Source organism: Psittacula echo, assembly GCF_963264785.1.
Source record: "Psittacula echo genome assembly, chromosome: 5".
Classification (NCBI taxonomy): domain Eukaryota; kingdom Metazoa; phylum Chordata; class Aves; order Psittaciformes; family Psittacidae; genus Psittacula; species Psittacula echo.
The window spans coordinates 72889599-73146048 of NC_137739.1; the positions used below are offsets into that span (position 1 = coordinate 72889599).

Sequence of the window (256450 nt, forward strand, 5' to 3'; positions counted from 1 at the left end):
TTGTGACGCGTCCCCAGTGCTGTCACAGGCGCCGCATCGCATCGCATCGCAGGCCCTCCAGCCCCGGCCTTTATCCTTCTGTGGCCCCTTCCAGCCAACCTTCCCCGCGCCTGTGCTGCTGCATGGGGTTGTCGTTGCCCAAGTGCAGGACCCGGCACTGAGTAACATCCTTAGATCCTTCTCCCCTTGTGGAGCCCAAAGCTGCTCACAGTACTCGCAAAGAACCTTTTAAAACTCAACAAAGGCCAGTGCAGGGTCCTCCGTCTGGGGAGGAATAACCCCATGCACCAGTACAGGCTGTGGGCTGTCCTGCTGGAAAGCAGCTCTGTAGTGAGGGACCTGAGGGTACTGGTGGACAGCAGGTTGTCCGTGAGCCAGCGGCATGCCCTTGGGGCTACGAAGGCCAACTGTATCCTAGGGTGCATTTAGGGTGAGCATTATCAGCAGGTTGAGGGAGGTAATTCTCCCTCTCTACTCAGAGCTGGTGAGGCCTCAGCTGAAGTACCGTGTCCAGTTCTGGGCTCTCCAGTACAAGAGAGACATGGAGCTGCTGGAGCAAGTCCAGCGAAGGTCTACCAGAATTATTAAGGATCTGGAGCATCTCTCACATAAGGAAAGGCGGAGGGAGCTGGGTCTGCACAGCCTAGAGGAGAGAAGGCTCAGGGGGAAACTGATCAATGTGTACAATATCTGAAGAGAGGGTGTCAGGAGGATGGGGCTAGAGTCTTCTCTGTGGCACCAGGTGACAGGAGGAGGGGCAACGGGCACAAACTAAAACATGTGAACATGAGGATGAGCTTCTTTACTGTGAGGGTGACTGCGCATTGGAATAAGGTTGCCCAGGGAGGTTGTGGAGTGTCCTTCCCTGGAGATATTCAAGAGCCGTCTGGACACAATCATGAGTAATGTGCTTTAGGTGACCCTGCTTGAGCAGGAAGCTTGGACTAGATGACCCTCGGTGCTCCCTTCAAACCCCAACCGTTCTGTGATCCTATGAAGCGCCTGTTGCTGCAAACAGATACATCCTGTGGGATGGTGCCATTTCTGCAGACATTTTCCCATTCCTTATCTTAACCTGAAAATAAACCTTTTTTTCGCCATTGGGTCATTTCAGGCTTCACCATTTCAGTTTGGCCAGTTGCTTTTAGCTGCTGTGGGTTTGATTGTTAGTCAGTCTCCACCTGAGTTGCCTTTTATTTGGGTACATTGTATAAGATACTGCCTCAGCCTGGGCAAAAAACGGGAGCAAAACCCCTTTGGGACCAATATTGCAATGAACAGCCCATATGCTGCAAACTGAACAGGGTTGGAAGGCTTAAATGTGCCCAGAACTTTGTGACAATACTGCTCTGTTGAAAACAGGCGTATTTTCACTTTTCTTGCCCTGATTTGGTATCAAACCAAGTGTTTAAAGAACCTGACTTTTTCACAGGAACGGAACCTTTGATTTTCAGCCAGCCTCCCACTTGCAACCTTCAGTCCATTTCAGAGGGAAACTTTTTTTTTAGTTATTATTTTTTATTTTTATTTGGTCAAAGCAGACATAATTGGTATACCCCCAAATACTCGTTTCTTGTGTACCAGCAATACCTGGGCCTACCAGGTACAATGGTGCCCCGAGGGAAGCTGAATTAAGCCCTGGTGATGAGTTGCAGTGCATAACACTTCCAAAATACAATCGCTGTGATTTATGACCACTGACATGACAAAGATTTTGTCTGGTAGTGAGGCGTGATGGCTTATGTGCCTCTAAATGCTTATAATTTCTGGCAGCTTAATTGAACTCCATTAACAGATGCAACAGAACTGAGAAACGTTTCTCCTGCTCTCATTGGACCAGCAAAGCACAGCATTGGCCTCATTTCCCTGGTCTCCGGTATTTTCCTTTGAAGTCAGAGGGTGCAGAAATTATCTTCCTGAAAAAAATACACTACAAAACATATTTGTAGCATACGCTTCATTACGTATTTGATGTTAGGGCACCTTGGCGGGAGAGCAAGCTCCCATGAGTGGTAAGAGGGGGCCCGTGGAGAGCTGTTGCAGCTTTCCACCGTGAATTGATGTGTGCCTTATTCAGCATGCAGAGGACTTGGTCTTAAGTCTGACTCGGAGCTTTGCTCTCCTCTTGGGGATTTTGAAGCTTTTCTCACCAGTCGAACCAAACCGCAGGTAACTGAGACAGCAGAGGTACCCAGCCCTGGCCTGCAAGGTCTTTTGGGTGCGGCTTTGCAACGCAATAGATCTGGCGGATGGGGTGAAGAAAGAAAGGCATTTCTGGCGGACTTGCTGGGAGCTGTGCAAGAGATTCCACTCCCTTGGTGGCCAGAGCGCTGCAGGAGGACAGTTTTTGCTCAGCACCCAAGGCCACAGGAGGCAGGTGGAGGGAGAAAGCTCATTACTTCAAACCTGCTGTGTGCTGGAAGAGTCTAAAATGAGGGAGATGGTTTTTAACAGGGATCATCCATGGCAGCAGTGGATGCCTGTGGCCCAGGCAGACCTTTAGGAAGGATTAACTTATGCATGCAGTGGATCCTCTTGCAGCAGCTGAGCCAGGCTAGACTCTCATCCAACTTCATGCACCAGGCTGTTACCTTTTTCTTGGGAAAGCCATGAAACTGGGTAGAATTTAGATTATGCCCCAGAGAAGTTGGCTTGCTTCTCTGATGGAGGGTGTAATGAGGGAGTCGGGATTCCAGTTATAGCTCAGATGTACAGCAGATGTAGCTGGTTTTGCAGGTGGTAAAAATACAGCCTTGTCTCAGGAATGCTGCAGAAGTAGAGGCATGCGTGTGGGTTTGGGTTGTGTTTTTTGTTTTTGGTGTTTTTTCGAGAGCAGTTCTTTAACTGTTCTGTACTGTACAGCAGTTGTTGCCATTGGGAAATCAGTAGTTACAGGGTAAGCAGCAGTGACACACGGGCTGGGTGCCATCCAAGCACGTAGCAGGACCTGCTCTGTCAAATGCCTGCACCTCGAACTGTGGGAAACGTTACTGTTCTCTCTTTTGGGGTAGGAGTAGTTTTTCATTACCAGTTACGAACACTATTTTATTTTACTCTGCTCCGCATGCTTTTCAAGGACTGCTTGCGAGGAAGAACACAACTATGAAATAGAGGAACCTACTCTCCTATGTCACACAGAACTCACCTCTTCTGATGAGAATTCAAAGCCAGGTGCACAGAATTAGCCATTCCCTGAAATAAAATCGGTTTATCTCAGACAGCAGTCAGAACTGACACTTCAAATATAGTCAACTTCCAGCACATCTTGGGCTCCTGTTTGATCTCCTCTGTATGTTAAGGACCACCTCAGGGCTCCTGAACTCCACCGCCTACAGACACCTCCACCTAGGGGACAAACAATGCCCTGCAGGGAGCACATCAACGCTGCTGAGAGGCTCAACTATGTGGGCTTGGTGCCTTGCTGGTCCGCAAGGCATTGCCACCGGGAGAATGCACTGCAGACAGAGCAGCACTGCCGTTCTCACTTTACCTGCGTGCTATGCTGGGTCCACTTCCCCACGTTTTGCAGCAGTGTTCTTGAAGCTGGCTACGTAATACTGCCTAGCACTGTATTCCCTTCTGTTTGCAGAAGCAGCTCCCAGCTATAAGGAAAGCATTCTGCCTCTAATCTCTATTTACGCAGGATGGTGATAAAGAAATTCCTCAAAGATCACTTCATCTCTCTTTGGGCTGACACCACCATCTTTGCTCAGCCCAGCTCCAAAGCAGCAACACATGCAAAGGCAGCACAGTGGTTTGTGGAGTAGGGAAATCACGTGAAAACAAGCTCCGTATCAAAGTCTGACTGAGCGTGATGAGCGAGCAGCCTTGTGCGCTGCAGATGTCCACCGAAACAGGCAGTATGATGCTCAGAGGATGGCGCGCGCCATCTCCTGGAAGCTAAAGAAGCTGACATGTGCCATTTTTTGGCACATGAGTTGAAACAAAAAGCCTGTTTTTGCGCGGGTTTCTGCTGTAAGATTCTGCTGGTAATTTGCAGCAGCTAGGTGCTGATAGCATACATGCTGTCCCCCCTGCAAGCTACTCATGTAAATAAGGTCTGAGCAAGCTCTGCATGAGCTCGCCGCCTGGCCCTAAAGGACTGGAAAACCAGGAAACTCTCTCAAAGGTGTCTAAGGATTTGATGCTGACGTTCGAATTTCCCTTTCATACCGCTGCAACATTTTTGCCCAGGTGCTTATCCCTGCTCCATGAAGCTGTCATGTTTCAGTAATGGCCACCAGGTCATAGCTCTCTAGCTTCATGGTGTCTTCCAGCTCCTCCTGTTTGTTGCCCGTACTGCTTGCACTGCTGTAGAGGCACTTCAGCTGGGCTGTCAGTCTCGTCACTTTCTTAGAGGAATGGTTCTTAATTCCTTCAGAGTGTTTCGCTGGTGTTTCCCTGTTGGCTCGTATTACATCAGGTGCCCCCTCTTCGTGCGATTTCAAGTGTGCTCCAGCGTGACCAACATGTCTTGGAGCCACCAGCTGCAGGTTCTCACTAGCACGCTGCCCCCTAACCTTGGCATCTTGTCCCACAGCTTGTCATGGGGAAGCTTGATACTGCTCCCCTCCCCCATCATGTAAACATGATGCTCTATCAGTGAGCCCCGCTAGCTCATGAACAAAGACATCTGCTGGAAAAGCAGCACGAAGAGCTGTAGGCAACCCAGGAGACTCCTGGAGTGCATTCAGGAGAAGTTCTTAAGCCAGGCTATAGAGAGCCCTGCCAGGGGGAATGTGATCCTGGACCTGATGGTCACCAATGCAGGTGAGCTCACCTGCAGCCTGGGCTGCAGTGATCCTGCACTTGTGGAGGTTGCAGCCACGAACTTTCCAGCTTCAGAAGCCAACTTCCAGTTCTTGAATTACTTAGTCAATCGGACTAACTGGGAAACTGCCCTCAGGGACAAGGGAGCAGAACAGAGCTAGCAGATCTTTAAGGATGCTTTCCATGAAGCACAAGAGCTCACGATCCCTGAGTGTAAGAAATCGAGTAAGGAAGGCAAGAGGCCAGCACGGCTGAGTCAAGACCTTCTGGTCAAACTAAAGGGCAAGATGGAAATGCACGGGCAGCAGAAGCAGGGACAGGTATCCTGGGAAGAGTATAGGGACACTGCCCGCTTGTGCAGAGATAGGATCAGGAAGGCCAAGACGCAGCTGGAGTAGAACTTGGCAAAGTAGAACTTGCAAAGACTAATAATAAGGGCTTCTACAGGTATGTCAACCAGAACAGGAAGGTCAAAGAAAGGGTGCCCCCTTCCTCTCCCCGCCGCCCGCCAATGAGCAAGAATGGTGAACTGGTAACACTGGACAAGGAGAAGGCTGAAGTGTTCAACAACCTTTTTTGCCTCAGTTTTCAACGGCAGGCTCTCTCCCCACACCTCTAGAGTGGGTGAACTGCAAGGCAGGAACTTGGAGAGCAAGATCTCTCCCACTGTAAGTGAAGATCAGGTTTTGTGACCTTTTGAGGAACCTGAACATACGGAAGTCTATAGGACCTGACGAGATCCATGCCAGAGTCCTGAGGGAATTGGCTGATGTAGTTGCCAACCACTCTCCGTGATATTTGAGAAGTCACGGCTGTCAGGTAAGGTCCCTGGTGACTGGAAAAAGGGCAATATCACAACCAGTTTTCAAAAAGGTAGAAAGGAGGATCCTGGGAACTACGAACCTGTCAGCCTCACCTCTGTGCCTGGGAAGAGCACGAAACAGATCCTTCTAGGAGCTATGCTAAGACACATGGAGGACAGGGAGGTGATTCAAGACAGCCAGCGCAGTTTCACCAAGGGCAAGTCCTGCTTGACCAACCTAGTGGCCTTCTATGATGGAGTTACTACGTCAGTGGACAAAGGAAGGGCTAAGGATGTTGTCTGTCTGGACTTCTGTAAAGCCTTTGACAAAAAGGCTCCACAAAATCCTTCTCTAAATTGGAGAGATACGGACGTGATGGGTGGACTGTTCGGTGGGTGAGGAATTGGCTGAATGGTTGCATGCAGAGGATAGCGGTCAATGGTGCCTCCCGCTTTGTCCCCGTGCAGCCAGAGCTGCCAGCAATAGTATCTGGACGTATGTGAAATGCCATTCTGGCTGCGTCCAGTGAGAGGAGAAAGCAGGGAGAAAGTCGTCTTTGTTGCTACCCGCCGAACGAGAGGAAAAGGCTCCTGGCAGAGGTCAGCTGCATGGGATTGTTCTTTTCTTTGCAGTGTCCTACATTCTGTCCTTTATTTGCCTCCTGTAGGAGGTGGTCATCTGTCCTCGGCTGTGAACTCTGCAAATACAGCTTTCTGCATGAAGACCACTTTCAGTGCCAGTTGAAGAGCTGTCTTCTAAGCCGAAACTGCAGCTCCCTGAACTCACTCATTGCCTGCTCATGAGCAGCGGGATCCTGTGCCAAGTCCTGCAAGAGGTTGAGCGGCTCAGCTGTTTGCAAGGCTGGAGGCAAGATGATCTCTTCGGGAATGGTCTCATTACCAAAGAAGAAGTGGTTGAGTCGTTTCTCCTCCAGGCAGCAACGCAGGTACCGCATGATGTCTTCCAGCCGCAGAAGGAAATCCGTCCTGCGCCAGCCTGCCAGGGGCATGGTAGTCAGGAGGTGCATCACTATTGTCTTAAAGGCATAGCTGGAAAATCCTGTGCCCATCAGCATACGGGTGCAGAACTGCAGGCAGTTGAGGTGGAAGCTGTCATGTGGGACCTCCCTGGCCATCAACCGGAAGAACTTCGCCTCTGCCACACTGAAGCTCAATGGCCATGTTGTGCTTGGGGTGCAGACAGCCTCTGTAGCCTGGCTGCTCGCAAAGATGTCTGAGTCGCCTTGCTGCACGCCAAGCATCATCTCAACGAGCAAGGTTCTCCCAGAGACATGTGTCAGCTGCAGCTTGCAGGAGCGGCTGGAGGGCAGCACCTTCATACTGTATTGATGTGACTGAGGCACGAACTCCCAGGCTGACCTCACAAAGTCCTGGAACCATAGGGCAGTCTTCTGGACATCTAGGTAGGAGCTGGTGCAGAGGGTGTGTAGGAGGCTAGGCTTCTGATTCTCCCTCAGCGCCTCCTCGGGGTGGTGAAGGAAGCACAGCATGTCCCCGACTGTCTCCTCAGTCGTGCATGTGCACACCAGTTCCACACGGATGCAGGAGTCCGCCAGCATCTGGCCCACGGTGCCCGCCTCCAGGTGGAAGGCGTGCCCACGGGGGGGCTTCAGGGGCACAAGCAGACGGTAGACAGCATCATCTTCATGGGGACTCCAGCCTTCAAAGGCACTGTCCACCCTGATGGCTGCTTCTAGCACCGGGAAGGAACTACTTGACAAGAGCTGTCGACAAGTGTGGAGGAGGCTATCCACCAGCAGGAACACCAAAGGGTTCTCGTCGTGCAGTTTCTGCACTGACCACCTAATGCGCCTTGCAAAATAACTGCCCACATCTCTCTCGCCATCAGCATCCTCTCCTTCGTTCTCTTCCTCCTCCTCCTCTGCCTCCTCCTGCTCTTCCTCCTCAGAGCTAGAGCTCTCCTCATCACTGCTGCTGTCCTCCTCATGGCTCCTTTTCCTGAGCCACCAGTACAGTCCGACACTCAGGAGGAGCAGGACGCCAGCAATCAGACCCAATTGCCAGTGCTGCAAGGCAAAGAGCAGGGTTCTCCAGACCACATAACTCTGCCCCTTGCTCTTCTCCTGGCTCAGCTGCTCCACCTCCTGCAGCGGCCAAACCATCTCCTGGTTCAGCAGCCCCAAAGGCTGCTGCATGCGGTCAGGTGTGGTTTCATCTGGCTCATCCATGACCACGGGCACCTTCAGGGTGAGAATTTGCAGTACCCACACAAAGAGGTTTGTGACAGCCGTGGCCTGCAGGAGAGAGAAGGAATTCAGTGGGGCTGGGAGGGAAGGAAGGAGGGAAGGAAAGAGGCAGGGAGGGAGGCGGCAGCGTGGGGAGCGGGGACGGGAGCGGCAGGGAGCTGGGGACAGGCAGGAGAAGGGGACGAGGCAGCTGGGAGGCAGCAAGGCCTGCGCCCAGGCCTGGTGGCAGCAGCAGCGTGCCCTGCCCAAGGCGCTCGCAGCCAGGGCCTCGATGCAGGGTGAGCACCCACCCCCAGGGGCCCAGGTTTCTGCCCCGGCCCTCGTCCAGCCCAGCCTGCCCCCTGCGTGCGCACTCACCCCTGGCCCAGGCTGTCCTGGGGCAGTGCTGCCTGCTGGCCCCCTCATAACCATCCCCCATTGTGACGCGTCCCCAGTGCTGTCACAGGCGCCGCATCGCATCGCATCGCAGGCCCTCCAGCCCCGGCCTTTATCCTTCTGTGGCCCCTTCCAGCCAACCTTCCCCGCGCCTGTGCTGCTGCATGGGGTTGTCGTTGCCCAAGTGCAGGACCCGGCACTGAGTAACATCCTTAGATCCTTCTCCCCTTGTGGAGCCCAAAGCTGCTCACAGTACTCGCAAAGAACCTTTTAAAACTCAACAAAGGCCAGTGCAGGGTCCTCCGTCTGGGGAGGAATAACCCCATGCACCAGTACAGGCTGTGGGCTGTCCTGCTGGAAAGCAGCTCTGTAGTGAGGGACCTGAGGGTACTGGTGGACAGCAGGTTGTCCGTGAGCCAGCGGCATGCCCTTGGGGCTACGAAGGCCAACTGTATCCTAGGGTGCATTTAGGGTGAGCATTATCAGCAGGTTGAGGGAGGTAATTCTCCCTCTCTACTCAGAGCTGGTGAGGCCTCAGCTGAAGTACCGTGTCCAGTTCTGGGCTCTCCAGTACAAGAGAGACATGGAGCTGCTGGAGCAAGTCCAGCGAAGGTCTACCAGAATTATTAAGGATCTGGAGCATCTCTCACATAAGGAAAGGCGGAGGGAGCTGGGTCTGCACAGCCTAGAGGAGAGAAGGCTCAGGGGGAAACTGATCAATGTGTACAATATCTGAAGAGAGGGTGTCAGGAGGATGGGGCTAGAGTCTTCTCTGTGGCACCAGGTGACAGGAGGAGGGGCAACGGGCACAAACTAAAACATGTGAACATGAGGATGAGCTTCTTTACTGTGAGGGTGACTGCGCATTGGAATAAGGTTGCCCAGGGAGGTTGTGGAGTGTCCTTCCCTGGAGATATTCAAGAGCCGTCTGGACACAATCATGAGTAATGTGCTTTAGGTGACCCTGCTTGAGCAGGAAGCTTGGACTAGATGACCCTCGGTGCTCCCTTCAAACCCCAACCGTTCTGTGATCCTATGAAGCGCCTGTTGCTGCAAACAGATACATCCTGTGGGATGGTGCCATTTCTGCAGACATTTTCCCATTCCTTATCTTAACCTGAAAATAAACCTTTTTTTCGCCATTGGGTCATTTCAGGCTTCACCATTTCAGTTTGGCCAGTTGCTTTTAGCTGCTGTGGGTTTGATTGTTAGTCAGTCTCCACCTGAGTTGCCTTTTATTTGGGTACATTGTATAAGATACTGCCTCAGCCTGGGCAAAAAACGGGAGCAAAACCCCTTTGGGACCAATATTGCAATGAACAGCCCATATGCTGCAAACTGAGCAGGGTTGGAAGGCTTAAATGTGCCCAGAACTTTGTGACAATACTGCTCTGTTGAAAACAGGCGTATTTTCACTTTTCTTGCCCTGATTTGGTATCAAACCAAGTGTTTAAAGAACCTGACTTTTTCACAGGAACGGAACCTTTGATTTTCGGCCAGCCTCCCACTTGCAACCTTCAGTCCATTTCAGAGGGAAACTTTTTTTTTAGTTATTATTTTTTTTATTTTTATTTGGTCAAAGCAGACATAATTGGTATACCCCCAAATACTCGTTTCTTGTGTACCAGCAATACCTGGGCCTACCAGGTACAATGGTACCCCGAGGGAAGCTGAATTAAGCCCTGGTGATGAGTTGCAGTGCATAACACTTCCAAAATACAATCGCTGTGATTTATGACCACTGACATGACAAAGATTTTGTCTGGTAGTGAGGCGTGATGGCTTATGTGCCTCTAAATGCTTATAATTTCTGGCAGCTTAATTGAACTCCATTAACAGATGCAACAGAACTGAGAAACGTTTCTCCTGCTCTCATTGGACCAGCAAAGCACAGCATTGGCCTCATTTCCCTGGTCTCCGGTATTTTCCTTTGAAGTCAGAGGGTGCAGAAATTATCTTCCTGAAAAAAATACACTACAAAACATATTTGTAGCATACGCTTCATTACGTATTTGATGTTAGGGCACCTTGGCGGGAGAGCAAGCTCCCATGAGTGGTAAGAGGGGGCCCGTGGAGAGCTGTTGCAGCTTTCCACCGTGAATTGATGTGTGCCTTATTCAGCATGCAGAGGACTTGGTCTTAAGTCTGACTCGGAGCTTTGCTCTCCTCTTGGGGATTTTGAAGCTTTTCTCACCAGTCGAACCAAACCGCAGGTAACTGAGACAGCAGAGGTACCCAGCCCTGGCCTGCAAGGTCTTTTGGGTGCGGCTTTGCAACGCAATAGATCTGGCGGATGGGGTGAAGAAAGAAAGGCATTTCTGGCGGACTTGCTGGGAGCTGTGCAAGAGATTCCACTCCCTTGGTGGCCAGAGCGCTGCAGGAGGACAGTTTTTGCTCAGCACCCAAGGCCACAGGAGGCAGGTGGAGGGAGAAAGCTCATTACTTCAAACCTGCTGTGTGCTGGAAGAGTCTAAAATGAGGGAGATGGTTTTTAACAGGGATCATCCATGGCAGCAGTGGATGCCTGTGGCCCAGGCAGACCTTTAGGAAGGATTAACTTATGCATGCAGTGGATCCTCTTGCAGCAGCTGAGCCAGGCTAGACTCTCATCCAACTTCATGCACCAGGCTGTTACCTTTTTCTTGGGAAAGCCATGAAACTGGGTAGAATTTAGATTATGCCCCAGAGAAGTTGGCTTGCTTCTCTGATGGAGGGTGTAATGAGGGAGTCGGGATTCCAGTTATAGCTCAGATGTACAGCAGATGTAGCTGGTTTTGCAGGTGGTAAAAATACAGCCTTGTCTCAGGAATGCTGCAGAAGTAGAGGCATGCGTGTGGGTTTGGGTTGTGTTTTTTGTTTTTGGTGTTTTTTCGAGAGCAGTTCTTTAACTGTTCTGTACTGTACAGCAGTTGTTGCCATTGGGAAATCAGTACTTACAGGGTAAGCAGCAGTGACACACGGGCTGGGTGCCATCCAAGCACGTAGCAGGACCTGCTCTGTCAAATGCCTGCACCTCGAACTGTGGGAAACGTTACTGTTCTCTCTTTTGGGGTAGGAGTAGTTTTTCATTACCAGTTACGAACACTATTTTATTTTACTCTGCTCCGCATGCTTTTCAAGGACTGCTTGCGAGGAAGAACACAACTATGAAATAGAGGAACCTACTCTCCTATGTCACACAGAACTCACCTCTTCTGATGAGAATTCAAAGCCAGGTGCACAGAATTAGCCATTCCCTGAAATAAAATCGGTTTATCTCAGACAGCAGTCAGAACTGACACTTCAAATATAGTCAACTTCCAGCACATCTTGGGCTCCTGTTTGATCTCCTCTGTATGTTAAGGACCACCTCAGGGCTCCTGAACTCCACCGCCTACAGACACCTCCACCTAGGGGACAAACAATGCCCTGCAGGGAGCACATCATCGCTGCTGAGAGGCTCAACTATGTGGGCTTGGTGCCTTGCTGGTCCGCAAGGCATTGCCACCGGGAGAATGCACTGCAGACAGAGCAGCACTGCCGTTCTCACTTTACCTGCGTGCTATGCTGGGTCCACTTCCCCACGTTTTGCAGCAGTGTTCTTGAAGCTGGCTACGTAATACTGCCTAGCACTGTATTCCCTTCTGTTTGCAGAAGCAGCTCCCAGCTATAAGGAAAGCATTCTGCCTCTAATCTCTATTTACGCAGGATGGTGATAAAGAAATTCCTCAAAGATCACTTCATCTCTCTTTGGGCTGACACCACCATCTTTGCTCAGCCCAGCTCCAAAGCAGCAACACATGCAAAGGCAGCACAGTGGTTTGTGGAGTAGGGAAATCACGTGAAAACAAGCTCCGTATCAAAGTCTGACTGAGCGTGATGAGCGAGCAGCCTTGTGCGCTGCAGATGTCCACCGAAACAGGCAGTATGATGCTCAGAGGATGGCGCGCGCCATCTCCTGGAAGCTAAAGAAGCTGACATGTGCCATTTTTTGGCACATGAGTTGAAACAAAAAGCCTGTTTTTGCGCGGGTTTCTGCTGTAAGATTCTGCTGGTAATTTGCAGCAGCTAGGTGCTGATAGCATACATGCTGTCCCCCCTGCAAGCTACTCATGTAAATAAGGTCTGAGCAAGCTCTGCATGAGCTCGCCGCCTGGCCCTAAAGGACTGGAAAACCAGGAAACTCTCTCAAAGGTGTCTAAGGATTTGATGCTGACGTTCGAATTTCCCTTTCATACCGCTGCAACATTTTTGCCCAGGTGCTTATCCCTGCTCCATGAAGCTGTCATGTTTCAGTAATGGCCACCAGGTCATAGCTCTCTAGCTTCATGGTGTCTTCCAGCTCCTCCTGTTTGTTGCCCGTACTGCTTGCACTGCTGTAGAGGCACTTCAGCTGGGCTGTCAGTCTCGTCACTTTCTTAGAGGAATGGTTCTTAATTCCTTCAGAGTGTTTCGCTGGTGTTTCCCTGTTGGCTCGTATTACATCAGGTGCCCCCTCTTCGTGCGATTTCAAGTGTGCTCCAGCGTGACCAACATGTCTTGGAGCCACCAGCTGCAGGTTCTCACTAGCACGCTGCCCCCTAACCTTGGCATCTTGTCCCACAGCTTGTCATGGGGAAGCTTGATACTGCTCCCCTCCCCCATCATGTAAACATGATGCTCTATCAGTGAGCCCCGCTAGCTCATGAACAAAGACATCTGCTGGAAAAGCAGCACGAAGAGCTGTAGGCAACCCAGGAGACTCCTGGAGTGCATTCAGGAGAAGTTCTTAAGCCAGGCTATAGAGAGCCCTGCCAGGGGGAATGTGATCCTGGACCTGATGGTCACCAATGCAGGTGAGCTCACCTGCAGCCTGGGCTGCAGTGATCCTGCACTTGTGGAGGTTGCAGCCACGAACTTTCCAGCTTCAGAAGCCAACTTCCAGTTCTTGAATTACTTAGTCAATCGGACTAACTGGGAAACTGCCCTCAGGGACAAGGGAGCAGAACAGAGCTAGCAGATCTTTAAGGATGCTTTCCATGAAGCACAAGAGCTCACGATCCCTGAGTGTAAGAAATCGAGTAAGGAAGGCAAGAGGCCAGCACGGCTGAGTCAAGACCTTCTGGTCAAACTAAAGGGCAAGATGGAAATGCACGGGCAGCAGAAGCAGGGACAGGTATCCTGGGAAGAGTATAGGGACACTGCCCGCTTGTGCAGAGATAGGATCAGGAAGGCCAAGACGCAGCTGGAGTAGAACTTGGCAAAGTAGAACTTGCAAAGACTAATAATAAGGGCTTCTACAGGTATGTCAACCAGAACAGGAAGGTCAAAGAAAGGGTGCCCCCTTCCTCTCCCCGCCGCCCGCCAATGAGCAAGAATGGTGAACTGGTAACACTGGACAAGGAGAAGGCTGAAGTGTTCAACAACCTTTTTTGCCTCAGTTTTCAACGGCAGGCTCTCTCCCCACACCTCTAGAGTGGGTGAACTGCAAGGCAGGAACTTGGAGAGCAAGATCTCTCCCACTGTAAGTGAAGATCAGGTTTTGTGACCTTTTGAGGAACCTGAACATACGGAAGTCTATAGGACCTGACGAGATCCATGCCAGAGTCCTGAGGGAATTGGCTGATGTAGTTGCCAACCACTCTCCGTGATATTTGAGAAGTCACGGCTGTCAGGTAAGGTCCCTGGTGACTGGAAAAAGGGCAATATCACAACCAGTTTTCAAAAAGGTAGAAAGGAGGATCCTGGGAACTACGAACCTGTCAGCCTCACCTCTGTGCCTGGGAAGAGCACGAAACAGATCCTTCTAGGAGCTATGCTAAGACACATGGAGGACAGGGAGGTGATTCAAGACAGCCAGCGCAGTTTCACCAAGGGCAAGTCCTGCTTGACCAACCTAGTGGCCTTCTATGATGGAGTTACTACGTCAGTGGACAAAGGAAGGGCTAAGGATGTTGTCTGTCTGGACTTCTGTAAAGCCTTTGACAAAAAGGCTCCACAAAATCCTTCTCTAAATTGGAGAGATACGGACGTGATGGGTGGACTGTTCGGTGGGTGAGGAATTGGCTGAATGGTTGCATGCAGAGGATAGCGGTCAATGGTGCCTCCCGCTTTGTCCCCGCGCAGCCAGAGCTGCCAGCAATAGTATCTGGACGTATGTGAAATGCCATTCTGGCTGCGTCCAGTGAGAGGAGAAAGCAGGGAGAAAGTCGTCTTTGTTGCTACCCGCCGAACGAGAGGAAAAGGCTCCTGGCAGAGGTCAGCTGCATGGGATTGTTCTTTTCTTTGCAGTGTCCTACATTCTGTCCTTTATTTGCCTCCTGTAGGAGGTGGTCATCTGTCCTCGGCTGTGAACTCTGCAAATACAGCTTTCTGCATGAAGACCACTTTCAGTGCCAGTTGAAGAGCTGTCTTCTAAGCCGAAACTGCAGCTCCCTGAACTCACTCATTGCCTGCTCATGAGCAGCGGGATCCTGTGCCAAGTCCTGCAAGAGGTTGAGCGGCTCAGCTGTTTGCAAGGCTGGAGGCAAGATGATCTCTTCGGGAATGGTCTCATTACCAAAGAAGAAGTGGTTGAGTCGTTTCTCCTCCAGGCAGCAACGCAGGTACCGCATGATGTCTTCCAGCCGCAGAAGGAAATCCGTCCTGCGCCAGCCTGCCAGGGGCATGGTAGTCAGGAGGTGCATCACTATTGTCTTAAAGGCATAGCTGGAAAATCCTGTGCCCATCAGCATACGGGTGCAGAACTGCAGGCAGTTGAGGTGGAAGCTGTCATGTGGGACCTCCCTGGCCATCAACCGGAAGAACTTCGCCTCTGCCACACTGAAGCTCAATGGCCATGTTGTGCTTGGGGTGCAGACAGCCTCTGTAGCCTGGCTGCTCGCAAAGATGTCTGAGTCGCCTTGCTGCACGCCAAGCATCATCTCAACGAGCAAGGTTCTCCCAGAGACATGTGTCAGCTGCAGCTTGCAGGAGCGGCTGGAGGGCAGCACCTTCATACTGTATTGATGTGACTGAGGCACGAACTCCCAGGCTGACCTCACAAAGTCCTGGAACCATAGGGCAGTCTTCTGGACATCTAGGTAGGAGCTGGTGCAGAGGGTGTGTAGGAGGCTGGGCTTCTGATTCTCCCTCAGCGCCTCCTCGGGGTGGTGAAGGAAGCACAGCATGTCCCCGACTGTCTCCTCAGTCGTGCATGTGCACACCAGTTCCACACGGATGCAGGAGTCCGCCAGCATCTGGCCCACGGTGCCCGCCTCCAGGTGGAAGGCGTGCCCACGGGGGGGCTTCAGGGGCACAAGCAGACGGTAGACAGCATCATCTTCATGGGGACTCCAGCCTTCAAAGGCACTGTCCACCCTGATGGCTGCTTCTAGCACCGGGAAGGAACTACTTGACAAGAGCTGTCGACAAGTGTGGAGGAGGCTATCCACCAGCAGGAACACCAAAGGGTTCTCGTCGTGCAGTTTCTGCACTGACCACCTAATGCGCCTTGCAAAATAACTGCCCACATCTCTCTCGCCATCAGCATCCTCTCCTTCGTTCTCTTCCTCCTCCTCCTCTGCCTCCTCCTGCTCTTCCTCCTCAGAGCTAGAGCTCTCCTCATCACTGCTGCTGTCCTCCTCATGGCTCCTTTTCCTGAGCCACCAGTACAGTCCGACACTCAGGAGGAGCAGGACGCCAGCAATCAGACCCAATTGCCAGTGCTGCAAGGCAAAGAGCAGGGTTCTCCAGACCACATAACTCTGCCCCTTGCTCTTCTCCTGGCTCAGCTGCTCCACCTCCTGCAGCGGCCAAACCATCTCCTGGTTCAGCAGCCCCAAAGGCTGCTGCATGCGGTCAGGTGTGGTTTCATCTGGCTCATCCATGACCACGGGCACCTTCAGGGTGAGAATTTGCAGTACCCACACAAAGAGGTTTGTGACAGCCGTGGCCTGCAGGAGAGAGAAGGAATTCAGTGGGGCTGGGAGGGAAGGAAGGAGGGAAGGAAAGAGGCAGGGAGGGAGGCGGCAGCGTGGGGAGCGGGGACGGGAGCGGCAGGGAGCTGGGGACAGGCAGGAGAAGGGGACGAGGCAGCTGGGAGGCAGCAAGGCCTGCGCCCAGGCCTGGTGGCAGCAGCAGCGTGCCCTGCCCAAGGCGCTCGCAGCCAGGGCCTCGATGCAGGGTGAGCACCCACCCCCAGGGGCCCAGGTTTCTGCCCCGGCCCTCGTCCAGCCCAGCCTGCCCCCTGCGTGCGCACTCACCCCTGGCCCAGGCTGTCCTGGGGCAGTGCTGCCTGCTGGCCCCCTCATAACCATCCCCCATTGTGACGCGTCCCCAGTGCTGTCACAGGCGCCGCATCGCATCGCATCGCAGGCCCTCCAGCCCCGGCCTTTATCCTTCTGTGGCCCCTTCCAGCCAACCTTCCCCGCGCCTGTGCTGCTGCATGGGGTTGTCGTTGCCCAAGTGCAGGACCCGGCACTGAGTAACATCCTTAGATCCTTCTCCCCTTGTGGAGCCCAAAGCTGCTCACAGTACTCGCAAAGAACCTTTTAAAACTCAACAAAGGCCAGTGCAGGGTCCTCCGTCTGGGGAGGAATAACCCCATGCACCAGTACAGGCTGTGGGCTGTCCTGCTGGAAAGCAGCTCTGTAGTGAGGGACCTGAGGGTACTGGTGGACAGCAGGTTGTCCGTGAGCCAGCGGCATGCCCTTGGGGCTACGAAGGCCAACTGTATCCTAGGGTGCATTTAGGGTGAGCATTATCAGCAGGTTGAGGGAGGTAATTCTCCCTCTCTACTCAGAGCTGGTGAGGCCTCAGCTGAAGTACCGTGTCCAGTTCTGGGCTCTCCAGTACAAGAGAGACATGGAGCTGCTGGAGCAAGTCCAGCGAAGGTCTACCAGAATTATTAAGGATCTGGAGCATCTCTCACATAAGGAAAGGCGGAGGGAGCTGGGTCTGCACAGCCTAGAGGAGAGAAGGCTCAGGGGGAAACTGATCAATGTGTACAATATCTGAAGAGAGGGTGTCAGGAGGATGGGGCTAGAGTCTTCTCTGTGGCACCAGGTGACAGGAGGAGGGGCAACGGGCACAAACTAAAACATGTGAACATGAGGATGAGCTTCTTTACTGTGAGGGTGACTGCGCATTGGAATAAGGTTGCCCAGGGAGGTTGTGGAGTGTCCTTCCCTGGAGATATTCAAGAGCCGTCTGGACACAATCATGAGTAATGTGCTTTAGGTGACCCTGCTTGAGCAGGAAGCTTGGACTAGATGACCCTCGGTGCTCCCTTCAAACCCCAACCGTTCTGTGATCCTATGAAGCGCCTGTTGCTGCAAACAGATACATCCTGTGGGATGGTGCCATTTCTGCAGACATTTTCCCATTCCTTATCTTAACCTGAAAATAAACCTTTTTTTCGCCATTGGGTCATTTCAGGCTTCACCATTTCAGTTTGGCCAGTTGCTTTTAGCTGCTGTGGGTTTGATTGTTAGTCAGTCTCCACCTGAGTTGCCTTTTATTTGGGTACATTGTATAAGATACTGCCTCAGCCTGGGCAAAAAACGGGAGCAAAACCCCTTTGGGACCAATATTGCAATGAACAGCCCATATGCTGCAAACTGAACAGGGTTGGAAGGCTTAAATGTGCCCAGAACTTTGTGACAATACTGCTCTGTTGAAAACAGGCGTATTTTCACTTTTCTTGCCCTGATTTGGTATCAAACCAAGTGTTTAAAGAACCTGACTTTTTCACAGGAACGGAACCTTTGATTTTCAGCCAGCCTCCCACTTGCAACCTTCAGTCCATTTCAGAGGGAAACTTTTTTTTTAGTTATTATTTTTTATTTTTATTTGGTCAAAGCAGACATAATTGGTATACCCCCAAATACTCGTTTCTTGTGTACCAGCAATACCTGGGCCTACCAGGTACAATGGTGCCCCGAGGGAAGCTGAATTAAGCCCTGGTGATGAGTTGCAGTGCATAACACTTCCAAAATACAATCGCTGTGATTTATGACCACTGACATGACAAAGATTTTGTCTGGTAGTGAGGAGTGATGGCTTATGTGCCTCTAAATGCTTATAATTTCTGGCAGCTTAATTGAACTCCATTAACAGATGCAACAGAACTGAGAAACGTTTCTCCTGCTCTCATTGGACCAGCAAAGCACAGCATTGGCCTCATTTCCCTGGTCTCCGGTATTTTCCTTTGAAGTCAGAGGGTGCAGAAATTATCTTCCTGAAAAAAATACACTACAAAACATATTTGTAGCATACGCTTCATTACGTATTTGATGTTAGGGCACCTTGGCGGGAGAGCAAGCTCCCATGAGTGGTAAGAGGGGGCCTGTGGAGAGCTGTTGCAGCTTTCCACCGTGAATTGATGTGTGCCTTATTCAGCATGCAGAGGACTTGGTCTTAAGTCTGACTCGGAGCTTTGCTCTCCTCTTGGGGATTTTGAAGCTTTTCTCACCAGTCGAACCAAACCGCAGGTAACTGAGACAGCAGAGGTACCCAGCCCTGGCCTGCAAGGTCTTTTGGGTGCGGCTTTGCAACGCAATAGATCTGGCGGATGGGGTGAAGAAAGAAAGGCATTTCTGGCGGACTTGCTGGGAGCTGTGCAAGAGATTCCACTCCCTTGGTGGCCAGAGCGCTGCAGGAGGACAGTTTTTGCTCAGCACCCAAGGCCACAGGAGGCAGGTGGAGGGAGAAAGCTCATTACTTCAAACCTGCTGTGTGCTGAAAGAGTCTAAAATGAGGGAGATGGTTTTTAACAGGGATCATCCATGGCAGCAGTGGATGCCTGTGGCCCAGACAGACCTTTAGGAAGGATTAACTTATGCATGCAGTGGATCCTCTTGCAGCAGCTGAGCCAGGCTAGACTCTCATCCAACTTCATGCACCAGGCTGTTACCTTTTCCTTGGGAAAGCCATGAAACTGGGTAGAATTTAGATTATGCCCCAGAGAAGTTGGCTTGCTTCTCTGATGGAGGGTGTAATGAGGGAGTCGGGATTCCAGTTATAGCTCAGATGTACAGCAGATGTAGCTGGTTTTGCAGGTGGTAAAAATACAGCCTTGTCTCAGGAATGCTGCAGAAGTAGAGGCATGCGTGTGGGTTTGGGTTGTGTTTTTTGTTTTTGGTGTTTTTTCGAGAGCAGTTCTTTAACTGTTCTGTACTGTACAGCAGTTGTTGCCATTGGGAAATCAGTAGTTACAGGGTAAGCAGCAGTGACACACGGGCTGGGTGCCATCCAAGCACGTAGCAGGACCTGCTCTGTCAAATGCCTGCACCTCGAACTGTGGGAAACGTTACTGTTCTCTCTTTTGGGGTAGGAGTAGTTTTTCATTACCAGTTATGAACACTATTTTATTTTACTCTGCTCCGCATGCTTTTCAAGGACTGCTTGCGAGGAAGAACACAACTATGAAATAGAGGAACCTACTCTCCTATGTCACACAGAACTCACCTCTTCTGATGAGAATTCAAAGCCAGGTGCACAGAATTAGCCATTCCCTGAAATAAAATCGGTTTATCTCAGACAGCAGTCAGAACTGACACTTCAAATATAGTCAACTTCCAGCACATCTTGGGCTCCTGTTTGATCTCCTCTGTATGTTAAGGACCACCTCAGGGCTCCTGAACTCCACCGCCTACAGACACCTCCACCTAGGGGACAAACAATGCCCTGCAGGGAGCACATCATCGCTGCTGAGAGGCTCAACTATGTGGGCTTGGTGCCTTGCTGGTCCGCAAGGCATTGCCACCGGGAGAATGCACTGCAGACAGAGCAGCACTGCCGTTCTCACTTTACCTGCGTGCTATGCTGGGTCCACTTCCCCACGTTTTGCAGCAGTGTTCTTGAAGCTGGCTACGTAATACTGCCTAGCACTGTATTCCCTTCTGTTTGCAGAAGCAGCTCCCAGCTATAAGGAAAGCATTCTGCCTCTAATCTCTATTTACGCAGGATGGTGATAAAGAAATTCCTCAAAGATCACTTCATCTCTCTTTGGGCTGACACCACCATCTTTGCTCAGCCCAGCTCCAAAGCAGCAACACATGCAAAGGCAGCACAGTGGTTTGTGGAGTAGGGAAATCACGTGAAAACAAGCTCCGTATCAAAGTCTGACTGAGCGTGATGAGCGAGCAGCCTTGTGCGCTGCAGATGTCCACCGAAACAGGCAGTATGATGCTCAGAGGATGGCGCGCGCCATCTCCTGGAAGCTAAAGAAGCTGACATGTGCCATTTTTTGGCACATGAGTTGAAACAAAAAGCCTGCTTTTGCGCGGGTTTCTGCTGTAAGATTCTGCTGGTAATTTGCAGCAGCTAGGTGCTGATAGCATACATGCTGTCCCCCCTGCAAGCTACTCATGTAAATAAGGTCTGAGCAAGCTCTGCATGAGCTCGCCGCCTGGCCCTAAAGGACTGGAAAACCAGGAAACTCTCTCAAAGGTGTCTAAGGATTTGATGCTGACGTTCGAATTTCCCTTTCATATCGCTGCAACATTTTTGCCCAGGTGCTTATCCCTGCTCCATGAAGCTGTCATGTTTCAGTAATGGCCACCAGGTCATAGCTCTCTAGCTTCATGGTGTCTTCCAGCTCCTCCTGTTTGTTGCCCGTACTGCTTGCACTGCTGTAGAGGCACTTCAGCTGGGCTGTCAGTCTCGTCACTTTCTTAGAGGAATGGTTCTTAATTCCTTCAGAGTGTTTCGCTGGTGTTTCCCTGTTGGCTCGTATTACATCAGGTGCCCCTTCTTCGTGCGATTTCAAGTGTGCTCCAGCGTGACCAACATGTCTTGGAGCCACCAGCTGCAGGTTCTCACTAGCACGCTGCCCCCTAACCTTGGCATCTTGTCCCACAGCTTGTCATGGGGAAGCTTGATACTGCTCCCCTCCCCCATCATGTAAACATGATGCTCTATCAGTGAGCCCCGCTAGCTCATGAACAAAGACATCTGCTGGAAAAGCAGCACGAAGAGCTGCAGGCAACCCAGGAGACTCCTGGAGTGCATTCAGGAGAAGTTCTTAAGCCAGGCTATAGAGAGCCCTGCCAGGGGGAATGTGACCCTGGACCTGATGGTCACCAATGCAGGTGAGCTCACCTGCAGCCTGGGCTGCAGTGATCCTGCACTTGTGGAGGTTGCAGCCACGAACTTTCCAGCTTCAGAAGCCAACTTCCAGTTCTTGAATTACTTAGTCAATCGGACTAACTGGGAAACTGCCCTCAGGGACAAGGGAGCAGAACAGAGCTAGCAGATCTTTAAGGATGCTTTCCATGAAGCACAAGAGCTCACGATCCCTGAGTGTAAGAAATCGAGTAAGGAAGGCAAGAGGCCAGCACGGCTGAGTCAAGACCTTCTGGTCAAACTAAAGGGCAAGATGGAAATGCACGGGCAGCAGAAGCAGGGACAGGTATCCTGGGAAGAGTATAGGGACACTGCCCGCTTGTGCAGAGATAGGATCAGGAAGGCCAAGACGCAGCTGGAGTAGAACTTGGCAAAGTAGAACTTGCAAAAACTAATAATAAGGGCTTCTACAGGTATGTCAACCAGAACAGGAAGGTCAAAGAAAGGGTGCCCCCTTCCTCTCCCCGCCGCCCGCCAATGAGCAAGAATGGTGAACTGGTAACACTGGACAAGGAGAAGGCTGAAGTGTTCAACAACCTTTTTTGCCTCAGTTTTCAACGGCAGGCTCTCTCCCCACACCTCTAGAGTGGGTGAACTGCAAGGCAGGAACTTGGAGAGCAAGATCTCTCCCACTGTAAGTGAAGATCAGGTTTTGTGACCTTTTGAGGAACCTGAACATACGGAAGTCTATAGGACCTGACGAGATCCATGCCAGAGTCCTGAGGGAATTGGCTGATGTAGTTGCCAACCACTCTCCGTGATATTTGAGAAGTCACGGCTGTCAGGTAAGGTCCCTGGTGACTGGAAAAAGGGCAATATCACAACCAGTTTTCAAAAAGGTAGAAAGGAGGATCCTGGGAACTACGAACCTGTCAGCCTCGCCTCTGTGCCTGGGAAGAGCACGAAACAGATCCTTCTAGGAGCTATGCTAAGACACATGGAGGACAGGGAGGTGATTCAAGACAGCCAGCGCAGTTTCACCAAGGGCAAGTCCTGCTTGACCAACCTAGTGGCCTTCTATGATGGAGTTACTACGTCAGTGGACAAAGGAAGGGCTAAGGATGTTGTCTGTCTGGACTTCTGTAAAGCCTTTGACAAAAAGGCTCCACAAAATCCTTCTCTAAATTGGAGAGATACGGACGTGATGGGTGGACTGTTCGGTGGGTGAGGAATTGGCTGAATGGTTGCATGCAGAGGATAGCGGTCAATGGTGCCTCCCGCTTTGTCCCCGCGCAGCCAGAGCTGCCAGCAATAGTATCTGGACGTATGTGAAATGCCATTCTGGCTGCGTCCAGTGAGAGGAGAAAGCAGGGAGAAAGTCGTCTTTGTTGCTACCCGCCGAACGAGAGGAAAAGGCTCCTGGCAGAGGTCAGCTGCATGGGATTGTTCTTTTCTTTGCAGTGTCCTACATTCTGTCCTTTATTTGCCTCCTGTAGGAGGTGGTCATCTGTCCTCGGCTGTGAACTCTGCAAATACAGCTTTCTGCATGAAGACCACTTTCAGTGCCAGTTGAAGAGCTGTCTTCTAAGCCGAAACTGCAGCTCCCTGAACTCACTCATTGCCTGCTCATGAGCAGCGGGATCCTGTGCCAAGTCCTGCAAGAGGTTGAGCGGCTCAGCTGTTTGCAAGGCTGGAGGCAAGATGATCTCTTCGGGAATGGTCTCATTACCAAAGAAGAAGTGGTTGAGTCGTTTCTCCTCCAGGCAGCAACGCAGGTACCGCATGATGTCTTCCAGCCGCAGAAGGAAATCCGTCCTGCGCCAGCCTGCCAGGGGCATGGTAGTCAGGAGGTGCATCACTATTGTCTTAAAGGCATAGCTGGAAAATCCTGTGCCCATCAGCATACGGGTGCAGAACTGCAGGCAGTTGAGGTGGAAGCTGTCATGTGGGACCTCCCTGGCCATCAACCGGAAGAACTTCGCCTCTGCCACACTGAAGCTCAATGGCCATGTTGTGCTTGGGGTGCAGACAGCCTCTGTAGCCTGGCTGCTCGCAAAGATGTCTGAGTCGCCTTGCTGCACGCCAAGCATCATCTCAACGAGCAAGGTTCTCCCAGAGACATGTGTCAGCTGCAGCTTGCAGGAGCGGCTGGAGGGCAGCACCTTCATACTGTATTGATGTGACTGAGGCACGAACTCCCAGGCTGACCTCACAAAGTCCTGGAACCATAGGGCAGTCTTCTGGACATCTAGGTAGGAGCTGGTGCAGAGGGTGTGTAGGAGGCTGGGCTTCTGATTCTCCCTCAGCGCCTCCTCGGGGTGGTGAAGGAAGCACAGCATGTCCCCGACTGTCTCCTCAGTCGTGCATGTGCACACCAGTTCCACACGGATGCAGGAGTCCGCCAGCATCTGGCCCACGGTGCCCGCCTCCAGGTGGAAGGCGTGCCCACGGGGGGGCTTCAGGGGCACAAGCAGACGGTAGACAGCATCATCTTCATGGGGACTCCAGCCTTCAAAGGCACTGTCCACCCTGATGGCTGCTTCTAGCACCGGGAAGGAACTACTTGACAAGAGCTGTCGACAAGTGTGGAGGAGGCTATCCACCAGCAGGAACACCAAAGGGTTCTCGTCGTGCAGTTTCTGCACTGACCACCTAATGCGCCTTGCAAAATAACTGCCCACATCTCTCTCGCCATCAGCATCCTCTCCTTCGTTCTCTTCCTCCTCCTCCTCTGCCTCCTCCTGCTCTTCCTCCTCAGAGCTAGAGCTCTCCTCATCACTGCTGCTGTCCTCCTCATGGCTCCTTTTCCTGAGCCACCAGTACAGTCCGACACTCAGGAGGAGCAGGACGCCAGCAATCAGACCCAATTGCCAGTGCTGCAAGGCAAAGAGCAGGGTTCTCCAGACCACATAACTCTGCCCCTTGCTCTTCTCCTGGCTCAGCTGCTCCACCTCCTGCAGCGGCCAAACCATCTCCTGGTTCAGCAGCCCCAAAGGCTGCTGCATGCGGTCAGGTGTGGTTTCATCTGGCTCATCCATGACCACGGGCACCTTCAGGGTGAGAATTTGCAGTACCCACACAAAGAGGTTTGTGACAGCCGTGGCCTGCAGGAGAGAGAAGGAATTCAGTGGGGCTGGGAGGGAAGGAAGGAGGGAAGGAAAGAGGCAGGGAGGGAGGCGGCAGCGTGGGGAGCGGGGACGGGAGCGGCAGGGAGCTGGGGACAGGCAGGAGAAGGGGACGAGGCAGCTGGGAGGCAGCAAGGCCTGCGCCCAGGCCTGGTGGCAGCAGCAGCGTGCCCTGCCCAAGGCGCTCGCAGCCAGGGCCTCGATGCAGGGTGAGCACCCACCCCCAGGGGCCCAGGTTTCTGCCCCGGCCCTCGTCCAGCCCAGCCTGCCCCCTGCGTGCGCACTCACCCCTGGCCCAGGCTGTCCTGGGGCAGTGCTGCCTGCTGGCCCCCTCATAACCATCCCCCATTGTGACGCGTCCCCAGTGCTGTCACAGGCGCCGCATCGCATCGCATCGCAGGCCCTCCAGCCCCGGCCTTTATCCTTCTGTGGCCCCTTCCAGCCAACCTTCCCCGCGCCTGTGCTGCTGCATGGGGTTGTCGTTGCCCAAGTGCAGGACCCGGCACTGAGTAACATCCTTAGATCCTTCTCCCCTTGTGGAGCCCAAAGCTGCTCACAGTACTCGCAAAGAACCTTTTAAAACTCAACAAAGGCCAGTGCAGGGTCCTCCGTCTGGGGAGGAATAACCCCATGCACCAGTACAGGCTGTGGGCTGTCCTGCTGGAAAGCAGCTCTGTAGTGAGGGACCTGAGGGTACTGGTGGACAGCAGGTTGTCCGTGAGCCAGCGGCATGCCCTTGGGGCTACGAAGGCCAACTGTATCCTAGGGTGCATTTAGGGTGAGCATTATCAGCAGGTTGAGGGAGGTAATTCTCCCTCTCTACTCAGAGCTGGTGAGGCCTCAGCTGAAGTACCGTGTCCAGTTCTGGGCTCTCCAGTACAAGAGAGACATGGAGCTGCTGGAGCAAGTCCAGCGAAGGTCTACCAGAATTATTAAGGATCTGGAGCATCTCTCACATAAGGAAAGGCGGAGGGAGCTGGGTCTGCACAGCCTAGAGGAGAGAAGGCTCAGGGGGAAACTGATCAATGTGTACAATATCTGAAGAGAGGGTGTCAGGAGGATGGGGCTAGAGTCTTCTCTGTGGCACCAGGTGACAGGAGGAGGGGCAACGGGCACAAACTAAAACATGTGAACATGAGGATGAGCTTCTTTACTGTGAGGGTGACTGCGCATTGGAATAAGGTTGCCCAGGGAGGTTGTGGAGTGTCCTTCCCTGGAGATATTCAAGAGCCGTCTGGACACAATCATGAGTAATGTGCTTTAGGTGACCCTGCTTGAGCAGGAAGCTTGGACTAGATGACCCTCGGTGCTCCCTTCAAACCCCAACCGTTCTGTGATCCTATGAAGCGCCTGTTGCTGCAAACAGATACATCCTGTGGGATGGTGCCATTTCTGCAGACATTTTCCCATTCCTTATCTTAACCTGAAAATAAACCTTTTTTTCGCCATTGGGTCATTTCAGGCTTCACCATTTCAGTTTGGCCAGTTGCTTTTAGCTGCTGTGGGTTTGATTGTTAGTCAGTCTCCACCTGAGTTGCCTTTTATTTGGGTACATTGTATAAGATACTGCCTCAGCCTGGGCAAAAAACGGGAGCAAAACCCCTTTGGGACCAATATTGCAATGAACAGCCCATATGCTGCAAACTGAGCAGGGTTGGAAGGCTTAAATGTGCCCAGAACTTTGTGACAATACTGCTCTGTTGAAAACAGGCGTATTTTCACTTTTCTTGCCCTGATTTGGTATCAAACCAAGTGTTTAAAGAACCTGACTTTTTCACAGGAACGGAACCTTTGATTTTCAGCCAGCCTCCCACTTGCAACCTTCAGTCCATTTCAGAGGGAAACTTTTTTTTTAGTTATTATTTTTTATTTTTATTTGGTCAAAGCAGACATAATTGGTATACCCCCAAATACTCGTTTCTTGTGTACCAGCAATACCTGGGCCTACCAGGTACAATGGTGCCCCGAGGGAAGCTGAATTAAGCCCTGGTGATGAGTTGCAGTGCATAACACTTCCAAAATACAATCGCTGTGATTTATGACCACTGACATGACAAAGATTTTGTCTGGTAGTGAGGAGTGATGGCTTATGTGCCTCTAAATGCTTATAATTTCTGGCAGCTTAATTGAACTCCATTAACAGATGCAACAGAACTGAGAAACGTTTCTCCTGCTCTCATTGGACCAGCAAAGCACAGCATTGGCCTCATTTCCCTGGTCTCCGGTATTTTCCTTTGAAGTCAGAGGGTGCAGAAATTATCTTCCTGAAAAAAATACACTACAAAACATATTTGTAGCATACGCTTCATTACGTATTTGATGTTAGGGCACCTTGGCGGGAGAGCAAGCTCCCATGAGTGGTAAGAGGGGGCCCGTGGAGAGCTGTTGCAGCTTTCCACCGTGAATTGATGTGTGCCTTATTCAGCATGCAGAGGACTTGGTCTTAAGTCTGACTCGGAGCTTTGCTCTCCTCTTGGGGATTTTGAAGCTTTTCTCACCAGTCGAACCAAACCGCAGGTAACTGAGACAGCAGAGGTACCCAGCCCTGGCCTGCAAGGTCTTTTGGGTGCGGCTTTGCAACGCAATAGATCTGGCGGATGGGGTGAAGAAAGAAAGGCATTTCTGGCGGACTTGCTGGGAGCTGTGCAAGAGATTCCACTCCCTTGGTGGCCAGAGCGCTGCAGGAGGACAGTTTTTGCTCAGCACCCAAGGCCACAGGAGGCAGGTGGAGGGAGAAAGCTCATTACTTCAAACCTGCTGTGTGCTGGAAGAGTCTAAAATGAGGGAGATGGTTTTTAACAGGGATCATCCATGGCAGCAGTGGATGCCTGTGGCCCAGGCAGACCTTTAGGAAGGATTAACTTATGCATGCAGTGGATCCTCTTGCAGCAGCTGAGCCAGGCTAGACTCTCATCCAACTTCAGGCACCAGGCTGTTACCTTTTCCTTGGGAAAGCCATGAAACTGGGTAGAATTTAGATTATGCCCCAGAGAAGTTGGCTTGCTTCTCTGATGGAGGGTGTAATGAGGGAGTCGGGATTCCAGTTATAGCTCAGATGTACAGCAGATGTAGCTGGTTTTGCAGGTGGTAAAAATACAGCCTTGTCTCAGGAATGCTGCAGAAGTAGAGGCATGCGTGTGGGTTTGGGTTGTGTTTTTTGTTTTTGGTGTTTTTTCGAGAGCAGTTCTTTAACTGTTCTGTACTGTACAGCAGTTGTTGCCATTGGGAAATCAGTACTTACAGGGTAAGCAGCAGTGACACACGGGCTGGGTGCCATCCAAGCACGTAGCAGGACCTGCTCTGTCAAATGCCTGCACCTCGAACTGTGGGAAACGTTACTGTTCTCTCTTTTGGGGTAGGAGTAGTTTTTCATTACCAGTTATGAACACTATTTTATTTTACTCTGCTCCGCATGCTTTTCAAGGACTGCTTGCGAGGAAGAACACAACTATGAAATAGAGGAACCTACTCTCCTATGTCACACAGAACTCACCTCTTCTGATGAGAATTCAAAGCCAGGTGCACAGAATTAGCCATTCCCTGAAATAAAATCGGTTTATCTCAGACAGCAGTCAGAACTGACACTTCAAATATAGTCAACTTCCAGCACATCTTGGGCTCCTGTTTGATCTCCTCTGTATGTTAAGGACCACCTCAGGGCTCCTGAACTCCACCGCCTACAGACACCTCCACCTAGGGGACAAACAATGCCCTGCAGGGAGCACATCATCGCTGCTGAGAGGCTCAACTATGTGGGCTTGGTGCCTTGCTGGTCCGCAAGGCATTGCCACCGGGAGAATGCACTGCAGACAGAGCAGCACTGCCGTTCTCACTTTACCTGCGTGCTATGCTGGGTCCACTTCCCCACGTTTTGCAGCAGTGTTCTTGAAGCTGGCTACGTAATACTGCCTAGCACTGTATTCCCTTCTGTTTGCAGAAGCAGCTCCCAGCTATAAGGAAAGCATTCTGCCTCTAATCTCTATTTACGCAGGATGGTGATAAAGAAATTCCTCAAAGATCACTTCATCTCTCTTTGGGCTGACACCACCATCTTTGCTCAGCCCAGCTCCAAAGCAGCAACACATGCAAAGGCAGCACAGTGGTTTGTGGAGTAGGGAAATCACGTGAAAACAAGCTCCGTATCAAAGTCTGACTGAGCGTGATGAGCGAGCAGCCTTGTGCGCTGCAGATGTCCACCGAAACAGGCAGTATGATGCTCAGAGGATGGCGCGCGCCATCTCCTGGAAGCTAAAGAAGCTGACATGTGCCATTTTTTGGCACATGAGTTGAAACAAAAAGCCTGCTTTTGCGCGGGTTTCTGCTGTAAGATTCTGCTGGTAATTTGCAGCAGCTAGGTGCTGATAGCATACATGCTGTCCCCCCTGCAAGCTACTCATGTAAATAAGGTCTGAGCAAGCTCTGCATGAGCTCGCCGCCTGGCCCTAAAGGACTGGAAAACCAGGAAACTCTCTCAAAGGTGTCTAAGGATTTGATGCTGACGTTCGAATTTCCCTTTCATATCGCTGCAACATTTTTGCCCAGGTGCTTATCCCTGCTCCATGAAGCTGTCATGTTTCAGTAATGGCCACCAGGTCATAGCTCTCTAGCTTCATGGTGTCTTCCAGCTCCTCCTGTTTGTTGCCCGTACTGCTTGCACTGCTGTAGAGGCACTTCAGCTGGGCTGTCAGTCTCGTCACTTTCTTAGAGGAATGGTTCTTAATTCCTTCAGAGTGTTTCGCTGGTGTTTCCCTGTTGGCTCGTATTACATCAGGTGCCCCTTCTTCGTGCGATTTCAAGTGTGCTCCAGCGTGACCAACATGTCTTGGAGCCACCAGCTGCAGGTTCTCACTAGCACGCTGCCCCCTAACCTTGGCATCTTGTCCCACAGCTTGTCATGGGGAAGCTTGATACTGCTCCCCTCCCCCATCATGTAAACATGATGCTCTATCAGTGAGCCCCGCTAGCTCATGAACAAAGACATCTGCTGGAAAAGCAGCACGAAGAGCTGCAGGCAACCCAGGAGACTCCTGGAGTGCATTCAGGAGAAGTTCTTAAGCCAGGCTATAGAGAGCCCTGCCAGGGGGAATGTGACCCTGGACCTGATGGTCACCAATGCAGGTGAGCTCACCTGCAGCCTGGGCTGCAGTGATCCTGCACTTGTGGAGGTTGCAGCCACGAACTTTCCAGCTTCAGAAGCCAACTTCCAGTTCTTGAATTACTTAGTCAATCGGACTAACTGGGAAACTGCCCTCAGGGACAAGGGAGCAGAACAGAGCTAGCAGATCTTTAAGGATGCTTTCCATGAAGCACAAGAGCTCACGATCCCTGAGTGTAAGAAATCGAGTAAGGAAGGCAAGAGGCCAGCACGGCTGAGTCAAGACCTTCTGGTCAAACTAAAGGGCAAGATGGAAATGCACGGGCAGCAGAAGCAGGGACAGGTATCCTGGGAAGAGTATAGGGACACTGCCCGCTTGTGCAGAGATAGGATCAGGAAGGCCAAGACGCAGCTGGAGTAGAACTTGGCAAAGTAGAACTTGCAAAGACTAATAATAAGGGCTTCTACAGGTATGTCAACCAGAACAGGAAGGTCAAAGAAAGGGTGCCCCCTTCCTCTCCCCGCCGCCCGCCAATGAGCAAGAATGGTGAACTGGTAACACTGGACAAGGAGAAGGCTGAAGTGTTCAACAACCTTTTTTGCCTCAGTTTTCAACGGCAGGCTCTCTCCCCACACCTCTAGAGTGGGTGAACTGCAAGGCAGGAACTTGGAGAGCAAGATCTCTCCCACTGTAAGTGAAGATCAGGTTTTGTGACCTTTTGAGGAACCTGAACATACGGAAGTCTATAGGACCTGACGAGATCCATGCCAGAGTCCTGAGGGAATTGGCTGATGTAGTTGCCAACCACTCTCCGTGATATTTGAGAAGTCACGGCTGTCAGGTAAGGTCCCTGGTGACTGGAAAAAGGGCAATATCACAACCAGTTTTCAAAAAGGTAGAAAGGAGGATCCTGGGAACTACGAACCTGTCAGCCTCACCTCTGTGCCTGGGAAGAGCACGAAACAGATCCTTCTAGGAGCTATGCTAAGACACATGGAGGACAGGGAGGTGATTCAAGACAGCCAGCGCAGTTTCACCAAGGGCAAGTCCTGCTTGACCAACCTAGTGGCCTTCTATGATGGAGTTACTACGTCAGTGGACAAAGGAAGGGCTAAGGATGTTGTCTGTCTGGACTTCTGTAAAGCCTTTGACAAAAAGGCTCCACAAAATCCTTCTCTAAATTGGAGAGATACGGACGTGATGGGTGGACTGTTCGGTGGGTGAGGAATTGGCTGAATGGTTGCATGCAGAGGATAGCGGTCAATGGTGCCTCCCGCTTTGTCCCCGCGCAGCCAGAGCTGCCAGCAATAGTATCTGGACGTATGTGAAATGCCATTCTGGCTGCGTCCAGTGAGAGGAGAAAGCAGGGAGAAAGTCGTCTTTGTTGCTACCCGCCGAACGAGAGGAAAAGGCTCCTGGCAGAGGTCAGCTGCATGGGATTGTTCTTTTCTTTGCAGTGTCCTACATTCTGTCCTTTATTTGCCTCCTGTAGGAGGTGGTCATCTGTCCTCGGCTGTGAACTCTGCAAATACAGCTTTCTGCATGAAGACCACTTTCAGTGCCAGTTGAAGAGCTGTCTTCTAAGCCGAAACTGCAGCTCCCTGAACTCACTCATTGCCTGCTCATGAGCAGCGGGATCCTGTGCCAAGTCCTGCAAGAGGTTGAGCGGCTCAGCTGTTTGCAAGGCTGGAGGCAAGATGATCTCTTCGGGAATGGTCTCATTACCAAAGAAGAAGTGGTTGAGTCGTTTCTCCTCCAGGCAGCAACGCAGGTACCGCATGATGTCTTCCAGCCGCAGAAGGAAATCCGTCCTGCGCCAGCCTGCCAGGGGCATGGTAGTCAGGAGGTGCATCACTATTGTCTTAAAGGCATAGCTGGAAAATCCTGTGCCTATCAGCATACGGGTGCAGAACTGCAGGCAGTTGAGGTGGAAGCTGTCATGTGGGACCTCCCTGGCCATCAACCGGAAGAACTTCGCCTCTGCCACACTGAAGCTCAATGGCCATGTTGTGCTTGGGGTGCAGACAGCCTCTGTAGCCTGGCTGCTCGCAAAGATGTCTGAGTCGCCTTGCTGCACGCCAAGCATCATCTCAACGAGCAAGGTTCTCCCAGAGACATGTGTCAGCTGCAGCTTGCAGGAGCGGCTGGAGGGCAGCACCTTCATACTGTATTGATGTGACTGAGGCACGAACTCCCAGGCTGACCTCACAAAGTCCTGGAACCATAGGGCAGTCTTCTGGACATCTAGGTAGGAGCTGGTGCAGAGGGTGTGTAGGAGGCTGGGCTTCTGATTCTCCCTCAGCGCCTCCTCGGGGTGGTGAAGGAAGCACAGCATGTCCCCGACTGTCTCCTCAGTCGTGCATGTGCACACCAGTTCCACACGGATGCAGGAGTCCGCCAGCATCTGGCCCACGGTGCCCGCCTCCAGGTGGAAGGCGTGCCCACGGGGGGGCTTCAGGGGCACAAGCAGACGGTAGACAGCATCATCTTCATGGGGACTCCAGCCTTCAAAGGCACTGTCCACCCTGATGGCTGCTTCTAGCACCGGGAAGGAACTACTTGACAAGAGCTGTCGACAAGTGTGGAGGAGGCTATCCACCAGCAGGAACACCAAAGGGTTCTCGTCGTGCAGTTTCTGCACTGACCACCTAATGCGCCTTGCAAAATAACTGCCCACATCTCTCTCGCCATCAGCATCCTCTCCTTCGTTCTCTTCCTCCTCCTCCTCTGCCTCCTCCTGCTCTTCCTCCTCAGAGCTAGAGCTCTCCTCATCACTGCTGCTGTCCTCCTCATGGCTCCTTTTCCTGAGCCACCAGTACAGTCCGACACTCAGGAGGAGCAGGACGCCAGCAATCAGACCCAATTGCCAGTGCTGCAAGGCAAAGAGCAGGGTTCTCCAGACCACATAACTCTGCCCCTTGCTCTTCTCCTGGCTCAGCTGCTCCACCTCCTGCAGCGGCCAAACCATCTCCTGGTTCAGCAGCCCCAAAGGCTGCTGCATGCGGTCAGGTGTGGTTTCATCTGGCTCATCCATGACGACGGGCACCTTCAGGGTGAGAATTTGCAGTACCCACACAAAGAGGTTTGTGACAGCCGTGGCCTGCAGGAGAGAGAAGGAATTCAGTGGGGCTGGGAGGGAAGGAAGGAGGGAAGGAAAGAGGCAGGGAGGGAGGCGGCAGCGTGGGGAGCGGGGACGGGAGCGGCAGGGAGCTGGGGACAGGCAGGAGAAGGGGACGAGGCAGCTGGGAGGCAGCAAGGCCTGCGCCCAGGCCTGGTGGCAGCAGCAGCGTGCCCTGCCCAAGGCGCTCGCAGCCAGGGCCTCGATGCAGGGTGAGCACCCACCCCCAGGGGCCCAGGTTTCTGCCCCGGCCCTCGTCCAGCCCAGCCTGCCCCCTGCGTGCGCACTCACCCCTGGCCCAGGCTGTCCTGGGGCAGTGCTGCCTGCTGGCCCCCTCATAACCATCCCCCATTGTGACGCGTCCCCAGTGCTGTCACAGGCGCCGCATCGCATCGCATCGCAGGCCCTCCAGCCCCGGCCTTTATCCTTCTGTGGCCCCTTCCAGCCAACCTTCCCCGCGCCTGTGCTGCTGCATGGGGTTGTCGTTGCCCAAGTGCAGGACCCGGCACTGAGTAACATCCTTAGATCCTTCTCCCCTTGTGGAGCCCAAAGCTGCTCACAGTACTCGCAAAGAACCTTTTAAAACTCAACAAAGGCCAGTGCAGGGTCCTCCGTCTGGGGAGGAATAACCCCATGCACCAGTACAGGCTGTGGGCTGTCCTGCTGGAAAGCAGCTCTGTAGTGAGGGACCTGAGGGTACTGGTGGACAGCAGGTTGTCCGTGAGCCAGCGGCATGCCCTTGGGGCTACGAAGGCCAACTGTATCCTAGGGTGCATTTAGGGTGAGCATTATCAGCAGGTTGAGGGAGGTAATTCTCCCTCTCTACTCAGAGCTGGTGAGGCCTCAGCTGAAGTACCGTGTCCAGTTCTGGGCTCTCCAGTACAAGAGAGACATGGAGCTGCTGGAGCAAGTCCAGCGAAGGTCTACCAGAATTATTAAGGATCTGGAGCATCTCTCACATAAGGAAAGGCGGAGGGAGCTGGGTCTGCACAGCCTAGAGGAGAGAAGGCTCAGGGGGAAACTGATCAATGTGTACAATATCTGAAGAGAGGGTGTCAGGAGGATGGGGCTAGAGTCTTCTCTGTGGCACCAGGTGACAGGAGGAGGGGCAACGGGCACAAACTAAAACATGTGAACATGAGGATGAGCTTCTTTACTGTGAGGGTGACTGCGCATTGGAATAAGGTTGCCCAGGGAGGTTGTGGAGTGTCCTTCCCTGGAGATATTCAAGAGCCGTCTGGACACAATCATGAGTAATGTGCTTTAGGTGACCCTGCTTGAGCAGGAAGCTTGGACTAGATGACCCTCGGTGCTCCCTTCAAACCCCAACCGTTCTGTGATCCTATGAAGCGCCTGTTGCTGCAAACAGATACATCCTGTGGGATGGTGCCATTTCTGCAGACATTTTCCCATTCCTTATCTTAACCTGAAAATAAACCTTTTTTTCGCCATTGGGTCATTTCAGGCTTCACCATTTCAGTTTGGCCAGTTGCTTTTAGCTGCTGTGGGTTTGATTGTTAGTCAGTCTCCACCTGAGTTGCCTTTTATTTGGGTACATTGTATAAGATACTGCCTCAGCCTGGGCAAAAAACGGGAGCAAAACCCCTTTGGGACCAATATTGCAATGAACAGCCCATATGCTGCAAACTGAGCAGGGTTGGAAGGCTTAAATGTGCCCAGAACTTTGTGACAATACTGCTCTGTTGAAAACAGGCGTATTTTCACTTTTCTTGCCCTGATTTGGTATCAAACCAAGTGTTTAAAGAACCTGACTTTTTCACAGGAACGGAACCTTTGATTTTCAGCCAGCCTCCCACTTGCAACCTTCAGTCCATTTCAGAGGGAAACTTTTTTTTTAGTTATTATTTTTTATTTTTATTTGGTCAAAGCAGACATAATTGGTATACCCCCAAATACTCGTTTCTTGTGTACCAGCAATACCTGGGCCTACCAGGTACAATGGTGCCCCGAGGGAAGCTGAATTAAGCCCTGGTGATGAGTTGCAGTGCATAACACTTCCAAAATACAATCGCTGTGATTTATGACCACTGACATGACAAAGATTTTGTCTGGTAGTGAGGAGTGATGGCTTATGTGCCTCTAAATGCTTATAATTTCTGGCAGCTTAATTGAACTCCATTAACAGATGCAACAGAACTGAGAAACGTTTCTCCTGCTCTCATTGGACCAGCAAAGCACAGCATTGGCCTCATTTCCCTGGTCTCCGGTATTTTCCTTTGAAGTCAGAGGGTGCAGAAATTATCTTCCTGAAAAAAATACACTACAAAACATATTTGTAGCATACGCTTCATTACGTATTTGATGTTAGGGCACCTTGGCGGGAGAGCAAGCTCCCATGAGTGGTAAGAGGGGGCCCGTGGAGAGCTGTTGCAGCTTTCCACCGTGAATTGATGTGTGCCTTATTCAGCATGCAGAGGACTTGGTCTTAAGTCTGACTCGGAGCTTTGCTCTCCTCTTGGGGATTTTGAAGCTTTTCTCACCAGTCGAACCAAACCGCAGGTAACTGAGACAGCAGAGGTACCCAGCCCTGGCCTGCAAGGTCTTTTGGGTGCGGCTTTGCAACGCAATAGATCTGGCGGATGGGGTGAAGAAAGAAAGGCATTTCTGGCGGACTTGCTGGGAGCTGTGCAAGAGATTCCACTCCCTTGGTGGCCAGAGCGCTGCAGGAGGACAGTTTTTGCTCAGCACCCAAGGCCACAGGAGGCAGGTGGAGGGAGAAAGCTCATTACTTCAAACCTGCTGTGTGCTGGAAGAGTCTAAAATGAGGGAGATGGTTTTTAACAGGGATCATCCATGGCAGCAGTGGATGCCTGTGGCCCAGGCAGACCTTTAGGAAGGATTAACTTATGCATGCAGTGGATCCTCTTGCAGCAGCTGAGCCAGGCTAGACTCTCATCCAACTTCAGGCACCAGGCTGTTACCTTTTCCTTGGGAAAGCCATGAAACTGGGTAGAATTTAGATTATGCCCCAGAGAAGTTGGCTTGCTTCTCTGATGGAGGGTGTAATGAGGGAGTCGGGATTCCAGTTATAGCTCAGATGTACAGCAGATGTAGCTGGTTTTGCAGGTGGTAAAAATACAGCCTTGTCTCAGGAATGCTGCAGAAGTAGAGGCATGCGTGTGGGTTTGGGTTGTGTTTTTTGTTTTTGGTGTTTTTTCGAGAGCAGTTCTTTAACTGTTCTGTACTGTACAGCAGTTGTTGCCATTGGGAAATCAGTACTTACAGGGTAAGCAGCAGTGACACACGGGCTGGGTGCCATCCAAGCACGTAGCAGGACCTGCTCTGTCAAACGCCTGCACCTCGAACTGTGGGAAACGTTACTGTTCTCTCTTTTGGGGTAGGAGTAGTTTTTCATTACCAGTTATGAACACTATTTTATTTTACTCTGCTCCGCATGCTTTTCAAGGACTGCTTGCGAGGAAGAACACAACTATGAAATAGAGGAACCTACTCTCCTATGTCACACAGAACTCACCTCTTCTGATGAGAATTCAAAGCCAGGTGCACAGAATTAGCCATTCCCTGAAATAAAATCGGTTTATCTCAGACAGCAGTCAGAACTGACACTTCAAATATAGTCAACTTCCAGCACATCTTGGGCTCCTGTTTGATCTCCTCTGTATGTTAAGGACCACCTCAGGGCTCCTGAACTCCACCGCCTACAGACACCTCCACCTAGGGGACAAACAATGCCCTGCAGGGAGCACATCATCGCTGCTGAGAGGCTCAACTATGTGGGCTTGGTGCCTTGCTGGTCCGCAAGGCATTGCCACCGGGAGAATGCACTGCAGACAGAGCAGCACTGCCGTTCTCACTTTACCTGCGTGCTATGCTGGGTCCACTTCCCCACGTTTTGCAGCAGTGTTCTTGAAGCTGGCTACGTAATACTGCCTAGCACTGTATTCCCTTCTGTTTGCAGAAGCAGCTCCCAGCTATAAGGAAAGCATTCTGCCTCTAATCTCTATTTACGCAGGATGGTGATAAAGAAATTCCTCAAAGATCACTTCATCTCTCTTTGGGCTGACACCACCATCTTTGCTCAGCCCAGCTCCAAAGCAGCAACACATGCAAAGGCAGCACAGTGGTTTGTGGAGTAGGGAAATCACGTGAAAACAAGCTCCGTATCAAAGTCTGACTGAGCGTGATGAGCGAGCAGCCTTGTGCGCTGCAGATGTCCACCGAAACAGGCAGTATGATGCTCAGAGGATGGCGCACGCCATCTCCTGGAAGCTAAAGAAGCTGACATGTGCCATTTTTTGGCACATGAGTTGAAACAAAAAGCCTGCTTTTGCGCGGGTTTCTGCTGTAAGATTCTGCTGGTAATTTGCAGCAGCTAGGTGCTGATAGCATACATGCTGTCCCCCCTGCAAGCTACTCATGTAAATAAGGTCTGAGCAAGCTCTGCATGAGCTCGCCGCCTGGCCCTAAAGGACTGGAAAACCAGGAAACTCTCTCAAAGGTGTCTAAGGATTTGATGCTGACGTTCGAATTTCCCTTTCATATCGCTGCAACATTTTTGCCCAGGTGCTTATCCCTGCTCCATGAAGCTGTCATGTTTCAGTAATGGCCACCAGGTCATAGCTCTCTAGCTTCATGGTGTCTTCCAGCTCCTCCTGTTTGTTGCCCGTACTGCTTGCACTGCTGTAGAGGCACTTCAGCTGGGCTGTCAGTCTCGTCACTTTCTTAGAGGAATGGTTCTTAATTCCTTCAGAGTGTTTCGCTGGTGTTTCCCTGTTGGCTCGTATTACATCAGGTGCCCCTTCTTCGTGCGATTTCAAGTGTGCTCCAGCGTGACCAACATGTCTTGGAGCCACCAGCTGCAGGTTCTCACTAGCACGCTGCCCCCTAACCTTGGCATCTTGTCCCACAGCTTGTCATGGGGAAGCTTGATACTGCTCCCCTCCCCCATCATGTAAACATGATGCTCTATCAGTGAGCCCCGCTAGCTCATGAACAAAGACATCTGCTGGAAAAGCAGCACGAAGAGCTGCAGGCAACCCAGGAGACTCCTGGAGTGCATTCAGGAGAAGTTCTTAAGCCAGGCTATAGAGAGCCCTGCCAGGGGGAATGTGACCCTGGACCTGATGGTCACCAATGCAGGTGAGCTCACCTGCAGCCTGGGCTGCAGTGATCCTGCACTTGTGGAGGTTGCAGCCACGAACTTTCCAGCTTCAGAAGCCAACTTCCAGTTCTTGAATTACTTAGTCAATCGGACTAACTGGGAAACTGCCCTCAGGGACAAGGGAGCAGAACAGAGCTAGCAGATCTTTAAGGATGCTTTCCATGAAGCACAAGAGCTCACGATCCCTGAGTGTAAGAAATCGAGTAAGGAAGGCAAGAGGCCAGCACGGCTGAGTCAAGACCTTCTGGTCAAACTAAAGGGCAAGATGGAAATGCACGGGCAGCAGAAGCAGGGACAGGTATCCTGGGAAGAGTATAGGGACACTGCCCGCTTGTGCAGAGATAGGATCAGGAAGGCCAAGACGCAGCTGGAGTAGAACTTGGCAAAGTAGAACTTGCAAAGACTAATAATAAGGGCTTCTACAGGTATGTCAACCAGAACAGGAAGGTCAAAGAAAGGGTGCCCCCTTCCTCTCCCCGCCGCCCGCCAATGAGCAAGAATGGTGAACTGGTAACACTGGACAAGGAGAAGGCTGAAGTGTTCAACAACCTTTTTTGCCTCAGTTTTCAACGGCAGGCTCTCTCCCCACACCTCTAGAGTGGGTGAACTGCAAGGCAGGAACTTGGAGAGCAAGATCTCTCCCACTGTAAGTGAAGATCAGGTTTTGTGACCTTTTGAGGAACCTGAACATACGGAAGTCTATAGGACCTGACGAGATCCATGCCAGAGTCCTGAGGGAATTGGCTGATGTAGTTGCCAACCACTCTCCGTGATATTTGAGAAGTCACGGCTGTCAGGTAAGGTCCCTGGTGACTGGAAAAAGGGCAATATCACAACCAGTTTTCAAAAAGGTAGAAAGGAGGATCCTGGGAACTACGAACCTGTCAGCCTCACCTCTGTGCCTGGGAAGAGCACGAAACAGATCCTTCTAGGAGCTATGCTAAGACACATGGAGGACAGGGAGGTGATTCAAGACAGCCAGCGCAGTTTCACCAAGGGCAAGTCCTGCTTGACCAACCTAGTGGCCTTCTATGATGGAGTTACTACGTCAGTGGACAAAGGAAGGGCTAAGGATGTTGTCTGTCTGGACTTCTGTAAAGCCTTTGACAAAAAGGCTCCACAAAATCCTTCTCTAAATTGGAGAGATACGGACGTGATGGGTGGACTGTTCGGTGGGTGAGGAATTGGCTGAATGGTTGCATGCAGAGGATAGCGGTCAATGGTGCCTCCCGCTTTGTCCCCGCACAGCCAGAGCTGCCAGCAATAGTATCTGGACGTATGTGAAATGCCATTCTGGCTGCGTCCAGTGAGAGGAGAAAGCAGGGAGAAAGTCGTCTTTGTTGCTACCCGCCGAACGAGAGGAAAAGGCTCCTGGCAGAGGTCAGCTGCATGGGATTGTTCTTTTCTTTGCAGTGTCCTACATTCTGTCCTTTATTTGCCTCCTGTAGGAGGTGGTCATCTGTCCTCGGCTGTGAACTCTGCAAATACAGCTTTCTGCATGAAGACCACTTTCAGTGCCAGTTGAAGAGCTGTCTTCTAAGCCGAAACTGCAGCTCCCTGAACTCACTCATTGCCTGCTCATGAGCAGCGGGATCCTGTGCCAAGTCCTGCAAGAGGTTGAGCGGCTCAGCTGTTTGCAAGGCTGGAGGCAAGATGATCTCTTCGGGAATGGTCTCATTACCAAAGAAGAAGTGGTTGAGTCGTTTCTCCTCCAGGCAGCAACGCAGGTACCGCATGATGTCTTCCAGCCGCAGAAGGAAATCCGTCCTGCGCCAGCCTGCCAGGGGCATGGTAGTCAGGAGGTGCATCACTATTGTCTTAAAGGCATAGCTGGAAAATCCTGTGCCCATCAGCATACGGGTGCAGAACTGCAGGCAGTTGAGGTGGAAGCTGTCATGTGGGACCTCCCTGGCCATCAACCGGAAGAACTTCGCCTCTGCCACACTGAAGCTCAATGGCCATGTTGTGCTTGGGGTGCAGACAGCCTCTGTAGCCTGGCTGCTCGCAAAGATGTCTGAGTCGCCTTGCTGCACGCCAAGCATCATCTCAACGAGCAAGGTTCTCCCAGAGACATGTGTCAGCTGCAGCTTGCAGGAGCGGCTGGAGGGCAGCACCTTCATACTGTATTGATGTGACTGAGGCACGAACTCCCAGGCTGACCTCACAAAGTCCTGGAACCATAGGGCAGTCTTCTGGACATCTAGGTAGGAGCTGGTGCAGAGGGTGTGTAGGAGGCTGGGCTTCTGATTCTCCCTCAGCGCCTCCTCGGGGTGGTGAAGGAAGCACAGCATGTCCCCGACTGTCTCCTCAGTCGTGCATGTGCACACCAGTTCCACACGGATGCAGGAGTCCGCCAGCATCTGGCCCACGGTGCCCGCCTCCAGGTGGAAGGCGTGCCCACGGGGGGGCTTCAGGGGCACAAGCAGACGGTAGACAGCATCATCTTCATGGGGACTCCAGCCTTCAAAGGCACTGTCCACCCTGATGGCTGCTTCTAGCACCGGGAAGGAACTACTTGACAAGAGCTGTCGACAAGTGTGGAGGAGGCTATCCACCAGCAGGAACACCAAAGGGTTCTCGTCGTGCAGTTTCTGCACTGACCACCTAATGCGCCTTGCAAAATAACTGCCCACATCTCTCTCGCCATCAGCATCCTCTCCTTCGTTCTCTTCCTCCTCCTCCTCTGCCTCCTCCTGCTCTTCCTCCTCAGAGCTAGAGCTCTCCTCATCACTGCTGCTGTCCTCCTCATGGCTCCTTTTCCTGAGCCACCAGTACAGTCCGACACTCAGGAGGAGCAGGACGCCAGCAATCAGACCCAATTGCCAGTGCTGCAAGGCAAAGAGCAGGGTTCTCCAGACCACATAACTCTGCCCCTTGCTCTTCTCCTGGCTCAGCTGCTCCACCTCCTGCAGCGGCCAAACCATCTCCTGGTTCAGCAGCCCCAAAGGCTGCTGCATGCGGTCAGGTGTGGTTTCATCTGGCTCATCCATGACCACGGGCACCTTCAGGGTGAGAATTTGCAGTACCCACACAAAGAGGTTTGTGACAGCCGTGGCCTGCAGGAGAGAGAAGGAATTCAGTGGGGCTGGGAGGGAAGGAAGGAGGGAAGGAAAGAGGCAGGGAGGGAGGCGGCAGCGTGGGGAGCGGGGACGGGAGCGGCAGGGAGCTGGGGACAGGCAGGAGAAGGGGACGAGGCAGCTGGGAGGCAGCAAGGCCTGCGCCCAGGCCTGGTGGCAGCAGCAGCGTGCCCTGCCCAAGGCGCTCGCAGCCAGGGCCTCGATGCAGGGTGAGCACCCACCCCCAGGGGCCCAGGTTTCTGCCCCGGCCCTCGTCCAGCCCAGCCTGCCCCCTGCGTGCGCACTCACCCCTGGCCCAGGCTGTCCTGGGGCAGTGCTGCCTGCTGGCCCCCTCATAACCATCCCCCATTGTGACGCGTCCCCAGTGCTGTCACAGGCGCCGCATCGCATCGCATCGCAGGCCCTCCAGCCCCGGCCTTTATCCTTCTGTGGCCCCTTCCAGCCAACCTTCCCCGCGCCTGTGCTGCTGCATGGGGTTGTCGTTGCCCAAGTGCAGGACCCGGCACTGAGTAACATCCTTAGATCCTTCTCCCCTTGTGGAGCCCAAAGCTGCTCACAGTACTCGCAAAGAACCTTTTAAAACTCAACAAAGGCCAGTGCAGGGTCCTCCGTCTGGGGAGGAATAACCCCATGCACCAGTACAGGCTGTGGGCTGTCCTGCTGGAAAGCAGCTCTGTAGTGAGGGACCTGAGGGTACTGGTGGACAGCAGGTTGTCCGTGAGCCAGCGGCATGCCCTTGGGGCTACGAAGGCCAACTGTATCCTAGGGTGCATTTAGGGTGAGCATTATCAGCAGGTTGAGGGAGGTAATTCTCCCTCTCTACTCAGAGCTGGTGAGGCCTCAGCTGAAGTACCGTGTCCAGTTCTGGGCTCTCCAGTACAAGAGAGACATGGAGCTGCTGGAGCAAGTCCAGCGAAGGTCTACCAGAATTATTAAGGATCTGGAGCATCTCTCACATAAGGAAAGGCGGAGGGAGCTGGGTCTGCACAGCCTAGAGGAGAGAAGGCTCAGGGGGAAACTGATCAATGTGTACAATATCTGAAGAGAGGGTGTCAGGAGGATGGGGCTAGAGTCTTCTCTGTGGCACCAGGTGACAGGAGGAGGGGCAACGGGCACAAACTAAAACATGTGAACATGAGGATGAGCTTCTTTACTGTGAGGGTGACTGCGCATTGGAATAAGGTTGCCCAGGGAGGTTGTGGAGTGTCCTTCCCTGGAGATATTCAAGAGCCGTCTGGACACAATCATGAGTAATGTGCTTTAGGTGACCCTGCTTGAGCAGGAAGCTTGGACTAGATGACCCTCGGTGCTCCCTTCAAACCCCAACCGTTCTGTGATCCTATGAAGCGCCTGTTGCTGCAAACAGATACATCCTGTGGGATGGTGCCATTTCTGCAGACATTTTCCCATTCCTTATCTTAACCTGAAAATAAACCTTTTTTTCGCCATTGGGTCATTTCAGGCTTCACCATTTCAGTTTGGCCAGTTGCTTTTAGCTGCTGTGGGTTTGATTGTTAGTCAGTCTCCACCTGAGTTGCCTTTTATTTGGGTACATTGTATAAGATACTGCCTCAGCCTGGGCAAAAAACGGGAGCAAAACCCCTTTGGGACCAATATTGCAATGAACAGCCCATATGCTGCAAACTGAGCAGGGTTGGAAGGCTTAAATGTGCCCAGAACTTTGTGACAATACTGCTCTGTTGAAAACAGGCGTATTTTCACTTTTCTTGCCCTGATTTGGTATCAAACCAAGTGTTTAAAGAACCTGACTTTTTCACAGGAACGGAACCTTTGATTTTCAGCCAGCCTCCCACTTGCAACCTTCAGTCCATTTCAGAGGGAAACTTTTTTTTTAGTTATTATTTTTTTTATTTTTATTTGGTCAAAGCAGACATAATTGGTATACCCCCAAATACTCGTTTCTTGTGTACCAGCAATACCTGGGCCTACCAGGTACAATGGTGCCCCGAGGGAAGCTGAATTAAGCCCTGGTGATGAGTTGCAGTGCATAACACTTCCAAAATACAATCGCTGTGATTTATGACCACTGACATGACAAAGATTTTGTCTGGTAGTGAGGAGTGATGGCTTATGTGCCTCTAAATGCTTATAATTTCTGGCAGCTTAATTGAACTCCATTAACAGATGCAACAGAACTGAGAAACGTTTCTCCTGCTCTCATTGGACCAGCAAAGCACAGCATTGGCCTCATTTCCCTGGTCTCCGGTATTTTCCTTTGAAGTCAGAGGGTGCAGAAATTATCTTCCTGAAAAAAATACACTACAAAACATATTTGTAGCATACGCTTCATTACGTATTTGATGTTAGGGCACCTTGGCGGGAGAGCAAGCTCCCATGAGTGGTAAGAGGGGGCCCGTGGAGAGCTGTTGCAGCTTTCCACCGTGAATTGATGTGTGCCTTATACAGCATGCAGAGGACTTGGTCTTAAGTCTGACTCGGAGCTTTGCTCTCCTCTTGGGGATTTTGAAGCTTTTCTCACCAGTCGAACCAAACCGCAGGTAACTGAGACAGCAGAGGTACCCAGCCCTGGCCTGCAAGGTCTTTTGGGTGCGGCTTTGCAACGCAATAGATCTGGCGGATGGGGTGAAGAAAGAAAGGCATTTCTGGCGGACTTGCTGGGAGCTGTGCAAGAGATTCCACTCCCTTGGTGGCCAGAGCGCTGCAGGAGGACAGTTTTTGCTCAGCACCCAAGGCCACAGGAGGCAGGTGGAGGGAGAAAGCTCATTACTTCAAACCTGCTGTGTGCTGGAAGAGTCTAAAATGAGGGAGATGGTTTTTAACAGGGATCATCCATGGCAGCAGTGGATGCCTGTGGCCCAGGCAGACCTTTAGGAAGGATTAACTTATGCATGCAGTGGATCCTCTTGCAGCAGCTGAGCCAGGCTAGACTCTCATCCAACTTCATGCACCAGGCTGTTATCTTTTTCTTGGGAAAGCCATGAAACTGGGTAGAATTTAGATTATGCCCCAGAGAAGTTGGCTTGCTTCTCTGATGGAGGGTGTAATGAGGGAGTCGGGATTCCAGTTATAGCTCAGATGTACAGCAGATGTAGCTGGTTTTGCAGGTGGTAAAAATACAGCCTTGTCTCAGGAATGCTGCAGAAGTAGAGGCATGCGTGTGGGTTTGGGTTGTGTTTTTTGTTTTTGGTGTTTTTTCGAGAGCAGTTCTTTAACTGTTCTGTACTGTACAGCAGTTGTTGCCATTGGGAAATCAGTACTTACAGGGTAAGCAGCAGTGACACACGGGCTGGGTGCCATCCAAGCACGTAGCAGGACCTGCTCTGTCAAACGCCTGCACCTCGAACTGTGGGAAACGTTACTGTTCTCTCTTTTGGGGTAGGAGTAGTTTTTCATTACCAGTTATGAACACTATTTTATTTTACTCTGCTCCGCATGCTTTTCAAGGACTGCTTGCGAGGAAGAACACAACTATGAAATAGAGGAACCTACTCTCCTATGTCACACAGAACTCACCTCTTCTGATGAGAATTCAAAGCCAGGTGCACAGAATTAGCCATTCCCTGAAATAAAATCGGTTTATCTCAGACAGCAGTCAGAACTGACACTTCAAATATAGTCAACTTCCAGCACATCTTGGGCTCCTGTTTGATCTCCTCTGTATGTTAAGGACCACCTCAGGGCTCCTGAACTCCACCGCCTACAGACACCTCCACCTAGGGGACAAACAATGCCCTGCAGGGAGCACATCATTGCTGCTGAGAGGCTCAACTATGTGGGCTTGGTGCCTTGCTGGTCCGCAAGGCATTGCCACCGGGAGCATGCACTGCAGACAGAGCAGCACTGCCGTTCTCACTTTACCTGCGTGCTATGCTGGGTCCACTTCCCCACGTTTTGCAGCAGTGTTCTTGAAGCTGGCTACGTAATACTGCCTAGCACTGTATTCCCTTCTGTTTGCAGAAGCAGCTCCCAGCTATAAGGAAAGCATTCTGCCTCTAATCTCTATTTACGCAGGATGGTGATAAAGAAATTCCTCAAAGATCACTTCATCTCTCTTTGGGCTGACACCACCATCTTTGCTCAGCCCAGCTCCAAAGCAGCAACACATGCAAAGGCAGCACAGTGGTTTGTGGAGTAGGGAAATCACGTGAAAACAAGCTCCGTATCAAAGTCTGACTGAGCGTGATGAGCGAGCAGCCTTGTGCGCTGCAGATGTCCACCGAAACAGGCAGTATGATGCTCAGAGGATGGCGCGCGCCATCTCCTGGAAGCTAAAGAAGCTGACATGTGCCATTTTTTGGCACATGAGTTGAAACAAAAAGCCTGCTTTTGCGCGGGTTTCTGCTGTAAGATTCTGCTGGTAATTTGCAGCAGCTAGGTGCTGATAGCATACATGCTGTCCCCCCTGCAAGCTACTCATGTAAATAAGGTCTGAGCAAGCTCTGCATGAGCTCGCCGCCTGGCCCTAAAGGACTGGAAAACCAGGAAACTCTCTCAAAGGTGTCTAAGGATTTGATGCTGACGTTCGAATTTCCCTTTCATATCGCTGCAACATTTTTGCCCAGGTGCTTATCCCTGCTCCATGAAGCTGTCATGTTTCAGTAATGGCCACCAGGTCATAGCTCTCTAGCTTCATGGTGTCTTCCAGCTCCTCCTGTTTGTTGCCCGTACTGCTTGCACTGCTGTAGAGGCACTTCAGCTGGGCTGTCAGTCTCGTCACTTTCTTAGAGGAATGGTTCTTAATTCCTTCAGAGTGTTTCGCTGGTGTTTCCCTGTTGGCTCGTATTACATCAGGTGCCCCTTCTTCGTGCGATTTCAAGTGTGCTCCAGCGTGACCAACATGTCTTGGAGCCACCAGCTGCAGGTTCTCACTAGCACGCTGCCCCCTAACCTTGGCATCTTGTCCCACAGCTTGTCATGGGGAAGCTTGATACTGCTCCCCTCCCCCATCATGTAAACATGATGCTCTATCAGTGAGCCCCGCTAGCTCATGAACAAAGACATCTGCTGGAAAAGCAGCACGAAGAGCTGCAGGCAACCCAGGAGACTCCTGGAGTGCATTCAGGAGAAGTTCTTAAGCCAGGCTATAGAGAGCCCTGCCAGGGGGAATGTGACCCTGGACCTGATGGTCACCAATGCAGGTGAGCTCACCTGCAGCCTGGGCTGCAGTGATCCTGCACTTGTGGAGGTTGCAGCCACGAACTTTCCAGCTTCAGAAGCCAACTTCCAGTTCTTGAATTACTTAGTCAATCGGACTAACTGGGAAACTGCCCTCAGGGACAAGGGAGCAGAACAGAGCTAGCAGATCTTTAAGGATGCTTTCCATGAAGCACAAGAGCTCACGATCCCTGAGTGTAAGAAATCGAGTAAGGAAGGCAAGAGGCCAGCACGGCTGAGTCAAGACCTTCTGGTCAAACTAAAGGGCAAGATGGAAATGCACGGGCAGCAGAAGCAGGGACAGGTATCCTGGGAAGAGTATAGGGACACTGCCCGCTTGTGCAGAGATAGGATCAGGAAGGCCAAGACGCAGCTGGAGTAGAACTTGGCAAAGTAGAACTTGCAAAGACTAATAATAAGGGCTTCTACAGGTATGTCAACCAGAACAGGAAGGTCAAAGAAAGGGTGCCCCCTTCCTCTCCCCGCCGCCCGCCAATGAGCAAGAATGGTGAACTGGTAACACTGGACAAGGAGAAGGCTGAAGTGTTCAACAACCTTTTTTGCCTCAGTTTTCAACGGCAGGCTCTCTCCCCACACCTCTAGAGTGGGTGAACTGCAAGGCAGGAACTTGGAGAGCAAGATCTCTCCCACTGTAAGTGAAGATCAGGTTTTGTGACCTTTTGAGGAACCTGAACATACGGAAGTCTATAGGACCTGACGAGATCCATGCCAGAGTCCTGAGGGAATTGGCTGATGTAGTTGCCAACCACTCTCCGTGATATTTGAGAAGTCACGGCTGTCAGGTAAGGTCCCTGGTGACTGGAAAAAGGGCAATATCACAACCAGTTTTCAAAAAGGTAGAAAGGAGGATCCTGGGAACTACGAACCTGTCAGCCTCACCTCTGTGCCTGGGAAGAGCACGAAACAGATCCTTCTAGGAGCTATGCTAAGACACATGGAGGACAGGGAGGTGATTCAAGACAGCCAGCGCAGTTTCACCAAGGGCAAGTCCTGCTTGACCAACCTAGTGGCCTTCTATGATGGAGTTACTACGTCAGTGGACAAAGGAAGGGCTAAGGATGTTGTCTGTCTGGACTTCTGTAAAGCCTTTGACAAAAAGGCTCCACAAAATCCTTCTCTAAATTGGAGAGATACGGACGTGATGGGTGGACTGTTCGGTGGGTGAGGAATTGGCTGAATGGTTGCATGCAGAGGATAGCGGTCAATGGTGCCTCCCGCTTTGTCCCCGCACAGCCAGAGCTGCCAGCAATAGTATCTGGACGTATGTGAAATGCCATTCTGGCTGCGTCCAGTGAGAGGAGAAAGCAGGGAGAAAGTCGTCTTTGTTGCTACCCGCCGAACGAGAGGAAAAGGCTCCTGGCAGAGGTCAGCTGCATGGGATTGTTCTTTTCTTTGCAGTGTCCTACATTCTGTCCTTTATTTGCCTCCTGTAGGAGGTGGTCATCTGTCCTCGGCTGTGAACTCTGCAAATACAGCTTTCTGCATGAAGACCACTTTCAGTGCCAGTTGAAGAGCTGTCTTCTAAGCCGAAACTGCAGCTCCCTGAACTCACTCATTGCCTGCTCATGAGCAGCGGGATCCTGTGCCAAGTCCTGCAAGAGGTTGAGCGGCTCAGCTGTTTGCAAGGCTGGAGGCAAGATGATCTCTTCGGGAATGGTCTCATTACCAAAGAAGAAGTGGTTGAGTCGTTTCTCCTCCAGGCAGCAACGCAGGTACCGCATGATGTCTTCCAGCCGCAGAAGGAAATCCGTCCTGCGCCAGCCTGCCAGGGGCATGGTAGTCAGGAGGTGCATCACTATTGTCTTAAAGGCATAGCTGGAAAATCCTGTGCCCATCAGCATACGGGTGCAGAACTGCAGGCAGTTGAGGTGGAAGCTGTCATGTGGGACCTCCCTGGCCATCAACCGGAAGAACTTCGCCTCTGCCACACTGAAGCTCAATGGCCATGTTGTGCTTGGGGTGCAGACAGCCTCTGTAGCCTGGCTGCTCGCAAAGATGTCTGAGTCGCCTTGCTGCACGCCAAGCATCATCTCAACGAGCAAGGTTCTCCCAGAGACATGTGTCAGCTGCAGCTTGCAGGAGCGGCTGGAGGGCAGCACCTTCATACTGTATTGATGTGACTGAGGCACGAACTCCCAGGCTGACCTCACAAAGTCCTGGAACCATAGGGCAGTCTTCTGGACATCTAGGTAGGAGCTGGTGCAGAGGGTGTGTAGGAGGCTGGGCTTCTGATTCTCCCTCAGCGCCTCCTCGGGGTGGTGAAGGAAGCACAGCATGTCCCCGACTGTCTCCTCAGTCGTGCATGTGCACACCAGTTCCACACGGATGCAGGAGTCCGCCAGCATCTGGCCCACGGTGCCCGCCTCCAGGTGGAAGGCGTGCCCACGGGGGGGCTTCAGGGGCACAAGCAGACGGTAGACAGCATCATCTTCATGGGGACTCCAGCCTTCAAAGGCACTGTCCACCCTGATGGCTGCTTCTAGCACCGGGAAGGAACTACTTGACAAGAGCTGTCGACAAGTGTGGAGGAGGCTATCCACCAGCAGGAACACCAAAGGGTTCTCGTCGTGCAGTTTCTGCACTGACCACCTAATGCGCCTTGCAAAATAACTGCCCACATCTCTCTCGCCATCAGCATCCTCTCCTTCGTTCTCTTCCTCCTCCTCCTCTGCCTCCTCCTGCTCTTCCTCCTCAGAGCTAGAGCTCTCCTCATCACTGCTGCTGTCCTCCTCATGGCTCCTTTTCCTGAGCCACCAGTACAGTCCGACACTCAGGAGGAGCAGGACGCCAGCAATCAGACCCAATTGCCAGTGCTGCAAGGCAAAGAGCAGGGTTCTCCAGACCACATAACTCTGCCCCTTGCTCTTCTCCTGGCTCAGCTGCTCCACCTCCTGCAGCGGCCAAACCATCTCCTGGTTCAGCAGCCCCAAAGGCTGCTACATGCGGTCAGGTGTGGTTTCATCTGGCTCATCCATGACCACGGGCACCTTCAGGGTGAGAATTTGCAGTACCCACACAAAGAGGTTTGTGACAGCCGTGGCCTGCAGGAGAGAGAAGGAATTCAGTGGGGCTGGGAGGGAAGGAAGGAGGGAAGGAAAGAGGCAGGGAGGGAGGCGGCAGCGTGGGGAGCGGGGACGGGAGCGGCAGGGAGCTGGGGACAGGCAGGAGAAGGGGACGAGGCAGCTGGGAGGCAGCAAGGCCTGCGCCCAGGCCTGGTGGCAGCAGCAGCGTGCCCTGCCCAAGGCGCTCGCAGCCAGGGCCTCGATGCAGGGTGAGCACCCACCCCCAGGGGCCCAGGTTTCTGCCCCGGCCCTCGTCCAGCCCAGCCTGCCCCCTGCGTGCGCACTCACCCCTGGCCCAGGCTGTCCTGGGGCAGTGCTGCCTGCTGGCCCCCTCATAACCATCCCCCATTGTGACGCGTCCCCAGTGCTGTCACAGGCGCCGCATCGCATCGCATCGCAGGCCCTCCAGCCCCGGCCTTTATCCTTCTGTGGCCCCTTCCAGCCAACCTTCCCCGCGCCTGTGCTGCTGCATGGGGTTGTCGTTGCCCAAGTGCAGGACCCGGCACTGAGTAACATCCTTAGATCCTTCTCCCCTTGTGGAGCCCAAAGCTGCTCACAGTACTCGCAAAGAACCTTTTAAAACTCAACAAAGGCCAGTGCAGGGTCCTCCGTCTGGGGAGGAATAACCCCATGCACCAGTACAGGCTGTGGGCTGTCCTGCTGGAAAGCAGCTCTGTAGTGAGGGACCTGAGGGTACTGGTGGACAGCAGGTTGTCCGTGAGCCAGCGGCATGCCCTTGGGGCTACGAAGGCCAACTGTATCCTAGGGTGCATTTAGGGTGAGCATTATCAGCAGGTTGAGGGAGGTAATTCTCCCTCTCTACTCAGAGCTGGTGAGGCCTCAGCTGAAGTACCGTGTCCAGTTCTGGGCTCTCCAGTACAAGAGAGACATGGAGCTGCTGGAGCAAGTCCAGCGAAGGTCTACCAGAATTATTAAGGATCTGGAGCATCTCTCACATAAGGAAAGGCGGAGGGAGCTGGGTCTGCACAGCCTAGAGGAGAGAAGGCTCAGGGGGAAACTGATCAATGTGTACAATATCTGAAGAGAGGGTGTCAGGAGGATGGGGCTAGAGTCTTCTCTGTGGCACCAGGTGACAGGAGGAGGGGCAACGGGCACAAACTAAAACATGTGAACATGAGGATGAGCTTCTTTACTGTGAGGGTGACTGCGCATTGGAATAAGGTTGCCCAGGGAGGTTGTGGAGTGTCCTTCCCTGGAGATATTCAAGAGCCGTCTGGACACAATCATGAGTAATGTGCTTTAGGTGACCCTGCTTGAGCAGGAAGCTTGGACTAGATGACCCTCGGTGCTCCCTTCAAACCCCAACCGTTCTGTGATCCTATGAAGCGCCTGTTGCTGCAAACAGATACATCCTGTGGGATGGTGCCATTTCTGCAGACATTTTCCCATTCCTTATCTTAACCTGAAAATAAACCTTTTTTTCGCCATTGGGTCATTTCAGGCTTCACCATTTCAGTTTGGCCAGTTGCTTTTAGCTGCTGTGGGTTTGATTGTTAGTCAGTCTCCACCTGAGTTGCCTTTTATTTGGGTACATTGTATAAGATACTGCCTCAGCCTGGGCAAAAAACGGGAGCAAAACCCCTTTGGGACCAATATTGCAATGAACAGCCCATATGCTGCAAACTGAGCAGGGTTGGAAGGCTTAAATGTGCCCAGAACTTTGTGACAATACTGCTCTGTTGAAAACAGGCGTATTTTCACTTTTCTTGCCCTGATTTGGTATCAAACCAAGTGTTTAAAGAACCTGACTTTTTCACAGGAACGGAACCTTTGATTTTCAGCCAGCCTCCCACTTGCAACCTTCAGTCCATTTCAGAGGGAAACTTTTTTTTTAGTTATTATTTTTTTTATTTTTATTTGGTCAAAGCAGACATAATTGGTATACCCCCAAATACTCGTTTCTTGTGTACCAGCAATACCTGGGCCTACCAGGTACAATGGTGCCCCGAGGGAAGCTGAATTAAGCCCTGGTGATGAGTTGCAGTGCATAACACTTCCAAAATACAATCGCTGTGATTTATGACCACTGACATGACAAAGATTTTGTCTGGTAGTGAGGAGTGATGGCTTATGTGCCTCTAAATGCTTATAATTTCTGGCAGCTTAATTGAACTCCATTAACAGATGCAACAGAACTGAGAAACGTTTCTCCTGCTCTCATTGGACCAGCAAAGCACAGCATTGGCCTCATTTCCCTGGTCTCCGGTATTTTCCTTTGAAGTCAGAGGGTGCAGAAATTATCTTCCTGAAAAAAATACACTACAAAACATATTTGTAGCATACGCTTCATTACGTATTTGATGTTAGGGCACCTTGGCGGGAGAGCAAGCTCCCATGAGTGGTAAGAGGGGGCCCGTGGAGAGCTGTTGCAGCTTTCCACCGTGAATTGATGTGTGCCTTATACAGCATGCAGAGGACTTGGTCTTAAGTCTGACTCGGAGCTTTGCTCTCCTCTTGGGGATTTTGAAGCTTTTCTCACCAGTCGAACCAAACCGCAGGTAACTGAGACAGCAGAGGTACCCAGCCCTGGCCTGCAAGGTCTTTTGGGTGCGGCTTTGCAACGCAATAGATCTGGCGGATGGGGTGAAGAAAGAAAGGCATTTCTGGCGGACTTGCTGGGAGCTGTGCAAGAGATTCCACTCCCTTGGTGGCCAGAGCGCTGCAGGAGGACAGTTTTTGCTCAGCACCCAAGGCCACAGGAGGCAGGTGGAGGGAGAAAGCTCATTACTTCAAACCTGCTGTGTGCTGGAAGAGTCTAAAATGAGGGAGATGGTTTTTAACAGGGATCATCCATGGCAGCAGTGGATGCCTGTGGCCCAGGCAGACCTTTAGGAAGGATTAACTTATGCATGTAGTGGATCCTCTTGCAGCAGCTGAGCCAGGCTAGACTCTCATCCAACTTCATGCACCAGGCTGTTATCTTTTTCTTGGGAAAGCCATGAAACTGGGTAGAATTTAGATTATGCCCCAGAGAAGTTGGCTTGCTTCTCTGATGGAGGGTGTAATGAGGGAGTCGGGATTCCAGTTATAGCTCAGATGTACAGCAGATGTAGCTGGTTTTGCAGGTGGTAAAAATACAGCCTTGTCTCAGGAATGCTGCAGAAGTAGAGGCATGCGTGTGGGTTTGGGTTGTGTTTTTTGTTTTTGGTGTTTTTTCGAGAGCAGTTCTTTAACTGTTCTGTACTGTACAGCAGTTGTTGCCATTGGGAAATCAGTACTTACAGGGTAAGCAGCAGTGACACACGGGCTGGGTGCCATCCAAGCACGTAGCAGGACCTGCTCTGTCAAACGCCTGCACCTCGAACTGTGGGAAACGTTACTGTTCTCTCTTTTGGGGTAGGAGTAGTTTTTCATTACCAGTTATGAACACTATTTTATTTTACTCTGCTCCGCATGCTTTTCAAGGACTGCTTGCGAGGAAGAACACAACTATGAAATAGAGGAACCTACTCTCCTATGTCACACAGAACTCACCTCTTCTGATGAGAATTCAAAGCCAGGTGCACAGAATTAGCCATTCCCTGAAATAAAATCGGTTTATCTCAGACAGCAGTCAGAACTGACACTTCAAATATAGTCAACTTCCAGCACATCTTGGGCTCCTGTTTGATCTCCTCTGTATGTTAAGGACCACCTCAGGGCTCCTGAACTCCACCGCCTACAGACACCTCCACCTAGGGGACAAACAATGCCCTGCAGGGAGCACATCATCGCTGCTGAGAGGCTCAACTATGTGGGCTTGGTGCCTTGCTGGTCCGCAAGGCATTGCCACCGGGAGAATGCACTGCAGACAGAGCAGCACTGCCGTTCTCACTTTACCTGCGTGCTATGCTGGGTCCACTTCCCCACGTTTTGCAGCAGTGTTCTTGAAGCTGGCTACGTAATACTGCCTAGCACTGTATTCCCTTCTGTTTGCAGAAGCAGCTCCCAGCTATAAGGAAAGCATTCTGCCTCTAATCTCTATTTACGCAGGATGGTGATAAAGAAATTCCTCAAAGATCACTTCATCTCTCTTTGGGCTGACACCACCATCTTTGCTCAGCCCAGCTCCAAAGCAGCAACACATGCAAAGGCAGCACAGTGGTTTGTGGAGTAGGGAAATCACGTGAAAACAAGCTCCGTATCAAAGTCTGACTGAGCGTGATGAGCGAGCAGCCTTGTGCGCTGCAGATGTCCACCGAAACAGGCAGTATGATGCTCAGAGGATGGCGCGCGCCATCTCCTGGAAGCTAAAGAAGCTGACATGTGCCATTTTTTGGCACATGAGTTGAAACAAAAAGCCTGCTTTTGCGCGGGTTTCTGCTGTAAGATTCTGCTGGTAATTTGCAGCAGCTAGGTGCTGATAGCATACATGCTGTCCCCCCTGCAAGCTACTCATGTAAATAAGGTCTGAGCAAGCTCTGCATGAGCTCGCCGCCTGGCCCTAAAGGACTGGAAAACCAGGAAACTCTCTCAAAGGTGTCTAAGGATTTGATGCTGACGTTCGAATTTCCCTTTCATATCGCTGCAACATTTTTGCCCAGGTGCTTATCCCTGCTCCATGAAGCTGTCATGTTTCAGTAATGGCCACCAGGTCATAGCTCTCTAGCTTCATGGTGTCTTCCAGCTCCTCCTGTTTGTTGCCCGTACTGCTTGCACTGCTGTAGAGGCACTTCAGCTGGGCTGTCAGTCTCGTCACTTTCTTAGAGGAATGGTTCTTAATTCCTTCAGAGTGTTTCGCTGGTGTTTCCCTGTTGGCTCGTATTACATCAGGTGCCCCTTCTTCGTGCGATTTCAAGTGTGCTCCAGCGTGACCAACATGTCTTGGAGCCACCAGCTGCAGGTTCTCACTAGCACGCTGCCCCCTAACCTTGGCATCTTGTCCCACAGCTTGTCATGGGGAAGCTTGATACTGCTCCCCTCCCCCATCATGTAAACATGATGCTCTATCAGTGAGCCCCGCTAGCTCATGAACAAAGACATCTGCTGGAAAAGCAGCACGAAGAGCTGCAGGCAACCCAGGAGACTCCTGGAGTGCATTCAGGAGAAGTTCTTAAGCCAGGCTATAGAGAGCCCTGCCAGGGGGAATGTGACCCTGGACCTGATGGTCACCAATGCAGGTGAGCTCACCTGCAGCCTGGGCTGCAGTGATCCTGCACTTGTGGAGGTTGCAGCCACGAACTTTCCAGCTTCAGAAGCCAACTTCCAGTTCTTGAATTACTTAGTCAATCGGACTAACTGGGAAACTGCCCTCAGGGACAAGGGAGCAGAACAGAGCTAGCAGATCTTTAAGGATGCTTTCCATGAAGCACAAGAGCTCACGATCCCTGAGTGTAAGAAATCGAGTAAGGAAGGCAAGAGGCCAGCACGGCTGAGTCAAGACCTTCTGGTCAAACTAAAGGGCAAGATGGAAATGCACGGGCAGCAGAAGCAGGGACAGGTATCCTGGGAAGAGTATAGGGACACTGCCCGCTTGTGCAGAGATAGGATCAGGAAGGCCAAGACGCAGCTGGAGTAGAACTTGGCAAAGTAGAACTTGCAAAGACTAATAATAAGGGCTTCTACAGGTATGTCAACCAGAACAGGAAGGTCAAAGAAAGGGTGCCCCCTTCCTCTCCCCGCCGCCCGCCAATGAGCAAGAATGGTGAACTGGTAACACTGGACAAGGAGAAGGCTGAAGTGTTCAACAACCTTTTTTGCCTCAGTTTTCAACGGCAGGCTCTCTCCCCACACCTCTAGAGTGGGTGAACTGCAAGGCAGGAACTTGGAGAGCAAGATCTCTCCCACTGTAAGTGAAGATCAGGTTTTGTGACCTTTTGAGGAACCTGAACATACGGAAGTCTATAGGACCTGACGAGATCCATGCCAGAGTCCTGAGGGAATTGGCTGATGTAGTTGCCAACCACTCTCCGTGATATTTGAGAAGTCACGGCTGTCAGGTAAGGTCCCTGGTGACTGGAAAAAGGGCAATATCACAACCAGTTTTCAAAAAGGTAGAAAGGAGGATCCTGGGAACTACGAACCTGTCAGCCTCACCTCTGTGCCTGGGAAGAGCACGAAACAGATCCTTCTAGGAGCTATGCTAAGACACATGGAGGACAGGGAGGTGATTCAAGACAGCCAGCGCAGTTTCACCAAGGGCAAGTCCTGCTTGACCAACCTAGTGGCCTTCTATGATGGAGTTACTACGTCAGTGGACAAAGGAAGGGCTAAGGATGTTGTCTGTCTGGACTTCTGTAAAGCCTTTGACAAAAAGGCTCCACAAAATCCTTCTCTAAATTGGAGAGATACGGACGTGATGGGTGGACTGTTCGGTGGGTGAGGAATTGGCTGAATGGTTGCATGCAGAGGATAGCGGTCAATGGTGCCTCCCGCTTTGTCCCCGCACAGCCAGAGCTGCCAGCAATAGTATCTGGACGTATGTGAAATGCCATTCTGGCTGCGTCCAGTGAGAGGAGAAAGCAGGGAGAAAGTCGTCTTTGTTGCTACCCGCCGAACGAGAGGAAAAGGCTCCTGGCAGAGGTCAGCTGCATGGGATTGTTCTTTTCTTTGCAGTGTCCTACATTCTGTCCTTTATTTGCCTCCTGTAGGAGGTGGTCATCTGTCCTCGGCTGTGAACTCTGCAAATACAGCTTTCTGCATGAAGACCACTTTCAGTGCCAGTTGAAGAGCTGTCTTCTAAGCCGAAACTGCAGCTCCCTGAACTCACTCATTGCCTGCTCATGAGCAGCGGGATCCTGTGCCAAGTCCTGCAAGAGGTTGAGCGGCTCAGCTGTTTGCAAGGCTGGAGGCAAGATGATCTCTTCGGGAATGGTCTCATTACCAAAGAAGAAGTGGTTGAGTCGTTTCTCCTCCAGGCAGCAACGCAGGTACCGCATGATGTCTTCCAGCCGCAGAAGGAAATCCGTCCTGCGCCAGCCTGCCAGGGGCATGGTAGTCAGGAGGTGCATCACTATTGTCTTAAAGGCATAGCTGGAAAATCCTGTGCCCATCAGCATACGGGTGCAGAACTGCAGGCAGTTGAGGTGGAAGCTGTCATGTGGGACCTCCCTGGCCATCAACCGGAAGAACTTCGCCTCTGCCACACTGAAGCTCAATGGCCATGTTGTGCTTGGGGTGCAGACAGCCTCTGTAGCCTGGCTGCTCGCAAAGATGTCTGAGTCGCCTTGCTGCACGCCAAGCATCATCTCAACGAGCAAGGTTCTCCCAGAGACATGTGTCAGCTGCAGCTTGCAGGAGCGGCTGGAGGGCAGCACCTTCATACTGTATTGATGTGACTGAGGCACGAACTCCCAGGCTGACCTCACAAAGTCCTGGAACCATAGGGCAGTCTTCTGGACATCTAGGTAGGAGCTGGTGCAGAGGGTGTGTAGGAGGCTGGGCTTCTGATTCTCCCTCAGCGCCTCCTCGGGGTGGTGAAGGAAGCACAGCATGTCCCCGACTGTCTCCTCAGTCGTGCATGTGCACACCAGTTCCACACGGATGCAGGAGTCCGCCAGCATCTGGCCCACGGTGCCCGCCTCCAGGTGGAAGGCGTGCCCACGGGGGGGCTTCAGGGGCACAAGCAGACGGTAGACAGCATCATCTTCATGGGGACTCCAGCCTTCAAAGGCACTGTCCACCCTGATGGCTGCTTCTAGCACCGGGAAGGAACTACTTGACAAGAGCTGTCGACAAGTGTGGAGGAGGCTATCCACCAGCAGGAACACCAAAGGGTTCTCGTCGTGCAGTTTCTGCACTGACCACCTAATGCGCCTTGCAAAATAACTGCCCACATCTCTCTCGCCATCAGCATCCTCTCCTTCGTTCTCTTCCTCCTCCTCCTCTGCCTCCTCCTGCTCTTCCTCCTCAGAGCTAGAGCTCTCCTCATCACTGCTGCTGTCCTCCTCATGGCTCCTTTTCCTGAGCCACCAGTACAGTCCGACACTCAGGAGGAGCAGGACGCCAGCAATCAGACCCAATTGCCAGTGCTGCAAGGCAAAGAGCAGGGTTCTCCAGACCACATAACTCTGCCCCTTGCTCTTCTCCTGGCTCAGCTGCTCCACCTCCTGCAGCGGCCAAACCATCTCCTGGTTCAGCAGCCCCAAAGGCTGCTGCATGCGGTCAGGTGTGGTTTCATCTGGCTCATCCATGACCACGGGCACCTTCAGGGTGAGAATTTGCAGTACCCACACAAAGAGGTTTGTGACAGCCGTGGCCTGCAGGAGAGAGAAGGAATTCAGTGGGGCTGGGAGGGAAGGAAGGAGGGAAGGAAAGAGGCAGGGAGGGAGGCGGCAGCGTGGGGAGCGGGGACGGGAGCGGCAGGGAGCTGGGGACAGGCAGGAGAAGGGGACGAGGCAGCTGGGAGGCAGCAAGGCCTGCGCCCAGGCCTGGTGGCAGCAGCAGCGTGCCCTGCCCAAGGCGCTCGCAGCCAGGGCCTCGATGCAGGGTGAGCACCCACCCCCAGGGGCCCAGGTTTCTGCCCCGGCCCTCGTCCAGCCCAGCCTGCCCCCTGCGTGCGCACTCACCCCTGGCCCAGGCTGTCCTGGGGCAGTGCTGCCTGCTGGCCCCCTCATAACCATCCCCCATTGTGACGCGTCCCCAGTGCTGTCACAGGCGCCGCATCGCATCGCATCGCAGGCCCTCCAGCCCCGGCCTTTATCCTTCTGTGGCCCCTTCCAGCCAACCTTCCCCGCGCCTGTGCTGCTGCATGGGGTTGTCGTTGCCCAAGTGCAGGACCCGGCACTGAGTAACATCCTTAGATCCTTCTCCCCTTGTGGAGCCCAAAGCTGCTCACAGTACTCGCAAAGAACCTTTTAAAACTCAACAAAGGCCAGTGCAGGGTCCTCCGTCTGGGGAGGAATAACCCCATGCACCAGTACAGGCTGTGGGCTGTCCTGCTGGAAAGCAGCTCTGTAGTGAGGGACCTGAGGGTACTGGTGGACAGCAGGTTGTCCGTGAGCCAGCGGCATGCCCTTGGGGCTACGAAGGCCAACTGTATCCTAGGGTGCATTTAGGGTGAGCATTATCAGCAGGTTGAGGGAGGTAATTCTCCCTCTCTACCCAGAGCTGGTGAGGCCTCAGCTGAAGTACCGTGTCCAGTTCTGGGCTCTCCAGTACAAGAGAGACATGGAGCTGCTGGAGCAAGTCCAGCGAAGGTCTACCAGAATTATTAAGGATCTGGAGCATCTCTCACATAAGGAAAGGCGGAGGGAGCTGGGTCTGCACAGCCTAGAGGAGAGAAGGCTCAGGGGGAAACTGATCAATGTGTACAATATCTGAAGAGAGGGTGTCAGGAGGATGGGGCTAGAGTCTTCTCTGTGGCACCAGGTGACAGGAGGAGGGGCAACGGGCACAAACTAAAACATGTGAACATGAGGATGAGCTTCTTTACTGTGAGGGTGACTGCGCATTGGAATAAGGTTGCCCAGGGAGGTTGTGGAGTGTCCTTCCCTGGAGATATTCAAGAGCCGTCTGGACACAATCATGAGTAATGTGCTTTAGGTGACCCTGCTTGAGCAGGAAGCTTGGACTAGATGACCCTCGGTGCTCCCTTCAAACCCCAACCGTTCTGTGATCCTATGAAGCGCCTGTTGCTGCAAACAGATACATCCTGTGGGATGGTGCCATTTCTGCAGACATTTTCCCATTCCTTATCTTAACCTGAAAATAAACCTTTTTTTCGCCATTGGGTCATTTCAGGCTTCACCATTTCAGTTTGGCCAGTTGCTTTTAGCTGCTGTGGGTTTGATTGTTAGTCAGTCTCCACCTGAGTTGCCTTTTATTTGGGTACATTGTATAAGATACTGCCTAAGCCTGGGCAAAAAACGGGAGCAAAACCCCTTTGGGACCAATATTGCAATGAACAGCCCATATGCTGCAAACTGAGCAGGGTTGGAAGGCTTAAATGTGCCCAGAACTTTGTGACAATACTGCTCTGTTGAAAACAGGCGTATTTTCACTTTTCTTGCCCTGATTTGGTATCAAACCAAGTGTTTAAAGAACCTGACTTTTTCACAGGAACGGAACCTTTGATTTTCAGCCAGCCTCCCACTTGCAACCTTCAGTCCATTTCAGAGGGAAACTTTTTTTTTAGTTATTATTTTTTATTTTTATTTGGTCAAAGCAGACATAATTGGTATACCCCCAAATACTCGTTTCTTGTGTACCAGCAATACCTGGGCCTACCAGGTACAATGGTGCCCCGAGGGAAGCTGAATTAAGCCCTGGTGATGAGTTGCAGTGCATAACACTTCCAAAATACAATCGCTGTGATTTATGACCACTGACATGACAAAGATTTTGTCTGGTAGTGAGGAGTGATGGCTTATGTGCCTCTAAATGCTTATAATTTCTGGCAGCTTAATTGAACTCCATTAACAGATGCAACAGAACTGAGAAACGTTTCTCCTGCTCTCATTGGACCAGCAAAGCACAGCATTGGCCTCATTTCCCTGGTCTCCGGTATTTTCCTTTGAAGTCAGAGGGTGCAGAAATTATCTTCCTGAAAAAAATACACTACAAAACATATTTGTAGCATACGCTTCATTACGTATTTGATGTTAGGGCACCTTGGCGGGAGAGCAAGCTCCCATGAGTGGTAAGAGGGGGCCCGTGGAGAGCTGTTGCAGCTTTCCACCGTGAATTGATGTGTGCCTTATTCAGCATGCAGAGGACTTGGTCTTAAGTCTGACTCGGAGCTTTGCTCTCCTCTTGGGGATTTTGAAGCTTTTCTCACCAGTCGAACCAAACCGCAGGTAACTGAGACAGCAGAGGTACCCAGCCCTGGCCTGCAAGGTCTTTTGGGTGCGGCTTTGCAACGCAATAGATCTGGCGGATGGGGTGAAGAAAGAAAGGCATTTCTGGCGGACTTGCTGGGAGCTGTGCAAGAGATTCCACTCCCTTGGTGGCCAGAGCGCTGCAGGAGGACAGTTTTTGCTCAGCACCCAAGGCCACAGGAGGCAGGTGGAGGGAGAAAGCTCATTACTTCAAACCTGCTGTGTGCTGGAAGAGTCTAAAATGAGGGAGATGGTTTTTAACAGGGATCATCCATGGCAGCAGTGGATGCCTGTGGCCCAGGCAGACCTTTAGGAAGGATTAACTTATGCATGCAGTGGATCCTCTTGCAGCAGCTGAGCCAGGCTAGACTCTCATCCAACTTCATGCACCAGGCTGTTACCTTTTTCTTGGGAAAGCCATGAAACTGGGTAGAATTTAGATTATGCCCCAGAGAAGTTGGCTTGCTTCTCTGATGGAGGGTGTAATGAGGGAGTCGGGATTCCAGTTATAGCTCAGATGTACAGCAGATGTAGCTGGTTTTGCAGGTGGTAAAAATACAGCCTTGTCTCAGGAATGCTGCAGAAGTAGAGGCATGCGTGTGGGTTTGGGTTGTGTTTTTTGTTTTTGGTGTTTTTTCGAGAGCAGTTCTGTTCTGTACTGTACAGCAGTTGTTGCCATTGGGAAATCAGTACTTACAGGGTAAGCAGCAGTGACACACGGGCTGGGTGCCATCCAAGCACGTAGCAGGACCTGCTCTGTCAAACGCCTGCACCTCGAACTGTGGGAAACGTTACTGTTCTCTCTTTTGGGGTAGGAGTAGTTTTTCATTACCAGTTATGAACACTATTTTATTTTACTCTGCTCCGCATGCTTTTCAAGGACTGCTTGCGAGGAAGAACACAACTATGAAATAGAGGAACCTACTCTCCTATGTCACACAGAACTCACCTCTTCTGATGAGAATTCAAAGCCAGGTGCACAGAATTAGCCATTCCCTGAAATAAAATCGGTTTATCTCAGACAGCAGTCAGAACTGACACTTCAAATATAGTCAACTTCCAGCACATCTTGGGCTCCTGTTTGATCTCCTCTGTGTGTTAAGGACCACCTCAGGGCTCCTGAACTCCACCGCCTACAGACACCTCCACCTAGGGGACAAACAATGCCCTGCAGGGAGCACATCATTGCTGCTGAGAGGCTCAACTATGTGGGCTTGGTGCCTTGCTGGTCCGCAAGGCATTGCCACCGGGAGCATGCACTGCAGACAGAGCAGCACTGCCGTTCTCACTTTACCTGCGTGCTATGCTGGGTCCACTTCCCCACGTTTTGCAGCAGTGTTCTTGAAGCTGGCTACGTAATACTGCCTAGCACTGTATTCCCTTCTGTTTGCAGAAGCAGCTCCCAGCTATAAGGAAAGCATTCTGCCTCTAATCTCTATTTACGCAGGATGGTGATAAAGAAATTCCTCAAAGATCACTTCATCTCTCTTTGGGCTGACACCACCATCTTTGCTCAGCCCAGCTCCAAAGCAGCAACACATGCAAAGGCAGCACAGTGGTTTGTGGAGTAGGGAAATCACGTGAAAACAAGCTCCGTATCAAAGTCTGACTGAGCGTGATGAGCGAGCAGCCTTGTGCGCTGCAGATGTCCACCGAAACAGGCAGTATGATGCTCAGAGGATGGCGCGCGCCATCTCCTGGAAGCTAAAGAAGCTGACATGTGCCATTTTTTGGCACATGAGTTGAAACAAAAAGCCTGCTTTTGCGCGGGTTTCTGCTGTAAGATTCTGCTGGTAATTTGCAGCAGCTAGGTGCTGATAGCATACATGCTGTCCCCCCTGCAAGCTACTCATGTAAATAAGGTCTGAGCAAGCTCTGCATGAGCTCGCCGCCTGGCCCTAAAGGACTGGAAAACCAGGAAACTCTCTCAAAGGTGTCTAAGGATTTGATGCTGACGTTCGAATTTCCCTTTCATATCGCTGCAACATTTTTGCCCAGGTGCTTATCCCTGCTCCATGAAGCTGTCATGTTTCAGTAATGGCCACCAGGTCATAGCTCTCTAGCTTCATGGTGTCTTCCAGCTCCTCCTGTTTGTTGCCCGTACTGCTTGCACTGCTGTAGAGGCACTTCAGCTGGGCTGTCAGTCTCGTCACTTTCTTAGAGGAATGGTTCTTAATTCCTTCAGAGTGTTTCGCTGGTGTTTCCCTGTTGGCTCGTATTACATCAGGTGCCCCTTCTTCGTGCGATTTCAAGTGTGCTCCAGCGTGACCAACATGTCTTGGAGCCACCAGCTGCAGGTTCTCACTAGCACGCTGCCCCCTAACCTTGGCATCTTGTCCCACAGCTTGTCATGGGGAAGCTTGATACTGCTCCCCTCCCCCATCATGTAAACATGATGCTCTATCAGTGAGCCCCGCTAGCTCATGAACAAAGACATCTGCTGGAAAAGCAGCACGAAGAGCTGCAGGCAACCCAGGAGACTCCTGGAGTGCATTCAGGAGAAGTTCTTAAGCCAGGCTATAGAGAGCCCTGCCAGGGGGAATGTGACCCTGGACCTGATGGTCACCAATGCAGGTGAGCTCACCTGCAGCCTGGGCTGCAGTGATCCTGCACTTGTGGAGGTTGCAGCCACGAACTTTCCAGCTTCAGAAGCCAACTTCCAGTTCTTGAATTACTTAGTCAATCGGACTAACTGGGAAACTGCCCTCAGGGACAAGGGAGCAGAACAGAGCTAGCAGATCTTTAAGGATGCTTTCCATGAAGCACAAGAGCTCACGATCCCTGAGTGTAAGAAATCGAGTAAGGAAGGCAAGAGGCCAGCACGGCTGAGTCAAGACCTTCTGGTCAAACTAAAGGGCAAGATGGAAATGCACGGGCAGCAGAAGCAGGGACAGGTATCCTGGGAAGAGTATAGGGACACTGCCCGCTTGTGCAGAGATAGGATCAGGAAGGCCAAGACGCAGCTGGAGTAGAACTTGGCAAAGTAGAACTTGCAAAGACTAATAATAAGGGCTTCTACAGGTATGTCAACCAGAACAGGAAGGTCAAAGAAAGGGTGCCCCCTTCCTCTCCCCGCCGCCCGCCAATGAGCAAGAATGGTGAACTGGTAACACTGGACAAGGAGAAGGCTGAAGTGTTCAACAACCTTTTTTGCCTCAGTTTTCAACGGCAGGCTCTCTCCCCACACCTCTAGAGTGGGTGAACTGCAAGGCAGGAACTTGGAGAGCAAGATCTCTCCCACTGTAAGTGAAGATCAGGTTTTGTGACCTTTTGAGGAACCTGAACATACGGAAGTCTATAGGACCTGACGAGATCCATGCCAGAGTCCTGAGGGAATTGGCTGATGTAGTTGCCAACCACTCTCCGTGATATTTGAGAAGTCACGGCTGTCAGGTAAGGTCCCTGGTGACTGGAAAAAGGGCAATATCACAACCAGTTTTCAAAAAGGTAGAAAGGAGGATCCTGGGAACTACGAACCTGTCAGCCTCACCTCTGTGCCTGGGAAGAGCACGAAACAGATCCTTCTAGGAGCTATGCTAAGACACATGGAGGACAGGGAGGTGATTCAAGACAGCCAGCGCAGTTTCACCAAGGGCAAGTCCTGCTTGACCAACCTAGTGGCCTTCTATGATGGAGTTACTACGTCAGTGGACAAAGGAAGGGCTAAGGATGTTGTCTGTCTGGACTTCTGTAAAGCCTTTGACAAAAAGGCTCCACAAAATCCTTCTCTAAATTGGAGAGATACGGACGTGATGGGTGGACTGTTCGGTGGGTGAGGAATTGGCTGAATGGTTGCATGCAGAGGATAGCGGTCAATGGTGCCTCCCGCTTTGTCCCCGCGCAGCCAGAGCTGCCAGCAATAGTATCTGGACGTATGTGAAATGCCATTCTGGCTGCGTCCAGTGAGAGGAGAAAGCAGGGAGAAAGTCGTCTTTGTTGCTACCCGCCGAACGAGAGGAAAAGGCTCCTGGCAGAGGTCAGCTGCATGGGATTGTTCTTTTCTTTGCAGTGTCCTACATTCTGTCCTTTATTTGCCTCCTGTAGGAGGTGGTCATCTGTCCTCGGCTGTGAACTCTGCAAATACAGCTTTCTGCATGAAGACCACTTTCAGTGCCAGTTGAAGAGCTGTCTTCTAAGCCGAAACTGCAGCTCCCTGAACTCACTCATTGCCTGCTCATGAGCAGCGGGATCCTGTGCCAAGTCCTGCAAGAGGTTGAGCGGCTCAGCTGTTTGCAAGGCTGGAGGCAAGATGATCTCTTCGGGAATGGTCTCATTACCAAAGAAGAAGTGGTTGAGTCGTTTCTCCTCCAGGCAGCAACGCAGGTACCGCATGATGTCTTCCAGCCGCAGAAGGAAATCCGTCCTGCGCCAGCCTGCCAGGGGCATGGTAGTCAGGAGGTGCATCACTATTGTCTTAAAGGCATAGCTGGAAAATCCTGTGCCCATCAGCATACGGGTGCAGAACTGCAGGCAGTTGAGGTGGAAGCTGTCATGTGGGACCTCCCTGGCCATCAACCGGAAGAACTTCGCCTCTGCCACACTGAAGCTCAATGGCCATGTTGTGCTTGGGGTGCAGACAGCCTCTGTAGCCTGGCTGCTCGCAAAGATGTCTGAGTCGCCTTGCTGCACGCCAAGCATCATCTCAACGAGCAAGGTTCTCCCAGAGACATGTGTCAGCTGCAGCTTGCAGGAGCGGCTGGAGGGCAGCACCTTCATACTGTATTGATGTGACTGAGGCACGAACTCCCAGGCTGACCTCACAAAGTCCTGGAACCATAGGGCAGTCTTCTGGACATCTAGGTAGGAGCTGGTGCAGAGGGTGTGTAGGAGGCTGGGCTTCTGATTCTCCCTCAGCGCCTCCTCGGGGTGGTGAAGGAAGCACAGCATGTCCCCGACTGTCTCCTCAGTCGTGCATGTGCACACCAGTTCCACACGGATGCAGGAGTCCACCAGCATCTGGCCCACGGTGCCCGCCTCCAGGTGGAAGGCGTGCCCACGGGGGGGCTTCAGGGGCACAAGCAGACGGTAGACAGCATCATCTTCATGGGGACTCCAGCCTTCAAAGGCACTGTCCACCCTGATGGCTGCTTCTAGCACCGGGAAGGAACTACTTGACAAGAGCTGTCGACAAGTGTGGAGGAGGCTATCCACCAGCAGGAACACCAAAGGGTTCTCGTCGTGCAGTTTCTGCACTGACCACCTAATGCGCCTTGCAAAATAACTGCCCACATCTCTCTCGCCATCAGCATCCTCTCCTTCGTTCTCTTCCTCCTCCTCCTCTGCCTCCTCCTGCTCTTCCTCCTCAGAGCTAGAGCTCTCCTCATCACTGCTGCTGTCCTCCTCATGGCTCCTTTTCCTGAGCCACCAGTACAGTCCGACACTCAGGAGGAGCAGGACGCCAGCAATCAGACCCAATTGCCAGTGCTGCAAGGCAAAGAGCAGGGTTCTCCAGACCACATAACTCTGCCCCTTGCTCTTCTCCTGGCTCAGCTGCTCCACCTCCTGCAGCGGCCAAACCATCTCCTGGTTCAGCAGCCCCAAAGGCTGCTGCATGCGGTCAGGTGTGGTTTCATCTGGCTCATCCATGACCACGGGCACCTTCAGGGTGAGAATTTGCAGTACCCACACAAAGAGGTTTGTGACAGCCGTGGCCTGCAGGAGAGAGAAGGAATTCAGTGGGGCTGGGAGGGAAGGAAGGAGGGAAGGAAAGAGGCAGGGAGGGAGGCGGCAGCGTGGGGAGCGGGGACGGGAGCCGCAGGGAGCTGGGGACAGGCAGGAGAAGGGGACGAGGCAGCTGGGAGGCAGCAAGGCCTGCGCCCAGGCCTGGTGGCAGCAGCAGCGTGCCCTGCCCAAGGCGCTCGCAGCCAGGGCCTCGATGCAGGGTGAGCACCCACCCCCAGGGGCCCAGGTTTCTGCCCCGGCCCTCGTCCAGCCCAGCCTGCCCCCTGCGTGCGCACTCACCCCTGGCCCAGGCTGTCCTGGGGCAGTGCTGCCTGCTGGCCCCCTCATAACCATCCCCCATTGTGACGCGTCCCCAGTGCTGTCACAGGCGCCGCATCGCATCGCATCGCAGGCCCTCCAGCCCCGGCCTTTATCCTTCTGTGGCCCCTTCCAGCCAACCTTCCCCGCGCCTGTGCTGCTGCATGGGGTTGTCGTTGCCCAAGTGCAGGACCCGGCACTGAGTAACATCCTTAGATCCTTCTCCCCTTGTGGAGCCCAAAGCTGCTCACAGTACTCGCAAAGAACCTTTTAAAACTCAACAAAGGCCAGTGCAGGGTCCTCCGTCTGGGGAGGAATAACCCCATGCACCAGTACAGGCTGTGGGCTGTCCTGCTGGAAAGCAGCTCTGTAGTGAGGGACCTGAGGGTACTGGTGGACAGCAGGTTGTCCGTGAGCCAGCGGCATGCCCTTGGGGCTACGAAGGCCAACTGTATCCTAGGGTGCATTTAGGGTGAGCATTATCAGCAGGTTGAGGGAGGTAATTCTCCCTCTCTACTCAGAGCTGGTGAGGCCTCAGCTGAAGTACCGTGTCCAGTTCTGGGCTCTCCAGTACAAGAGAGACATGGAGCTGCTGGAGCAAGTCCAGCGAAGGTCTACCAGAATTATTAAGGATCTGGAGCATCTCTCACATAAGGAAAGGCGGAGGGAGCTGGGTCTGCACAGCCTAGAGAAGAGAAGGCTCAGGGGGAAACTGATCAATGTGTACAATATCTGAAGAGAGGGTGTCAGGAGGATGGGGCTAGAGTCTTCTCTGTGGCACCAGGTGACAGGAGGAGGGGCAACGGGCACAAACTAAAACATGTGAACATGAGGATGAGCTTCTTTACTGTGAGGGTGACTGCGCATTGGAATAAGGTTGCCCAGGGAGGTTGTGGAGTGTCCTTCCCTGGAGATATTCAAGAGCCGTCTGGACACAATCATGAGTAATGTGCTTTAGGTGACCCTGCTTGAGCAGGAAGCTTGGACTAGATGACCCTCGGTGCTCCCTTCAAACCCCAACCGTTCTGTGATCCTATGAAGCGCCTGTTGCTGCAAACAGATACATCCTGTGGGATGGTGCCATTTCTGCAGACATTTTCCCATTCCTTATCTTAACCTGAAAATAAACCTTTTTTTCGCCATTGGGTCATTTCAGGCTTCACCATTTCAGTTTGGCCAGTTGCTTTTAGCTGCTGTGGGTTTGATTGTTAGTCAGTCTCCACCTGAGTTGCCTTTTATTTGGGTACATTGTATAAGATACTGCCTAAGCCTGGGCAAAAAACGGGAGCAAAACCCCTTTGGGACCAATATTGCAATGAACAGCCCATATGCTGCAAACTGAGCAGGGTTGGAAGGCTTAAATGTGCCCAGAACTTTGTGACAATACTGCTCTGTTGAAAACAGGCGTATTTTCACTTTTCTTGCCCTGATTTGGTATCAAACCAAGTGTTTAAAGAACCTGACTTTTTCACAGGAACGGAACCTTTGATTTTCAGCCAGCCTCCCACTTGCAACCTTCAGTCCATTTCAGAGGGAAACTTTTTTTTTAGTTATTATTTTTTATTTTTATTTGGTCAAAGCAGACATAATTGGTATACCCCCAAATACTCGTTTCTTGTGTACCAGCAATACCTGGGCCTACCAGGTACAATGGTGCCCCAAGGGAAGCTGAATTAAGCCCTGGTGATGAGTTGCAGTGCATAACACTTCCAAAATACAATCGCTGTGATTTATGACCACTGACATGACAAAGATTTTGTCTGGTAGTGAGGAGTGATGGCTTATGTGCCTCTAAATGCTTATAATTTCTGGCAGCTTAATTGAACTCCATTAACAGATGCAACAGAACTGAGAAACGTTTCTCCTGCTCTCATTGGACCAGCAAAGCACAGCATTGGCCTCATTTCCCTGGTCTCCGGTATTTTCCTTTGAAGTCAGAGGGTGCAGAAATTATCTTCCTGAAAAAAATACACTACAAAACATATTTGTAGCATACGCTTCATTACGTATTTGATGTTAGGGCACCTTGGCGGGAGAGCAAGCTCCCATGAGTGGTAAGAGGGGGCCCGTGGAGAGCTGTTGCAGCTTTCCACCGTGAATTGATGTGTGCCTTATTCAGCATGCAGAGGACTTGGTCTTAAGTCTGACTCGGAGCTTTGCTCTCCTCTTGGGGATTTTGAAGCTTTTCTCACCAGTCGAACCAAACCGCAGGTAACTGAGACAGCAGAGGTACCCAGCCCTGGCCTGCAAGGTCTTTTGGGTGCGGCTTTGCAACGCAATAGATCTGGCGGATGGGGTGAAGAAAGAAAGGCATTTCTGGCGGACTTGCTGGGAGCTGTGCAAGAGATTCCACTCCCTTGGTGGCCAGAGCGCTGCAGGAGGACAGTTTTTGCTCAGCACCCAAGGCCACAGGAGGCAGGTGGAGGGAGAAAGCTCATTACTTCAAACCTGCTGTGTGCTGGAAGAGTCTAAAATGAGGGAGATGGTTTTTAACAGGGATCATCCATGGCAGCAGTGGATGCCTGTGGCCCAGGCAGACCTTTAGGAAGGATTAACTTATGCATGCAGTGGATCCTCTTGCAGCAGCTGAGCCAGGCTAGACTCTCATCCAACTTCATGCACCAGGCTGTTACCTTTTTCTTGGGAAAGCCATGAAACTGGGTAGAATTTAGATTATGCCCCAGAGAAGTTGGCTTGCTTCTCTGATGGAGGGTGTAATGAGGGAGTCGGGATTCCAGTTATAGCTCAGATGTACAGCAGATGTAGCTGGTTTTGCAGGTGGTAAAAATACAGCCTTGTCTCAGGAATGCTGCAGAAGTAGAGGCATGCGTGTGGGTTTGGGTTGTGTTTTTTGTTTTTGGTGTTTTTTCGAGAGCAGTTCTTTAACTGTTCTGTACTGTACAGCAGTTGTTGCCATTGGGAAATCAGTACTTACAGGGTAAGCAGCAGTGACACACGGGCTGGGTGCCATCCAAGCACGTAGCAGGACCTGCTCTGTCAAACGCCTGCACCTCGAACTGTGGGAAACGTTACTGTTCTCTCTTTTGGGGTAGGAGTAGTTTTTCATTACCAGTTATGAACACTATTTTATTTTACTCTGCTCCGCATGCTTTTCAAGGACTGCTTGCGAGGAAGAACACAACTATGAAATAGAGGAACCTACTCTCCTATGTCACACAGAACTCACCTCTTCTGATGAGAATTCAAAGCCAGGTGCACAGAATTAGCCATTCCCTGAAATAAAATCGGTGTATCTCAGACAGCAGTCAGAACTGACACTTCAAATATAGTCAACTTCCAGCACATCTTGGGCTCCTGTTTGATCTCCTCTGTATGTTAAGGACCACCTCAGGGCTCCTGAACTCCACCGCCTACAGACACCTCCACCTAGGGGACAAACAATGCCCTGCAGGGAGCACATCAACGCTGCTGAGAGGCTCAACTATGTGGGCTTGGTGCCTTGCTGGTCCGCAAGGCATTGCCACCGGGAGAATGCACTGCAGACAGAGCAGCACTGCCGTTCTCACTTTACCTGCGTGCTATGCTGGGTCCACTTCCCCACGTTTTGCAGCAGTGTTCTTGAAGCTGGCTACGTAATACTGCCTAGCACTGTATTCCCTTCTGTTTGCAGAAGCAGCTCCCAGCTATAAGGAAAGCATTCTGCCTCTAATCTCTATTTACGCAGGATGGTGATAAAGAAATTCCTCAAAGATCACTTCATCTCTCTTTGGGCTGACACCACCATCTTTGCTCAGCCCAGCTCCAAAGCAGCAACACATGCAAAGGCAGCACAGTGGTTTGTGGAGTAGGGAAATCACGTGAAAACAAGCTCCGTATCAAAGTCTGACTGAGCGTGATGAGCGAGCAGCCTTGTGCGCTGCAGATGTCCACCGAAACAGGCAGTACGATGCTCAGAGGATGGCGCGCGCCATCTCCTGGAAGCTAAAGAAGCTGACATGTGCCATTTTTTGGCACATGAGTTGAAACAAAAAGCCTGCTTTTGCGCGGGTTTCTGCTGTAAGATTCTGCTGGTAATTTGCAGCAGCTAGGTGCTGATAGCATACATGCTGTCCCCCCTGCAAGCTACTCATGTAAATAAGGTCTGAGCAAGCTCTGCATGAGCTCGCCGCCTGGCCCTAAAGGACTGGAAAACCAGGAAACTCTCTCAAAGGTGTCTAAGGATTTGATGCTGACGTTCGAATTTCCCTTTCATATCGCTGCAACATTTTTGCCCAGGTGCTTATCCCTGCTCCATGAAGCTGTCATGTTTCAGTAATGGCCACCAGGTCATAGCTCTCTAGCTTCATGGTGTCTTCCAGCTCCTCCTGTTTGTTGCCCGTACTGCTTGCACTGCTGTAGAGGCACTTCAGCTGGGCTGTCAGTCTCGTCACTTTCTTAGAGGAATGGTTCTTAATTCCTTCAGAGTGTTTCGCTGGTGTTTCCCTGTTGGCTCGTATTACATCAGGTGCCCCTTCTTCGTGCGATTTCAAGTGTGCTCCAGCGTGACCAACATGTCTTGGAGCCACCAGCTGCAGGTTCTCACTAGCACGCTGCCCCCTAACCTTGGCATCTTGTCCCACAGCTTGTCATGGGGAAGCTTGATACTGCTCCCCTCCCCCATCATGTAAACATGATGCTCTATCAGTGAGCCCCGCTAGCTCATGAACAAAGACATCTGCTGGAAAAGCAGCACGAAGAGCTGCAGGCAACCCAGGAGACTCCTGGAGTGCATTCAGGAGAAGTTCTTAAGCCAGGCTATAGAGAGCCCTGCCAGGGGGAATGTGACCCTGGACCTGATGGTCACCAGTGCAGGTGAGCTCACCTGCAGCCTGGGCTGCAGTGATCCTGCACTTGTGGAGGTTGCAGCCACGAACTTTCCAGCTTCAGAAGCCAACTTCCAGTTCTTGAATTACTTAGTCAATCGGACTAACTGGGAAACTGCCCTCAGGGACAAGGGAGCAGAACAGAGCTAGCAGATCTTTAAGGATGCTTTCCATGAAGCACAAGAGCTCACGATCCCTGAGTGTAAGAAATCGAGTAAGGAAGGCAAGAGGCCAGCACGGCTGAGTCAAGACCTTCTGGTCAAACTAAAGGGCAAGATGGAAATGCACGGGCAGCAGAAGCAGGGACAGGTATCCTGGGAAGAGTATAGGGACACTGCCCGCTTGTGCAGAGATAGGATCAGGAAGGCCAAGACGCAGCTGGAGTAGAACTTGGCAAAGTAGAACTTGCAAAGACTAATAATAAGGGCTTCTACAGGTATGTCAACCAGAACAGGAAGGTCAAAGAAAGGGTGCCCCCTTCCTCTCCCCGCCGCCCACCAATGAGCAAGAATGGTGAACTGGTAACACTGGACAAGGAGAAGGCTGAAGTGTTCAACAACCTTTTTTGCCTCAGTTTTCAACGGCAGGCTCTCTCCCCACACCTCTAGAGTGGGTGAACTGCAAGGCAGGAACTTGGAGAGCAAGATCTCTCCCACTGTAAGTGAAGATCAGGTTTTGTGACCTTTTGAGGAACCTGAACATACGGAAGTCTATAGGACCTGACGAGATCCATGCCAGAGTCCTGAGGGAATTGGCTGATGTAGTTGCCAACCACTCTCCGTGATATTTGAGAAGTCACGGCTGTCAGGTAAGGTCCCTGGTGACTGGAAAAAGGGCAATATCACAACCAGTTTTCAAAAAGGTAGAAAGGAGGATCCTGGGAACTACGAACCTGTCAGCCTCACCTCTGTGCCTGGGAAGAGCACGAAACAGATCCTTCTAGGAGCTATGCTAAGACACATGGAGGACAGGGAGGTGATTCAAGACAGCCAGCGCAGTTTCACCAAGGGCAAGTCCTGCTTGACCAACCTAGTGGCCTTCTATGATGGAGTTACTACGTCAGTGGACAAAGGAAGGGCTAAGGATGTTGTCTGTCTGGACTTCTGTAAAGCCTTTGACAAAAAGGCTCCACAAAATCCTTCTCTAAATTGGAGAGATACGGACGTGATGGGTGGACTGTTCGGTGGGTGAGGAATTGGCTGAATGGTTGCATGCAGAGGATAGCGGTCAATGGTGCCTCCCGCTTTGTCCCCGCGCAGCCAGAGCTGCCAGCAATAGTATCTGGACGTATGTGAAATGCCATTCTGGCTGCGTCCAGTGAGAGGAGAAAGCAGGGAGAAAGTCGTCTTTGTTGCTACCCGCCGAACGAGAGGAAAAGGCTCCTGGCAGAGGTCAGCTGCATGGGATTGTTCTTTTCTTTGCAGTGTCCTACATTCTGTCCTTTATTTGCCTCCTGTAGGAGGTGGTCATCTGTCCTCGGCTGTGAACTCTGCAAATACAGCTTTCTGCATGAAGACCACTTTCAGTGCCAGTTGAAGAGCTGTCTTCTAAGCCGAAACTGCAGCTCCCTGAACTCACTCATTGCCTGCTCATGAGCAGCGGGATCCTGTGCCAAGTCCTGCAAGAGGTTGAGCGGCTCAGCTGTTTGCAAGGCTGGAGGCAAGATGATCTCTTCGGGAATGGTCTCATTACCAAAGAAGAAGTGGTTGAGTCGTTTCTCCTCCAGGCAGCAACGCAGGTACCGCATGATGTCTTCCAGCCGCAGAAGGAAATCCGTCCTGCGCCAGCCTGCCAGGGGCATGGTAGTCAGGAGGTGCATCACTATTGTCTTAAAGGCATAGCTGGAAAATCCTGTGCCCATCAGCATACGGGTGCAGAACTGCAGGCAGTTGAGGTGGAAGCTGTCATGTGGGACCTCCCTGGCCATCAACCGGAAGAACTTCGCCTCTGCCACACTGAAGCTCAATGGCCATGTTGTGCTTGGGGTGCAGACAGCCTCTGTAGCCTGGCTGCTCGCAAAGATGTCTGAGTCGCCTTGCTGCACGCCAAGCATCATCTCAACGAGCAAGGTTCTCCCAGAGACATGTGTCAGCTGCAGCTTGCAGGAGCGGCTGGAGGGCAGCACCTTCATACTGTATTGATGTGACTGAGGCACGAACTCCCAGGCTGACCTCACAAAGTCCTGGAACCATAGGGCAGTCTTCTGGACATCTAGGTAGGAGCTGGTGCAGAGGGTGTGTAGGAGGCTGGGCTTCTGATTCTCCCTCAGCGCCTCCTCGGGGTGGTGAAGGAAGCACAGCATGTCCCCGACTGTCTCCTCAGTCGTGCATGTGCACACCAGTTCCACACGGATGCAGGAGTCCACCAGCATCTGGCCCACGGTGCCCGCCTCCAAGTGGAAGGCGTGCCCACGGGGGGGCTTCAGGGGCACAAGCAGACGGTAGACAGCATCATCTTCATGGGGACTCCAGCCTTCAAAGGCACTGTCCACCCTGATGGATTGTTCCAGCACTGGGAAGAAAATTTTTGACAATTGCTCTTGGCAAGTATGGAGGAGATTGTCCACCAGCCACAACACCAACTCGCTCTTTTAGTGCAGTTTGTGCCCTGAATGCTGTATGCCCTTTGAAAAATACATCCAAAAATCTCTCTGACTCTCAGTGTCTTTTTCCTCCTTATGGTTCCTTTTCTTGAGCCACCAGTGGAGTCCGACTCCACAAGGACTAGCAGTTTGTAGACAGCATCATCAGTACTGAGTCTTGTTGAATCTCATGCAGTTGGCCTCATCCCACCGGTCCAACCTGTTTCACAAAGAAGTAATATTAAGAGTTTACAGAATAACACTCTCTATTAATATAAAATTGTGACATGTTAACATTCGTGATTGGCAATGATAGTGACTGTCTGGAAAAAACAGTTTGAATTGATAGACACCAGACTGTACGCACTAATAACAGCTCGTGTTAATTAGTTATCGAATGTGTACGATATAAAGTTCTTAACCTGTAGGAGTCCCTATGGGGTTGAAGACAGGCTCAGCCTGACTGATCCCAGAAGTCACGATGAAGTTTTCCTTATGTCCATCCCCCCCCATTCACTTTTATACTTTTTGTTACTCTCAGGTGGATCTTGAGTGACTCTAGTCCTATACTCATTTATTATTGATTTGTGTAAAGTTGTCTCAAGATATAGCCGATAAATATATAAAGCACATGCTCAGTGAGGGGTGTTCTTACCTTGGAGTCGGGTAACTTTGGGATGGAGGTGTGTGTTACTATTATGAGATTATAATGAGCAAGGTTCTCCTAAGGAAAATTATTTTGTCAAAGTTGTTGGCTCTGCAATGGACATATTCTCTTATATTTCCCATTTGACAGCTGCTGTGTGGCTTATCAGTTGTATGGTACCATCAAGTTCTCAGTCCTGCAGGGAGTACAACAGAACCTGGTTGCAGGTCTCCACTTCACTTCACCCTCCATTGCTCCTCTAGGATAGCAGGTTGTGTTGCCTAGAGAACCATGGTGGAGTAGCTTCCGTGCATACCAACTGATCTGAAAGTGGCAACTGCATTTTACCTTAAAAAGGTTTCGATAAGAATACAACTTCTGTTAGACGTCAGTTACCTCCAGTTTACTCTCGCTCCCCCACCAACAGTTATTTTTCCACAAGGGGAATGAATGGTGCAATGAGGACTGCTGATCGTTTGGTGATAATGAGTAGACAGAGGGATCAGAGGATGAATGTGGCAATAGCATTCCTGTCCAGCCGCTGGTGATAGCTGGAGCACCTCTCCTATGAAGACAAGCTGAGTTGGGCTTGTTCGGCCTGGAGAAAGAAGGTTCCAGGGAGAGCTTATAACAGCCTTCCAGTGCCTAAAGGGGACCTACAAGAAATCTGGAGAGGGATGTTTTATAAGGGCATGTAGTGACAGAACAATGGGTACTGGTTTTAAACTGAAAAAGGGTAGATTTAGTTTAGATATTAGGGAAAAATTCTTCACTATGAGGGTGGTGAGACACTGGCACAAGTTGCCCAGAGAGGCTGTGCCTGCTCCATCCCTGGCAGTGTTCAAGGCCAGGCTGGATGGGGCTTTGAGCAACTTGGTCTGGTGGAAGGTGTCCCTGCCCTGCAGGGAGGTTGGATCTAGATGAGTTTTAAGGTCCCTTCCAACACAAACCTTTCTATGATTCTATTAAACATTCTTGCAATTGGAATAAGTTCTATGATTCAGAAAGCAAAGGGGTCCCCAGGGGTCTGGTGGTGTGCTTCAAGATTTAGCGAAAGCATATAGGCAAAAGAGGGGGTAAAGGCTGGCACACTGGTTGTTGCAAGCATGGGACTTTGGAGGAAATAGTGTACACTTAAATCCTAAAGAATTAGAGTGCATGGGTGCCATCTCACAAACCCCTGATGACCCAGCAGCTCAGAGGAGCACAGGGTAATGCAGCCTGCTCCTTGCGAGCATGGCTTTGGGAGACTTTGAAGACAGAATATCCGCCACCTGATGACTGCAATGATACAACAGCATTGTGGAAAAGTATAGCTGAGGCTTGTCAGTATGGGAACTGGCCACACAGCTAGGTGTGTATACATCTAACTTGTTAGATCCTGATATGAAACTTTGTGCACCCAGCATGAAAACTCCCATATTGGAGGGTACAACATTGTCCTGGGTTCAGCTCTAACAGTTGTTTTTCTTAGTAGCTGGTGCACCACTGTGTTTTGGTGTTAGTCTGAGAAAAATGCTGATAACACACCAATGGTTTCAGTTGTTACTAAGTAATACTTACCCCGATCAAGGACTTTTCAGTCTCTCCTGCTTTGCCAGTGATGAGGGGCACAAGAAGTTGGGAGGGAGCAGAGACAGGATACCTGACCTGAACTAGCCAAAGGGGTATTCCATACCACAGCACATCATGCCCAGCATAGAAACTGGGGGGAGTTACCTGGAAGGGCCAGATCACTGCTAAGGTGGCCCTGGCTATTGGTCTGCAGGTGGTAGGCAATTACATTGTGCATTACTCGTGTTTATTGTTCGGGAGCTTCTTTCCTCTTCCCTTTTTAGGTTTTATATTCTCTTCCCTTGTTACTTCCCCTATTATTAATATTATTATTATTATTATTATTTAGTTATTGGACTGTTCTTATCTCAACCCATGGGATTTACATTCTTTTGATTCTCCTACCCATCCAGCCCAGAGTGGGGAGAAAAAGGGGGGAGTGAGTGAGTGGCTGTGTGGTTCTGAGTTACCGGCTAGGCTTAAACCACGACAACCATTTAACTTGAAAGGACTAATAATTTCCTTACTAGGGGCTGCTGTGGGAAAACCAGTGGGAGAGGTTATTCTATCACTTGCAATTATCAGACTGAAAATGGACAGATCCTGAAGCATTTCAAAGGCAGCAGCTCCCGTTCACAAGAGAATATCTTGCTGCACTGTTCAGCAAGGACATGGCTATGCAGGTGGTGTAATCACTGTCACTGAGCAGGAGCTGCCTGCCACCTCCACTTTTAGAGGAGTTGGCTGAGTTTTTCCCGTGGCCAACAGGTGTTTGCAGCACAGCACAGGCCTGAAGGGCACGCTGAATGTGTCATGCAGTACAGGCACAGGCACACAGAACAGTGATCATCACCACATTTGCCTGTGAGTAAAGCAAGTACTTCCTGCAGTAGGGCAGGCTGCACTACAACACTGTGTAAACACAGATGACTGCAAGAAAGTTCACTAGCTTCCTGAAGTTACCTAGAGCGTAGTAATACGGCTATTGAAAGGAAAAAATAAAAATTTAAGCACTTCCCTTCTCTAGTCACTCAGCCATGCAGAATCACTCCCATTTTAATGAGAACATCCGATTTCTCTACTGACGCCAGAGCCCTTCTGCCCCCAGATGAGATACTGTGATCTAAACTGCTGCTTCACACCTAGCAGGCACAAGGCAAGAATGAGACACAACACTTCCTAAACAAACGTGTATTTATTTTGCTAAAAAAGGAGTTATATTTTTACCAGAGGCTTCTTTGTAGTCAGAATGCCCTTCTCAAACAGGAGCGTGGCTAGAGATATCTTGTCCTCCAAGGTTGCACATGGAAGGGCATCCACACTGATGTGGTTTGGATAGGAAGACAGGAGAAATTCAATGCTGTCTATATACTCGGGACCTAGCTCAAGAAACTTGGGTTCTTCCTTGTGATACACTCTTGAGTTTTCCGTCGTGTAATACAGCATCACCCCTGCTTCTTCATTACACAATCTAATGATGCCATGGTGGAGGAGACGGACTTCTGTGTCTTTTGTCATCAGAATATCAACATTGCAGGGCCCTCCATCTTGCCACCTGGCTGGGAAGCCATACACACTCTGCAGCTTTTCACTTTGTGTAAGCACTGGGGGGAGACAGTCATGAAGAAAGGACTTGGCTCTCTGATCCACGGCAGCATCAATGGGTGCATAGTCAACAAGTTTCTTTATCAGGCTCTGCACCTTCTCCATAAAGGCTGTTCGGCGAGCATCAACTTTGTCTGAGTTGGCAACCCCCATGTATCCCAGGTAGTCCATGGGAAGCCCTTGCCGGAACTCCACGTCCTCCTCCAGGGCCATGTGCAGGGCAGCTGGCAGGAGCTTCTCCAGGAGGTCCCCCCAGGAGTTCCTCTGGTAGGAAGACACAGTGATGTGGAGGGAGTGTGCATCAGGAAGGCAGTCGCCCTGGTGGATAAAGCCACGGGGGAAGTACAGCAGGTCCCCGGCCTCCAGCACTGTCTCCAGCATAGGCTCACCAAGCTCAGCCTGTGTGAGGTTCGCACTGGAAAACTGGGGCAGCACTTCAGCGTCCACCCGAGGGCTGTAGACACGCCAGTGTTTCTTGCCCTCCAGCTGCAGCACGAAGGCCTCGATGTCATCGTAGTGGGGGGCGAAGCCCTGCGTCCCCGGCGGTGTGAGGTATGTGTTGGCCCCCACCATGCTACCGAAGTGCTCCTGCAGGATGGAGAGGAAGCGCCAGACGGTGTCGGAAAACGTCTGAGGGCTGAGGAGCCGCAGGGAGCAGCCGTTCTGGTAGAAGTCCCACACGACTGCGGGCAGGGCCCGGCCAGATGGGTTGTGAGTCTCCCGCACCCCTTCGGCGTAGCTGGTCACGTCCAGGTGGCTCCCGAAGTGCACTCCGCCGCCCCGCAGGGCCGCGTCGAACTCGGCCGTGGAGAAGAGCCCCGCGTAGTAGCCGGGGTCGCCCCGCCGCAGCAGCAGCGGCGCCCGCTCCCAGTGCCGCCTCACGAACTCCACCGGCGACACCGGGGCCAGCAGCCACCGGAATAGCTCCGCCGCCCGTTGGCGGCTGTCGTCCAGCTGCCCCAGCCGCCGCAGCAGCCCCGCCACGCCGCCGCCTTCTCCCGAGCCCTCCGCTGTGCCGCGCTGCCGCTTCGCTTCAGGGCTGTGGGCCGGGGCCTTGGCCTGCTCCACGCGGCTGACGGGAGCGGAGGCACTCGGTTCAGGCGGGGCCTTCGGCTTCGGACCGCCGCCTCCCGCCCCGCCGCGCCTCGGCCGCGCCTTGGCCCACTTGCTGCCTGCACGAGGACGCTCGGGCCGCCCGGCCGCGGCCGCCTGCCGGTACACGGACAACGCAGAGAGCCGGCCCAAGCGCCGCCGCCGCTCCGCCGCGCTGCCCGCCGCCATAGCCGCCTGCGCTGTGCCGCCCCGCCCCACCGGGACGCTTCCGCCGGGGCCTGTGCGTGTCGATGCCTCGGGGCGTCCGAGAATGGGATCGCGGGAAGAAGGAAACGTCAGCCCACCGGAGGGAGCTTTGGCTGTGTGCTTGTGTAGAACAAAAGGTCGTGCGTTTCACCGTCATCCCACTGAAAACATGCCAGGCTTCTTCCCTTCCTCCGCCCCGCAAAAGGAAAAGGGAGGCGATCCCACACGGATCCGCTCCCTGCTTGGAAAACTCTTCTGGAAGTACCCTCTAAGCCCGTGGACGAAAAGCTTGCTCCGCAGGCGCATCGCCAGACTGCGCTTCGGGACAGCGCGCAGTTACTTTGTAGCCTAATGAGACGAGAGGAGGTGAAACCTATTTCATAAGGTTCTGCTGCACAAGGAGTAGAAATTCAAGTTGGATGGAGCCAATTCTGATGTGCCATCCCTCCTCCCCATCACCGTGCTGTAAAAGCACTGTGTATATGCAATGACAACTGTTTTCATTTTGGAGGTTTTTTTCTGACAGAGTTCTGCCGGCACAGTCTTTGCAGACAAAAATGTGGGAAAAGCAAAAGAAGCAGGAAATTGTCCTGTTTGACCAGCAGGAAATTGTCCTCTTTGTTCCATGACGGTTTTAGCTGGAGGCACCGGGGTTTAGACATGTGTAAGACAACACTTCAGCCTCCGATTTAAGGTCTTGAAGGTTTTAGGCTTTGCCAGCAGGTGGCAGAGGCCGACCAGCGCTCCGCACCCCCACGGTCGGAAATACGCGTGGAACGGGAGATGGCGTTTTCCTGGCGGGATGATGTGGTTTAAAATGGGAGGGAAGTGCTGCCTGTGCCTGCATTTGTAGACTGGAAGAGGAAGGAAGGGTGAACTCTTATTTCAATCTATTCTTTGTTTTCCCAAGGTTAAGCCCATCTTACCAGAATAATCTTATCAGATGAAATCATTTCAACAGAACAGGGCCATTAACAAACCTGCGATGCAGAAGTTATGAAATATGGTAGATGTCACGCTGTTGTATGCTGTAATTGTAAATAAGCCTGGCTAAATAGGCTTGGCAGGGGGAAGACCATTGAAAAACGTGGGCATCTGGGTTATTACTGATGTTACTGTTTAATTTACTGGAGTGCAACTGATTCTTCTCAGAAGAAGCTGCGCACTGTACAGAGAGCCTGACCTGAGTTACACCAGAATATACATAATGACTGCAGCAAAGCTGCTCTGGATGTTTACCAGTACGGCAAGTTCAAAGTCTCATTCAAGGGCTCTAATCTTCCTACAGATGTCACTTCCGGCTGCTGAGAGACAGATGATTGACATTGGATTTGGTTTTGATGTATAACAAAGTCTCAGAGTGAAAAACATGGTGGAAAATAACAGTGGTGAAATCTCTATAACAATAAAATGTTTCTTTTGACAATTCAGCTTTTCTAACAGTAAAGCCTTTCAAGAATAAAGAATGTTGCTGGTTTTCTGCTTGACACAAGAAAAGATTTTGACCTAAGGCAAAAAGAGGGAGCTTCAGTATCACTTACATAGTACTCAGATGGTTGTCTAGGAATAGCCACAAGGTCTACATGCAGTTTTCATTCATTATCCAGTATTTCAAGGGAGTTTGTCGTAAAGAAAGGACAGTGTCATGTACAGCTCTTTAAATAAACAAAAGGAAAGTAGCCCAGATCTCTGAATAATTAGGTGGTCCCCAGTTGCTGCTCACATAGACCGAGTAGCAACTAGAGGCTCAATTAAATTTCTTAATTAGAATTTAGCACAAAGTTACTCAGATTTTATGACCATATAAGCTGCATTGCCAAGAGCCACATGTGCTTTATTTAAAAGGACATAAAAATGTGGGGAGTACAACTTACTAAAGAGCCATAAGGGACTTCAAAAGAAATAAGCAAGTGGCACCTCAAAGAAATGTTGGGTTCACTTGATATTTTAACCTTATGCCTTTCTCTGCTCAAATAATGGATATCTTGAGTTTAAAGAGCAGATCAGGCTAGGCCTTATCCTGCAAAGAAGTGAACAGTCTTCACCAATGAGTGGAAAGGGCAAAATCCTTTGCAGTTCTCTGCTATTACTCAGTTGTTCACCACCATACGAACTGCCCAGTACTTTCTCTGTGTTCCCAGCAAACCATTAATGTAAGCTAGTCACTTTTAGAAACTTAAACTCAGTTTAATCCTTTTTATCATTATTACTTTGCTGTCAACCTTCCTTTTGCACTATCATGTTTGTTCTCATGCCAAAAGCATACCCAGTGAGGAAAAAGAAGATTTCAAGCCTTCACTAATGGGTTTCCCTAGCTGACCGTCTTTCTCATACAGCCTAGTCACATCCAGTATGTCATCAGTGGGAGGACACTGGGCTGGATTGTGAAGCCTGCTCCTCATTGGAAAGCTACAAAGTTCACTGCCAGATAACAAGACTGAAAGCTAATTCAGGAACTGTTTCTCAAGAGCTATCCTCTGGCCCCCTCATCAGAGTGAATGCACTTACTCACTGAAGCATCTCTTGGCAGAGATTTTGGCCTCTCTCCAGCTGTTTCTCTCTTCTCAGGGATTTTCTTATTCAATGGCTGGTTGTGGTCTTTAATCCTGGTTATCTTGTACACAGAGCCCCACTGAGAAAAGAAGTCTTCCCTGCCATAGAACAGTCCAATTAAAACAAATTTATAAAAATAATAATTACAAGGTCCAGCCCTCCCTATGAAATTATCTCTTTAGAGGGATTTGGAAGCACAGACGTTTTCTCTTGTCCCATGTGACACTAATACAGGCTTGTAAGTTAAAGTTGAATTTACAAAATGTATTTGAGTAGGACCCTCAACTGAGCTTACTCACTACCTTGATGAGGCATGTGTACTTCAAAAGCATTTAGAAATAATTTTATGGGGTTTCTGTGCTCTTAGTAGACACCATCTAGCATTTGGTAGCATTGAGCAGATACCATCTGCAGTGACTCCACAGGCAGTGACTAAACACGAAGCTACATACTCCAGGACTCCAATCTTATTGCTTTTCAGTGGAAGGAGAGAAGTAAATAGTCTTGAGGGGAAAATCCCCATCCTAAAATGAAATACCCTGTAGGATTAATCACATGTAGACAATCGAGTTAGCAGGCATAATCAAGCTGTTCCTGCATGCATCACATATCCTGTGCTAGAGAATATTATTTTGATATGCAGAGACCATGGCTCTTGACAAGCTGTTTGGATCATGCTTCTCCATGGAAGAAAGATTTTAAAGGATTCTTTCTGTATTAATTCACATACTATTCACATTCTTTCTGTATTAATGATGGCAACTGCGTAGCTTTGCTCATGAAATACATTTATGCCAGCTATTTCAAAATTAACATGCAGCCATGCTAATACCCAGCAGCACCGTGCAACATTTGTTTCTTCTGTAAGATTCTCCTTTTCAAAAGCCCTGCCAAAGACTTTACTTTTTTCTTTTTTTTTTCTCCTGTAAAAACTGCCTATACTGAAGTATTTCTGAAGTACTCTGAAACTGCTTGCTCACCTCTGACGCAGCACTACCGAGATGGAAACATTGTGCAAACAGGATGTCTTGGTTTAGCAACCATGTTGTTCAGATCTGGTCAGAGCATGATATGAGAAAGCCCAAATGGCACTTGCTTATTTGCTTCCCGTAGCAAATTTGTGTTGCTACTAGACAACATGGAACCTTCTAGAAGGATTTTTGAGCATTTTCAGTGCTCATTTTACCAGTATTGTCAGAAAAATGGAATTCTTTTTGGGTAAGCACAGTTATAGCAGCATAAAAATGCTTATGTTTTAGTATTTATACTGGTATGGCTTGTTCCTAGAAGGGATAATATTACAGTGTGATTAGAGAAGGGAGATTTAATCACTGACATTGTTTTAGATAGCCAATAGGGGAGAATGATGTTAAGCCTCTGGGTAACTGCAATGAGGATAAGGAGTTTGCATTATCATGAATGCATATGTTATATACTCTCAGGTCCTTAGGGGATGGCATGCTATCCTGCTATCCCACTCAGACCAAGAAGGATCTCCGCTAGAAAGGCACTGCTCACTGAAGTAAGTGGGCATGACAGGAGACAGCCAAGCCCATTAATCCTGCGTATTTCCCACAGAGCCCCATTCTCAGGCTTGAAGAAAAGTTGGAAATCTGGAAATTGGGTTGGGTTTTTTGGGAATGCTGTGAAGTCTCTCCCATTTCTTTGTTATCCCAAAGGATTAAAGCACCTTGAAGTCTTGCTTCCAGTATCAGGCCTTGGAGAATTAATTTACCCCCATCACATGTAAACTCTGTGGGAAGACTGACCGCACAGAATAGACTTGGACCCGCAGTGCAGCATTGTGAATGTGCAGTTTGCTGTGTGAGATGCTCAGCTTGTCCAGCTCAGTGACCTCTAGGGTCATCTTCCTTTCCTTTCTCACCGCAGCTCCTTTTCCCTTTGGTCACCAGTGACTATACAGGAAAGTCAAGTTAGTAGCTGAGCAGAGAAGCGGTAATGGCAACAAGTCAATTTAGCTATCTAAAAAATATCTGTAAAAGCCATATATAGCTGAAGCATATATTAGAACTTTATTTACAGTAGCATGTCCTGGCCTTTTCTTTGCCAGCCCTAAAATACATTTCATTGGGAAGTAGGACACCATAATACAGGAATTGTTCTTAGAAATTAAGGTTTAAGACGTCATGTTTTATAAAATTTTTGTCAGAAATCCAAAGACTGAGTAAGATGAAGAGTTACGCTGAAGCTACTGGGAATGTGGTATTTTAAGAGCTATGCCAGGTCAGGAATGTTTTCACAAAATCAGAAGGAAACTCAGGACTGGTAGAAACGTCTGTCTAGTCATTTTGGAACGTTTGGCTCCAACATAGCTGTGTTGTACTGCTGCTGGCTGAGAGCAGCAGTCTGAAAGTAATTGGGTAACAACTGTGAGAGGGAAGGCAGCTCTCTGCTTTAGTTTTGCTTTCCAAGCAGAGGAACATGCATACAGATGAAAAGAAAAAAAAGAATAAAAAAATGGTATCTTCTTCTTAGTTCATCCATTAGTGAACAAGGGATGATTCAGGGGTCAGAGCACATCAATCTGAAACTCAGAGTCAGTGTCATGTTCATCCTGTCCCAGCACCTCCTAGGTGAGCTTGGTTTTTGCACATAATATTCTGAAATTCCCACTGATTTCAGTTGCTTTATGGATGTTTGCCAGTTAACATTAGGCCCATTTTTCTTGCTCTGTTTCTTTGCTTGGTTTGGAAACAAAGAGGAATAGGGGGTGGTGGTGCATGCAGAGAGAAGATAATGATGCAGAGAAACCTCATGTAATCTTTGCATTTCAATTTCCTGAGGATTTTGGGGTTTGTTTTTTGTTTTGGTTTTTTTTTTCGCGGGGGGGGGGGGGTTGGTTGGGTTTTTTTTTTAGCTGAGTGCTGCAGGAACTGTTCTGGCTTGCACTTTGAATGAAGGAGCTACTTGAAAGTCTGGTGAGGGCAGGCAGCTGTTGGAAATACGCATGCTGGAAACTGTTCAGGGCAAGGCGCGTAGCACCGTCACACGGGTGCTGCATGCAGAGGATTCCCCTGGGTAGCTTCCCTTTGAAGCGCAGCCTCTCTGCTGAACCCAGCACCTGGTACTGCCTCCGCTTTGAAAATGGAGGCACAGCTGCGTTTCTTGGGATGAAGGAAACCCGAGAACATTTTGGATCTCAGAAAGCCCCAATCATGGAAGTTAACGCACAGCAGAGAGAGGACCCTGCTCGCGTTTTCCCTGTAAACCCGGCCTCTAGCTGTTGGAGGACATTATGTTAGCGATTCCTGGAAAGCTGGCATTACCAGCACGTTTCACTGCAGCCCCTGGGGAAGGCGCCAGTGACCACGCGGGATTTACTGGGGGAAACCGTGGTGGCACCGGGCCCTGCGGCTGGGCCTGTGGGAGACAAGCTCCTCTGCGAAGGGGCTCTACGAGAGCAGTGGGGAAAAGTCCCTACCGCGACAGTGCCGGTAACACGCTTTGAGCAGACGCCTGCCCCCGAGCCCTCCGGAGGGCAGTGGGGCGGGGCTCCTTTCAGCTCGCGGCGTCACAGAGCTGGAGCTTCGGAGAACGGAACCCCAGTGTAGGGGGGCTCTGCCTTGCGGCCCTACCCGCCCGGGAGCCGCCTCACGGTTGTGAGGGGACGAGACCCAAGACTCATGCCGGATCCACACCGGAGACAGGCAGCGAGCCGCTCTGTGGAAAAAGGCACATCCCCACCGAGAGCACCAACGGGAAACCGGCCGGAGCGGCCTCTGCCCTGACCCCCTCAGAGGGACGGCCGCGCACCCCAGCTCTCCTCCTCCCCAGCGCAACCTACCACCGAGGGTACGGGCCCACTACCGCAGCTGACACTTCCGCCAGCCTATCCTGGGACACTGCTCTAACCGCTTTAGCCAATCAGGAGCGGCAGCAAAAGAGTGGGGGCATCAAAACCCCGGCGTGAATAAAACACCCGGGACCCGTGGGCGGAGAGAGGCGGGGTCAGAGTTCTGACGAGCATCTCCTCTCACCAATCCAAAGGCTGGACGGTGGGTGGGTGGCCAATGGGCTGCCGGAATGGGCGTGGCGGGCGGCGGGGGCAATCGGTGCTGGGGGGAGCGGCGGCGGTGCTGCTCGGTGGCGACGGGCGGCTGAGGAGGTGTTGGAGGCAGGAAGCTGTGGGCAGAAGGTGAGCGTAGCTGGGCCGCACTGTGCCGTGGGGTACGGCCTTGGCCGAGGCAGGCAGGGGCTGGAGCGGCGGCCGGGTGTGGCGGTGTCGTGCGAGCCTCGCAGGGTGGGGGGGGGCGGGCGCGGGGGAAGCCTGAGGGGGCCGGGGAGGGTGTGTGGTGGTTCCCTGGGAAGGGGATGTGAGGCCTGGGGAGAGGCGGCGGCGCGCTCCGGTACCCGTCCCCGGGGGGGTAGTGAGGTGGGCCCCGGCGCGATCCCCGGGGTGGGGTGGTGTGGGGCGGGGGCCCGGCGCAGGTGGAGCCCGCGGGGGGCGGCCGTTGGGCGAAGGCCGTGGGGGGAAGACCGAACCGCCGGCCTAGAGGAGCGACCCCCGGGGCGCTGCCGCTTCCTGGTCTCCTTCTCCTGGATCTGCCTGTGCCTTCGGTTTCTCCTAGGCCTTGAATCGCGACCAGGTTTCAGACAGAGAGTCCCTCTGGCGCGGCCGCTCCCGGGCTGGATCTAGCCGTACGCGGCGCTTTGTATCGCCTCCCGGCTCTGCGTGCGGCCGCCGGAGCGAGCTGGGGGCGTCGGGGCTCCGCGAAGCTCGGGCTTCCCCGAAATCCTCCGCCTCGTCTGAGCCGCGGTTGGAGCGCTGTGAAGTTTGGGAGGCGCCGGGACGAGGCTCTGAGGCGGGGGCGCTGATGACCCGGTCTGGCAGCGGGAGTTGTAGGGAAAAGGGCCCCGTAAGCAGCGAAACTCGTCTCTTTTTACTCAGTTCGTGGCTCCGCCGGTCCCTTTCAGCCTGTACAGCAGCCCGCCAGGCTGCACAAAGGAACAGGCGGCCGGGTTGTGGTCGTCCTGCGGCGTGCCGGGGGGATTGGAGAGCAACAGGGAGCCGAGCTTGGGGTGGGCTGCTGTGTGCCTGGAGAGGGCTCACCGATGGTGAGCTCTTCGCTCCGCTCTGCTTCCAGTATATAACGAGTATCCAGTAGATAACGAGGGGTTAAAAAGCAGCTTCTATTTCGAATGCGCCTAACTCCTTTTATTGCTTACACACTTACTGCGTTGAGGGAGATGAACAGTCTTGAAGAATGAAAGGATGCATCTCTCAGAGCAGAGTTAATGTCTTGCAGCAGCTCGAGTCTACAACTCCTTCGGTCCAGTAGATTTATGTAACCTACTCATTAATGGTTTATGAAATAAGAAGGGAGCTTTTGGGTTGATTTCTCTGTGCTATGCTAGTTTCAAAGTTGATATCAATGTTTCTTAATTCAGCTGTCCGGAGTAGGAGATACTTACAGCAGTTAACAGTGCCCGACTGTACGGTTTGAGGGGCTTTGTTTTGCTTTGTTGTTGTATTTTTTATATCCTTGCCCCTCCAGATAGGCTCCCGAATGAGGAGAGTGGGTAAAATGGAAGGCACGGTCATTATGTTTGGCTACATTATTACTCTAGGTAGGGCTTGTAGCAAAAAGTGTAAATATTTAAGTGGATTTCTGACTCATCAATTCTGTTTGACTTATTGATCTATGGTTACATCTAAAACGGTCTTTGTAATTATGCAGAAGTTAATAGCTACCATAGAGAAACAGTATTGTTTTTCTGCTCATCAGCTCGTGTTTTCCATTTCTTCATCTCTTGGCGATTCTCTGTGGAAATGCTGCTTTTTTTTTTTTTTTTTTTTTCCTTAGTAAAAATCTTACGACTGAAATAAAAAAGATAAATGTGAACAAAGTAAAAAACAAACAAACAAAAAGAATGAGGTGTGTTCTTAAACTCCTTTGTTAGCCTGAGTTATCCTACAGTAAGCTCTTTTTAATCTATAATTGAGTAAGGTGTTGGTTTTAAGCCTCAGTGAAAACTCGGATTTACAGAACTCTGAACATAACACATCAAAGAAATGTTCTCCTAAAGTATACATATGAAATACAATTCAAATTAGCCATTTAAGTCCTTATTAGCAGAAAATTTATTTTTCAGCCTGGGAATTGCTTTCCAGCATTTATTACTTCTCTTAAATGTGTGGAAACTGAAGGTGCATGTAAACTAGACAGAGTAGAAAAGTTTATCTTCTCACCTTGGTATTGTCCAACCCTCCGAGTTTGTATTAATAGCTGATAGCATTATGCATTTAGGAAGAAAAAAGTCCAAACCAAGAAGCCATGCTGGGATCCTGAGACTTGAAAGACATCTAAGTATTACATTTTGTAATTTGCTTGGTGTTGAAATGATCTGCAAGTACTTTTTTTCCTGCCATAATGAGCATGGTGGGATAAAAGCTTTCTGAAATGACAGTGAAAATCCTTGCAGAAATGCTTGCCTCCCAAGGAATAGGGGTTATCAGGAAAACGTATCGTAGCAGATTTTTGTATCCCATCCTCATCTGAGCTTGTTCCAGCACCATGCAGGATTCTTGAATTCCACCTATAGCTGGTTTTATTCCACTAGTAATGTTGGTGGAGCTGCGTAACATCGGGGGAAAAAAAAAAAATCACCCCAATACTGTAGAAATTAAATCTTCTTCACTCTAGAAAAGATGTTTTACAGAATCTCTCAGGTAAGAGATCCTTTTGGCAGCCTAAGCTCGTTGGACTTTAGGGCCCTGCACTCATCTGACACTGCTGATCATTCTTTTTTTGTGGGGGAGGTATCAAAGGTTATTTATATTCTTTTTCATTTTGCCAGCTTATCAAGTAGTCTAGGTTTAACCTATTGTGAAATCATGGGCTTAGTCTTGCTTTTGGAATTTATGTTGATCAGATATATTAAAATTATAGGTTACTTTTTCAGCCCAGGGATCTCAATTTTAATTAAGTGACATTAAAGCGTATTGTCTTTCTTTTTGTGCAGAATTCCAAACATAAGCTTGATCAAGCTAAGATTTAACACATCCTCTACAGTCACATCATTGCATTACCACCAGAGCAGCTTTGGTTTCTCTGGTGATGCTTTCACCAAAAGGAGCTGCTATTCCCTGTTAGGCGTTCTTTGCTGATCCAGCTGAAAACGGTAGTGCAGAAAAATGTTGAGCTTCAGTTGAATCAACTGGCTGACTTCATGGCTATGCTAATGTTATTGCTCGCAGAGGAGGAAAAGGAGGTGGCTATGACCATGCTTTTCTGAAGCAGCTCTGTTTTAGTTTTGCCTAAGCTTATCAAGAAACTTGGCAGCTTAAACTGGGACTGTGGCGATCCTGTCGTCTTCTTGACTGTGCATCTTCCCCTTTTGGCAAGGAAGCCTTTGTGGCTGCGAGTTAGGCAAAGTCAAGGAGTTAATCAGGCTGGTAATGAATTGCTTTTACGTTTTGTTGCATTTTGGCTGCATCATTTTTCTGAACTGGCTGACCATCCAGCTCAGGGGGTAGGAACGGGACTTCCTATTGAAGTGAATGAGATAGGGGGTGGGAGATGGGGCTGTAGTAGCTCTGATTTAAATTTCCTTGAGCTTTTCTGTAACTATATGTTTCCATCATGACCTGGGTTAACAAAGACCTATAGCAAACTGTTTTAAGCTGGGCTGGCTAATAAAACCTCAAATAAATTGGAGACTGTTCTGCTTTTCTCAGGTGGCATGTTGATGTGGGTGGTAACAGCAGAAAGTGGAGGATGAGGAGCTAGGGATGGGCTAAGTGGAGTAACCTCAGACTGACACAGCTGTGTCTGGAAGAGGGTTTGTTCTCATCTTAATTCTGGGATCCATCAAATACCCATTTTGAACTGATGTGACATTAAAAGAGATCTTGCATCAGGAAGAAGAAAACCCTCATAACAAGCAAGATCAGGAAGACTGTTTTTCTTTTTTACTGACTGAGACTTGCAAGCATTAATAGACTGCAGTCAGTCTAGAAGTTTAAATGGCATTGTGTCATGTGTAACTGCAGTTACATATTCATCCAGAATCCTTTTAAGTGTGTTGTAGGAGATATCTCTGTGAAAACTTGAATTGCTTTGTTCAGTATTTATCGTTACAGAGCAATTCTTTATAGGGTCCTAGTGTTCTGTAGTTACCAGATGTAACTACATGGCTTAAAGATGTTTCTGGGTAGTAATTTACATATCTTCTGTTTCTGCAGAGCTGTGACTGAAAGTGTGTCAGGACAAATGATTTGTGTGTGAGAAACTGTCTGAAAGAAGAATATAGATGCCAAAATGAGCAGCTTCACTTTTTCCTCAAGAGCACCTTTACATTTCAGAGTTTGAGTGCTGAATATGTAGGATTTTTCGAGATTTAGCTGGTGGGGTTTGATATTGAAGCCAGAACCAAAGTTATTAGTCTTATAGGTGAAATAGTGTTTTCAGATGCAGTGGACTAAAACACCACTTGGATCGAACAGTTTATAATTTTTTTTCTTGTTACCTTTCCTCATCTAGGAAACAGCAATCTGGAACTTCCTGTTGAATTGAATTGTAATCTGTATTCTTTAATCTTTGGGCATACCCAGAGAGTTTCTTAACCAGAACTGCTTTACATAGATACATACTTGGTCATTGGCCTGGGCTTCTTCACAGGGCACAGTTCTAGAAGCTACAAGTAATACTGAAGCTACTAAAAAACCCCACACTGGTGCACTTGGCCAGAACCACTCTTGCTGTGTGCTGGCTGTTCTTAGTCTAGATGTGACCACTTTTAGTCTGTTCATTTTCTAGGGGGAAAAAACCCCTAAACCTTAAGGGTCGCTCTTTCCTTCTACTTTTATTGTTTAAACTTGATTAATGCAGTTTGAATCTGTGTTTAGGCTCCACTTTCAGCAGTGGATTGATTTTAGACTGTTAAACTTGTTTCCATAATCCACTAGGACTAAAGGTACCTTGACTTTTCCAAGGCTTTGCAGTTTGTTGATGGGCACACTGAGTGTGTAACTGCCGAACTCCCCTAGTTACTCAGTTTGCCTTGCAAGTGAATGCTTAGTGGCTGTTGAATGCTTGGGTCTTTAGTTAGGTGATATCTTTGTGTGTTGACTTAAGATTTTGAGTGAGGATAGTCTGCTTTCAAAGGCATTAATTCATCAACTGCTGAAGTAAAAATTTGTGGAGACACAGGAATTTGTTTCCCATACCGGGAATGACACAAGTAGAAACTTGGTTCACAAATGATATAGGCCAGGTCTAACTTCTGTTTAGTAACTAACAGTAAAATAATTGGATTTGTATTTTTACTTTGTTTGCACAGTATGAGGGAAAAGCAAGTATGTTCCTTCCTTCTAAATGTGTTTAACAGTAATCTTCTAATTTTGTTCTTGGGTGTGTTGTTCTGGACTCAGCACTAGACCAGTTTACCTGAAGTGAATAGCCATGAAACTTAATTGCTGGCTTGTCTAATTGCTTGCTCTAATATTTGCTTCTTATTCAAGTAATAACCTAAATTCTGTGGAAAATAATCAGTGGGTACTTTTTCTTACAAAAAGAAGTTGATACTCGTTTGGTTTGTACAGGTTACTGTAACTGTAGGGCTGCAGAGCCGGAAGGGCTGTGCTCTCGCGGCTGTGGCTGGCTTATGTTGCAGCAGTAGTATAGATGGATTTTGCAGCTTTTCCCCCTGGTTTCTAACAGGCCTTTGTAAAGTATATACTTTTTTTTTTTTTTTTTTTTAAGGCTGGCTATTTTATTATCAAAGTCTGTTTATATTTCTGCTGACTATGGTTCATTTACAGAAATGAGATGTGATGTTGTTTCCAAAAAGCCTGGGAGACTTAATCTGATATAAAAAGCCAGAGAAAGAATTTAGCTGTCACCAAGGTAGTACTAGTGAAGGTTTAGTGCTTTTTGCTGGGCCAGGGTTTCTGCTCAGGCTCTTCCTCTTAGTCCTGATCAATGCAGAGTCTGCATTTATGTGGAGTCATCGCTTTTCAGGTTGAAATGTGTGTCACCTGTGCATCAAATTCCCTAACCCAGCCTGAAAATACCATATACAAGAATGAGTGTGTTTGGTTTAAGGTCTTACATACACCAGGTTTTATAGGATTCAGTTGTGATGTTGGTTTTGCATTTCATATTTTAACAGTTATTTACTGATATAATGGCTTTTGGGGGTTTCTTTCCTTCCTCTCCCCCCTCAGTAAATTATCAGTAGTCTAGTTAATGGTTAGAATTAATTGCATATTCTCTTGTATTAACAGGCCTTGAACATTGTCAGAGGTTGAGTTAATATTAATGTTCAATTTTGCTTGTGTCTGTAAATTTTCTTATTTCTGTATAGGTTACAGTGCCTATGTGAAAAGCGTCTCTTATGTAATATGATCTTTCTTTAACTGGATTTGCACAGGGTGGCTTTGAAAGAGTGTCATGACATTTGTGTGCATGTTTATTTACACATGAAGATTACTTCATTTATTTATTTTAATGACATGAGTTTGTTTCTCAGAGGCAATTTGTTAGTTTAAAGCACCTCTCAACTGTGTCATACCTGGGTTTTCCTATGTAAAGAACATAACCTGTAAAAACCCCCTCAGTCTTTGAGCAACTGGGCAGCCCTGTGTATTTCTCTTAGCTTGGTAGCAGAAAGCCAGTCTTATGCAAGGGAATGAGGGACTGTGATTCAATTGGCCTGTGTCTTCTCGCTAGGATATTTACTGGAAGTTTCTATAGAGTAGTTGTTTTTGTATCAGACTTTATATAGTTGATTACATATATTAGTTATGCTTGGATTCACAGTATGCAGCTGGCAAATAGAAGAATCACTGAATGCTTGTTGATCACTTCTGGTGTGTTTTGGATAGGTGCATCATGCTAATATTGAATATGGTGTACTTATAATTTCATTTTAATGTCTGTAATAGCATTATGTGGTGCTATTTTTGTTTTTTTTTTTTTTTTTTTTTTTTTTCTTCCTTCCCCTTCAGGTTTTAATTTGTCTGGGCAAATTCTGACCTGCTAGCTTAGATGGCCTGGAGTCTCCTCCACCAGTCTGTAATGAATGTGATGGTAATGAAGTTCATTCATTTTTGTGCTGTCCCCAGGAATAGCACAGTGGTACATCAAGATAATTTTCAGGTTTTCTCTTGGCCTTTTTACCAACCTGAATCCTTTGTGTCTTGGATTTTCATAACGAGTACTCAACGCTGTTAGTGTTATCCTCCAAATAAGGTCGTTGTTTTTTCCTCAATACTGCAGTATGAATGCTTATAATTGTTCAAAGGCATTCAAGGGTAAGATTGGTTTGGCACACACGTGAACAGCCAAAATATATAAATATTTCTTTACGTCTCCTCGGGTAGGGTACACCCTTTTAAGAAGGTGTGTGTGTAGTACTATCTAAAAGTTTTCCTCATTCTTGGAAGTACAGAATCTGCACCTCAGAAATGACCTATATTTGCATATGATATAATACAGTTTCATGGCCATTACCTCACATGGTCCTGTACTTCAGTTTTATTTTCAGTTGTAATTGGTTATTCTCTGTGTAATTAACTCTTGCTTTGGACATTGTTTATGTTGCATGCAAGAGTTTGTCCTCAAGGCAGTCATATCCACATAGTGTTTAGTATCTTGCCTATGCGTGGATCAAGATCATGCATGGAGCATAACTGAGACTAGAAAAAGACAACATGGTTTGTTTGCCTACAATATCTGTTGACTTTAAGCTAAGGACCCAATTCTGCAAATCTTACAGAGTAAAAAATATTTATCATTCAAGTAAAAAAAATTGTCTTACTACATATTAATTTAACAACTGTTAAGTTGCTATTCTGGTACTGTAGATTTAGTTCTTCCTTTCATCTGAGACACTCGGTGCTGAGGTAGAAATGCAGATACACCAAATACAGTGAGGTGCTGTGAACTGTGAAAGTGGTATTCTAGTTTTGAAAATCTGAAGGATGATAAAAAAAGTTGATCAAAATAATTATTTTTGAGGAAATTCAGGATGAAAATCCGTCTGAGCATCTGAGTCTGCCTTAATTTCCTTATTCCTCAATTTCCTGTCTTAATTTCTAATAATGTACTGTGGTGTTTTGTTGTGAATGAGTGGTTGCTTGGCTAGAAAAGAAAAGTTTTCTACAAAGTGGCTTGCCTTCTTCTGTTGGATGTTTTCTCTCACCCACAGAAATTTAGTTGCTTTGATAGTTTGTTACTCTCTTTAATCTTCGTATTTTAGAAAAGAAAAAAAAATTCAGCTATTCAGAACTTTTTGGAAGTGGGATGTATCCTGGAATTTGAGATGCTGGACTGTGACTTGTCTCCAGTCGTGTCTGATAATGGCTAAGCTTCTTGCACTAAATGGCAGTTTAGCATCCCAGGACTGTTTGTATATACTTTCTTGAACTGAATAAATTATAAAAGTGCTCTCTTTTTTCCAGGTTTGTTTTCAGTAGGATTGGTTCCCTGTTTTCACTTCTGTAAGTGCTAGCACTGAAGCTTTGGGTGGGGGAGAAAGAACAGAGGGGCTATGTTGTTGCTAAAAGTAAGTGACATGGATCTGGTACATATGGCTAATGAAACTATGAGCTAGTACGATTCAGAAATAGTCCTGCATGCCTTCCTCCCTCACCCTCAAAAGGTGCCACCTGAGGTGAAGATTATGCATTCAGGAGCTCTTTCCCTGGAGTTTCTTCTAGATGCATGAGTGATCTCAGCACTGGGGAGAGGCTGCAAGTAATATGGCATAGGTAATGATGGCTCTGTGCCTCTTTAGTAGACAGGCATCTGTAGCTCTCTTTACGTGAGCAGCTAACTGCTGATTGTCTTGCAGTAGGACGTAGGTTTCAGAGGTGAGAACACATCTCGAATCCATCAGCGATGGTAGGTCGCCTGACTACTACCACATTGTCTTGCTCTCTGCTTCTAGTAGATGCCAAGATGTTATTGAACAAACTGGGTTCTGCTTGTTGTCTTAGCCTTTGCTCCTGATATAGTGTATCTATATACGTAATAGCCCATGAAGCAGGGGTTTCTGCAAGTAAAAGCTGTGCAGCCCCCTAATCATAAGTAAGTGGTAGTAATTGAGTGAATGTCTTGCTTTTTATGGTATTAAATCCAGTGGAAAATTGAACCAATTGGTGAAGGCAAAATGTCAACAAGGGCTAAAATTATTAATGACGTGATTGTGAAGGTACAGTTTGTCTTGCTAATGATGAAGTTACCGGGGGGGGGAGGGGGGAAGTAGTTCTAAAATTTTCCTTCCTTCACATTTTCTGCAAAGAATGTAAAATTTCATTTCTTCCATGGAGCTAGGCTATGGGATTGGCTTTTTTTGTTCCTTTTCACACATTGTCTCCAATTATATCTAAAAAAGTACAAACATGCTTACTTGAGTCCTCTTAAGGTGGCTTTTACATAAACAGTGGCTTATTATTCAGTTTACTGCTTTAGGTTTTTGGTCTAGGTAAATTCTGTATAAGCTTCCTTTCCGATTTCAAAGATGGTCTTTTGATTTTCTCCTGTGTGTCTTTCTGCTGTGAGACGTATCACATGTATAAAAACTGAGTAGCTGCAACTACATTTGCTTTTATCTCTACGAAATAGGTAATGATTTGTTGAGTCATCTATTTGAGATGGCATTGCATCCGGTCTAATTCTGTGCAGAGATAGTAGATCAGTCTACTGTGAATTGCTGTCATAGTTTCTTCGGTGGAAAGAGACTGGCATATGCCAGTCTTGCGTCATATCACCCGCAGATCCTGAGTACTGCTATTCTGTGGTAGGTGTGAAATGGCTATAGCTGTAGTATTTTGAAAATCGGGATTAATTCCATCTTCCAGGAATTGCTTTCAGATAGGCTTTGTGGCATTTGTGGATACCACCAGCAGTTCATGGCTGAAAACTGTGTTTTAAAGTGATGTTTCCTTGGATTACCATGTGATGCAGCATTTCTAAGGCATGTATAGCTGGCAGGGCCAGTAAACAGCACTGGTTTAACGCTGCAGGACTTATTCTTGGGACATACTGTTTTCAGAAAGTGGGGAATGGTGCTAGTGCAAAATACATTGGGAATTGCTTCTCTTAACAGCTGTTTATGTGAAACTGATAATAACCCTTCCACTCTGGACTTAATAGCTCTTAAGATCTAAGCAAAGTAGTTTATTAAATTCTGGTAATTCTTAGTGCTTGTTTCTTTTAGGCATCTCAGAATGATTGAAGACAGTTATTAATTTAGGGAAGGAGCAAGGATGGTCTTGTTTTCATCTTTTAAATACAAACCATCAGTTGCCATGTCAGGTGTTATTAATGAGTACTTATTTAGCTCCAGTAGGCTGTTAAAAAAACCCTAAGTGAAGTTCCCCTAGTAATGTTGGTATGGAGTGTATGGATATCAGTCTCATTTAAGTGTTAAGGCAAGCTGCATTACTGTATTAAATTAGATAGTGCATAATTCTGTGTTTTCTTTGGGGAATTCATTATCTGCTGTTTTAAATCTGGAACTGGGTTATGGAAGTTCCTGGGTTTTAATGCTAATTCTTTCCTTTAATGCAATTTAGAAGTTGTTTTTACTTTCCTGAAGATAGGAGTTCATGTTCCCATACCCCCCGCACAAGACTTAGTCCCAGTAACATTTATAAAGGACCTAACCAAGAGCACTGTCATTAATATACATTTTCGTATGATTCTAATGTATTTGGAAACATTTGAGATCAGACGCCTGGAAAATGTGTGAGATGGTTACTGCTTAGATTGTAACATATTGCTGAGTCTTGTCCAGAGCGAAATTACGGATGTTCTTTATATACATATAGGATTTTTTTTTTTTTTTTTTTTTATGACTCTTCCTTTTGGGATAGAAATACCACATTGGGTTTATCTGAAAGGTGATGAGAATAGTTTCATGTGCTTAAAGTTCTCCTTTATTTTGTAGTAAGACTATGCAATTGGTCTTTAAGCAGTTAGCAGAAAATTTCTTTAACTGACTGATGGAATATCTGAATATCAGAAATTCAGGTTAACAGGACAGGGGAAAGGCAGGACAGTATCAGATCTATGCTGTACAGACAGTATCATTCTATGCTCAGTCAGTGAAATAGATGCAGTGTGTAGGACTTGTTCAAAATAGAATTCTTGTGATACACAGAAAGTAACGGATGTTGAAGAAAATTGCAAATTCTCTGCTGATTTTGCAAACTAAAATATCCATGATGCAGGACAGGTTTGTTGAAGAATAAGCTGGTTGATGGATCCTCCCCACCCCTGTTATTTTCTCCAACCTTCTCCCATAGAAACTTCAAGGCACATGGTGCAGCTTCTTTTAGTGAAAGGTAGATTTGTAAGATCTGGCTTAATTTTTATTTTGTCCTACAGATCTATTTGCTGTTAGGTTATATGGGGTTAAATCCAGAAGGCTTAAATTTTGCAACAGTAACATTTAGGTTCTTGGCATGCCAGACTCAGGGTTATGAATCATGTTTTGATTCTCCTGTGTGGAGTGTGGTGGAAAGTTAAGAATGCAGGAATCTCATTGCAAAGAAAGGGTATTTATTGCTAAGGGTAGCAAATAAAACACAGAGATGAGACTTGAATCCTCTTACTTTCTAGGGTTAAGGTGCCACACTCTAAGCTGCAAGATGCTTATAACCCTTAGGATTTATGGTTGTAAGCCTCTTTTGAAGTTTAAAACATTTCTGTGGTTCATAGGTCATTCTTTCTAAAATACCACTGGAGGAGGTGGTAGATGTGCCTCTAGGCAGTGTTACAATATTCAGAGAAACAGATGAGTGTATGAGCTGTAAGCTCAAAAATGTATTTCCAAAGTCCTGTTCACTGACAAGTATTTTTGATCTTGTTGGTGGCACTACGGAGGATGTCTAAGGGTGGCCCTGGATATCTTGTGAATTTTTAACCTGCCACTGGAAGAACTGGTCTTGTTGCCCACTGTGTGCTTCTGTTGTATCTTTCGTGTTTGACTCTTTTGTAAGCCATGACCATTTGGTGAAACCACCAAAAAGTGAGCATTTTCTAATGCTCTGATGAGCTGGATTGTCTCGGAGTAGTGTGGCAAATGATGGTGTAAAGGGTAAAGGGAGCTAGGGAGACCAATGGGCAGCTGGATTGGTACAACTACCTCCTGTGACCTGACCTTATATATGATGGGATTGTAGTTTATATCAGTTCAGGTTCTCTAGTGCAAGGAACAGAGAAGATAATTTGCAGCTAGTTAAACCTAGCTTGGATTGCCATGTGGAAGTGGCATGCTAATGATTTTTGAGGTGGTAGGAGAGTAAAATAAATTGTGTGGTTTGTGGGGGGAAGTTGCACCAAGTAGTTAAAAAGGAGTTGCCTGTGAAAAATTACAGTGTTTCCACTTTTTGAGGGGGAAATGTTTTATTTCATCACACAAACACAACTAAAAAAAACCAAACAAACAAAAACCCCAAATCCCCCCCCCTTCCCCCAAAAGTAATAAAAGATGCTCTGGGCGAGAGAGGTGAAGGTGAGCCAAGGACAAGCATGCCTGTCAAGCCCAGTTGTCAGGCCCCCCTTCTCAAGGACCAACTTGGGTACTGTAGGGGACTTTTATTCCTCTTTAGTGTATGGATGTAGTACTCCTACTTTGTATATGTGGGTTTTTCCTTTGAATGAGGGCTACTTGGTCAAATTGTAGAATGGTTTGTGTTGGAAGAGACCTTAAAGTAGCAGTGGGGACCTACCAGCTTTGAGAAGGTTTGTCAAATGCCTGAGCTGTGTAGCCATGACTAGAAAGAGCAAGTGCTGTGCTTGCATGAGAACTTCACTTACACAAAATCTTCAGCAATGGCAAGGTTCAAGCTGTGAGAGAAAGGATGTTACTGCTTTTGGGTCCTTAATAGCTGTTTTCATGTCACCCCATTGTTGCCTGCTCTTGTCTCTGCTTCTCAGGGGAAGGAAGAACCTCTTCACAGTATCACACAGTATCACAGTATGTTAGAGATTGGAAGGGACCTCAAAAGATCATCTAGTCCAATCCCCCTGCCAGAGCAGGAACACCTAGATAAGGTCACACAGGAATGTGTCCAGGCGGGTTTTGAATGTCTCCAGAGAAGGAGACTCCACAACCTCCCTGGGCAGCCTGTTCCAGTGTTCCGTCACTTGTCTGCAGAGTCTGCCTAGGAAACTTTATTTCAGGATCCACCTCTTGGAATACAGATCTCTGAGCACTGGTTTTTTGAGACAGATGCTCTATGGAAATAAGCATTTATATATTTCTGAAATGTCTTCACTTAATCAGCTCTTGCTTTCTAAAAGGCTGCATCAAACACATGGGAATTTGTATTTCTGTGTGCACTAGGGAGCATAGGTGCAGCCGCTTGCTCTAACTGTTCAGTACAATCTGTAAAAGTCTGTATTTCACTTTTTAAAGATGTGGAACCATTGATTCACTGTATCTAACCTGCTACAGGCTAGAGCTGTGACATGGTCACCCTGTTACTGTGTTCTGTGTTACTGAAGCATCAACACAGGACCTTTAATGTTAATTACCACTTACCTTCCTAGTAAAAGGATGTGGCAGTACCAGGTACCCACATCTGGACTGGTAGTGTTGTAGCTGATTATTGGGCTGTTAATCCCCAGACAAGGTCTGCCAAGAGTACAGAATTTCAGCGGGTGAGGTGAATAAATGGTTAAATAGCTCGTGCAAGGAAACCTAAACTATAGCTGAGCTCAGTTAAGTTTGAAAATTCATCACATGGACCAGTTATTAGTGGGATAAACACCTTGTATTTATGGAAGTGCTAAAGAATTTTAGCCATGAAAGAAATGTTGTATGATTATAGACTCAGTAAAATTTATTTGGGTAGGAGGAAGTGTTTAATTTCAGTCTGCTTCAGCCAACTTCTCTGATGCTAAACGGCAAGTAATCACTGTATTTAAAAGTTATTTTGAAGTAAACTTGCATGTTACATGTAACTTTGGAGAAGAAACTGAATATTAAGCATCGTTTTCCTAGTAAAAATGCCTGCAGTGTTTATTCAGCTATACCTTAATACTTCATCATTAACATTTCTGTGGAATTTTCCCACTTTGACAGTTTGCAGTCTCTTTTTCTTTAAAGGAGAGGGCCGATGGAGCACTGCTGTGTGCAAGTCTGACTTTAAATAGGCAGTAAAATTTAAATAGTAAATTTTAAATAGGCAGAGTTTAGTACCTGTTGTTTCCCAGTTTGGTTAGTTCTGTGATGAGGACAGCTGATCTAGAACATTCTCAATGGGATTATGTGTGCTTTGATTTTATTAAAAGGAGTCTGGTTTTACCCCAAACTTCCCAATATAACTGTTGTAGGTTCAGTTTTATGGTGGATGCGGAACTGTGTGTGCCATTATAAAGTCCGGATGCTTTTGCCATTTGAACACTCTAATCTATTCCTAGTCTTGGCTTTAAGTGCTGCTGAATTTGTTAGTATTAGTAATTTGCTGATAAGATGTTATCTGGGCTTGAGTTGTTTTTTTGCAGAGTGGAATTGTTGAGTCTCCTGTGTGTTTATGTTGTAAAGGTGGTCCAATAAGCTGTATGTGTGTATTGGATAAATCTTATTTTTATGCCTAAAGTAATGAGAGGTTATTTGTATGATGGTGTCTTCAAAACTGGGTGTTCTGGTGTTTCTAGAAAAGCTCTACTAGTTCTAGTAATTTGTAAATCTCTGTGTCTACACAGGAATTCAGATTTTTATAGTCAAGAGGCTTTATCTGTTCCAAGCAAAGCAGAACCAGGTATTTCTTCCTTGTTTTGCTGGAGGCTAAGTTAAGATTTTCTTTCTTTCTGAATTTGGCAAGCAACTCCTGCATTGTTTTGTGAAACTATTTTTAATTCCTTGGTACCTTCATTTTTGTGAACTAGTTTATACGTGGGCACAGGGGTTCTTCTGGTAGGTGTCAGAGTGGGCTGCCTGAAAGTGAAGCGTGAAAGTAGTGCTTACAGATGGAGATAGTCCTACCTTAATCAGATACCTGAGTCTGAGCCTTGAGGAAAAATATAAATAATGGATGCCTTGGAGTACTGTTTAATACAAAGGAGGTATTAGGGTAATGAAAGCTATTGATAATCCAAGTTATTTGCTGATGTTTCCTTCTGAAATGATTACTTATGTAATTCATGTAATTTTCTTAAATTATAGTGAGAATGAATTGCCTTTGGTGAGTTGTCTTCAGTCTAGCTAAGTTTATTCAACTTGTTTAATTTTGATAGCAGTTATTTCAAATTCTGACTTTACATCTCTTCTGATGTGACTTCTCTCAGAACAAGCTTTTTGCTATGAATATGAACAGGTTTGTTTCAAAGTGAAGCATTTAACAAATTGATCTAGCAAAAAGGCAGAGAATCTTCAAAGTGAGAATGTGTATTAGTGGAAATACTGTGTGAGGCTTTTGGAGAGCAGTTTTTGTTTGATTCTGATAGTCTGGAAGAAGTCCACCTTTTAAAAGTTGACATTGAAAGATTTTTTTTTTTTTCTCTTGTGCTTGTTTCATAAAACTTAACATGAATAAAATTAATTTTCTTCTTGTCAAACCCAGTTTCCCATTATTCTTCAAGTGGGAAAGCTTAAAAGCTTAAAATTTAGAGAAAACTTAAAAGGGCAGATCTTATCCTTGAAAGGCACATTTTCATGCTGAGTAGATGACACATTTCCTGCTTCTTTCTTAGTGAGGCATGCTTGCTCAGAACAGGCAAAGCTTAAGAGGAAGCTTTTACCTGGATATGGTTTCCAGCTCTTGTCTCTTGCTGTTTTCATTAGCAACCTTCCTCTTGATCCCAGGAGTGCTTTCAGGAGGACTTGCTGACTGCTGCTGCCGTGGGTCAATGATCAGGTGCTGCTTTCAGAGCAGTTGCTAACCTACAGGCTGTAGAGGCCTCTGGCCAAGTTGTGCCAGTGAGGATCTTCCTGCAAAAGCACTGGACGACTCAGTGCACAGTTATCTTCCAGTGGAATTGTTTGTTTTATTAGCACAAAGATAATAGTGTTTGCACCAAAGAAGTACTAGCAATGTGAGTGGAGGAATGTGTTGCTTTAAATCTCTTGCTATTCAAGGTATGTTGTGTCTTGTGGCTCTTAAGTCCTGAACTAGGTTAACAGAAGCCGTTATCCTGGGGTGGCAGGTGTAGGACAAGCTTTTTCTTCCTCCCACACTCTTATTTTAAGTTTGATCTCTTTTTGTTTTCAGAGTTTAAAAAATATATTAGTTCCTGTAGACAAAAGAGTGTGTTCAAAAGATACTTCAAGGAGGAAAAAAAAATCTAAACCCAAGAAATTAAGTAATTAGAGGTTGCAAGTACACAGTGAGGACTATCGATTTAAAAAGAGGAGACTTGCAAAGCTGATTTTATTTTATTTATATATTTACTTTTCTTCTTTTTCTTTTTTTTTTTTTCCTTTACTGATGCTGGAGCCACAAGGTCTACCGTGATTCTTTCAAAATCAATTCTGGATATGAAAGTGAGGGAAGCATCTCAGTTGCGATAAGTCACAAGTCTGTAATTTCATTTTGCAGTTAGTTCAGTCATGCCAACTGAAGCTTTTCAGGCTCATAAATTTAGCAGGGTTCATGATTAATCTAACAATTAGAATTTGTGTTAAAATGCAGAATACCCAGAAATTCTCTGTGACTGGCTTTGCTGAGAGTGAAGGAATATCCACTGAAGCAGACAACATGACTCTTAAATGCTGGGTAAGCTGGAAAATAATGATGACTGAAATTGGGTACTGTTTTTCAACTGAGAGGACTTAAAATATGGAGCCTTGTCTGTAGGAATCCTTTGTCTAACAATTTCAGCCAGGTTGCCAAGGAAATCTTGGGTCAGTTAGCAATAGAGATGGAAAATGGCCATTTCTAGTTTCTCTCCTGAGCCTCAACTCTGCTGGCACTGTGGCAGTGTTAATCACAAGTGCTAATTAATAGTTCTCAAAGGTAATTTTTAAATTCCAACTACAGAAGGCTGAATGCAAGCTGATACCCCTCCCCCCCAAAAAAAAAGAATATTAGAAGCACTGAGAAAGTTAGACTATTAACAACTGATATCAACTTCTAAGAATGCTTTTTGGATGAGTAAGATGATTTTAGAGGTCATTATTTGTCTTAATACTGCTACCAAACAAACATGAAGTCTCCATCTCTACATAAGCTTTGTATTAGTCTTTTGTGCTATGCTTCATACAGCTTTTGGTCACAAAACAGAACTTAAAAATAATAGCAGTAGTGAAAAGGATGTATATGTTTGGAAATTGGGTAATGTGGTGATACTGAAGGAGTTTGATATTTGACATCCTTACATCTAGCACTGTTGCCCAAAGAACTTGCAATGGAGGATCTCCTTGCTTGTATCTGGTTGTGGAGGCAGATTGTTCTTCACAAGGATAATCTATAAAAGGTAACTGAGACATACTAAACAGGGAAGGTGCAAACCTGGTTGTATTCATTCATTATGTCTCCTATTGTGCTTTTAAACTTGGAGGCAATTTAGGTGTCAAGAACAGAATAGACTAAATTTCTCACAGGTTTCTTTTGCTTTGTTAAGCTGGGTGTTCTTGCAAATGTATATTCTAATGAATCAGGACTAAGATAAGGTCTAGTAATTGTTAGTAACAACAAAAAGTACCAAGTTCCAATTAAGTGTTCACTTAAATATGTATTAAAGCAATTTTTTTCTGCTTTTCTTCCTCAATTATTTTAATGAGGACAGACATCAGTTGCTTTGAAACTGTCAGTATAATGGTTCAAGTTTTTAAAAGGTTTGCTCTAATAACTGGGGGAGAATGTTGCCCAAATCCAGATGAAAGTGTGAAATGCGGTTTATAGTAATCTGTATAATGTGATTTAAATTTAGTCTGTGTAGTCTACCTAGTAGAAAAACTATCAGTGTTAGGAAAAACTACTGGTGTTATTACAGCCACAAACTAGAAAAGTGAAGATAGACTTAATTTAGCATTTACCATTTGACTCCCAATAGCTTATATAGGTCTACTGAAACAGTTCCTAGCATTGGTAAAATTGTGTTTCACCTCTTCTCAATGCTTTGTGTTAACAGTGCCTTAATTATAGTTGACTGGGAAGTTTCAAGTGGAACAGATTTTGTCAATGCTGAAAAACTGTAAAAATTTAGGTGGTTGGTTTGAGGTTTTGTGTATGTGTGGTTTTTTATGGTGGTGGTTTTGTGTGGTGTTTTGTTGTTGGTTTTTTTGGTGTTTTTTTTTGGGGAGGGGTGGGGTTGTGATCGTATTGTGGGGTGGTTTTTTTTTTGTGGGTTTTTTTTTTTTTTTTTGGTTTTTTTTGTTTGTTTTTTGTTATGTTTTGGGGTGTTTTTGTTTTTTTTTTTTTGATTGGTTGGTTGGTTTGTTTTTTTTAAATACTCTACCAGGGATGTTGTTGATACAAGTGGAGTAAAAGCCCAAACCTGCAGGTTGTAGGTTATCCTCTGTACTTCCTGAAAAGATCAGCTACAGGTTGCTGTTAACTCAATCCTGCTATGTTGAGCTATGAGTAGCTGTCATACTTTGAAGCCTGCTGATTATACCGGAGAGGGCCTGTGTCAGCTTAGGGTCCAAATCCAGCCTTTAAGACATGATTTTTTGTTTTGTTTCTGACCCTTTGTAATGCCTAAGTATAAGTAATACCTGCTTTTGTTTTGGGATTTTTCTCTGGATTGCTGAGTAATAGGTGCAAAGTCAGCTTGGATCCTGCAAGGTCTGTCTGTTGGCTGGTGCTTATTACTATGCATCCAAACCAGCAGTGTTGTGAGATCCCAGCCGGCCTGAGGAAGCAATACAGCTGCTGCTCTCAAACTCCATGCAGAATTACAGTTCCCAACAACAGCTGGCTCTGTACTGAGCAGACCCTCCGTGCTATAGTACCGCTCTGGTCCTCTTTAACTGCTGGTCCGTGCTGGGTTTCTCCTGGCAATACTGCCTTTTGTAGAGCTGCTCTGGCTGTGTGTTTTCACTGTGCTTCCTAGTCTGGTTTTGCTTTTTTTTGCAGGGGTGAGTGGAAGTGAGAGGGGCTGCTTGGAGAAGAGCTAGGCTGGGACCCTGTGGATCCCCATTTCCCAGTGTGGTTCCAGTGCCAGGGACTCATGTGGGGCTGTTGCTGTGCTTGGCCTGGCTCCCCTGAGAAACATGAAGGTTGTGAGATAACTTTGTAGCTCCTTGGCTTTATGAGCAGTGGGCTTGGGCTGATTACTTGGGTGGGACCCAGGCTCTGTTGCAGAGGACAATATGTACCCTGTAGCTCAGCCTGCCTTTGTCCTAGATTATGAGAGTCTGTCTCCGTGTATTGATTCAGACAGCAAATAGTGGACTGTGCAAAAGCAAGTCCCATGTTTAGCATTGTCTATTCTTGGATAATACAGCTGCTAAAACTTCCCCTCCCCTCCGGAGGAAAAAAAAACCAAACTTTGCCTTGTGGTATCCCCTCTTCATCTTGATAGAGTTAGAAGGACTATTATTTCTTTAACAGCAAAGCATAGCATTCATTCCATAGTTCTAGAAAGCTCCATGGTGTGGAATATGTATTTTAGCACATCTTCAGGCATGCCGAGGCGACCATTGAACCATGTCACTAATGTCTACACAGTTTTTGAACACTTCCAGGGATGGTGATTCCACCACTTCCCTGAGCAGCCTGTTCTAATGCCTGATCACCCTTTCTGTGAAGAAATTGTTCCTAATATCCAGTCTAAACCTCCCCTGGAGCAGCTTGAGGCCATTACTTCTTGTTCTATCACTTACTACTCGGGTAAAAAAGACCAGCCACCTCTTGGCTCCATTCTTTCAGGTAGTTGTACACAGCAATAAGGTACCCCCTGAGCCTTCTCTTCTCCAGGCTGAACAACCCCAGTTCCCTCAGCCGCTTGCCATCAGACTTGTGCTCCAGGCCATTCACAAGCTTAGTTTGCCCTTCTCTGGACCTGCTCCAGCACCTCAGTATCTCTTGTAGTGGGGGACCCATAACAAATGGTGAATGGTGAGCATACAGGCATTAGTGACTGGGCACCTAGTATCTCAGCTTGGGTCTCTGCCTTCACTACCGCAGCAGCTCCTTTTCAAGAGAGAAAGGTGGCAAATGCAACCAGTCTCATTTCTGGTATGCAGACATCCACTAACATCACCACATTTAGCTTCTCGATGCTTAGATAAGGTTTACATTGAGTCTCTGTCTTCCTCATTTTCTTTCCTAGAGGCACCATCTTGAACTAAACAAATGTAGTCTAATGGCAAATCTGTTACTAGGTCAACCTTTTTTACAGTTCAGAATAAGACACAATACAATTTCATACAGTTTCTTTCAGTGAACATCTGTGGTGGAAACTTACACAAAGTAGACCTAAAGCAGCTAAGCCATGTTTTGTTTGAACTATAACTTGCTCTGTAAATCACACTCTTTATGTTTTTTATTAAACTTCAGATGTTGGATTCTCCTCATATGCTTTGGCAGATTATTCCAGTGGCTAAAAGTAAGCTACAAATATTAGTCCACTATCAAATGCCAGCTACTTGATCTAGCAAGAAGAAAGCAAAAGATGAAAAGAAGTTTGAAGTCTTTGTCATTTAGATTATGATCTAGTTGTTGCTTAATTTTCTGTTGCATGTTTCAGAAGTCAATTAACCTGAGCATTAAGAACTCAGTTTTCATGTGTGTGTGGGAGTGGCATGTGAAGGTCTGATATTACAAAGCTTCCCTTAAAATGTGGGGACCCAAACTGCAGGTAGTACTTCAGTGCTAAATGTGAAGGAGGCATTGTGAGTGGACTGCTGATGGTGCTTCCCCTGCCTACATGTTCTGAGGTAATTTCTGCTGTCTCTTGCAACCTTCAGTATTCACCTAGCCCTCACTTTCTTACTGGCATAACTAGGACCCAAGGTACTCCTTATGATGGAAATATTTGGTATATAATACTTTTTGTGTATACACAATCTTACACTTGACTTGTCGTAATCCATATTGAAATAAAGTCACTGTGAGAAGGAGTCTGTCACCATAACTGGTCCTCCTTAGCTGTTTCCCTTGAATTTGTCGGTTTCTGATACTGACACGTTTTACCCTTAAACATTCTTCTTCTTCTCAGGCATAAGTACAATACAAGCAATATTAAGCATAATGCTAATCTCTGCTGGACACAAATAGAAGCATCTTCTTTTCCTTTCCCTGGTGGGCTCCTGTGTACGTGTTAATCCAATTAATTGATCACAAAGGTAAACATTTAATCCAGTTGAATTTAAGATTATGCAACTAAATTTTATGGGATTTACATGCCTTTTATTTAACTGTGAAAACATGATAATAGAGGTTAGTTTGTGATCATGGTGATTCTTGTGACAGAAGCTCAGAGCTTATAAGAGAAGTAGTGAAATTGCACTTCACTATGTTAAGTATTTGTATTATGGAGGTCTGGAGACTTCTAAGTAGAGAGAAAAAGATTTTGTGACTGTATTACTGTACTATCTGATTAATTCTCAAATTGATAATGTAAGAAACCATGCATTACAAATGATCTTAGAATCACTTCCTGTATTTGCTGACTAGCCTGTATGGCTCTTGCAAGAGTTCCCAAGATGCGAAGCAAACGTTAAAATCTGTAGAGTATTCCTTCTAAAAGTATTTTATTTTCTGAACGTAATAGGACTTACTGTAGAAAAAGCAGGATGTGAAATCAAATATTTTTACAGTGTGATTATGGCTGAATTGTACAAGTCAAAACCTGTTCTTTCCTCCCTACCAAATATGAGTTGATTTATATGTACTCCAAATAGTCCATAGGGTATGTTTCAAATTAGTCTATTTTAAGTTGTTTAGATGAACTTCTCTTAAAGTGGCTCTCAGGAAGGTGGAGTTTAGTATTGTGTTATGCTCATTTTTCCAAATAAGTTGAAAAACCTATTGAACTTCACTGCTTTTTTCTTACTGCAAAATGCTGTCCAAACTTCTGGAAATAAAGCCAGAAACAGCAAACCAGAGTCTTTAAAATATTTTGTTCCATACATCTGAAAGTAGTTTATGAAAAATGTTGTTAGAAACCTCAGACGGCACCTTTCAGTTTAAATGAACAGTCAAATGAGTCATTCTTTTTTTTTTTTTTTTTTTTTTTTTTTTTTTTTTTTTTTTTTTAAAAAAAAAGTCTTTTGTCCAGTAATAGGAAAAGCGATTGGCTCTGGATATATAATGCTGATCTTTATTGCATTTGCATTAGGCAGAATTATTAATACTGTATTGTAGAGGCTGTGGCACATTTTTGGCAAGCTAGTACATTCCTCTCTTTCTCTATTGCTTCCTCCCACTCAAGAGCTTTTGTCTTTCTCCATCTGCTTTTTGAAGAGAGAAATGTGGTATGCATAAAGACCTCTGAAACTGTAACTTGAGTTTGGATTTGATGTAAAGCCAAATTGTTACCATAAATTCAGACTACAGAAATACACAAATTAGAAAGCTCTGTTTTCTTACTAAATAAAACCAAATACAGTTAAACTATAGAATCAGGCAGTAGGAAATTAACCGCCCAGACTTTTGTAACTAATACCTGGGCAGAGCTGAGAAATGTCTGCTGTACAAGTCAATTGTGCCTGCTCCATGTGTGCTTGTGTATCATCTTTTCTCCATTGAGAGAAGCCTATTGTGACAGATGAGTGAGTTAAATACAAGAAAAAACCCCAACATTTGTCATATCAGCACAAGAGGTATATGGTAGTATGGGCAAACTACTGTTACGCTCTAATTTTAGAACACAGAAACTTGGTTTTACTCAGAAATCTTAGTCTCTATTGAATGAGTTTGTGTGGAAGAACAGTGGAACCTACAACTTGTTCATTAGTATGGTAAGAACTTAAATTTTCATTGTCAAATATGTTGTATGTCCCATGTAATGTAGCTGAAAACAGTTAAGTGCCATGAGCTGATACTTTGGAGGATTCTTTTAAGCCTGTCATATGCGAAACCCCATTAGCAAGGTTCAAAGGTGGCTCTGCACACGGAAGATATTTTATAAACAGCCTTGGAATGCTATATGTGTGGTAGTTTCTAAACCAAACAGATAGTAACTCTTCCCCTTTGCCTCTGTTTATATATGGACACAGATGAATTAAAAAGCTTGATTCACCTTCAGGCTGCTTTTTATTTATTTAATTTATTGGGGAAAAAAGTCTGTAAAAATAAGTTTTATTTTAAATGGATATTGGAATAGTTAGGACTAAAGCAAGCAAGTGTTTTTTATAAAGCTAGTAATATTTTACTTTAAAGATATTTCCCTATGATGTTTTACACCTAAGACTGAAGAATTATGTGACTAAGAGGAGAGAAATTGGGAGGGGGTAGAAAAAAGCTGACTTTTCACAGCCAAGGCTATCTAAAAATGGGGCATAAATAGTAATACCAATTTTCCTTTATGTGTTCTTCAAATTTTATCCAGTACTGTATTGGGTTTGCATGGCAAGATTGGGGGGGGGGGGGGGCTATAGGGGTTACTTTGAGAAGCTGCTAGAAGCTTCCCCTATGTCCAATAGAGCCAATGCCAGCCAGCGCCAAGGCCACTGCCATCAGCAGCAGTGGTAGTGCTTCTGTGACAACATATTTAAGAAGGGGGGAGGGGGGGGGGAACCAAACTTGTGCAACTGCAGCCAAAGAAAGGCATGAGAATATGTTGGAGGAAGAGTTCTGCAGACACCAAAGTTAGTGCAGAAGGAGGGGAGAAGGTGCTCCAGGAGCTGGAGCAGATTCCCGTGCAGACCATGGTGAGGCAGGCTGACCCCCTGTAGCCCATGGAGGTCCATGGCACAGCAGATTCCACCTGCAGCCCAGGGAGGACCTATGGCATAGCAGGGGGATGCCTGGAGGAGGCTGTGACCCTGTGGGAAGCCTGTGCTGGAGCAGGCTCCTGGCAGGACCTGTGGCCCCATGAAGAGAGGAGCCCATGCTGAAGCAGTCTGTTTCTGAAGGACTGTAGCCCTGGAAGGGACCCATGCTAGAGCAGATCATGAAGAACTGCAGCCCATGGGAAGGATTAATGATGGAAAAGATCATGGACGACTGTCTCCCGTGGGAGGGACCCCACTCTGAAGCGGGGGAACAATGTGAGAAGTCCTCCCCTGAGGAGGAAGGAGCAGCAGGAACAAAGTTGTGGTGAATTGACTGTAATCTTCATTCCCCATCCCTCTGCACTGCTGGGGGTGAAAGGTAGAGAATTCAGGAGTAATGTTAAGCCCAGGTAGAAGAGAGGGGTAAGGAGAAGGTGGGTTTAAGATTTAGTTTTAATTTCTCATTAACCTACACTGGTAATAAACTAATTTCCCCAAGTCAAGTCTGCTTTGCCTGTGATGGCAATTGGTTAGTGATCTCTCCCTGTCCTTCTAACAAAAGTCTTGTGAGTCAGGATATTTCCTTTCTGCTGCCCAGCTGAGGAGGTGAGTGATACAGCAGCTTTGGTTAGGAGAAAACATTTTCTCCTGTTAGGAGAAAACGGAAAATATTCTGTATGAAGCATGGAGAGGTGGCCTGTCCTTTTCTGAATGCTGCAGTTTCTCAAGTTTTATATAAGGTGCTGTGATCTTAAGGGAGGAAAGAAAAATGTTCTGTAACAATATCCTTCAGGTCTTGGAAGTGCTGTTACAGACAAACCCGTACTAAAGTAGGGGTCTGTGTGTACACAGTAGCACTGACTCTTAGAAACCATTTCACACAAGGAAACTAGATGCTTGTTTTTTAAAACAGTTGTCTTTAAAAGATCTCTATTTCCATAGATGTTATAGATCTCCTTGGAGCAAGGTTGCTGGCTGTCACTGCTCGCAGTCACAGGAATTTCTCATCTGTAATGAGATGCCTTTACAGTTATAACTTACCCTGAGCTATGAAACTTCTGAAAAAGCAGAATAGCCGATAATTTGATAATGGAAGACATCTGGCTACTTCCAGATAAAGGTTTTCAAGTGATGGCAAATATTAAAAAAAACCCCAAACAAACCCAAACAAACAAATGAGGGAGGGAAACCTGTAAAAATCTTTTCTAGGAGATTGTCATGAAGGTTCAGAGATGCTTAAGAAGGTGGGGCTCAGCTTTACTGGTGAAGTATGGCATCTTGACAGCTTTTGTTATTCTTAAAACTGTAAGTGAGGTCAAAGGCTTTCAAATATTCAAGTACCACACAAATCTTTCAGCTGTGTTAAATTCAGATCCTTAGTGACACTGATGTTCTGACTTTTCTGTCTCATCTGTCATCTTAGTGTGCTATGGCTAGCTACTGTTGCCATTTTCTGCCCTTTGCGTATTTAGAAAGGGAAGCTATAGACCATCTGAAACACTTCAGTTTGTACAGCCAGTTGGGTTTTCCTCAGGAATAGTCTACTTGTTCATTTTAGTAAAGTTGAGTTAGGGAAACATTGCTTGGGCGAGTAATACTTTCCTTTTGTCCATGTGGGCAAACCAGTTTTTCTCGTTCAGTGGTAACCAGCATAATAAGAAATACATATATTTGGGTTGTAGTTTCTTTGTTTCGTTTTTTGGGGGGATTGTTTTAAGGTTTCCTATGCTGCTTATATATATCTTGAAATTTCAGACTGGAAAATTGTAATAAAATGAGCAATATGCTTCAGGAAAGCTAGCAGAAAACATCATTATTCAGCACCTGAATAATATAACCTGTTTTGGTTTTTCGTCTTTATGGATGTCTGCAGCTAGTTGCTTTCTCATCAGTTGTGCACAGAAGTCGCATTGCTGACATGGAAGCTTGTGTGCAGTTTTATGGACAGGCGGGTGACCTGGTGGTGACTTCAGTTGTAATATTGTCCTGGTCGTATTGATATTTCTGGAAACAGAATGTCTTTAAGCAAGTCCTTTGAGAAATTTGCCCTAGCAGGGCTCACTATTAGTGCTCCCAGTCAGCACTCAGGTCAGTTGTGATGTGCTTGTTGCTGGCTTTCATACTGAAGGCTGACCTGTGATATTTCTAGCACTGGAGAGAAACTTCTTATTAGGGATATGTTTCCTCTCCTTGTATGTAGCGCAATCTATAAGATAAAATAAGCAATTATTGCTAGGGCCTTCAGCTGCTGAGTTCAATTTGGCATTTTGGGCATACTGTAATTAAAAATGAGTAGCAGGAAAACCATTCCTTATACTAAAGGTACTTTTTCTTTTTTTTTTTTTTTTTTTTTTTTTTTTTTTTTTTTTTCCCCAGACTCATGTAGCTTTGTACAACAAACAACTTTGTACAACAAATTTGATGTTTTGGTCGATGATTGCTAGCCGTGTGAGATCTGGTAGCACAGAAGTTTTCTTTGGGAAAGAGAAGTAATGCCATGAAATGGTCCACAGCATGGAAAGATCATCTATATGAGTTAATCTAAGTTTCTCAGTTTTGTAAACTAAATTCCACTTCTTTAGAAGTCAAAGTAGTAAAGAGCTGGGTGGAGTTGTATGATGAATCATGTCTGACCTCTAGATCACCAGGAAGAACTTTCTGGTTTGCTGCGCTGTAGCTTTTTCCCGAATGCATGTTTTGCTAAGAAACAAAATATTGTGACTCTAATAGAGCTATGCATCAGCTAATTACTGAATGCTACCAATTTCTGGACAAAAATAGTTATTTTAAAATCTTCTAATAAAAATGCATCTTGTCAGGCAATCACTTTTTCCTTGGATGTGTGCAGAAAGAACTTGGAGAGGTACAAAGCAGTGTCTGCTTTCCCTGCTGAGGTGCCACTTTAGACAGAAGAAATGCTGAATGGTGTGACCCATACTGGTGGTTCAGGTTGGGTTTTCAAATACTCAGTCAGAACTGTGTTGGTTTGGGCACAGCTTTGGGTGTGCTGGCCTTTAGGAGGCTTGAGATGTTATGGGTCTCACATTAATATGCAGATTTTCACTTCTTGCATTGAGAATTAATACAGTTTTGCTTTTTGAATGTCTGGGAGTTAATGGTAACTAGTACGTGAATACAGTTAAAATAAAAAATACTGATTTTTGTAGAACCGTATTTTTCTTCTTTACTGATCTGTTTTGTTACCTGTTCCGTGGAGTTTTGAATCTGATGGGCTAAAAAAGAAATTATTTGTACAGGTATGATGCATTTTCACTATCAAAACTACTTGCTCAGACAGATCTTTGTATTCACTGCCACACTTACAGACTTGAGAAAACCTCACTGACTTGTTTCTGAAGGTACCACTCCCAATATTTCTTCATCTGCCATTCTACTTTTTGTTGATCTGGTTGTGGAAATCAGAAGTAGATGAAAAGGCTGTGTGCTGGCTGTTTCAGTCTGAGCGTGTTTTGGGGGTCAAACAAAAATAGCAGTATGTATGTTGGAAAGGGAGAGGACTGCGCTGAACTGATTATACTTGTAAATGTGCTGGAGTTTTACCTAGAGCACTGAGTAGAAATGGGTGCTTGTTTTGGAATAGACTTAATTGAAGTTCTCTCCAAAGGCTTTTTTTGGCAAACCTGTTAAATCAGTTTGGGAGCCACTGATTTAAAGAAAACTGGTTAAGGATGTTCTGCTGCTTTTCCCTCTCTTTTTTGTTGCTCTTTCAAAGGTTGTGCAGACTTGTGCCTTCTACAGTTTTCTGGTCATAAGGTGGCCTGGTGGCTGGTATGCCTGCAGCTGGAGACCACTGTCTGAGAGAACAGCAACACCGTGGCACAATGTATATCTACCTATAGGAGGAATAGGAGTGGTAGGAAAGGGACATTGAAGTTACGCTAACTAGTGGAAGCCAGTTACACACTTGTGTGTAGGCTGATCAGTTGTGAGCTTGAGGGAGGGAAGGTTGCTGGTGTGGAGTCCTATGGCCACTTTTTGTTACCCTGAGAATTAGTTTCTGATATGTGGCACTTCTGTCAACCTCTGTCAGATGCTTTCTGAAAAATCCAAACATGTTTTTCATCATTAAACAACTTGGTTAAATGTAGTTGACAAGAATTCTAATGGGCAACTGAAGTATATCTGGATTTCTGCCAAACTGGGTTTTGTTTGCCCCACTCATGAGGTTTCAAATAATTTATTTTGAGACAGGCTAATGTTTGGGAATGCATTGATTATTTTTGTTTGGTTGGTTTTTTGGTAACTAAAGATGATCTCATTTTCATTTGTCTTGAGAGATGTCAGGCTGTTAGTATCAGCAATTCTGTTGCTTCTCTGGAGCTTTCACTGCTGCTTTTTGTTTGGGACAGCATTTAAAACCGTTTATCACTCTAAAGTACAGTTTGTAACAAATTCTCAGAACTGCTCCCAGCACCCTTTAAATGCAAGTGCAGCATGTACTATCCTCTGGCATAAAAGCTGGCTTCACTATGTACATATTAGTAGCTCAGTCATTTGCTGTGTACAGTCAGAGCTCTTTAATGCATGCTATCTAGACCTGGTGCGTTGTTTAAATTAAAGTGTTGTTCTAGCACTTCACCTCTTCATTTATGTAGAATCATATAATAGTTAGGGTTGGAAAGGACCTTAAGATCATCTAGTTCCAAACCCCCTGCCATGGGCAGGGACACCTCACACTAAACCATGCCACCTAAGGCCTTATCCAACCTGGCCTTGAACACTGCCAGGGATGGAGCATTCACAACCTCCCTGGGCAACCCATTCCAGTGCCTCACCACCCTCTCAGTAAACAATTTCTTCCTTATATCCAATCTAAACTTCCCCTGTTTGAGTTTTAACCCGTTACCCCTTGTCCTGTCACTACAGTCCCTAATGAACAGTCCCTCCCCAGCATCCTTGTAGGCCCCCTTCAGATACTGGAAGGCTGCTATGAGGTCTCCACGCAGCCTTCTCTTCTCCAGGCTGAACAGCCCCAACTTTCTCAGCCTATCTTCATACGGGAGGTGCTCCAGTCCCCTGATCATCCTTGTGGCCCTCCTCTGGACTTGTTCCAACAGTTCCATGTCCTTTTCATGTTGAGGACACCAGAACTGCACACAATACTCCAAGGGAGGTCTGACGAGAGTAGAGTAGAGGGGCAGGATCACCTCCTTCGACCTGCTGGTCACACTCCTCTTGATGCAGCCCAGGATACGGTTGGCTTTCTGGGCTGCGAGCACACACTGAAGCCGGCTCATGTTCATTTTCTCATCGACCAACACCCCCAAGTCCTTCTCTGCAGGGCTGCTCTGAATCTCTTCTCTGCCCAACCTGTAGCTGTGCCTGGGATTGCTGTGACCCAGGTGCAGGACCTTGCACTTGGCATGGTTAAACTTCATAAGGTTGATGTCAGCCCACTCACAAGCTTGTCAAGGTCCGTCTGTATGACAGTGCCATGCCCTTGAAATGCAGGGCAGGCTGTAAGGTGTGGATTGATACATAAAATGAAAGAACTGTATGTTCTAAGCACCAGAATGCATCACTACAGGGATGCATCATTTCAGTTTCCTGAAAGTAACAATTCACTTTCATCAGTTATAAACAAGGAAGTTGGTTACTGTTGAGGAGACAGCTTTCTTGCTGCCTAATTACATTCATTCCAGTGCATATTGTATGTGTCAATCAGACTATCTTTGACTGGAGGAGCAAACCTTTTTAGCCATCATTAGCACGATGCTTGTATTGTAATTTTAAACAGAGTAGAGAGGCAATTTGGAGCTAATTCTAACCAGTTGGTTAAGGCTTCTTTGATTTGTTTGTGTTGTATTAAAATGGTTAAGTTAGAATATGTTAGAATACAGTTTTTCAGGAAGTACCTTTTGCCTTGTTTTGTCCTTTTTTTTGAATCTGAACTTAACTGCACCTCCTGCTTGTGTGTGTGAGGAATGACAGTAATGGAAAGCAGAAAAGATCTGATTGGGAGTGGCTTTGGATCTCAGGTTTCAAGTAAGTGTTCAGGGATGTGAAGGGCAACAAGGAGGGCTTCTGCAAGTGTATCAGCAGCCAAAGGAAGACTAGAGAAAGCATGGAAAAAGCTGAGGTACTTGATGACTCTTTTGCTCTGGTCTTTATTGGTAAAATTTCCCTACTGGAGTTCCAGGCCTTGGAGACTAGTGGGAGGTTCTGGAGCAATGAAGACTTAGCCCCAGTTGAGAACCAATTAAAGGAACATTTAAACAAATTTGCTTTAAGGAAGTAATGGGACCTGCCAGAATGCACCTATGAGTGCTGAGTAAGCTGGTGTCATAGCAAAGCCACTCTCAATTATTTCAGAAAGACTGTGAGAGTAGAAGATGGTTCCTGATGACTGGAAGAAAGTAAATGTCACTCTTGCTTCCAGGAAGGGCTAAAGGGTCTGAGGATTTACAGAGTGATCAGCCTCACCTTGATCCCTGAGCAGGTAATGAAGCAGATTCTCCTATGAAGCTATTTCCAAACAAAGGACAAGAAAGTGATTAGCAGTAGTCATCATGTGCTTGGAGTAACCTGTGAGCCTTCTGTGATGAAGTGATTAGATTGATGGATGAGGGAAGAGCAGATGATAACTTTTTTGACTTTAACAGTGCTTTTGACATTTTCTCCCTTAACACCATTATTGACAATCTAGCTGATGATGCAGTCCACCTCACTGAGCCTGTACAAGTTTGCTGAAATGCTGGACTCAAAAGAGTTGTGAGAGGTGCTGCAAAGTCCAGCTGGAGGCCAATTATTGGTGGTCTGCCCTAGGGGTTGAGAGTAGGGCCTGGGCTGTTTAACATTTTCATTGATGTCCTGAATGATGGGACAGAGTGCACTCTCAGCAAGTTTGCAGGTGATAGAAAATTGGGAGGAGCAGGTGGGTGCCACAAAAGACAGTTGTGGTGCCACTCAGAGGCATCTTTGACAGGCTGAAGAAATGGGCTGACAGGAATCTCATGTTCAAGAAGGTTCAACAAGCAGATCTGCTAGAAGGGTGTCTGAGTTCCAGCGCTACCATCCCCATACTTCATTGTTCGTATCATTGCTGGCTATTGGCAGACTTCTTGTACTAGCCGCATACTGCATACTGGTGTGTAAGTGTGGTGATTAGACTGAAAATATGCAAAACTGTTTGTAGAGAACTATCAAAATCCTGGAGAAGAATGTGATAACAAAACTAAAACATTTATTTTTAAGGGTTCTTGAAGTGTCAAGGAGGTGATTTTCACATCTCTGGACCATTATTGAAATGTTATTTGATGTCAGAGTTCAATGAAGCAAGGAATGTGAAAGTGATTTTAATCACAGCTTACGTAATGGTTTGCCCCTTGTAAGCTTAGAGGGTTGTTGCTGTATAGCCCATGTGTTGCTGAACCCATGGTCTATTATATTTAGTAGTCAGCCCTGCTGCCACAAGTCACATGCTGTTTTTAAGTTATTTCTTTGTGAAAATGCAACATCTTATCCACATGTCTTCAAAACTAGTGTTGCCACTTTGTTATTGTTTGCTTAAGCATATCTTTCTAAAGACTTCATATGTCCTGGTTTGCAGTTCTCATCTGTAGAAATGTTTTAGCTAGAGTTAATGGTTGCACAAAAAGTGGATTGTGAAGAGAGAAAGCCTTTGAGTACAAAGGCTAAGAGGAGTGTTAGGAACAGACTCAAATTGTGTGTGTTTATGGATAAGCAAAATAGCTTTAATTAGAACTGTTGGGGTGTATGTTAAGGATCTTCTATGTAGCCATATAAATCATTTGATACAAGAAATTGGAGTCCAAAAGGAGGACTTGATGACCTGGATTGTCATGCCCAAACTTGCACAGTGTATGATGTTAGAAGTGGGTAATAGTTCACAAGCTCCAAGATAAAAACTGGTAATAGCTATATGCTACAAGTGATGCTCTTTTCTGCTAAAAAGCCCAGTGTATCAGTTTCTCTTATTTAGAGTTTTGTGCTTGTCTGTTGTAGTACTTCTTTATCATGGTTTCAGGCTATGACATCCTTCCGTGGCTTTGTCCTTTCATGAATGGTGGTGTATGCCTGAAAAAGCCATCACAAGCTTCTCAGTCATAGGTAGTCTGTGAAATGGAGGCACTCATCAACATAGTTAAGCCAAAATAAAAAATGTAGCTTGATTAATGTGATTATGCGAAGAAAAATTTTAACTTAGTGCCACTAATACTTGACACAGATGTTTGTCTATACACACAACACCTACATGGGCTTTTTTTCACTTTTAGTTACTTATTATCTTCTTACTTATGTGTGCTTGGCAGATTTGGCAGAGCCTAAGAGTGGATTTTATTAGTACATCAGTGATAGATGTTCACATGTATTCATTTAGATAATGAAATTGTGCAAGTATCACAAGTTTGTATGAGAAAGCAGAAGGCAGGCTGGTTGGTTGGAGATTTAACAAAATATCTCAGTGCACAGAATCTAGAAATATTGCTCCATATAATCTATGGATTACAAGGTACTGTTTTATAACCACTTTTAAGGGGACATTTTCAAGCTTATTTATAAGCCATATTTCTAAAGACTTAAATTTACTGCAGCATTTTCTGTTGACAAATATACCTAAGTGCCTATGCATCGTCATGCTGCTATCAATTGCAATCAGCTCAGCAATTGCTTAGATAATCTTTGTTGGAAGGAATATGTCAATGGAAAGAGATTCCTGTTTTAATCCTAATAATGCAAACTGGAATGTGTGTTGTCTGCTGGATGTTATTTGAAGTGAATGCCAGTAATTCTTATGATAAAATCAGTGATATTCATTATGTCAATTTCAGGAGATACCAGCTCCACCCCAGAAGTTCATAGGAAACAGTCTGGAAAATCTGATCCAAGATGAGACTGTATGTTGGCCCTGGAATACTTCTCACCCCAAATCTGGGTACCAAATTCTAGAAGTCTGTCTGCCTGACCTTAGTTTTATTTCTTGTCTGTGAAATTGATCTTAGAATTTTAAGATGCCCTTGGCAGGACATTAATAAGAAAAATATTTATACAGTTGCAACTGTGTGGTTCTTCCTCATGTATATACTTGATTCCAGATGTCTACATTCAATCAGGAATATAATGAGGTTGATTTTCTTTTTGAAGGAATGGCAGTCAGCTCCCTAATATGGGCAGTCAAGGGACTGCTGTGTGGTTTGCTGAAGATTCTGAAGTGGCAATACAGTTAAATGTTTCAGCAGAGGGGCTTTCTCATTTCAAATAGGGGTGATCATGGCATAGTGTAATGCGTGAACATAGCATTGCAAGCAGGTAAGCAGTCCAGAAGGTTATAAAAATTCAGCCAAGGTTTTTTGATAAACTTTGCTCAATCTGCACTTAGATCTTGCTCAATCAATACAATTAAAGATGAAACCTAAAAATACAATAAAAGCAAAACAGTTTTATATCAACTCTTAGAAGTGATTTTCTTTTTTGCTGCTATCTTGTACAAAACCCAAGTAGCGACTCATAACATAGCTGTACTTTCTAAACATTTAGGCTTATGAATACTTTCCATTTACTAACATATTTTATCACCATTTAAAATAGCATTTGTGAATTTAGCAGTACTTTTAGTTCCTGAAAAATAGAGATCTCAATCTTGTTTTGCTTTATAGGAAAGGGTGTGTATATATTATAAGGAATGTAACCAGAACCTGTAAATCTTAACATGTGGTTTATTCAGTCTGGATTATGTGATTTGCTTTGTCATTGTATAAAAAGTACAGTATGGAAGTGTGCTTCAGTGTTTGAACTAGGTTTTAATATACGCAAGCTCAAATTCGACTCTCTGTGTTTTGTTGTGTGTCACTTGTACAATTCTCTTTGTTATTTGATAAAATGACATTCTGTCCCTCAGAAATTCTTAGCAGAATTTTAATCTTGAGAAGGTAAGACTTGCTGACCAGTAAAGCAGTAATTTTACTTAGAAGGGAAATTGATAAAATACTGCCAGTTCATTTAGAAGCCTTGCAATTTATTGTTGACCTGAACAACTTGTTCTGTAAGGACTAGGTGCCAGTACTAAGAAACAGGGAAAATGAGCCTGATCAAAATACTGGTTGACCTTGTTTCCTGTGTCATGGAACATGCCTTGTTCCCTCCTCACAGGTTTGGGGATACAGCCCTAAACAGGGGAACACAGAAAAAGCCACAAAAGCAGTAAACATCCTATTTTTTTTTTAATGGATGAATACAGATTCCTTAGTGAACAGAACTGGACTATATTCTGATAAATTCAAATCTCTATATTGGAAGAAATAGCAAATAAATACATTGTTCTGCTAAAACATTTTCAGCAAACATGTAACTTCAAAACAGAATGGATGTAAAACATGAAAGCTTTCACACAAGACCACCACGTAGTGAGCTTAGCAAATCCATTGTTTCTGCAGCTGCAGAAGTGGACAAGTTCACCAGGATTTCTGAAGTGAACAAGACTGGGTTAGAAAAGCCTCAATGTTCTTAGACAATAATTATTTTGGAAGCCGAAATAAGTAACTAGCAAAACTATATTTATTATCCTAATCTCCAAATTTGCACACTTGTTCCTGCTTTCCTGACAGGATGTTTTGGAGGACAGTGTGTCCCTCCCTTGAGGTCAAGCCAGGACAGGGAACAGATCTTCATACTCAAGAACTAGAGCCATTTTAAACAATGATGCACCTTTGATATGTGATTGTCTGCAGAGAAGAGGGGTATCAGCTGCAACACTTCCTCATATTGTTGTGTGCTCAGAAACATGTCACTGCTGAAGTCTCAAATCTTTACAAAGTCCATGTTGTAAACTGAAGTGTGTGCAAAGCTGTAATTTATGAAAGCTCAATTTCTCAAAGACCTTTGTACTAATGAGTTTAAAATTCTACCCTTGCTCTGCAGATATAGTTTAGGAGGCTGTTTTACTGCATGTGACACAGCTGTTTTAAGCATAGCAAGAAAAATTTTGAGGGGGATTTTTTTTTCTGGTTCCTCATCCCTCCAAATCGTTACTCTTAATTTATATTTTTCAAAACTTTATAGATTGAGTAATAAACAACTTCGTAATAGAATTAGAAGGCTGAGTTGGTGGGATTTTTTTTCTTAATTATTTTTAAGGCTGTGGTTTCTACTGGAAGACTCTTTGTGAACTTTCTTCTGTGGAGCAACTCCCTTCTCTCCTTATGGGGCTGTGAGTTGGTGTTAGGTGAGTGCTGCTTCTGGATTACTTGAATTACTGCTGCTCATTACATAGGTTTCACAAGTTGGAGTGTCACTAGTTTAATTTCAGTGTCATGGATATAACCTTTCAAGAGCTATTGGATGCAAGGATTGTGGGAGGTATTGTGCCAGCTAATGAAGATTGGACTTTATTTGCTCATTGGCCTCCACACTAAATTCTGAACCAGCAGCTTAATGTGTTTTCCTGGGTGAGCACTCTGCTTATGGGGGTGCCGGTCTAGAAAATCTGTCCTGAAAGTGTTGTCCAAAAAAGCCGAATCCCATTTTACTGATGGCACATAACACGCTTTCAGATGAGTGCAAAGGACCTGTCTTTGTAAATGAAAATGCAATTATGAAGGGGGATGTATGTGATGTGGTGTGGTGGTGGTGTGTTTTTTTTCCCCTAAGATCTGAATGTAGATCTGATCTCTGATTACAACTGAAAGAGCTGCCAGAAGATCTAATGCAGTGGTTTGATAAGTGGTTAGTTCTCTTGGGAGGAGAGTTGAGAATAAATATCAATTTCCATAAGAGGTTTGATTCTTCTTTTTCTAAAGGCAAAAAAAAAAGAAGGTGGGGGGGAGGGGGGAGAAGGAGGACGAGAAACTGCTGTCTTCAGGCAGTACATTCTGCTGACCAGAATGTCCTTTGAAACAAAACCATTGTTGATATAAAGCTGTAGACTTGCTTCAAGGTAGAAGTTTTATGTACTGATATGTGCTAGGAAATTAAGATTTAATTAAGAAGTGATTGACTTGCAGAAAGCCACATGCCAGCTTAAGCTAAATATGCTTTTCTAACAGAAAAATTATGCAGTAATTAATAGCATCTAATAATTTCAGTTGGGATTATCATTATTTTGTAATCCTTAACTATGCTAGGCATAATTTTAGTGCATTTGTGGCAGCTTTAAGGCAAATCTTTTCCCTTTAAAGGGGATAAAAAAATGAGAAAAGGATAGGAGAGGAGATCATAGGAGGGTAGGCTATTTGGCTTAGATTTAATGTTCACAGCGCAGTGGTATGTTGCCTACTATGATGGAAACTTTCCATTAGTACCTTCAGGGAGATGGGGAAGAGGGGATGATAGCTGTGACTTTCCTACTGAGAGGCTTTAATTTTGATTTCTACAGAAATGAAGAGGACAATTGTCCACTCTTTAGCCTTCCTGAATATAAATGTGATGTTGCCTTTCATGTACCAGATTGATACTGTGGGTTGTTTGGTGTTTTTTGTTGTTTGTGGCTGAGAAGTTCTTTCTTTCCTCTGCTGTTTTTAATGGAACAGAAAATGGAGATTAAAAAGGCATGAATTCTCCTTTAGGCTGGGGTTTGTAGAGGCACTTTGGTCTGTCTCTCCTTTGTGTGGGTTCCTGAGAGTGGAAGTCAGTCAGGACAGTGGGGCTATCCACCTGGGAAACTGACAGAAGGGCACAGCAGAGCGGCGCTGGGCTCTCCAAAAACCGTTGTCCTCAGTGCACAAAGTACGTACAGTACTAATGCAAGCTCTTCAACACATAATCCCAAGTGTAGTAGTGATTTGGATCGATTTGCTTCAGGAAGCATTTTTGTGTGTGGACAAAGGGAGCGAGATAAGAGTGTGTAAGAGCTCAGTGTTCTGCAATGAAACTTTACAAGTTAAGCAAGCTGGAGGTCTGGCCCTAACTTACATTTTGCTATTAATACAAGGACTTTATTTTGTACTTTGGTTACCTGATGTCTGGTGGAAAGAGTTTGGGGGTTTTGCTTGATTTTGGGGTTTTGTTCTTTTTTGTTTGGTTGGCTTTTTGTTTGGTGGTGGTGGTGTTTTTCCCTCTCACATTTATTTGCCTATAGGATATTTCACTGTGAGTGCATGTGTTCAAAACATAGCACTTTGGTATATGTTTAAATAGTAATTGATGCTGGAGGCAGGTATTTCCTGATGCTTCATGATAGTTTAGAACCAAGTTAGTCATCATTGGCCAGGAAATACCAACTCCAGATTACATCAAGTTCAGTTATCTAAAAGATAGTTCAGTGTCTATCTGAATGTGGCATATTGTCAGAGACATTGTGCTTGTAATAGCTTCTTGTTTTGGTGTTTAATTATAGAATAAGTAGCGGTATGTGGGTTCTATGTGCTATAAATACGTCATGTTGGAGTCACCGCCTCTCCTGCCGCTGGTTTTGGAAAGTGATCAGGCAGTGTTGCTAAAACTCAAATTCTGCAACTGTAAGAATTGCTTTTGGATTCTCAAATTAAAGAATACTTGCTGCTCTTCCTCCTCCCTGCCTGGCAACCATTTGTGTCAATTTTACAGTACACTTCAGTTGCGGATTAAAACTTCATCTTTTCAAGTTGATGAGGTTCAGTTCCACTTTCTGAATGGAAGAGATGATTTGTGAATCCTCAGGAAGGTTTTTTTCCCTCGGGATTCTTACAAATTGTTTGTTCCCCAATGATGTTTACATCAACATATGTTCTTCACTTTACAGATTGACTTGGTGCATGTATGTGCTTTTTCCATGTCATTGATGTGAGGTTAAAGGACTCGGATTAGAGTAAAGTGGTATTTTATTCTCTCCACCTCCTTTATACATATTGAAGGAGGGGCTTGTTTTGCTTACTATTCTTCCCTACCGTAGCAAAAAGCATTCTGGGCTTGTGTTGGATTTTCACAGAAGCTCATAGAACTTTTTTTCAGGGTGAATTACCAGTCTTTTGATAGGGTTAAACAGATGCCATAATAAACTTCTAGATGACCATTTAAGAGATCTTGGGAGATAAAATACCACTGAGGCTGAGTAATGTTTCCTTTTTAATCCCATTCATCCTGCTTAGCTCAGTTTAGATAAAGATGTGTCTCCTCCTTGCAGGAAAGGGTTCAGATGTGATAAATAATAAAGCCTTTTGTATTAGCAGTTAACTGAACTGGTCAAATAAGCTAGATGTTGAGTGTATAGTAGATGGTGCATAATGATCTTAATGGCTTTGGTTATGTAAAAACAAAAAAACCACCAAATTTCTGATGGTCTCCTATGTAATGATTGTGTCTTGTTCCTGTATAGCTTGTGCGGGTTTTTTTATGCTGTTTTTTCAATATTGAGAACTATCTCTAGGGCCTGAAATTCCAGATGTAATTTATCACCTTATGTAACACTATCTGAAAGCACTTCCCCAGGTTTTTGTATGTGGGTATGAATTCCTGATGATGTTACTCTTCTGTGATTAGGTAGTCAGAACTTAGAACCTATAAAATTATTTTCCTAGTTAAAACCAAACAAACAAACAAAACCAACGCAACAAGCATGCTTGCAAAGATTCATTGTTCAATGTTAAGGGTGGGCTCTGAATCTTAAGATAAGACTGAGGTATTGAATTTAAAGCTTCTTACAGAAGATTAGATTTGATACAGTGACAAGGCAAAATCACTTCTCCAATTATAGCTATGCTGTTCTGATTTGAGGCTGCTTAACACTTTAATGTGAGAAGAGTAGTAATCCAGAGAAGTGCTCTTATCAAGTAACTGCAATTTAAAAGGGGTGGGATATTTTACATAAATTATCTAGAAGAGGAGATATGTATATTACAGTGAACTTTTTTTGTCATGCAACAGTGTGTTTAGGCAGGGCAGTTCATCTTAGTGCATGGCAGCAGTATGTTAACTTCCTACAGTAACAGAGCTGCTGTCTGGGAAGTCTCACTCTTCTGCTGTCTTTGGTGAAGTAAACTGTGCAGCTGGATGTGCTCTAATTTTCAGAAGGATAATTAATTACTGCTCTTCTAGGACATGTGTATCTTACCACTTGATCTCTTTAAACCTAGTAATAGCTCATATACAGGGTTCATACAGTCATACAGGATTCTACCCCTGCTTTTAATCCAGTGTACAAGCATTAGCTTGTACTTTGCATGATAGTGTAAGTTAGTTTAATTAAGAAAACTGGACAAAACCACAGAGTTGATGTATACCAGTATCAATCAACCCCAGTAGTTATAGTCAAATATTGCTTTTTGTTTTCTGGAATGAAAAAAAGAGAAAGTGTTTGTAAGTATTTGCAGACCCCTTTTCCAGAGATGCTTATTCCAGATATTTGTTCATGTTGACTGAATATTTGTAGGGAATTGGGGGAAGGGGAGGATAGAGGATAAAAACAACCAGTGACTTCTGTAATTCAGGGCTGAAGTGAGAAATTCTGGGAATGTCTTTCTTAATCTCTCTTCTGCCTTTTGGCTTCATTCTCAGGACAGGTGAATTTTTCTAGCTCTGTGCTTGTAAAAATGTATATTGGTACTTAACTGTGCAATTGTAGGCTTCTGTGCTTCCATGAAGTATTACGCTCCTTTGGAATAGGCTGAAACTTCCTGCTGTCTAGGTTTGTAACTAGAGAGTCTTTCTTTTGCGCAGGGATTTTTATAGGTGCATGCTGAAGAGTAAAGTAGCTCTGTCAGTCATATGACCAACTTAGACACCACAGGTGAAAGCAGGGTTCAACATATTACATGGTTTACATACATGAGAGCTGATTTAAAATGCTGCACTCTTGGCTTTACCCTGCTCCTTGCCAGTTGTTTTTGCAAGTGTTCTTAGGCTATCAGTGAGCACAGCTGGAGCTGGCTAAGCTGGCTACAGGCATCTGCTGTAGAGAGCAAGGAACCTGTGGTGGCCTTGTCTCACTGATGCAATTGCTCAAGCTTTGCAGGAAAGGCATACTGTCACTGAAGATCTTGCTTCATTTGTTGTAACCAAGAAGACAACTGTTACTGCCTGCTAAACCCTACCATGTTTCTATGCTCTGTCACGGAATGAATTCACTTTATGAGCACATTAAGTAGATTATATTTTTAATTTCATGTGGACAGTGTCAGTGCTGCTTCTGGTGGAATGTAATACATGGCAGTCACGGTAAACTGTGCTAGTTATAGCTACTGTTTCAGTTAGAGATGTCCTAATGTACGGTGATTGTAGTATCTCTTACAGAGTGCTTGCTTGAGGATCAGGTGTCTCAGTGCAAAACCACAGCTGAAGACAACTTCAGTTGGTGTGCACCGCAGTGTTATGGATCCAAGTCAGGCACCTCAGGTGTAGCCTTCATTTTTACCCAAGGCCATGACAAGTTTGGTTAGGTTTCCCAGAAGCATTTCAGTGTACCTGACCCAGAATGAAGTTTTGTCCAGGCCCTTCCTGTTGCGTGTCATGTCTGTGTACCTAACATGAGGGGTTGTGGGTGGTGAAGAGAATTTGCAGGGCGTGTCCTGGGGCAGTCTGTCCAACAAAGCCATGTCACAGCCCCATTCTTGCCTAACGCGCTCTCTCTTGCAGAGGTTTACCTTTTTCACACTCTGGATTTTTGAAATTATATCATCTGGCTTTGTTTGTGTGTAGTGTACCTACACTGTTAAGTCTGTGCAGGTAGTAATTGGTGGACTTAAAGGACTTTTTTTCAAATGGTAAGTACAGTACTATGGAAACCAACAACTTAATTCAGTGTGTAAAAATGTGTAATAGGAGGCTTTTCTTTTCAAATCCTGGGTGGAGTGGATTGAAATTACTAAAGGAGATGCTTGTTAGCACTTCTGTTTGAATTACCTATGACAGTGTGATGTCAGTCAGTTCTGCTTGCTTTGACCAGTTGACTCAATGTGTTTATTCCCTGAACTGTGCTTGTGACTTTCCCCTTCACTGAATGCCACTTCTTTTTACCTTAAGGTTTTATGAGTTTTAAAATTTGAGAGATTCTATGAAAGACTGTAAATGAATTTGAGGCATCTTCAGAAGGCTTATTTTTTTAAAACGGGTCTTAATGTAGCTGAGAACGTTGTGTAGAAATGTTTTTCGAGTTCTCTGAACTCATCTCTATCAAAACACTTCAGATTTAGTAAGATCTTTAAATAATACTTGCAATTGTACTCATAGTGGGAATCTTTAACCACTTAAAACAGATTCAGAAAATTAGTTACTAGTTACTGATACATTGAAACAGTTTGAACCTTTGAAGTGTGGTAAATAAACACTGGGGATTTGTTTCTAGTAGATGAATTTGAATGTTTCTCTAGTTTGAAGACTTGAGTCTTGCTTGGATTTGTTGTTAAACATCATAGTAAGATGATCCAAAATGCTATTAATATTCAGATTTCTACTCAAAATCTATTTCTTCTGTGATGCCTGTCAATAATTAGCCATCTTAAAAGCTAGATAAAGTGCTTACTTAGCAATATCTTTGTTTACAATGAAGTAATTTCCTTTTGCTCATGTTTTAGTCCTTATTTCTTTAATTTTTTCCTCCTCCAGCTGAGGACATAATGCATGGTCAGTAATACTGACATGCATTGCCTGCTCCCATAGTCTGTGGGTAGCTGTATCTTCAAAAAGCACATGAGTTTCTTTTCTTCCCCATTCTGAAAATAATTGTATGAAGGAGAATTAGAGGCACAGGACTCAGTTCTGATTTTGCACTGGAGTGAGCATGGATTAACTTGACATACTGTGCATCAACCTGGGATGTTTAGGTTTTACAGAGATGTTCAGTCATCTCTGTTGCTGGTGTATTGCAATTCCCTTAGTCCCTTCCAGAGTCTCCCTCCAGAGAGAAAGGAAGTTCTTCTGAGAGCTTCACGTTACAGCTATTTTAATTTTACCAACATAATCGGTTTTGTGTGTAATGTAATATTATTATCCAGCAGGAAATACAGCCTCCTACTGTGAACTCAAGGTTATCCAATATTTCAGGAATGCTTTCTAACCTTTTTTCTAACATTAGGGAAATCAGTATGTCAAATACCCCTGTCCTGCCCAATCCCCGCCCCTGTATTCCTATAGGAAAAAAGTCACAAGCTTGCTTTAGATGTCCTGACTCTTGTGATTTTTTGTTTATTTTTTTTTCCTTAATCTGTTCAGCTTTAGTTTCATAAATCCAGGGTGGCTTTCAGAAGACAGTCATAGCAGTAGCAAAATTTACAAAAATCTTTCTTAGTAAAAAAGTCGCTTAACAACAGAGAATATTTTGAAAAGCAAAAATATTCTTAGTAGAACAAAATACCGCCCAAAAAACCCCAAACAAACAACCCCCCCCAAAAAAAAACAACCAAAAAAACCCAAACACCCACAAAACCCCCACAAAACCCCAAACAACAACAACCCCACCCCCAAAAAAAACAAACAAACACCTAAAACCAAAACACCCCAAACACCTGGAATTAAAAACAGTTAAGCTGCAGAAATGAGCAGATCGTATATATGTTCATCTATAAATATGGGATGATTCAGCATGGGCAGATTTTAGGTATGTTGTGTGAAGTTAATTTTCCTTCTCATTCAAATCTTTTGGATCTTTTGACTTATTAGGTAATAAGCAGGGTTGGAATTGGCTTATCTGCTCAGCAGTGGTGTCCAAGTTTTAACTCATGCTATTTGAAATACTGAAAATTTTAAAGATTAACCTCTGTTATTCTGGAAATTACCACTAGATTGGGAATTGCAGAAGTTCATTTCAATAAATTGCTCAGTCTGAGTGCTTTGTCAAGTAAGAAACCTAAATTATGATTTTTCACTGCAGGAACAGGATAGGAATGAGGTGGAGCAATCACAAGTCTTACAGCCCCTCTTTGAGACAGAGAACATGGAAATACCTCTTGCTGTGTAGCTGGATTTGCAGTACAAAATGTGGACCTCCAGGGATGCTGCTGATGCTCCTTAGCCCAGCAATACGTCAAACACACTTGTGTTTTGTCTTCATCCTCGTGTCTGGTGTTACAGAGCAGTCTGCTACCAGTTAATGTGTTTTTTTCCCATAAATTTAACATGTTCTACCTAGAAAAGATAAATTCAGTGGTAGCGTTGGATGGCATCAGTGTGTGCATTCAGGGGAATTGGTCTGTAGCCCAAACCCCCAGTTTCTTCCACAGCCTTCTCTCTCGATGCCTCTGTACTCATGAGAGTCCACAACGCATAGGCTGTATACCTTAAGTAGGCCACTTCCTGAATCTCCTCTTCTTCCTTAATTTTATATCACTGAAACTTTACTCAGTGGGTAATCAGTATTTGAGTCTCCTACATAGGGCTCCAATCTCCTGCTGTATCTACAGAACTAGGTATTTATAGCAACCCGCCTAAGTGTATTATTCCAGCGGTGAGAAACTGATTCACTGCACATTGTGATTCCTCCTGCACCTACATCAATGACCAACTGTGGGGTTTTTGGCACGCGTTGCATTCCTGGGTGTGGTTGTAGGATAATCCAAGATAGCCGTGGTTATCTTGGCTTTGTTACAGCAGCCCGGCACAGTTTAGAGGTTCACATTAGAGGCTATGAAAAGCATTTAATTCCAGACTGTGAAGCTTTATTGTCACCTTCAACTTTAGTTCTTTTTTTGGAAGACTTAAGGGAGAATGAAGTTACATGAGTAATAAGGGAGGCCTGGTGTAGTTCAGAAATTCAATACATGTTAAAAATATTGTGAGTCATGGGAATAAAGATTTCCATAGTTCTGGTTGCTTTTCAGCTTTGGGGTTTAGAATCCTGAGTACACTGAATTTCATCCTATTTTTTTTGCTATAGATTCAGAGTTAAGGAGGTTTCATCTTGTAACACTTGTAAGCCTACCTCCAGCCAGCATGACTGTAATGTTTAATCTTGAAAAGCTTCTAAAATGAAAGTTGACTGACCAAGACAAGATTTAGCCATGAGTTAGGATTAAACACAGAAGGACTAAGTAGGGGAAAGAAAGCAAGGACTGTGCATGGAAAAAGAAAACCCACGGTAGCTGACATGATGTATGGACTACAACCCCTTCTTATGGCAAGGACTCCCAACAGGCCATGTGAATATGAGTGTACTGGAAACTTTCGTCACTTAATAGTGTTGGCATTGCTCGAATTCAAGATTTGGAAAGGCTAAGAAAGATCTGCTGGGTTGTATAGTCAGACACTGTACTTCATAGAAATGTTTCTATATAATCCCTGTGTAAACAGTGCTGGAGGTCAACTTCCAGTGGTCATATTTCACAATAGATAGAGGAGGGAAAAGGAGAACCTGAGTTCTGAAAATGTGGCCTCTTTCTTTATAAAGTATTTTCTCATAGACAGTGAGGGAATGCTAAGAATAGAAAGCTCATTAAGAGCTCTGAACTTGTTTAGATACTTCAGCTGTCCTTAGCAGGAAAGATGGCATGACTAAACTAGGCTGCCCTTGCAAATCTTTGTGTTACTATGTTTGCAGCTTGATAAATTTCATTGAAGAAGTCTTATGTATGTAATATATTGAGTATAAATAACTGAAAAACATGTTATTGTGTTGATGATTGATCTTTTTTTTGGTAATATTTATGAGTTTGTCACCAACCCTAACTATTCTACAATTCTGTGATTACCAACTTTGCCTAACCATTGGAAAAAATCCATTTGGCATAACTCTTAAATATGGTTAGTGAAAAATTTGAGGAAAGGTGGCTTGTGGCTTCCAGCCGTACTTTTTGAGGCATGTCATTCAAGTGCCTGTAGACACTTGCATAATTTTACTGTTGTGAGGCTACACTGGTCAGAGAAACATATGTAATAGCTATTAGGCTTTTTCTCCTAATTTGTATGAGTTCTGCAGTGCTGCTCTTTCTGAGTAGAAATCCAACTTCTCAAGTCTCAATTGTGGGAAAACTGTGTGATAAAATGCTTGAATTTAGAAGGGAAGGCTTTATATGACTGTTCAGCATCACTATCTACACTGGTAAGATAGGCTGCTGCAAAGGTCAAAAGAAATCTCTTACAGAGAGATGAGGAGTTCTGTAGTTCTTGCCTAGGAACCCTTTCCTTCTCCAGAAAATACTACTACTGAATGAACCACTGCCTTTAATAGTGGTAGCTGTTTGTTTGGTGCAGTGTGTGCAGGTCCAAAAAGCTGTAGGTAAGATGCTGCTGCGTAGATGATCTCAGGAGGTAAAGTTTTAGCTGGAAAGATGAAGAACAAATCATAAACAGAGCAGAAGGATGGCACTGCAGTATAGATAAGTGGCATCTGATGGACAAATCAGCCTTTGAAGTAAAATACGTCATTTTAGAAGTAATGTGATTTATTTGCACCGGGCAAGTACAAGAAAATGCACATAGGGAGGGCTTACACCAGAATGGGTAAACAACCTTTGGTTTGTTAGTGCTTTGTGTGTTTTCAAGACACTAGTTGCCTTCAGTTAACCAGGGATGACGATTGCTAAAGCTAAGTTTTGCCATACGCATTAATTTTTTTCTGGCCAAGTGAAGCGTGTGGCTTTGGTAATCGCAAAGAGACACAAGATGATGCTTGGTACCAAGGGGTTGTAGTTAAGATCCAGTCTTGTGGAACTTGCCAACAAGAAGAGATTATGACAACTTCTAAGGAGATCTGATTTTTCCTAGAGTGGAATATGTTGGCTTTCTATCTTAATTCAGTACCTAATGTCACTGATTTGTATCCCCTGCTCACAAGTTTCGTTCCTGTGAATGTAGTAAATAAGGTGGAGTTTAATGTGCATGGAGGAACTGTGAATGAATAATTGATTCCCAGTGAAGGAAGGTGATGTTGTCTTCCACATAATTGTAATAACATTCTAAATGGTGGTGTCTATATTATCAATGTCCTATATGGTGCCTGTTGTATAAAGAGCAACTACTCATTCTGTAAGGAACAGACTTAGAAGGGGAAGGCAGATGGCACTGTGTTAAGAATGGTGAGCTCTGACTGAAGTAGTTGCGCTACAGTTACCTGCCAGAATAATTGAGTTTGTTCAAGGTGCTGCTCGAATCAGTGGATCTTGTGACTAGTCACTGGTGAACATAACACAGTTCTGACTTTTATGGTTGTGTGAATCTGGCGGTACAATATCCAGTATCCTTTGCACCGAGTCCCTGCTGTGCCTGCCCTGCTGCTGGGTGCCAGCTGTTACAGCGTGGTCATTTCTGCACTGCTTTCCTCTTCATCCTGTCTTCTGCTTCCAAGCTCAGTTGCGACCCCAAGAAGCAGTTGTCTTTTGTGGAAGTAAGGTGGTGTTCTCCATACCAAGACAGCAACACAAGGTGCATTTCATCTACCAGACTGGGTGGTGGCAGCAGCAGCAGCACCACCACGATTTCCTACTTGCCCAGGCTGTAGATAGAAGCAGTGTGAGCTCTATGTCAAACCATTCATACCAGGAGTGAAATTTGTTGCTTGCCACTACAGCCAACCATTAGCATGCAATGCATGATATGGTAATGACAGAATCTGAATGTTATTCAGAAGAAATTCCTGCGAGTGATCATTTGATTCCTTTGATCTGCCACTTGCTCCGCGCTGTGTCTGGTGTTGAGGGGTGACTGGTGGCAGTGTGTTGTGCTGTGGACGTGGAAAGGCTGCCAATGGGCGCAGGATTTCAGAGAGAGAACGTATTTTTGCCTGTGCTAATCCTGAAGCTTCACTGGTTGTTCTGATGAATATGAGACCGTGAGAAGGCAATTTTCCTGGTTATTTCCCATTTGATTTCTCTTGTTTCATTGCCAAGCAGTTTAAAGTTGGGAAGATGACAGCTAGTGTATGATTCAAGAGGCTACTGCAGCCGCATGTTTTTGCAGCATGTGTTGTTTCTGGGCAATGCACTTCTTGGCACTCTCTGACACCAAGCTCTGTGTGTTGCAGATCATTGTAGCTGCTTTACTGTAGTGAACAACATCTGATTTAGAAAGGTGAGAGACATCTGTGGATTTCACAGTCCAGCCTGGCTGAGGTCATTCGGACAGGCTGATGTGCTCATGAGGACTGTTGGCATCAGCAAAGCTGATGAGTCACTGCTATTCTTGGCAGCCTTGCCTGTATTGACTTGTGGGCAGTGACCCATCTCCAGAAGGAAGCCCACCTCCCTCTGAGAGAAGATCACCTGCTACGTGGCTGTGGGACACATTCAACCATCTGAAAGAGATGGAAGTGTGATATCATGTATGATAAACGTGATCCGATTTTGCTGAAGATCATGGCAAGAGTGAGGGAGGTAATTTCTATACCAATAGCATAACCAGTATGAGGACAGCTTTAGGGGATCTGTGTTCTTTGTATTTATCCTTGTAGATAAGTGTGATGACAATATTGGACTTTCTTCCTGGATTTCAAGGCCAAGTTGGACAGAGCCTTGGGTGACATGGTTTAGTGTGAGGTGTCCCTGCCCATGGCAGAGAAGTTGGAATTAGATGATCTTAAGGTCCTTTCCAACCCTAACTATTGTATGATTCTATGATTCCATGATTTGAACAGCAGTAACAAGAAAGCAATCAGTTTGTTCAAATAATGAACATCTTTGTCTTTTTGTGTGTCTCAGCTTCATTAAATGAAGTTAATAGATGCTCAGTTGCAGTGCAATATGCAGCTCTCACCTGGCCCTACCCAACGAAATCTGCTTTACTGATAGCTTGAGATATTTCTGACTTAATTCAGCAGATACTGCTTGTAATTATACTTGAGTGGATGTGGAATAATTTAGAATCTCTTAGGTGAGAGAACTGTTCATGAGTAGTGGCAAACCAGGAGTTTTGTGAATGTGGACATTTATGGGATTTCAGTATTTGTGGAAGAAGGTCTTAGCTCCTTATATAGATAAACTCGGGACCCTGAAAGGCAGTACTAGAATTTTAAGATGAATATTGTAACTTTGCCTTTGGAATGTATGATTGATCAATTGTTAAATTACTGTTGGTTAAAATATGTCTTACCTAGTAAGTGTTCTGTGTCTTGCTGCAAAAAGAGTATGGGAACGCTTTTGATCTTGATTTCTAGATTCTACAGACAATTTCAGTGGAGATTGTTTATTATTACATGAAAGTTATTTTAAACTTCTGGTATTAGGATGCACGTTGTGGCCTTAAAGTCCATTTTGAGACTTGAGTACAACTTTTAAGGAAAACATACATGCAAAGCCTTATTCTGGCTTTTAATGCATGTTTGTTTGTAGTACTTGTCTGTATTGTGGTAGAAAGTCTGTGCTGATCTTGAAAGAGATAATAAAACCTGTATGCTAACAATTCGGATTAATACGAGGAAGCAAATAGAAAAAAGTTGACTTAAGGTCCGAGTATTTTATGGCCAGGAAGATGGTACAGTAAGGCTGAATCCATTATGTTCTAAGCCAGAGACTTGGCTTGTGTGCTAGATTACCATATGTTTCATTTTGACCAGAAGCTGAAATGCTGATGCAAGTTCTTGCGGTACAGTTAGTAGGTAAAGCAGTTTTACTAGTTTGGAACAGTCTGTCTCAGGTCATGAAATGAGATTTTTATTTTCCCTGAAAAAAACAAAAACAAACAAAAAAAACCCCAACCAACAAAACCAAACCCAACTTCATTATCCTGGAGGAATTTTGTAATTATTAATTTGGTATTAGGCAAAAAAGATGGAAACCATCTGTTTGGATGTGTATTGAATTACTTATTTAGAGAAATGTATTTTCATTGTTGCGTATACTTAAAGGAAGTTTGCTTAACTGAACTGTTTTTACTTTCCACTGGAGTAAAGTGGAAGTATAAATAACCAGTTTGTATGTGGGCCACTGGATGTATGGACATCTCCAGCTGTATCTGATAATTCTCACTGAGCATGGAGTTGTGGATTCATAACATATTATCAGAGATCACCAATAATGTGTTACTAATTTTAGTGATCATAATGAAACCTGCTCACTTCTGTGAAAGGAAATGTCTGAGAGATTACTATTAGTATTTCAGAAAATAACACCAGTGATTTTGTAGCAATAGCAGTTTAATTCCTATCTGCTGCTTCCATAAAGACAAATGTTACTATCCTTACAAGCAAAAGGCTTTAAATGTCAGGTGATAGGAAGAGGGAGTGGGGAGGGAAGTGTGCATCTGTTTATATGAGCTGCTCTGAAAAATTTGACTTGGAGTTGTTCCAAGAACACCCAAACCTTAAGTGCAGTCTGATTTGGCTTGTCTTTTCATCCCTTAATTTTTATTTATTTTTTTTTTTATGGACCAGAAAAATCTCCCACCCCAAATCCTCCCCAATTCCATTGAGATTCCCTTCCCACTCCTTGTTTCTGCTGACTGATAATATGCATACATTAAAATTAGTAAGATAAAGTGATTTGGCATAGGTCTGAGAGGCTTCAGATCTGTTGTCATGAACAAAGGAAAATCCAGCCTTGACTGGTGTTGTGGCAAGTTGATATAATGGTGTAACAATTTCAGATTGTGAGGTGGTTCTTTAAAAGAAGCTCTTGAAATAATGTAAAAATCCATTGGCTTTTGAGGTACAGGGAGGAAAGGACAGAAGTTCTCTGAAACCTTTTGTAGCCCACATTGGACTTGATGTTATCATCTCTAGGGTTTTTTTCAGCCCATAGGATCATATTTTTCTGTATGTCCATGAAGTCAAGGTTATAGCTTCAAGAGAGAGGTTTTGAGAGAGGGATTTTTAAGAAAAGTACTATTGCAGAACTTGAGGAAAAAACTGTAAGTCACTAAGTCAACATATTCCTGCTACTGTCATATGAGCATTATGTTCTGGTAACTGCTTCCATGACACTTGGGGTTGGGGAATTTATTTTTTTTTTGCCACAAATTACATGAATCAGGATTTTATGAAGCTAAATTCTTCTAAGAGGTATCTCTTTAGCTATATGGCTATATATGATTTTCAAAATCCTAAAGTAAGCATGCCACTGAAGTTGTGCTTGGATCTTCTTATGGCTTTGCAGTAAGCAGACATGGGAAATGTTAGGCACAAGATGAAGTTTTACATGCTGTGTAATCATAAGGAATGTTAGTTGTGTATATATAAAATAGTACCAGAAAGCTGGAATTATGTTAGAGTACCCTGCTTAGACACATCTCATAGGGACTATGGTGACAAATTCTTTAAATGTCTTGTGAATTCTTCTGTGGGTGATGAAACATGTGGTTTGTATTAGGTTCTAAAGAGGATGCAGAAGATTTTTAAAGGTCTTCAACTGGTGGGAGAATTCAGAAAACATTACATCCTGTGTACTTAAAAGAATTTATAGCTTGCATCTGGCTTCACTAAGCTAGCTTCTGATTTGATTACATTTATGTAAAGCAAACAGATTTGGGAAATAATCCTGTTAGTTCCTGGTAATGTTCTGCAAAGAGCTATCATGGTAAGAGAGTTACGGAACAACTCAGAACTTGCACTGGACAGGTGTATATTAATTCCTAATATAATAAAATATTTTTGTTAATAATAACTTACATTCTTACAAGTCAGCCACAGTTACTATGCTGGACTCCAAAGTGAGTTCTCTAAGAAGATTCTGCCCATGTTTTATATGAAAGCAAACTTTTTTGTGTGGCTAGGCTTATTGAGGGGCGAATGAACTAGTTTCTGATGTTCTGGCAGCCAGAAAAAAGTAACTGTAGCTTTTCTGTAGGCTCATTTTTATTATTGAAACCTGCCATTTTCACAAAAAAACCGACGCAAAGCCTTCACAATTTTGAGTTATAAATTAATATTAAAAATAGCTTTTGTGACACTTGTGCTCCTCTGCGTTAGCTGCAGTCAGAAGTGTGACTGCTTTAGCCTGAACAAGCTGAAGAAAATGCACAGATAAAAGGACCTTCATTTTTATCTAACTGTTGGAGGATGGGAGCAAGTCAAGTATCTTGAACTGCCACATTACAGCTGCCAAGCAGTGAGTGACTGAAGTGCTTGGTCCCACTGCAGTAATGGTATAATGAGGAGTCACCTGTCATCCCGTGAATGTATGAGCTCATTTTTTCTCACACGTACTTCATGACAATTTAAGCTAACTTTCAGTTGCTAATTGAGATTGGCTAGTGCGCACAGGGCTCATAGACACCATAATTCAAATTTAGTGAGCTATCTGGAATATACAAATTCACTTGCTTCTTCTCATTTAAATGTCTCGAGCTATAGAAACTTCTGCTTCTGTGGCTTTGGGAAAGGAATTTCCTTACCACGTGTAGTGAGCCAGCTCTTGCTGATCCTGATGTAGCTGAGTGCCAACAATTCTGCTGTGATGCTATGAGAGCTGTAACACAGGGGTAAAGGGAGACCAGCTTGGGAGTTATGCTGGTGTGCACCAAGGGCTCTGTAGCACGGTAATTCTCTCTGTTACAATCAGTTTTGGATCCTGAGGAAGAATAGAAGGTTAAGGCAGGCATCAAATAAGCCTTTCTGGCTGTTCAGCTTGAAGTGAGTGATTTCCTGACTGGGAGGCTGCACCTCCACTGTAATCTCAAATAGCCTTTGGAAGTTTTGATCAAATAATTAAACTGGGTGGGGTTTCTTAAATCCTTTCCTAGTTTTAGTTTGTAAAACATCCCAGGGCAAGGAATTGTGCAAGTTAATTCTGTATAATGAGAGAAATACTCTTTTATTTTGAAACCTGGATAGCTAGAGAATTCCATTGTTTCTCTGCTATTTCTACAATGTAAGAATTGGACATAATTCCCTGTTCACTTTCTGACACTTGTGGTACTATAATTTTTGTAGGCCTTCGCAGCAGCGCATTGCTCTTCTGAGCTGAAGACCTTTGATATCTCTAATCTGTCGTCAAACAGAAGCAGTTGATGTAGTCCTAATTATCCTTATTACCCTCTTGCACCTTCTCATTTCATTTTGGAAAGGGTATATTAACTACAAGAGCTATATACTATTGAAGCTGATTGCAGTCTTGTCTTACACTGGTTTTGCTCTGATCCTTTCAGAATAGTTCTTACTACTGTTTATTTATCTAACAGTTACATTTTTAGAGGACTAAGCATGTGAATTATGATCTTTCCTAGACAATGGTAATAGCTGAATTCATATTCATCATTGTTTATAGTTTGGATCTTTCTGTTACCCTTCTTCCATGTGTTTTTCTCTGCTGCTTTTAATACAGAATAATTTCTTCTTGTGAGATACTCTTATATCACAGTATCACAGTATGCTAGAGATTGGAAGGGACCTCAAAAGATCATCTAGTCCAATCCCCCTGCCGGAGCAGGAACACCTAGATAAGGTTACATAGGAATGTGTCCAGGCGGGTTTTGAATGTCTGCAGAGAAGGAGACTCCACAACCTCCCTGGGCAGCCTGTTCCAGTGTTCTGTCACTCTCACTGAGAAGAAGTTTCTTCTCAAGTTTAAGTGGAACCTCTTGTGTTCCAGTTTATACCCATTACCCCTTGTCCTATCATTGTTTGCCACTGAGAAGAGCCTGGCTCCATCCTCATGACACTCCCCCTTTATATATTTATATACACTAATAAGGTCCCCCCTCAGTCTCCTCTTCTCCAAACTGTAGAGACCCAGCTCCCTCAGCCTTTCCTCATAAGGGAGATGCTCCACTCCCTTAATCATCTTAGTTGTCCTGCGCTGGACTCTCTCCAGCAGGTCCCTGTCCTTCTTGAACTGAGGGGCCCAGAACTGGACACAATATTCCAGATGCGGTCTCACCAGGGCACAGTAGAGGGGAAGGAGAACCTCTCTCGACCTCCTGACCACCCCCCTTCTAATACACCCCAGGATGCCATTGGCCTTCTTGGCCACAAGGGCACAGTGTTGGCTCATGGTCATCCTGGCATCCACTAGGACCCCCAGGTCCCTCTCCCCTACACTGCTCTAACAGGTCGTTCCCCAACCTATATTGGAATCTGGGGTTGTTCCTGCCCAGATGCAGGACTCTACACTTTCCCTTGTTATATTCCATCAAGTTACTCCCTGCCCAACTCTCCAGCCTGTCTAGGTCCCACTGGATGGCAGCACAGCCTTCTGGTGTGTCAGCCACTCCTCCCAGCTTAGTGTCATCAGCAAACTTGCTGACAGTACACTCAATTTCCTCATCTAAATCGTTGATGAATATATCAAATAATACTGGTCCCAATACTGACCCTTGAGGCACTCCACTAGATACAGGCCTCCAACTAGACTCCGCCCCATAGACTACAACTCTCTGGCTTCTCTCCTTCAGCCAGTTTGCAGTCCACCTCACTACCTGATCATCCAGGTATCATTAAAATCAGTTTATTTTTTACTACTCCAGAACATTTTGCATTAACTGCAAACAATTGTTTAACTATTCGCTTTTGAGAACACACATGAATAAAATAAAAATCCCTGTTTCCAGCAAAAAGTTTTGTGTAACTCCCCATTCTGCGTCTGAGCATTCTATTATTCTTGTGGATTTACCTAGTTTATCTGAATCCTCCTTGCTGACAGACTTGGCAGCACTACTGTCCATTCCCGCTGATGACTTCTCATAAAGCTGAAACTAATTTATAGTTTGTTGTTCCGAATGCTTCCAGAATGTGGTCTATGTGGACTGGACTTTTAAGTCCCTTGTATGCCTGTGCAGAGCGCAGTTGCTGAAGCAGTTGTTTAAAATGCTTACACTTGTGTTGAGCATGACCATTGTATATGTAACACCGTGTAAAGCTTCAGTATGAATGCATTTTAAAATCTTGCTAAAATGGGTCCTCCAAGTAATCTGGTTGAGAGTGCATGTTGGTTCCTGAAATGGGTGCTTGGGATCTGTAGCTTATTTGTCAGCTGCTTCTGCTCTCACTTAAGATCTAGAAACAAAAATATTGTGTGTGTTCATATGTTTCTACTCACAGTAAGTAATGATCAGCTCAGCAGCACAAAGATACGATTTACTTTATTTGAATTTTGCTACTCCGAAGCAGCAGATGTTTGCTGTACTGGATACAATTCCTTATCTGTTCAAACACTGGTTATTTGTATTTGTGATTGATTTACCAATAAAATATGCTTATTTTGCTTGTAAAATTTATTTTCATTTTGAAAATGTATTTATTTTTGTGAGATTTGACACACTTCAAGCTTTGGTTTTTCAATTTGGGGGACTAAAGGAAATATTTTCCCACTGTTTCATCCCTTTTTTTACTTTTGTCAGTATCTAATTGCTTTTCTAAAATCAGCATGTATTTGTAAAGGTACATTTTAAACTTGAGATGTTCAAGTTTGAAAACTATTTAGTTTTCCAAGACACTGCTGCCCTAAATGTAAATGATTCACTTCGAACTGGTGTGACTTGGTTAGTTAAAATTCTTCCCATGCGTGCAGATGAGCTGCAAAGCAGAAATGCTTGAACTGTTTTCCACAAGACTCAGCTAGTGTTTCTTTAGAAAACTTTTTGCTTATTTTCAGTTATTATGGGTGGTGTAATTCAACTCAATTTTTATTACACAGTGTTTAGGAGACCTGCTTTTTCATTAGCGACTGACTGTCATTGCAGGATATTTTTAGAGTGAACCTTTAAAACAGGGGGATTACTGACTTACATCTCTGCACTTAAAGCTTTTAGCGTATTGTATAGGACCCTGGTCAGAGTTTGCAGAGCTGTGGAGTCTGATGAATTGGGACATTTGCTAGAACAGTTATTGAAGAAAGTGAGTCTTGCTTGCTTTTATTTGCTGAACTTCACAGGTTTGGGAGAGGCAAGTGACTTATGACTGCTAGAAAGAGTATTGCATATTTTTGGGGCTAACTTCTGCCTTGTAATGATCAAACTTGTGTTTTGCTGACAGTTTAAGAGTCTGAGTGTGGTTGTTGTACTGGTACTTCAGTTACATACTGTTGTGGAATACTGAATACTGTATTTAACTGCAGTCTGGGGATATTTATGTTTGAAGAGTCTGGCGTATTGTACAGAATTCTAAGCTTTAGGACAGGGCTTCTGGTAGCTGATTTTAGCCTCTCAGTTGTTAACAGTGGATTGTAGTACAGTTCATGATTTCATTTCCTGGTATTTTGCAAGCTGTCTGCAAGTTTTGCTTAACTACGGTTTTTATCCAGTAAGATGTTGTAACATTTTTATTTCCCTTCTTCCACCCTCATCCGTGGTGCAAGCAGAATTGTCAAGTGCTCTGGAAACAGCTGTGGAATGCTCATGTGATACTTCAGCTTAGGTATGAGACAGCAAGAAATCTGATGGATTTGAGAAGATGGCTAGTACCTCACATCTTATAATGACAGTGCATTGCAATTTTGAAGAAATTTATACTACTGTTACAGTTCTGACCTCTTTAGTCTTACATAAAGACTAAAGTTTAAAGTTGCTGTTTCTGTTGTATTTTCTAAGTATGATCTAAATATTAGATCTTTCACTGCTGGAAGGTGGGTTTTCTACTGCTGATATGCATGTTTCAGTAGTCTTCATTTTGTATCCAACATTTCATTTTTCTGCAACAGGGAAAATACCCTTAATTTGAACTCATTAAATAACAGCAGCAACAGCAACAAGATGTATTTACTGGCTTAACAAATAAACTCATGCTTCACCTTTATGCATATTTTGATATCTTAGTATGCTTACTTGTAGTATTGTGTTATTAGGTCTTAATTGGGTAATGAAAGGGTAAATGGGTTGGAAAGCCATGTGGTGAATAATGTGGTTAGTCGTACTGTATTGCGTAAGCAGGACAGTTAGTGAGCATGCTGATATGGTTACATGCCTTTGTTTGCTTCAGTGTGACAGTGCTGGATTTAATTAGATTTTATGGGATCTAAACTTACAAAAAGGCTCAAAGTTCAGCATTCAGAATCCGACACATGGGATGACCTTTTCTTCCGTAGAAGATAAGGTACTCTGTGTTCTTGTGCTGGTGAATAATTGCAGAGAGTCTGTTGCAGGGCAATTGCAGCAAGTTTTGGCTAACCTTTACAGTAGACTTGGAAAGATAGGGCATTACATGGTTTTGTACTGTGTAAGTGGGAGAGGAGGGGAGACTATTTGTTTAGTAGCCATGCTTAATAAGGATTTTTCTGAGAAGTAAAACTCCACTCTGGCAGCTTCATAATAGACAGGGGACAGACTATTTACCTTGGCAGCAATCGGCTTGCTTTCCTAGCTGCTTCTTTCTTAATAAATGAGAAGGTTTTACCTTGTCATCTTAAATTTAGAGATTCCCACTGTGCATTAGAAAACAAAATAGATCTAAATGTTTTGAACCACGTCTTTATATTTGCTCTTGTAGTGCTGATAAACCTGCCAAATCAAATCTTGTCCCAAGAAAATGGCTCGAAACAAGCGTATTTCCTAACTGATGTCCTGGTGTCCTGGTTATAGCCAAGATTTACAATAATGCTGAACTGTCAGCAGAGAACTGAGTTTTACAGGAAAAAAGCAGTGTGGAATACTCTTCTGAAATACGGATGTGTGGGAGGTTTGCATTTCTTTGTGCAGACCCTTGTGGATTTCATAATAAAATTCAAGTCTGGATAATGCTAAAAAGATACCTGCTAGACATGAGTGTTTGGACAAGTGTGATGAGGTTGTACTTGCACAAGATCATAAAGCCACGGAATTTTTTGAGGATGCTGTTGGGTTTCATGAGGATAGAGATCTTCACAACCATGCCGAGGAATGTTTCTGGAGTGCTTTCCTATCAAGTAGGTTATGCAAGCATTTCCTCCCCCCCTCCTGTGATATTAAGATAATTTGCGTGTCCTCCTAGGTCTGCAGTATCAGGTAACTTTGGCAGAAAAGACACGTCCTTAATCAGAAAGCTTTGATGTCAAGCAAGGCTTGGTATTTCTAAGCAAAAAAACCATATTGGAGATGGATGAGCTTGTTGCTCTGGGTTTCAGGCTCTGCTTGGCTTGGTCGTTTTTTTTATTAGCTGCATTTCACTGGGGAAGAGCACATAAGAGCTGACAGTTGTGCAGCTGCTCTTACCGGTGCATGGCCAGCAGGCAAAAGAGAGATGAATAAGACTTCTTTTTAATAGTCTCATTATAATATATTAATTGAATTAGCTTTATGTGGAGGTGTGTAGATTTTAGAATGATCCCTGTAACAGATTGTTGTTAAACCTAGATTCCCCTGCTGTTTGAAATGCATACTTCTAGGGATTTAGACTGCTTCTGGCTGCTCAGGCTTGCAGGAGGACTTGTGTTACAGAGCAGTGGGATGGCAGTGGGGGAGAGGGTGTTCCCTCCCATGCCCTAGCTACTCTGTATTTGTTGCAGCCTCCAGAGTACTTTCCCCTCATTTGACCCATGATGGTAAATAGGAAACAAGGCTCAGTTCTGAGAGAAAACAAAGTAATCCTAAACCCTGTGAATGGTTTTAAAAAACTAGCTGAACTGGAGACTCAAAATCAATTTTTGTCCTTTTCCGTTGCAAACAAGAGAGCCCACATAATTGAATGCAGATTAAATAACTTTTGGGAAGGCTAGAGTTCAGAAGAAATGTAAAAATGGGTTTATAGTTTGTGCTGCTTTTTTGTCCTCAGTGTTAAAACTGTATGTGGTTGTTTAGTGTGAGATTTGTAGTACCTCTAGCCTAAAATCTAACCATTTAAATTGGTGAACGCAGTTCAGGTACCATTACTGTCCTTCTGCCCTGAAGATGCTGTAGTTTGCATCACCTTGTAGCAACAACTTCTATGCAAGAAACATTTATGCAAAATGTAAACTGACTGCTTATTTGGAGGTATGGGTACATGTGTAAGCTTCTGCAAGGCAAGCTAAGTTCCAGATGTGCCTCATCAGCAGCTCCCACCTGATCTAACTTCAGTTAATGTGAAAGCTTACCCATGTCTCACTAAAGGGAAAATTGCTGGCTTGTGCTCACTGAAGGGTAAAAATGAACACATTCATACAGCAGAGCAGCTAACAAGACATGAATTAACATGCTAGTTTATCTTACAGCAGTTTGTTCTGCAGCCATAACCTGATGGTGCATAAGGCAATGAAACTAAGAGTGCTTCAGCATGCACTTTTATCCGTGACAGTGTTGTTTATTGTGGCAGGTACACCTGCCCTGACAAAAGCCTGGTGAAACTCCCAGTGGTGTGATCAGCAGGCACAAAGGTGTGGAAGTTGGGTCCTGAACTAATACGGAGGCTACATGATCATATCTGACCAAAGATCAGATTTGACTAGGGTATGCACAGAACCCTGCAGGGCAGGCATTTTAAATCAGTTCTCCTCAGAGCAGCAGGCCTGCAGTCAGGGACTTTCCCCTTGAGTTGCGATGCTGACCAGGGGAACTCCTTGAGGTTGAGCCTTCTCTTTATTAGGGAAATGATTGTGCTTTTTGGATCATAGGCCATAGACATTAAGAATCAACAGTGTAGTGATGAATCCATGTAACATCCTGAATTGGTAGTTGATGTTATTGGAGCTTTAATTGAGATTGAACCATAAATTTCATATAGCCTCAATTTATTGGTTCTGTGACATTTCTGTGTCTGTGCTGCCCCTGAGTTGTCAGTGAACTGGTAGGGGGTAAAATGATAACTTTTCACAGGGTCAGAAGAAGAATTATGCCAAAGGCCTCCTTAAATTGGCATTGGAGCTGTGTTTTCAAAATATATCCATTTGCAAAACAAGAAATAGCAACATAAATTTATGAACTCATTGTGTGAATAACTTCTGTCTTTTCAGTGCCTTTGTAGATGCTTGTATGGTGCTTTAGGAAGTGGTCTAATGTGTAATCTAATGTTGTAATCTCTTGGATGGCAAAAGCGGTAGAGGTTTTCTTGTGTGTGTGTAGTGGCATTTTTGGGTTGTTGTTCGGTGTGTGTTTGGTTTTATTGGGTTTTTTGTCTCCCCCTCAATAGGCATGACCATTCAGATGTTGAGCTGTCTGCAGTTAGCTACCTGGTAGAGAGAACCTTGATATGTAACAGAACCCAAGGTGGCTTCATGTCTTCTTTTCTCCAGAGGATCTCAGTGCTTTCAGCTTTTGTTTCTGATGTAACACTGTGTTTTGTGACTTAGTTTCTGAGTTTCCCATCTTTGTTTTTCACATGGGTTTATCTTCAAATACTGTTTCTCCATTGTTCTCTCTTAGACCCAAACTGGATTTGGGGTTGTAAAAGTGAAAAGGAAAGAGTGTCTTTGATGATTAGGTTTGTTTCTTTTTGGGGGGTGGGGGTGAAATGTTTTTAATTAATAATCAGTTGTTAAATATGGAAAGATAACTTTCAGCCTACATAAGCCCGAGACAGTGTATAAACTTTTTACAATTTCAATGATGCTGTCAGCTTAGTAGAAAATACCCTACTATCTTGTTGGAGCCTAGGTTGGTCTCCCATGTTGTGTCAGCAGGCATGCTACATTTGTATAGAAATGTGAAGAGCACTGCAGACAATTCAGGTAGAAAAAGCTCTCTTTTTCTCTAGAGCTCCTGAGCAGGGATCTTGAGCTCTAGATAAAATTAGTAGAAATTTCAGCACTAATTTGAGCAGTGCACGTGCTTCTCTCCTGAATCCTCAGATATGCAGCCTGTTTGAATTGCTTTACTTCACACTTTCCCTTCAGATGGCAATTCTAGTTATATTAGGCTGACGCGCACGTTACGAGCAAATTATGTGTTTATAGTGCAAACTATTTTGCAACATACTCAAAACAGTCTGATGTCTCGGAGAACCCGAGTGTGGCAGTTGTAGAAAGCTCAGTGGCTGCCTGGCCAGAAAATAATTTTGCTATTTGTCAGCATTTCTATTAAATGAAATAAGCTATTTTTAAACAGCTTGTTGCCAACATGACCTCAAAATTAGAACATGTAGGAAAATTGGTTTGGTTTTCAGTGAAAGGGAAATAACTTTGGGGCAAAATACCACTTCAGCTTTTAATAGGAAATATAGTTGAGGAACTTGCATTCTCATCGTTCTCTGCGGATGGAGATTCCTGGTCAGAATAAACCTTCAATAAGGTGCCAGTCTCATGGGGAAAAAGCTTCCTGGAAGAAGACCAAGAAAACACTCACGTAAGCAAACATTGTAAGGCAATTAGACTGATTTCACAAGTGGTGTAGCGGCTGAGTGCGGTTCTCAGTTTCTTGTTTTGTTACTGAAGCTTTTGAGATTCAGTTACCTTGAAAACTTTTCCACAGGTCATGTTTACACATCTGTAGGTTTGAAATTTTTACAAAGTACTTTTTAACTGGTTATACTCAGAATACCTGCTTGAGGAGGCCATGAAGATGTTCAGAGAGCTGGAGCACCTCTTCTATGGAGACAGGCTGAGAGAGCTGGGCTTTTTCAGCTTGAAGAGAAAGCTCCAGGGAGACTTTAGAGTAGCTTTCAGTGCCTAAAGGAGCTGACAAGAAAGCTGTGAGGGACTTTTGACAAGGACAGGTAGGGTTAAGACAAGGAGGGGTGGCTTTAAACTGACAGAGGGGGAGTTTAAGATAAGATACTAGGAAGAAATTCTTCCCTGTGAGAGTGGTGAGCCACTGGAACAGGCTGCCCAAGGAAGTTGTGAATGCTCCATCCCTGACAGTGTTCAAGGCCAAGTTGGATGGGGCTTGGAGCAACGTGGTCTAGTGGAAGGTGTCCCTGCCCATGGCAGGGTGTTGGAACTGAATAAGCGTTAAGATCATTTTCAGCCCAAAACATTCTATGATTCTGTGAGCCTTACTGCCTCTGTTTGTGTCAGTGTAAGAGTCTGCTGCCCTTTTTGGCAGAGTGTGTGTATCTGCGTATCTCTGAGCGTCTGTGCCTGTTTCTCAGTCACCAGAGTGCAAGGTCAGGCAGCTGAGCTTTTAAGCTATGTGCTGATCAGACTCCTGAGCTTTGCACCAAAGCAGCTGGACCAGTGTTGTGGCACTACCTGTCTTTAGCAAGGAGAAGAATGGGTGTTTGTCCTCATGAACTGAGGTGCCATGTGGAGATTTGCTGCAGTACATGTCACCTGCCCAAGATGATGAATGCCCCCCCCTTGAAATTCTGGTTCCTTTAGACCTGAGTTTACACTGACTCCTCTGTCTGCAATTTGTAAAGCAAAAATATGTAACTAATACTGCTTTAATGCCTCTATAAGCCTTAATGGAGAGTAAAAGCCTGGCACCTCCTCTTAAAACTTCCAGAATTGCCTTTGCACATTTAAAGGCTTTTAAAAGGTTTTTTAGCTTGTAAAATAAAGAAACTGTATTTGTAGAGTTTAACCCCAGCTGGTAGCTAAGCCCCCCAGAACTGCTCGCTCATTCCCCACCAGTGGGCTGTGGAAGAGAATCAGAAGAGTAAAAGCAGGAAACCTCATGGGTTGAGATAAAGACAGTTTAATCAGCAAAGCAGAAGCCACACACACAAGCAGAGCAAAACAAGGAATTCTTTCACTGCTTCCCATTGCAGTCAGGTGTTCAGCCATCTCCAGGAAAGCAGGGCTCCAAGTGACATAATTCTGAATGTCCCCCCTTACTTTCTTCACCCAGCTTTATATGCAGAGCGTGACACCATATGGCGTGGGATATCCCTCGGGTCAGTTGGGGTCAGCTTTCCTGCCTGTGTCACTTTCGAGCCTCTTGTGCATCCCCAGCCTTATTGTTGGTGGGGCGGTGTGAGAAGCTGAAAAGTCCTTAACTTAGTCTGAGCATTGCTCAGCAAAAACTAAAACATCAGTGTATTATCAATATCATTCTCATCCTAAACCCAAAACACAGCACTATACCAGCTGCTAGGAAGAAAATTAACTGTTATCCCAGAGGAAACCAGGACAGGAGCTGCTTCAGCTTGTTTAGAGGTAAGAAATGTACATGTTATTCTGCACACTTGTTCTCATCTCTGAATCCTACCAAGGAAGTTCAAGAAAATATTTTTTTACTAGTTGTGTCAGGCCTTTTGGAGCTACAGAGGAATGAGGCTAACATCGCTCTATAACTCGATAATTGTGATTGAGAATCCCCAACTAACTTCCTATCCCTGTTCTTACACTGTTTGTTAAGGGTTGTGGCTATTGTAGGTACATGCCCTCTTCCAGGGACAGTTGTTTAGCCTTTGCCATACATCTTGACCCTTGTTGCTTTCAAATGCTTATCAAGTAGCTTTGAGTGCAGGTGTTTGCTGCAAAAGTGGAGTTTGGTCTGTTGTTTTGCTAATATAGAAATACTTCAGGAATTATCCCTTATGCTGAAAGATTGCTCTGCTATGATAATTGTTCAGATGGCAGCAATGTGTAGATTGGCTTGTATATATAGAAACGGATACATAAGAGAATAGCATATAAAAAGCATCTAATTCTAGGCTTTGGAAATGTAATTACAGAACTGTCTTCCCTATTTCAATAGGTCAGATTTCGTAATTGTTTAGAGATTTACATGGAACATGGAAGTCAATTCAGTGCATTTCTCATTTAAATATAAGGACTTTTACCAGTAGACTAAGCAAGGGCTGGACTGTGCCCCTCAGTAAAAACAGGAACCTATCACTCATACAGCCCAAGCACATAATCTTAGGAGCAGTTTTTAGGGCTATGAATCCCTGCCTCGCATGGGTGCCTTGGAAGCTTGGGCTACTGGTGTCCTGCTTGGTTGCTCTAGGTAGGTGTTTAAATTTGGGGAGGCAGGATTTCATGTGCATCACTTTTCAGAGCTTCCGTCAGCTATTTTAGGTAGCCTTATGCTCAGAGTAATTCCTGGATCTGATGCTTCAGTTGCTTTGGAAAAGTATTAAACAAGTAACGTGGATTTGTGTTTCACGGATAGATATTCGTGTTGAAGTGCATATCTGTCTTTCTCTGAATCCATGTCCAAAATATTTTCCTTTCACAGGTGCCTCTGTTTGTATTTGCAGAAGCTCAGATTTTTCACAGGAACATTTGTCATGATAGTGCTTGACCCAGAGTGGCTAAACGCATGTTTTGGTGCCTATTGGCAGTATTCTTTGTTTTTCTTCTAGGACCTGAAAATCTGAGAAATGAACAAATTGCGGCAGAGCTTTAGGAGAAAGAAAGATGTCTATGTCCCAGAGGCCAGTAGGCCTCATCAGTGGCAGACTGATGAAGAAGGTGTTCGTACTGGCAAGTGTAGCTTTCCTGTTAAGGTAAGAGTTTCTGCCTTTCTTTCAGATATCCATGAGGTACTGTAGCCATGAATTATTATTTGGGGTTTTTTTTGGCAAGCATCAGCCAGCAACATGCTTCATTACACACTGACCTATTTTATAGTCAGCTCTCATTGCAGAGGATGTGGCTTTTCTTTTTTAAAGCCAGATGACTCATGTAACAAATGCCTTGGAAAATCACTGTAGGAGATATCCTACATTATTATCCAGTTCAAATTAATTGTGTAGCTAGGCAGAGGAGTAATGTAATATTAGGCTTAATTTTTCTGGAAGAGGAGAAATGATAGACCTCCTGGATTGCATGGAAAGGTACTTGGTTCTCTCTCTTAGAAGTGGATTTATGGTGCAGTTTGACTTGTAAGGTAACGCGGTGTGTTGTGCTTGGAAAGGAATCCTCCTTTTTGATAATTGAAAACTTTTTACTCAAGTAACAGCTGGGTTTCCTTCCAATGCTTGAGGTTATAAGCACTTGTTAAATTTTGAGGGTGTTGTCTGTGCTATGATTGTGGGTGTGTATATATTACAAACTATTAATGCATGTGAAACTGAAATGACTTTTGAATTCTGAGAACTCATTCCAGATTATCAGAGATTTATAAATAGGTGTTTTCTTCTGTTTCACCAATCTCCTTCCTCTTTATTTAGTATTTTAGAACAATATTTAATAGTAATACTTAAGAAATACAATGAAAAAATAAATATTAAATTTAAGGTGTTTTGTTGCATATGGTCCCCTTATAATCAGAAGCTTTCTTTCTTAAGGCACATTAATATTAACTCTACAATAGACTGTGAACATATGACACTTATGGAGAGCTAGTGGATTAAATATCTGTGCACAAGGAAATCAGTCCTTAGGCTGACACCTAAGGACGTTTTAATAGTTTTTATCTGTATTATACTTAAAGTAATTCTGTCTGATAATTAAACAGGTGATGTTGGTAAGTGAAGCTCTTGAAACTGACTGTTACGTAGCTTTGTAAAGCTGTGGGTATGTATAATAAATCTGAGATAACTTTCACACTAGGTTCATGCCCAGCTTCACCCTGCCATAACTGCTTATGTGTACTTTACGTATACTAAAGTGTATATAACATTTCTCATTTGTTGTGGTTACTTGCTTATTTGTCTTGCATTAGTTTTCTGCTAGAAGGAAGGAACTGTAATCCAGTACTAAACAGAAACGGTGTTTTGCCAGAGCTTTGAAAGTGAGTACTGCTCTGTGGAAGCTCAAACTTAGATTAAGGTTTAACACTGTCTAGGAGTGAACAAAGTTGTTAGCTTAAGGATTGGTGGTTTGTTGGGTTTTGGTGGGTTTTTTGGTGGTTTTTTGGTTTTGTTTTTTTTTTAATAATTTGGCCATTAGATTGAAGAACAAAATGCTCTGTTTTGAGACATTCTATGATTCAGTTTCAGTCAAAAGTTTTTCAGTCCTTTACTGAACATAAAGGGTGTGAACCACTTCTTTCTGTTCAAAGACTTTTCTTTAACTCTGTCGGGACTTGAACTTATAATGACAAATACTTCCTGTGTTTAAATGAAGTATTCATTCTGGGCACATGTACCCAAAGTCAAAAAAGGTTTTGGGCTATTCTGTGCTGAGGAGGTATAGAAATGGATGAGTCTTTGCATCCTGTCATCATAATGGGACTTACTTACCCTTATTTGCCGGCTTTATATTAGAATTTGCTGAATTAATTTAATTTGTTCTTTGGAAAAAATAATCTGAAGAAAACACATCTTGACATGCATTTCTTGAGTTGATCAGAGTGGTAGACTATTATAGTTTAAAGAATTTGCAATTAGGTGAAAACTTAAAACCAGACCAATTTGACATTAAGAGGTTTTAGCTTATTTGATTACAATTTGTCTTCCAAAATCCTGTGTCTTGAGCATGAGCAATAGTGGAAATTTTTATTAGGCTTGGGATGCAAAGTGGGTGTTAACTGGTGTTTAATAGATACAGACAGGAAGTATGCCATTGTGAGTGAACCAGATAAACCAGATGTCGAGTCATTGGTTTAGTGGGTGGTACTATATTTTGCTTGCAAAAAGAATAGAACTTTGTGCTATTGAAGGAGAGTATCCTGTCACACTGTTCTTGGGTATTTGGAAATTCATACATACCAGGAAAAGTATGCTGTCTCCTCTGTCCTTAAATATCTGATGGGATGACTTTTTTTCCTGGTATTCCTCAATGGAGCAGAATAATCTGAGATATCTGGGGGGAAGTGGTTAGTAGGAATGCATTCAAATCTGATACATGGTGAAAATATTCTCATTTTCTTAAAGTACCTAAATGGAAATTCCAGTGGTCCATTCCGTGTAGTATAGCTGCTTAACCACAGTTTAATGTGTTTGTGGGAGGGTTGGTCTGTCCTTACGCTTTATAAGTCTGCCTTGCCCACTGTCTAAAAATCATTAGCTGTAGATTTTTGGAGGCCAGAACATAGCTGAGTGGCAAGACTGAAGTCTGACTTCTGCAGGGATGAGGAATATTTTATCTGTATAGCTGGTGAAGACCTGAGAATTGTTAACAAATGTCTCTACAGCTGTCTTTAATGTTTTCTGTATGAAAATGAAATACATTAAATTAACGTAGTAGCAGCCATGTTGAGAGCTTTGTTTCTTCTAATGCTTGCTATTTTACTTAGGTTAAGACTAATCTTTTTTTGGCGAGAGCATGCTAGTGCAAATGCAGAGTAAGGAATGTGTGTTCTCAGTTTCTCTTGTAAAACAGAATGATCATGAAAGTTTGATGGGAGAAAGGTGTTTCACTCTCTTAAAGTAGTGTTAAGTTAGTTTGGTTTTTAACTTCTTGCCTTGGGCATTTATATTTTTCCCAGAGGTGTTTGTAGAGTGCTAGCACAGATTTATTCTTTTTAGATATTACAGGACATGTGGAAGCACTTTGAAAGTTGTGTTGCAAATAGGATTTCATCCTGCCTCCAGGCTTCATTCTGTTAGTGTTGGATAGGGACTCCAGTAGCTGCTCTTTCATTGTGCTTTGAGGATGCTGTACTACAAACAGATTTAACGTTTCTGAAAGGTTGTCTACATTGGCATGGTTCTTGAAGCTCTTCCTGTGCTACATCCACAGCTGATCCTTATTGTTAATTAAAGTCTGTAAGTGTGCTGTTGGGTTTTGAGCAAATCTGATGCCTCTATGAATTGTCTTTATTCCTGTAGAGAAGATGCTTTGAGGAAAGTATTGGCAAAATTCCTATTACATTGTTGCTTTAAAATTCAGGGAAGTGGATTTGATGCACAGTTGGTTCTCTCCAGTGCTATGCTCATAAATTTGGAGGTGACGATAGTCCTGGGTGCATATTGTTACTTTTGGTCAATAGTACTCTCTTTTTGTTGCTTTGTTTAAGTCTTGTGTGTTTTCCACTAGTTGGGAATAGCTGTGCTGTATATAACCAACTACTGATCCTATTTTCTCAGTCATCTTAATGTGTGTAGGATGTATTTACAGATACACTGTGCTGGAAATTTAACCACGCTTGAGCTGTTAATCTGACACATTCAAAATAAGGCCTTGAAATGGCTCTGGCTTGCCTGCAGTGCTCTTCTGCATAAACTGCTTTAAATCCATTAAAGTTACATTGAAAGAAGAACCAGGATGCTGGAGCATATGACTGAATGTTTTCTTTTGCACTCCACTGCATTAGCAGAGAGCCAGGTGCCTGTCTGTCAGCAAAGGTACGAAAAGGATGTTAAGCTTGTGTTTAGACAAGTGTCACTAGCAGGCTTTCGCTGTTCCACTGGGAACAAAGTGGTATTGCGTTCTTAACTCTTATGGCATGGAGGCATTGCAGCTTTTATAAATGCACTCAGAGTTGCCCTGTTGTTAAATGTGACATTGTTACAGCTGCTGGAAAATCTGTGCAGAAGTGTATTTTCAGGCGTGAATTCTCTTCCACTTTCTTAACAAACTAAGCTGCTGTGTTTCAGTAGTGAATCTTCCCTCTGAGAGAAAAACTGTTCAAGATACATGTAATGTACAAGGCACTTAGATGGAGACATTGCGTTTAAAACTATTCAGAAGGAGGTTGTACTAACAGATATTACAGCCATACTTATCAGTGCTATAATTTATTTCTTCATAGTCTTTATACATCACAATCGCAAAAAAATGGAGTTCATTGACATACACATTTTCAAACCTGTTTTCTTGCTCCAGACACTACCTCACTGAGAACATGCAGCTGTTCTGTGTTTTAATGATTAAAATATTTGACACTAGGGCTTCTTTTGTCTGAAATGCTTTTTTGAATGTCCCTCTGGCTAAGTAGGTTTTATTCATACAAATGCACTTTAGAATAACTGGCCTGTGAAATTTGTATCAGAAAAATTAGGTCATTTCCTGCTACTTAACAGAACTAAATAAACCAAACATTTGCAAGTTGTAACCACCCAGTTGTGATAAACAGAATATTAACAGCTGATTCCTCTCTGTGGTTCTAGAAGATGCCACAGTTGTATAGATCTTGAATCAATTTAATTAGGTTTTTTCTGTCACTTTCATGGTTTTGATGGTCAGTCTCTTTTGACACTAATGATCTAAGGCTACTGTTGCCTGTAGCCTGAAAGCTTACTTGCAATTTTTATTCCATTTATTCCAATTGGAAGACTAAGATATCAGTGAGAAAAGTCCGTGTGGAAAAGTAACAAACCACATTTATGTTTTTGAATCTGAAGCCCAGGATTTGCTGCTGAGTGCCTCCTATCATGTCAGTTAGCCTTTCCTCTGAATTTTGATTTCTGTGTTAGTGTTGGCCAACAGTAGGTTGGAGAACATAAAGAAGGACTACAGAGCCCTGGGAGAGGTGGTTAGAGGCTCTGGAGCTCAGATTGTCTTTTCATCAATTCTCCAGGATACAGGGGGAGGCCTTAAAAAAGCTAGGAGGATTGGCCAAGTTAATAAATGGTTAAAAGGATGGTGCCATAGTCAAGGGTTTGGGTGTTTTGAATACGGAACCCAAGTTAGTAGGCCAGGTCTACTGGGGGCTGGTAGAGCTGATCTGACAAAGAAGCGGAAGAGTGGTTTTGGTAGGAGGCTTGCCAGGCTGGTCAAAGTTGCTTTAAACTAGATGTGTTGGGGGAGGGTGGCATCATTCCATCCCAACACACCCAGTCAGTTGCCAGCACCTACAATAAATGCTCGGAGCGATGCAGAGATATTCCAGCCGCTCCAGCCAACGAGCCGGCTTCATTTGGAGCTCGGCTCAGATGCCTCTATACAAACGCCCGTAGCATGAGAAACAAACGAGGAATTAGAGATGTGTGCACGACTATGGGAGTATGATATAGTAGGCATCACAGAAACATGGTGGGATGGCTCCTACGACTGGAGTGTTGGAATGGAAGGTTACAGGCTCTTTAGAAAAGACAGGCCTGGCAGGCGGGGAGGGGGAGTTGCTATTTATGTTAGGGATAGGCTGGAGAGCATGGAACTCTGTCTGGGGACGGGTGAGCAGTCAATAGAGAGTTTGTGGGTCAAGGTTAAAGGGAGAGCAGCGATGGGGGACATTACTGTGGGGATCTGTTACAGACCGCCTGATCAAGAGGAATCTGTGGATGAAGTGCTCTATAGGCAGATAGGAACAGCCTCACACTCACAGGCCCTTGTTCTCATGGGAGACTTCAACCACCCTGACATCTGTTGGAGTGAAGGTACGGCCCAGCACAAGCAATCCAGGAGGTTCCTTGATTGTGTGGAAGACAACTTCCCTCTGCAAGTAATAGAGGAGCTGACAAGGAGAGGTGCCATGCTTGACCTCGTGCTCACCAACAGGGAAGGGCTGGTTGGAAATGTGACGCTCCAGGGCAGCCTTGGTTGCAGTGACCACGAGATGGTCGAATTCGAGATCCTTGGGACAGTGAGAAGAGTGTGCAGCAAGCTCACTGCCCTGGACTTCAAGAGAGCAGACTTTGGCCTCTTCAGGAGCCTGCTTAGTAAGGTTCCATGGGATACAACCCTAGAGGGTAGGGGGGCCCAAGACTCTTGGTTGTTATTCAAGGATCACCTGCTCCAAGCTCAGGACTGTTGCATCCCAACTAGAAGGAAGTGCAGCAGGAGGGCCAGGAGACCTCCTTGGATGGATAAGGAGCTGCTCAGGAAAATTCAAAGGAAAAAAAGAGGCTTATAGAAGGTGGAAGCAGGGACAGGCAGCCTGGGAAGAATACAGGGATGCTGTCCGGGAAGCTAGAGACCAGGTGAGGAAGGCTAAGGCCCAGTTAGAATTGAGCTTGTCTAGGGATGTTAAGGATAATAGGAAGGGATTCTACAGGTACGTAGCGAGTAAAAGACAGACTAGGGACAACGTAGGCCCCCTTTGGAAGATATTGGGAGAACTGGCTACCCAGGATTTGGAGAAGGCTGAGGTTCTCAATGACTTCTTTGCCTCGGTCTTCACTGGCAAAGTCTCTGACTGCACCACCCAAGTCTTGGAAGGCGAACGCAGGGACTGTGAGAATGAAGACCCTAGGCCCACTGTAGGAGAGGATCTGGTTCGAGACCATCTTAAAAACCTAAACGTACACAAGTCCATGGGACCTGATGAAATCCATCCGCGGGTCCTGAAGGAGCTGGCGAATGAAGTTGCTAAACCACTGTCAATCATATTTGAAAAATCATGGCAGTCAGGTGAAGTTCCCGACGACTGGAAAAAGGGAAATATAACCCACATTTTCAAGAAGGGGAAAATGGATGACCCAGGGAATTACAGAGCAGTCAGTCTCACCTCTGTGCCTGGCAAACTCTTGGAGCAGATTCTCCTGGAAGACATGCTAAGGCACATGAAAAACAAGGAGGTGGTTGGTGACAGCCAGCATGGCTTCACTAAGGGGAAATCCTGCCTGACCAATTTGGTGGCCTTCTATGATGGGGCTACGAAACTGATAGACAAGGGCAGAGCAGTTGACGTCATCTACCTGGACTTGTGCAAAGCGTTTGACACTGTCCCACATGACATCCTTGTCTCTAAATTGGAGAGACATCAATTTGATGGGTGGACCACTTGGTGGATAAACTGGCTGGATGGCCGCACGCAAAGAGTTGTGGTCAATGGCTCAATGTCCGGCTGGAGACCGGTAATGGGTGGTGTCCCTCAGGGGTTGGTGTTGGGACCGGTCTTGTTCAACATCTTTGTCGATGACATGGACAGTGGGATTGAGTGTGCCCTCAGCAAGTTTGCCGATGACACCAAGCTGTGTGGTTCGGTTGATACGCTGGAGGGAAGGGATGCCATCCAGAGGGACCTGGACACGCTTGTGAGGTGGGCTGATGCCAACCTTATGAAGTTTAACCATGCCAAGTGCAAGGTCCTACACCTGGGTCGGAGCAATCCGAGCACAGCTACAGGTTGGGCAGAGAAGAGATTCAGAGCAGCCCTGCAGAGAAGGACTTGGGAGTGTTGATCAGTGAGAAAATGAACATGAGCCGGCTTCAGTGTGCGCTCGCAGCCCAGAAAGCCAACCGTATCCTGGGCTGCATCAAGAGGAGCGTGACCAGCAGGTCGAAGGAGGTGATCCTGCCCCTCTACTCTGCTCTCGTGAGACCTCCCTTGGAGTATTGTGTGCAGTTGTGGTGTCCTCAACATACAAAGGACATGGAACCGTTGGAACAAGTCCAGAGGAGGGCCACGAGGATGATCAGGGGACTGGAGCACCTCCTGTATGAAGAGAGGCTGAGAAAGTTGGGGCTATTCAGCCTGGAGAAGGCTGCATGGAGACCTCAGAGCAGCCTTCCAGTATCTGAAGGGGGCCTACAAGGATGCTGGGGAGGGACTGTTCATTAGGGACTGTAGTGCCAGGACAAGGGGTAACGGGTTCAAACTTAAACAGGGGAAGTTTAGATTGGATATAAGGAAGAAATTCTTTACTGAGAGGGTGGTGAGGCACTGGAATGGGTTGCCCAGGGAGGTTGTGAATGCTCCATCCCTGGTGGTGTTCAAGGCCAGGTTGGATGAGGTCTTGGGTGGCATGGTTTAGTGTGGGGTGTCCCTGCCCATGGCAGGGGGGTTGGAACTAGATGATCTTAAGGTCCTTTCCAACCCTAACTATTCTATGATTCTATAATAAAAATTGCATGGATACAGTTGTACATTCTCACCTAAAAACTGACTTTTCAGAGTATCTTTAACCATTTCCTACCCAGTCGTTGCTTTGGTGGGATGTTTGGAGGACACTCTATTGCCCTGTATTAAAGCGGAGACAGAAAGAAAGGGAACAACTTGTGCTGAGCCCTGTAAAGTATCCTCACTGGGCCTTGCAAATGTCAGTTCTCATCTCTGGGGTCCCTATGACCCAGCAGTGTGTTATGTCATTAGGCTATTCATGGCCCTGCTGAAACCACTATCAGCAGGAAATAGGCTATTCCTGTCACTTTGCTGTGTGCTCTGCCCCACTCATAGCTGCCTGGTTGTCCTCTTTAGTTTTAGAATTAACAATGAACTTTATTGTTTAATGTCAAATTTCTAATTCTCATATTAAAAAAAAAGTTCTTATTTTTAATCAGTTTATAGATACAGCTTGAATGCCATTCTCTTCCTCCAGATAAGAAAGACTGGTACACATCATAGGTAACTGTGGCTTTTATTTAGTGTTAAATGCACTTCTAACTTGAAATAATAGTAGCTGTGAAAGAGTTTACCAGCATGTTGATGCTGAAATGTCTTTAAGTCAGCCATGTGATATTTTTGACTATGAGGTGCTATGAATAGTCGTTGGAAACTATGTTAAGTATTTCTAAGAAGTTAATGTGACAAAGCTGCTGATTTCTGAAATGTTGCACAGCCCTACACCTTAAACACTACAAATCCCTACCTCTTAAGTCATGAATTGATGTTAGCAATGCACAATAACCACTCCTGTTGAATGCTAACCAGCAGCAAGAAAAGGTATTTTTAAAACCCTGCGGTATTTTACACCACACTAAAAGAGCTTGAAGACAGCTAATTATAAAAGAATGGTGATTATAACAGGAGGTGTGAGACTTGCCTCCAATATATTCCTGTGCATTTTTGTCACAATTAAAAGTAATGTAGTGCTAATCTTTAAACTTTTCACACTTATGTCCAACGCTTTGTTTCAGTAGCCTTGTAAACAAGAAGTTTTAAATGAAGCTTACTCAGTTTTCAAAACTCCTGTCTTTGGCCAATGTCAAATTCTTAAATTGCATAGTAGACTTCAAGTTGTTTTGAAGATATGTCTATTAATGTTTAAAGCCATAAAAATTATTTTGATGTCCTTGCAGAAATATTTATTTGGAATGTAATTTGGGTGTTGCAAATAAGAAAGTTCTCATTGAGTTATACTTCTTAATTTTGGTTGATCTGTTTTTTTAAATCGGGGAATTTCCAGTGTCATAAACAGAAATGGTATTTTTTGCAGAACATGAAGAAGAGGTGCAGTGTGCGCCTGTGCAGTGTATTTAAAACTTTGTGCTATCAACACTGGATTTTCTTTCAATATTTTTTTAAAAAGAAAATTTTCAATTTATTTACTAATGCTGAATTCCTGGAAAAGTAGGAATGGCACACTGGAGTGAATGATGAAAACCTAGGTCTAACAGCACATACATGTAAAGGGGCCAGGAGAAATGAAATAGTGGGTTTAAGCATCATCAAGGGAAATTTAGGATAGACATTAACAACAACTCAGCAAAACAACCTCCCTTTCTAACAGTGAGGCATTTAAGCTACAGATTAGGTCTCACCTATTCATCTCCAGTTACAGCAATATCATAATACTTCAATGCTGACTTCTCTGATGTAGATATGAAAGTAGACCCTGCCTTGAGGCAAGTGCCTCTCTGCCATGTTTTAGGTATTTGTGGGAATATGAAGAATATAGCATTTGTGTATCTGGTATTGAGCTTTGCTAATTCATATTCAAAAGTCCTAACTGGAAATGCTTCTTCACATTGATACAGATAATACAAGAACCAGTGAGTGAAGTCCACAGTGTGACTTTTAGCTGGGTGTGATGTGAACAAACGTGGAGAACTACTGGTATTGATACTGCTTAGTTTTTAGAGTCAGACTCTTTTGACCTACACTATTCAGGGACATTTAGCAGTCATAGGCTTTTAACAGCTCCTGGTTTGGGGGGTTTAACAGATTAATGAGACATTTTCATTTCTGGTGACTTAGGGAAGTGGAAGATGTTGGACCCTAAGGACATGGGTAGCATCATAATTAACCTGTAGCAGAATTAAGCTTAATTTGTTTGTTGATACTTAATTATGGAGTTTGTCTGCTCTTCTACAGCTCTAAGCAAACATCTGTTTCAAACTGATAAATTATAAAGCAGGAGCATGGGTGTGAGAGAGAAAAGGAATAAAGTAATAGAACATTGGAATGTAAATCCTTCAGAAGCCAGTGTAAAAGTAGCTCAGCTTTAAGACATATCCAGGCTTTCTGGATTTAAGCTTATGTCTAGTTTCAAGACAGCATTTCACTGTGAAAATGGAGCTCAGACTTTAATTCTTAAGGAATACCAATGCCAGAAGTAAATGTATATATGCAGATGCCAAGTAGTTGGTCTTACTGGTACAGATTACTATTACAAATAATACCAATAAGACAATAGTACTTAAGCAGAGGAAGAAAGAAGAATGTAGCTTGGCTTTAGGAGGAATACCAGGGAAAGGATGGTGTGCTTCTGTCTATGGCAGCTAGTTCCCTAGAATGGGACACCTTGGCCAAGACTTAGTAAGCTCTTTTTCTGCATCTGTCTAGTTTCAAATGTAATCTGAAGAACTTAATCTGTTTCTTTAAACAAAACGGGATATGTGAACATCTGCTGATACAGAGGAAACTTTAATGATTTGTGTAGCTGTGTCGGTTTGGAAGAGAGACTGTAATAGCATATTACCAGGCTTGAACAAACAAAACTGGCTCCACTGAGTTGCCCAGGTGGAAGGAATTCTGGTGAAGGATCTTTCTCCTTGCCAGCTATTATTGTTGAACTTTGAAATTTTGAAAACTGAGTTAGCTGGGTATTTGTGAAAGAAATTAAAACGAAGAACAAATGTCAGGGCAGTATTTCTTGTACTAGGACGTGGATAGTAGTTCCGTTTTGTTTCTGACCTGATACATCACCCCTTAATGTTCTCTTAGGAGCAATTTCAAGTGGCATATATTTGGGAGAAAGCAGTTAGGACAGCTTCACCAGAACCACTTGATATGGTAATATAAGTTGTTCATTTTTAGATGAAGTTGGGAAAAGTTTCAAGTGTTGGAAAAGACTAAATTTTCCCAAGCCCTTCTCAAGTTCTAAGGGCATTTTGCTATGTGCCAGTTTAACTTGTTCCTCTGCTGAGCACTTTCTGTTTGACTTGAAAATGATACTAAACACCACCATCTGTGAACGAGAGCATAAAACCCAGAGGAGAAGAGCGATAGAGTTTTTTATTACTTTCTCTACCATCACCTCTTTTTATTTTTTTCCTGGAAATGTTAGTATAAGCAGTACTTCTGTTTAAAAATGTTTATGTTTAGGGGCTGTTGGAGAACCCGCGAAGTATTTTATTTGGATTAGAGGTCTTATTTTATGTTGCTTTGTATGTGGAACTCTGCCCACAAGAATTTTAGCTGTCTGTAAAAAGCATTGATGGTTGATTTCTAGTACAGCACTTAAATCTCTTACAGAACATCTTAAAGCTGAGAATTGCTGATGTCATGACTATCATCCATTGGTTGCTATGGAAATTACATAGGAATGCATTCAATATTAATACTGCATTACTACTATGTGCACTTCCATGATGGAAACGTACTCTCTTTCTCCAGGAATGCTAGCTACAGTGATCCTTTCGACAAGGACTGCTCTTTTCTGAGGTGCTCTCTTCCTTGCTGTTCTGCAAACTCATCAGCCACCATTGTACAGCTTAAGCAGTTCACATAGATTTTGTGCACTCAGTAATTGTGTCCCTGTCCTTGAGTGTGTTTGCGGTAATGTGCTATAGAATCATCACAGAACGGTTTGGGTTGGAACAGACCTTAAAGATCATTAAGTGGGAAGGTGTCCTTACCTCCCCTACCATGGTTGCTCAAAGCCCCATCCAGCCTGGCCTTGAATGGATTTGCATGAGATATTACTTATATAGGCCAAATTGCTGCCCAGGCTTTTCACAGTGTATTTTTTTTCCTTTAGTTTAGAAAAGGAAGTTCCTTTCAGAGATCCTGACAGGTTTTATATAGAAGTGTTGTGATTTGCTTATCTGCTTTTTAAAGTGGTTTCCATGCAGTCTCTTTCCTGTGGTGGGACAACAGAGTTTGGTGATGGTTTACCTTTGCTAAGTCCTGATTTCTGGTGTTTAACTTCCGTATCACTTTCCCTTGTTATATTTCATCAAGTTTCTCCCTGCCCAACTCTCCAGCCTGTCCAGGTCTCGCTGGATGGCAGCACAGCCTTCTGGTGTGTCAGCCACTCCTCCCAGCTTAGTGTCATCAGCAAACTTGCTGACAGTACACTCAATTCCCTCATCTAAATTGTTGATGAATATATCAAATAATACTGGTCCCAATACTGACCCTTGAGGCACTCCACTAGATACAGGCCTCCAACTAGACTCCGCCCCATAGACTACAACTCTCTGGCTTCTCTCCTTCAGCCAGTTTGCAGTCCACCTCACTACCTGATCATCCAGGCCACACTTCCTCAATTTAGCTATGAGGATGCTGTGGGAGACTGTGTCAAATGCTTTGCTAAAGTCAAGGTAGACCACGTCCACCGCTCTGCCACCATCCATCCACAATGTTATTTCCTCATAAAAGGCTATGAGGTTGGTCAAGCATGACTTCCCCTTGGTAAAGCCATGTTGACTGCCCCTCATAACCCTCTTATCCTTGACATGCCTTAAGATGGCATCAAGGATAAGGTGTTCCATCACTTTCCCAGGGATGGAGGTGAGGCTGACCGGTCTATAGTTACCCAGGTCCTGTAGCAGAGCTGTTTGCCAGGTTTCTTGAAATGTTTATGTCTTTGATGACTGCACATTAAAAATCAGATGACTGTTGTGGCACTGGTTAAATACAAGGAGCCATGTATACCTACTCTCAGCCTGATGGGGGGGGAAACATTTTTAGGAATAAGCCTTAAGTCTCGAAACAGGACCTGCTGCTTGGCTAAAGCAAGGAACACTTGGCTAAAAAAAGAGAATTACAGTATTCTGATTATACAGTTGAAAGTTGTTTTTACAGGAAAGAAACTTAAAAATACATTGGTACCTATAAGGAATTAACACCCTAGGAAAAAACAATGACTTTTGACGCTGCCTGTAAAATGCACAAAGCCACTGATCCTGATAGCGAAGAGCTTCTGGCTATTGCAAAAATAGTGCAATGGGAAGAACAAGTTTTTTTATAAAGGGCTTAAAGTGTAAAGTGAAAGTGCAAACAAAGCACCTTTTGTCCTCTATATCATAAAGAAGTATTGTGTGGCAGTGTAATTTCTTTTATAATTCAGAATTGATTGATGCTCAATGAGGTCTGTGGATTGTACCCCTTTGGGGTGCGTAGATGCACTTGATATGTGCAGTAATGTCCCCATTCACTGGAGTGGAAGCACTATTGAAAACTGCGGCTGAACTTGCTGTCTCTAGCAGCAGTGGCATGACTGATTGCTGAAAGTTGGAGCATGGGACTTGAATAGAGGTTTGGCAACACAGGGGAAAATGGTTGTCTGTTTTGGAGTGTGACATGCGGCAATATTTACCCTGCTCTGCTTCTCCCTTTTCCAAGCAAAAGGCAGGTTGCCAAGTACAGGGACTGAATGGTTTGGATCTTCAGTTGGAAACATTTTACGTGCACTGGGGTAAATGAGATGTGCAGATAGCTCTGGAAATCTGAAAGTTTCCTTATACTTGTATGATGCTTAATGGTCATACAAACTAGATGGCTCATTCCATACATATTTCTCTCCTTCATAAAACTCAGCTTTGTTCTTGTCTATATCCTTCCCTTTATAAAAAAAAGTTGACAAACTTTCCTAAGTTACTAAACCTCGAAATTTCCCATGACAAATATGCACAACCACAGAATTTCTGCATCTCTGGTTATTTCCAGAGGTGTCACAGCAGAACCAAAGATCCATCTGCTATAGCTGTTGGTATAAGTATATACTTTTAGATGCATAGTAAATACATGTTTAGTTGTTACTATTTGTATATTTTTAGGATTAAAATTTTCTGGTTAGTGTATGTTCTGGAGAAATGAAGATCTTGGCAAGTGTTCAGCAAGCTCAGCTGAGGGAGTACAGTTGCTGTTTTGGCAGCTCCAGCATTCAATTATAAGGCTTCAGCCTCACAGAGCTCGTTTTGGAAAAGCTCTAAAGTGTCAGATCTCTTTTATTTACCTTCTAGTTTCTATGCCATTTATTTTTCAAGCTGTTCTCCAGCTGTGAGGAGTGTTTTAAATGAAATTCATGCAGAATTGTTCCATCCAGATTTACTTTGTTTTAAAAAGGCCACAAAGGGAGGTTTGATGTTAAAGCCCTCTCTCACTTAAGATCTTTTAAATCTTTCAGCAGTTTAATGATACGTAGGGTGATATGTAGTCTCCTTTTTTTGGAGCTTCTTGCATTGCATGAAAAAAGATCGATTACGAAATTTTTAATAAATCTTTAAAACAGTCCTAGTTTGTCCTTTAAGTTGAATCATTTGTTCTTCAGATAGAGAGCTTCAATATGGTCTTAGGTTGTGAAACCTTTTTTGTCCATCTAGTTAAGTATGGCATCCTATTGAATGAAACAAATATTGGGAGATTTCAGATAACTTATGACAGAATATTCTGTGATGGAGTGGGACTTCTCAGTAGATTATTAAACCTAGGTTTACCACTGCATTAAGTGGCACCAGTATTGATTACAATGTTTTGAAACAGTTTCTTCACTGTAGCTAGTCTAGAATATGTAAGAATTGTTTGCAATTCAACATTTAGTGCCATATAAATTGGGGTGAGGCTGCTTTTTACAAAGCTTCAGAAAGTTTAGTAGTTGTTATGGTTTTCTTCAAGAGTTAAGTACTTTGAATAAAAATATAGATGTTTTAGAGAGCATTTCCTTCCCCTATCAAAAAGAACTATGATTGGAAAAGGTAGGGACAGATTGAACAACTTAGAGGGCTTTTTTCCCTGCAGAATGTAAAATGAAACTATCTACAGTATCCTGAGCACTACAGTGATTGCTTTCTCTGCAGGCTAATATTATTCTGGGCTATTAATTTAAAAGCTTTGAAATGTGCAGTTTCTATTCACTGTTGTTTTGCTAGTTTATTTGAACTAGTGCTTGCTATATAGAAGAATATACAGAAAAGTGATGTTTTTTAGAACTTTTTATCAGAATGATGAATGTTTTAGTGACTACATAAGAGCCTGGTGTTGTAATGAAGATAAACAATTTTGGTTTACGATTTTTAAAAAGGGGAAGTGGGGAGGAGAAGGATGCTTTGTTTTGCAACGTTGGAATTTATTATATTTGGACGTGAACATTCAAATATATTTGGTTATCTTGCTATGTAGTAGAATTCATTTTTTGATACTAAATATACTATTATTTAGAAATAATTTATTCACATTCATCTGTATATTAACTTGAGGTTTTCATGCTCTGGTAGTAAAAAAGGGTGACTAAAACTCATGCTGTGAATAAGCAGGAACATACTGTTCTACATGTCAGTTTATTTTTTTCCCCAAGTAAGGAAAGTGTGTCTTTCCCTCAAAATTTCTAGATGTATTATTCTTTTCTATTGATTCTGGTGCCTCATAAGTACAAAGTCAAACAATCAAGCAAAGGTCTCAAAAGAAGGCTAGCTAAGTGCTGTTAATCTCAGCTGTACTGAGACGAATTCAGAGATTGGATTTTTAAACCCAGGGAGTTTAAAGAGCTACTATGAAGCTTTTTTTCCTCCTCCTCTCTTTCCTGCAGTACTTGGGACATGTCGAAGTGGATGAATCCAGAGGAATGCATATCTGTGAAGATGCTGTGAAGAGACTGAAATCTGTATGTATATTTTTTTCATGAAAAAGTTGGTTTTGGGGTTGTGAGTGTTATTGAAAAAGTCCATTTGGCAGCAGTGCCTCAGCTGAAGGCTGAACTTTTGACCCATGTTAGAGAATGGCCGGTTTGAGAGCACTGCGCTGCAGTTAGGGGGACGTGCTAATCTGATGATGAGAGGGAGAGAGTTACAACTGTTCTTTCTACTTGCATAAACTATTTGCAAAACAAACGTGTAAAAATCCTCTGTGACCTTTCAGACTAAGTTGGTACCCACATGGGACTTCAGTCATTGTTTTTTAACAGTTCTTTCTCCCTCTCTCTCTTTTTCCTCTCCCTCTCTCTCCCTCTGTTGCCTGCCACTTTAATAGTGACTTAATTCACCATTATTATACAAAATATTACTTGATTTAGGCTGCTTTTTTTTCTAATGCACTGCAACATTGTAGTCATGCATGCAATAATCTGGCTTGCATCTGCTCAAAGTGGCCTGAAGGCTGCCTAATTCTGATAATATCATGAAGTGGGCTGCTCTTAGTTTGACTTCTGTGAACATTTGCTCCTCCACATGGCACTCGTTCAAAGCTCTTTGTATTTCTGTGGCTCATTTGAAGAGGCCTTGTCATCTCTTTCCTGCAGTAATAGCATCACCAAATCCTACAGAAATAGCAAACTCCGGAAAGGCAGTGATCAGTATACCAAGGAAGTAAGGCTAGAACAGCATAGATGAGAGCATAAGAAAGGACACTAAAATTTGAAGTTTGAGTGGAGACAGAGATCTGCAATCCTTTGCATCACTTGTTATGTGTCTACATTCTGTAGGATGTCTTTAGTGGAAGAAACTCTTGTATCCTTGCAGCTCAGCAGAATTACTCAAAAGTGAAAATACATCAAACACTTCTACTGCAGCTTTGCTAACTTTAAGATATCTGCCATTGGACATCACTTTTTCCTCACCAAATGTGAGAGCTCAAATGGCTTCCAATTAAACCTGTTCCTTCCTTCTTCCTAGCACACAACAGAGGATTATAGGTCATCTTTTCTGCCTTCTGTTGTGCTGTAAAGTTTCTGAATTGGTTTAGTGCTCTGATTAAAATCAAGTCTTTTCACTCTTTTCTCCCTCAGCTAATGTATAGCAACCTGTTAAAGCCGCATCCCATCTGTTCCTATTCAGTCCAGCAGTGGTTGGTGATTGATTTTTATTAAAAAGGACCACACAAAATATAAATGAGTTTCTTTATTCTGTGGATTTAGTTTATGTAGCTAAAAGTGCAAGTTATTGACCACATAATGAATTGCATCCGTTTTTGTCCCATTCTGGTTCTTGTTCTATCAGAACATTTTCTGTTGGCACACCAAATAACACTGCAGTATCTACGTTATGCAGGTTCTCTCATTCTCCTCCCTGGGGAGCTGTGCTGTGAAGTAGTTGTTTTCTAGTTTGTTGATTTTTCTGTTTGTGTTTTGTTTTGTTTTGTTTTTAATAAACTTTAAGTCTACAGGACAGTTAAGTGTAGCTAAGCACATTAATAATAAGACACAGTAAAAGCGAAGCACCCAGTTTCTTCTGGAACCTGGATAATTCCAGGATTGTGATTCTTGATAACCTGAATTATTGATACCAATGTCAGACTTTGATATCTGACTTCTACAGTGCTTTTTCTGGAAGTAAATAATTTCATTTCCCTATTCTATGCTATGTCATTATTCCAAATTGTGGATTACATCGGTTTACCCATTCTCATAAATTCAGTGTTTTTCTTCAGCTGATTTTTGATTTCTTCTGCTGTTTGAAGTTTTTGATGTCTATATATAAATAGGACACAAGTGTGTATCTCTTGCTGTGTGCATTGCCTACTGACAAAATGTTGGAAGTTCAGAAGCGGAAGTGAAATTCTCATTTATCCCTAAGAGGAAGATTCAGATTACTGAAACTATAGTTGCTAAACTCTGTCAGATCCAAGGTTCATTTGGAGCTGCTCACTGCAACTCAACCCCTGCCTACCACCCCCAGCATGTAGGTTTTAAAGTGGGGGCATTTCGTTAGGACTCTACCATTACTGAAAGCTCTTTTCTGTACAATATGCTCTCTTACTTAGCAAAAGCCAAATGACTAAATGATGTTTCAGCATGCAAGGAATTTGATGAGAAACCAACTTGTTCTTTTGGTAGTCTCTTGCGTTCACAGTACCTGGTTATTAGATGGGCTTCCTTGGTCTTGAAAGAATTACACTTTTGAGCTGCAGAGCTCAAACTGGAAGACTAGCTTAGGAAAATTGGACTTCACTTTTCATATGGTTAAACTACATCAAAATGTAATTTAATCTTATTGTGGTTTAATCTTTATTGTTTTCTCTGCAGGAAGCATGCAGGTTTTATAAATCCAGTCAATAAAAATGAGAATTGTTCAAATACGTGTATCTTGTAGCTTCTGAAAATGAAATTCTGTCTTTACTTAATTTAATAGATTTTTTTTTTTTTCCCTCTTAATCCTTCCTCTCCAACAGTTGGAAATTTATTTGGGGAACTTAAGTCTGTTCTTTTTTAGGGTTGACTAATGAATTTTTAAAACATTTTATGAGATTTGCCAAGGATAATATAGAACAGTGGTAATCTTGGGTTTAGGAATAGTTTAATTTCTTCTTCACTTTTTGAAAGAAAAGATGCAAACAAATCTTTGTCTCTTTATTTGGGGAAATAACCTTTCAGGTTTTCTTTATCACCTGCTCATTTAATGTGTTGTAACTGGTTTTGAGCATTGCATCTCGCAGAACTTGAAACCATATGATGATGAGCATTTTATTCAGGCATTGTTTAATTGACAGCTGAGTAAAAGAAGCCACTTTTAGCCAGAGAATCCCTGACCTATATTATATTGTTGGTTTATAACACACCAACAATACTATAATGTGCAGCTTACAGTATTGTTTAGAATGAATGAAGACAGACCTGAGTTATGTCCCTGTTTTCTGTCCAATGAAATGCCACTGCAGTCTTATAGATCAGAAACCCATGTATTCAGCTATCAGTCTGTTATTAACATGGGTTTATATTACCAATGGAGCTTGCATTTTTCCCTTAGTAGGGATGTATTGCTAACTGTGAATATGTTTCATGTCTGATAGGATCCTTGTATTTTGATGCTAAGCTCTGGTTTCTTCAGAACCATTTCACTGAATTTAAAATATTTAGCACAAACTGGAAAATAACTTTGTGAGGGCCCTGTAAGTGTATTTGACTCAGGTATGGGAACATTATATAAAGACAAATTATACTCTCTCGTGTCATGTTTTGATTTTAAATCGGCTTTAGCTTGTAGTATTGGTTTCTAACTTGCCACTTTTTGTTTTAAATGATGCATTTGTTTTAATATATGTTCTTGTTTTAGCAGGTAAAGAAACAGTTTAATATTTTAAAACATGCATTAGTTATCTCTAAACTACATTAACTTAGTGTTGTTTAAAACTCATTTTGCATGATGCCTTTTCCATTAACCTTGTCTAGTTTATTAAAAAAAAAATAATCTTGTTTAACAAGCATTTTGCTGAGAGCAAAATTAACCATCACCTAAAAATGAGGTAGCTTCTGGTGAATCTCTTAGCTTTTGCTGTCTTTAAAGGCTGTTATTTAGTCTAATGCAATACTCATTGCTCAACTTGGCAGCAGCATCCAACCCCTGCTCATTATGTACACAAAACTGTGATTAATCCATTAGTTTTTCCTCCTAGTTTTCAGAATATCCTGTTCAAATACATAATCATTCCTGCCTCTAAAAACTAAGCTTTAGGCTGACTGAACTAAAGAGATGTTCTTTATACAGTACTGAGTTGCCATAAATATATTACAGATGATTGGTAAAAAGTTCTGTGGAAGGACATCAGGCAGAGAGGTACACAGCAACAGAAATCAGGAAATGCAAAGCCGAGATTGACACTCCCTTCTTAACTTTGTGTTTCCTGGCTTTTGTTGGCTTGCGTCAGAACCATAGCTTTGTTTTAAATACAACCTTGTTTAGCAATCAATTCTTGAGACACTGCCTCAGGATACTTGTAACAATATTTTTAATGTAGTATTGTTATCAGCAATCAACAGGTTGGAATTGCGCACTGATAATTTGGGGTCAGGGGCTGTCACAAAGACAGTCTCATTTGCAATTCTCCACCTCCTTGCTGTTAGCACTATACCATAGCTTTCTTACAAGTGAAACAATTTGGAAAGATAGCAGGAACAGCGATATGCTTCCTGTCAGCTTCCCTCCAACACAGTGCGGCATGTGACTGTGCTCGCAGAGCACCAGGGCCTGCTGAAATGTTCTCTCAAGAGATTGGTTCAGATCTCGCAGTTTTCTTTTCATGGCCTGGTAACAAAATCAAGCCAGTAAACTGAACTGCGTGCAAGTATGCTTAAGGTTGCGTGCTGCCTTTTTTGGAATGTGAATTGTGCAATCGGTATAACTGCTTCCAGGCTGAAGAAATTTGGGGAGTTGTAGTTCAACTCTTAGTATCTTTGCACCTCCTTAACTGTCTGTCCCTATCCGAGCTGACTTTAAAGGGTCTGTTCAACCTATCAGTTGAGTTGTAGAATGAATATCTAGTATTTGTATAAATCTTGTATAAAGCCTTCCAAGGTTTAGAAAGAGTGAAAGAGGAAAGGATCTCACTTCTGTTCTAGTTGTACGGCAAGGTAAGATGAAATTTCTCACTGTACAGAGAAGACTGCGTAAGATGTGAGGTGTAGGAGTAACATGTAAACCAGAGCAACAAATAAAAGGAATAAAATGAAACAGTGTTTAACCCTGCTTTATACTAGCCATACATGCTTCTCCAGTTTACAAAGCATTTGCTTGGGGGAAAAAGTGGTCAATATAGAGCAAACTTGACTGTAATTCTGGAGTTAGAACTTTGCATTTCACAAGAGCCCATACAGTACTTTTATTGTTTAACCACCATATCTGCTGCCAAGTTTGGTTTATAACCTAACTAAAAGGGACTAAACAAGGAAGAGTGAAAATAAAGTAACAACTTTGCATGAAATTGGGGCTGAGGTTCTCTTCTTTCCACCAATTTCAGGGCAGTAGTTGATTAGAATTGTGTGTGTGCCTTTGATCTGCATTTTCATGGGATTATTTTCACATTTGCCTGTCGCACCTTCTCATGGATAACTCTAAAACCCCCTTCCTTTCCCTCCAAACCCTATTCTTGTGTGTGCTTGTTGGTTTGAAACCCTGGGACATTTTAGCTACCTACAGTAATAGCGCTCGACTTGTCCCCCCTGTTCCTCCAGGAAAGGAAGTTCTTCAAAGGCTTCTTTGGAAAAGTAAGTTTAATGCCTCGTTTGTGCTTGCACTATAAGGAGTTACATCCCTGGTATAGCACTGTCTTAAAATCAGGGTGTTGAGAGTCCCCTAATCCATTTCAGAATATTTGCTGCTAAAACCAACTTGGAAATACGTTGATCAAGCAAAGAATATGGTTAAAAAAGCAACCTGAAACAAAAACTTAAATCCATATGGGCTGTATTGGAAATCCAATGTTCTGAAGTTATTTGGTCTTCCTGAAAAAAATGTAATTTTTCCTTTTAAACCCTTAAACTTGTGCCAGCCTATATCACCTGGGCAAATACGTACAGAGCAGTTGGGGTCTGTGCCCTGTGCGTGCTTCGTGATTGGCTGCCTGGCACCATGAGTTGACCTCCAAATGGTAGTGTTGGGAGAAAGCAGTGTGCCTACGCATGCTATCTCTTAAACCTTTCTTTTTTGAGCACAATCCTAATTCCAAGGTATATGAAGATGAGGCCAGGCATTTACCTACTATGTTTTTCTAATTGCAACTCAATAACAAAGAAATTCACTGTTCCATCATTGAGGACAGTGTCTTGGGTATGGTAGGCAGTACGTGTAAACCTCTTAAAGAGCTCTCTCTCTCTCTTATGTCTCATCTGTGTCCTACCGCTGCATTTAAAATTCCTGTAAAACGTTTTCATTTAGTTTTCATATACAGTTAGTCTAAGATATGGCTTCTGAAGTATCTTTTTATAAAATGAATCTTATCTTAAATAGAAACTAACAGGTTTGTAACTTCTATCTATATGAAAGTCTTTTGGAGCATATTATTCTCTGGTCACAGATTTGTTTTGGCTCTGCTTAGGGAGTAAATAAGTTTTGGGGTTTTTTTCTTCGCTTTTCACTCAAATAGTGATGCATGTCATATAGAGTCAGCTATTTCCCCAATTCAGGTTTTTTTTCTATGATCTGTGAAAGTACACATCTGAAGTGTCATAATGGTAAAGTAAGAGGCTCTTAATTTTTAGTTTATTTTCTTTTAGGGCCAAAATACCATAGGTGGGAGATCTGCCAGATTAATTAGATCATTCGTATGGGCAAATGAAATTCCAGAGCAGGAGTTTATAAAGACTGGAGTCAAAACATGCCATTCGCTTCACAACCAGAAATGCTGAATACTACTCTGTTTAAAGCACTACCTCAGCCTGATCAGATATGTTAGTTCTCTTTCTGCCTGTTGGTACTAACTTATGTTAGGGTACATGAGAAAGCAAAGATGTAAAAGGATAGATATTTGCAGAGCACTTAATTAAAAAAATCAAAACCAGATTTTTATCTATTAAACATTCCAACTTCCCTATTACATCTTAGTTGCTCTTTTATGAAATCTGGTACTTTACCACAGTCTTGTAGATTTGCTTTGTCTTTTATTATAATATTTCACCAAAGAGAGACCTACTGCTTCAGCCTGTGAAGTTTCATTAGTTAGCACTGAAACCAATTATATCCATAGTATTTAGATATCCCCACAGCATCAGTGTGGCAGTGCCTTTATTACAGCTTTGCCCTACAATGTTAACCCAAGTCTGGGGAAAACAGCAAAAAAAGGGACAGCTGTTCTCTTATTAATAATTGATAAGTACTGATAACTGTAATATCTTTTGGCTCTCTCATCTGTAATTTCTCTGCAGATGCTTTGCATTGGGATTAATTTAATGTTCCAAACTGCAGAGCTGCTTCAAACACGCTAGCAGCTTTCAAAGAGTCAGTCCAGACAGATTTGCTGCTTTCTCTGTCCATATTTTTCTCCCCCTAAAAGGTAAATCTGACAGATTTCTGTTTAGAAATGTTCAAGTATTTAGTATTGGAAATAATTTCTTTTATACTTTAAATAAAAATGAGAAGTCTGTTGATCGCTCCAGGTTAGGCTTCTGCAGTTTTATTTTGCATGGCATATGCAGCATAACCAAATCAACTGCCTTTTTAGGCAGCTCTTCGTATTTTAAGGCTAAAGATTTTCTGTTGAATAGTGTAGTACAGATTTTATGATCTTTCGTGTTTTGCTTCCGCTGAATGCATGCATTTCTTGTCACACAATGTTTTATACAATCTGAAATGAAGAATTTTCTTTATATATTCTTTAGACTCCAGATACATCTTACAGCTATTTTGAAGTCCAAGGATAGCATAAAATAGGCAAAAATATTAGAAACAATTTAGAAGTATTTACAAAGTGCATTTTGGGGAAACTTTAATTTTGCTCTGGTATCTTTAGAACTTCGTTTTCCACCTTATAGGTGCTACTTACCTTGTCTTTTTTTCTTTTTTTCTTGTGGTTGCCCATCTCTAGGGCATTGCCAGCTTGTCAGAGAGGTTTCTCTCATGCCCATCCTGCAGTGGTCCTGCTTTATCTTCAGTCTGTCAGGACTGATGCCTCCTCTCCTGCCCTCCTGGAAACCTCTGAGGACTCTGAAGTTGGTCCAGATAATGAATTTCATAATGGCACAGATTACTGACCTCCTAAGTGCTGAGCAGCAAGATTTCTTATTGGGGCTGACTTAGCAGTGACAAATCAGGCTCCCAGGAGTCAGTACCACAGATGGCTCTACTCCAGCAGTGCTGTCATCCAAAAGCTCTTGAACATGAAGACAAGTTACTGATATGGATGTCTAGACAAGTCCCTTGGTAGCAACATTTAAGACCCACTGTTCAGTGGATATTGGCTATTTGCTTTGAATACTGTTGTTTGGAGTCACCTGCCTTGCAGTGCTTATTAGATAGGCTGTGATCCTGTGTTATCCTGCTGTGATAGGCTGTGAATGCCTGTGATAGGGGTTCACTTCCCATGCAGTATCTTGCATCCAGTCTGATCTTTGTCCAGTGTGTGCCAGAAGTACAAATGCTCATATCTGTTTTGTAATGACAATTAACTTGGTAATTTCCCACCCATAATGGAGCAGTACTTTGATTTGTGTATCCAATATAAACTGATTTGGAGAAGTATGTAGGCACAGATAAGCTGAGGATTGAGTAGATAGGAAAATCATGTTGCCCAACAGTAGAAGATGTGTGTTTGGGATAAAGACTGTAAAGACTTACCCCTTCTAAGTGCTGTATCCACCATAAATCTAGAAGAAGGAATTGGGAGAGCAAAGTGTGTTTTGTTTTTCTCTTGGTGTAGCAAACCCACATTTCATTGTCTTGTTTGAAGAAGCTTGCATTTTCAGTGGGAGAGGAGGACTTAGCCCTTCAGCCTTTTCATTTTATTCTGAGAAACATGAAATTCCATGTCTTAGCTATGTCTACATCCTCATTTGGTGAAACAGCAGATGAGAAGTAGCTCTGCTGAAGATCAGTACTGCTTTATGAAGTACCCAGCTCGATTAAACTTGACTTTAATGCAAACTTGAGGAACAGTTCCGTATTTCCGCAGAAACAAGTTTTTATTGTTTGCTGGGGAAGGACATGTATCTCTCTTCCTAATGATGGTAATCTAAGCCAGTTACCTGCAGGCATTGTCTTGTCTTGATTGTATTTTCTTGAATAAAGACTTCAAGACAATTAATATCTTATAAGAAACTGGTACTCCTTTTTGAAACAGTTCAAGGAGACAGACTTCTACAGATCGTTTGTTTTGGGGATTGATAGGGACCTTTAGGCTATGGAAGCTAGCTGAGCATTGAAAATACAGATTATATTCTGTGGGTATTGATATTTACTGCTTTAAGACCAAAATTTAGAAGTGACTTTAAAGGCTGCAGTATTTTTTCACACGTATGATGGCAAATTTAAGTACATCTTCCTTTGTGAAAGTTATGGGCATTCCAGAACATGTCAGTTTAAACCTTCTCTGAGGTATCCAGCAGGCTGGATGGACATTTAGAAACTTGCTTCTGCAAGCACTTCTCCATAGCTTGCTTTCATGCTGTGCTTATTTGTTCTCTTTTCTCTTTTAATCACTCTTCCGTACAAGTCAGTGCCATTATCTGTTCTCACCAAGCATTTTGAAAAAGCTCAGGGTGTCATTGCTGCTTTGAAATTGGGACAGATAGATAGTTCCTCCCCAAAACTAAACACAAGTTCTGCCAGGCTCGTTCTCTTCACACTTAGTGCTTTCTCTGAGAATGAAACCAATGTGATGTAACAGGAGACATTTGGTTCCAAGATATTTCATTCTTACAGGGTTAAAATCAGTGTTGCATACTTGGAACATGTGGTAGCTTATGCTGGAATGTCCTTGCTCCATTGCTTGCCATATGAATATAAATTTTATACATTAGCAATGAACTATTAAAAAATAAAAACAAAATAATTGCAGTACTTGCATGAAGCCACTAGCAGATACCCCCTCATCTTTTTTGTTGTTGTTGCTCTTGCCACTCCCTGCAGTGGTCTGTGGTGGGTGCCATTAGTACTCATAAACTATGTAAACCCAGCGATTGAAAAAACATTATAAGGAGAATATTTTATTAGCTGGCTTAAAGTATGGGGCTTGTGAATTAACGCAACAGTTTAAGAAACAATTTTTCTAGCAGTAGTTCTCTGTAACAACCAGTAAAGTTACATGGACATTTTGTACCTATTTTCTATTCAATGAATTAGTTTCAGAAGAATATTGTGTTAAGTGTTTATACTTTTTTCTATAACTTTCCTGTAAAAAGTAAACAGTTTAGGAAGAATCTGTAGTTTAAATGGCTCCTGAAGCCTTCCTGTGTTTCCCACTTTTACTTAGCCTCAGCTTGTGGCAGCTGAAAGTTCCCACAGTCAGATCTTGGATAAAGGCCAGAGCGCTCCTCGCCGTGTCAGCCGGCCACGCACCATTGCTTTTTCCAGATACACACCAAATGGCTAAGAAATAATACTTTTGCACTTCTCTTCCAAGATGTGACATTTAGCTCTCAATAAATAGTGGAATATGTTTGGATGATTTATCTTGGCATTAAGCTTATAACATAGTAACTGACAATTTCTGGGTGCTTTCAACACTGGTTTAAGGTGATGCCATGATTCTGCTATGCGACTATTGGGGCAGAGGGTAGGGCTGGTGGAAATACCAGGTAAGAATTTTCCTATGTTTAAACTCGTGCTGAAGAAGCTACCTGTGGTGTAACTCCTTATTGAATTAGTGTCTTCTGACTCCTTAGTGGAATTCTTCACCCACTTGGCCAGTCTTGAATTCTTTACTGTCAGTGGAGGTACACCTTTTTTTTGCCTCCACCTGTGCTGTGCCCTCTCCCCATCCCCACGATGTGCTGTTTCTGAAATTACCGGCTTTGGCTTGGCTCTCTGAATGTTTTGCAACTTGGATTGACTATTTGGCTCTGGGTACCCTACTGACCATGGACTTCATCTACACTTAATGTTACGGTTCTTCAAAGGGGAAGCGGGTGGAGATCTGATGCTGTTGGGCTAAAACTGTTTTGGTTTTCTCTTTTCTTTCCTTTTCTTTTTTTTGAAAGTCTGGGAAGAAAGCTGTTAAAGCAGTCCTGTGGGTTTCGGCGGATGGACTCAGAGTCGTAGATGAGAAAACAAAGGTTAGATTTGCCTGGACAAAAGTTTTAAATCACTCTATAAGAATATATGCACCATAACTTTAAAGACACCAATCTTTATGTTAGTGCAAATGTTGGTATTTGAAAGGAAGACTGAAGTTTATAATTACTTTAATCATTTCTTGCTTTGTAAACATATATATGCCTGCTAATTTTTTTCTCCACTTAATTCCACACTACTCTCAAAACATTCCATAAAATGTGACAGGTAGCACAAGCTTGGAATATTTTTTGTTGCATTTACTGGGAGAACCTTTTTTCCCCAATAATGTTCTGTTGACATTGAACTTCTCAAAGTCCCTTGACTTTGTTCTGCACCACTGTAGAAGGCTGCAATAGTAATACATGGGCAAACTCATGTTAATCAATATAATTTTCAGGGCAGCCAAATCCTAGGATGGTTCTGAGTGAACAAGAGCTAGCTTCCAAAAGTGAAATAGGGCATGTTGTGCCTTCAGACTCAAACTGAATAGTAACTGAGTATAAAGTCTGTGATTTCTAATTCTGAGATGTTGGTCTGAAGTGGAAGACTAATGTATTTGTAGCATCCTTCTAGATTGTTTTATATTTTTTTTTATTGTGAAATAGCACCATATGTACCACCAGGGTGCCTGTGTGCAAGTAATAGCGAAGAATTCTTGCTTTTATCTTGATGTAGACAATTAGAAATAATAGCTTTAGTTATGTCTCTATAAGTGTACTAGTATTTTAAAAGATGGCATGGCTGTTGGAACAATTTTAACTTTCAGTAGTCTGAAATTAATTCAGTTTCATATATTCATGTCAGTTAGCCCTTACTTTTGTCAACCTAAAAGATGATTTCTGCAAACCAACACTTTGAAGCACATAGAGAATAATTCATATCCCTTTTCAATATGACTGCCTGTTGGATACCTGCTCTGTGACTGCTGTTATGGTGTTATGGTTTCATCAGCACTAAACTTACTGTCTCATAAGAATTCAGTTTCTAATACAAACATACCGATGGGTGCATTCAGTCTACTGATTGCCTCATTTAAAAATAATAATAATACATGTATTATTTTTAGAAATGTTGCTGTTTATATCTTATCTTTTAAAATTGAATTTTGATGAGTTGTGCAGACCCTGAAGGTTGTTAAAAGTATAGGACTTAAAAAGAGAATATACTGTTGCCTCCTGGTGGTTGAATACATTAGAACAGGTGCCAAGTACTAAGCACCAACCAAAAGAACCAAAAAAATATTGAAATGTAATTTTTAACAAAGATGGCATTGTTCTTAACTATTTCCTTTTTAGAAACACTTCTCACATCAATCTATGGGAACAAATCATAGAATTCTGAATTGTAGAATCATAGAATAGTTAGGGTTGGAAAGGACCTTAAGATCATCTAGTTCCAGCCCCTCTGCCATGGGCAGGGACACCTTGCACTAGACCATGTCACCCAAGACTCCATAACAGTGCTGCTGGTGCTTTTCTACCTGCATCCCTACTTAGCTAATTGGCAGATCAGCTTTTGGTCTTTCTGTAGCATGTGCTAGACCTTGTCACACTTGAAGACCTCTCCTGTAAGTTTCAACATTGTGATTAACCACAGTAAATATTTTTTGATTGCAAAACTCCTGGAGCTGCTGTAAAAATAAAATAAAACAAAACCATGAGTTCCATAATCTAGAGAAGAGACCTCAGGAATTGTTCGGCTCCTTTAATTCTTACATGGTGCCTTGGCACACTTCTACCAGAGTTGGCTGGTGGAAAGTTGTCATCTGTCCTTTTTGTTTCATAATAGGAATAGATTCTGAATGGTGAATTCACTGGCATAGTCACATCAGGTTACCCTCTTTGTACTATAATTCATCTTCTTGCAGTTAACACTGAAAATAACTTGTTCAAGTGTTTCTCCTTATTTCCTCACATTTCTTTTATTGGGGGCGGGGGGGATTTTCTCCCCTTTAGGATCTTATAGTTGATCAGACAATAGAGAAGGTTTCTTTCTGCGCACCAGATAGGAACTTCGACCGGGCATTCTCATACATCTGTCGAGATGGCACAACGAGACGCTGGATATGCCACTGCTTTATGGCTGTAAAGGACACGGTAAGTTTAATGTATATGTGTCCAACTCTTCCAGCTACTAGCTGGAAGTTATGCTCAGAAAAATTAAGTACCTAGAATACTGCAGTGTGTTTTGATGTCAGCTAAAATATTACTTAGTCCTTGAAAATTATTTTAGTTCTAATTCTTTATATCTGAATTACTTGATATCCTTTCGTAGTGTCTTCTTGTGGAAAGAAGTGGTGCCTAGCATGTGTATAACAGGAATGCAATCAGCCTTAGATATCTCTAGCAGAAGGGAACTGCTCTTTTAAAAACAGACAGAAGATATTCTCATTTGAAAATATATACAGAAAAAAACTGAAACATGACAGGTTTTTTAGGATAAAATCATAGCGTGTAAATACAGACTGGTTATGAATGCAGCCTCTTGTATGTGAATGTTACCTTGAATGGAAGGTCATCTGAACCTTAAGGGATGAGGCTAAACTGCATTTAATTAGCATCCTGTTTGTTTTGAAGTGATAGAGATTTTTCCAGTAGAAGGTTTGAAAGTAAGTTACCTCCATCAGTCTCTTGCTGTGTAGACTTCAGTTATTTAATTCTGTGATCTGACCTTTTCCTCATTCTGCTTTTTGTCGAATCCTGCCTATGCTATACAAAACACTTGAAACCTCATGCAAAATTCTTGCATGAACTCCACATAGCTGCATGTTCAAAGCAATTGTACTTGACAATTTATCATTGTTCTTTAAAGAGAAACAATGAAGTTAGAAATTCCCAGCTAAACTTACGTTACAGCTGGAGCTTTTCTATTTTGCTCTCTGAATAACAAGTCAATTCACTTACTGATTACAATAGATGAGTTGAGCTACTGGCAGAAACAGTGCCTCTGACTCAACTGTAGCCACTGTATCAGCTGAATTGCTGGACCTCCTCCAATCTGAATTTCCTTTCCCTATTGCAGCTATTGGGTAGTGGATCCTTTAGACCTCACTGATTAATAATGGAAGTGCTTTTCAGAAGGCACTCTCAATACCAACTTCTGCATTTGGTCATGGTCATTAAAAGGTGTAAGCAGTCACCGCTGTACTTCTAGTTTTCATCCTTGCACTCAAGCGTGGTGTCTCCCTGAGCCCTCTGTCAACTTCCTTCGTCTGAGAGTAGCACTTACCTGTCCATCGGGACTTAACACCCACTTAAGATGTGGCTTCATAAGAGTTTCTTTCTGCACAAATGTATCCAGAGGCAAGGGATCAGTGCACGCAGGTTATGGCGCTAGCATCTTAGTAGCAGCTAAACTAAACAGATTATCCAACAATCCGTTTCATTTCTGGGTGGCCTTCTTGAACACTGCTTGTGCATTAGTAGTGGGGAGTCTTTATATTACAGGTTTAATTTTAGAGCCATACAAAAGGTGGCCAATTACAGTAGTTCTCTAATGCCTTAATTAGATTTCTCTTGCAAAAGCAGGTTATCGTATTGCAATGCTTGAAGCACATGTATGTTTCTGTTCCAGTTACTGTATGATGCAATGTTGTCTTGTACAGGGGGAAAGGTTGAGTCATGCCGTGGGCTGTGCATTTGCAGCATGCCTGGAGCGAAAGCAGAAGCGAGAGAAGGAGTGTGGAGTGACTGCCACCTTTGATGCCAGCAGAACCACATTCACTAGAGAGGGGTCATTCAGGGTCACTACAGCTACTGAACAAGCAGAGAGAGAGGAAATTATGAGACAGATGCCGGATGCTAAAGGTACGGGGTGCAACTTAAACAATCCTCTGTAGTGAGCAAAACCAGCACTGAGGTGAATTGGAGCCTGGGCAAGGACTGAGGCTTAATATCCTTGCAACATTCCCCCTCTTTAACCTCCTTATGTACAAATCATATTCTCAGACACTTGTCACTTCAAAGGATGAAAAATGCTCCCAGATTTACTTGTGGTGCGTTTTCCCACATCTCCTGTAGAAAAAAGTACAAGTGACTTCATATATTAAATCTGCTTCTGCTTTGTTTTGTCAGCCTGCTTTATGGCAGAGATCACCATAGAACATACTAAAAAGCCGTACTAGAAAGATGTTGTAAAAGTATAGCAAGTTAGCCAGACATTGTAGTCTAAATCTTATGGTAAATGAACAGAAAATTGTATGCAATTTTCTTAGAAAATAATGTATTTTTATTTTCAAGACAGGTTACAAAGTGTATGTATAGAGCTATATTGCATGAGGGAAGAACAGATCAAGCACAGTGTGCTTTCCAAAAAAAAAAAAAAAAAAAAAAGCTAAAGCAACACCCTTACCCCCCATAAAACACATAACTGATGCACTGGTAATTACACTCAAAACTAGTAACTAACTGATTGGAGAGGAGTTCATTTTCTTAGCCATTTAAAAAACGATTTAGTGTTCTAAAATTCAAATGAAAGTAGAACTTATTACTCAAGTTTTATTACAAGTAGTGAAGTTCTACAGCTAACAAAAAGTTAAGTATTATAAATATTGTTCATAGCCCTCTTTACAGTGGAGTTGAACTTCTGTTTCAGCGGGTTCCACAGCAAGTTTTATGCTGCCACTCGATTGCAAAACTTTAATCTTCGTTTTCATCATCCATCTGCTTGTTTCCCATACATTAGTTTTAGAATGTGCTAAATGAAGCTTAAACACAAGGCCTTTGTTACTTGAGGGCATGAGTCAAAGTCTTGACTCAATGAAGGTGTGTGAAATCCTTTCCAAGAAAGACTGATTAGAAAGGTTTCACTTGAATGAGCAGCTGCAACTCATGGGTACTGAAGCTTGCAAGACAACATAATTAGTTCCTCCTACCATTCCAGCTCCTCAGAAATCTCTAGTGTGACTCTTCTCCTTACCAGACTTCCAGTTATTCTGTTGATGTATCAACAAAAAGTCATTCTTTTTCCTGAAATGTTTGGAAAGCAATGTAAGTAAAACAGGAGTTCACACCAGGATAGTGAGATTTCTCCTTCTCCTGCTGTGTTGATGAGCTGTGTTTATTGCCCCCAAAGCCAATCCAATTACAACATGGGTGAGAGAGAGTTTTCCTAGAGATGGAAAAATTCCCATTATTCTTCCAATCATAAGTGTCGTGAGTTAAACTAGGCTTAATCCTACATTTCTGCCATTAGGTCTGGCTGACAGGAGCATCATGGTGCTGTGCAAAACCCTGCAAAATGAAGCAGCTGACTTTAAGTTGGGGAAGTTTGCAGTGCAACCAACTAATCATGGGTTGGTAATATTACAGCTAAACTCAGCTGTGATGCTACCATTTATAAATACATTTAGCATTTATGTAAATACAGCTTAAAGAAGACACAGGAGCTCACTGTAAATGTGCCTGGTGTTAGCAAGGCCTGTCAGCTCAGAGGCTGGACCTACCTTGCAGCCCACTTCCATCTATCTATAAATGTGTTTCCTGGAGGTGCTGGGGAGCTGCAGTCTGAGCACTGAATACAGCTTAACCTGTTAAATGCTGCTCCTGCCTTTGGCCTGCTGAAGCTTGTGCAGTGTGTTTGGCTGTTGCTGCTGATTCTGCAGGGCTAGGAGGGTGACCTTCAAACGAAGGTCCTAGAGCTGGGTTCTTCTCTCTGCTGTTGCTGAGCTATGTCACCCTAAGTCACTTAATGCAGTTTGCAGTAGTATTTTGGCCATAGTTCTGTATGAGGCAATAGTAAAGGTCTCAAACACACAATACACTTTTCAGTCTTAGTCATAAATTAATTTCAAGTGTTTCTAGAACTGGGGTCTCAGGAATAGCTAGAAAGAATACATACATAAGGCCAGCATTTCCAGGAAGTAGCTAGCCTTAGGAAGTTTTGCTTTGGAGACTAGATGTGTGTAAAGTGACATAGTAAAGACAATGAGGGTATACAGAAGTGTTTTTTCTGCTGTGATATTAGGAACTCGTTTGGAAGAGCACTAGTTATGCAAATTCCCACATTTTTTCTTATCAAAACAAATGGGAGTAGTGGCAGGCAGTTGAACACTACTACTTTGCTTTACTCTTCTAACCTCACCCTGTTTCCTCCAGCAGTTGAAACAGAAGTGAAAACAGTAGCATCAGGTGCTGCACCAAACAATACTGCCCCTTCTTCTGGCTCACCAACCTCTCCTACTGCTGAAGTTGTTGCCTCTCTGGATAAAGAAATGAGCAATCCCCACGCTATTCCACGGAGGCATGCCCCTATAGAACAGCTTGCCAGGCAAGGGTCTTTCAGGGGCTTCCCTGCCCTTAGCCAAAAGATGTCTCCTTTTAAACGCCAGTTGTCTTTGCGAATAAATGAGCTGCCTTCAACAGTGCAAAGGAAGACCGATTTCCCCATGAAAAACTCAGGTAAAACCAAATGGTTCCAATGAAACATTACCTTAAATTCTGTCTCCTTTCCTTCTCTGTGGCTTCAAATAACTCCTTATTTTCTAGTAAATCCTTCTTCCTGCCTCATGTGGATCATTTCTCATGAACAAACATCACCATGTCAGAAAACTTCTGCTTTGGGAATAGGCAAGGATTTCAAATGCAGTATTCGCATGCAGAAGACAAGCAGTTCTAATAACTACCTGAAATGTTGCAGCACAGCTTAAAATGCTCTAGGAATGGGTGTTGGTGAATTAGTAGTTGCTGCCTTTTCTCTCTGAGTCACTAAACCAGTTCTTCCACTTAATGCCAGGGCATCTTGAGAGACAAATCCCTTCAAGGCCTTAAGCATTTGTCATCGGATCATGTGATGATTTTCTGTGGTCTGTCCTTCTGCCTGTCTGAATTCTTCTTTTTGAGAGCAATGAAATGGCTTTTCACCGTGCATTAAAGAAACTGTACTGTTTAGATGGTACAGCTGGCTGCACCAGTAATGTGCAGCACAATTTTAACATGATGGTAGTGGTTTTCTAGAGTCATCCCAACAGAAACACATTGGGTGCTAAGTACCTTGCAAGATGTCCTAGAATCCCCTTAGCTGGGTTATCCTGCAGGCCAACTGTACTCTCACTTGGCAGTACAGCTAGTTTTAGGGTTCTAAGCTTTAAAGTAAAAACTGTTGTGGTAAACCCAACAAAAAATACCTAGTCTGACTTCTTTTATAATCCTTATTTGGTGACTTGTGCTTTAAGACCAGCTCAGAGTTTACCAGTTTTACACTAGTAGTGCACTGCTCGCTAGTGATACTTGCTGAGCATGCTGCAATCTGAGTTTTTCATGATTCAGAACATTCTTGATGCATGTTCCATCTATGCCGTTATCAGTGCTGCTTACTGTCATACCACATGCACTGTATTGGAGTATCCCTCAAAGAATCAAATTTTGAGCATGCCTCACCCTGAATTTTAGATATGTTGCATGTTGTGTCCAGACATCTAATGGGTTTTGTACTACTTTGCTTAATTTGCTTGCTCATGTTAGTTCTGTGCAATGAAGGACTGATGCTCAGTACTTCTGAAAAGCAGTACTGTAATAGTAATTAAAGTAATTATAATTAGTAATAATGAGAACATCTGGCAAGTCAGCAGGTTTACTCCAGATGTTACTTTATCCACATTATGCTAATACTTGGTTTAAAACTGAGAGTCCATTTTATTTGAGCATTCAGCTTTCACTTTTCATAATTCTACCACAAGAGTTAGGGTTTTCAGCTGCTGCTGAACTGAAGCAATCAACATTCTTACTCTAGAATTAACCTGCTGCTGTGCATTGCTGTCAGCACATTTAAACTTCATCTAGTTACTGTGGAAGTACGTTGTTGGAACACTTAAATCTATCATAAGTATTTTCATTTCAAAGAGTGCCAAATCTTAGTGCCATATCCTTGGTATGTTTAGCACTTTAATACTGAAAGATTTAGATCTCTACTGAAGCTATAGAAAACCCTTTTATTTTCTGAAATTAACATCCTCTTGCATTAGCACAGAGAAGCAGTAATAATTGACTTTAAATCTGGAATGCTGATCTCCTTACCCTCTTGACTTAGTTACAAAATACACTGATATGTTCTAGTTCAGGTCAGGTCTTCAACACTGATTTTTGAAAAAGCTGTTGTGCAAATCAGTAGAAGGGACATCCAGGACAGAGGGAGCTAATTACATTTCAGTTTCACACTGGTAGTTGTAAATTGTTTCTGTATCCTTTAAACTTCCAATTGAATGAATTTTATTTACATTTCAGTCCCTGAGGTAGAAGGGGAAACAGACAGCATCAGTGCCCTGTGCTCTCAGATCACCAGTGCTTTCAGTGCACCATCAGAAGATCCTTTCTCTTCGGCCCCCATGACAAAACCAGTGACAGTAGTTGCACCACAGTCTCCTGCCTTTCAAGGTTTGTGATTTCTTTGTGTGCTGTGATCATGCTTGATGAGGCTTGAGTGCACGTAACATTGCTTTCCAGTAACATGTGATCTTAATTTTTTGTGCAAGTCCTGTTATCAGTATTTTGGGGGAGTGCATCATGCTTTATTCATCTTGTCTGTTTAGTTTGCGTGTGTTTTTGTTTCTAACAAAAATGTCATGCACCTACCACACGATAGTTACCTGTAAAAGGGACTAGCTTTGATATAATGGTTATTTTAACATTCTTCCTCCTGAACTGCAAAAACCTTACCAACTGTGTGTCACAGGAACCAAATCCCACAAGAGAAGAGATTTTATGCCACCACATGATTACTGTTTTTCACACAAACTCTTAGATAAGTTGTGGAGAAATGCCAACTATACAACTTATAGCAGCCTCTAATCTTCATTTCACTGATATGCTTTTATACAAATTGCATGAAAAAAGAACCTGTCCTTGTTAAATGCAGTTATTGTTACTTTGCATCTACAATCTGCTCTTCTTTTGAATCTACAATTAATCATGCAGTAACTCCTGGTGAGCTGTTTCTATTCTCTATAAAAACAACTGTCGTGGTTTAAGCCCAGGCCGTAAATTAGAACCACGCGGTCTACTCCCCCCCCGCCCTCTTTCTTCCCCCTGCTCCTGGAGGGACGGGAAGGAGAATCGAAAGAATGTAACTCCCACGGGTTGAGATAAGAACAGTTTAATAACTAAGGTATAACACAAACCACTACTGCTACCACCAATAATAATAATGATAAAGGAAATAACAAGGGAAGAGAATACAACACCTCACTGACCTGATACCTCGCCCCCACCCAGCAGTGATCCAGCCCTTCCAGGAACTCTCAGTTCTACATCCTGGGCATGACGTGCTGTGGTACAGAATACCTGTTTGGGTCAGGTGTCCTGTCTCTGCTTCCTCCTGGCTTCCCCTCCTCATGAGACTCACAAAGTCCTTGGTCAGAGTAAACATTCTGACCAGCAACTGAAAACATTGGTGTTATCAGTATTATCCCCAGGCCGAAAGTCAAAAACACAGTGCTGCACCAGCTACTAAGAAGTAGAAAAAATGACTGCTACTGCTAAACCAGGACAAATTTAACTTCACTTGGTCATCAGAACTCAGGGTCTCACCAAATACATAAAAATCCACCATCCCACAATTCTGTTAACAAGCCTTGGCTTGGTGAAATGGAATTTACTGGCTTTATTAACTGTCAGTCCGATTTGGCTAATTTACACAAACTGCTGTCATGTGGAAGTGTCTAAAATTGTTGTATGTTGATACGTATGACATGGCCACTAATATTCCAGTCACGTGCATGCCTTGCATGAATTAATTGCACTGATGTTGTCTGCTCCCATTTTAGTTAATGGCACTGCCTCTGCCTTCTGTGTGCTTGCTGCTAAACCATCCCAAGCTGCTGTAGTGTCCACAGCTATGCCAGTTCGTGAAACCAATCCTTGGGCTCATGCTCCTGCTGCTAATACTGGAGCTGCAGCCATGGTCACTGGTAAGATTGGAACTAGATCCGGTGCATTGCTATGAGAACTTGGATCAAAAGTATAATTGAGCCCTTGAGGCAATTGTCAATGGCACTTAATGGCAAGTGGAAGGAACAGTAACAAAAGCCGGAAGTAGTAGCCTTTTGCACGAGTGGATGGAGGGAAGCGATGAACTTGCTGGTTCTGGGTCTGTAAGCTGGACTGATTCTTTCTGTAGCAGCATTTTAGAAAATCCAGTGATTAAAAAGGAAGTAATAAAATAGTGTGTGTTTGGGGAGGAAAGGGAAAGAGTCACATCCAAAATAATTTTTGTGCGTTCTTCCCACTGAAGTATGTAATGAGAGATTAAGTTGGTTGGTTAAAGGCTTTAGAGGTTCATTTCTTCTGAGTAAGTTTAGATAGTGCTTTAAATGGTTGTCACTGTGTGAACATGCATAGTAGAAGGCTACAGTCACACCAGCATCCCTTTCTGATGTAAGCTCAGCTTGGAAAGAGAAACTTTGCAAGTGAAGTGAAGTGGTAGGTTCTGCTTGGCCTTGTAAGAGTACCAGACCCATTTTCAGTAAGTCTTCCTCCATAAGAGAGAGTCCCTGAGCTCTGCCTCCAACAGTTCCCACTGTAAAAACAGCAGTAAACTGATCTTGAGGTGCTGTTTAACTAGATCAGGCTGACTTCAGATTACTGAGCAGTAAGGGGTTTCTAGTTCCAACGCCAAAAAACACATGAGTTACAGATCTGGCTCTAGCATTGCTTTTCTCATCACATTGGAAACCTAGCAAAGCCATATGGGAGGGAAACGGCATTTGAAACTCCAAGGAGAAGGAAAGGCAGAATTCACCTGGTGGGAGAGTTTTGAAACTGGCAGGAATGGAAATGATGGTGACTTTTTATTTATTTTTTTTTAATCATTGCAGATAAGTGAGTTAAAATCAGCTGGTTTTATAGAAGAGAAGTCTGAAGCGCTAAGTGTTGAACATTGCAAAAGAGTCTGAGAGGTTAACAGCCTGAGTTATATATGAAGAGAGTAAGGGAAGAGCGAGTGGAGATGGAGGAAGAATATAAAGGAATCATAGTTAGTACAGTTTATATATATAGTAATTTGGTTAGTTGTATTGCCTTCAGTGTTCATGTATACTGTAGTGAGTACTCAAAGTGTATAGGACAGACAAATAAATGCTGTCTTTAACTCCCTGTACCATCGCATTACTGTTGTTTAGAGGGTAAAGCCTTAATTAAGGAAACAGAACAAATGAATCTTAGTTTCTTAGTTTTGTGTTCTAACAGTCTCCCAGTCTTGAGCTGTACATCCAGAAACTGGTACTCCCCAGTTAGAGGAGTTAGTGGTTATGGACCATATCACTGCCACAAAGTCAGGAGTGCAGGCAGCAGCTCTCCAGCATACCCTAAAGTCTCAGATGTCTGCTGTGAAGGAAAAAAAGTAAAAGCCTTCATTTTAGTGAAGCAGCTCTTCTGTAACCCTTCTTGACCAATGTCTTCCTGTAACAGAACAGTACAGTGGATACATAAAGATGCTTCCAGTGTTGGTAGCAGTCTTTCAGGTGTGAAGGGAGGAAGCTTGTCTGTCCTAGTACACATCCTCCAGCCTTTCTGACTGAGAAAAGGATGAGGAGGGGACATATTAGTGACTTTCCCCATGCTTTCCTTCCCAGGCGCTGAATGGAGCAGCACCTCCTCAGGTGCAGCCTCACCAAGTCTCTTCCAAGGAAATCACAGACGTACTCCCTCAGAGGCAGACCGCTGGTTGGAAGAGGTCTCAAAGACTGTCAGAGCCCAACAGCAGCCAGCCCCAGCCCCTGCCCCTGCTCCACAGCCACTACTCCAGCCTCCTCCGGCACCTTCCCAGCCAGCACCAGCATTCCCAGTCAGCACCTTCATTGCACCTCAGCCTGTGCCGGTTGGTGTAGTACCACCCATGCAGCCAGCCTTTATTCCAGCTCAACCCTATGCTGTAGCAAATGGGATGACCTATGCAGCCCCAAGCGTACCTGTGGTTGGAATCACACCTTCCCAGATGGTAGCCAACGTCTTTGGTACTGCAAGCCACACTCCAGCAGCCCATCCACATCAGTCCCCCAGTCTCGTCAAGCAGCAGACATTCCCTCAGTACGAAAGCAGCAGTGCTACAGCCAGTGCTACAGCCAGCCCTTTCTTCAACCCACCCGCACAGCACAACGGCTCTGCTGCTTTCAATGGAGTCGATGGTGGCAAATGGGCTGCAGAGGACAAGCATTCGCAGCCTCCAGCGGCTGCTCCACAGGTAGACCCATTTGAAGCACAGTGGGCAGCGCTAGAGGGCAAGGCAAAGCAGCGCACTAATCCCTCTCCAACTAACCCCTTCTCAAGTGATTTACAGAAGACATTTGAGATTGAACTTTAAGCAGTCCTTGGGAGGGGGATGGATAAATTGTACATTAGGATAGAGGGATAAAGGGAGCAGAGGGGCCTGTTTATGATCAGTTTGCTTTGATAATCCCAAAGGTCCCTTCAAACAAAAATGGGTTAGAAAGAGGGAGCAATTATGAGGAGGATCTAAACATACAATGAATTTAATGTGCAGTTCTTTAAAAGGAAACCTGGAGCCACCCCAGTCTGCATTCCCTCCTCACTTGGAAAGCTGGAAGTCAAACAGAGCAAAGGCAGGCACCCAGCCCCAACACCTGCTCTGCAGAAACATCCATCATCTCACAGAAAGGAAGGCCCCTTTTGTACTGGGGTCCTTCTGATGCCCTGCAAGTCCTGGACATTCCCCCTCAGGGAACAACAGGGTGGGGTGGGGTGGGGGTGGGTGGGAGGGAGGGAGATCGTCACCTGCTTAACAAAAGCCAGGTTTGTGGAAAAAGTTGAGCTTCCATTTTGAGTAACAAAGTGAATATTATATGTAAAGAATAAAGTAAAGCCAAAATCTTTATTTTTATGCATTTAGAATATTTTAAATAGTTGGATATTAAAAGCTGTATGAGTTGTAAGTAATCTTGCCAAAGGTTAAAAAAGAAGGGGGTTGGATGTAAGAAATTGTATATAAGATTGATTTATCTCTGATTCTTATTGTAAGTAATATTGGGGGGTGGAAAAAGGGGCTTTAGCTTGTTCTTGTATCTGTTCATTGTAAGTAGCATATTGCAACAACAATCATGACCAGTAAGTCATTATATTGTAGTTTTAAAGAAAGAAAATTAAAGAACAGTATTGTCATGGTTTGAAAACCAAAAACCATGGGGAAAACTTACTGGGGTTTATCGGAATTGGGCTACATCTTATATATAGTATGGGTTTTTTCCTTTCATGTATTGCTGCAGTTTCTTTGTCTTAATCTATTGGTTCTAACACTACTGTGACAACTTACTGTAACCATATCTACATCCTGGGGCTACCTGGGAACCATTTTATGTTTGTCTGTCAATGGATCTTAGGAGTTTTTAACTTTGGTTTTATTTTTTTTCCCCACTGATTTGTGAAACCTTGTGGTTAAGGCTGCAGCTGGTCCAGGTTCTGCCTCTGGTGACTTGTGGAAACCATCTCATTTTAACTTTACTTTTAAACTTTGGCCTTACAAGCAAATGTAAGTTATATATATTTGTACTGATGATTTATAATCTGCTTTAACAGAAATAAATGTTGGTGGTAGAAGCACTGTCTGTGAAAGCTTTATTTCCCAGCCCCACTCAGTTGTCCACATTTTCCCTTCTGGGTATTTTCTGTGTTACTAGGTGAATGTAGTTGAGCTCTGCTTGCCAACCTAGAAGCTTAATCATTTCATCTTAACATCTCTTCTGGTTTTACACCATGTTAGGTTACCTTTAACTTTAAGACTGAATTTGCAAATATCCTGGTGAACTAAAAGGGAGGGCTTTACTGAAAACATCAGATTCTGGGTTTTCTAACTGACTATTTATAGAGACAAATATGAAGATACATTCAAAAAGGGGGGAAAGGAAAATTCACTTCTTCTTTCTCCTGATACTAAAATGAGTGAAGATCCTATAAGCCATATGAGAAGACAATGTATTTTCACTCCTTTTCTGTTCTTCCAGTGAGCTGGTATCTACCTTGTTAGTGGGACTGGTGCTTACTACATTCTTATGTGTACCATGCCAGTTTAGACACAAGGAAAACTCAGACTTGGTAACCTGAAGGAGAAGAAATGCTCCCTTTGTTTGGCCCTAGCATTTGAGCTTGCCAGCAGTTTCCATTTCCAGGCCAGTACAGTGATTTTCACTGTAATGTGGTCTAGAAAACTGAGACTTCTTTTCTTTACAGATTCTCACCTGTTTTCAGTAGGATGTGAATAGCCATGTCCAACACTCCCTGGGGTGTCTGAGTTAGTACCAATGCTTTTTTTTTTTTTTTTTTTTTTCCCCAAAAAAAAAGAAGCAAATATTTGTAGACATTTATACTAGGAAAGAAACCGTGTATAGCTTACTCTATTTGTTCCCTATCTTTCACAGCCCTGCCCCAAGATCAGCTGAAAATACCCCAGGATAGCTACACCCTTCCCTGTCCTGGAGGTAACAGTGAAGGGGATGGGACCTTCCTACAATCCATTGTTTAGGGAAGAAGATCCACATCTTGATTCTCAAAAAGAGTAAACAGTCAGGCAGTTAAGTGCCTGACTGTTACACAGAGGGGAAAAAGCATAAAGTCAAATAGAAGAAATACAAAAAGAGCCTTTAGTTAACTATTACAGTGATGGTATGTACATAAAGTGGTGAGCTGCATGTCTTCCACTACATCCTTACTACCACAGTTATCAGCTGGAAAGAGGTCAGAGTAAACATTCATTAACCAAAGCATCTTCAGTGTCAAAGTCCTGCCCATCAGCATACAGTGGACTGTTAAAGCCCATGTGAGTCTTGAGAAAGCATTCCCTGGACACATTCTGAGTAACCATACTACTTAAAGGGAAGCTGATCACACAGGATATTTAAGTATTCTAAAAATAGAGCCTCTGGCATGGAAAGCGATATTATAGATGTGACTGCTTATTTTGGGACGAAAGGGTCTGATACAACCACAGTTAATTTCTAACCATGCTCCTGAGCAGGTCCAGAGCTTGACCACCCTCTGTGCCTGCCACAGGTGAACTGGGAGGGCTCCACTAAGACTGGAATTCACAGTGTCTGTGATTGGTTAGCGTCTGGTCTCAAAAGGCAAAGTCATGCTATATACAAAAATATCACATACCCACACAAAAAGATGCTGGTCTGAGATACTAAATGCAAAATTATGTAAAAAGACAACTGGAAATCCTCAGGACCATCTTATTGTTCTATAGTGTAAGGTTTGACGTTGACAATATCAGCTGTAGCACCTGTGAATTACAGCAGAGGACATTTTCACTAATCAAATTAGAGAGTCTTAACTATATAATCAGTATTTCTGTCTTTTTTTAGCAAGCGGACTCTTACAAGGCCACAGAAAGACCCACCCCCAAATAGCTGCATGACCATCAGCTCTTGCTCCTTTACTGGATTGCTTTTAGGCTTGCAGTTTGTTCACATCTTAAAGCAGTGTGTCCAACCCTGAAGCCACACCTGTGCTGAATGAAGACAGTTCAATCATGAGGTTAGTAATTCTTATTTTTAGGTGCATCTGAACTGATTTACTGGATTTAGCGTTTACACCAGCTGTAGGTGGTCGAGCCTGGGGAGGCAATTTTCAAGCTGTAAAAAAGGCTTTTGCTCAAAAATAATTCCATTTTGAGATACTGAACACATCCAGCAGCCTTTCCTGGTCTAACAAATCATGATATATCTCACCTCCTCACTCACACTCCTTAATGCTGGAGACTTTTGGTGCCTCATATGCATGCTCTCTCTGCCACTCAGCCTTTGTCTTGAAACAAAGGATGCTTTTCAGCTACAACTGCTCTGCATCTGGAAGTCCTCACTTGCTAGCCCATAGCAGAAGCAATCAGCCCAGGCCCCATGCAGAGCCAGGCTTGCCTGGACTTACCTGAGACTAGAATGGATCAGTGGGAGTTTTATTCCAGCATGTCAAATAACCCTACATATATTTCTTTCAATCTGCATATTATTCAACTCCCCAAGCTGAAACTCCGTGCAACGCTACCACTGAGTCCAGCTTTGCAGTAAATTCAAGAGCACAATTCTGGCTCTGAAAGAAACCTAAAATTATCTGCTGAGCCTTCGTAGGGCGAGTGATATTTAAACTGCAGCATCTAAGAACAGATAACGGTGTTGGTATATTCATCTGAATTACCCCTAACATTTGAGAAGGGTTTAAAAGTATACTTCTATTTTGACTTAAAGCTTTTTGTGAATCATTGCTTCTATATTACACTCCTGATTACAGTCAAGTAGAACTGACCCAACTAGAAATTTGTCTAAGGTTTGCTGGAATAAAACAGCTCCAGTAACATGGCATCCCTAGAGCTAGTAATCTCAAAGGACATGAACACTAATTTGATATCCATCAAGCTGTTTCTCATGGGCAGCGTCCTTTGCATTTAGATGGTAAATGCTCCCCACCATTAGAAATGCTCATCACTCATTAGTGGTTTGGTTAGGACAGTTCAGACCCATCATCAAACACTTCAGAGCTTATTTCCTTTAAGAGCACTTCTCTCTTGCTTGCATGAAGAACTGTTCTTTCCCTCTTTTATGCTGGTTATGTGCCTTTTCTAAAGTCACAGCATCCTTATGTTCCCAATAGCATCTTGTTCTCTGAACAAAAGCAACTATTCTTAAGTGAAGAAATGGATTAGCTACAGCAAGCCATACAGTGGGGAAAAGAGAAGTTTACAATAAACTTGAGAGTGGTGGCTCTCCCACCTTTGAACAGTCACACTCCCTACCCGTCATTCAGTTCACCCTCTTGAGCTTTTCCAGTCTGGCAGAGCTGCCAGAACAGTCTGATGCAGGAAGAGGACAGAGTTCAGACATGCAGCCTCACAATAGGTCACCTGTATTTGATGTGGCCACAGAGTGTCTTTCACCCGTGGTGACGAGGAGGGCTGGCCCGTGGTTGGGAGCGAGAGCAGCTAGCACAGCAGAAGCTGGAGTAGTACTCGTTGCTGCAGAGCTGGGCCTGCAGGATCAGGTCACAGTTGGCAAGGTGGGGCTGGTCCACGCACTCACTGCTCAGGTCCACAATGCGATTCACAGTAGCTGCAGCCAAGCGAAAGGTGAAGAAGCTGTACATACACTGCCAGAGCTTATCCTCAGGTTTCGTTTCCCAGGGCATGTTCCTGCTTTCTCCACCCTGGCAGTTCTAAGGGTGTTGTTTTAAATTTGGCCCAACATCAAGGATGTTGAGAGAAACTGACATCTGGTGAGATACAGGAGGAGAATGCAGTTTCTGGGGCTGATCTCCTGAGGAGAGACCACTCTACACCCTGTATAAAGCCAGCTGGATGGCATCCAGAGTCCAAATACTAATCTTGCAGCCAACTTTTTGGTCAACCAACTATGACATTTAGGCCTTGGGAAGTTAATTAAGCTCCCAGCACTCTCATGCATGTGTGTTGGGGGGAAGCATTTCTGCTGTCCTGTTTTTCTGCCCCAGGAAAGCAGGGCTCCATGGGAAGCAGAGCCCAGCAGCTCCTGCTGCTCCACAAAGCCCGAGGTCAGTGGTGGATGGGCACGTCAATGGGCAGACTTATAATAGCATCAAGAAGCAGTCACTATGCTGAGAGAAGCAGGGGGAGCAGGTTGTACTCACAGCTAGGCTGGCTCCTCAGCACCTTCACCTCTGTGCTGGCACTGACGGAGTTGCTGCTGCTATAGGCGCTGCATGTATAGGCTCCCTCATCAGCCTCTTGAACATTGCTGATGATCAGGCTTCCATCCTGGGACAGGTGGATGTGATGCCCATCTGCCCGCATGGGGACCCCGTTCCTGTGGCAAAAATCATTTTGTGTCACTATTCCCACCCATGTGGCCAGAGGAGCTCTCTGCAGTTTGGGAGCTGAGGCTCTGTGAAAGGAGTGAAGTTTTACAAATTCAGCAAGAAGGGAAAAAAATCCTTTTGCCATGACCGAGCTCTACAATTGGATAAACAGGGGAAGTTTAGATTGGATCTAAGGAAGAAATTCTTTACTGAGAGGGTGGTGAGGCACTGGAATGGGTTGCCCAGGGAGGTTGTGAATGCTCCATCCCTGGCAGCGTTCAAGGCCAGGTTGGATGAGGCCTTGGGTGTCATAGTTTAGTGTGGGGTGTCCCTGCCCATGGCAGGGGGTTTGGAACTAGATGATCTTAAGGTCCTTTCCAACCCTAACTATTCTATGATTCTGTGATTCTATATTTACACAAGCCCAAGTGAGTCTGCGTCCATTGGCCACTGGCTCTGTGGGAGGCAGCTGGCTGTGTGCTCTGTATAAAGGCATTGCCCCTTCCGCTATTACACATTTTTGAGGCTTGAGGAACTAAGAGCAAATCCAGGGTGCCTTTCCTCTCTCCGGGTTGTGGTCTGGCAATGCTTATTTGGCTGGCACTGATAGCAGTGCATATTGCTTGAGGAACATACAGGGCAGTGAGCAATGTTCGCTCTTTCCTCTCCCTTAAAAGCTTGCTTTTAAAAAAAATACATTTAAAATACCAGCACGATTATGTCTGTTCTGTTCCTCCTGGAATACTCTGTGCCCAGCAGCAAAACTGCCTGAATTATGGACTCCTAGTTACCAAGGAAATGAAATTTGTTTAACTGAAAAGGGTTTCATTCAGGCTCTGAAACTTGCATCATTTTGCTAACTCAAACACCAAACTTCTATATGGAAGAAAAGCTCTCTTTGTGAGATGGCCCACTTCAGTTCTATCCCATGGAGTACAAGGATTTAGACAATTATCAATCCATCTCTCTGGATCCCTTGCAACAGGGCTCCAAAACAAAGCTGGTTATTTTCAAATAGGGGAAAAAAAGCCCTGACCGTACACTTGCACAAATTTGGTTTCTGTGTAAACCACCAAGAGGACACAGCTTTTCCTTTGCCTTTGTTAGAACACTTTAAAATCTCCTTTGCTCCCACTTGACAGTAGAGGGAGAGAACTATTGCAGCAGGGAACTGGGAGAAGAGTCACTGTTATTGTGGGGGCTAAAATGTTTGTTCGGGTTAGGCAGAGAGAGTTTTATAAAGACCAACTAATGGTCTCCCTCTGATTACTCATTTTAGTCTTTGCTATTGTAATATTTCCAGCTTTCCAACACAGAGCCCTTCTGAACTCCATGAAAGCTTAGCTTAACATCTGCTTTTCTCCTGGTTTGGCTGGAACGTGAGTCTGGTGACTCCACAGGCATCTTTCCCAGGATTTGGAGGTAACAGCCAAGTTGTTTAGGAAAGTGTAGGTGATGCTAGTTAGGGCTGAGAACCATGGGTCTCTCCCTTGCCTAGCAGGCATCTCGTATTATTGTTTGGAGGGTAAGTGATGAGGTTTCAGAAGAGAAGGAAGGGGAAGTTCTGTCTCATTTTTGCTCACCTGGACCACCTGATATTCACATTGTTGCCAGTCACTGTGCAGTGGAGCTGAGCAGTCCCTCCCTCAGGTACCGTGATGCTCGGCAGAAGACCAGTGATCCTCAGCTCTCCTAGACCAGAAGGAAAATCATCACTAACAGAAGACAATGCCAGGCAGTAGGAGCATTCCCTCATGGGAAAAGTCCAACATATACTATGATAAGCTACAAACCCCTAGGCCCTGAAATAGCATGTTTGGAGCTATGATGCTGTTGCTATAGGGAATGTGGATTTCCTAAGGGCTTTGGCTCAAGCAAGCACAAGTAGCAGTGGCCTCAAAGAGCTTTTTCCTCCAGCTGGGTACAAGCACATCACACGCACAGAAGAACCATCCCCATAGTTCCTCTTGCTCGTATATGCAGGATGAAGCAATTTTGGGACCAGTGTCCTAGAAACAAGACCCTGAGAGTCATTCTTACTGTACTATTTGTTCCTCTTCCCAGCTGCCTGGTGCACCATGGTCTACTAGACACACACAGATTACCACTGGGTAACACTACTCACTCTTCCCTTTCCCTCAAGCTGCCTGTTACCCATTAGGTAAGAAGCCAAGAGGCACAGCCAGAAAAGAAAACCATCTTCACCTGCCCTCCCTGTTTCCCACTTGTGTGCAGACACATGTGTGTCCAAACATGCCACGCTTGCCTAAACACATCCCATACCGAGAGGTCTGAACAGGACCTGGTGCTGTTCCTGGTCAGGTCCATTTGAGGCAATGCAGGTAAAGAAGCCGACGTCTTCAGAGCTGACCCGGCTGATGACCAAGGCCCCGTCTGACTGCTGTCTGTGTCTGGGGAATAGAATAAGAAAGCTCCTCAGCCTGTGCTTGGGTCACGATGGGACTCCAGACACAGAGCTGAAGCTAAGCAGCGCGCACAACTTTGTAGTAATACTGAGTGAAGGTCTAGCAGCAGATCAGTTCTCAAATCCCAGCACCAGTGTTGGGATTAGACTCTGGGAAAGTTTGCTGCTGGAGTGGGGTTTTGGGATCAGAGGCTGAGGGGAGCTGCAGGACAGCAACACCAGTAGCTGAGGCAGCTCACTGCAAGCACCCTGAGCTCCGTCTCTGCCGTGGACCTCTGTCCTGGCTCACATGCCAGCTGGGTTTTGGCAGATTTGCCTGCTGTGTGTTCTATTTCTGCTAATCTTGTAGATGAACATATTTCAGCTTTGGCTCACTTGTACATGCTGTATCATAGCTGTTCACTCAAGGGTTCAATGCAGACTTTGATCTGTGAATGAGGCTAGGGCAGTCAAGCAGTATGGTCTGGCTCTAACGGGGGAAGCTGGCCAGCACAAAGCTGGATGGGCCTTAGCTGCATGGCCAGGAGCTCCATTCTGCCAGGGAAGAGTCAGGGCAGGCAATGTAGAAGGAGGCTCTCCTCCACATGAACCTGCCTGTAGGAACCGTGAAGCTGCTGGGGAGCTCACCTGGGAGAGGAGAGGGGCTGCCCATCTTTCTGCCATTCAATGGTAAGAGCCGGCGATGCTTCCACTGTGCAGGGCAGTCTGACTCTCTCCCCAATGTTGGCCTCCACTACTGAGGGTCCGCTCTTGTCCATCCTCAACCTGAAAAGTCCACCAGCACAACAGAAGCTGCACAAACTCCCTTGTTTGGCATTTGACCTTCAGCACAAGGCTTTTTCAATCACAAGCCTTCTGTTTTGCCTCCAATGGGAAAGAGCAGTCTCCGCACTCTTGTCAGAGCTCTGGTACTTGCCGTTGCTAGCATTCACTCACAACACTCAGAGAAGAGCAGTCTCCATTTAACCCTGCTCCAGTTCAGCACAACTTGGTGCTGCACTCCTGCCAGTCAGCTTAACCCTTAGAGACAGCAGCCCTGTTTTTATAGCACCCCCCAGATAATAGCCCAGGAAGCGTTAGCAACATGAGCACATGGCAAATGGTACAAAGTCCTGAACCAAGCAAGCTTACCCCAAGGTGCTTAAAAGCACACAAAATTGAGCAGGTATTTTGGGGGGGGGGGGTGAAGAGCCCACTGCAATCACCTGACGGCACACAAGGCCCAGGAGCTGGCCATTCACTTCATGCAGCAGAAAGGTTGAGGTCAGGCTCTGGCACCACCTGTCTCCTCATGCGCTTTGTTCTCCTACAACCCCAGGTAAACACCGTCTTGGAAAGGAACTAAACCATAATGCTCCCAGAGTGAAATAAAACATCATCTCCTGCACCCCCGTTCTCTGAACTGAATTCTTGATCTCAAAAAACAAAACCAAAGAGCCTTAATTGAATGAATCACTTCTTTCTGCTTTTAGGCAGAAGCAGCTAAAGAGGCTGCTGAGGAGTTCAGCAAATCGACTGGGTTTTAAGTTGTAAACTCAAAAGAAGGGAAGGATCAGATCATGGTTCCATTTAACCCAGAGCCTCAACATGCTGCATTTAGAGCAAAAATAATTTGTGCCCTTTTATTTCTGTGGGGCCTACAAACACCAAAAAACCATGCAAGAAGCCATAAAACACACCATCCAGTACGTGAAGAGAGTTTGGAGTCAAACTGGTTTGTTCACAAAATGTTTAAAATAAACGGATGGGGACTCAAGTCACTGGAGCTTTTTTAATCCATATTTCTGCCTATTCTGTGCTAGTTAAGCAGTTCTTATTTGTTTTGCTTGTTTTCCAGAACAGGTTTCTCTTTCTGCCTACACTAACTTGAACAGCTAAGGATGCTGGCCCTGATATTTCTACTTTTGCTTGAACCAGCTCCTTTGCTGTCAGCCTCCCTTTCAAGAGACCCTTGGGGAGGACAGAAGGTAGCTTGTGACTGGGATCTTCTCCCCTTCCTGTTGTCAGCAGTTCAGTATTGCTTGCTTCCCAGCCGTGCCCCAGAACACCGCTGACCCAGGACCTTTCCAATCTTCAGCTTTTCTACATGAAGAGACACCATATGGCTCCTCAGCTGGGCATGGTGGACAAACTGTTGCTGTATGTGCGCTTACCTGTATGTGAATTGCTGATGCACAGAGGAACCGGCTCCCTGTACAACCTTCCTGCCTCTGGATAGCTCCGGATGCTGCTGATTTTCCTTGTGAAGGACCTGACCTCTCTCAACCTCTGCCATAGCAGCGCTCTGGTACTCTATTCAAAATAAAATGCCATCTGTGAGTAAAATGACACTTCCTACTGTGACCTCTTGCATAGGGTTTCTATGAGCTTGGGAGAGCTTGCTGAACTGAAGCCAAAGAGCCCTTCAGCCATCTGTTTTCTGGCTGACTAGTGCAGTAAACCTGCACTGTCTGCTAATGACAGTCACAGACCTACAGGCAAGCGGTTTTAGACTCCTTTCTCTCCTCTGTCAGTGAACATGTTGCAACATCCCTTAGGCCACTATGCTTTCTGCTCCATGTGCCGCTGCTGTGACAAAGCATACTTTAGAGATTGAAGACTACAGGAAGCTTTGCTGGCCCATCTTTTGAGACTGGTTTTTCATATTGTTTTTGTTTTTCTTTCTTACACAAGAACAGGGAATTGTTTGTTACCCAGCAGGACCTGTATGGGCCAAACACACAACATAAATGCACCGGCACAAGCAGCTATGGTAAAGCGGTCACATTACAGTGCGAGATGGAGGGCCCAGGAAAATACAGGAAGCCTTTCTTCTGGGGTTTCCTTTCTGGGATCAGGATGCAGCTGATGGCTGTCAGAGAGGAAGACGCTCACTGTGCTGGAAATGGGCAGGTTACAGGCAAGCCACAACCGCAGTTGTGGGGTGGCACTGCTGGGGGGCAAGTGCTTTGAGGCTTAGGGCTTTATCAAGAGACAACACAAAAAGAAGCCCTGCTGCCTCTACACTCCCTTGTGGCACCCCTACAGTGGAGGAGACCGATTGCTTTGACAGCTTGTGGGACACCACTGCGTGGAGGGAACAACACCGCTAGCACAGTGTGGCAGTGGAGGAAGTCTGCTCCTGCAGCTGGCTTTATTGCTCCTGTTGTCAATAACCATTAACGAGGAGCCCTGAGCTACCTCTTTAGTTGTAAGTGGAAGATAAGTCACCTATGATCTGTAACTGAATCTGCCGGGTCTCTGTCCTCCCGTCAGAAATGAGGCATGTGTAAGTCCCAGCATCCTCTGGCTTGACAAGGCTGATCACTAAGGAGCTGTCAGACTGGTAGGTGTGCCTGCAACAGGAGCAAGGATTAACAGGCTCTGCCTGGGCAGGGACAGCGTCTGCCCAAGATAGAGCAGCCCTTCATGCTGATCTTACATAAACCATCACCATGCAGTGCCCTCCCCACGTTAGAGAAATACAAAACCTTGTTGACTACAGAGGTGTCAGAGGCAGGGGAAATAACTGCAACAGAAAACAGGTCAGGAATAGAGAGGAAACTGAGATGGAAAAACAGGGAACTGCTTTCAGCAACCCTCTCCATGAGCAGGCAAACTGCCCTTTCAGGCAGGAGCTTGAGTCCCAGCAATCATCTGCAAACAAAAAAGAGTAACTGGGCTTTTCTTAACTGTGGTTTTCTTAACACAATATGAATGTCTGGATCCAAACTGTTGCTGGAAACAGACTAAAATTTTATCTTAGATGGGAGTGCCAGAAACTTCCATCCACAGGAACTCTGAGTTACTGGAAGCCCATCTGCTCTCCAACAAAGGGAGCTGAGCTAACCTGTCAGAGGAGACCGGTCTGCCATCCTTCATCCACTCCACTCTGGAGAAGGGGGACATGCTTGCCCTGCAGATCAGCTGGACGTTTTGCCCCACAGCTACTGCCACAAGAGAGGGACTGGCTTCTTCCAGGATGGTTCTGAAAAAGAAAGTGATTCCATTGGCACCACTGCTGCTCTCCTCTCCTCTGAGTCCTCTAATGTGACTCTGGATGAATCACAGCCACAGGGCAAAGCAGGACTGGCTAAGTTATTCAGCTCAGAGCAGATGCACCAGGCAACAGGAGCCCTACCCTGCATGGCAGAAGCTGCTCTGAACAGACCGAATGCTACAGTATCTGCAGGAAGAGTCCTACAACCCCTCTGTTCTGAAGAAACTAGGTTCAGCTCAGTAGACAGACACAGATCCAGTGCAGATACAATTAGATTTCACTTTACATACTCCTGATTTTCAGGGTATGTTGTCTGGATCCTGACCCAAACTCTGCATTTGAAAAGTCTTCCCTAGAACAACCCACTGCTGCTCCATGCAGTGCTGAGGTAAAGGCTCTGAAGTCAGAGAGTCAGCTAAATGTGTTGGTCAGAACAAGAGAAACCTATGGATTCTCATTTACAGTGTAAGAATGCGCCCCAGACAAAGACCCCAGGATCCTGCAGTCTTTTCACACACCATACTTCCAGTGCAAAGAAAGGGACAGCAGGTATCTCCAGGGCCTGAATAACGTGATTTACACCGAAGGGCCACATGCATAGAATCAATTATATGATTCTACGTATAGCCAATCCCTTGCACAGTGTTCCTAGTGAGCTGGTCCCAGCTGGTGCAACACTTCCACTCCAGAGGAAGCTGCACTGGTGCTCCATAAAGAGCTGGCAGAACAGGAAAAGAAATATAATAAACACATCATCACCTGTGCAGAGCCCGCACTGGGAAGGCGTCTGCAGGCGCGTGGTACCTAAATCCCTCTGTGATGGAAACATCTGCTCCAAAAGCCTTCTGCCACTGCCTGCCTTCCTGGGGCAGCTCCTGCTCGCCACTGCTCCTCTGCCTCTCCGAGGGCCCAGGTACTGCTGTTTCCCACAAGTGCCGCAGGCTCAGGCTGTCCAGTCTGCTTTGCTGGGTGCGCCAGCGCTGGCTCTCCAGCACACCAGTCCTTGGCAAAGACTCTGTCAGCACCTCAGTTCTCTGACTGTCCTGTCTGTGTCTGTCTTGCACGGGGGGTGAAGCTCTTCCTTCTTGGCTGCGACTTGCAGACTCTCTCAGGGATGGCTGCTGCTGACCCCGAGCATCCCCTGTATGAGAATGGGAGCTGGTGCGCTGGTGTTGCAGGGCTCCTGTGCCAGAAGAGGGCTGGTGCTTCAGAGGACTGACCCCTGCAGAGTCATGGCACGCTGTCATGCACTCCTCCTCTGAAGCAAAACTGTTTTTATTGCCATGACAACCTCCATACCAAAACCGGTTGCACTTGCCAACAACAGCCACAAAGTACCAGCGAGTGGTCCAGTTCGAGCAGGGGCCATGGGCACTGGGCAGCAGGCATGTTACAGGATATGCTACCAAAAACAGCAGAAGAGAGGGAGATGTGAGGGTCATGAAGCACAAAGGTCCAGGTGCTTCAAGCCACCTATCCTGATGATCTGATGGACCTTGTGGGCAGAGGGCAGGTGGGAAAATAAAGACACCCAGGTTTGGCTCCCAGCCCTGCTTTGAAATTGGGCGGCTGCTCACATGTTTCTTTCTGCCCCAGTTCTGCCACTGGTGGAAGGAAAACCAACCTCAGACATTTCTAAATCTAGATACAGATGGACGCTTTATGGCCTTTCTTGGGGAATCCTGCAGCTGCAAGGTTGGCTCTGGGGCTTCCTGTCCTGCAAGGGGCATGTGGCTACTGTTTGCACATTTCCAGCCCACAAAGCAAATGGATTAGACCCAGTTGTGAAGCCTCATGCATTACAGAATACCCCTCCACACATTGATATAAAAAGGACCACACCCCAGTGTGTCCACAAACCGAGTCCTGGGCTCTTGAGTCACAGGTATCACAGCCACATGCTGACAAACACAAATGCAGGGAGCTGGGAGGTCCTTTGCCAAGCTGTGGCTGAGCAGAGAGGATCGAGAGAGCTTACCCTTTCCCCAAGGCAGCCCCACAGGGCTTGCTATGAAGCAATCTCTGTGCTGCAGCAAAACAGCAAGGTGATGCAGCAGCAATGTGCCTGCAGAGGATACGGCTGGGAACTAAAGGAGCAGAGATGCTTTTGCCCAGCAGCTCTAGTGCCCTCGTAGTACAGCAGGCACTGTATTGAACTCTGGTGGTTAAAACCATCCCTGCAGCCCTGAGTAACATCTCCATCCTTAGGTGTATCTCTCATTCCAGCCTTGTCCATGGGTTGTCCAGAGGCTGGGCACAGTCCTGATTCCTTAGATTCCTACTTCTCTCAAACCCCGGTAACGAACTTGGAGCACTCCAGGCTGCACCAGGGTGTCTTCTCAAGGGCAAACAGCTCCCCAGGAGTCCTACAGGTTGACTGAGATCACACAAACACAATTCTGTCCAATTATCAGCAGAGGACAACAAGAATTTCTGCAGTGGCTGACAGAACTGAACCACCTGGCTGCTTTTCTACACTTCCCCCAAGTTTCCCCTGCCCCAGCCACCAGGTAGAATATCTTTTTGAAAAGATAATTTACTACATTTTACAGAGAGCAGAGCTTCCATGGATTCTGTAGGACTCTTCCCATGTTTCTAAGCCAAGAAGCTAAAGCATCACTTACGGTAGTTGGGCCTATTGAGACATCCTTCCCCTTGAGGACCTGAAGCTGAAGCAATATTGTCAAAACAGCAGCCGTACATGGAACTGCGGCACTCGCCCGACGGGTGCTGCTGGGACAAGGCTTGGCTTGCCTTAGAGATAGGAATTGAAAGCCAAAAGTTATCATGCATACATGAAGACAGTAGCACATGCAAGGCACCGTGCCCAAGCTGTCGACTGCAGAAGGCCAGCTGTTAGAGGAACCTCTATCTGTTTGTTTGCCTCCTAGAGGCTTCCATGCTGGGAAGGGGTGGGAAATGTGGCTGTCAGCCATGGAGCCAGGGCTGCACTTCTCTGCAAGACAGACCTAACCAGACCAGCTGCAGGCCAGGTTTTTTTAGCTGGCACCACCAAGCACCCCAGCTGTAAGAGGAATCACCTCTCTGACTATTTTGCCCTCAATTAATCTGCAGAGTTGACAAAAGCAATTAATAGTGGCCATGTTTTTCCCTTTTCTTCCTCCTAGAAACTGGATGGCAAGATTCTGTCCAACAGAAATTTGATTGCTCAGGATTGTTCAATCAGTCCTACACAGGATGGTCATCTACTTCTCAGACATCTCCCAACCTCCCATTCTGTCCCCTGCTTACAGACAATCACAGGTGGATGCCTCAGACTGCACAAGGGCAAAGTTGGACAAAGGGCTTCATGCCATGCATGAAGTACTGGTTCTCTACTGGCAGAGATGAAGCACAGCAGAAACCCACAATGTGAGCCACTGGAGTAAAATCTGAATCTTCATCTCTCATGGACTCCTAAGACACAAACAGTTTTTGTACTTACTGTTGGAGTGGGCGCAGTAGGCTGATTTCTGCTCGCTTGAACATCATGGTAATATTGTGGGCATCCCATGTTGTTAGGACCCTGGGCAGCCGATACTCCATCAGGACAGCATCCATACCTACGGGAGAAGGCAGAAGGGCTGCAGCAATACCTGACTTGCCCAGTTCAAGTAAAGGCAAAATTTCAGCAAGCCCCAGGGAAGGCAATGCCTCCCTGCTCAGGCATATATATTCCAGTTACCTGTTTTGGTGACAGGTGCTGAAGGGGCAACCTCTCCCCAAAGGGCCTGAGGCTGGAGTGTGCCCATCTGGACAGCAGCCATGTGGGCTCTGATGACAGTACTGAGAGCCAGTCCCTGCAGTGAGGCCCTGAGAGAAGCTGAGCTGATGGGAACCCAAGGAGTGTGACTGGGATTCCCAGCGAACAGGCAACAAGTTGATGCCACGGTCCTTGGTGGATGGGATGTGGTGATTTCCAGAAGTACCATGGATCATGGAGCTCCCAGGGAGCATCCTTTCATCACCAGGATCTGGGGAGAGAACTCCTTACAGCATACAGGTGAGCATAAAAATCCAGTCAGTTTTCCTCAGCTCTGCTCTTTTTTACTTGCCCAAGGCTACAGGGCAGGCTTTTCTGCATCCGAATGTACCTGAATGTGCCTTCTGCCTGTTCCTCCCCCTTCCCCCAGTCTTTGCTCACTGCACTGACCATTCTTTCTGCTGTCCCATGAGAAACCACCTGCCACATTACTGTGGTGCCATCACATCATCCTTTCTTATTCCTATGGTCTGCTTTGGGCAGCATTTCTCTCAGCCAGCACTGGAGTCATGGTGCCAGAACCTGGCATCTATATATACTGTACAGAGTCTTCTGTATGGTCAGATTCAAATACTGCTCACTATTTGTGTAAAAGAATCTACACTTTGTCCCTGGCTCCTTGAATTTCTAGAAGTCCATGAAAAGAATAAATGAAGAAAAGCAGGAACCTTCCCCAACCACAGCCTATTTCAGGGTCCACCATCATCAAAAACCCAGACTAACAAAATTCTTCCAAACCTGTGGCAGGGCTGTTTGGGTTGTAACGTGTCAGCAAGGACTGGCGAGTGACATCGTATCCCATAGTGTCCTGCATACTGGGGACCTCTGCAAAGAGAGAAGTACACAAAATGAGTGTAGTTAGTCCAGCCATATGTTCTAATAATTGCAAATGCATTCAGGAATCAACAGGAGACTAAAGTTGATGAAAATGTTTCTTTCTTCTGGAACAGCTGCTGAGCAGCAATTGGATTCAATTGGATTGTCAGGACATTGACCTGCAATGGGCAGGCAGACAAATGTCTGCATTTCCGCTCTGGCATGAAGGCTGGACACAGACGGCAAGCAAAATCTTCTAAGCAGTTGTGCCCTTTATAGCTGCTCCACAGAGGGAGGAGACCTGGATATAGCTTTTAGTTACTGAGCCTGCCCAGGTTGCCATCCTTCATGACTGGGGTAAGTGTGCAGCACACACTGGGACAGAGCCATCAGAGAATACTGAATTCAAAATGGACACACATGAATGTTGTCTTACATACATTTCAACAGCACAGGTACTGGGACTCTGGTTATGTGCACAAAACATAAATGCCCAGGCAGGCAAGAAGCTGAGAACATGAGTTGGCGCAGAGCTGGGAATTTCTACTCCTAAACAAAAGCATCTTAGGAAAAGCGAGGTGTGCAGCAGTACCACTCACGCTGTGGCAGGTAGCAGGGCTGCATGTTGCAGCTACCCAGGGTGGCTGGTTTCTGCGGCTGGATGGCTTTGCATGTCTCAGGACTGTAGAATTTGGAGTCGCCGTCAGCACAGATCACTTGGCGCGTTCGGATACCTGAATTGCAGCTCTTGGAACACTTGGGCACAGAGACAAGACAGGTGAGCAGGCAGTAGAGGCTGAATGCAGAAACCCCACAGATCAGAAGAGTGGAACAGCTGCATGATTGGCTGCAGGCTGAGCACAGCATCCTCCACCAACACACAGCAAACAGTATTTCAGCTGGATTCATCTGAACAATTAGAAAACCATCCTTTAAACCATTTTACCAAATGTTGCACCCAGCCCTGAAGCATTAGGCTCTGAGCTGTGCTCAGCCTGTAACATCTGGATGAGCTGCTGCTACACACAATGGTGTGGCAGTAAGCTGGAGTGAATTGCTTCAGCCTGGCCTGAAGGCATCTGAATACTATGGGGATCCGCCAGCTGTGAGAAGGTCAGTTTTGAGCTATGGTTTCAAGAACAACAGTTTACTATGGGAAAGCAAACTGCTGGCTTTCTTGTAAGGAGCTACCTAGAGTTCCTTTCACTGAAAGCTGTAGATGAAGAGGGAGAAATGAGCAGCACCTCAGGGAATGGAAGAGGATAAGGTGTCTGTGTAAGCCAACTGTTGGTGGCAAGCTCTACAAACACTGGGAGAGTATTTCTCTCTCTTATTCAGATGCAGATAGGAGCCCTTCTGATATCAGAAAGCCAGGGCCCGAGAAAGATCAGATTAAGGCATGCAAGTTCTTTAGCTATTATTAAAACTTGGCCCATATCTCATGGGCCAAGAGATGTAACGTGTCTTAACTCAGAGCAAGCTGAGTCTGGCTAGCACAGAAGGGGAAAAGCGTGTTTGGAAGTCACCTGATGCATTTGATCTACCCCTATCTCCTTCCTGCAGCACTTTTCCTAAGTTGAACACAGTCTGGCTTCCTCCACAAAGACAAGAGTAATCCAGCTGAAGCACAATTTACCTGAACTATTACAAAAATGTACCTTAAGCCATATCACCGTGCGCAATGACCGGTCCCTGAAGCCCGGTCATAGTTACGCAAAGAGCTGTTCTGCTATTCACAGCAATGGAGTGAAGAACTGGGAATCAGCAGCAAGGGTGGATTATTGTTTCAGCTTATTGGCTGCATTTTGCCACTGTCACTGAAACTATAATCCCCCCCATCAGAAGGGTTTATTTTTGTAGCAGCTGCACACAAAGCAGGCGGCAGATTAACTGGAGCATTACTAGTGCCAGTTACAACGCAAATGTGAGCCGAGGGACTGGTAAGGAAGCAGTACATGCTCTCAGCCTCAACCAGTGTGCAGACTGCACGGATCAAAGCCTGTTTGCAAGGAAACAGCAATACAATCAGTTATTTCTGAACCGTGGAAGTGTGATGCTCACCAGACCCCAGTCTCCAACGTGCCAACCAATTTCTTGGATGCAGTTCTCCTTAAGGCAGGGCTGGGTGGCCGACGGCTTTGGCTCCATTAGGCAAGCAAAGTCCTGAGCCTGAGAGCCCTGCTGTGTTCTGCAGGTGACAGTCCGGGTCTGGACCCCTTCCCCACAGCTAGCTGAGCACTGCAGAAAGGGGCCAAACAATTACAAGGAAGCACCTGGTTTCCACTTGCACTTCCAGGCTGTGCTCTCTAACACTAGGGCAGAGCGCCATTCTGAGGCTGCCTGAAACAATCAACCATCATTAAAATCATCTTCAGGATGGGAGTTAGCAGAGTAGTTGTTTATGCTATAGAACAGACAATAAGGCATGGTAGATAGGGTCTGGGAGATCTGGAGCTCACTGGATGATTTTGGCCTAGTCATATCATTTATTTTGATCTGTACCAGAGAAGCCATGGAGAATGATTTTGGAAAAAAGAAAGTGTCAATACTGCAGAATACATCAAAAAGAATAAAAGGCAGGAAATACCTGGAACCTCATGTTATTTACTTTTGGTTACAATCAGATCAAGGTAAAGAATTAAAAGGAAGATGTAAAGATTAGGTTCTTCTTTGCTCACGTCTTCTGCCTGAAGACCCTGTGCTCCATTTTTATGGTGTGTAGCTGTGACACAACTTCTGTACTAGCAAGTGGCTTGTGACATTTTCAATGCCCTCTTAAATTCACAGTGATGTTTCTTGGAATCCAGCCTACTTTTCCATGAATTACCAAGGTCTTTTACAGACAGCATTAACTTGGGGACAGTCCGAATTACTTTAGATGAGCTTCCCAGCTGAGCTCCAGCCACTCATTTACTAGAGTGACCTTTTATCTCTGAAAGTATATGAAACAGTTGCTTTTGAGAACCCTGGCATGAATAACTTAGAGATCAGTTTGTAAGAACAGGACACATGGTGCCTTCCCTGAACAGCACCCTTACTACAAAACCAGGAAGTCATCTCAGGATTCACACTTCACATCCCACAATGGAGGGAAGGTAAAAAAAGAATTTACAGTCTATGTGTGTGTGTATATATATATATATGAGTCTATGATATACAGCCTGTATCATGCCTCAAAGTTGCATTTTATTCTGCTGCACCATTCAAAGTACCACCACAAGATCATTAAGTCAAATGTTGCAAGCATGCATATCCTTCAAAGAAGAAAATTCTCTTGTGCTTTAGGGATTGGGTAGAGACTACCTTTACTTTCTAAGCCTTTGGAACATAAGATGCCTCCTAAATGCCTGCCTGGCAGCACTGAGCACTCACAGTTTGAACAGTTTCCTCTCCTGGAGATATAAACTCACAAAAGGCATCAAAAATGGACCACACAGCTGTGTTTGGAAAAGCCCTGCATGGACACACAGTAGACAGCAGGTCACCAGAGTTTCAAGAGTATCTTGCTTACCAACTGTTGTGATTGCAGTACTGCTGCCCAGGGCTAGTAACGCTGAGGCTGCAACATGCATGGAAATAAACAGCACAGACAGTAGCCATGAGCTTTTGTTTTGTGGAGGAGGGAGTTTATTGCACATCATCAGCTGCTGGACAGCAGCTCTCATGCCTGCCCTCTGCCTTCACCAGGCCTGTCTCAGAAACTCAGCCAGTGCCATGTCTGGTGGATCTGGTAAAAACACAGGACTGGGGAAAGGACTGGCAGACCAGAGAAGAGAGAACATACAATAAAAGGACCAGAGGTGCAGGGGCATGCACAGTTTTGAGGAACACGTATGTGTTTATAGGAGGACATAGCTGCTAGCCAGCTGGAAAAGCCTATTAGAGGACTGCAGGGACAAGTCCTGTACCCCTGCACACCACTTATCCAGGGACACACACTTTTTACAGTCCTAGAAAAGGAGCCTGGCTCTTTATGCCCAAGCTTTGGCAGGTCTTCCAAGGTGCCAAGGGCAGTTACTTACACACACACACACACACACACACACACACACACAAACTCACCTCTGACCAGGGCCCCGTGCTCCAGGTCGCACATTGCCTCATGTTGCAGGGCTGACTGCCGCGAGGCTGCTGTGCGAAGGCCATGCACTCAGCGTTATCCACCACCCCTTGGGAGCTCTGACCGTCAAATGCCACACAGTAAACAGAGCGAGTCTGGGTGCCCCCACCACAGGTAGCCGAGCAGGGTCCCCACTCCCCTGTTTTCCACCTGCAGGTCACAGAATCAAGCAAAACAAAAATGTAAGCCCAGCTAAACCCCTCAGAAACACAGGGGAGATCAGTGCCATGTTCCTGTTGTAATCAGACAGGGAAAAATTCCCTTTGCAGAACAGAGTCAGAGGCGAGTTCCCATTTGACCGAGTGCTACCCAGCTTAATTGGCAATGCAAAGCCTGAGTCCCGATTCAGAGACAAATCCCCAGTACAAAACACTTGTTTCTTTGGAAGTGCAGAGCTCTCCCAGAGGGGGAAGATTTTTCTCCCTGGCTTTTGGTATCCTGATGCCTGCAAAAAAATTGTGCCTGGAATGGAACATCAAAGAAAAAGAAAGAAAACACAGAAAACAATCCAGATCAGCTAAAAGAAAAGCAACACACACCAGGCTAACCCCCCGTTACGCTCCTGCCACTATCAGAAACAGTAAAATCAAGCCAAGGCCTCACTCTGCCTGCAAGCCATGCCAGACACTCTCAGAAGCGCTTGTGAACTTTCCCCTGACAGCCTGTAGAAAGCTGGTTTATTCCTCCCATCAGCCAAATTCTCTAGCAGCAGCACACACAAAAACTCCCAAAACATTATAGATTTTATCCTGTGTTTGGTTGCTGGAGCTGCCACAGAAATGATACACCCTTGCTAATGGAAGGAGGGATGTCCACAAAATCTGTTTGGATGCTAAAATCCCTGCCCTTGTCCATTTCCATGTCTCAGTGCTGCCTAGGTAGCTGAGAGCACACCTTACATGGCCTGGATTCGGGAACATTTTGTTTAACTCCAGTTCCAGCTTGCTGTGCAGTCAAAAAGCACTGGTGGCAGAGGAGGAGCATCATGGTGATGTGCTTGTCAGCTGTGATCTCCCCTTGCAGCTGGGTGAGCCCCAGCCGTGGAGTGAAGGCAGTTCATGTTTTCTCCCTGAGCTTTCCAGCTGCTTCCCTGGTCTGCCCTCACCACTCGTCCAATGAGTTTCACCCAGCCAATTCACATTCATCCGCTGCCAGAAACTCCACAGCAGACTCAGCCATGTTCATCTTCTTAAGATACACTTCTTTCTTGCTAAAGATGCAAATAGCAGCCCAGAAACGAATGGCCTTTGCTATAAAATAAGATGTTCCCATTGGAAAGGGAACAGCTACAGCAAGTAGATGCCACTTAGAGCAGTGTGGTTTCAGGGCTCAAAACAAATGCTTTGATCAAGATTTTTCAGAAACTCCAGAGGGAATAAACTCCCCCTCCCAAATGGAATTCTACCTCTTGTAAAGTGAATGTACCCTTTTAGAAACTAACCAGGAACATTCATCTACAGCTTCTTCCAATTTCTTTTCTTGACATTTGTTTCATTTCCTTTGTAAGACAAGGTCAGCTGTAAGGCTGGGACCCTCGTCAGATGGCAAATAATTGCAAGTCCTGCATGATTTAGTGTCTTACTGGGGGATAACTGCTGTCTTTTGATCTTTTTTACTTATCATATCTCATTGTACATAAGTATTGAATCTGTCACGTCCTTGTACTCATCACAGTTTATGGGGACTTTCCTGCTTGCTATAGGGCCCATGCCAAAGAAACAAGAGCTTTTTAGAAACCCTGAAGTCTTTGCTATGGCATGCTGGCCAATGTTTCCATTGCCCAGTCCATCATGCTCTCTGCTCCTTTCTGTTCTTATATTTATCTTGATAACTCAAAAATTAACACCTCTTCACCTCTTTACCTTGATTCCAGAAATAAACCTCAACCCAACAGTTATCAGGATAAGCATCCAAAAGCTATGAAGAAACTGTCCCCTTCTGAGTCCCACAAGAATCAAGTTACCAGCAGCACGCACAAACACCTAAGCAAGGCTGCCATTCAGCACCCTCCACCGTCATTTTCATTGCCAAGAATCCAAAGCAAAGCACCACCCACTGCTACCACCAGTGCCAAAGAGGAAAGCCATCTTTGCCGGGCAGCTAGGTGGAGAGCAGAAGACAGTGGCTGCCTTCTTGTGCTCCCTGTAATCTCCTTCTTGTTACCTCTTCATCTGAGAGCTCCGTGCTCCGCTGTGACTCCAGGCTTGCGGCAGATAGATGTAAGAAGTCCTTTATACACAGAACAAAGGATTTAAAGAATTTAAAGCAAGTACCTACAGGCTGCCATGTATTCAGAAATGCCCACAGGTTTCCAAGTGCCCCCTCACCCACAACAGTACTCACAGACTTCCACTGCACCCACCAGATACAGCTGATCACAGCTCTGGATGCCCATGTGAGAGGCAAGTGAAGCCTCTATATAGCAAGTAAAGCTATATCAGCAAGGGTGGAAAAGGCTGGGTAAAGGGGTTTGAAAATGCTGGTGAATGAAAAGATTCTAGGATTCATCCCTTTCTTAGAGCAAAGACACTGAAATGCAGAAATTATATAAAATGACACCAGCCCCGACCTCCTACTGTTTTTCTAGGCTCCAGTTGAAGAGAACTGTCCTGGGTTCAGCAGTAGCAGTCAATTTTCTCTTTCTTAGTAGCTGGTGCAGTGCTGTGTTTTTGACTTTCACCCTGGGAACAGCGCTGATAACACCGATGTTTTTAGTCGTTGCTAAGTAACGCTCACTCTGACCAAGGACTTTGTGAGTCTCATGCTCTGCCAGGGAGGAGGGGAAGCCGGGAGGAAGCAGAGACAGGACACCTGACCCAAACTAGCCAAAGGGGTATTCTATACCACAGCACATCATGCCCAGAATATAAACTGGGGGCAGTTACCCAGAAGGGCTAGATCACTGCTCAGGTTGGGCTGGGTATCGATTGGCGGGTGGTGAGCGATTGTATTCTCTTCCCTTGTTATGTCCCTTATCATCATTATTATTGGTGGCAGCAGTAGTGATTTGTGTTATACCTTATTTACTGGACTGTTCTTATCTCAACCCGTGGGAGTTACATTCTTCCGATTCTCTTCCCCATCCCTCTGTGAGCAGGGGGAGGAAGAAAGTGGGGAGCGAGCAAGCAGCTGCGTGGTTCTTGAGTTGCCGGCTGGGCTTAAACCACAACAAGAACAAAACCCAGAGAATCTCTTTCTTATCTCCTACATGAGCTAGAAGACTGTCCTCCACAATCCTACTCTGGAAAGCAAATTTAACTGGTCCATAAAATGAACATAGGATGTATTAAGCCCTTTCCTTGTGCACAGAGAAAGAAAGTGTTCAGTGCTCATCACAGTGTTATCATCAGCAGCCTTGTCTTGGGCTTTCTCTGATTCTATGATATTTTCTATGATTCTATGATTCTCTAAGAAGTGAAACAGCTCCCTAGAGAGAAGCCCACTGGAGGCCAGGAGAAGTGGAGAAGTGAGAGGGTTATTCTATTTCTTGGTTCCAAAAGCACCTCAGGAAGAAGTCAGAGTCCAGAAGAAGAAAGAAAATCTTACCGTTTTGTCTGGGGACAAGTCTGATGGCCACATGTCCGGTTATTGTCTGGTTGTGGTTTATTCCTGCACATATAGTCTGGATAAATTTCATTGTCTATGGTACAAAACACCAAGCGGGATTGGAAACCTAAAGGAGAAGCAAAAGAGTACCTTGATCAACACAGGCCACCCAAAAGCAGGTTTGCAATGTGCTGGTGTGGCAAGACAAGTTTCTCAAGTAGTGCAGAATCCACACCTGCTCCAGCGAGCCTGGAAAGACAGTCCCATGCAGATCTTGGTTTGTCACTATATGTACAAATGATGCTTCCCCAGCTCCTTCCAGGAGTCCTCTGGAAGGACAAGAGAGCCAGAATAGTTCTGCATAGCTGAGGAGCATTTTCCTGTTGTTTTATGGATTTATACTCACAAAGGAAGCATCCTATCCAGGATTTCAACAAGAAACCCTGCATGATGTGTGCAGTATATAGCAGCAGAGCTGGGAGTCTCCTGTTAGACTCAGGTCAGTCTTATGAAGACTGGATACAGGAGAAAAACTTGCAACTGTCCATGCTTCCTACAGGATAAGAGTGCCCAGGCAAAGACAATATCAGCACCTACAGCCACAATATGGCAAAAACTGTTGAAACGGCCATTAGCATGTAAGACCAGAAGAGGCTGATAGGAACTCTATTTACGAGTCAGCTGGAGAGATTTGTTGGTTTTCTGGGTTTTTTTGTTTTGGTGTTTTGGTTCTGGTTTGGGGTTGGTTTGTTGTTTTGTTTGCTTGTTTGGTTGGTTTTTTGTGGGTTTTGTGGGGTTTTTTTTCTTTTTTAGGTTAAAATCCATAACTTTATTAATGGAAAAGGTGATGATGTGATTCAGTTATGTAGGCCAGGCCAGTTTGGAGGGGACATCTTAAGCAGTTGAAAAAGCCTGAGAAGGACATAAAGAACTGAAGAAAAATGAACCAAACCAAAACAGACCCTAGTAACAAGTCTATGGATTAGGGCAATGAAAATAAGATAGGACAAGGCAAGAGAGGCAGTACTGTTGTGACTCCATGTGTGACCTTCCCTTGACCAAATCTTATTTGCCACCTGCAGATACCTGTGCTGTCTGCCAGCAGGAGACAGACTGCTGGGATGCAGCTGCAGAGGGCAGCACACTGTCTTCAGTGTGGCAGCCAGCCCCAGAGACCTGATCCTGTCCCATTACCTCCTCCGCATTCAGAGCTGCACTCACTCCAGGAACCGTAGCTCCAGCTGTAGCCCGAGGCCTGTTCTTGCACAGGCAGGTAGTACTCATACTGTACCCCTGGGTTTGGCTCCTGGCTGATGAGCTGCAAGAACATGCTAGAAAGTCAGGGAAATAACAGCAACAGCACTTTCCCCTTCACAGCATTTCTCACACATGCCTGAGGGGTCAAGCTGACCTGCACCCCTCCCACTCCAGAAGCACTTATTCTCTATGCTGTATTTAATCCTCCCCTTCTAGGATACTTTAGAGAGCATTATTTTTCAGAGAAGGGTGCATTCCATCCTCTCAGCATCAGGAGATCCAGCTGTGCCTGTAACAGTGAGTGTCCTTACCTGGCCTAAAGAACATAACAAGCAGTGCCCTAGAGCCCGTCCCTGCCCCAGTACCATTTGGTGCTAACTCACTTCCGTTGAGGTCAGAACCCAAGGGAATAAGCAGGAAGACACCAATAAGCTTTGCCCTTCTTCTTTCTGGGCAACAGAACCAGTGCAAAAAATACTGCTGTTTCTGTAAGAAGACCACCTTGGTCTATATCTTGGGGGCCTACAGCTCTGTAAGATGCCTGGGGGCTCCATCACTTCTCCAGTCTCCAGTCCTATGTGGTCCCCACCAATGCACTCCCCCACTGCACAAAGAAAGGGCTGCTGTGAAACCAGAGAGCAAGAGTATCAGGGGGGGCAAGCACAGCTGCTTACCTCAATGATGAGAGGTTCTGTGGTGGGACCCTGTGCATGGAGGAGCTCTGGGGCCAGGTCACCCTCTGAGCCACGGTCATAGTGCATAACCGTGCTAGCTACCTGCAGAGCTCGGCTGAAGTCGATTGTCCAGTGCCCATTCAGGTAATACTCCCCTCTCACGTTCTTGACAGCTGCACAAGCCCATGTGCCAGAGAAGAAAAGGCAGCGAATTAACATCTATGATCCCTCCAGGGAGGTTGTGAATGCTCCATCCTTGGCAGTGTTCAAGGCCAGGTTGGATGAGGCCTTGGGTGACATGGTTTAGTGTGGGGTGTCCCTGCCCATAGCAGAGGGGTCGGAACTAGATGATCTCAAAGTCCTTTCCAACCCTAACTATTCTATGATTCTATAACCTGCAACTTGGCTCCAGGTGCCATGAGACAGAGCCTGCTCTAGACTTCCAGGGTACTGGCAATCCAGAGCTCTCAGCTCTGCCATTTGAACTCCAGCTCCTTCACACCAGTACTGCAATCCTTTAAGAGTGGTGACCATCTAATGTGGCAGCATCTACCAACACAGTAAAAGTTCACACATCAAAAGAGGATAATAAGAACTCCACAGGGATGCTCTTGTTTCCACTCAACTCTGTGTCACAGGTGTAGCAATAAGGTGACCATCATCCTGCAACCATGCATCCCCTGTAAGGGTCTTGTGGCAGAAGCTGCTCCACACTCAGACAGTGGTTCTTGCCAGCTTTACTGCAGACCAAACACTTTTTTTTGCTGCACAGCCAAATGTCTCCCGTACATTCCAGCCCTGTCTCTGGTTTCCTTGTGCCTCAATAGTAATTGAGGCACAGCCTATGTCATCCTCTGTCCTGTTTACTGTTAAGATGTGGGATTCATACCACACTGCCTCGACACCTCTATCCTGTTCATCAGATATTCTGTTCAGAAAATAAAGCCTTTGGTGCTGCATCAAGTTTTGTACAAAGGCGAATATTGCCAGCCAGATTTGTCCAAAGCACTGGGCAATGGAAGAGTCAGAAAGCAGAACAGTATTTGCTTTCTTCACTGGAATTTTCTCAGCCCTGCCCAGAAAGCTAGGTGAGGACATTTCTACCTTCTTTTTGCACTCTGCAGCATGACCAGAATTTGAGACTCTACAGAGAAATACCCAAAACATATCTATGGGGAAAAGAAGCCCATCCCAAACTTATGTGTGGCAGCAGTTCTTAGGATTTACAACCACCAAGCATAGAGTAGAACTCATTGTCAAATTTTGCTATATCAGCTAAACTCCTTATTTTAACGCAATGGCTGGAATCCAAATGGGCTGAAACACAAGTTCTAATATCAATCTTACCAAGGAAGTTCCTGCTGGGCTTAACCTCCTTAATTCGGATGCTTGTGGCTCCCACAGGGATTATGAAGATTTGATTGTAACCTGAAAAGGACCAGAAGGGCATTATTCAGTATCATAGAATCATAGAATAGTTAGGGTTGGAAATGACCTTATGATCATCTCGTTCCAACCCCCCTGCCATGGGCAGGGACACCCCACACTAAACCATGCCACCCAAGGCCTCATCCAACCTGGCCTTGAACACTGCCAGGGATGGAGCATTCACAACCTCCCTGGGCAACCCATTCCAGTGCCTCACCACCCTAACAGTAAAGAATTTCTTCCTTATATCCAATCTAAACTTCCCTTGTTTAAGTTTTAACCCGTTACACCTTGTCCTGTCACTACAGTATCTGTGGATGCCACACAGTCACTCTTCCGTGCCAAAGATGCTCACTGTTTCATTGATGCCTGAACAACTGAATGAGTTTTATGATGGTGGCTTGAAGCTTTTCAATGGTGGCTTGAAGCTTTTCAGCTGTCTCTTTATCAGCATTCTATTTGCTTCACCCTACAGTATCCACAGGTCAGCCCATGTGTAAAAAGTTCTAATTACACCTCAGAAAAGTAAGTGCAGGGGTCAGTGCAAAGTCCATTTTTCAGATTTTATAATCTCTGGACTTTCAGCCAGCATCATATTGGAGCTCAAACACAAAGAGATCTGACCACAACTGTAGTTATCTTGACATTTTTCAAAATTGGCCAGATGCAGAAGATGCAGTCCCTTTTCTAGCCTTGAGCTAATCCTGGTGGTGCTATCAAGACTGGAGAGGGAGGCAGCCTTATGAAGGCAGTATATAGCTATGTTGATATGGCACCTGCTGAAGACTGACCAGGGAAAGACACCAGCAGCATGGCAAGTGCTTCAATCTGTATGGAGGCTAAGGAAGTGATTCCCAGGATAAGGCCATCAGTACATACTCTGATGCTAAAGCAGCTAAAGAGCTACATGCTATACAGACATTTCAAATGAACACCTAAGCCTGTCTACAACAATCCTGTGATCAGGTGTGCTCATCAGCCTTTGTAGCAGTTGCCTTTAGGTTTACCTCTCTCCTTGTCACCTGCCCAAACCACCTAGAGCATCTGTACCTTTGGGGAGGCTGGGCACATCAAAAGTGCCCTTCACACCATAGCAAGTGCTGCCATCTCCTCCACACTGAAGGCACTTGTCCTCCTTCTTGGCAGATTCCAGCATGTTATCACAGCCAACAGCCTGCAGAGCACAGAATCATTGACATGAATAAACAGCAATGACAGAGGAAAGAAAAAATGGCCAAATGCTGGACTGATCTAATGAGAAAGCCTGAATCTAGGGAGTCTGGGAAGTCAGGATAAGGCAAGGAAGGAGTTGTCAGAGAAAGGGCAAGTTTAGCAGCATCTACTTCACATTCAGAGACAGATAGATGAATGCTGTCCACATGCTCCTCACAATCTTGGTAATGGAATGATTCTCCTTTTCTGATGCTATTACTAAAGATCAAGTAGAAGAAAGGGAAGCAACAGAAAGACTGACAGACCCAATGGTAAAGGAAGGAAACAACGATATGACTAACCTGGCAAACTCCTTCTACACAAATATCCCGCTTGCCAGGTTCACAGGTAGTCCCATCTACCACTGCTTCTTTGTGCCTGTAGTAGAAGTTTTCTCCCTTGGGGATACAGTTTAACTCACACTTATTAGGCGCTAGTAGGAGAGAAGAAAACAAACCTTATGTAGCATGGCTAACACGTCAGGAGCTTGGTTTTAGATCACAGGAGCAGAAACATAACTCATATTAAGTGGCAGATTTTGAATAAATTTCTGGGTCACAGACTGCTGCGGCTGGAAAAATGCCCTGGTAGAGCCCCAATGTATAGAGGTCCCCTTGACTGGCCAGTGGTGGAGGGAGGATGCTGGGCCAGGTGGATATTCTGTTATATTCCTTAGCAGGACTGTTCTTAAGCTCTTTTAAAGCACAATGCTTTCAAAAATGACAACATGTGCTGCTACAGAACACAAGGGAGCTGTTATCTTTACAGCCAACAAACAAAATCCATCTCAAAATCCCTCGTGATTTCTTAAACAACTATGAATAACAACATATCAAAGCTCAGAAAGAGGACCTCTGGTTCCTACACCTGTTTTCTGAGCTGATTCCTCAAGAAAGCATGGGCCAATAGAAAGAGATGTCATATTTCCTGAAGCACTCATTAACTATATGCATTTGATTCTCCTGTGCCATGCCAATATTCTTTCCCAATATTGAAAAATATAGCACAGCTTCTGCTTCTCTGATACTTTAGAACTTATCTGCTACCAGTTACAGATTTCTTAAGTTTCTGAAAGAATGGCTGTTAGAAGAGACAGCTATGTAATGCTGCAGTGGGAGCTGTCTCTCAGCCTGTGCATGCCAGTGCCTGTGCAGGCCTGTGCTTGCCAGTGTCTGCAAGTGGAATGTTTTGTAGCTGGAAACAAGATTTTTCCTATGCAAGCCTCTGCCCCCCAGCAAGGGTACTACAGTCAAAAGCATTACAATCACTTCAAAACATACTGTTGATAGTTAAGGATAAAGTGTAACCCTACACGTTTATCATTACCTCCATAATATGGAAGCCACTTGTATTTCTTTCCTTGGAATTCTTTCCCATCGAACTCTGCGCACTGCTCTGCCCGGAAATCCCGGGAGCCTTCCGGGCAGCTCTATTTCAAGAGAAAATTTTCGTATTGGGCCATCATAAAAAGGAGAAAAGTTAAATGCACAACAAAAAGAGCTATTTTATTACATTGCTCCCATATAAGATCAGGGGCATAAATTCAATATGCTTTTGAAGGGTACTGTTGATGAACTGCATTCACCAGTGATGCCAGAGAAAGAGAAACTAATAATGACATATTACTTCTGAACAAGAGTGATGTTTGTTTGGGGAAAAGGAGCAACAGGCAAGCAAAAACAAAGAAGAGGACAAGCAGAACACTGTACCTGAATGTTGCATGACCGGTAACTTTGAGCTGGTCCAACGCAACTGGAAGAAACTTCTGCCCTGAAAGACAGAAAACCAACATGAAGGTCTCTGAAGAATAGACACACAAAAAATCATCTCATGACAGACATCAGAAATCACCTTCACACCAACCATATCATCCTCACACAGTTTCCTGAAACAGCAAAACAGCTAAAATGCACTACTTTTCCATTAAAGCAAACCAGCATCTCCTAGTACCATTTTCTGATATGGCTTGGGTTTTGTCATGAATGAGACACACACCATGAACAATTGCAGTATAGCTTTTCAGGATAATGTTTCAATTAAATAACGGAAACTGAGCTTTTAGTCCTTTGTCCACCAGCAAACAGTCAAGATGCCAATACCCAAACCAGAAACATGAGTAGTAGGAGGTTAGTGGCCAATATAGGATAGGTATGCACATCACCTAACATGCTGCTTACATGCAGATTGATAGGAAGAGGTAAATGTGCCTATGGAAAGTGTAGAACACACTCTCATTTCAGTCAAATTGAAATGGGTTTAAACTTAAACAGGGGAAGTTCAGGTTAGATATAAGGAAGAAGTTCTTTACTGTAAGGGTGGTAAGGCACTGGAATGGGTTGCTCAAGGAAGTTGTGAATGCTCCGTCCCTGGTGGTGTTCAAGGCCAGCGTGGGTAGAGTCTTGGGTGGCATGGTTTAGTGTGAGGTGTCCCTGCCCATGGCAGGAGGGTTGGAACTGGATGATCTTAAGATCCTTTCCAACCCTAACTATTCTATGATTCTATGATTACTGCAGATGAGAATTATGGAGAGTTACAGATACAATGGAAATTGATCTGAAGAGCCAATTAGTGTCTAATATCTCCCAAAATGGAGAGCAGGCCTGCAGGGATTCTGGCAGGTGTATACCGTAACAAGTAGCCTTCAGAAGAGCCTTTTTTTTATTCTGGGTGGGAAGAAGCAGGGCTCTTCTGGATTCTTCTACTGAAAATCCCACTCTCATTTTTCTAAACATAAAGAGAGGCTGTTTTTTTCAGGATACTATTAAGAGTCTGGCTTCCCCCTGCCCCCCATTTTCTTTGTTTTTATCCATAACAGGATCTCTAAGATCGCTTATTGTCAAGAGGTGCAGTCCCAGTAATCATCCTCACTGCACCTAACCCAGCTGCAAATGAGATGGCACAGTGTTAATGCTGCTTGAGTCAACTTACATTTCTTCTGGGACAATTTAGTTTCCTGGGAATCATTACCCTAAGAAAATCTTGGCACAGCCACAGGATCTTGGGAGAGAAACTTACTACTCTGGACTGTTCTCCCTCTCCCACAGGCTTGCCACACTAGACCTGATTGAACAGCTGCTGCCATACCAATCCCCTGATTGCATAGCCTCAGATCTCACAGAGAAACCACCGGGCTCTAGCAAAGGAGCCAAAGCAAGGATGTGTTGAAGAGAGCACTACTCAAAACAACGATGATGAGACTGAAGCTGAGGATCATCTCCAAGTGGACTCAGGTGACTTATTACCCTGAATCCCCCTGGAATAAAACACTACGTCATTTTTGTTCTGGATATGTGTAGGTCCATTATTGCAGGAGCTCAGAAAAAAATACATTTAAAGAAAACACAAAGAAGTTAGCCCTCACCTTTGGGAGTAGCAGCGTCGTTGCCGGAAGCTGACTCCACCGCCACAGCTCCGACTGCACTTGCCCCATTCACCCCAGCTCCCCCAGACATCAATTTGCCGTTTCATCCGGTGTCCCTGTAAAAACCCACAAACATAGCAAACAGGGATGGCAACACAGGAAAAAAGCCATGAAAATTAAGCAGAACTCCTATGTATTCTCTTGCTGGGCTGTATTCCTCATATGAAAAGTGCCAGAGAATGCATCAGAAATATCAAGCCTCAAATATTTCAAGAGTGTTGGCTTCCTGAAGCCATATAGCACATTCAGCTTTTTAATCTTCCTTAAACTGTTACCGTTTGCCTATTCATAGGATCTCAGCACTTCTGAATAACCACCTGAACAAGGATAACATCTCCCTCTCAGCAAGGCAGCAAAGGCAAATGTAACACTTCAGGGACTACGAACACTGCCACTCCACACCAGATCAATGGAGCCACTTACTCCCAAATCCTTGGCTCCAAGACAGATACTTAAGAGAACAAAGCAGTAAAGAACCCCCCAGAACACACTTTTTGCTGCAACAAAATTCTGCACATGGACCTTTTTTCTCCCTACCCAACTGTATCTAATGATGAGGTCAAGGTCTACACCATCATTAGCTACAGCCTTAATTAATTTTGTGGTTAGAAAGTATGAATGCATACTGGCATTAGAAGAAATGATAGTATACGCAAGAAGTTACAAATGCAATGGAACCAACCAAAATAACATTGTTTCACCAGCATGTGAAATATCGTATTTTCAGGAAAAAACGGCCTACTGCAGCTGATAAGAACCACATACAGCAGGACATGGGGGGTTAGCAGAAACAAAATAGCAATATTCTGAGAAAAAAGGATAATTGCAAGAAGCAACAGGATTAATGTTGCTTGGGAAAAGAAGGTAAATGCAGGGGTACGCAGGGAGTGGTGCTGTGAAAAGACGGTTTGCTGTGCAGCTGCACCTGCAGGGCAGTTTGCGTATATATTAGACAACTGAGAAGGTAATGCATACCACTTGGGAACTTGAACATTTGGGGTAGTGAAGAGTGGGTAGGCAGAGAAACAAAAGGCAAAGAAATATTGATATGTGCTCTAATTCCCTTCCATGTGCACAGTATCCCACCAGACCTACATAACGAAACCGTGGATCTGGGTGCTAATCCATCCTCTAGTTTCACACAGCTCCTTTTGACTTGCACACAGCATCCCTTGTTCCCATCCTCTATGTTTCCCAGTTTGTGCTCTGTTTCCATTCTTTCCTGTTGTCCCTCATGCATCCTCATGTAAACTATTCCCTGATTGTCACTCAGCTAGTAAATGGGTTTTCCCCTGGAGTGGAGGAACAGCCTAGAAATGGAGAATTTCACCATAGCAGGGATACTAAACCACCCAGGTCACTTTCCAAGGCCTACAGAGAAGGGACAATCTCCTCACTTTAAAAGCATAATTTTCACTTCAGTTAACTGGTAACTGCTTTTACATAAGACATCCAGGTCTTTCCTAGAAATAGGAGCTAGCCTAATACATTATCCAGTGAATCCAATTCAGGCAAGATGCACGAATTAATCCTCCCTTGTAACTTAAACAGGTTTTGTAATTTTCTACACATAGTCCCTGTCTGATTGTACGCTCCCGAGTTACAGTCTTGTTTCTCTCTTTAAGAGAATAATTTCCTGCTGCTGGCAGAGCAACAGTCAGAGATATTAGCTGATTGTATTTATGCACTTATTACCAAATTATCCACAACTACTTAGCTGCAGAGTCATCCCAAATTCTTCCTGACTACTATCTATATTGCTCTAATGTGAAACACTTTCTTCCTAGCCCATGCTATTTAATTTGCTTCACACAAGTTTTGTGCAATTCTTTCTAATACCTCTGCAACCAAAATCCTTCAGGACAAGTTTTCTGGTTCAGACAAACTCTGTTTGCATTCACCCTGCTCACCCAATGGCACTACCCAGGCCACAGCCACTTCTACATACCTTCCCCTTGCCAAGTCAACATCTCCCTGACCCCTTGCCAAACCCTTCTCCCATTCTTCCATTCCAGGTATTGAGCTCAGTGTTTGTTTGCTTCATTCTCGCTTGCCTTTCTGGGAGTAATCCTGTGAACAGTGTTTCAGCTTTCAGCAAGGCATCTTATTTTCCCAAGTTTTTATTTCAATCACCTAATTCCTCCTCCTGTAATCCTCCCTGCCTTACTCTCAAAAGAATGAAACATGCTACCACTCCGTTTCTCTGCAGTCTTATTCCTCTATATCAGCTGACTGATTTAGGATCAGTATTAGCTCACCCTGGAAACAAGGGACCTTTCAGTCAGCATAAGGAAGAAGAAAACACGTAGATAAAAATCCAGAGGAAGAGCATTTGAAAGTCAGATTACTGGAAGGCAATTAGGATAGAAAGCCCTTCCCTGACACACACACCAACCTGATAAATATTCCAATATCCCTCCCAGAGAAGTAGCATTCTTTATTCCTCCTATAGACAGTAAATCTGCAGGGATTCTTTGTTGTAAGGCTAATGCATCTGCAGAGTGCAGGAACAATCATTTTCTCAGTATCACTCCATTTATGTATACCCAAAAAGGACCATCAGCCAGAACAATCCCCCCAGGGCCTTATAATGTTAGAGAAACATTTTAATAGGGGCCCAACTCCCACATTCAGAAATCTGTGCAGTGTCCTCATTATTCAGAGCTGCATGCATGTGTATACAAGCAAATACAAAGCTGCATATTTATAGTAAATAAGAAATCTATTTTTACATCATCTGATAACAGCATGCTTTTAGATGCTGTCAGCTAGTTTCTGTTCCAAAAGCCTCTTTCTGCTCTCTTCAGACTCTGGAATGCTTTTATCTGTTGTCAGCCAGGACAACTAAATCCTGGTCCCTCCTGGACTGCAGAACTAAAAATTTACAAATTTCGTCACTGTTACCAATTCATTTGTTTCCATCCCTCCCTCACCTCAGCCTAACACGCATACAAGAACACAATTCCTTTATCTGCATTAAGTTTATCTTTTAATGTTTCAGGAAAAGACAGAAACTGCGCGCAACCATCTTAGTTGACTTCCAAAAACTCCAGAAAGGACTGTCGCTTAATGCCCAACTGCTCTGTCTAGTTTTATTGCCTGCTAAGACAACAGAAAAACACACATATTGATGGTGCAGGTGACCCTAGCACCACATGCTCTCAGTGCTCATTGCTCTCCCCTCTTCTTCCTCCTCCTCCCCGCCCCCTGCTCCTTGAGGGATGGGAAGGAGAATCGAAAGAATGTAACTCCCACGGGTTGAGATAAGAATAGTCCAGTAACTAAGGTATAACACAAATCACTACTGCTACCACCAATAGTAATGATGATAAGAGAAATAACAAGGGGAGAGAGTATAAAAGTAAAAGGGGAAAGAAAACAATAAACACAAGTGATACACAATACAATCGCTCACCAGCTGCTGACAGATACCCAGCATGACTTACAAGTGACCTGGGCCTTCTGGGTGACCCCTCCCAGTTTCTATGCTGGGCATGATGTGCTGTGGTATGGAATACCCCTTTGGCTAGTTCAGGTCAGGTATCCTGTCTCTGCTCCCTCCCAACTTCTTGTGCCCCTCATCACTGGCAAAGCAGGAGAGACTGAAAAGTCCTTGATCGGGGTAAGCAATACTTAGCAACAACTGAAAACATCGGTGTGTTATCAGTGTTGTTCTCAGACTAAAGTCAAAAACACAGCACTGCACCAGCTATTAAGAAGGAGAAAAATAACTGTTACAGCCAAACCCAGGATAGGCAGTGATTTTGTTTTTATGAACACTGCATTTCTTTCATCAGTTCCTAGATAGATGCATTGCTGATATAGTTGCAACATCTGCTGTTATCAAGCCAATTGTATTTGACAAAACCAGCAAGTAAAAAAAGCTATGCTTCTCAGTCAGTAGAGCTCCAGACTTTGTCTTCAAGGACAATTCTGGTATGCATCAGACACAAACAAAAGAATTCTAGAAAAGGATAATATATACAATGTAATATTTATTTCTGTATATGAAACATGCACTGGAAGAAGAGTTATGAATGGGATTCAGCTCAGATAGATAACTTTGGCAGTATGTAGGAACACTTCAGAAAGGGCCCTTGAAAAACTTCTCAGCCAGTCTGGTGAAATGGATAGGAAACTATGCATGGGAAGAGGACTGTGCTCCCCAGATGTATGCATTGCAGACCTGCAGTGACCCACACAGTTCATAGAACCAAAATGTAGACTAGTAATTCAGCATGAATAATTTCCCAGTGCCTTGTTGCAACTCAAAGGCAGCTCAAATACTAGCAAGCTATCAAAGCAAACATCAATATACTATGCAGTCCAAAGGGAGCTGTGAAGGTGTGTAGTCACAGGTCCAAACAACCTAAATGCCAGCCAGGTTCTTACCCATAGTGTTTCTCTTACTCCTTGGACACTTTTGAGGGCCTAGAGACAGTCTGAATTATTCTGTGATTCTTTGTGCTTTCTTTCCAGTCTGACAAGCAGCAACAAAACATTACATTACATCACTCCACAATCGCTGCTCAAAGCACGTGATTACTAATATCCATGCCATGCCGGAGAAGTTTTGGACAAGACTAATACTTGTTTTTAGTGCACCAGGTCGGATAGCTTTGGTCCATACAGCTGCAACTGAAGCACCTTTTTGGACATGGCAAAGCTGTTACTGTGGCTTCTTGAGCTGTGTCACACAGTTACTAGACTCCATTCAGACCTGAATCAAATCTCTTCACCAGCACTGAGAATATGGTGGGAAACACTGGAAGTTAAGCACAACACACGGAAAAATTGGTGTCCGCTGAAAACAAATATTGCTGTCAATGATAAAATGAGTGATGTGGTATTACTGTTTATGCAGTCAAAAATCAGACTCTGTCTTTAACCTTTCTTAGTATTCCTGAAGTGATCCTACATCCTTTTTTTAAATAAATATCTACTTTCTGGAGTTTATAGTTTCTGAAATTATGTTTATTTTGACAGACCCCTGAAACTGTAGCCCAACTGATGAAACACATATGAAAGAAGGGTGAAAACCAAACACTTTACAAAAGAAAGTTATCACCACAGTCATTTATTCCATAATGGTTTCATTGCCAAAGTCTTGGCAAGAAGTGTCCAGTGAAAAACACAGCTTTGCTAAGTTTGGATAATTGCTTAGAGAAAAGTTAATAAGGGAAGCGGAGACAAAAAGAAAACGGTTAATGTGCCCTGAGGGCTGCTCCCTGTGGGCTGGGAACCAGTAGCAGAGGGCTTTCCTGGGGCAGCACAAGGCAGGGCAGGGCTCCAGCCTTAGGAATTGGGCACCTCCAACCGAAGCCAGGCTGGGATGTGGGCTGCAGGTGGGTCTGGCCCCTCAGGGCCCATTGCCAGGATGGGCAGGGCTATGCAGAGCCCCACTGCAGCACCACTGGGGCAGGAGCTGACAGCCCTGGGGGGCTGCAATTGGGTCCTGGGCTGTGGGGAGCCCAAGTCAGGGATAGTAAAGCCCAGTGATGTCCTCAGGGCCCTGACAAAAACAACACACATAATATATACATCCTTACACCATGTTGCTTTTCAGGATGCGAAGCATTTCCTTCTTCTTTCTATACGCAGTACTATAATGATGACCACCTATAATGTTTCCACATAGCTAGGCCCTGCAAGACACGTGGCTTTCAACACTCACACTTAATTGAAAGTGAGCTGAAGAAAATCAGTTTCTCTCACATGTTTGTAGCGTAGATATATGCTACTATTCCAATAGATGCATTTTCAGGAGAAATCCATCTGCAACTGGCAATGCTATTAGCCAAAAATGCAACAAAAAGTAAGCAAATTAATCAGAACCACATCAGCAAGGCATGTTTTTAATAATCCCATTGATCTTGGCTCAGACACAGCAGGCTTGAAAAGAGCTTTGAGGGTGAAGAATGCCAAGTACCATTTTTATGAATAATGAATAAGCAATCAAAGAACTGCATTTGAGCAAAACTAGAAAAACAAGAATGAAAGTGAACAAGATGGTGACAACAGGAAGTGAATGGTACAAAATGGTACAGAAGAGGAGAGTATTGTATTAAGACAAACTGCTTCACAAAGAGTAGGAAAAAATACAAGGCTCCATAAGTTTTAATGGCTTGTGGTTTATACTTACTGTGTGTATCTCCTTTCATTCCCCTCTACCACCATAGCCATGGCTTTTTAGCACATCCACTCTAACAAACCCACTAAAATCCATCAGTTCCCCTACATCTTCATCTCCTCAAAACACTTCAGGGTCTCCCTACACCATTTAACTCTCCCCCTTATTGTTCCCAACTCTTTTCCATGTTCCCTGTGTTCACATCCCCAACACTCCTCGCTCTTGTACCTCTTCATGGGACTGTGCCATCATACACATGGCTCATTCCACATCCCCTACTCTCCTGTCAGCTGTGCAGGACATTGTGCATGCCTCACTCACTGCAGAACCAGGTACATGTTGGATTGCTGGCTAGTGTGCAGAGCAGATAATAGCTACTCTTTAGAAATGGAAAGCCTTCCAGAAAATCTGGGTGGCCTGGAGCTGGCTAGGGTATAAAAAGAGCTGTCTAAAAAGATACAGCCATTGCAGAGAAGTCAAATTAATTCTCAGAATCCTTGTGGAAGGAATTGGGGACATTCAGAAAACTCCACAAAGAGGAGGATTGTGAGAAAACTTTATGACCCCAAACTTATTTGGAAAAGTGGACAAAACACACAGTATGAAGTCATCAGAAGTTGTTTATCCAAGGGGCCTAACAGGAACTCGAGGGTGAAATGGATGAACTGTTTCATACTGGCAGACAACACACTCAGCTAAAAGCACTTTGGCATCTGATTATTGGAAAGTGGAAAATCTGACACCAGTTTTCAAAAGGATCCCAGAGGAAACCAAGGAACCGTATACCCACATATTGTAAAATTGATGTCTACTGATAAATTAATAGAAATGATAATTAAGAACAGTATTAGCTGGCAGCTGCATAAACACAGTCTTATTTGGGAAAAAGTCAACAAGGCTTTTTTAAAGGGAAATCCCTCTAAGACTATCACAATTCTTTGAAAGATTCACAAACATGTCAGCAAGGGCAACCTGTCAGATAGACTCAGACTGCCAAAAAACTTCGAACAAAATCCTCCACCTAAAGCTCTGAAGGAAGCTAAGCAGCCAGAATAAAAGTCCTTGCATGGTTGATGAGCAGGTGGCCCAAAGACAAAGGTAGGAGTGAAATCTCCATCCACTGCAAGAACTGACATTTAGCAGCAGAATTCTGTAAGGAACCTTAACTGCTCAACACACTTCAAAGTTATGCCAAAACCACAGAAGTAACAAAGGCAACTGATAAGGGTAATTCAAAGTAATAAAGGACAACAGAGAACCAGAGACAAGAACTATAGAAGAACAGTATTGTGTGACTTGGAACTACATTGACAGTTGTGATTTTATGTAGGCAACTTAAGTGATGCACAGGAGAAAACACAAAATTATTACATATGAGCTGGTCTTTATAACTCAAGTGCAGGGTCTTGGTCTTATGATAGAAATCCTGTGATGATAGAAGTCTACATGGCTTTGAGACACTAACCAAATTCAGGGAAGAGAAACAGAGATGTAACCAGCTCAAAGGGTTCATAAACTACAAATGACTGGAGACTGGAAGCATATTGGGGAAAATTGAACTTACCTACCAAATCTTTTATAGCTTTTTCTAGGCACATGTTTGTGACATAGCCAGAGACAGGATAGAGGGCAAAATGAACTGTACAGTACATTACTACCCAGTACAATCATTCTTGTGCACTTTTTCTACCTTTTCTTCAATAGAAACATTAATAAAATCTCCTCCTCTTTCTCCCTCCTCACAGTAATTTTCACTGCTTCTGTATGACCTTAACTTAGGTCTTTCTGCACCTTCCACCCTTTCTGTCAGATCTGGTTAAGAGTTTTAGAAGTTTAGTCAATAGATTAACAGTGTTTAAACAATAACAATTAAAACCAGCATTTTTACCTAGAAAGGCAGACCCATAGGAAGCAATATTGCCCAGATTAAATGTATTTGAGTATGATTTTCAGCCAAGCCTCAGACCAGCCTTTACATTAAGCATACCTGCAGTACAATCTATGTGCAAATATAAGTACTGGACATGATCTAACTATTAGCAAATGCTTACAGATAATAAAAGATTACATAAAACTCTTCCCCTGATCAGCAGCTTTTCCTTGGAATAGTCTCATGATACGGGCAAATAAGACATTTCCAATCTGGAAGGAAGGAATTCCAGGTGCAAAAATTTGCCAACACGAAATCACACTTGTAAAATAGAAATTGATGGAGAGAGAAATCTGATGTCATGTTTACTAAACATAAAGCAACCCCAAAGTGTACAACACACACACACAATCATGCCAAACACATGCACAATAATAAAAGAATTATTCACATGGAAAACTTTCAGAATTTATTTTCTCTAATCACTAGAAGCATTGTTCCATCAGCAGTAGCACTAATGGACAGGAAAAACACTTCAACCGGGCATTTTCCATTATTGCCACTGTTCACAGTCTTCCTAGAAGCAATGACAGGATGGCCTGAAGTTGTGCTAGACTCTTCTGTCTCATATAAAAGATGGAGAGACGTCTTTGTTTTCTGTTTGCATAGCCCCTAAACACAACTCCTTCTAACCATCAGGCTGTAGCCTCTAGTACTATGACTGTGCAAACAGTAAAGGAGCTACGAGTAATGAGAGATTTCTTTTCCAATTCCTTCAAAGCCCGGTGAAAAGAGACAGACACTGCAGGTGCTGTATGGTAAAACCCTCTCCATGTTCTAGCAGGAAAGGAGTGTAGTGAGTCCCACCAAGGATGGAGCACTGGGCAGCAAGTTCTCAGCAGCCAATGGCTTTGACAGGCAAGAATCCCTCTCTTGCTCCTTAATGGTGCCTGCAATGTCTGGCAGATAAACCAGCCACTCAGACTGTGAGCAGAGAGAAGATGTGGGTAATAACCTCAGCTGCTCTTAAAGTCTCAGCCCTTCCAACATTTCTGCCCTCATTCTGATTGCTGCTTTCCCTAGCCTAACAATCAAAAAAGTAAAAACAAGTTCAGTTACTCCACTCCAAAAGTGATGAAAAACAGTAGGCATCAATCTACACCCTTTAATTACAAGCAGACATGAATCCCTGAAGACCCATCTTCTCCATCCTTGTGTAAGCCGACAGTTCACAGGTTTATAGCTGTACTCCCATTAGCACTGTCAGTCTGTGTTTACAAGTTCATGCTTTCTTTTTTCTGGGACAGAATTTGCCCAGGTAGCAATCATTGTCTGCATTGGTGCACAGGATGGATCTAAGAGGTAAACAGCTCATTCTGGAATAAACAGTGCCTTTTCCACTGTTTTTAGCTTTACCAACACCCTCTTCTTCCTGGGGTGTACATTATTCATTACTGGAGGTGACCCAACTTTCTGCCCATGTGCTGCTAAACTGGCAGCTCATTTGATACCAAAATCAAAACAATTGCTGCTGCCTCAGCTGCAAGGCTGCTCTGTAACTTTAGCACAGTTAAAGTTGCAGACTATAAACTTTGAAGTACAGACATGCAGCATGCCATCTGACAATCGCTTATACCTCTGCCACCAGGAATTACAAAAGAACAGCACAGGGAAGGGACCTTTTCAGTGCTGTGCAACATGGATTAAAGTGATTTTTCAATAAGCCTGCCATCTCAATAAAGCCCTAAAGGAATGGAGAATGGTGTAAAACAGCAAGCAATTCTCCAACTTATTTTCCCACCATGCGGTATTCCCTGCCTCAGCTGTTAGTTTCACCTCTCCTTTCCTTCCTTCCATCCACCACATAAGTACCATATTTGCATGTATACCAGCAGGGCTACCACTCCCCTCTGCAGCAGTGAAACAGAGACATGCAGGCATTACTTTTTCAGAACTGTCCCACCTTTGGAAGTTCAGGCAGTTCCACTGCGATTCTGGTGCATAGCCTGACCTAGCGCAGACTTGCGTGCCATCACTACAATCAGTCCTGCCAGCTTCAGCTCTCACAACCTAACCGCCTCTTGCTATAGTTCAGCCCGCTCGCATTAGCATCTGGTAAGGAATGGCCCATGTGAAACCAGAACCATTGCTCTATTCCCTCACAGAAGAGAATTGCCACAGCAGAGTGCCTCAGTGCTGCTGGATCTTCCTGCTTCCTCAAGGTTTGACAGATCTGACATATCAGGGAAACAGAAATTAAGCGGTGGCCAAGCAAAACCTTCTCCTTCCATTCAGCATGGCTTCAAGTGGAGCTACTGACTGCATGCAAGTGACAGAGTCTAATGCTAGAGAGGAATGTCAGCCTTCACAGCTGCAGGGTGTCTCAGTCATTTCCCTTCCAAAACATCACCAGGTTGGAAATAGGCAGGTGAACAGGTGAACTGAATATAGTGTGCTCCATTTCTGGTTCTTTTGGCATACAGCACCACCTTCTATTAGGTATGAGATAGCAAGATCTCATTTAAGCATATTTCCATCTGTGACATAGGATGTCTGTGACGACTAATAAACTCTGCTTGATTTCTGGCCTCTCATCCCTGCTTTTCAAAGAAGGCCTAAATAGCATTTGCAAATGCTGAATCTGGGTACAGAAATTCATAATCGTACTAGAGATTAAAAGTTTTGGACTCATTAATTTTAATGGCATATTTATAATTCCTCACTACTTCCATAAAACACTTACTCCAGGTGATAATTACCTCTTTTTTTCCTCCCCTTTCTGTTCCTTTACACCTAACACACATATTGCATCTTTGCTAACACTTCCACTCAGCAGGTCACCTTTGTCTTAGATGTCCAACTCATTAATATAATTGAAGTTAAACTCAGAAAAACTGTTCTCAAGCTGCACTGAGAAAGATCCTACTTCTCTCTCAGAAAGGAAGAGGAATCCCAGTTCCCAATAGCTGTTCTTTTTCAGACAATATCGAATTAGCTTAACATGAAGGTCACCTCCCTCAGTAAAACCGTGACTTAGACCACTATGACCAAAGAAAAGAGAAAATCAGATAACCAAAGTGATAGCTCTCCATAGCTTTGCAGATAACACCCCTCAAGCCAAAGGCACTACCAGCATTTTGTTACTTAATTGCCATGTTAGACTTTTCATAACATACTGCAGTAGGCCTGATGACTTGAACATATCAGCTCTTTCAGGAATACTTTCTACAAATGCTTGAGCTACAGACGTTGACAACCGTTAACACAAGTATCTTTAATTTTTGTAACAGTGATCAGAAGAGTTTCTACTTACTGAAAATGCAGAAGGTGGCATCATTGTTAGCATGAGCAGAAGGAACAAGCTCTTCATCTCTGCCTGTGGGAACAGAAAGATTATTGATCAGAGTTGCTTGCTTGTTTACTGCTTGTACACAGAAAAGCTCTGATACAATACAGCAAAAGTGAAGGCAGAATAGTTTTATCACTATACTGCCTGGATAGATGAAGGCAACTGCAACAATGAAATTACCCTGCAGAGAAAGCCAGACTGTAATTACGGAGTGCAAATATTTCCCTGAACTTTCCTCCGGTATTATGAGAACACCGTCCGCAGGCACAGTGGAAGCGGCATGCTGTTGCATGTCTGCCCTCCCACCCTTTTACTTGTACACATGATAAAATACTTGAAGATTGCAATGACTTCAACCAATCCAAGGTAAGAAATTCCACAGTTAAAATTTCTGTACCCTATATTCATTCTGGGTGACTTGGTGAAACTTCATGTCTGTCTGTGTGTGATCATGCTTGTTTAAAATCCTACGGTTAATCACACACAGCTGTAGCTAGATTCAAACATCAGTAGCTGTATCCCTTTCACAGAGCTGGAAAGGAGATCAGGCCACACAGACTGGTGTGGCAGCATATAGCAGGATACAATAGTTACTAAAAATCAGCGCATTATGCACATTTGGGGCCACAACACTTCACTGGTGCGTTGCCTGTTGTTACTTTATCCTTCCTGAGTTGCAGCAACCAAGCCCACACCAATCACCACTCACCAACATTTACAGCTGTGACCATGGACACTTCAGCCACAAGAGATTGCCTGTTTTTCAAGACCATTTTCTCATGACCTCACGACCAGTTGATTAAGCCCAGAAAGCAGAGGTGGACTAGATATTCCCAGCTTGTTTAACCCAGTCTAAGATGCTTTCTAACTTGGGAAGGAAAAGGAAGAGGAAAGATAGAGAAATCTTCCTTTCATGGTGCATAAACTCATCAAGGAAGAAATGTTTATATCATCAGTCATTGTATCATCTGTTTTAATATTAAAACTTCTCATATAGCTCCTTAAGCCTCTGAGCTCCTTCAGCTTATGGCCTATTAAATTCAGATAAAATACAGAATGTGTATAAAGTCATTGTTTCATGAGAATATCAAATCAGAAACAAAATACACCCAAAATGAAACCTGCTTGATCAAGCATTTGCATTATTTCAGGTTACTTTATGATGTGCAACCATTTTTCTCATAGTGCTAGGTCTCACTGGATCACAGCTCATTACAACTCCCTAAATCCATATATACCATGGGGTTTGACACTGAACTTTCACAGTGCTGGGGATAAAAACCTTGTTCTTCAACATTTTTCTTTCAGATGTAAAAACTACTAAGTGCTGAAAATCCAGTCACACCAAATTCTGTGTGCAAAATCGCAATGAACAGGGAAAAGGTAATTGGGAAAACAAGCACTGATAAACATCTCTCCTATATACTGAGGGACTGTATCAAAGCCACAAGACATCACAGTTTTGGTGCTTGCTCGTATTTTTGTGCTGCTGCACTTGCATGGGAATTGCTGTCATATGTTCCAAATTTAGCTTTCAAATGTTTAGACCATCCAGCCCTATTAAACTAGTCAACAGATTCCAGGAAGGATGGTCAGAAGGAAGAACAGGGCCTTCTGTGTCCTATTAAATCCTCCACTGCAAAACAAACCTTATGCCTGATTCTCTGAGCTCTAACAAACTTGTTATTTTAAAAGCTTCCTCTAATGCAGCATTCAGCATTGATTCCTTTTGCTTTCCTTTCAGCCACAAACAACACAGATGGGACTGGGGAAGCTGTCTGAAACCTTCAAAAAAAGGTCAAGTTCTGTTTCCGGATTTAACAACTTTCACTCCTTGTAGCACCTGGGATACAGCAGCATATGTTTATTCTGCTTGTTTGCCATTCTCCTCGCTGAAGGCTGGGTATGCGAGGGAAGGAATGAAAAGGACAGTGTCTTGCAGTGCTTTCACTTGTAACAACAGCAGCTGCTGCTCCCTGTGCCTCCTGCCCTTCCTCAATTCTCTTCAACCCTCCCCAGCTCCTTTTTCCCACCGTGTGCTAGAACAGCATCTCCACCCCCCTCTACCCAGAAACAGCAGTAGGGCCTGGGGGGAAATGGTGACTTTATGCTCAAGATATGGAACAGCTGCTGGAAAGCTCACATAGAGGAATCCCTGCCACAGGGCTAAAATATGACATTATCCCAGCAAGAGGGATTATGAGAATCAGATCACAACAAGTAAGGAACAACCAGAATCTTCAAACAGAGCTAGAGGTGTGCCCTACCTCCATTCCATACACACATTAACTGCTCAGGTTAGATTAAAAAAGGGGTCAAAGTGGTGTCTGGTTCCAGCCATCTGTAAGCTCAGTCAAAATTACCAAGTTCCAGACCCGAACTATGAAGCTGCTTTCTCTAAGAGATGCTGACCCAAGCTCCTCTAAACACTGGAGAAGTTCAAACTGGAATCTGACTTCAGCAGCTCTGGACCCTTACTTCTATTCCAAAACAGTATGGACCAAGCCACATTTTGTAGAAATTTCAGAAACTTCTGAAAGGATGACATTAAGGTCCTTTCTAACCCTAACTATCCTATAATTCTATAATGTTCTGGTGCCTTTTCTGAGCTGCCTCCACAGTGCCTACTTCTCCCTGGAACTTTGAAGAGGGGATCACAAAGGAGATGGCTAGAATTTCATAACTCTGGACAGAACACAGGAGCTCCAGTACAACTGAAAACTGGGATAAGCACCCTTATTAACCCTGAGGGCTTAACACTGAACCCACTCAAGAGAGAAGCTTTTGCCTTAACAAATAGAAGGTATAGAAAAGACCGACGGGCAGTCTTAGAGATTTCTCTGTAATGGGTGTAAAAATATTTCATTTAGTTACAAACTCTTATTCAGGGCCAGGCAGACTTAGCAAGATCAGTTAAACCTTCATTAAGACCAGGAATATGTTTCAGAAATCAAGGATAGTTTTAATGACTCCTATATTTACTTTAAGTGTGTAAATCCTGCCTTCCAATGCACAAAGAAGGTTCAAGACTGCTTACTTCGACTTGGCCTCTTTTCCAAATAACTTCTCAACATCCATGCTCATAGGGAAACAAGACCTACACTGCCTGTATGTATAGGTAAAAGTAACTTTGAATCAGCTGGCTAATTTCAGGGTTTCAAAAGCATAAAGTTGACTTTTGCTTGAGGGAAAAGATGCTGGGATGAAGAGGCATATTGGACTTTCAACCCATTTATATGATGACTTTTTCCTTTGAAGAGGAGGGAATCCAAACTGGAAAGAAATATTACAAATAACTCAGCCTTGCTTAAACAGGAGCTTAAGCTGTTTAGACTACAGAATCAGATAACAAAGTCAGAATAAAACAGGTTCCAGGAGTTCCATTGCTCACAGATTTATTGATCCGTGTTTTTCTCTATTTTTCTTTAAAATAATTGGACAGCCAGTGCTACATGGCTCATCTCTGTTTAGCACATCAGACAAACTAGTCTTCTTTTGCCTGGGAGCCACATTTCTAAATCATCCTTTGGACAAAGATATATACCATATATGGGAGTCAGGGACTGTTCTAGGGATGGTTCACAGGTAGAAGATAAAAAGACCCCTTGAGGGTTAAAACTTTTCTATTGCCAGACAAGGTTTAGCTGGGCATGCAATAAGCAGCAAAGCCACCCAGCAATACAAGCTGCAGCAAGTCCTTCAGTTCAGTTTGTCTCCTAGCTGGGGATTTGAATTACCCAATGTGAATCTATTATTCCCACCTGAGTTAGCTGTGACTCAGAAGCTGTCACAGAAGTCACAGACAAGTTGGACACTCCTGCATGTGCCAGTTGGACACTCCAATATTTGCCTATTGCAATTAGATAGAAATTGCTTATAGTAAAGTTTAGCACATCCAGCACTAAAGCAAAAGTTGCCACTGTGATCCTGATGTTCACACCTTTCCAGAATTCCTTCCCTTTCCTCCACTCCCAACTCCACTCCTCTTTAACACATCCTATCTCACTCAGTTGTTACATTCTTAGAAGTTTGGTTAAGGAGGTGGCAAGTCAGAAAGGATGGTGATACGTTGCCCAGTTATTTACTGACATGGATTTTTTTCAGCCACTGACTCAAAGCTTTTTATCTTCCAGTCTCATTTCAGTCTCATTTTCTAAAGACATGATTACTTTTGCTTTGCTCTCAAAACCTCCAGTGTATCTTGGTTCCAGCTTGCTTTTGCTTGCCTTGTCTACCAAGAAGCATCTTTTAAGTTTTTGGTGGAAAAGTTAGAATGGGAAAATATATACATACAGCAAAAAGATGAGATGAAGGCAGGGAGAGAAAAGGGCACAATGGAGCAGAGATTAAGGATAGGGAAAAGCCTCCTTTTACTTTGCTGGGAGACGAGTTAGGAGAGCATGAGAACCATATCACACAGCCCAGAGGAACTAAGAAACCAGTCACCCCTTCAGGCAGAGGAAATCACATGCAAGATACTTCTTAATACTTATGTTTTCTTCTCCAGCTACAGTAACAACCTTTTGTTTGACATTTTTCCAAAGAAAATCCTGGGCCTGATGTCCTTTGGGCTAGAGCAGATAAGCCAATTAATGTGCATGTGCCTGTTAAAGTGGGAGGATGCTGAATTTCCTTTGCCTTGACCATGCAATGAGCCACATTCATAAAGAGCTGTTTATAAAAAAAGCAGGGAGAAATGTTTATAATGTGTTTAAATACAAGACTGACTGAAAGGGCTTAGTAGGAAAGGAGAGAGAATAAAGAAAACCAAGACACAAGTGCCTAAGTACAAGTTTTATGGAGATATTTTTACCATTGGTATCCAGATTTATTAATTTTAAATACATGCTAGTAGTAGAAGAATCCTCATCAAAAAAGTATTCCTGCTGAGGTATACTTTTAGCCATATTATGCATCTTATGAAAGATAAACTTTAGCTAGAACAACTTTAAAATTCACTTTGTTAAATAAAAAAAAAAAATAGTTACAAAAACTTAGTAATAAGCACAGCAGCAGAGCACCAACTGGCTGGAGAACTGAGTAGTGGCAACATACAAGCATCTTCCAGACTGCTCTATCAATCAGCTTTCATCTCAGCCTTCAGCCTGATTCATTGCAGGCACATAAATCTGCACTGGGCCATTGCTTAATGTGGCTGGCCGAAACGGATGTTTTTACAGAGGAATTCTACAGCAATACCAAGTTCAGCAGCACCTGGGAAAACTATAGCTGCATCTACTGTAGAGTTTTAATCTGGATACCGAAATCACACAGAACTGTAGTTGAAAATGATCAGCTGCAAGAGCAGACTGTGAAACACCTCACACCATACCCTGTTGGGAGGTGGGGAAGAGGCAGGCTTGCTTCTTTCCCTCTCTCCAAAACGCACAATGAAGTATTTAAGGTTTAGGTCAGCGAAGCAGCATCTTCCAAGTAAACATGGTCACTATGTCAGTCCCTTGCAGGAGCTAATACAGTATTTGATGAGGACAATTTTCTCTCTACTTATTAATAGCAGCTGAGAATCAATTTTCTGCAACTAGCCTTCCACTATTAGGTTTGCAGCTAGAGATTTATTATAAGGAGCAAAGATAGGATTCTGCCTTCTATTTTGGTACTCTCACTGTGCTTAGCTGTTAATTAAATCTGGGAGCATGTAGGGATAATGACAAGTGCACCCAGACTAATTTAGACAGTTAATTGCAATAAGAAGCCACACACTGCCTATGGAAAATACATGACAAGGATATAATAGTCCAAACACTAACATAGTTGAAGAGGAATGGCTAACAGCAATTTACTACTGTCCCATCACAGCTCAAGCTTCATTTATATGAGTGATTTAGCTTGATCTGAAACACTGAGCACTACTGCTGTTTACAAACACATTAGCCAGCTGAGACTAATCTCTTTCACTTCAAATCTTAGAGAATTCTTTGGGAGAAGAAAGGATTTCAATGCTGGAAAATCACTTCCAATTTTATTTGGCTTCAGTCCATCCTAAATATAAACATGGCAATTTTCTGCACTGTGCAAGGGGTTAAAAAAGAAAACAAAATTGTCTTATCTCAAAAGACAATTTCAAAACAATGTGTTCTTTTCTGCCTCTCTTTGCAAGACCTACATCTCTGTTCACTTAAAAAAATGTTAGCACCATGTTCAACAGAGTGCTTGGAATATACATAAGGAAAACCTGTGTTCCCAAGCAAATTTATTTAAAGGTGACTAATAAGATGAACAGGAAAACATGAGAACATTTACCCTGAACCTCATGTGAGCTTTGACTGTTGCTGCCTCTACATTGTTTCTAGAAGCCAAGGTACTCTTTTTTATTAAAGCTAACTCACCTTTAACTATATATGTCTATATGTATCTCAGTAAACATGCCAAGCATGCCACACTTGTATGGGTACATCTCTTCCCTAAGGATCACTTCCCTTAGTGACTACGATGCAGACAGACCTTCAGTGGTATGAAGCACAAATTCCCTCAGAGAAGTCAGACAGCTTACTTACATTTCTCTATGAGGGAAAGATGACGAACATGAAGAGAGAAGAAATGAAAAGGAAAAAACCAAACAAACCAACCCGAACTTCTGACTAACAAATTTAGGAAACAGAATGTGTGCTAGTGGAAATTGGGCTGCAGTCTCTAAGGATACCGCCGTAGCATCTTTCATCTGTCACTAAAAATTAACTTCATAAAAAAATTATCTTAAGAGAGTGTGATCACACTGCAGTGCCTGGAGAGATCTCAAAAGAAGCACATGCTTGACTGTGTGATCACAGCAAAATGACAACAGTGTAATCTATAAATAAATTGGTTCTTTGCTCTGAAGCTGTTTTCTCCCACAGATGCCCAAATGGGAGCTTCCAATTACTGCTTTAAGGGCTAGGCAGAGAAATAAACAATCCATGGATGGTACTTGTTTTCTCTGTCATCTCTGCATGTCAAGAAGGTGAGCTTGTTACTGTGCAAGAAAGCATAAACTAGTGGTTTGTTCACAAGACCATGCATGTGAGCAGGTACCCACTCAAATCCTTTTATATTAAAGTCCCTTCTCAAACATCTAGTAACCATTAATTTTTGTTGTCTAAGACAAGATCAGAGCAAACCAAGTCACGTTTCAGATCCCAGAGTGTTAAAAAATGAGATAGCGAAGCTGTATCCAGCAGAGTATCATTTCCAGTGAAATAAGTTCTTTTGACAAGTCCATCATACCATGGGCATAACTGCAAATGACTGCACTGGATCAGAGCAATCATCCATCACTGTCTAGGTCCAAAGAGTATGCTGGGAACACCGAGGGGTTTATCATCAGTTTTGTATAATCCTTTCCACAGACCTAAGAGCAAAGCAACTTATTTCCTCTGGAGTTCACTGCGCATCAATATGCCACTAGGAGAATATTTCCCCCTTCACTCAGCTAATGATGAGCCCATAGCATGAATCATGAGGGCTACTGTAATTGCATCCTATGTATTTCCCTGGGAAAGTGATGGAACACCTTATCCTTGATGCCATCTTAAGGCATGTCAAGGATAAGAGGGTTATGAGGGGCAGTCAACATGGCTTTACCAGGGGGAAGTCATGCTTGACCAACCTCATAGCCTTTTATGAGGAAATAACACGGTGGATGGATGATGGCAGAGCGGTGGATGTGGTCTACCTTGACTTCAGCAAAGCATTTGACACAGTCTCCCACAGCATCCTCATAGCTAAATTGAGGAAGTGTGGCCTGGATGATCAGGTAGTGAGATGGACTGCAAACTGGCTGAAGGACAGAAGCCAGAGAGTTGTAGTCTATGGGGCAGAGTCCAGTTGGAGGCCTGTATCTAGTGGAGTGCCTCAAGGGTCAGTACTGGGACCAGTATTATTTGATATATTCATCAATGATTTAGATGAGGGAATTGAGTGCACTGTCAGCAAGTTTGCTGATGACACTAAGCTGGGAGGAGTGGCTGACACGCCAGAAGGCTGTGCTGCCATCCAGCGAGACCTGGACAGGCTGGAGAGTTGGGCAGGGAGAAACTTGATGAAATATAACAAGGGAAAGTGTAGAGTCCTGCATCTGGGCAGGAACAACCCCAGGTTCCAGTATAGGTTGGGGAATGACCTGTTAGAGAGTAGTGTAGGGGAGAGGGACCTGGGGGTCCTAGTGGATGCCAGGATGACCATGAGCCAACACTGTGCCCTTGTGGCCAAGAAGGCCAATGGCATCCTGGGGTGTATTAGAAGGGGGGTGGTCAGGAGGTCGAGAGAGGTCCTCCTTCCCCTCTACTGTGCCCTGGTGAGACCGCATCTGGAATATTGTGTCCAGTTCTGGGCCCCTCAGTTCAAGAAGGACAGGGACCTGCTGGAGAGAGTCCAGCGCAGGGCAACTAAGATGATTAAGGGAGTGGAGCATCTCCCTTATGAGGAAAGGCTGAGGGAGCTGGGTCTCTATAGTTTGGAGAAGAGGAGACCTTATTAGTGTATATAAATATATAAAGGGGGAGTGTCACGAGGATGGAGCCAGGCTCTTCTCAGTGGCAAACAATGATAGGACAAGGGGTAATGGGTACAAACTGGAACACAAGAGGTTCCACTTAAACTTGAGAAGAAACTTCTTCTCAGTGAGGGTGACAGAACACTGGAACAGGCTGCCCAGGGGGGTTGTGGAGTCTCCTTCTCTGGAGACATTCAAAACCCACCTGGACACATTCCTGTGTAACCTTATCTAGGTGTTCCTGCTCTGGCAGGGGGATTGGACTAGATGATCTTTTGAGGTCCCTTCCAATCTCTAACATACTGTGATACTGTGATTCTAGGTGCTGCTCTTCTACAGAACAGCAGCTCTCATCCTCTTATAAAAAAAGCTATTTGTTTGCTGTGTATTGATGAGTCACAAGGTACATCCATGAACTAATACATTGGTTAACATTTTATTAACATATAAAGCCCTCCCTGAACAAAGAGAAAGCCTTCTGGCAGCCTAAGCCCTACCTGTTCTGAGGCACAAAATAGTATTTTGCCTTACTTAACACTGCATACAGAAGAAGGAGCCCTCAACCAAGATCAGAGGGGCGTTTCCCCCAGGTTCCGTATTTTAACAGAACATCTGTGTTATTTAAAAATAAAATTTGTTCTTTTAATTCAAACTCAAGTACTACTAAGAAAACCAGTTGCAACAACATAACTCCTTTCCTGTTTCCTAAACCCTTTTGGCAAGTCAGGGCACAGCCATTCACATAGACTCCAGCTGAATCTTGGTGCCTAATTTTTGAGGCAAGTAACCCCTGAAGCAACTAGATTAGATGAGCTCTACCAGCATTCTCTTTTACCAAGCCTGTAGGCAGCTGGATCCCAGAAAGCCCATCCCCAAAACAAAGATACAAGAATATCTACATCAGAAGTTACATTTATTGAACAGCAAGATTTGAGATCATCCATTCTCTAACTCCTCTTTAGCATAATGATTGCTACTTTTCCTTAAACTTAACACAATTTAGTTTTATACTTAATATTCTTTTAAATATGTATACATAGAGACAACATCAAACAAAAACCTACACCACTGCTTGAAAATCACCTCACATCATTCATCACTCACCTTTTCTCAAAGGTTAGAGTGGACTGTTCACTAGCAAATGGATTCAGAATACGCAAATACCACAAAGAAACTGTCCCAACCCCAGCATTTCTGTGAAGCCATCAAGAATTTACACTCATGAAGCAAGCTATTTTAAAACCAAACACCTCTGAGGTGTCAGGATGCCCCACAGTGTGTGAGAACCTGAGAATATGCTTGAAAAAGACGTCTCAATTATCTCACACAGGACAGGAAAACATGCTAAAAGCAAAACTTCAAGATACCAAATTTCCTCTGTTTTATTTTTTTTGCATTTTATTATTAATTTCATTTACTAAAATAAATATTACTTTAAGCTAGTGCCATGCCAAAGACATATAGTCCTACCTTCCTTTGTTCCAATTCACAAACACCTCCTTTTGCTCCTTGTAACGGCAGAGTGTTTGTCCTGAATGTCCACACACACACACACACACAGAGCTGAGCAGCACATTGGCTCATCAACACACTGCATCTCAGGAAGAATGTTTTTTCATGGCTGCTCTATCTAAAGACACTGGGAAATGCTCTGCCATTGCAGAGGGTGGTACATCTCATAAGAAGCCAGGAGAAAAACATCTAAATTGCAAGCCAGCTTACAGAGAAGCTGTTGAAGGGCCCTCACAAGTACAACGCAGAAGGGATGAAAGAAACTCCAAGCCTTATGAAGACACTTCCAAAAGTAATAAGCAAAGGTGTTTACAAACCATTTTGGTCTCTACAGTCAGACCTAAAGAAACATATCATCTCCCTAAGCTCCTGTACTAACACAGGTTATTCCTAGTCCTGGGAACAACATTGGAAACCTTTACCAAAGCTCTGAAATGCAGTTTTCAAATCAGCAGCTCCACCTGACCACCCACAAGGAACACCAGAGTGTCAGGCAAATCTACGCCTCTCTATATTGCTACCAGCCCATTACCACCTCCATGACAGGCCAGGTCCCTGAAACTGCCTTCTTGGCATGTTTCACATATCAGACTTCCTCAGGGATGACAGATCTGGTCCTGCAAACCTCCCCTCTCACAAACAGGTCTGTTGGCTCTGACAGCATCATTTAGCTGAGCCTCCCAAAGGATCCCATCTCACACAGCTGAAAGCAATGAAAGATTGATTAGGAGACACTCCCTCCCCTCAGCACCTGCTAGCACATGAACAGAAGCAGTTTCTCTCTCAGGGGTGGTAGTTAAGGGGTATGAGAGTCTTGGTGCCCTTTTATTCTAGGCAGGATTTTATTCCAAAGCACCTATGCCTGACTCCCCCAGGCTCATCCAGCATCCTATCAAACTGGTAATGTTCCTTCCACTCCCCTGTTTCCCACAAGCACAATGTCAGGAAAAGCAGTTTTGATTACATTAAGTCTCAGTGTAATTAACTGCGAGTAAAAGGGATTAATGTTCACCCAATACATAGAGTGTCTTCATCCCTCACTTCTAGGAAATACAGTTTTGCAGTCATAAGGACTCTGGTCTCTCCTTTTTCCTGTACTCTTTTAACTGAAGCAAAAAAAAAGAGTGGGAAATTAAAAATGGTTTAAAAATGACAAACAACACTGAAAAGACTAATCGAAAATAGATATCCAAGTAGAGGGATCAGGAGGCAGCCCAGAATACAAAGTCAGTTCTTACCTTCTGTGTGAACCTGTAAAAGGTGAGTGCAAAACTTGGAGATACTTGCACCACTGCAGCAAATCTTGAAAAACCACTTTCTTATGTTCTGGTTCAAACAGTGGCTCTTAAGTGCTCTTCTCTCCAGCTTCTGTTTGGTTACTAATCCTTACTGCACAGGAAAAGGAGAGTTATATTTCATTTAACCCCTTCAGCCTCTGTTTCTTCACAAGTTTTCGGTTTTGCTTGGGAAAGCCAGAGTTGAACGCATGCACACACACATGCATGCTTTGGGCTTCTTTCTAGCTCCTGTAGTCTGTGTGTGAGTGCACACATTAGCTCTAAACTGTGCCTTAAGTTACTGCAGGGGTGGGGCCCTTTGTAGCGAGTTTTAATTTAGCTGTAGGCAGCATATCAAAAGAGAGACAGTTATCCACAGATCCCTTCAGTGTTCATCTTCGGTGAGTCCCCAGCTCTACAAGAAGAATTATTTAACTTAAGTTTAAAATTAAAGCCTGAATGACGGTTCCCAGATATGTTTTTGACCAAAGAAAGTTTGAACATAAATACAATTCACAGCTAGATCTGGCTCTAGGCAGAGCTAAGCAGATCCCCAAGGTCTGAAAATACCAGCACAGATCTGAATTTAATCAAAGACAAAAGCAGCTCAGGTTTCTCTATTTTTAACTCTAACAAATGTCCTGCAATTCAGAAAAATTCCATAAAGGAACAAGTTAGCAATTGAAAAACTGTTAAGGGAAAAGGAATCTAGTTGGATGCATTACAAGGAAAAACTTGTGCTGTTATTCATGTGGATACTAGAGGAATCATTGCATAACAACTTATGTGTTGCTGCTGCTGTTTTATCTTGAAAACAGATAATTCCACCCTACTGATTTTGTCCTTTGCTTAGCATAAAACAAATATTGAAATACAGAGACCACTGATCTATAAAAATAATTCTGATCCAGCAATTGTAACAGCTACCAGCATTTCAACTGTACTAAATATTATGACTGAGGTTTCCCAGATTATGAGAATAGTTTTAAAGTCTTAAGTTTGGGTTGGTCTTTTTGTTTGCCTTCCAGTTTCAGAGTCCTTTTTCCATCAGTAGTTCATTTGAAACCATGATAAACAAAACCTTGCTTTCAAATGGAAAGATGAAGCTTCTACCTTCAGGTAACTTCATGTGCTGGATCTTCCAAGGAAGACATCAAGGTGTGCAATGAAATCTCCACTACTCTCCTCTTGGATACACTATGATAAGAATGATGAGAAGATGATGATAAGATGATAAGAAGAGACAATATCCTTGGCAACTGTTGACAAGCCTAGACACACACAGCTCCAAACAGAAGAGAAAGTTTCTAGCAGCCTCATAAATGCACCAGGTGACACAGAAGCAATTTCATTCTAGGGTTACAGCTCTTTTCATCCCTGCTGGTCAATCCCTGTCTGGCAACTAGCCACCAAAGATACACAGTACTCAAATCCTACTGCTACACATCCCACAGGGGACAAAGTTTGAATAAAAGTCAAATATTTTCCACATGCAAAAGCAATTCTGTGCTTTCCTGTCCAAGCTAACTCAGACACAATAAACAAGGATAAACCCTAACAGGAAAATGGCAGCATCTCCACAAAGAAGCAGGGGAACCCCAAAAGGTTGAAAGATACAATGCATCCCAGAAGAATGCTTAATGGTGGTGTTGATGCATGGCTACCTAAGCTGCCCGTGTCAGGAGAGACAACAATTGAACATTGTTAATGGCTAATTAAGGACACAGAAATTATTGTCTTGCTCCTTTAGACTTAAATTTTCCTTTAAAAAATAAATTCAGGCCTTGAGCCAAGCTGTAGGCCCTTGTTTTGCATCAGAAAGAAGTTAGATCAATGCATGTTTTTTCTTTATCCACTCATACTCTCAACTGGCCATTGGCTACTGCCATCCTGCTAGCTGCCACAGTTATATCCTAAACTTCATGATATTTGAACAAACCAAAACCTGCCCCTTTGACCTGATGTGAATAAATTACACTTTCAAATCAATTTAAAGCTTTTAGAGCCTGTATCATTGGCAAGGAAAGGCTCAAAATTCAATCCAAAAAGCTCAGAAGCTAGTAGGCAAAAACCCCATGAGCACTCCAGATGAATTTGTAAGTATCTGATTCTTGAAATCAGCAGCAGCAGGGCCCTCAATGCATGCATTTTGGAAATAGCAAGTTTAGTAATGTTCTTGTGGTTTTTGTTGATAGTTAAAACTACAAGGGAGTTCAGACGGGGAAAATGTGACTGCTCATGTTGGAATCTAGCCAGGGTACATCCAAAAAACAGCTGTGCCTACTGCATTAAAGCAGATACAGTGTAAACACATCTGGATTGATTTTTAACCCCATAAAGACTTAATAACCAACCTCCTGAAAGGAGCTGAAATAAAACAAGAAGTAACCAGGTTTTTACCACAACTAAGCAACATGAGACATTGAAGACACTATTTTTACTAACAAAAGGAAATTAAAATCTGCTTACACTTCCTGGTTCTAGTAGAAACATGACAGAATCAGAAGCTATTAGTGTGATATTTGAACCTGAGGCCACTTCTTAGCAGGAAAAAGGCAATGCAAATATGAAGTAAAACTTTGCCCTGTAGTTCCACAGAAACTACGTGTGTACTGCATGTGTACCTTTTCTCTGGGAGAAAGTACATGTTCCCCATGTTGAAATTGTTTTCAACCGCTACCATTTAGTGAAACTAAGATAACCCACTGATTCATCTCTTGATAAAACACTCACAGTCCACTACAAAGATAATACAGTCAGGACTACAGGCATTTGCCTCTTGCCACTATTCTATCCAGTAGCTAGCCTGGAGGCAATGGCATCAACATCATCAAGGAGAAACAGTTGAGATGATGGATACTGCTCAACAAGATATCCCTTCAAATCCCATCAGTGAAGTGCTTTTGGCAAGGAGCAACCTCTACAGGAGCTGTGATACTGGGATTGCAACACTAACATGGCCGGAGATCAATAGTAACACTAATGTTTTCTCTTCCAGAAGTACCATTAAAGGAAACAACCAATCAGGATTCCTTACTGCCAGAGACTGTTTTCAGATTATCTGAAGATCTGCATGCTTTACTGGACACAGTTCCAGTCTAACTAGTTATGGCTGTCTAATAGTTATAACTTAGTGGTGGGTTTACCTTGGCTTGGTCACCAGATGCCCACCAAGCTGCCCTATCACTCCTCATCCTCAACAGGACAAGGGAAGAAAGTATGATAGAAAAGCTTATCAATCACAATAAAGACAGGGAGATCAGTCACCAGTTCCTGACATGGGCAAAACTACTTGACTTCAGGGAAGTTAATTTGTGAGAAATAAGAACAAAACAAGAAACACCTTCTTCCCCATCTCTCCTTCTTCCCAGGGGGGAATATCACTCCTAACTCTTCTACCTCCTCTCCCCTCCTACTGAGCAGCATCCAAGAAACTCAGACAAGACACACAAACCCTCCACAAGAGAAGCTGGTCTCAGTAGCTTGAGCATTCACCCAAGGAAGTGAAGGATCTGTGTTCAGTTTGTTTAGGAGATCTGAACCTCCCAGGAGACTACTGTGATCAGGAAACCATGGCATAGCAACACATTGCAAACTGGTATTCTTGATCATTCCCTTAGTCATCTAGCCAAAGAGCAAGGATCAGCAATGTTATGATTATGGCAGGGTCACATGCTTAAAAATGGGATATTTGCCTTGTTTTGCTTTCAGATTAATATCCACCTTCTTAGGTAGATGCAACAGCCTAACCAAGGGCAGTGAACAGCCATTCACATACTGGTGAACAGGTGAACCTGCTACTTTGGGCATTTTACTCAGGGGATATGCTCAAATTATTCTGAGCACAGGATAATACTGAACAGCAGTCTGACATCCAAAGTAAGTATGCTGATGACTGAATAACAAGATCAAGAAATAAAGGTCTCCAGGATGTCAAACCAAGTTCACTCCTACTGGGGACACTATAGCATAACCTCTAACCCTCTTCTTCCATCAAGTGCACAGGGTCTGAAAACAGGAGGCTTTGTTCTTGAGAAAAGAATGCATCTTTATACATACTGATTTTTTTCTTATTATCTTTTAAAGAAAAGGCAGAAAAGCAAAATTTGATTCGCTCTGAACTGAGCTTTTGTCAAACATGAATAGTGCAGCAATATCTCCATTCTTCCCAGGTTCTCACTCAGTATCACGGGATAGGCACGTCATTTAGCCCTCTGAATCACAGCATCTCAGTATACAGAATGAACCCTTCCCAGTCCTTCAGGAAAAGAAGCTCAATTTTATGTTCAGGAGACATTGCAAAGTCCTCAGAGGAAAGGTAGAAAGTATATTACACACAAATGAGGTCTGCTGAGCAACTTAAATGTATCAAAGTCAGTTATCCTCTTGCAGCAACTCTTGTACTGGCCCACATCTGCTCCAGAGCCCTGGCCATTACTCATGAACTCTTTCAAGTGCTGAGGACTGTTGCAGGAGTTGTATCCCTGTGAAACTTTAGCACAGATCCCATTACTAGCAGAGACAATTTTATTGTGATTTGCCAGCGTGTAGCCACTGAAGTCAGCAATGCAAGAGAGCAAACGAGTAAGATGTATGGAGAATAGACTCCAGTACTGACAAGATTATTAGTACATAACTCAAAAGACCCTAAACCAGGGCCTTGGGACTACAAAATTGTCACTGTAGAGAACTAGACACATACAGACCTTGACCAGACTTTTGAAACAATCACCTACATTGTATTCACATTTTCCACGGTTTTTAGTCTAGAGGATCAAACTCCATCTGCTGACCTTCACAAGCTCTCCTGGACACACCGTATTTTTAAAATCTGGAGATCTTTCCAAAGGTAGGTTTTCATGAGCAGTGATAGGCAATGTGTCACACAGGGCTCATTCACTTCTTTCATACAGGGGCCTTAGAGCCGTGCTTTCTTAAAGTTTTGGGGACTTCTGGTCCACTTTTGGGAGGTTTTCCTCATGTTTTCCTAGCTGCACAGAAGCCGCTCACTTTCGCTTGTTCAGTAAGTGAGTGCTCCCCAACAAATTTAAGCTTCTCTTCACTTACGCTTAGCTTCTACTTTTGATTCACCAGCATAGTTTCTTGTCCATTGTGAGCCTTGGATTCCCACCCATCAGCTCATATGCTCATGTGCATAATTCAAAGCCCTTCCCCTCTCCCAAAAACATTCTTGCTGAAGGTCACAGAAAGGGAAGTATTGGCTTAATTCCTAACCAGTCTCCCTTCTATATAATGCAACTCAGACCAGTGAAAACCAATGCAATCATCAGTACTTTGCTATAATCTGCTGCAGAAAGAGACCAGATCACAAATACTTGGTCTGGCTGAGTCCTCTTTTTCTCAGTCCCTTCTTGACTACTGAGCCAATTCTCTCCAAGAGAGCCTTCAAATAAATTGGCTTTTTGTATTCAAAGAATTAGACACCTCTCTTCATCTCTTTCCAAGATGAAGGAAATGGCAAGCCTGTCACTTCATATTTATTTTGATTCTCACCCAAATCAGGCGAGACTTTTATTCAGGCCAACTTTCTGAAGAAGCTGATGATGCTACACACAAGTTTCAGCTCTTCATCCTTAGGGCATTTAAAGAAGAAAAGCAGCACACGCTGATAATGTTGGTGTTCAAAAAGCAAAACCAACTTCGAAGTACTGTGACTAATTCCATGCAAACTTTGTTCTGAAAGGCACCGCAATACACTGCACCTCAGGATACAAGTGAAGGCACTAATCCATTGCTAAGACTATACTTGGATACACAAAGATTTGTGTATAAAAAACAGAGGACCTACATATAATGGAACATCCATCTATTTTGAACCAGCCAAACTACTCCCAAGTTTAACACATGGAAGCAAAACCAGAACACAAGTGAGTCTACTGGAAAGGAAGGGATGTTATATTGATTTTTCCTAGCATTGGGTAATGCATCCAGGCTTTTGAATGTCCCACGTCAAATCTTAGGATGTTTGAACGAAATCATTCTCACAGCTTTCTTTAAAAATAGACACTTTGAATCCTGCTAATTAAGAAACTCATCATAAGGACACTGCAATCCCATTTTCTTTTCCTGTATCATGGATTTAAATATTACGTAGGGTGAACTTGGCAGCCACAAAGAGAATCTCATTTAGAGCGATTAACCTGGGAGCACAGAGAGATCTGGAGGGTCTCCATTAGTCCATTCTTTGCTGCACAGGATTTAAACAGGAATAATTATATCTAGCAAGTGTACACATACTCAAAAAATAAAATATACATGCATTACATGAGGCAATGCCTTATTCACAACAGACGCTCCCTCAGCTGTTTGTTTTCCTTTTATTGTTGGTTTTACATTTTAATGATATATAAAAAGTAGGAGAAACCACAGGTGGTAAGCAGATTTGAGCTGGAGAATTCATTTCCAGAGAAAACATTTTCAGTTTTTATACAAACAAATATAGTGACTAATGTTAATTTCTTGTGCTCCCCAAGCTGTCACTGGTGAGCAAAGGGTCAAGGCTTGTCATTTGTATTCAGATTACATATGAAAACATAAAGCACAGTCTCTGATCTACCAAATGTTTTCCAGATATTCCAGTCTGCTCCACCCAAAATAGCAAAAAATAAAAGTCTAGATGCCACAAATTTAAAAAAACATGTTGTCACAGCTCCCACTTACAGCTATTCACAGAAAAAGCTACTCCCCATGGACGTCCCAGTGCTTTGTTTGCCACACAAACAGCAGCCCTCTGCTCAGAAGGTCTGGCCCAGGGCTCAGTCAAATTAATGAGAAGATTTTAATTTCCAAAGGGTTTTGTTCAGGCCTAGACTAATGGGGGGGGGGGGGGGGGGAGGGGAGGGGAAGCACAGAAGGAACAATAACTAGCTATTTCTGTGCCTGATCTTAGTACTTTTATAATCAGTTACAAAACTGCAATTATTTTCACCAGTGATGGACCAAGTCCTACAAGAAGGTCTTGCTGAACTGTTCTGCCCCTGCCCGAATCTCCGTGGGGAAACCAAAGCAGCCAGGTTTCTCTTTGCCCCTGGGCTGAGTCCCTGCTCTCAGTGTGGTTAGTCCCCTCTGCAGCCCAGCGTGCCTAGGCTCCTGATGCCACACAGAGCCTGAGCCCCCCAGGGATGAAAACAGCTTCTCTGCTTGGGAGAAGTCCCAAATGTCAGCCCTCATGAGGAAGGGGGAGTTTGCTGGGCAGAGATAACCGTACAGCAAAGCTTTGGAGGGAACAAGTAAGCTGGATACATCACAGCCAACATGAAGAAAGATCCTGCTGGAACTCTTCCAGCTATTCTCCATTTAAACATTCAGTATTTTTCTGTCAGCACTCCCTCCTCACTCCCCCCGAGATCTCCTGCTATTGACTGTGGAGTCAAAAGTCACCTGCTCTAAACTGGGCTTGGCACTGACTACCCCAAATGCTGCTTAGGAGAGACGGGAGAAAAGTTGAAAGCAAAACCTCTGACAAGCAATTCTCACCCACATGCCCCACATGCATTTATCCCTCCTGATTCCTGGTCCAGTTATACACATTACTTCCGCATTAAAAAAGTAAATCCAGTGCCAAAACACAGCTCTTTTGTTAAAAAAGTGTTATATTCTGCAGAGGTTTAACTCTAGCATACTAAACATAAGAGTCATTAGGACTTAACACTATTGTAATGAAAATTGAGATTGAAACCTTTCCAGTTCTTATACTTCACTTTTGAATTGGAAGAGGACAACACCAACTGTAATAGCATTAAAAGATCCTCTGGACCAACGTGCCCTTGATAGCAAGTACTTGGAAGCACAAGGCATGTTGTAAGCTCTTGCTGATGTCTTCCAGCGTCAGGCAGCTAAGAAGCTGACACCCTACTGAGGACAGCATCACAGCCTCACTGTGCAACAGAGAAAGTTAGCAACAAAACAGAGCAACAGGGGCTGTCAAGACGATGATTCTTCTCTCCATCTCGGCAGACTCTCACAGGACAGCTCTCTCACAGCTCAAGGCAGAGACAGTTCTTTTCCCAGGCTCTGTCCTTGTGCAACCCCCATGGGGCATGAGAAGGTGCCCAGATCCTGGCAGCCGTTGCTGTATGCCTATGGCTCAGATCTCTGACAAGGGATTGTGGAACGAGATTTCCCTCCCAGCATAATGAGGTATTTAGTCATTAACAAAGGAGCCTTCTAGGGCAGAATTCCAGCTGCAACTGAGATGTTGCCTCCACAAAGAGATGGTTTTTTTCCGGCACACAGGTTTAGTCTGAGGAGGAAGGGAAAGGGTTGCTTTAAAATATCAATCCAGGGATTTTTGGTTGCAGTGGTTGAAGGTTTCTGCTTACTCTTAGATCAGGTTAAGAAATCTCTTGCTTCTCTTTCTTGCTGCTTCACAGCTGCCGGTTGAGCTTCTGAGCTTGCCGCTCCTTTGCCTCAAAGGCAAACTTGGTGTCCTGCAGCTGGGCAATGGCCTCCTTGGCCTCCTTCAGGTCCTGACAGATGTGCTCATACTTCTCCGTCAGCTCCCTGTTCTCTCGGCGCAGTTCCTGCACCACCTGGTTTACCTCCTCCGTCTGCTTGGTGCAGTGGATCTTCAGCTGCTCTACCTCAGAAAGCATGATCTCCATGTTCTTGACCAGCGACTCCAGTTTCTCTTTGGACATGGTGTCAGGATCGGTTCTGTTCAGCCTGCCCAACCCAAACCCGAAAGGGACAAAGAAAGCCACCCTGTGTAACATGCACCAGGAAGTCTGGCACTCACAGTCTTGTGGTCTCTTTTTATACTCCCTCCTGCTCATCCTCCTCCCTTCTCTTTCCTTCCTCAAAGTGTCTCTAATCTTCTTTGCTTGGTTAATCTACTTATTTTTATTGCGCTGTAGAAATCTACTGAAGGGCTGACAACCCCACAGTAACATATGTGCTGTGCAGCAAAAGCCAGAGCAATAATGAGACTCTATGCAGCCTGCCCATAGAAAAAACAGCTTTCTTCAGAAGAATTCTCTTGGGAACCTCTTGCAGAGCCCATTAAAGTACAAAGAAACCTCTTCAAGCCAGACGCCCACTCCTGTCTTGCACACCCAGTCCCAAGAGCACAGCATGAGTTTCATCTTACGTATATTGAGGTACACGGGCTTACAACAATGTAAGCCAAATATAGGCAGAGAATGAGCCTCAGTTTCTTTTCCTCTCTTCTAATCTTGGGCAAAATGGAAGGAACAAGCTCTATCCAACTTACTCCACAATAGCCTGCACCCCATCTGAAGGAGTTCACAATGGTTATCACAGTCAGTGGCAACCACTGTTACTGGGCTATGTACCACATGAAGGTGGCTTGCGTTCTGTTAGGGACAAACAGGCTCAAGATTTTCATCCCTGGCTCCCCTCCCCTCACTTCAGCTCTATCAGTAACACTGGCTCCAGAAGTAACACAAAAACTTCTTCCTGGACACATGTGCTACCCACAACAGAGTCTGGAACTGCTGCTGAGCACTGCTGTGAACCTGTGAGGATCAGGGCTGAGACATGCCAGGCTGACCATACACTGACGACTCAGGTCACAGCAGGCAGCAAGATGATCCCAGCAGCCACAAGGGATTGAGAGAGTCTGGCCGACTTCCTGAAGTTTGACCCAGACTTTCTTATGTATCCAGTTAATTAATGCACTTGCCTGGACAATAAGAATCATTAATTAGCCAGGGATGTAACAATATCATCCCTGAGAAATTGGCTGAAAAGGAGGTGGTGTTGCATGTGGCTCTCCAGGAAAAAAACCATGCAATTTGGCACTGATTGTCTGGTTAGAAGGCACATACCACAGCAGATGCAAGAATACAGGCTTGCCCTTGGACAGCTTGCAAAGTCTGAACAGAAAAGTGTGTCTCTCTGCTTCCAACCCCACATCAAGAACATTTCCCCCAGGCTGAGGGTGCACCTTTTTAAAAGCCATCAGCCTGTTGTACACACCCACAGTGTGTGCACAGTCTTATTTGCCATGTATCACAGACAGACATAGAATCATAGAATAGTTAGGGTTGGGAAGAACCTTAAGGTCATCTAGTTCCAACCCCCCTGCCATGGGCAGGGACACCTCACACTAGACCTCACTGTATTCACCTCACAGAATTATGTTCCAGTGCACAGCATTATAAAATGATTGCATGGTGTTTTGCAATTCCAGTTCCTTTAAAAAGGACCCCTAAGATTGATCCTGTAGTCCCATAACACACATTCAATACCAGGTTGAGAGAGAATACACATGTTCACATGCATGGCTCCCCCACAAATACATGTTTCCTCCCTTTTCCTCCACAAAACATTGCTTTCTCAGTTGCAGGGAGTTTCAGAAGCTTCATCCCCCAACTCATCCCCCCTTTCCCCTGCTAGGCTCAGAAAAATGAAGCTTTTTCTTCCAGGGTATTTTACATCTCCTCCAGCACTGGATGAAAACACTGCTGGACACTGGCCAAGCTCTGACAGCGTTCAAAGGCTTGGGACTTCTCACAGCTGGAGGTTAAAGAGTCACTCACAAAGCCAGCCATCCTACTGCCTCACACACAAGTGCACCAGCAGAGCCCTCTCATGCTGGCAGATGGAGTGTTTTGCACCACACTTTGAAATGAGCAGAAAGAGTGACATCCTTCAGATGAAAAGGCAGTGGAAGAATCTAAACATAATTAGAATATGTCCTAAAGTCCTTGAAGAAACATTTGCACTGGCTGTCAGCCCAGATCCCATGTGATGCACATGGCACTGGAATAGGCTGGAACACACTACAGCATTACAAAACAGCAGGTCTTCATTAGTGAGGAATCTTCCCTGTTTCCACAACTGTACACACTGCACTCAAACATTTTAAATCAAGCAGAATTACAATGATGCGTAAAGGGAGTGCCACAGAGGTCATTTACTTGGATATTAGTAATTGATACATCACATCTCACTATCTTACTCTCAACATTATTGAAGTTGCCTTGGATACAGACAGAATCTTGGCAACAGAAACTAGGTAAGAGACTACTGAAATAACAATGTAGAATGAAAACAAGGAGTAGCATGAGAGGAGTTTATCTCATAAAAGATGAGAAAGATGGGAATCATTACTAGGCTTGGTTTAATTCAAAATATTCTTTGATGAAATAAGAATTAGGAATTGAAGACATGCTCATGAAAATTGCAGTGGGAGAATGATGCAAAAATCACTAGAGCTAGAGAAATACAGCAAGGATTGTAGCATGAACTGTAGTTTCTTACCTTCTTACCTTCTGTCAGTACTGTTGCAGAACTGGAAGCAGAGGTAAACACTGACAAGAGTGAATCCATCTGGGAAAAAAGCAAAACAGCATACCTGAAAAAAACAATTCAGATCACAAGAATTCAGTGCACAAGGACACACGGGAAACAGCAGTGTTGGGGAAGTAGCATGTTAGACGGACATCTGTGGCACAACATAGCAGGGGAAAATAATAAAGCACTGTTAGGCTCCATTACACTGAGGCATTGCACCATAGGGGGATGAAGTACCTTCAGCTTCTCCCTCCCTTCACCCCACTGGAGAAGAAATGTAATGTTTCATTCTGAACATCTTGTTATTAAATGTTTGAAACTTAGACAAGCATCCAGAAGAAGATGCTGATTTCAAAACATGCAGACTCTAGGAACCAGGTTTACGAAGAAGGATTGAACACTGCGTGGCAAGGTATTTCTAGGGCTGTTTTGCAGTCATCCCCATCCCTCTGCACATTAGAGGGAAGACATCTCGGCTGTAAGAATGCTTCTACAATTATTAAGGGCCTGACTGCGCAATTGTCATTTTGAAAACACTGGTGATTTCTATGCACTCAGCCAAATAGTGCCTGTCTGGTGATTTCACAGCCATGTTAAATCAGGAAAACTTGGTGTTAAACTTCTCACTACAGTACATGCTACATTCATCGAGGACACCATTGCTAAATCTATCAGCCTTCTTCCATGTGTTCTTCCTCTATTCTACCTTTCCCTCATGCACACGGATTTGAGATGTATGAAAGCAGGAAAGGCAGAGCAAAATAAGAACAAAATGGGAGCAACCTCTGGGAACACCCACTCCTGCTTTTGTGGATGGCAGGAAAATTGTAGGAAGTGACAGAGGTGGAAGTGAAACTTCCCATAATGGCTGGAAGCTACCACATCTGACTGCAATACCATATAGCTGTACTAGCTTTAGCACTAGAAGCAAATGACAGGATGGGGTTGCCAAGCTGAGGATGGTTCATAATGAGACATAACTGTGTCTTCTTCACAGATCTCTGAGCCAAAGAGAATCAACCATTCTTCTCACTCACAGGCACACACAAGGCAGAAATGCAGGTTTCCTATTATGTGCATACCTCAGAGTCTGAGGAGGAAACGCAAAAATCATACCTTTTAAGTATGAATCTGAAAGCAGACCACACGCATTCCAGTTTCTAGGTTATTTCAAAGAGGTCCTAGGAACGTTTATGGAACACATCAGTAAGCTACATCACTCTCCTTCTGGGGTTTTCTCAGCAACCCAAGGGAAAATTCACTAGACTAGATTTTTAAATAGGAAGAATAAAACTGCAAACCCCACAAGAATGGCTTTAAATAACTGCTCAGGCTGACAAAGCAAACCACTTGGTATAAACCCTGCGGAATAAAAAGTAAAGCTACAAACCACACATCTCATCTTTTCAGGCACATACTTATATTGCTGTATCTATTTCTAGTTTTACCAGCCACAGACATGAATGTCCAACGGCAATGTTCACAGAACTGTAGTGAGAGCACTTGACAGTCTCATAGTAGCTAGTTTAAGGTTATCATTCCCAGCTAGCAATGGTCACTATTTTGACAATTGAGATATAGTGATAGTGTTGGAGCTCTCCACACTGTTTCCTCATGCAGCCTTTTCACAGATCCCTGGCTTATCCCCAGTGGCATGTCCAGCAGCCAGTGCAGCATGCACAAGCTCTGTGCTCCACCATCTAGGAAGTCCATTTGGGTAAATGCATTATGCAAACAAAGTCATTACAAGCTTAAGCATAAAGAGCACTCATCTCTATTGTTATATTAAAACCATTTGGAAGAAAACCCAAACCACTAAAGAGCAAGCAGCAGTGGAGACACTGAACGTTCCTGTAACAGAGAGTGGAAGACATTTGGACCCAGCTGTTCAATTTGTTTCCAATAAAAGACAAACACCATTGCTACGTGTGTCAAAATACTCAGCACTAAGACACTGATATAATGATGATCTCATCCTGCAGAGCTTAGAGACTATTGGTAAAATCCGCTTTCTTACTAAAACATGAGACTTAATTTTAGCTACTATTGTAAGTATTAATCATATCTCATGCAATTTGGCAGAACTTGAGTTGAGCTGGGCACAAAGCTACATGATTTACAGGTTCTGATGTAAAATACTGCACCAAAAGGATACCCACCTAAAATTATGATCCTTGCACAAAATAGAATAATATGCTTCAATATTCTAGGTGTCCAGAGAGGTATTAAGGAATTGAGGAGCCTTTTTCCATTCTGCTTCCATCTACTCACCAGCCAGATCAAAATACTTCAGAATTAATTTAGTATAATACAGCTCAGTAAAGAAAACATGGTAACTTTAACAGAGCTATCCCCAAATCAGATTGACTTCTACTTAAAAAATTATCTGGGTAGTACAAATGCCACACCAGGATCCTTAGACTTTGCCCTATCTGGAGGGTGTCCACTGCCTTCCCCCCCCAGCCCTTCCTCCCCATCAATACCTGAAGCCAACACTGAAAAGGAAGGGGAAAGAGGAAGGAAACACCTTCCCCATCTCCCAGGGCATATGCGGGCCAGCCAGCATCTCCAAAGCCTGCAAGGGCAGATGAAATACACAGGACTCAAATGATGGTCCAGGTAGCCCAGTAAACAAGGCACCCTGATGGGTAATCAGATCTGATTAAAAGGTATAGTGGTAGCACCAGGTGTCAAACAAAAGTCTCTGAAGGGGTGGTTAGTTACTCAGAACTGTTAAAACTGCTACAGTATTTCAGTCAAGAGCGTTGCAGAATTTTTGCAGTAATTGGCTAGCTTCCCTGTAATATCAGGAACTTCTCCACAGACAGAGGGTCAGGAATAATAGTGGCTTATCTAACACATCTTTATGTCATGTTGAACTAAGGGCTGCTGGAAAGGAGAGGAAGAAGCAAAAACTGATTACCTGTGATCAAAACTTTCAATAGAGGGGCGATGGAGTACATTAAAAAAAAATGCAAATAAATAACTAATCTTGGAAGCATTCATAGAATCATAGAATGGTTTGAATTGGAAGAAACCTTAAAGATCATTCAGCTTCAACCCCCCCCGCCACAGGCAGGGACACCTTCCACTAGACCAGGTTGCTCCAAGCCCCATCCAACCTGGCCTTGAACACTGCCAGAGATGTGGCAGCCACATCTTCTCCGAGTAACCTGTGCCAGCGCCTCACTGCCCTCATAGTTAAGAATTTCTTTTTAACGCCTAATCTAAATCTCCCCTCTGTCACCTTAAAGCTATTCCCCTTTGCCCTATCACTACACACCCTTGTGAAAAGTCCCTCTCCAGATTTCCTGTAGACCTCTCTTAGGTACTTGAAGACTGTTTTAACACCCCCCCTGAACCTTCTCTTCTCCAGGCTGAAAAACCCCAACCCTCTCAGCCTGTCTCCATAGGAGAGGTGCTCTAGCCCTCATTTACTCTGTTGCGTGATTTGTCCTAAAGACTGAGCGCCCATCTAGCCAGAACATGCAGACTTCAGGAAAACAAATGAAAATCCCCAAACTGTTGCTGTTATTCAGTACATATGAACTGAAATACAGGTTCAAAGAAAAGTTTTGTATTGCTGACATGCAGGATGTGAGGTTACATGATCCAGTCCTGTAACCAGACTACACCAAATAAACTGACAATGGCACAGATGTCAGTACTTACTGAGAAATTTCATCTGGTGAGAAAGGTCTCTTTTAGTCCTAGATACACATGAACAAATGCTTGCATCATTTTTGGTTCAGGATGCCAAATTCTATTGTAAGGATTA

At 44.8% G+C, this 256450-nt stretch overlaps 13 protein-coding genes across 15 annotated transcripts in view; 1 reads left to right on the forward strand and 12 right to left on the reverse strand.

The window, feature by feature from the left end:
* Window positions 1-384, reverse strand: part of LOC308221258 (inositol 1,4,5-trisphosphate receptor-interacting protein-like 1) — a gene marked incomplete at both ends in the record, with an annotated part of 2298 nt that extends 1914 nt beyond the window's left edge. Inside the window, one exon of the mRNA XM_080618244.1 lies at window positions 295-384. Coding sequence (XP_080474370.1) covers window positions 295-384 — 90 coding nt within the window. The remainder of the gene's footprint in view (window positions 1-294) is intronic.
* A 5919-nt stretch (window positions 385-6303) lies between these two features.
* Window positions 6304-8601, reverse strand: LOC308221259 (inositol 1,4,5-trisphosphate receptor-interacting protein-like 1; the record flags this gene model as incomplete). Its single annotated transcript, XM_080618245.1, has 3 exons — window positions 6304-7339; window positions 7568-7848; window positions 8512-8601. The coding sequence occupies 3 exons, from the start codon at window positions 8599-8601 to the stop codon at window positions 6304-6306; spliced, it is 1407 nt and encodes a 468-aa protein (XP_080474371.1).
* A 5921-nt stretch (window positions 8602-14522) lies between these two features.
* On the reverse strand, window positions 14523-16820 carry LOC308221260 (inositol 1,4,5-trisphosphate receptor-interacting protein-like 1; the record flags this gene model as incomplete). The annotated part of the gene is made up of 3 exons (XM_080618246.1): window positions 14523-15558; window positions 15787-16067; window positions 16731-16820. 3 exons carry the CDS (start codon window positions 16818-16820, stop codon window positions 14523-14525), a joined length of 1407 nt encoding a protein of 468 aa, XP_080474372.1.
* Window positions 16821-22739: 5919 nt separating this feature from the next.
* On the reverse strand, window positions 22740-25037 carry LOC308221261 (inositol 1,4,5-trisphosphate receptor-interacting protein-like 1; the record flags this gene model as incomplete). Its single annotated transcript, XM_080618247.1, has 3 exons — window positions 22740-23775; window positions 24004-24284; window positions 24948-25037. The coding sequence occupies 3 exons, from the start codon at window positions 25035-25037 to the stop codon at window positions 22740-22742; spliced, it is 1407 nt and encodes a 468-aa protein (XP_080474373.1).
* A 5919-nt stretch (window positions 25038-30956) lies between these two features.
* Window positions 30957-33254, reverse strand: LOC308221262 (inositol 1,4,5-trisphosphate receptor-interacting protein-like 1; the record flags this gene model as incomplete). The annotated part of the gene is made up of 3 exons (XM_080618248.1): window positions 30957-31992; window positions 32221-32501; window positions 33165-33254. 3 exons carry the CDS (start codon window positions 33252-33254, stop codon window positions 30957-30959), a joined length of 1407 nt encoding a protein of 468 aa, XP_080474374.1.
* Window positions 33255-39173: 5919 nt separating this feature from the next.
* On the reverse strand, window positions 39174-41471 carry LOC308221263 (inositol 1,4,5-trisphosphate receptor-interacting protein-like 1; the record flags this gene model as incomplete). The annotated part of the gene is made up of 3 exons (XM_080618249.1): window positions 39174-40209; window positions 40438-40718; window positions 41382-41471. 3 exons carry the CDS (start codon window positions 41469-41471, stop codon window positions 39174-39176), a joined length of 1407 nt encoding a protein of 468 aa, XP_080474375.1.
* Window positions 41472-47392: 5921 nt separating this feature from the next.
* LOC308221264 (inositol 1,4,5-trisphosphate receptor-interacting protein-like 1) lies at window positions 47393-48805 on the reverse strand (the record flags this gene model as incomplete). Its single annotated transcript, XM_080618250.1, has 2 exons — window positions 47393-48428; window positions 48657-48805. The coding sequence occupies 2 exons, from the start codon at window positions 48803-48805 to the stop codon at window positions 47393-47395; spliced, it is 1185 nt and encodes a 394-aa protein (XP_080474376.1).
* Window positions 48806-55611: 6806 nt separating this feature from the next.
* Window positions 55612-57909, reverse strand: LOC308221265 (inositol 1,4,5-trisphosphate receptor-interacting protein-like 1; the record flags this gene model as incomplete). Its single annotated transcript, XM_080618251.1, has 3 exons — window positions 55612-56647; window positions 56876-57156; window positions 57820-57909. 3 exons carry the CDS (start codon window positions 57907-57909, stop codon window positions 55612-55614), a joined length of 1407 nt encoding a protein of 468 aa, XP_080474377.1.
* Window positions 57910-63822: 5913 nt separating this feature from the next.
* Window positions 63823-66120, reverse strand: LOC308221266 (inositol 1,4,5-trisphosphate receptor-interacting protein-like 1; the record flags this gene model as incomplete). Its single annotated transcript, XM_080618252.1, has 3 exons — window positions 63823-64858; window positions 65087-65367; window positions 66031-66120. The coding sequence occupies 3 exons, from the start codon at window positions 66118-66120 to the stop codon at window positions 63823-63825; spliced, it is 1407 nt and encodes a 468-aa protein (XP_080474378.1).
* A 5919-nt stretch (window positions 66121-72039) lies between these two features.
* On the reverse strand, window positions 72040-75536 carry LOC308221267 (inositol 1,4,5-trisphosphate receptor-interacting protein-like 1; the record flags this gene model as incomplete). The annotated part of the gene is made up of 2 exons (XM_080618253.1): window positions 72040-73055; window positions 75464-75536. 2 exons carry the CDS (start codon window positions 75534-75536, stop codon window positions 72040-72042), a joined length of 1089 nt encoding a protein of 362 aa, XP_080474379.1.
* Window positions 75537-76499: 963 nt separating this feature from the next.
* RIOX1 (ribosomal oxygenase 1) lies at window positions 76500-78184 on the reverse strand (the record flags this gene model as incomplete). Its single annotated transcript, XM_080618254.1, has 1 exon — window positions 76500-78184. One exon carries the CDS (start codon window positions 78182-78184, stop codon window positions 76514-76516), a length of 1671 nt encoding a protein of 556 aa, XP_080474380.1. The 3' UTR covers window positions 76500-76513.
* Window positions 78185-84851: 6667 nt separating this feature from the next.
* On the forward strand, window positions 84852-187011 carry NUMB (NUMB endocytic adaptor protein). 3 transcript variants are annotated; one of them, XM_080618782.1, is made up of 9 exons: window positions 84852-84911; window positions 147378-147521; window positions 163479-163553; window positions 174288-174362; window positions 176319-176459; window positions 177968-178169; window positions 180459-180761; window positions 182583-182732; window positions 185927-187011. In XM_080618782.1, exons 2-9 carry the CDS (start codon window positions 147396-147398, stop codon window positions 186652-186654), a joined length of 1800 nt encoding a protein of 599 aa, XP_080474908.1. In that variant the 5' UTR covers window positions 84852-84911; window positions 147378-147395; the 3' UTR covers window positions 186655-187011. The 3 variants fall into 3 exon arrangements, with proteins under 3 accessions (XP_080474908.1, XP_080474910.1, XP_080474909.1); XM_080618784.1 differs by having other exon boundaries at window positions 180462-180761; XM_080618783.1 differs by lacking the exon at window positions 84852-84911 and adding an exon at window positions 140202-140333.
* A 4217-nt stretch (window positions 187012-191228) lies between these two features.
* Window positions 191229-230888, reverse strand: PAPLN (papilin, proteoglycan like sulfated glycoprotein; the record flags this gene model as incomplete). The annotated part of the gene is made up of 28 exons (XM_080618255.1): window positions 191229-191404; window positions 191958-192133; window positions 193709-193817; window positions 194409-194536; window positions 195178-195315; window positions 196704-196842; window positions 197761-197885; window positions 198380-198517; window positions 199289-199931; window positions 201154-201283; window positions 201975-202092; window positions 202215-202503; window positions 203031-203117; window positions 203708-203864; window positions 205170-205346; window positions 207171-207378; window positions 209392-209457; window positions 210775-210901; window positions 211969-212092; window positions 212706-212878; window positions 214053-214133; window positions 215184-215307; window positions 215648-215778; window positions 216672-216774; window positions 217055-217115; window positions 218707-218822; window positions 230080-230142; window positions 230835-230888. The coding sequence occupies 28 exons, from the start codon at window positions 230886-230888 to the stop codon at window positions 191229-191231; spliced, it is 4161 nt and encodes a 1386-aa protein (XP_080474381.1).
* Between the last annotated feature and the right edge of the window lie 25562 nt (window positions 230889-256450).

Coding starts and splice junctions, on each gene's coding strand:
- NUMB (XM_080618782.1), top strand. CDS start 147,396: ATGAACAAATTGCGGCAGAGCTTTAGGAGAAAGAAAGATGTCTATGTC. Junction 178,170..180,458: donor ACAGATGCCGGATGCTAAAG/GTACGGGGTGCA, acceptor TGTTTCCTCCAG/CAGTTGAAACAGAAGTGAAA. Junction 182,733..185,926: donor ACAGTCTCCTGCCTTTCAAG/GTTTGTGATTTC, acceptor TTTCCTTCCCAG/GCGCTGAATGGAGCAGCACC.